Source organism: Vipera berus (assembly GCF_964194415.1).
Source record: "Vipera berus genome assembly, chromosome: 2".
NCBI lineage: Eukaryota > Metazoa > Chordata > Lepidosauria > Squamata > Viperidae > Vipera > Vipera berus.
In genome coordinates this window covers 213,843,623-214,073,675 of record NC_138203.1, presented here as the reverse complement: position 1 = coordinate 214,073,675, position 230,053 = coordinate 213,843,623, and the positions used below count along the sequence as shown (strand labels likewise).

The 230,053-nt window shown below is 40.2% G+C and overlaps 2 protein-coding genes across 8 annotated transcripts; one reads left to right on the top strand and one right to left on the bottom strand.

Moving 5' to 3' along the window:
* Positions 1-9,344: 9,344 nt before the first annotated feature.
* THOC3 (THO complex subunit 3) lies at positions 9,345-46,573 on the top strand. Of its 4 annotated transcripts, none has more exons than XR_014025245.1 (8): positions 9,345-9,570; positions 12,330-12,486; positions 12,883-13,087; positions 14,518-14,679; positions 16,710-16,810; positions 42,192-42,362; positions 44,582-44,622; positions 45,576-46,566. XR_014025245.1 is itself a non-coding variant. In XM_081318619.1 (6 exons), exons 1-6 carry the CDS (start codon positions 9,388-9,390, stop codon positions 17,436-17,438), a joined length of 972 nt encoding a protein of 323 aa, XP_081174745.1. In that variant the 5' UTR covers positions 9,345-9,387; the 3' UTR covers positions 17,439-17,999. The 4 variants fall into 4 exon arrangements, 1 of the variants encoding a protein (XP_081174745.1); XR_014025246.1 differs by having other exon boundaries at positions 42,192-42,399; positions 45,576-46,564; XM_081318619.1 differs by lacking the exons at positions 42,192-42,362; positions 44,582-44,622; positions 45,576-46,566 and adding an exon at positions 17,275-17,999.
* CPLX2 (complexin 2) lies at positions 29,128-178,144 on the bottom strand. Of its 4 annotated transcripts, none has more exons than XM_081318628.1 (6): positions 178,051-178,144; positions 177,769-177,916; positions 159,007-159,094; positions 40,037-40,151; positions 36,734-36,909; positions 29,128-29,617 (listed from the first exon to the last, which is right to left on the bottom strand). In XM_081318628.1, exons 4-6 carry the CDS (start codon positions 40,065-40,067, stop codon positions 29,420-29,422), a joined length of 405 nt encoding a protein of 134 aa, XP_081174754.1. In that variant the 5' UTR covers positions 40,068-40,151; positions 159,007-159,094; positions 177,769-177,916; positions 178,051-178,144; the 3' UTR covers positions 29,128-29,419. The 4 variants fall into 4 exon arrangements, with proteins under 4 accessions (XP_081174754.1, XP_081174752.1, XP_081174753.1 ...); XM_081318626.1 differs by lacking the exon at positions 177,769-177,916 and adding an exon at positions 104,557-104,642 and having other exon boundaries at positions 178,051-178,116; XM_081318627.1 differs by lacking the exons at positions 159,007-159,094; positions 177,769-177,916; positions 178,051-178,144 and adding an exon at positions 52,349-52,487.
* Positions 178,145-230,053: the final 51,909 nt, after the last annotated feature.

Sequence of the window (230,053 nt, the reverse complement as noted above, 5' to 3'; positions counted from 1 at the left end):
AAGTCTATGGCAACAATTTAGCAGATGAAAGAGCCAAAGAAGCAGGACTCATGGAAAAGGAAAAAGAAAAAGTTTTTATAATGGTACCTGAAATAGAAGAACAAAGGGTACCAAAGTTTTCTAAGGAAGAGGAGGAAGAAATGGGGAAAGAGGGGATAGTTCAAAATGCAGATGGGGAGTGGATATTGCCAGATGGGAGAAAGATGTTAAACAAACCTATCATGAGAAATCTGATTGAGAGGTTACATGAAGGGACACACTGGGGGGCACAGGCTTTAATAGATTTGATACACAGAAAATATGTATGTAAAGGAATATATAGCCTGGCCTTATAAATAGTTAGAAAATGTATGGTCTGTCTAAAAACAAATAAAGCAGCGCTCTTCGAACTCAATCCAACTTGGGAAGGGTCTAAGAGGCCGCGTTTGCAAACGCTTTCTTTCTTTATTATTTTCTTTATTATTTTCAATTTCTTTTCAATAAATCTTTGTTTTTGTTAACCAGACTTGTCTTTGAGTTGTGAGTATCAAATTTTGGGTTTTTAAATCGCACACTGTCTTCCTTCCATACCTTGGCAATCTAAAGACATGCTAAGAAACAGGGGATATAAGAATGATTCTTTTTGTATGCCTTTTCTTCCAGCAAAACTGAACAGGAGCATTTCCAAAGAATGACACGGTGGTTGGGGAAACACAGAGGGGAATCAAGAGATCTTCAAGTAGTCTTTCTCTAGCAGAGTTCCAGCAGTCCAAAGAGAGAAACTGGAAGGCAGACAAGAAAAGACTGTGATCACTGAGACACCATAGGCCAGACATGTCAAACTCGCAATGTCACGTGACGTCGCACAATGTATCGGGACAGTTTTGCCATTGCTGGCAATGGGGTGGGCGTGGCTTCCGGATGATGCATCTGGCCCGCGCGGGCTGGGAGTTTGACACCCCTGCCATAGGCAGTCCATCCACTGCTGGCTGTATGCTATAAAAGCAAAGATGGGTAACTGGAAGCCTCAAGATCACATGTGGCCTCCAAATCTCGTTTTTCCAAAGATCACATTCCTTATAGTCATAATTACAGAAAATCAAAGGCAGGAGACAGGAAATACATGAAAAATGTAATGTAAGCCTTTAAATAGATTAATTAGCTGTTCACCCAATTGACACTAATTGTTTTTCTGTAAAGATGAACAGAATAAAGGAAGCCATTAATGAAGGTAGAACAGACATTTCAAACACAAGTGGTTTCATATGGCCCGCGAAGCCATCCTGGAAACAGTAAGGGAACAGCCCCTGCTGCCTTGGCCCCGGCCCAGACTGGCCGGGAGCCAATGTACAATTTCATGGTGGCCATCTATGCTGACATGCATTCAGTCGTAGCTCCACAAGGCTGTCTGGAAACAGCGAGGGACCTGCCCCTGCCGCGTCGACCCTGCCTCCTGGGCGCGCGCTGGGGAGGTATCACCCTTTGTGAGGAATGAAGAAATGCACCATCGCCTGGAAGTGGCCAGCACATGGCCCCGCCTACTTCAGGCAGGCTAGGGCAGTGATGGCAAACCTTTTAGAGACCGAGTGCCCAAACTGCAACCCAAAACCGACTTATTTATCACAAAGTGCCAGGGCTGCATCAGCATTGTGGTACTCTCAGGGGGTTGGGGGGGCGTGGCCCACTGGGTGGGTGTGGCTGCAGTGGTCACGGCAGACCTTCCCTTTCACTCCCTTCCTGAGCCGGACAGCCATGCTACGGAGGATGGGCGGGGTAGGCCTGGTCCCCCTCCTCAAGATGTTGGAAAGTCTGACTGAATTTTTTTTAGTACCACAAACTCCATTTCCTTGCAGCAGGAGAGAAATGCACCAGAGCTAAAAAACAGGTTAGTGAAGAAATTTTTTGCTTTCAGAAAGAGGGAGGAGTTGGGCGGTAGTGCACCAAGTTCTATAGAAGTGCCAGGAGAAGTGGCAGGAAACGGGGCTACCATTTCCAGAACAGAGAAGGGAGACATGGGACGATGCAGGGCAGCAAGCAAGTGCTCTTCTCTGCTCTGCATCGCTGTACAGAGCCACTCCACTCCCCGTTCTCCATTCTCTCCAGTGGCAGCAGGGGAGGCTTGCGCTGCCCGGTCACAATGCAAGCCATGGGAGATTTGGCAGAGGAGAAAGAGGAGGCCGCTGCCACTGAGCAGGTAATCTGTGGGGTGAAACGTGAAGCCCCCCCAGCAGAGCCTTTTGCTGTCACTCTCCCCGGCTCCAAAATGGCGGAGGGGGACCAGGCCTACCCCCCCCCATCCTCTATAGCATGGCAGTCCAGCTTGGGAGGGGAGTGAAAGGGAAGGCCGCCACGCAAGGAGTGGCCTGGCTGGGGGGGCTCTGAAGGAAGTGGATGCGGGGTGCATGGGGCAGCTCCACCCTCTCCCCCACCTGCCTCATCTCATTGTGCCTGCAGTGGCGTGATGTGCTGCGCGGCCTCCTGACCCACTGTGGCAGCGAGGTGAGATGGAGTGGGCGGGGTCCTAATTAGGGCTTATTTTTGGAGTAGGGCTTATATTAGGCCCATCGCCAAAAATCAGGATAGGTCTTTTTTGGGGCTGGGGCTTAATTTTGGGGAAACCGGTAGAAATACTTCGAAACAAATATAAACAAACCCACCAATGTCTTGGCATTGATAATGTAACAAAAACACTTCCACGCTTCTGTTTGCATGGAATCTTTCTGTCTTATAGACACAAAATTCTTCTCCCCTACTTCACAACTGGGAGAAAAAATGGTTCATGTGGAATCCAGTTGACAGGAAAACAGATAAACAAAACATAATGTTCTATTACTTATGTATGTAATGGCATAATAATATTTCTCTGTTTACCATTAGCTTTGATGGCTTTCAACTGCAGCTTTGCAATACTGCAGCAAATTAATTAACACATACAAAAACTGCTATAACTAAAAAAAATCATCTTCAGTTGCATTTCAACTCTACGTTGCACACGTCTCAAAGTTCTTTCAACGTGTGGTGTAAAATCCATCATGAGTTTCATCAGAGCGCTGAACAATGGTGCTTCTTTGAGTACCCTTAATAGGATTAATTTTGATTGACCAAATTACATGTTGGTTGCTGAATTGAAGCAGCAAGTTTCATTCAAAAGTTGTGGCCAGAAATGCCAGTAGCCCCCAGTTTTATGTTATTGTGGCTCAGTTTATGTTACGCGGTGGCTCAGTGGGTTAGGACGCTGAGCTTGTTGATCAGAAGGTCGGCAGTTTGGCGGGTCGAATCCCGAGTGCCGCATAACAGAGTGAGCGCCTGTTACTCGTCCCAGCTTTTGCCAACCTAGCAGTTCGAAAGCACGTAAAAATGCAAGTAGAAAAATAGGGACCACTACGGTGGGAAGGTAACAGTGTTCCGTGCACCTTTGGCGTCTAGTCATACCGGCCACATGACCACGGAGACGTCCTTGGACAAGCGCTGGCTCTTCGGCTTTGAAACGGAGATGAGCACCGGCCCCTAGAGTTGGAAACGACTAGCACGCATGTGCGGGGGAACCTTTACCTTTACCTTTACCTATGTTCTTTTAACCAACCAACCAACCAACCAACCAACCAACCAACCAACCAACCAACCAACCTACCTTCATAAGTTTCAGTTGACAACAATTTAAAGTTCTCCAGTTTGTCTAATTTATTATAACTGTCCAAAAGTCTCTGCCAATTTTTCTGTAAATAAGCTTATCTTTTTATTTTGAAAAAGAACAGTCCAACTGCTTTTGTGGGATGTTGGCTGCTTTCAGCTGTGCTAGCTTTTTCATGTTCTTTTTTGTGATTTCATTATCTGCAGCCTAATTCATTTTTTTTACAAAGTGGGAAAGTTCTGAGGCTTTATCCCATATGTTCATACATTCCTTCCTGATTTGATCTGCTGTCAGAGCTGAGTATAGCTCCTCCTTCAACTGGCCTTCATCCCCTTGTTTTGCAGATTCTGCACTCCCCCTCCACTGGTATCTTCCTGGAGGCCAAAGACTGGAGCCAGGCCACCGATATCTCGTCAAGTAGATGGGGCTAGCAGATCAAGGGAAGGGGTGAAGGGCACAGTTTTTTTAAACCACCACCTCTCCTCCCATGAAAGGGATTCAGTGTATTTGTCAATTTCCCTGTGCACAATATGACCACTCATTTTTACTCTTTCCATTGCTCCATGTATTTAATCACTCCCAGTCCAAATCAGTGTTTCATAAACTTTGGAGCCTCCTGTACAACTCCCTGAGACTGCAAATTTCTCATTTGCCTTCCTCCCAGAGATTCTTACATTTCCCCTTTCTATCCACATTTAGATTTGGACCCTATTCCTTGCTGGGCTTCCCTTTTCCTTTCCTGTATTGATTATTGTGGTCCTTGTATACATGTCTCAGTTTGTTTCTGACTGGGAAGGAACAAGACTTGGGGACAGTCCTTGTTCAACACAGAAAGGTCAATACTCACCCCTCCAAAGCCAAATTTCCCCTTCGTTTCCAATGCCTTCAGTCACTGTTCAGCACAGCAGGGGCAGCTGGGAACTGGAATGAAAGGGACCACACTCAACAAACCTCTCTAGCTAAAATAGACTTTTAGACACAGACTGTTGCCTTACATCTGTTCCTAAATGGTGTCCTTATGTGGTAGTGGAAATGGACATGGAATCAATCTCACAACACTCACCCTATGGGGCGCCCCAGCTGTTGTCCCTGGCTGCAGCACAAAGATTGTAAATCCCACTTCTAACACCAGTTTCTGTTTAATCAAACAAAGAACACTCCCCCTAATTAATTAAGGCTCACTGCAGTTATTATTTATTCAGTGTACACTGGAATTCCCTGCAGAAAATAGTGGGAGGGATTCTTACAAACAAAAGGATGCACTCATAAATACATTTCAGGAAAGGAAGAGAAAAATATAGCTATACATAGGTACTGGATGATGTAAGCATAAATATTCATAATCAGCAAGCCTCACGTTACTTCTCCATTCATTTTCTGTTATTATCCTCAAGAAGGAGTTACAGGTAGTCCTCAACTTACAACAGTTCATTTAGTGACCGCTCAAAATTACATCATCATTGAAAAAGGTGACCTTTGACCCTTTTTCGCATTTAAGACCATTGCAGCACCCCCATGGTCGCATGATCAAATTTCAGATGGTTGTCAACTGATTCATATTTATGTGTTGCAATATCCAGAGGTCATGTGATCACCTTTTGCAACCTTGTGAAAAGCAAAGTCAATGGGGAAACCATTTTCACTTAACAACCGTGTTACTAACTTACCAACTGCAGTGATTCACTTAACAACGATGGCAAGAAAAGTTGTAAAATGGGGCAAAACTCAAGAAATGCTTCGCTTAGCAACAGAAATTTTGGGCTCAATTATGGTCGGAAGTTGAGGACTAAAAAGAAAATATCAGTTGCATTGCCACAGCAGTTTCGATAAATATACCGAGAAGTGAAGACTTCAAGGCCCCAGTTAGCATACATTCCTTATAGGTTTCTGTCTTGCTAACATGCTCCCACCCATCCAGGAATTGTTCTCCTTACAGTATACAAAGCAAACCTCATCTTGAGGAGAGAAAGCTTGTAAGCCACAAATGGGATGGAACAGCAATCCATTTGTGCAGATTTTTTTTCAAAAAAATGTACTGTACACAATATATCAATCTTTGTGTGTATTCTTGATGGCATAAGATTGTTATGCCATCAAGGGACGCGGTGGCTCAGTGGGTTAGGACACTGAGCTTGTCGATCAGAAGGTCGGCAGTTTGGCGGGTCGAATCCTGAGTGCCGCGTAACAGAGTGAGCGCCTGTTACTCGTCCCAGCTTCTGCCAACCTAGCAGTTCGAAAGCACATAAAAAATGCAAGTAGAAAAATAGGGACCACTACGGTGGGAAGGTAACAGCGTTCCGTGCGCCTTTGGCGTCTAGTCATGCCAGCCACATGACCACGGAGACGTCCTCGGACAAGCGCTGGCTCTTCGGCTTTGAAACGGAGATGAGCACCGGCCCCTAGAGTCGGAAACGACTAGCACGCATGTGCGGGGGAACCTTTACCTTTACCTTTAACTTCCTTAAAGAAATATATCACTCCATAAGCACACAATCTGGATTATTTATAACATCTTATATGATAACAAGCTATAGAATATGCTTTTGGTTAGCACCAAGACTCAGATTATATGTCAATGATCCCTTGAAATCCCAGTTTTGTACAATTTTGATTGCATTCTATTGCAGTACTGATGGGCTGGATGCCAAAATAAAGCAAGAGCCAAATATCCATCACAATTTTGTCAGTCACAATGGCAGAGTGTAGGTTTTTTTAGGTAAAACAGAGGAGCAGTTTGCCACTGCCTTCTCCTATAGAGTAGGAATTGATGTCTTTGCCATTGTCACTAAAGTGACCATCTACCTCCAACATCTTTCTGTATCTCTGCTACGCAAAATAGGTACCTGTTTGCTTTAGCTGGGCTTCTAAGAGTATAAACAGTCTTGATGTACTCTCACAACATTTTTGATCCATCCCTTACATAAATATCAATCTCCAGTATAATAAGGCTTGAGGGGACTCCTCGTAGTAAGTTACTCCAATAAAATTACCCCTTAATTCGCTCAATGTTTGCAGCTTCCTCAATTTGGTATACTCCAAGTATGTTGGGACTGCAATTCCTAGAATTCCTAGGTATCTGGGAACACATTTTCAAATTCCACATTTGAAAAGCCTGTTTATGGCATTATAAATTAAGTGCCTTAAATTTAAGGTAGACAATTGGATAAGCATGAAGGATTTTAGACATTCAGCTACAAATGGCATTTTCTTGCTTAGCAACCAGAGATACCAGATTCTAAAAACTAGATCGTTTTCTTCTGTGATCTCTCTCTATATGCTATCTCTTTCTAAGTTCTAAGAATATACATCTGTATAAACATGTGACAGCCTATCCTCTAGAACATCCATTCCTCTTTTCATTGTATGCCGCATACAGTTCAAAAGAGTCCAGGAAGTCTGTAATTGGGGAGTTTGTCTGGCAAGAATAAAGAATGCTTATTCACAAGACATATGCACCTGTAAAGCTTGTAACAATTCTGAGTGATTAGAGAGCTGATAAAAGTAATGAAGAGTTAGGCATTTTTCAGACTCAGCTAAAAGTTAGGAATAGGGATGGCCTGGAGCAAACAGGATGTGTATTGGATAACTCCTGAAGCATTCATTAGCCAAGGATTAGGAATAGGGATGGCTAGAGACCAATAGAATAATTGTTAGATTATTATTGAAATATTTATTAGATGATATTTCTTATATATACCACCTTACATCGCTTTCTGCTTTAGAGAAAATGTATAAAGCTTGATTAATTCTGTGGTTAGGGGTTCCTTGGCATTTTAGCCAGGATCCCTTTTCTTGGAGTGCTTCAATAAAAGACAACAAAACCTGCACCTCGTGTCTGGTGTTCTTCATCAGGCTCAGACCCGAATTGGGGACAACAGTACCATAAAAAGGAACAATACCGATGAACCTTAATATGTTAAGCAACACTACACTATTTCACTGTTATAAACATATGTATATGCAAATTAAATAAAATAGCAGCATCAAATATTTATAACTGCTAGTCCTGAAGATTTGGGAAACTTTAGAGTGGCTTTGGAGTCACTTGCAGTAAGCAGAAAATCAGATGATATTACTAATTCCATGGTACTGTTTTCTTAGTGACCTTATATAACAGTAAGGAAGACAAAGGATAACTTTTGTCTACATTACAAAAATTGCATAACAAGCCAGGTTTGAACAAATATAGCTCTTGCCTCAAAATGTTGGAAAGAACTGCAGTTTGAGAGCAAGAAAACCTTTCAAAAGCACTTGATTTTCCTAAAAGGATACCCTGGCCACATCAAAGATTGGTATTTCAATAATCTCAAACTTCTGAAACCTAACTTTTTTCGTTTGCCAGGGTGCAGGTATCAGCCTTATTATACATCATTGCTTGGAAGTTAAGTCCGGTGAATTGCTCACTTCCACACATGCATAGATGTTTCTTGAAAATCTTAGAAATATTTTTCATTTATTTCCCTTTTGACTTTCCTGCATAAACACAGATTTTTGAGTTTTGGATGGCTTTGAAACAAACATCATTTCAGCTGAAGAGGATCTATTTTTGGTGCACGGACCCGACTTCCCACTTTCTCTTTTTTTGATACCATGTGATAGGAAACAGGGCAAATAAATGAAACTTTACAGTGTATGTCATAAGTAGGGTAGCATTAATTAGGTTGAGCAGCAGTTATAAAACACATTTTTCATTGAATTTCTCATTGTGCAATCTAAATTTTATCATAAAATATGGCATTTGACAGTAGACTATTAATCAGAAATTTCTAATGATTCTAAAGGTCTGCAGGAGAAGCCACCCGAAAGTCATAAACTCTGACAAGTTAACTATATACAAATAAGAAAAGCAGCAGTTGCTGCCTAACTGAAAAGGCAAGTAAACACAAAAACTGAAGGTAAAGTTTAGAGCTTAAGCTAGCAAAGGTATAACTGCAAAGAAATATATAAATAATTATAAGCATTGAGCTTTGTTAGCAGAAAACTAGATGGTGAGAGATAAGACGTGCACAAGGGGGGCTTCCTGGGACATGGGGAGGGAGGAACGGTTTAGGGCGCTTCGAGTTAGTTTATCGGATGTTCAGACAAGAGGTGTTGAGAGCGATAGGGAAGGGGGGAATCTGCGTCAGGGGTAGGATATAAAAGTGTGTTAATATCTCTTTAAGGCAGGGGTAGGCAACCTCGGCTCTTTTACGACTCGTGGACTTCAACTCCCAGAATTCCTGAGTCAGCATAGCTGACTCAGGAATTCTGGGAGTTGAAGTCCACGAGTCGTAAAAGAGCCGAGGTTGCCTACCCCTGCTTTAAGGTGTGGCTGGACTTCTACGTGTGCTTCCGCTCACCAAGCCTTTGCAAATACTTCTTTTCAAAGAACGTTTTGTTTCTGGAATACCAAGTGAGTTTGTTTGCTTTGGGGATCTTGAGCCACGTTCCAAACAGTATGCTTCCTTCTGTTAAACGAACGGACGCCTTTCCTTTAGAAGCCACAGCGGACCTTCCCAAGAATCAATAAAAGAGAAAGTTTCACCAACAAGATAAATTAGCGCATCAAAGAGACCCCAAGCGATACTAGCAAAAGGACGTCTCTCTGGTGAAAGAATCTCTCTGTCCTCATATACCTCTACAGCGCTCAGGAACCCGTTCCTCAAGAGACTCCTCCCTCTTGCCCACGTGAATAATCTACCGGAAGTAGAACCTTTGCAGCTCGGAAGGAAAGTTGTTCGGCGGAGGCGGGGGGGGGGAGAAGGGGGTTCTGCTGGCTCGAGCCTGGCTGAGTTGCCATGGCTGTTTCTCCTTACGTGAAGAACATGCAGGAGCAGTTCCGGGCTAACACGCGGAGCCGTGAATTCCCCGCGCACGGGGCCAAGGTCCACTCGGTGGCCTGGAGCTGCTGTGGCCACCGTCTGGCCTCCGGCTCTTTCGACAAGACCGCAAGCGTCTTCGTGCTGGATAAAGACCGGCTGGTGAGTCCAGGGACGGAGGAGTGGAAGAAGTGGCGAGTCAGTGCCAGCAGCGGCTGCAGAGAGCGTGGCGGGTTTATTGGACTCTTGACGGCAGATGTGGGAATTGGAGCATATGTGTGTGTGTGTGTGTGTGTGTGTGTGTGTGTATGTGTGTATATATATATATACATACATACATACACACACAGACATATATATATACATATATACATATACATATATACATACATACATACATACATATATATGTTAAATGCTTGTTAACTATTTAGATTACCTTGCTAGGCCCCAAACATGGGACAAATCTTTATTTCCTGTTTCGGCCTAACTGAAGGCCATCCACAGGCAGTAGTCACAACAGTGACAGCTCATATTTGTGTAAATTTTTAGATTGCTAACAAAGAATTAAAGGGAGACTGATATGCATTTCAAACTTATTTGTTTTCATCAGTCAGCCATACCCTTCTGAGATTCGAATCTGGGCTGATTGCACATTAGGCAGTTGTTTTAACCTCTAGGCCACAAGCTCTATCTCACTAGGTAATCTAAATAGTTAACAAGCATTTAACACATATCTCCCTTGCTTCTCAGCTAACAAAGTGAGATAGAGCTTGTGGCCTAGAGGTTAAAACAACTGCCTAATATGCAATCAGCCCAGGTTCGAATCTCAGAAGGGTATGGCTGACTGATGAAAACAAATAAGTTTGAAATGCATATCAGTCTCCCTTTAATTCTTTGTTAGCAATCTAAAAAAATTTACACACATATATGTATGTATGTATATATATATATATATATATATATATATATATATATATATATATATATATATATACACACACACACATACACACACACACACACACACATATTCAAGCAGGTTTACTTTCAAGCCGATCTTTGTCGCCCTTTCTAAATATATATATATTTAGAAAGGGCGACAAAGATCGGCTTGAAAGTAAACCACCTTGAATTGGGTGGCTCTTGTTTTTCAATTTTTGGGTGGCTTCCGGATGCTCGTAACGGATGCAAATCGTTTTGTCTGAATTATCTGCCAATAAATCCTCTGAGTTCATAAACTCATCCTAGTGTCGGTGAGGCTGCTTTCCGACTTTATCTCCCAATTGCCTCTCTTTGGTTGCATTCGATTTTACCAAGTCTCAGGCTCTTCTCTAGTGATTCTTTCCTTAACGTTACATTTAAAAAAAAAACCATTTAGACTTTAGCTGCTTTATTAATGCTTCTACTGAGCTCTATAACTTTACTTCAGTTGTTATTGAAAGATTTGTTCTTGGGGGTATTCTCCACAGATTTCTCCAGTGCTGTTATTGAAAAGCATCAATTTCCCAGCTTTCATGACCATATGTTACAAAAGCATGGTCTTAACAGTACATATCTGTGTGATTACTTTCATATCAAAAGTTTGTCTGGATCTGTTATGGTCTACCAAGCAGCAGACATATTTTTATTTCATGGCTACAGTCACCGTCTCTGAGTTTTTGAGTCCAGGGGGGTAAAGTCAGCGTCAACTTATTTTCTGCTTATTTGTATTTCTGCGTTGACATCAGCTTAAATTTCTTAAAATATTGGGCAGCAGACTAGCTTTTGTATTCCCTTTTTTCACCTTCAAAAAGTGATTCCTTAAGTCTTCCTTTCTTATGGCCATCAACATATCCGTGGTGTTTCATTTTCTGATGAACAGTTTTACTTTTAATTACTATTTCCTCTGTTCCAACATTTCTCATAATATATTTTGCATGTGTTACCTGAATAAGATGACAGATTACATCCTTGACACACTTCTTTCCCTATTCTGAACAATTTAATTATTCTATATTTAATTCTAACTGTTGCTTCCTGATCATCATATAAAGTGACCAGTATACCTATGAATTATTTTAAGGACTATTCACAGTTTTTTATATCTATATAGTCAAAAATCTTAATATAATCAATAGAGGAAAAAAAAGACGTTTTTAGAACACTCTTGACTTTTCCACTATCTGTGTATACTAGCAGTCTGATCCACTATCCATGGATACTAGCAATGTGATTGCTTCTACTGGATTCAGATTGTTCATTTGTTAGGTCTTGTTCCATAATATGGTTGAAATATGGATTGTAAAATCTTGATCATTTTTTATTGATATGTGACAGGGCAATTGTTTAGTAATGTTCAGTATTCTTTAATAAAGCCTCTTTTTAGTATTGAAATAAAAATGGATGCTTTTAAGTTTTTGGCCATTTCTTTGTTTTCTACATAGTTTACAAAGCACAAGTAACACTTCAGAAACATAAGATTTTAAAAATCACTTTCTAGTATGTTTGTTTCCAGTTCATTGATCTAAACTTTGTATCTTTGATTTTGAGATATTTTTAAATATAATTCTTCTATGTTTGGAGTCTCATTTCTTGGGGCAGAAAGATAAATTGGGAAGCTGAAAAACCATCCTAGGAGAAGGTGACAAGACTCTTCCATATTAGTATCAGTAAACTAAATTGTTATCTTTAAACCATCTGAGACCAGTTGTTTAGAGAGGAAGACAGTAGGGTGAGAAGTGAAGTAACTTCTACCTTACTTAGTCAACTGTTCTTCTATAATTGTATATAGAGAATCAAATCCTGCACAAATCCTTGAATCAAATCCTGCACAGACAGCTATATACAGTGGCATTTAGATTATGATGAAGTGTAGGTGATAAAATGATTGTGAAGGGCAGAAGAGTTTGTTGAAGATTTTTGTATTTTTTGCTCTTCAGGTCAAGGAAAACAATTACCGTGGCCATGGAGATAGTGTGGATCAGTTGTGTTGGCATCCTAGTAACCCAGATCTATTTGTCACAGCATCTGGTGATAAAACCATTCGTATATGGGATGTTCGAACCACTAAGTGCATTGTCATGGTGAATACAAAAGGTATTTTTCTTCTTAATTAAATAAGAGATCTTGGGGGCAAAATTACTCCATATTTATTTCTAACTGTTGCTTCCTGATCATATAAAGTGACCAATATACATATGAACACATGCTTTTAATATATGTTGCTTTTAAGGGAGAAACAACTTGTTTTTCATGGTATTTGACCAAATTATTCTCTTTCTTTTCTCTTCTTCTCTTTTCAGATAAACGGCCATGGCCAAATCTGAAATGCACTCGTACTGTTGTATTATAAAATTGTTAGTTAATAATTGTATTAAAAAGTTGCCTTTTCTGTTTATCATCCTTGCTTTGCAAATACAAAAGCCTGTATAAATTGTTCTTGCTGCAATTAGTAAATCAAAAGATTTGTTTTTCCCTTTTTCTCCTTTATAGGTGAAAACATTAACATCTGCTGGAGCCCTGATGGTCAGACTATTGCAGTAGGGAATAAAGATGATGTTGTCACATTCATTGATGCTAAGACATATCGGTCCAAAGCTGAAGAGCAATTCAAGTTTGAAGTGAATGAGATATCTTGGAACAATGACAACAACATGTTTTTCCTCACCAATGGCAATGGTTGCATCAACATCCTCAGGTACCTTCACCACGGTCTTCTCTAGGAAGGGCAGCAAGTGAGTTGGCTGTCCTGTCTTTTGATCTAAGTGGTGTTGGGAAAGTGGATTTGCCTTTTACGTAGATGCAGCCTTGTTTATAGATATTTTTTATTTGTTCTGCCTTCCATTTTTTGCTTCTAATTGGAGTTCATATCATGATTTCAGTGATACCATTAACAGCTTTAAAGCTTTTGGCAATATCTTCTCATTTCAGGATCGTACAGTTTAAAGCAAATAGAAGACAATATCTATATATAGCTCAAGTTGAACTGTTGGGTTCTTGGTGTTCTCTGAGCTTGGCTGCTTTCTTGCACGCTGGTCAGGCAGAAAACAAGCTCAGAGAGTACCAAGAACCTAACAGTAATATAAATACTGTTCTTTCATGGATATCTCTGAATACTGTTTCCTCATAAGAGTTCTTTCTGTTTCATTTATTATTCCTGATATATTAATGTTAAGATCCAAGATATCATGAATTTAATTCTTCTTAATAGTGGCCATTGCTACATTTTTCTTTCTTCAGCTTAGATATTCATTTTTAATTGCTCTTCAAGGAAAGTGAGATGGCACACCTGGAGATATTCCCTTGTTTTCTCAGCAATCTTCTGAGAGGCCCTGGAGTTAGAGTCTCCTAGTGAGCTGTACGGTTAAGTGGGGATTTGTATTTCAATTGTCTGCTCCATTTTGACACTAATGAAAGGTATTCCAGTGAAGGACTACTAGTCAAGTATTTTAAAAACTAAATAAAAATGTCATATTTTATTTTCCTCTTTTTAAAATCAGTTTATCACTTAACCAGATGAGGAATATTGGGATATGATCTCAGATCCAGAGTGTTATTCAGGCATCCAGATCTGCTAGCAGAAGAGGAATTTCACTATTAGGGCCTGCTTAGATCTTTATTATATTAAAACAAATTTCCTTCTTGTATTTGAACTGACTTAAATAAGGGCAATTATTATCCTGTGCGTTCTCATTTCCTTATGTCTGCAAACCATGAAACAACCTCCTTTTTCAAAATACCTCAATTTTCTTTGTCTTTGAGCAGACTTTCCAGATTAGGATAGATGTGCTTTTTGCAGCAATGAACAGAATCTTGTGGTATCTTAAAGATCCTTATATTGGTGTAGCATAAACAGTTATGAACAAACATTTCTGCCTTTTTTTACTTTACATTTGTTTAAATTTTAAAATGTATTAAAGGGGTCGTACATGCTCTTTTATATTTGCTTATAACCCTTCAGTGCTAAAAGAAAGTAAGATATGCTATTCAACTATGCAGCTTGTAGTTCCTGATATATAATAAGGAGCCTGCCTTACATTTAGACATTGTTAAACAAGATTTCAGGGTATGTCCTAGTTAGTGAATTGTATGTGCATTTAATAAACTGTTTTTATTTCTTTTCTGCAGCTACCCAGAGCTGAAACCCATTCAGTCAATTAATGCCCACCCCTCAAATTGCATTTGTATCAAGTTTGATCCAACGGGCAAGTATTTTGCTACCGGAAGTGCTGATGCATTGGTTAGCCTCTGGGATGTGGATGAGCTGGTATGTGTACGATGCTTCTCTAGGTAAGTTGTATTAAAAGTGTTAAAAAGTACTTTTCCAGATTTTGGGCTTGTAAAATAAATGGTGCTTTTCTGAGATTAATGGAATGAAACGTATTTATCAAAATACTATGCTAAGTCCAAAGTAATTAGAAGGATATACTATAGAAATGCAATAGTGCAATATGTGAGCTATGCAGTATAGCTTAATGTTACATAATGGAAGCATATCCTAGGGTTTGGGATGATATACCGTAGTTATCCTGAAAAAATGATGATGGTGATGACTACGGCAATGGAAAACAAGAAGAGATTCAATGTAACATTTATTACACTGTTTTTAAGTTCCATTCTTGTTCTTTCATTACTGCTGTGATTTATTATTGTATAGATCGTATCTGTAGTAAGTTGATTAAACAGTAAATCCTGCTTTGTCTTTAAAAAAGACAGTGAGCTTGGATATTTCAAACAATTTCAAATTTCAAATTAAATTTAGAATCGATTTAAAATAATTTGAAAACAAATTAATAAATAACATGAATGCTCCATCTTAGTGCTCATGTCATACAAGTAGTCCTCGACTGTGGATCAAAATTGAGCACAAAATTTCTGTTGTTGAGTGAGACATTTGTTAAGTGAGTTTTGCCCCATTTTATTAACTTTTCTTGCCACAGTTATTAAGTGAATCACTGCAGTTGTTAAGTTAGTAACCCGGTTGTTAAGTGAATCTGCCTTCCCCATTGATTTTGCTTGTTGGAAGTCACAAATGATGATCCCAAAGATACTTTTTCATGAAGCAACTGGACTTTCTTGTTTTGCTTTGAAGATGTTTCGCTTCTCATCCAAGAAGCTTCTTCAGCTCTGACTGGATGTTGGGGAATGGAAAGATTTATACTTCTTGCAGACAGCTGTTCATCTGCATTCTTTTAGCAAGTCCTTAAAGGTACCTGGAGGCTTCTCAGGGTCACCTTCAAAGAAAAACAAGAAAGTCCAGTTGCCTCGTGAAAAAGCATATTTGGGACAACTATGACCTGGATGACTGAGAATCTCCATAGACATTCACAAATGATGATCACATGACCTCAGGACACTGCAACCGTCATAAATATGAGTCAGCTGCCAAGCGTCTGAATTTTGATCACATACCCATGGGGATGTTGCAATGGTCGTAAGTGTGAAAAATGGTCATAACTCACTTTTTCCAGTGCCATTGTAACTTGAATGGTTACTAAATGAACTGGAAGTCGAGCAACACCTGTATTAAAGTGTAACTGCATTTGTAGTGTGGGGTCAAGTAAAGGATTTTCTCTTAAGAAAAAATAGAGACCAGGATGCAAATGAGTTAACTATTATTTTATACCTAATATAAATTAGGTAGTATAGTTACTAACTAGGGAGAGTTGTCCTTTTCTGTCTAATAAAATGAGAAATAGGAGTAATCCAACAAAATCAGTTGGCAGTAGATTAAGTAGATTAAGAACAAAAATCATACAGCACAAAATGTGTTACTACAAGATATTGTGATCTCTGTCTTAGAGAACTTTAAAATGATATTAATAACTGAGATACAAATTAGTTACTGTACTTAAATGACATCTCCATAGTGAGTGGCAATATAATAACAACAACAACTTTATTGTCACTGAATGTACACCAATTGGCATACATCAAAATGAAATTTGGTTGCATACAGCTCTCAAAGGGTCACCACCTCCGATATACACTCCTTATTCATGGCCAGCTCAAGTTACAAATCTTCCATTTTAGTCTCTAGGAGGCAAACAATGGCAAACGGGATAGTTGGAAATGGAGCTCCAGGTGGATTTGCCCTCAAATTAGCTTATATTCCTGCACGACAACCTTGCCTCCTTTCCTTTTTCTGATCCTGTCTCTTCCACCTTTTCCTTAAATATTTAATATTTAAAATTAATATTTCTACTTTTGAAAGACTAGATTCTAAGAATGATAAACTAGACTGTTTAGTAGTGCCCAAAGGACTTATCTCGTCTCTTGTAATCTGTTTCTCTATTTCCTTCTTTGCTTCCTGATCTTAGACTTGATTGGCCTGTCAGGACTTTGAGCTTTAGCCATGATGGCAAGATGTTGGCTTCAGCCTCTGAAGATCACTTCATTGATATTGCTGAAGTAGAAACTGGTGAGTATGGCTTTCTTGCTGCCTAGCTGGAAAGTAATTTAGCCTTTATTAGGAGAAGAGATCAACTGAATGAAGGCATTTTTAAAAGAAGGGTTAGTAAAATATATGCACAGATTGATGTATCATATGTTTTCCCCCCCCTATCTTCTGCTTTTTGGTTTTGATTTTTGATCTCAGTTTAAATAGTGTATCTCTCACAGAATTTCATCCTTAGGTAAGCATAATATCTAGGCAAAATATCTATGAATGAAATATATAATGTAACGTATGCCTTAAGCTGTTTTGAAAATCTTACTGTTTTCTTGTTGAAAGAGGTTTTTTTCTGAACTGCCCTTTTGATTCTGAATAAAAGGAACACTTATTCAACAGTACTTCCTAACTTGCATTCTTGTCTATAGTGAGCTACGGATATAGGGTCTGAGTTGTCCCAAAGAAAGTATCTAATTATGTCTTTGTTTTTTTAGGGGAGAAGCTCTGGGAAGTACAATGCGAGTCCCCAACTTTCACAGTCGCTTGGCATCCGAAATGTGCGCTATTAGCCTACGCCTGTGATGATAAAGATGGCAAATATGATAGCAGTAGAGAAGCGGGCACCGTAAAGCTCTTTGGTGTTCCCTATGACCCTTAAGAGAAAGCTGCTAGAGACTTTATTTATAATCTAGGATTATAAGCCAGTGTAGAACATTCAGAAGACACTCAGCTTCTCTCTGGGTTTGTTTTTCTTTGTGGAAGAGAATAATGCCATGAATTTTAATTCCCTTGTCTGGGAATTAGGTTTTAAAGACGTTTTTATGCATTGTTAACTGTCCTAGAAGACAGAGAAGCTGAAATGATCTGGACTTCTTTGGAAGGCGTGGGTCATTCAATATTTTGATTGCAGAATTATAGGGGAGCTATCAGTATTCTAGCTGCCAATGCATTTGTGTTCTCCATCATAACAGTCTCTGTCCTCTGTTTAATTGAGAGAGTCAAGAGGCAAAAATTGCTGCAAACACGGATTATACATCACTGTCATTTTTCTGTGTCTTCTTTTGAGAATGGAAATTCCGATTGAGAATTATGCTGGTTTCTTCTAGCCACGTTTGAAACTTTCCTTTTCATAGTTAACTTTTGAGAAAATGTATATAAGTATGTGTCCAATTCTTTTTGTACCTTAGGATAATAAAAGGAGTAAGGCTGGAAAATGATATTAATTTTTGAATGATCCTTTTTTTGTAACTTGGATAAAGATGTTTGCTAAAATATTGTGTGTTATGGTTTAAAGGGCAATTTACTGAACTTCCAGAAAACTATTCATACAGTCTTCGAATATTGATTCTCTCATCTTATCTTCTGTGGAATATTGCAGCAGCACTCAAAAGAGGCAAAGAAAGGTGGACTTAAAGGATGTTGTTACCTTAATTGAAAGCTTTCTGGGAGCAATTTGTTGATGAGTGAGAATCAGGACATTGACTGGATCAAGCTTTGATTTGACATAGCTGGCTGTTGTTACGGATGAGTATGTACCACGGTTCTGCGGTTTTTCATTTTCAATCAAAAAAGTTGTGCTGTTGGAAAACTCTTTCCAGAAAAGGAAATGTAGCAGTATCAATGTTTTTAGTCTTGCCATTATTACCCCAATTCAGGTGTCTCAGCTCCAGTTTCCTAATGTGAAAGCCCTTTCCTTCATTATTTGTAGAAAATCCAGACAATGAGTAGTTGTGGAAGAGCCTGATGTCACGATATGTTTTATCCAATTTGTTTGGTTTTATGAAGTACTAATGTTAGTGAAGATGACTGAAATCAATTCAGAATGTTCCCTGCACAAGAGAAAATACTGGAAGCATTATTGGGGGGAAAGTTAAAAATAGGGTAGCACTTTTTAATTACAATAGCATGCATTTTTATTCAGGTTTAGTAATTCACTCTGTGAGTAAAAATACTAGAAGACATGGGAAGAGACTTCAGGCTTGCAATAGCTACTTTGTTTTCGGGTAGCTATAACCAAATCCTTAAGCAGACCCTCAAACAAAATGCCTCTGAAGATATTCAACCCAGAATTTGCATTTACTTAGTTTAGAATTTGCTTTTCAATTTTTTTTTTAAAGAGGAAGCCATTTGTGACTGGTGCCAGATACTAAGTTCATTTACACAAAAATACACACTTTAACTACCCCAATATTCTTTTTTATTTAAATAATTAAACTTTTGTTACTGTCATTAGGTGCCTTGAGCTAGAAGCAATTGGCCCTTGCAATGCAGTCATTTATGCCCTACTCATTTCTCAGTTGGAATATTGCAACACACGCTACATGGGCTATTTTTGAAGATTATTTGGAAGTTACAGCTGGTACACAACGCAGCAGCGTGTCCAGTTCTTGGGGCCCCTCAGTGGGCACATATAACCATTGTTGCGTGAACTGCATTGGTTACCAGTTTGCTTCCAGGTCCAGTTCAAGGTGTTTGGTTGAGTCATTTTGCAAACATCTTTGTGCATGGTTGTGTTTGTAGATGTGTTTTAAATATCATGGATATTTGGACTGATTTGTTATGACAAAGTGAAAATATTGTTCAGTGTATAAATAATCAGCATAAGCATGAGGGTTTGGGGGAGGATTCTGTATAAAAAGCATGCAAATAACCAAGGGACTATTTTTAACTTACAAAGGCAGGGTTTTGTGCTGTTCCCTTTTTCATGTGGCAGGTTTCCCTGATCTATTAAGTTAGCCATTCTAATTGGGCCCTTGAACCTCGCTCAAAATCCAACATGCTGCTGCATACATACAGAAATTACATAATGAATATATTGGTAAACATCTTAGGGTCATAAGCTTTCTTTTGCAGCATTAAACTAAACTGGATTTTTTTTTTAATGAAGAGGAATATAGTACCTATCCCTACCTGGGACAGGTAAGCAAGCATGTCTTGACCTAAATACTGAAAGGGAAACCCACCAACTTAAATTGGGCTCTATCCATTCCATACTTTCCTTCACAAATGGATTTCTAAGCGTATTTCTTCTATTGGCCTTCTATCTGCCTGATGGGAATTAATTATTACTGCCATTGGAGGGCAGTGTAATGCTTAAGTTGGGAGTTTGGAATAAAATAACAATTTGGTTGTTTTTCTTCTAATTGGTTCAGCTTGAAACCTTTGTATTTGTGGTTGCTTTTTGTATTTTTCTTCCTATCAAATCACACAGTAATTTTCTAAAAAGTGTCAGTTTACTGGAAATAAGCCTAGGACTGCAGCCTGTGACAATTGCAAGCTCCAATTATCGGCCTTTGTGTTGTGCATGCACAAGGAGCTGGTAGGTATTTAAGCTGGAAGGCATTAATCCACTGTTCAATGTTACTAGCCTTGTCCAAGAGCCTTCAGCCATACAGAGTGAATGGCAATTACCACACACTTAACAACAGGTGTTCTCTTGACCTCTCTGTAGGCTCTCTTTGAAAAACCTTAAACACAATGAGCTCAACTGCTAGCCCTCCATTCAGGATCTGAAGTAAATGTTTGATATCTTCCATGATTTCTGCCTGAAGCTGTCCAGCTCTCATTCTCCATTTTGAAACTTCAGTTGGATCTTTTAGGGGGTCTTAGTTGGCCCACTCCCTTATTCCTCTGTCTAAAGTTCCTTCGGACCAGCCAGCATGGCTAAAAGCAAGGGATTGTGAAGTTGTCGTTCCCTTCGCATAGCAAGTGGCAGATGGAGTAAAAGAGACAAGAACTGCTGTCCTCAGACTTGCAGTGGGATATATTTTCTCCCTTGGGCTCATCTCTGCTGTACCTCTTCTGCTGAGGGCTGTGAGGAGTGGAGAAATGGTGCCAGGCTACATTATATATAAAAGAAAAGAGAGGGAGGGTGGTTCAGAAATGTGAAAAATAAAAATAAATGACCCAACGAGTCATGGGTTGTCTAGTACAGGGGTAGGCAACCTTGGCTCTTTTATGACTCAGGGACTTCAGCATTGCTGGCTCAGGAATTCTGGGAGTTGAAGTCCCTGAGTCATAAAAGAGCCGAGGTTGCCTACCCCTGGTCTAGTATAAATTTAATATCTTTAGAAATATTGTTGTTGTTGTTGTTAGCTGCGAAGTCGTGTCCGACCCATCGCGACCCTATGGACAACATTCCTCCAGGCCTTCCTGTCCTCTACCATCTTCTGGAGTCCATTTAAGCTCACGCCTACTGCTTCAGTGACTCCATCCAGCCACCTCATTCTCTGTCGTCCCCTTCTTCTATTGCCCTCGATCTTTCCCAGCATTAGGCTCTTCTCCAGTGAGTCCTTCCTTCTCATTAGGTGGCCAAAGTACTTGAGTTTTAGCTTCAGGATCTGGCCTTCTAAAGAGCAGTCAGGATTGATCTCCTCTAGGACTGACCGGTTTGATCGCCTTGCGGTCCAAGGGACTCGCAGGAGTCTTCTCCAGCACCACAGTTCAAAGGTCTCAATTCTTTGGCGCTCAGCCTTTCTTATGGTCCAACTTTCACTGCCATACGTTGCAACTGGGAAGACCATAGCCTTGACTATACGCACTTTTGTTGACAGGGTGATGTCTCTGCTTTTTAGTGTGCTGTCTAGATTTGCCATGGCTTTCCTCCCCAGGAGCAAGCGACTTTTAATTTCTTGGCTACAGTCCCCATCTGCAGTGATCTTGGAGCCCAGGAAAATAAAATCTGTCACTACCTCAATTTCTTCCCCATCTATTTGCCAGGAATTGAGAGGGCCAGATGCCATGATCTTGGTTTTCTTAATGTTAAGTTTCAACCCAAGTTTTGCACTCTCCTTCTTCACCTGCAACAAGAGGCTCTTTAGTTCTTCACTTTCTGCCATTAGAGTGGTATCATCTGCGTATCTTAGGTTGTTGATATTTCTTCCGGCAATCTTAATTCCAACTTTTGATTCATCTAGCCCTGCCTTTCTCATATATATATATATATATATATATATATATATATATATATATATATATATATATATATATATATATATATATATATATATATATATATATATATATATATATATATATATATATATATATATATATATATATATATATATATATATATATATATATATAAAAGATGTACAGTATTAACTTTTGGAACCTACTGTATGTAGTGTGGCTATATGAAATTACATTATTTACAGCCGATCAGTCTCTTAGGTTCTCCTGTGTCTCAGAGAAGAGAAATACTTCCCCGTTCTCTTTTTTTTATCGTTTTAACTGAATTTGAGAATGTTGATTTGCAAAACATTTGCTCCATTCCAAGCTATTCCACCCCCCACCCCCCAGGGTGCTCAGTAGACATCTCTCACTCAAGCTGAACTTAAGATTTGACTTTGCTCATTAAGCCATTGTGAAATGACTGGACCAATTGTTGAATCTATTTATATAACTTACATTTATATAAGTTATATTTATATAACTGCCGCACATTACTGCTTATAGACAAAAAGACCAGTAGGATTTTTTTTTTAACTTATCAGATCCAGTGTACCATTTCTGTTAATACACACGAGATGTCTCTAGGAAGTCTAGAAGGAGAACATGAGTTAATCAAATGAGAGAACTTTCCATCTCTCACTTACGCATAACCCCAAGCACACGAAATCTAGTTTTTTGTCCTCTCTGGCTACTGTCAGAGGAGACCCAGCAGAAGAGGTCATTTGGAAAGGTACAGGAACATTGCAGCCTGGGCTAGTACCAGAGGCCTGCCAGGGATCTCAGCAGGCAGCCCACTGCCACGGCTTTCCAGGAGACTAATCACAGCCATTACTTAATTTTAAGCTGAATAGGGTGGAACCCTTTCTCCCAGAGAGCTGCTATTATCCTCTCTCCCTCTAATCATGGTTGCCTTGGTCCTTGCCTTGGTCCTAATGCTGCCTTCAGGAAATTAGCAGATCAAGAGCAGGAGTGCTTCCTACTCCGTTCAGGCAGGCTGCATTTCTGCCTCTTTGTGACCCCGCTCAGCTCTGCATGGCTTTTCTCCTATAGAATTTGCAAGGAGGAGGGCAAGTAGTATTTGGCATCCTTCCACTGTTACGCATCAGGACCTAACTGCTGAACCCACTTTCTGAACTAGAGGAGAGTTTCTCTCAAAAATGCTGTAGAGGCAACATTTAGAAAAGGATTGAGTCAGTGTAGGTAAGGCAAGGTTTTTGGGAACATATCTGGAGAATTTGGGTGTTTAAAAAACGGCAGCAGGGAGGTCATGATTAACCATAAAATCCTTGTTCTGACAAATAGCTTCCCAGGTGCTCTGTGCCATCTCTTACTGGTCCAAAGGAACTGAAAATAAATATGAGATTAGGGTCTAGCTCAGGGGTGTCAAACTCAATTTCATTGAGGGCCACATCAGCATTGTGGTTGCCCTCGGGGGGGGGGAGGTGGGTATGGCCAGGGTGGGTGTGGCCTACTGGGTGGGCGTGGCTGGAATGCGTATGGCCTACTGGGTGGGCATGGCCAGCTCTACATCATTGGCATCAAGGGTGCCTATGGGGGCCTGGGCAGGAGTGGGACAGATCTGGGGGTCTCTGGGCCAGGGCCAAGGCAGTGGGGGCCGTTCCCTCACTGTTTCCAGGATGGCTTTGGGGGCCACACAAAACCACTTTGCGGGCCGGATCTGGGCCCCGGGCCTTGTGTTTGACATGTCTGGTCTAGCTGAATGGGGCAGTTTGATGGCAGATGCTACCAACACCATATCAGGCATTTTCTAAATGATATAATAATCAGCAATGATGAATGCTGCAGCAGTGACAGCCTTTAATTATCTTTGGCTGATCTACAGCCCTTCTTCCAAAAGCTTTAGACCTGGTTAATAGTTAAGGCACCACCATGAACTCCATGAGTTATATAGTAGATTGTCAAGAAAACGTATTAGAAGAAGGTAATGAGGAATTTTTCCCTATTATTTCTATATTACTAATTATTTTATATTATTAATTGTCCCAGCAACGATACATAATTCCCAGCAACTGAGTTCAACCATGGAAGAATTTACCTTTTTGTATTAATGGAAATACTACTCTATTAAGTTAGCCACTACTATCTTTAGTCTAACAGTTAATATGGCAGGCATGATAGATAGCACTTTCTTATTAATATTGGTTTCCATTTTTTGGAATTTAATGGACAAGCAATATTTGTCAGATTCCATTATTACTGATTTCTAGCAGGCTAGATTCTAACTTCTATATAAAACACAGCAGGGGCCTTAGATGTCTTAAACATATCTAGAAGGGAGGGAGAGTGCTTGATTTTCAACTATGTTTCTTATGAATTGTTGTGAATTGCCTAGAATCATTATATGAGACAGGAAGCCATATAAGTCTTCTAAATGAACAAATAAGTAAATAAGCCATGCAATCAAAGCCCTGTCCCTTTATGTGCAGCACATGCATGTTAAAAATGAGCAGGGCACTGATTGTATAGATTTGGCTGCCAGCTTGATTCACTGTGCACACTCTTGCTACTGTTACTTCAGCAAAGAAAAGACTTGCAAAGAGACATCATCTCCACTTTTTATGACCCAGTTGAGGGTGCTCTCCATGTTCTACCAAAGAAAGGCAGAGGAGGGGAGTCAAGTGCTTCCCATTGGAAAGCTTTCACATTTGCAGAAAGTGTAAATTTCTTTCTGTCAGAATTCTGTCTTTTGCTTTGTTTTTGTTCTTGCTACACTTTGCTATGAAGGAAGAAGGAAATATCCCAGTTAGGGATGTGCACATTTTAAGGCGGCTTCCAAAGATGGCTTTAAAGCTTGAGCAACCACAAACAGCACTTTTATGCCATTCAAGCACACAAGACATTTTCAATGCTCCACACCAGCCTCCCCCACCCCCGAAAAATAGAGAGAAAAGCTGCTGTTGTTGCCTTAAGAGGCAAAGTCAGTGATTAATGTGACTCTTAACTATATTAATGATGGTAATTATTTGATTTGCTAATGCAGCAGTATAAGCTTTTTTTAGACTAGCACAGGATTCACCTTTGAAGTACACACAGCTCTAAGCTCAGTTCCGTCTCTGGCATGTCCCCCTCAGAAAAACAGCCTCCCTCTGTAGCCTCTACAGACACGCAAGCCATGGGCTTCTTCCAGGCTTCTTCTGACTCTCTGATCATCCATCCCCCCAGGTGCATCACTGGGTCAATTCGCTGTGTGTTATGAAGCTGTGCTTGTGTCGAGGGTGGCCAGAATCTCTTCTGGTTGGAACTCAGAGACAGTTGACACAGGGCAATGTACAAACTTCTTTATTTTATTATTTTTCTTCAAAGACTAGGTAGAGCAGAATGGTCACCATAGGATGGATGGATGGAGCCCTTCAAGTCTTCCCTGCCCCTTTTGCTTGCATCTTTCACCCCACACAGACCGGGAAAGGGGCGTAACCAAATCTCTGCCAGCTCCCCAGGTTAAACAAAAGACTCAGAAATCAGGTATCCCTTTGGCTCAGATTCAGCTACACAGCTTGCCTTTCAGCCTCCCCCCACCTTCGCCCCCCGGGGCCTGGCAGCAGTAACCTGAAGGGCCTGAGGGAGCTGTATTTGCACTGGATTGGCCGTATAACTCATTTGCCCCATCGTTGTGACAGATGCCCTTGGTGGTTGCAGGTGGGACGAGGACTAGCCAATTAGACACAATGATTCTAGAAAGCAGATGGCACGAGCAAGGCAGAATGGTTCATACAACCCCTTGGCTTAGTGCGTGGGCAGTCAACTTCCTCAACAGATTAGTGAGAGGAAAGTAGAGAAGAGCAACTCCATGCTTATGACAACTAGCTCTTGGGCACCAGCCAAGGAGGGGACAGGATGCATTGGAAGGCTGGAGTCAATTATTTTGTGATAATAGTGAATTCCCAAAGGATGTCCTATTGTAGAAGCCATTTGAAAAAAAATGGCCCATATTTTAACTGATTCTTGGGAAACAGATTCAGACATTTCTCCTGGTTTCATGGCAAGACATATTTGTTCCCCGAGGCCTTTACAGCACATAGACAGATACACTACTAATTTGTCTTGTGATCTCACACATCCATGTGCTTGGAGGAAATGTAAAAACATTCAACACGCCTTCTCACCCTGTTATGCTATTCTCTCTCATTCACTTTTCACCCATGAATGCTTACAAATGGTCATTTAAACATTCATTCATAGCAATGACAAGCAAATGCATCAGAGTGTGTGATACACATGTACCTCCCATTGTAGGCAAGCCTTCTATGTAAGTTCTATGGCTATAAAAAGTGACGGAACCAAAAAGAGTCTAATCCTCAGCCTCTCTAGGGAGTCAAATTGGTCAATCTGAGCAAAGCAGAACCATGGCACGGGATACGCCTTCTGTACACATGCATGTCATATTGTCTGTATGTCCAGAAGGGACTTCAACACAATAGTATGACACTGCTTTTATCATTTTGGCAAAAGCAGCTGGAATCTACAGATACCCATCAGTCTGGTGACCTAGAAGGATATCTTAACCTTTATATGTGGGATAAGGTAGAATTCATCAGATATGGTGAGATTCAACTTGAAAATTCAGGGAAATGAATCCCAACACAATTGCAGGACATCAAGTTGGGAAAAGCTGGTTGAGGGAGACTGATCAAAAGGCTGATCAAAAGGCATCACTAAACTTGTTTTGACTTTTATCTCTTGTTCTTTTCTATCTTTCTCTTATTCATTTACTCACTCATTCACATACATATATACATACATACATACATACACACATACATACATACAACACATATACTCTCTGCAGTTCATGTAGATTTCAAGTTGGAAGCTGATCCAGCTCCATTAAGTAAGATTTGAAGAAGAACATTAGGGGTTTCTCCTGACTTCTTCAGTGACCTGGAAACTGTGTCCTGCAGCTCCCTCCCCTGACATGCAAACAGTGTCAGAGGTCTGAGGTCACAGATCAAGGGGGACCAACAGAGGATGCTGAAATGAGGAGCTGCAACACAAGTATGTCTCCTGTGGTTCAGTGCTTCTGCTCTTATCCTACTAGTTGATGAGGCTTAGATTTCAGATTTGTATATTCTTTGTGTGAGAATGCCCTACTGACATTTGTCTCATTTTTGTGGGCATTGCTACTTCATGTCCTTCCAGTATTTTACGACATGGTTTTTTTTTTGCCTCTTCTTGCCCAGAATGGAGTTCTCAGATTGGTAGGGTCCAGAGACTTACTGGTACGTCTCTCTGCCTAAATACCAAAGAATGAATATAGTGGTAATTTTGTCAACTGAGAGCAACAGCGTCACCACAGTGTGGGAAGCTGGCTTCAGCATCAGCCCTTTGCCCCATGTGAAAAGTAGATTTATTGCAATTTTCAACATTCAGTCAGGAGGATTATGTAGACAATAAACAACTGGTGTCGCCCTGGCAAAGTCCTGCCATTTTGGCACAGAGTTTACTTGCCTAGCCACCAGCATGAAACTTGCAAGACTCTCACAGTCACACTCTTTTGTCCTATGGGATGACTGCAGACAAGCTCACATTATATTGACAAAACAGGTGCTAATGGGCTGTCCCCTGACCACCTCCAACCTGGTCCCCTTTTCACTTTACCTGAGGACCTTTTGTTTCAGCTCCATGGGGCTGCATGATGACCATCTAATGAGTGACTAGCAGAGACAATAAGACAAATAACAGGTGTTTTGGGTGATTTACCCTGTTACAGAGATACCTATGCAAAACATGTTGGGCGGCCAGAGACACAGACAAGCAGGCAAGGGGGTAAGGGGATGGTCCCTGACCCCAAGACGCTCCTTTATACAGCATGACAGAGCGCAGCCTGCAGAGTTTTTAGCGTTGATAGTATTGCAGTCTAACTGATATGGCTTTAACTATTAAGGAAGAAAGGAAGGATAAAAAAGAAAGAATGGTGGATTTTGGATGCAGAGAGATAACTCCCAAAATCAAACTTGACCCCATCCCCAAACAAAAGTAGAAGGGACAGAGTACCAGGAAAATTTACCAAATAATCCAGGCCTTCCTTCTTCCCAAATAAACACAAGAATGAAAACTACAAAACTTCCCCATAGAAGGATGGACATTTGATTTTGTTTTCAGCAGTGGCCAAGGACTCTTGGTACTGGGGAGAGGGCAGTAGGCCAAATCAGCAGTGAGGCTTCCTCCTTTTCTCATAGTCACCCCTTTTTGCGTAATGTTGTGGCTTTGAAGAAACAATGGGGAGAATCGGCCTCGGTGTGAATGCAACAACTGTGCAGTGAAGGGGAAGGCGTATGCTGGAGAGTGGGTCGGATGCCCACCACACTCCCAGGCCACATTGGGCTGCAGAGATTGAAAAATGGGAAGGTTTTCTCATAGACCATGAAGGACCCATCCTTTGGAATCAGCATGTGTGTCTGGGTATGCATGCCTGCAGTCTTTCTAGACACTTCAGTGAAAAAGAAAAGGGAACAATTTCTATCTTGGATGCAAGAACAATTCTGCTAATATTTGGGCTTGCCATTATGTTTCCATTGGGAAAGAGATTATCAGCATCCTAGGATCAAGATATATCAGGGATGGGTTTACTGGCTTTAACATAGACCCTTTGGTCTAGTAGTAGGCAACTGGAACTCCCTGGCCTTGAGAGGCTGTGCTGCTGTCTCTCTAAGTGTTAGTGCCGGGCACTCCTACAACCTCCTAAAGAAAGCAGGGATCAAGCAGCCCAGGTAATTTTCTTCTATTAGTAACTCAAAATTCTTTGCAGTGGGCCTCCATGCTAGGCGTGTGGTAGGAGTTTGATTCTTTTCAGAAATAAGCTCTTCTTCCACAAGCATATGACCAAGCTATGATTTGCCAACAGCCCTAAAGTGAGGCTTGAGAACTGTGTGTGTGTGTGTGTGTGTGTGTGTGTCTGTATCCAACTGGTCCTTCCCTTGGTCAGAGATGGAATGTGCAGGGGCTGCCTTGGCCCCCATGAATTAGGCAGGAACAGCAGAACAGAGATTAACAGGCCACAATCTCTGTTTGGCAGTCAGCACAGGGCTAAGGAATGTGGGAGAAGGAGGCAGGCTCAGAAGATTGTGCTGGGGCCTGGCCTCCCTCTGTTGCCTCCTCCTCCAAAACCCCATGAGGTTGCATAATTGAATTTGGTCCCAGTTCCCATTTGTTTTTGCTTTGCTTTGACCTTCTAGCCAGCTGGCCCTTTGGCACCACAGAACTCCATTTCAGCTCTGTGTTGGGAAGGGAAATCTCAGGTGAGGGAAAGGAGATAAACTCCTGGCAGTGCCCAGCCTGTGACTCCAAGGAATCCAGCAGCCTAGAGCAGGGGTAGGCAACTTTGGCTCTTTTATGACTCGTGGACATCAAAATTCTGGGAGTTGAAGTCCACGAGTCATAAAAGAGCCAAGGTTGCCTACCCCTGGCCTAGAGTGATGATAACAAGAGGACGGGGTAGGGAGCACGTCCCGTGCCTGATGTGCTTCTCTTGGGGACCGAGAAGAAGGCCTGGGAAAGGCCTGTGGCACAAAGACATGTACGAAGTCTCCCCTTGAAAGAAAAACTGGAAAGGAAAATGCCCCATGAAACCCCAAAAAGAAGTCCCTTCACCACCCAAAAGCCTGAACCAAGTGTTGAGCTGGCAACACCAGGAAACTCTGGGTGGGGCTTGGGCTGGTATGGCGGCTACTTCTTGAACATGTCCTGCAATGGACCTGGCAGATACTTGAGCACCGTATCCAGAATGCTCTCCTCATCCTCATCTTCATCATCTCCACAGCCAGCTGGGATGGCTTTCTTGGGTCGTGTCAGGCTCCCCTCACAGGGCTGTTCCAGCGCTGCCTTCTCCTCTGCCTCTTTCTCCTCTTTCTTCTTCAGGCCGTACTATGTGGGGGAGACACACAAGACTTCTCAGAGAAATGCAGGAGAAGGTGGAGCTTGACGGCAACAACGTTGGGCCTTGGGTCATAGGTCTCCTAAATTAAGATTGCATTAACTTAATCACTGAGACTTCTGAAGACTAACCAGCTGCTCCAGTAAATGACATCAGCTGCTTCCATAGTGATACAGTCTGTTCTTAGGGTTACAATCTGGAATGTGAACGCTGTACAGAAAAGACCTTTAAATTTTACTGATAATTGAGACAAAAACTGCAACTTCTGTTGCCTTTATGTATTTCCTTTACCATCTAAGCTAAGACAGAATCTACACTGTGTGCAACATTATTAGGCAAGTGAGTATTTTGACCATATCATTTTCATGCTTATTTTCCACTTCCAAGCTGTATAAACTTGAATGCTTAGTGGATATAAGCATATCAGGTGATATGTATTTGTGTAATGAGGGAGTGTGTGGCCTAAGAAGATCAACACCCTATCAAGATATGCATACTTATTAGGTATGCATACATCTTTTCCTCAGGCAAAATGGGCCAAAAAAGAGAGATTTAACTGACTCTGAAAAGTCAAAAATTGTAAAAAGTCTCTCAGAGGGATGCAGCACTCTTGAAATTGCTAAGATATTGGGGCGTGATCACAGAACCATCAAACTTTTTGTTGCAAATAGTCAACGGGGTCGCAAGAAACATGTTGAGAAAAAAAGACGCACATTAACTGCCAAAGATTTGAGAAGACTCAAACGTGAAGCTACCAGGAACCCATTATCATCCAGTGCTGTCATATTCCAGAACTGCAATCTACCCGGAGTGCCCAGAAGTACAAGATGTTCAGTGCTCAGAGACACGGCCAAGGTAAGGAAGGCTGAAACCCGATCACCACTGAACAAGACACATAAGTGGAAACAGCAAGACTGGGCCAAGAAATACCTGAAGACAGATTTTTCAAAGGTTTTATGGACTAATGAGAAGAGAGTGACTCGATGGACCTGATGGACAGGCCTGTGGCTGGATCAGTAATGAGCAGAAGCTCCACTTCGCCTTCGAAGCCAGCCAGGTGGAAGTGGGGTACTGGTATGGGCTGGTATTATTAAAGATGAACTATCTGGACCTTTTTGGGTTGAAGATGGACTCAAAATCAACTCCCAAACCTACTGCCAGCCTTCCTTACCTTGGCCATGTCTCTGAGCACTGAACACCTTGTACTTCTGGGCACTCCAGGTAGGTTGCAGTCCTGGAATATGAGAGCACTGGAGGAATAATGGGTTCCTGGTAGCTTTACGTTTGATTCTTCTCAAATATTTGGCAGTCTTTTTTTCTCAACACGTTTCTTGCGACCCTGTTCACTATTTGCAACAAAACGTTTGATGGTTCTGTGATCACGCCCCAATATCTTAGCAATTTCAAGAGTGCTGCATCCCTCTGAAAGATGTTTTTCAATTTTTTACCTTTCAGAGTAAGTTAAATCTCTTTTTTGGTCCATTCTGCCTGAGGAAGAGAAGCTGCCTAATAATTATGCACACCTTGATATAGGGCGTTGATCATCTTAGGCCACACCCTCATTACACAAATACACATCACCTGATATGCTTATATCCACTAAGCATTCAAGTTTACACAGCTTGGAAACAGAAAATATGCATGAAAATGGTGATATGGTCACCAAGTATTGAAACAATACATGGACCCTGAATTAATCAGAGGTGACACTAACCCTTCTCTTTCATGTTAATGGAAAATCTGGAAAAGTATTTTATGCTTTTTCATTCATTTAGAAAGTAGTTTCCTTGCCCACTCAGTTAAGTATGGCTTACAATAACCACAGGGACGCGGTGGCTCAGTGGGTTAAGATGCTGAGCTTGTCGATCATAAGGTCAGCAGTTTGGCAGGTCGAATCCCGAGTGCCGCGTAACAGAATGAGCGCCTGTTACTCGTCCCAGCTTTTGCCAACCTAACAGTTCGAAAGCATGTAAAAATGCAAGTAGAAAAATAGGGACCACTACGGCGGGAAGGTAACAGCGTTCCGTGCGCCTTTGGCGTCTAGTCATGCCGGCCACATGACCACGGAGACGTCCTCGGACAAGCGCTGGCTCTTCGGCTTTGAAACTGAGATGAGCACCGGCCCCTAGAGTTGTAAACGACTAGCACACATGTGCGGGGGAACCTTTACCTTTACCTTTACCTTTACAATAACCATAGCTAGCATGCCAAATGACTATGCTGGATGTAAGCAGTTATAGTTTGAATGACATTAAGGCCCCATGTTGAAAGATGGATTAAATGGTGTATGTTCTACACTGGATATCAGGCTAAAATATCTGAGGGTGCTATGTGCCTGCATAACATTTCCCTCTCTTCTCATGACACAGTGAAGAAGGGCAGGGACATATAAAACCTAAACTAATGCAAAATATGAGTTCCTTTGCATAATCTGCAGTCTTCTCGTCTGCTCCAGGTAAAAAACATACCATGGACTGGTACCTGGCAGCCACAAGTGCATTATCTACATCTGGAGAAAGATCTTGAGAATTGCAGATAAGGGCACATTGCCTTAATATTGCCATTTCTAGGGTGAATAATAAACATAGACCTGCAGCACCCCTGCTCATAATTTGAGCATGACTGGAGCCAAAAGGGGGGTTATGATTGGAAAAGGTAAGGACTCTGGAAAGACAGCCTACCCTATCTTCTAGCAACCATGCGTTTTGTGGAATTGATGCTAATTTTGCATACAATTATCTTTATACAAGTAGTCCTCGGTTTACAACAGTTCATTTAGTGACCATTCAAAGTTATAACGGCACTGAAAAAGTGACATGGCCATTTTTCACAATTACCACCTTTGCAGCATCCCCATGATCATGTGATCAAAATTCAAATGCTTGGCAATTGATTCATACTTATGACTGTTGCTGTATCCCAAAGTCACGTAATTACTTTTTGCAACCTTTTGGCAAGCAAAGTCAATGGTGAAGCTGCATTCACTTAACCGTGTTATTAACTTAACAACTACAGTGATTTACTTAACAACTGTGGCAAGAAGGGTTGTAAAATGGGGCAAAACTCACTTAACAAATGTCTCACTGAACAGAAATGTTGGGCTCAATTGTGGGTGTAAGTCGAGGACTACCTGTATATATATATATATGTATATATGTATGTAATTTTTTTGGCTTGCTAACAAAAAGCCAAAAAATTTACACAAATATGAGCTGCCACTGCTGTGGCTACTGCCTGTAAGATGGCCTTGGGCTAGGCCGAAACAGGAAATAAGATTTGTCCTGTGTCTGGGACTAAGCAAGTGTATTCTGAATGCTTAACAAACATTTAACGTATATATGTATGTATATATATGTATATATACTGCTCAAAAAAATAAAGGGAACACAAGATAAGACATCCTACTATTAAATACAGTACATTGTGTTGTTTAAGTGTTCCCTTTATTTTTTTGAGCAGTATATATATGTGTATATATGTGTATATGCATGTATGTGTATATGCATGTATATGTGTATGTATGTATCTGTATCTGTATCTGTATATTTATTTATTTTATTTATTTGTTTGTTTTTATATACCGCCCTTCTCCCGAGGGACTCGGGGCGGTGTACAGAGCAAGGTAAGTATACAGTAAAACAATAGTAAAAACAAATGAAACCCCAAAATCTATCAGGCCAGGCCGGCTTGCTGGAATAGGTAGGTGCGAAGGTCGGGGGCCATCCGGATTTCGACAGGCAAGCAGTTCCAGAGGGTTGGCGCACCCACTGAGAATGCTCTCCCCCTGGGGGCCACCAGCCGGCATTCTCTGACCGGTGGCACCCTGAGGAGGCCCTCTCTGTGGGAGCGCACAGGACGGAGGGGTGTTGACGCTGGCAGTAGGTGCTCCCGTAGGTAATCCGGACCCATGCCATGTAGGGCTTTGTATGTCATCATTAGCACCTGTATGTGTATGTATATGTATGTGTATGTATGTATATATGTGTGTGTATGTATATATATGTGTGTGTGTGTGCGTGTATGTATGTATGTATGTACTCTCAACTTCAAATCTTCAGTAGCAATAAGAAAAACAGAAGAACTTTCCTGGAGGATGTGCCTTTAAGAAGCTTACTAACAAAAAACGAAGACAATTTCCTCTTCCACTTAGCTCTTCTTCATTCAATTTTTGGTATGCTATCAATACAGAGGTTCTGTGATCTTCTCTTCCAGCGAAACGTATTCTCAATCTTATTGGGCAATTCCTCCAATTTTACTCCTTCCAGTTTAGCTGATGCTTTGCATTTATAGCAATTTTTATGTATACAATATTTCTAGTCTATCCCTTTTTGATGCACAATGTTTTCAATTCACATTTCTATAATTGCTTCCTTCAGCTGGGATAATTTCCCTTTAATTCTTTCTGGTATCAGCTTTGACATCCAGCCCTCCAAGCTTGATTTGCTCTGGAAGAGCTCAATAAGAGCATTTCAAACTTCAGACGATGCAGAAGACTGATGGAGTAATCGTATCAGTGCTGGTTCTCTCTTGGTGCCATAGAATGAGGAACTGGCCTAAAAGATGTTAGGGAAATGAGTGACTAGGTAACCCTTATGATGAATTGGAGCATGTCTTCATTGGGCTCACTGTCTATAAAGAAGGGCCAGGCATTAATACTTTTAAAAGCAATGTAAAAAAAGGGCAGATACACCGAAGGGGAGCAAACGGTATTGGTTCAAATTCTCCCATCTCTGCATAATTATTTAAAGGGACAGCAGAATCTGCTCGTGCTCACTGTTACTGTCTTAATTTTAATCTTTTAAAAAAGGCAGATGACAGAGACTGAACTTTAGTTATTCCCAGTCGTCTATATTCTTCTCTTAGAAGACAAATACGCCAGGAGGAGAGAAATGACTGAGTGAAAGAAAATGGCAAAAGAGGATGCCAAAGAACACTCTTAACAGCATCCAGCTTCAGCGCAGGATATGATGGCTCATGCCTAGTCCAAAGACTATTCATTTATTTATTGAATTTACATGCCCCTTGAGACCATATGCCAACACTTTATGAATGATTCTCCTCTTGCTACAGTGCAAACAGAGAAGCGGGACCCAGAGAAAAATCATTCGTGAGCAAGTGCATATAATGCAGGGAAAGAGCTGGCCTGCAAGCGGGGCTGGATCACATCACTCTGCTGAACAGACTGTCACTTTTCCAGGGATGTGGCTCCTAGGTCTGCCTTCTGGAGATGAGAAAAGAAAAGTCAAAGGGAAAAAAAGAAACAGTGGGCGGGCACTGAAGCAGTGAGTCTAGACTCAGCTGGATGAATGACAGTTGCTCATAGCAGAAACCGGCCTTTTGTCTTAACGTCAGGAAGCTGAATATTGGCCAGCTTCAGTACATTTAAGGATTATCAGCAACAAAAAGGAAGTTCACATCAAAGGAGCTCTAAGATGGTGATCTTAAGACGGCTTGGCAGAGACCACTTCACCTCTAGTTGTTGGACTCCAATAAAAGCTCTTTAAACAATTACAGCTGGCCCTGGAATAAGAGCTTTGGCAAAGAGGAAAGAAAAAGAAGGAATAATGTTTAGAAGGTGAATGAGTGTAACCATGTTGTGTGCAGGTGGGTTTCTCTTTCTTTCATCTGGAACTGCTGCAGCAATGGTGGGATGTTCCAGTGGGGTACAAATAGATTCAAGGGCTCATGGCAAGAGTCCTTGTTGCTTTAGTTCACTTTCCCTCGGCGAAGAGGGACAAAACTGTGAGGCTTTGTTCTCAATAGGCAGGGTCAACCTACTGGCATAATGTTGCCAATCAAGGGGGAAAACAGGATTCAATCCCTTAGCAGGGAGCAGATGATTTCTTGGCTATGGACTGTTTCTCTTCCCATTCTCTAGATGCCACCCTGTTTCTGGGGAGGAATCATTTCCAGGTATCAGAAACCCTTTCAAGGAGCTGATCCCTGAGGGTATCTTTCAGGAATTCAGTTGTTCCATGCATTTCCCAAGGCACAGGGCAGTGAATGGGTATAGCTGGCTGAACCCCATGGACATCAGGTTGAGAATGGAAATGCTGGACTAAAATGGGCCTTGGTCTGATCCAGCAGGGCTATTTTTATATTCTTACCTTCAGGTGCTGGCTGCCCAGGTGCATCTTTGCCCAATCTTCATTGTAAAGGGGAAGCCACATTTCAAGTGCAATAGAGACCTGAAGGTGCAGCCCTTCAGTGGGAAGGCAGATGGGGGCAGGGTTTCAGGGAGAGAACAGGGGGTTCAAGGAAGGAGAGGGACTTTGCTTGGGTCTCTAAGGGCCAGATGGAGCAACTAGGAAGGGTTTATCCCATGGACTGGAAGATCTCCATTCCTGCTGTAGATAATTGTCCAAGATGCTGGACCTGTAAGGGATATTATCTATTGAGTTTTGCAATATTCCCATCTCCTGTAATTGCTCTAGCCCGTGCTAGACAGAAGCCCTGTGCCATGGGAAGGGTACATTAGATATGACATGGTTATATGACAACATTTCTGGCTTCCTTTCTCCCTTTATTAAAAAGCTGATGCATGAATGGAGTTGGAGTGGCCATCCAAATGTCAAGCCTTTGGGGCAGAATTATTATACCTTCAGATGTCGTTAAACTACAACTCCCAGAAGCTGATGCATGGCCAATATTAAAGAATGGCGGCCTCTGTAACAAGGCATGAAGAAGTCAAAATGATGACACTGATTATGGAGTCATCATGAAAACGGCATGCTGATGTAATGACATCATGATGTCTGAGGCAAGTATGTTCCCCTCAATTCTTGCTCCTTCACGGATGACCAGTAGGAGAGATGCTCAGAGTTATAGTTTAACAACAACTGCTTAAAAGTTACAACTTTTTCTGGGTAATCAATGCCTATCTCAAATAATTCAGGTTAGATTGAGTGGCTCCTCAAAACTGAGTTTTGTACTTTAAAAAAAGAAGCCAAGTCTTGGCCATCCTGATCCAAGAATAATCACTTCTTCAGTTTCCTGAAGCTCAGTCTCCTTACTCTCAATCCTTTTCTTGCCATTTCTTCCAAACCACTCCCTCAAGATCTTAATGACAGAGAGATTAATTGGAAAATGGCAGGGAGGTGACCCACCTTATCACGTATTTGCTGCCGAACCTTTTCCCGTTCAGCCTCCATGCGGGCATGCTTTGCCTTGCGCTCTTCCTCTTGCTGGCGTAAAGCTTCTTGTCGTTCTTCTTCCTTCTTTTGCGCATCGGGGTCTTTCTCCTCTTCTCCTCCCAACATTTTACCCATGTCCTTCGTGGCCCCTGCACATGGCATGGTTGGAAACATAGTAAGAGGGACTGCTGTGGGAAATCCCCATTTCTTTTAGGTATTTCCCAGAAGGCTGGTGTTACCCACTTCTACTATTAAGGAAAAATAAGGAATTGGTGGATTGACAGATGAAGTTTCTTCAGGCAGGCAAAATGGCTATGAGCTTTTCCATCAGCCTTATTTTTAAAAACACCCCTGAGTAGACATTATTTTTCCTAAATGGAAATCTAGATGGGTGCTTTAGGCCTGAAAGAGTGACCTTGGGGCAGTCACAGAATTGTTTTTGTGAAAAAAAACCCAAAGTATAATTCCAGAAAAAAGAAGAAAGAGAATATTTTCAAACTTGGGACCTATTTTATCAATGGTTAGAAAAAAGATGTAGGGATTAGGAATTTAATTTGTATTAGTGAATAAGATACTCAGACAACACGTTTTTGTTGAATAATTATTATTGAACTCTTAAAAAAAGTAATAAAACTTTTTTTAAAAATTGTTTTTTGGGGGAAAATGGGAGGAGTATTAGATATGCTCACTGCCTTCAGTTATTTATAACAATAATAAAGAGGATAAAAGCAAGCAAACAAGGCAGGATCTCAGAAACAATAATCTTTCTGGTTGTGAGAAGTCAGTATTTTCACCGAGACAATTAGTAAATTTCTTTGGTGGACCTCTAGGGGGAGCTCAGATGTCACGAGACATCTGAATAAGAACCCTGAATTTTTCAGAAGGGCCTCTCTCTCTCATATTTGTCTTGGTTTTCCCATTACTGCAACATTTCTAAGCTTGAACACAATATTATATAAGCAATACTTTTGTACGTAGGAATAGCCACGATTGTGTCATTGTGGGCAAATGCCTGGACAGCTCTAGCTGCTTAAAGAAAATAAAATAACAAGAGAAAACTTCTATATTAGCAATGAGTCAAGTGCAAAAGCTAATCAGACAACATAGTATACAGTAGCTGTTAAGGAGTTGGTCTGGGACTCAGAAATCCAGGTTCAAATCCTATTTTGACATTGGAGCTCATGCAATAAAAATGAGCCAGTCTTTTCTCTCAAAGCCACTACTTTATAGACTTTTTATGGTGAAGACACAGTGAAAGGGGATCTCCTTTGATCTCTCAGAAGCTCTAAAGCAGAGATGGATAACTTGTGGCCAAGTCCTCTTTTTTTTAATGGACCTTGAAACTCTCTCCAGTCACATCCATGGGCATTCACATTCTGTAGTAGATGTCAGCTGAGAACTTACCAGGATACTTTTTTTGGCCTTCTCTATTGTAAACTCTATGTCAGCACTGCAACGATCCTGGCCAAAGCCATTTTGTTTCATTTTTGATTGCCACAGGACTGGGGGGGGGGTTTGGGTGATTTTAATGTTAGCCTAAACATTATTTTGTCCTGTGGGAACCAAGGTCATTGCTGCCTGGGAATACATTGGAGGGAACTCCAGATTTGGTTTCACTTTTGACTTTGCCTATACTTTGTAGCCAATAAACATGTTCTTTAAGGAAACCTCTAGCCTTGGAGTTCTGCTTTTACTGGTCTCATCTGTTGGAACCATGACACTCTTATGTTTCAGCCATGAGAATCAGTTACTCTTACTTCCAGCTGTGCAAGGCATCTACAAATTTGATAAGCACTATACATATGGGAGATCCTGCCTTATTTCTGGATATTCACTGTAAAGTCTGATCTTCATAAGATAGGTTGTAGATGTGTGCCACTGCTTGAAAAAAGATTTTTGAAGAGCTTGGAAAAACAACTGTTGATGCCTATCAGACTGAAAAAGTTTACAAAACTATTCCCAAGTGTTTGTCAGGAAATTCATCACCATTGTTACCCTCCCTAGAGTGGATGACCAATCAAGAGCAAGAGCACGGTATATTATATTTTCAGACGTCTCAAAAAACCCCAGGGTAATGTGTAGGGAAATAAAGGCCTCTTTTGCATTGACAAATGTCAGTCTTTGTGATACCACTATCAGGGAAACACTGAGCAATAAAGGTGTGCTGCATGGCAAGGTTGTGAGAAGAAAGCCACTGCTCTTCAAAAAGAACATTGCTTCCTATCTGCAGTTTGTGAAAGAGCATGTGGATAAGCCAGAAGACAATTGGAAGTATGTTCTGTGGATGGACAAAATCATAATAGTGTTCTGTACCAGCCTGCTACCGGCCCTGCAGAAAAGGCAGGGTCAACCCCTTTTACAAGAAGGCAAGCGGCTGGAACTAAGCCTACCAAATTTATGGATACAAAAGCAAACAAGACACGAACCATGAAACAGGAGCTATTCAAGCGGTTGCCTTCAGCAAACCAGCCCTCCCACACATTCCCCTTTTAAACAGTTCAGGGCGTGGCTTCTCTCTGCCTCCTTCTGAGGTGCCCCATTGCCTTCCTCTGTTTACTCCTGATTGACTGCCTCCTGCGTCGGGCGTCCTTGAACAGGGCCAGCTGTGGGTCATCTTCATCCACGCTGTCAGGCTCACACAGCTGGGTCTCTGTCGTGACCAGGTAGGAGGGGCCTGGCTGAGGGCTCTCATCAGCAAGCTCTTCAACACCCCCCTCCTCCTCTGAGTCGTCCGACCCAACTGCCGAACCCACAGGCTGACCCTGAATCACAACAAATAGGTTTTTTTGGCCTGAATGAAAAACATATTTGGTGAAAGCAAATACTGCATTCCAGCATAAGTATGTCATCCTATCTGTGAAACATGATGGTGGTAGTATCATGATTTGGGCCTATAGACCCAAATTTGCTGCCTCTGGACCAGGACTTGCCATCAGTGATAGGAATATGAATTCTGAATTTTACCAGCAAAATTTACAAGAAAATGTCAGGGTATCTGTCCTTGAACTGAAGCTCAAAAAAGTGGGTAATGCAGCAAGACAATGACTCAAAACACACAGGTTGTACCACCAAAGATTGGCAAAAGCAGAAGAAAGGAATGGCCAAGTCAAAGTCCTGACCTTAATCCTATAGAAAAGAGGAACAGAAGTAGACTTTCATGCAATGAAGCCCACCAGCATGCCTGAATTGAAGCTGTCTGCTTCCACCAGAAATTCAGTCTTATTAAGTGCTTAGAATAGTGGAGCTAAGAGAATATTGTGAGGAGGTAAGACTTACCCCCTAAAGCTTGTTTCATCACAAAATCCATACTGCTGGCCACGTCAGTGAGCTCTAGGAAGTTGTTGAATTCTCATCCAGTGCTGCTGATGGGAAACTTGGAGTCAAGGGCTACCTGGAAGGGAAGTGAAATCAAATGAGCTGGATGAAGTGAAAAAATATATACACAGTGACTGTTGAATTAAGCTCTGACCAGTGAGTCATCCATTCCTTCACTCTGTGTCCAGAAGCCCAGGTCTAATGCAATGAATGTAATGAATAGCAATAGAAGAGTAACTGAGCTGTTAAGGAGCCTTGGTGGAGCAGTGGGCTAATGCCTCCTTAAGTAACACCAGCTGCCTGCAATTAGTGCAGGTTCGCATCCCACCAGGCTCAAAGTTGACTCAGCCTTCCATCCTTCCGAGGTAGGTAAAATGAGGACCCAGATTGTTGGGGGCAATAAGCTGACTTTGTAATAATGCCACTTGGGGGGGGCGAAAGCCCTAATAAGCAGGCATATACATAGAATGAAGGCTATTGCTAAGCACATTGATTTGTGCTTTAAATTGTAAGCCGCCCTGAGTCTTCGGAGAAGGGCGGGATATAAATGGGATTAAAAAAAAAGAGACACAAGTGTACCAGACTTTAGGTGTGTTTAAACATATTATGGTGTCATATCCATCCTTTCTACAGAAATGAGCATAGCTTCAATATTTTTTTAAAGTCAAAACTACAATCAGTTAAATTTATGGATGTACCCCTCATTCTTTGGACCCTGTAGCTTTTCTGGCACCAAGGATAATGTTTAGATAATGAACACAACAGGACTGCAAAACTGCAATTGTGAACCAGCATAAAACTTTAACCATGGAACTACAATGAACTACATGCTCTTTAAAATTCTGCCTCTTGAATCTTTTTTTAGAGAGAAAGATGTTTATCGCAATATTTTTTAAGAATAAATGTACCAAATAAGCAATGCACAGCCACGTGTCTGAGTTTTGTAATGAAAATGCATTAAAATTACCTCTAAGTGCTGTTCAGCTAAACTTGAATTTAAAATGTCCCATCTTTTAAAATTTGACGACTGTCCATTAAGAACAGAGGCAGTTTATGAAATTATGAAATTGCACTCTATGGATTGTGCTGACACTTCACAAGCAGCGTGTAGGAACTACCATGGCTCAAATGAAGTTAGCATCTGCTGACAAAAATTCATGCCATGAATAATTTGTTACTATTTAAGCCCCACAGATGAATATCAGAACTAATGTTTTTGCTGCAAGAAGCAAATATAGCCAACTTTCTAGAATGCATTTATTTTCTCAAGTAATGTTTTAATATTAAATTGAGCTGACCACTGATAAAAATTATTTTTAATGGTTTTGATAAAAAGTATTGCAAACCTTCTTGTTTTGTAGATTAACTTCTACCTATATCTCTTGTTTATGACTGGTCCATGTCTAATATTGGCTGAGAATGTGATTGCTAGAATATTAGATCTCAGGGTGTGAGGAAGGAGATTCCATCTTGAAAATACTTGATATCCTGCAAACCATATCTAGACTTATAAAGAATTGATGAGTGCCACTCATTTTCCACCTCTTGATACCAAATAATCCCTGATTATTCGTATATTCCAATTTTCATCAGCCTCTGCCCACTTCCCTGAGTCTGAAAATTAAAGCAGCCTCAACTACAAAGAAAAGGCTTATACTGCTCCATTTAAATGCCATAAATACTTTTTTTACTGATTACTTTCTTTAGGCAGTGCCTTGCTGGGAGCCAAGGGAGCATTTATTAGGTACCATCTCCAGAGAATGAGATACGTGCTCCAGTGCATGTTGCATTCAGGATGAAGCCCTACCCAATTTATTGGAACTCAGTCCTACGTTTGTGTCAGTTTGAATTATGAAAGAAAGGTTTACTCCCAAGAAGACTTAACATAATTCTGAATATAAAACTGGAAAGTTCACAAAGACAAATACACATATGTATAAAACTAGTTCTCATTGTTATTGATTATAATTCTAACCTGTCTTTTTTCCCCCTGAGGCTGATTGCAACAGTGATCTGGGTGGCTGGATCGCTTTCAAATACCTAGCATGATAAGCTGACTTTAGTAAGTAAATGCAAGTCCTTTTTCCATATTCTTTTTTTCTTGGTCTTTCTCCAGATATAGTTTGCCAGGGATCAGCTGATTCTAGGAACAGATCTTTGAGGAGCTGGAGCAGCCTGAAAGCAACTGTCCATGTGTGATATATCTTGAGAAGACTAGATGTGAGCCAGGCTCCATCCTATAAAAATGGCCATGGGCGAAGCTTAGAGGATTTTAAGGAAGAGAAAGGTATATCCACACACCTCTTCCCAAGTTTTCATTTCAGGTAGGGTCTTTGTGTACCATTTTCACTTAGGTTTGGGATAGGAGAACAACAGAGTATTGCCCTACAATCATAGAAACAATAGGGACATAATTTTGAAGGCTTGATCTTAGATACTTCAGGTACTTCAGATAATTCTTTATATATTTATTACATCATAGAAAGAGGCATCTTATAAGGCAGTGACTTTTGAATTCATTTCTCCTCCCACAATATGACATTGTGGAAAAAGAGAGCAGAAAACCTCCAAGCATTGGAACTGTATTTTATTATGTGCAATTTATTTTAAATAAGGGTTTTATGCAAAATGAATCTTAATCTTTCATCAATGTTATTTTGTTTCAAAGTAGTTCCTGACAGCGAAGCAAATTCCATAATTTGAGTTTAGATTTGGAACAGACTAGGGATTATGCCCAACTTAATTAGTATGCAATCAAGGAGTGAATCCCACTGACCTTAGTGGAACTTAGTTCTGAATAAAGATGTTTAGGATTGCACAGTTGAGTTTTGGATGGTTAAACTCAAATGGGGTAATAACAGCAACAACAATAATAGGAGTTGGAAGGGACCTTGGAGGTCTTCTACTTGAACCCCCTCCTCAGGCAGGAAACCCTATGCCATTTCAGACAAATGGCTGTCCAGTCTCTTCTTAAAAACCTCCAGTGTTGGAGCATTCACAGCCTCTGGAAGCAGGTTGTTCCACTGATTAATTATTCTAACTGTCAGGAAATTTCTCCTTAGGTCTAGGTGGCATCTCTGCTTGATTAGTTTCCATCCATTGCTTCTTGTCCTGCCTTCAGGTGTTTTGGAGAATAGCTTGACTCCCTGTTCTTTGTGGCAACCCCTGAGATAATGCTAAATGACTTTGTTGTTATATGCTGCCCATATGATTCAGTATTTGGTTCATGTAGTACTGCAGCAATATTGTTATGGAATGCGCAATCCAGAAGAACAGAAAATAGCAATAGCACTTAGACTTATATGCCACTTTATTGTGCTTTACAGCCCTCTCTAAGTGGTTTACAGAGTAAGAATGTTGCCCCCAACAATTTGGGTCCCCATTTTCCTTGGAAGAATGGAAGACTGAGTCAACCTTGAGACAGTGAGACTCGAACTCAGCAATCAGCAGAAGTAGCAAAATATTTACAAGGATAATAACAGTGTGCATGCCATTCAGTTCTTTAAGGTGTATTTCAATTGTCCGCCCCCGAATCACCCCCCCTCCCCAAAATATCTGTTTGAAGCAACTAGAAGTAAAAAAGAAGACAAAAGAAACTGGATTTTATCAGCCTCCTTTGCCATATAACTATACTATTAACCGATGCTCTCTTTATCATTTGGAATGTTTATGTCACTCCAACATTTGCAAACTTCCATTTGTAAAAATGTGGCCTGATTGGGGGGGAAAAACCTAACATTAGTTGATGTAGAGACCTTAATCTGACTCATTTGCTCTAATCTTGAAATGTGGGTTGCTATCTATCTCTAAAACAGGGATGCGGTGGCTCAGTGGGTTAGGACGCTGAGCTTGTCGATCAGAAGGTCGGCAGTTTGGTGGGTCGAATACCGAGTGCCGCGTAGCAGAGTGAGCGCCTGTTACTCGTCCCAGCTTCTGCCAACCTAGCAGTTCGAAAGCACGTAAAAATGCAAGTAGAAAAATAGGGACCACTCCGGTGGGAAGGTAACAGCATTCCGTGTGCCTTTGGCATCTAGTCATGCCGGCCACATGACCACGGAGATGTCCTCGGACAAGCGCTGGCTCTTCGGCTTTGAAACGGAGATGAGCACCGGCCCCTAGAGTTGGAAACGACTAGCACGCATGTGCAGGGGAACCTTTACCTTTACCTTTTCTATCTGTAAGAAACTGTGCCAACAACTCAATAATAATAATAATAATAATAATAATAATAATAATAATAATAATAATAATAATAATAATAATTTGGAAGGGACCTTGGAGGTCATCTAGTCCAACCCCCTGCTAAGGCAGGAAACCCTATACCATTTCGGACAAATAGCTGTCTAGTCTCTTCTTAAAAACTTCCAGTGTTGGAGCATTCACCACTTCCGGAGGCAAGTTGTTCCACTGGTTAATTGTTCTAACTGTCAGGAAGTTTCTCCTTAGTTCTAGGTTGCTTCTCTCCTTGACTAGTTTCCATCCGTTGCTTCTTCTCCTGCCTTTCAGGTGCTTTGGAGAACTACCTGTAATTGCTGTGGTGAGCTGAGGTGAGAAATCCATATCATCTCTATGCTAGTTTCTAAAATGGAAAATATGAACTGATTTCTTTAGATGTTGGGAGTGATGCATGTCCTTGTATGCATTTCCCCCCCCCCCTGCTGTTGACTTTCAGGCAGCCTCCCTTCAAAGTTGATCCTGTCCTGTCCACCATAGATTAGCTACTGCTGTTTCTTAGTAATTAAGATCATTTTGGAAGGCAGAGAACACTGCAGCGGTCCAGGTCACAGGAGATAATGGCTTGTTATTAGTGTGTTACACTTAACATCAATGCTCTATTTTCCACAGTGCTTTTAAGCCCCACCACAAAAGCAGTATTTGTAGTTCTGGGCTATCTCTCTCTGATGCAATGCTTTGGTACAGAGTCAGTCCAAAGAAGAGGAGACTCATCTGAGCCAGTTGCAGCAACGTTTGGCAGAAAAGTATCCCAAGTCTCTGTTGACTTGAAGGAGATGTAGGATTATTAAGCTACAGTCTGCAAGGACTGTATTCTGGAGGGATAGTCTCATTAACAGAAATGAACTTCCTTTAGATTAAGCACTGGCAACTGCAACTTATTTTTTTTAGAAACCACATAGAGAGAAGGAACCACCTTCATAGGAGAATGGAATTCCAATAGGATGCAGGAGAAGAGCTGGAATTGTTTTTCCCCACTTTGAGTACATACTGTCTGTGGGGTAGTCTATATCTTAATAAATGAGGCTCGGAAAATAAGGTCCGTATAATAATTCCCATTGAGCAATAGGCAAGATAAATCCTAGCAATAACAATAAGCCAGGGAATAATAACTGTTGGGAGACAGAAAGGGCCTATGAGCTCATTTGTTGCAACTGCCCACTAATGGCAAATAAAACTGTTTAATATGTTCCGAGCCTACAGACCATCTGGCTGAATGCAACTTTCTTTTCACCAATCAGCAGCATTTGTATTTTGTGTTTTTCAGACTGTGGGAGAGAGACAAATTAATTATAAACTAATCAATAATGCACCTCAGAAATGAAAAAGAAGAGGCACGGAAGGTGATACTTTCAACAACTGAGTGATTCACTGAACAGCAGTGGCAAAAAAAAAGTCATAAAATTGGGCGCAACTCAATTTTAACAAACTATCTTGCAGAGCAATGGAAATTCTGGTCTGAATTGTGGTCATAATTCGGGGAGTGTAAGGCAATTTCTCTTTTTTAAATATCATTAGGTTAAAAAGAAACTTTATAAGGGCTTACAAAATTATAATAACAGTGGACAGTTAATAAACAGTGTGGCTTTTTAAATAATTCATTAATGTAGTAACTAATGTATCCATGAACTTTTACAGGATAAAGTTCTTCTTTATCACCACAATTACCTTATGTGTTACAATTTTAGTTCCAATATGTTTTATTTGTCACCATTTCTCTCACAAATATTCCCCCTTTTGTAACAGAAAAGTGGGGTTAGGCAAAAATTTGGCAAACCTATAACTAAATTTGATTTTCTCTCTTTAGAAAGAGTGTATCAGTTTGGTGTAGTAGTTAAGGCATCAGGCTACAGACTGGGAGACTAGGAGTTCTAGTCCCACTAGGAGTTCTAGTCCCGCATGAAGCCGATCAGGTGACCTTGGGCCAGCCAGTTTCTCTCAGCCCTAGGAAGGAGGCAAGGGCAAACCACTTCTGAAAAATCTTGCCAAGAAAACTGCAGGGACTTGTCCAGGAACTCTGAAACTTGGACATGATTGAAAGGAAGAAAAATAAAAGAGACCCAACTTTCTCTGCTGATATTTCATCATGCCAATAAATAGAATGGGAAGTAGCAGCTAGATATTGTATAAACAGGACAGAGTGAGGATCCTGGTATAATGACTGATCATTACAATAAGAGAAATACACCCAGAGATTTTATGGAACTTTCTATAAACAGCTCCTGTCCATTCATCCTTGGACACATGCAGCAGAAGAGAGGTTTTTTTTCCACCAACAAGCCAATAAGCTCTCTTCCCTCAACAAATCACCTATAGAGCTTCAGCAGCTTGCTTCCTGTGTGAGTTGATGACAGTCAAGCAAGCCCCTCTGTAGATCTGCCAGGAATGCCAATTGCCTGGCCTCAGGACCAAGTTCTGCATTGGCTGCCACACACAGATTCAGAAATTAGTTCTGCTGTTGTGTTCTTTATCTGCACTGCCCTGTTAAATACACAACCATGCTTGCTTCCTCCCTGCTGTCTGTGCATGCATGTCTCAAGGTGCCTTCAAGACACACAATCGTACGATCTCCTACAAAGATGCTTCTAGAAAAAACACAAAGAGTAAAATTAGATTTAATATGTGCAAAGATGGACAACAATTATAATGCCAGATGGTGGGAAATTTAAGCCCTTTCTCTCTCAGGAGATTTGAGGAGCCTGAGGAAAACACCTTCTTAGAACGGAGATTTCCTTTGGATCGGATGTCTGATATTTAAATGGGACAAGATCATCATAACATGGGTGTGCTGCCTGACTGGTTAGGAATCATGGGAATTACACTCTAAGACATCTGGAAAGCATTAAGGAAGGAAAAATTGTGTTACACTTTGCAAGTAATGGTTTGATTGCTTACACATACCCCTTTCATTTTTATACCATATCCTTGCATAAAATATTTACGTATAATACATATTTCCCCCTTTTTTAATAGACAAATTTCTTTATGGTCTCTCTCCATTTCTTGCACAAGCACACATAATTTTTCATTGTTACTCAGTCCACTAGAGGCTTTTATAATTATTTTCATTGGCTACACTTGCACACTCTCTCTTTCCCAACAATGCAGTTCTCTCTTTCTTCCACCCACACAGTGTCTACCAGCAGCCATATGCTCATGCTGTCTTGCACAGAATGGACACATGAAGAGACATATACATCCATAGTTTCTTTCACACCTATCAAACGCCCCCCCCCTCCTCTTCCACTTCCTTTTCTCTCAGTTTGGTGAAAAACATGACTCTCCCTTTTCATTTTTCCTCTTGGCACACCTTTCACTGCCTTAAACTTCTTCAGCTTTCTCACATATGTGATATATATATTTATATGCACACGTATTTATGTTAAAGACACTTCAACTTGACTAAATAATGCACAGTGGTGTGTGGGAGGGGAACACAAGAAGGTAAGCTTTGAGTAGGCTGAAGTTGGTCAATTTACATTACTATCGGGCAATGGGCGGTAAGAGGAAACCATGAAGAAATACTATCTATGTTGGCTTTCAATCTATAGATTCATGAATCATTAAAATGCCGCAATGTGTGGGCCTCTGTACTGACCATTCTATCATGTATTTCTAGTGAGAGTAGTTTATTTTGACAGTATATAAGATGATAACTTGAGTATTTCCTCCTGCACGTGACCAGCTCACCTAAGGCAGACAACCAATTTCCAAATTCTTTCACACAAAGATATTGTGATCTACCCAGTGTATATATATTTTAGCCAAGTAAATCAATCTTCAGAAATCCAGGTAACTCAACAGGGGTTTGCTTTTTCTACAAAACCCATATGCTTATCCTTTCCAATCCCGTTTCAATTCAGTAACGATTGAGAGAGTGAGAAATACTAGTCAGCTTTTTGCATAATGTGTGAATTGTGTGTGCAAGAGGGTGAATGAATGAATGAAATTCCATTTGGATACTGATTTCTAATCTCAAAGGAGCCACAGGTGGCAGCATCCTTCAGCATCTGTCTAGTTTTCCTACAGAAACTTCCATTGCAGAGTCTGGAACCAATGAAAGTCAAAAAAACCCAGTGGGATTTGGACTTTTGACACAAAGTAAGTAGATTGGAGGTTGGTTGACACAGCCATGTTTTGTACTGCACTGCACCAAACATGTGACCAATAAAAAAAATCACAAAAAGACACGCAAAATGTTCTAAGACAGATTTAACCATTTTAAAGCAGCATCAAGAAATGTTACATTGCCAAACCTGCTAGTAGATTCCCCCAATTAAAACTATCCTGCAGCTGAAATGCTCCCTCTTTAACATTTTCAATAAATTCATGCACAGAATAAAAACATAATTTTTTTGACCCACCTGATTTAGGCTCTGCTTCCTACTCCCTAAAAAAGGGCTGACTCCTGCTTTCCTTGCTTACACATGTGCTGAACTTAAGAGCTATCTGTATTACATAACCACGCTTTATTTACTACTGAGAAACAAACATATGGTCAAGTTGTGCCGAAGCTGCATTTTTTCTTTATGAACGTACTTAGGTGATACAATATGAAAAAACAAACACATTGTATATGTAACAGGTGCGTAAAGGTTGGACTGTAGTTTTTAGTTTTTGTATCTATAAAAGTCAAATAGGACACACGTAGTAAGTAAAGGTCCAGCACAGAAATAAGCACAGCACTGAATTTGAGCCAAGATTCTCAATTCTTCTCTAACTCAGCCCTGATTTCAATATACTGAAACATACTGAAATATACTAATATACTAAGGATATAGTGAATGAATTTTACACATCAGCAATTTTGATATCAACAGAATTTTGGTAAATGGGCACACTAATAATCCTCAGTGAGTATGAGCAGTTAATGTGTAAATGGGGACATTAACATCCAAAGTCATCCCGAGTTTCCTCTCAAAACTCCCAAGATTGAAAGTTTTGTTTCAAACAAAACCCAATATTTCTATGAAATTATTTACGAGAGGCACATGAGTTCCTATGACAACATGCACACCCAGCACACAATTGATGCTGTTATTGTTAAACAGTGGTTAGAAGTTAATGAAATATCAAAAACTGTAGAATATTCTAAGAGTTAGTGCATGCCATGTTAGATTGAGTAGGAATGCTAAGCAACATTTTGTAGGATCCACACTTATACATTATCTACAAATAATATGCTGTAAGATACATGAAAAGAGATACAAGTACAAAGATGCTTATAAAATTAACATGCTACAAAAGTAAGAAACCAGAAGAGGTGCCTCAAATAATTTGAAAGCCATAACAACCATGATCTGAATGAAGGAGGCAAGCTAGTTTGTGCTCTGGAGAACTGTTTGCACACAAAATATAATCCATTTGTTTTATATGGCAGGGAGATTCCTCCCCCCACCCCCAATTACCCAAAGTATTACAATTGTGTGGGATCCATATCTGTGAAATAAGCTTTTCAAGAAATATTCTAGGTAGGAAAATGGGCAGGAGGATGAACTAAAAGCAGCCCAGAGAAACTATACAATTGCTTTTTCTTGGAGTATTTCATGGAAAGACTGGGTCTGAAGGTATTGGTTGATATTGGTATAAAAAAAGAAACATATCACTCAAGGGCTTTTTTTAAAAAAAGTTGTATTTGACATACTTTATGAGTGTCATATATGAATATTCACATACACACACATACACGCGAATAGAAAATTGAGACGGAGAGATTCCCTATTTTATTTTTTTGTTTTTTTCCCTGCTGAAATCTGAAGAATTTTGAATCTCTGAGCCACCTTGCTAGGGGTCAGCGAGTCTTTCTCTTGCTGATTTTCTTAATATCTCAGGAGTTTGAAGATGAGATATTGCACCATTTGCAAGCTCCAACTGCTGGAAGGAGAAAGTGAGGTAAAAAGAGGGCGGGTTGGTGGTGGTAATCCACTATGAAGGGAAGCACGGGAGTCATGCAGCAAGAGCTTTCAGAGGGTTGGGGCAGAAAAGATGACTGGGGGGGGGAGTCCAGATGGCTTCAGTCCCACCAGCTGAACCTCACTGACTAAAGGAAAAGAATACTACTGGGAACCTTAGGGTTCATTTCTCACAAAGCTGTCTGGCTGGACAGAGAAACTCTGTTCATTAGTTCATTAGTTCTCTAGCAGATGAATTAAAGCCATGGAGAGCAGAGACCTCCAAAACAAGAAACACCTGGGGGAGGTCAACCGCAAGCAGCCCCTGGGCAAAACATAAAAGTGGGCGTGGCTGGAAGTCTCCTTTTCCCTAACCGAATAAAGATACGGACACAAGTTCTCCAAATACCTCACCCCAGGATTTTGTCTCATTTCCTGAGCCAGAGGAGCAAGTGAAGGAAACCCATGGAACGTTTTCCCAGGTTTTTACTTTTGTGCAGCTAAAGCTGTACTACTTATGATCCTGAAGATGGGCTTTTTCTGGCTTTTCAGTCCACCACAGTTTGGATAATGTCATCCAACAAATGTAACATTGAAGAGATATTGTGTACTCAAATGACGGATAGGGAAGGGAGATGGTGGCGGCTAAAATCTACAATCTTGTTAGGGTTGAGCCAAAGCTGGTTCTTCTCCATCCAGACCCAGACAGCCTTGGCAGCGTCACTTGGCTGGCCTGGGATTGAGTATCGCCAGCATTTCATTCCTGTCAGTGAGAAGCCTCCCATCTGGACAGAAGCCTGTCCTATTGCCCTTCTGTAAGGCTGGGAAGACACGGCCCTCCTCCTGGGCACTGGGTTGGGATGTTAGCAGGGCAGTTCTGACATGGGCATATCCGCCTGGTGGTTTATTATGAGCATCGAGCATCGACGCAGTTTTAGGTTTTTTTTTAAAAAAAACGAATTTGCTTTTGTTTGCCATTCAGAGGCTCTTAGATAGCTGGATTAATAAATGAAGTGTTTCCACCTCTTGTTCACTGGCCACCTGTCTCATATCTCCAGAGTTTGCCTTCCTATCAACGAGCAGGTGCAACAATTGTTCATTTATTTCCACGATTCACCTTTCACTGGCCGGTTCCAAACTACCAGGATGACGGTGGGAGTTGTGGGGAATACAGGTGCACAGAGCAAAAGGAGAAATTGGCAGAGCAGCCATCCGAGCCCTGTGGACCGACTGCAGGTGGAGCGTGTGTGTCAATCTTTCTGGGACTTTCAGCATTTCCTAGTGCTCATGGAGGGGGGTGGGGGAGGGTGTCAATCCACCGCTACCAGGTAGGTCGGTGCCTTCTCGTTTGCTTGGAAGACCGCGTGTGACAGGTTGTAGGCAAGTTAACCGCACTGCACACGACACCCCTTTTTTCTCCTCTCCCTTCAGTTTTCACTCTCTTAACTTCTCCCGGTCCATTTCTCCCGCTCCTGATACACGGCGGAGACCGTGCAGTTTTCCCTCACCTTCCCTCTCCGCATCCCGCATTATCCAACCACCATCCGCACTGCCGACTTATTCAACATGCAGAGCAGGAAGCTCGCGGCTCCGATCCGCCCCGGGTAGCGGGCAGAGACCGCAGCCTCCCTGCTGGGTCTGCCAGCCTCGCTTCCCGCCAACGAAGCAGGGAGCTCAGTCCAGAACTTGGGACAGCTCCTTCCCGGGGAAACTCCCGGCTTCCGGCGGGGCGATTCCCAGCACAGCCTCCAGGCAGCGGACACAGAGAGGCGGCAAGCTGGGACCCTGCCCGGCGCGCTCTGAGAACTCGGCCCGCGCGCTGCAAGTTCCTGCTCAGGGCTTTAACTAACCGAGGCGAGGAGCGCTGGCGGGGCAGCCCCGAAACCTCTCGCCCTACTCAGCCTCGCCCTACTCAGCCTCGCAGAGAGGCTGTTGCGGCAAGAACGTACAAAACACCCTCACCAACCCTCGGTTTCGCCACTCCACACACCCCCCCCACCCCGGCCAGGGCGAGCTTCCCGAGGCGACTCTTGGCTCTGCGGGTTCTTCCCTGGACGCTCCGCGGCTGGAGAGAACCCTCCGTCCGTCCCCTCGCGGCCCGCCCCTGCCCTTCCCGCGGGGCTCCCGCCTGGCCCGCTGGCCCACTCACCGCAAGCCCGCGGCCGGGAAGAGGGAAGGGGCTGCTTCTCTTCAGTCCCGCGGCGCCCAAAGCCCGCCTCCCGCAGCCTGACGGTACCGCTCCAATCACTCCCCTGCAACCCTGACGCGCCTGCCCGTCTGTCTCTCTCCCCGCGCTGCCTGACGGAGTGGGCCGGCTCATGATGCTGGGGATCCTGCGAGGGGCTCAGCCTCTTCGGTCTCCCTGGCTGGGACCAACGCGCGGCTCGCTCTGCCCCCCACCTTCGCATCTCCCCGCCAAGGGCATTCCTCCTTTCCCCCTCCTCACGTCTCCCCTTTCACCCCACCCCGCCCCACCCCCGCCCGGCTGGTGAGTTGGGGCGAGTCCCCACCCTGTGACCTCTCATTCTCCCACTGCTCTAATCCCAGATGGGGTCCCCCTTTGGGAAGATGGCACCATGCAACCGCTGAGGGAGCAAAGTCGAGAGCACCTGGCATCTTTAGTCATAAATCCAACTAAAGAGAAACTAGAAAGACTTGAATCGCCAAAATGAACAACTGGCAGGAAGTGATGGGGGGGGGGGCGGTGAGAGCTCTTAGAAGCCATGTAGAGTAGCCTTCTCAACCGATGGCTCATTTGGCTCTCTCCCCCCCCCCCCGGCAATTAGGCAGAGCCACTGACACGGACCGCTGGCACTTCGGAGGGAGTATTCCACCAGCCCCCCCCCAAGCGTATGGCTGGGTGTGGGTGTAACAGGTCAAGGATGCCAGTAGGGGAAACCGCTATCACTTTGCAACTCCTGAGACTGGTGTCCGTGGACCCCTTTGGTCTTCTGCAAACCTTAAAGATGATTGCAAAATATTGAGGGACAAGGCAAGGACAAACCCACACCCATACCAGGGGGGGAAAAAACCAGTCTTACTAAAAGTGTCAGGCTGCAGCTAATTGAAGCAGCGGGATACAGTTTGCCCAAGCAGAAATCACATTAGCCCTTTCTTTCCCTATTCAAGAACTCCCAGGGAGCAAGCCAGCTGGTCAAAAGCTTCTCTGGTCACTAGTGGGACTTTCAAGAATTCAACAATTGCCGTGGGGAGGATCTGGTATTTTTCAGACAGATCCTCTGAATCTAAAAAGCTGAATTTCATCTCACTTTAACAGGGTTCCCTGAAGGACGAACTCTGGTGTGCCACTATCCTTCACCTCATTTGTAGCACTGGGATAGTAATCATGATTCGTATGAAAGAGATGAGACTGAGCAAAAAATACATCACAAGAAAAAAAAAAGAGAGAAACAATTTCCTAATCTCTTTACTTTAAGGAACCTCAACAGGTGGCAGCATCTGACTGACCTGTCTAGGTTTGCAGGCTGAGCCCTGGTTAGTCCTTGGTAAGAAAGTAAGAAATTCCAAGCCCAGAGCATGATTTTTAATTTTTTTTACACGTGTGTTCATGGAGTCACCAGTCGTTCAGCCAGCTCAACTTGAGGATATCTTTAATTTCTCTCTCTCTTTTTATGGAAGGATTATTTATTCTTAAAGTTTGACTAAGCAGCTGGCACAATTAGTATGTAAAAGAAGCTCAGATTGTGACTCCATGGATGTGCACAGACAGTGTCCTTGAGGGCAATGTGGAAGGGGTTCCTTTTTCCTAGGCAGGAGTTTCCTTGATTTTCTAGTTGGCAGGACTGCCTATAGGCCTGGTGGTATGAAGGACTCCTTCTGGGCAGGAATAATGGGGATACTTGTCGGGTATCAGGAGAAAATTGTGGGGCACTGATTAACAATCCACCATGACTGGGAGAACAAAATGCTGAGGTTCTTTCAGGTAAAGAGCATAGGAAATGGTTTATCATTACAGGTAGTCCTCGAGTTACGACCATGACTGAGCCCAAAATTTACCTTGCTAAGTAAAACATTTGTTGGGTGAGTTTTATGACCTTTTTACAACCCCATTTTATGACCTTTCTTGCCACAGTTGTTAAGTGAATCTCTGCAGTTGTAAACTTAGTAACACGGTTGTTAAGTGAAACCGGCTTCCCCATTGACTTTGCTTGTCATAGTCACAAAAGGTGGTCACCTGACCCTGGGACACTGCAACTGTCATAAATATGACTCAGTTGCCAAGCATCTGAATTTTGATCAGGTGACCCTGGGGATTCTGCAATGGTCGTAAGTGTGAAAAACAATCATAAGTCACTTTTTTCAGTGCTGTTGTAACTTTGAACACTCACTAAATGAACTGTTGTAAGTCGAGGACTGCCTGTATTATTATTTTGCTGTTTTGCATGGAACATGCATTGCCTCTTTTTTCCTAACATATTTATATCCTGTCCAGATTCTCTTTTGATTTTTGGTTACAATGGATTAATGTGGCTCTACTCCTACAAAGTCCTGAATATTAACTCTGGAAGCTGGTTGTTGAATACCAGGGTTACAATTAATCCAGAAAGGTAATAAGATATAAAAGTAGAAAAATTGCATTATTTAAAAGCCTTTTGCCTTTGCTCTTGGAATCTGACATTCTCATGCTAGTTCATTATAATTTTGTTATGTCTTCAAGATCAGCTGAATTAACCAATTGCAACAATTATTCTTTTATACTTCAAATACAATCCTAAAAAGTGCTACCAAGAATGGCCTTAAATTTGAATTGTTCAAGAAGATGGCATGCAAATGTTAGAATTAATTAACTAGCAAAATTCAAGCTGATCTGTTCCTCTTTTTTCCCCCCTCTAGCTTTCTTTTTGTAGTTGTATACGTAAAAGAAAATCATGCATACAGTACACACATCCATCCCTCCATAACCATCCTGCTATTTATTTTTCAGGTAAGCAACATTATGCAAAGTCTAGAAGAGAAGAAAAAAATATATGGAAACCTTTAGAAATTCAAGGCAAGAAACATGGTTAAAAAAGAAGAAAAGGGTCTGTAGCTAAACCAGGTTTAGCTGTACCTTCCAAGTTACATTTGGGCTTTACAAACCATCCTTTCTTCCTCCACATTTATATATCACTTCACACACATTGTATTTTGTTCTTTAAATTCTGTCACCTCCCTCTTGGGAATATTATTGTCTCCACCCAACACAGAGTTTCTCATCCCTCTGTATCTTCTCAACCCGTTCATTCTTCCTTCGTATATTTTGTTTTGAGATTTTATTATTCTCTCTGTATGACCAAAGCATTTCTGAGTACTTCTTTTCTACTGAACACTTTTGCATTCAGTACACATTCGTTCCAGAACCATTCAGGCTTGACCTCCTCCTCTCTTCTGGTTTTATCACATACTACTTTAAGTCCTCCATTCCCACACAATTTAGTTTTTGTTAATCCTGCCGCATTCCGCATTTATTTCCATATAACATAATGGGCACAAGCACGCTTCTGCAGGAGTTTTCACTTATTTCAATAACATATAAACAATGTCAAGACTCTTTTCATTTTTTCTAGTTTTAATAAATGTCCTACCAAATTATACAAATGCATTTATTATGCTACACTTTCGCCATGAATACGTAATTTGCAATTGTTCACTCTGTTCTCTACAGAGTTACTTGATCTTGGGTGCACTACATTATAGATTCACACGCTTTGTTGCATTAGAACCATGGAAGATTTTCAGAGGTCATCATGTCTAACTCTCTGCTCAGGAAAGATCCACCACAGATGATACTGTATCCAGACACTTTGGAAGAGCTCTAGTGATGGGAACCTTACTTTATGTGGAAGAGCTGGTGGACAGCTCTTATAGATAGGGAGTTCTTCCTGATGTGTAGCCTGAAATACCTTCCTTTAAAAATTAACCTATTGTTTCTGGTCCTTCCCTTTGGAGGAACAAAGAATAACCCGTTCTTTCTATGTGACAATATATTAAATATTTGAAGACTGTGACTTTTAATATTAACTGTTCCTCGCTCATTTTTTGTAATTATCCTTTTCTCTATATACATGTTATGCAATATCTGTCAAAAAAATTTTTTTGGCATGCACATTCTCTTAGTGCTTTTCCTCATCCTCAGCCCTTTCACCTTATCATTCCTCCTCTTCATTTCTGTACTTCATAGCATAATTCTTTTTCTTCTGTGAAAATGAAAGCTGTTTTAACATCCTTTTTCCTTGTCTGCTTTCTATTCATTCAGTTGAGATTTCTAATATTTTTTTCATACAGGACTCATACTTACTCTCATTGTGGTCATTATATTTACATTTTAATTTCTTTCACTTCTTTGATTTTCTTTCTTATGAATGGTTCTGAAGATCTACTAGTAACACTACCTTATAATCATCTGTTCAGGTCTCCAAATATTCCAGTCAATTTTTCCTGAATATTCTTTTTTCTGTTCTTACCCATCCATTCGTAACAACTAACAGAATATTTCCTCCTGTCCCCCCAGATTACATTCATTCAACCACTTGGACAATTTTTTATCAAAACCCATATCTGGTTCTCCAATATTATGTGCCCTCAAGTCATTTTTCACTCTATATTGTAATGATGGACTTTAATTCATCACAACTGAAAAGTACGAAACTGAAGACAACTGATGTAAGGTTTGAGCACCTTGAACTGTTTCCCCCAAAAGTTCAACCAGACCTCCAAAAGTTCAGCCTGAAATGCAATTATGAACAACAAATCATTTTGGTGCGCCAGTTGCGGCCCTATCTGGACCAGGATGCCTTGCGTACAGTCACTCATGCGCTCGCAACCTCTCGTCTGGACTACTGTAATGCTCTCTACATGGGGCTACCCTTGAAGACCACTCGGAGGCTCCAACTGGTGCAGAATGCAGCCGCGCGAGTTGTGTTGGGAGTCTCCCGATACTCCCATGTTACACCTTTGCTCCGCGAGCTGCATTGGCTGCCGGTTGCCCTCCGGGTGAGATTCAAGGTGTTGGTAATGACTTACAAAGCCCTATATGGCATGGGTCCGGATTACCTACGGCAACACCTGCAGCCGGCGTCAACTTCCCTCCGTCCAGTGCGCTCCAACTCCTCAGGGTGCCTCCGATCAAAGAATGTCGATTGGTGGCCCCCAGGGGGAGGGCGTTCTCTGTGGGCACGCCAGACCTTTGGAACCGCTTGCCAGTCGAGCTCAGGATGGCCCCCGACCTTCGTTCCTTCTGGCGGGATCTAAAAACTTATTTATTTGAGCAATCCGGCCTGGTTTGATGGGTTAGGGTCGGGGTTTTAACATAGTTTTTAATCATTGTTTATATTGGGCATAATATTTAATTGTTTTTTAACTTTTGTACTTCATTTTTATATTTATTGCCCTGTACACCGCCCTGAGTCCTTCGGGAGAAGGGCGGTATAAAATTTTAATAAATAAATAAATAAATAAATAAATTTCTCTGGAAATCTGAGGTGGTCCTGTCTCAGTGCTTTTTTTTTTGTAAAAATAAAAAAGGTGCCGGAACTCACACACATCATATAACCCGCCTTGCCAGCCCTTCAAGGTTCCATCCAAAAAAGGTGCCAGAATGTGATAAGGATTTAAATTCCAAGGTATATCCTTCCCTTCCCCTTCCCTTTCCTTTCTTCTGTCCTTTCCTTCCACTTCCTTTACTTGCTTGTTCATTTATTTATTCCTGTATTTATAAAAGTAATTCACGTAATTCCATCTCTCCAAAGATGACTGGTTATAATTTAAATGACAGTTCTAAGAGTGCGCAGGTTTTCCTACTAGTTCTGGATTTTTCTGTAAGAACAAGAATGTTGTGTAAAAGGTAAAGGTAAAGGTTCCCCCGCACGTGTGTGTTAGTTGTTTCCGACTCTAGGGGCCGGTGCTCATCTCCGTTTCAAAGCCGAAGGGCCAGCGCTTGTCCGAGGACGTCTCCGTGGTCATGTGGCCGGCATGACTAGACGCCAAAGGCGCACGGAACGCTGTTACCTTCCCACCGCAGTGGTCCCTATTTTTCTACTTTCATTTTTACGTGCTTTCGAACTGCTAGGTTGGCAGAAGCTGGGACGAGTAACAGGCGCTCACTCTGTTACGCGGCACTCGGGATTCGACCCGCCAAACTGCCGACCTTCTGATCGACAAGCTCAGCGTCCTAACCCACTGAGCCACCGCGTCCCTAATGTTGTGTAAGAAGGTGCTAAAAAGTGAGGTGTGTGCACACTTTTTGCTAACTCACGATTAATGTTTCTGTGCAACACTCTTCCGAACAGCTGCTGATCTGAGGAGCCACTGGGGCTCAAACAATTGGCTTCTATCAGCCTGAGGGAATATCCTCCCTCACTCCCTTTGAACAGTAGATTCCCACATTTTAAACCAGCAGCTTTTAAAATTGTAAGATATACAATTCATTGTAACAACATAATGTGTATTGCAAAATAAAATGAAATAAAAACAGCATACTTCATACTTCTAGGTATTTTGATCACATTGCACAGTGGATTATCAGCTGTATTGACCCCAATTTATTGCTGGGCTTGGTGTAAAGCTGTTATTTTAAGATTTAAAATAACTTGGGACCAGGTTATTCTTATTTCTGTCTCTGAATATATTTGAACCCTCTTTAGAAACTCTGCTCCAGTGCTCCCTTCAATAAAGTGGGACAAATAATGACTGGAATGGGATCTTTTTGACTATGGTGTTCTGCTTTTACAACAATCTTTTCAGAAATTATTCCTTGCAACCACACTTTTATATGTCCAAGTTTTAATGCCTTTCCAGTAAGATCAGATAGAGTTGGTATGTTCTGGATCCTGTTGATTAAAAAGTGTAAACTTGTGGAACCCAGAATGTGAATCTTCTCTTTGAAGTGTCTTCCTCCCTGATACTCCTCCCTGAGATTCCTGTGTCTCCCATCCTAATGACATTCAGAAAATCATTAAACACTTGGTTGTTTTCTTATGCCTTGAGATAGGGTGGCTGGCCCCTGGTCTGGGTTTTATTTGAATCAGTAGAGTGTAGTCTTATGGTTGGTTGTGATTTCCCCGCCCATATAACTTGTTTTTCCTCTTTTAATTGCCCAGAGTCATTAAAGACATAGGCACTCACACTATTCTTTTCAAAACCAGATAAAGACCTATTTATTCAACCAGAACTCTAAAATTACGGATGCCTTTTATTTTAAACCTCTTTGCTCTGAAATTATACTTCTTTCTGAACAGTAATAATTTTATTGATTTCAATTGTACTTTAATGCTGTTAGTGCTCAAAGAAATTGTATTTTAGAGAAACCTAACAAGAAACTAAGAGAAAGGAAATCTCTTTTGTGATGTATACCTTCTGAAAAGGAAGGGCCAGATAAGGAGTCCTATAGCTTGTTCATTGGTTCAAGTCACTTAATGGAGTATGCATCATTATTCATACTCTCTAATCAGCTAATTTGTTTTTTTTAAAAAAGCCAGACCTTATGGCTCTTTCCTGGTTTACTCATTTCATATCTGCAGGACCATAACAATCAGAAAAGAAATAGTGAGGGGCATAACAAGGAACATATATCTTTGAAACAGCAGGTTTAGGCTCCTCTTATTTAGGGGGTGAGCATTTCAGCTCTTAAAGGTATCTGCTTACAAGTAAATATTCAAATTCATCTAGGGGTAAATGTGCAGTGAACTCCCTTGTTTAAAAATAGCACAGGATTCAGAACATCATGAGAAATGTCACGGTATAAGGTCTGGCAAGGCAGTGGCTAGTGCTGGCATCATCTCTGACATGGGAAGAACTTGAGACCTGCTGAAATTGCAGCTGGCATTCCATTTCTTCATTTTGTAGGGTGGTTCCATATAGTTGAAATGTAATTCATATACTCTCTGATGCCTACTCCTCCCCGTTATGCCTCTTTCTCCACATACTCTGCTCCATTGGCCATGGATTGTGTAAATTAAATATCAGAGCCTGCAACCCTAGACAGAAATTAGTAAGAGGTAAGCCCCACTGAGCTTAGAAGAATTTGTTTCTGAGTAAGCATTTCTACCACTGTGTGCACATCTGCATGAATGTTTATAATGCTGAATGATATTTGCTTTCTTCTCTTATGCTTGCTTTGGATTTTGGAATGCCAGCTTTTTAGGGTTTACTATTCCTAAAAATATGAATTTGTAAAAATTAATGAATCTAGAAGCTGTTATTGCTGGGCAATATTATTGTAATGATGCCTACTGAGTCACAAAGTGTTGGAAGTGAATGAATGAACAAAAAAAATGACAGTAAAATGGATCTAAGGTATATTCAACAAGTTATGTCATTACAATCAGGGTAAAAATACCCATTTTTCTCTAATAAAGAATTTATTTAAGATAAAGCAGCATGTCTATTATCCCAGAGAGCAGTTTAGCATGCCAAACCTGGAAGCGTTATAACATCAACTTGTCTCTCCATAAAAACAGATTTGTTCCTTAGCCACAATGAAGTTATCTGAAAAAGCACTATTCCCTTTTGCATAACTAATGGACCATGGCAAGAAATACAAGGTAGGTTTCTTTAAGAAACTGTGGAGATGGTGATGGCTTTGGAAGAAAGATTAACGAGATAGTGATGTTATTCATTTCCTTGAGCAGGAAGGAGAAAGATGATGAAAAACCTCCCATCAACCACTGCTGCAACCTGAGGACTGTTAAATTCTGCACTTGTTTTTGTCAGAGCCTTTCACTTAATGGTTGGTGCACATAGCAGAGCATTACAAGGAGAGAATTTGGAAGTTGATTAAAACAATCCCTATGGGAATCTCTAGAGATACAAGTTATTTGTGATGATAGGCACAGATACAGTGGAAGGACTAAACCTAAGAAAGCACTCTTCGATGAAACATGGTTGAATGCAATCACTCAGCTACAGCTCTGTGGTGTTTTACTACCTAACTACCTCAGATGTCTGGCTGCAAGACACAATTGAATTATCAAACAGTGCCAGCCTAGCAGAAGCTACAATCTTACTCTATATCACTATTAACACAGCTAGTGCTTACAGGCCCTGGAGGCAACAGAAAGAAGGAGGAAGAAACAGAACCCAAAGTGGGTTTCCCTTCTGCACATGTTTAATGGAACTGAACCAGTGTCGAAAGAAGCGAGTCACTGAGACAAGCGGGGGAATGATCCAGCAATTATCTCCTGCCAGCTTCCTACTCACATTAGGACTGTTGCAGAAAAGTTATTTTCTCTGTCCCAGGTACTGATGCTTAGGGGGAAGCTACAGTAAGGAAAACATAACCCCAGAAGAGCAGATGAATGGCTTGAAGACAGGTTGGTCAAAGCAAGCTGCCCGTAAGCAGAATTCAGATGTAATAGATGATGGATAATCCTGCTCAGGTTTTGCTCATATAAATGTGTACTCATTGGGGGAAACATTTTCAAAAGGGCAGATTTGGATAATAAGCATATAGAGCCTCCCTTTAAGCAAGCCCTACCGGAATAAAAGGCTTTTGATATGAGAAACATGCTGTTACATAACTACCCAAAATGGCTTATGCAAGAGACATTTCCAGCACCACTTCACTTCCTGAGAATGAGAAATGTAGGAGATTCCCAGTGATAGACTTTATTGCCTTACACAAAGAGCAGAATCCAATGGCAAAGAGGTGCAAATCTATGCTACGTATGCTTAAATTTAGTTTATGGGAAAGAATCGGGGTGGAGATAAGTTCAAGCTACCAAAGGAATTGGAGTAAAATACATGTTTTTCCAGCAATGATTCCATTTAAAACGTTTACATTCCCTGCATTTCGGTTTGGACTACAACTCAAAGCGTATTTCCTTCTCATGGATCGAGCTTTCTGAAATACTGCTTCATTGGTGCACGTTACGCAGATTTTTACTGTGAACTACATTCTAAACGAGGTCTGCCTGCCAAAGCGACTAACAGAGGAATGGCTTTCAGTTTGAAAATAGGAAAGAATCCCTCAATTGTCCCTTTTTTCTGGGTCTCATTTTTCCAAGGTTAGGTTGCTTCAACCAGAGGCTGCATTTTTTAAAATTGGAAAATTTATGAAACGTTTCTCCAAACAAAATTTTGTATGCACTATGTCCTAATTTACCCAGATCTGATAAGTTTCCCAACATCTACATGTTCCCCAGTATAATGTATTTTGGTGTGTATATTTTTGGGTTGTGATATTTTTCACAACTGAAAAACTCAAGACTGATATTTCTGTTCCAACTTGGCAACAGTCAGGAAGTGTGAATTGAATAACTTTGTACTTCGATGGAATTTGAACAAATTCTGTTCCTTTCCCCTACTCTCTCTTTTCTGTGGGCTGAATATCCAGGATCAGTTCTGCTGCAGTGCTTGAGAAGTTACTGGCATTTGTACTTTGAACAGCTTCATTAGAAACACATCCAGTAAACAGGATTCCATTTATTTATTGCCAAATTCAGTTGCTGACTCAATTTTTTGTCCAGTAGAAAGGCTGATTGCCAAAATGCAGCCCATGGATGAGAAACTCAGCCCCTTTTACAGCCGTCTCCATTTCCCAATATTAATTTCTTCCAGTACCTTGCTCTGAGGTAACATGTCCTCTGCTTTCCTGCTATGATGCTGCTGTCAAGAGCAGTGGCCAATAGCCCCTGAATTAAACTCATTAATGAACAGGACTATGAAATCCTTAACATGGTATTACTGTCAGCATTCTCACTGATATCAGAAAGACAAACCCTGATAGACAAAATAGAGCAGCTGCATTCTCTTTTTCCATTAGTCCAGTCAAACAAACCCTCCCCTTAGAAAGGAGAACAAAAGCCGAACCTTCTGGAGCCAGCAAGCAATCCAATAATCACCAGCAAAACTATGGGAGCAAGCTATGAATGGAAAAAAAACAAACGACATTTTGTAGGGGTGACAAGCTTTTGCAAGAGCCACGGTGGTGCCTGTGTAGATCATGCCCCAAAGTGTCACTCTTCTCGCTTCAGCCTTCGGTTCTGTGACAACAATTAGACGACTTCATGTTATGTGGGACATGAACTTCCTGGATGTTTTTTTCTCTCCCCCCCCCAAACTGAAGGGCAGTTAGTGTATGTGTGTGCATGCATCCATTTCTGTGGAGAAATAGCAGAGGTAATGGAGAAAGCTATTTAACCTGCCTGCCTTTGTTTTGCTTTCCCCTTTGCACATTTGCCCAATTAAACAGTCCTCTTCAGACTACAGTCTGTCTCACTGGCGTGCATTTTTTCACAAGCAAACACACAGAGCAACAAGGGGGTATTTTTAACTGAGAAACTGCACAAGGGATCTCCTGTAAACATTTAAACAACCCTCAGATCTCCAGAGAAATGATTTGCTCTTCATAGTTGCATTTGAGGCTGAACTTTTGGAGGTCTGGTTGAACTTTTGGGGAAAACAGTTCAAGGTGCTGAAGCCTTACATCATTTGTCTTCAGTTTCATGTTTTTCACTTGTGATGAATTAAAAGTCCATCATTACAATACAGACTGGCCTTTGAAAATGAAGACACATGTGGTTTAAGATATCTTGAGAACACTTCATTGGGGGTTTGTGGCATTGGATCAGGCAAAGACATTCAGTTTGATAACTCATTTGCTACAAGTAGTCCTCAACTTATGAGCACAATTGAACCCCAAATTTCTGTTGCTAAGCAAGATAGTTAAGTCAGTTTTGCCCTATTTTATGACCTTTCTTGCCACAGTTGTTAAGTGAAACACTGCAGTTGTTAAGTTAATAAAACAACAGTTAAGTGAATCTAGCTTGCCCATGGACTTTGCTTGACAGTGCAACTATCATAAATATATGCCAGTTGCCAAGTATCCAAATTTTGATCACATAATCATGGGGATGCTGCAATTGTCATACGTGTAAAAAATGGTCACAAGCCACTTTTTTCAATGCTGTTGTAACTTTGAGTGGTCACTAAATGAATGGTTGTAAGTGGAGGCCTACCTGTAATGGTATATGAGAATGGCATTGAGAGACAGGAGGAAAAGCTGCAGCTTAGAAAACTGTCATGCAAAATGTATCTCAGCCCACAGAAAGGAGTGGGAAGCAGCTGAAAAAGGACACTCCTTAGTTTTCTGGAAAGTAGAAGTAAAGGAGGGGAGAAATACTTTCAGACTTGTGAGATTCTGTTACTGTAACCTCACAATAAAAGTAATGTTAGTACCCATGGTTGATGCTCCTTTCTGGATTACCTTGAAGGGCTGACATTTGCATAGCATCCCAGCCCTGGCTTAAAGATGGCCCATCTACCATTTGTCAAGGACACATCCTCACAAAGGGCTTCCATATTGTTGCCAGCCTGTTGCTGAAGCAGGCTGAAGTTGGATCAGAAAGATCCAGCAGGAAAGTGATGGAAGAAGATCTCCTACGCAGACATTCTGTACTGCATATAGGATGAGTCTTCAGAGGACTGGTGATCTGCTGGGATCTACCTGGCTCATTTTCAGGACCTTTCCCTACTTTCTAAAACAGATGAAGGACTGTGTGCCTTTGTCCCCAGTTTTACTGTGGCTGCCAGAGAGAACAGGCATCTTTTTAATACAGTTATATCCTGTTCTTTTGTTTTCAGTATAAAGGCAATTATTCACCTTTTGGGAAATCAGATGTAGGGTTTTCCATGGATATTCCCATTTGTAAGCAGGCAGTTGGGCCTCACCAGTAATTTTTACTTAGCCTACAATTTGAGTGTTTAGTCCATACATTTTATCATAATATGCTTAAGATGTCCTCTCTTCCCTTCTCTCCCAGTCACATCAAAAAGTGTACACAGTAAAGGTACTTATAGCAAAGCACTCACCAGATAGTATTGTACAGAGTGATCAGTTAAATAGCAAGCTGTCAGCCAACTATCAGCTGGTAAGAATTGAGAGGCAGGTGTGGAAAGCCTGTGGTACTTTAGTGGTGTCTTCCCTCCTCACCACCTGGCACAGATGGGAAAATAAGAGCAGCTGCAGGAAAACTGAGCAAGGTGGGGAGAGATGACTGAGTTCTGGTGAGCAGAACTCAAGGAGAATAAAGAGAGCTCTTTTGCTACTCTTTCTTTGCAGCGACTCAAAAGAGCTGCTCAGGCCAAATCATCCTCGTCATTTTGCTCCCTTTTAGGCCTCTCCAGGCCTGGTTTGCTGACCTTCATGGCAGCAGCTCTACCAGCCTTGTTGCTGAGGAATGGTGAAATATATGCTAGAGGTTCATTGGATTTCAAACTGTCTTGTGAATAGGAAGAAAAATATGTCAGCCAGGATGTGTGGATAAGTTCCTAGTTGGAGCCAAATATGCTAAAAAAAAAGTTGGTTTCACCACTTTTGATGGTTAATGATATCATTTAAAAAATAATTTTCATGAAATTTCAATCAAATCATAATAGATCTGATATCAACTTCTTTTTATGGGCTTTTGCCCTGCTCCTCTAATGTTTAATTAGATGCAATTCTTCAGGCTTCTTTAGTATTATATCACTTTATTTGTATCTCCAACTTGCTCGTGGCTGCTCTTCCCAAAGCAATGAGGGTAGTTGTAAGTTGAAGTATCTGTCTGATGATCTATCAAGCACAGATGCTGCATCAGGGTTAGTGTGGACCGTTTCTGCAACCTTTTTCCATCTGCATCTCAGCTCAATATTCAGGGAGATCTGCCCACCTTAAGCTTTTTTTGTCATAGAAATACTGTCAGGAGCCTGGCTCTCTCACTCTTTTTTTATTATGGTAATTATTCTTGTTCTCCCTCTTCTGTTGCAAGTTGGGTGGGAAATTATAGGCCTTTTATTCCCTTGCATAGCAAATATTTCCTTTCATCTCTCTTGCTAATTACTTCCTTCCCCTTCATACTATTGTCTAAGCAGCATTAATAATCCAATCCTGAAGGTTCAAGGATTGTAAAACAAAACAGGTAGAGCCATTGCTGGAAATAAACCTCATACACTCCAGAAGATCAGGTTATCTTTTAAATTCAAGGATTACCTTTCAAAATAAAGCAATAGGACCATGAGTCCTTAGGCTACTTCTGTTATAGCCCAGAGATTTACAAAGAGAATTGCCTATTTGTAAGAATTCTTCAAACCTTTGCCTCATATGCTTTAAGCAATCCAGATCCAAATGATTTTCTAATTGAGATTGCTGGTAGGTTAATGAACGTCAGTTAGGGAAAAAGGCACAGCTATCTAGAAAGTAATAAAACCACTATGGAGAGTCCCAGGGACACAGAACTATGGAAGCTTGAGAGCTGAATAACTACAGATAGTATCCTAAAAGCACTTGACAGGAATCAATGAATTTAAAGAATCGGCTACAAAGAGAGATTTTGGGGGAAGGTGCCTTTGAATCAGTGTTGACTCGTGGCGACTGCCTGGACAAGTCCCTGCAGTTTTCTTGGCAAGATTTTGAAAATGCTTTTTGCCATTGCCTCCCACCGCTCTACCAGCTGGGTTAGCTTTTCAAAAGCAGGCCATTACTATTTCCCTTTTCTTCCATGGTTGGGTATGGTTCTTTCCCATCTTTAATCTGAATCAGGAAACTAAACTGAAGGAAAAAGCTGGAATCATTGAATTTGCACCAAGGAAGTAAAAGGGGAACCAGTGATTTATTTCTGAAGGCCACCAGCCTTGGCAGAGTTACAGAGGGAAGGTAAGCTTCTTTTGTCTTCCTTTGTGCGTCTGGGGCTTTGTATTCTTTTTAGTGTATCTCCATCTGTGTGTCTGTGTCTGCAGGCACACTTCCATTTAGCCATTAAAGCAGGAAGCAAACAACACGGAAAAGAAGGAAGGAAAAGTTTGTGTTTGGAAGATGCAAATTCTAATGGTTGTAATGTTGAGGGAGACAAGTATAAAAGTGAAGTGCCTGAGGAGATGTTACCCACCGACAGAACCAGCAGACTGAAAGATCAGAGCATGCTAGTAGGAATCACTTAAAAAAATAAATAAATCTGATTCTTCCTTTCTACTTCCAATAGATCCACTGTCACTTGGTCAAACAGCAAGTTTCCTTTGGTTTTTTGATCTAGGCAAAACATTTGATCATTTCAGCCTGAGCTGTGAACTTAGTCTTTAGCTTCTAGTATTCCCCCCTTTCTCTTCCCCTGGAAGCTCCAGGGGAGCTCTACTCTCACCACCACGAATGATACCTCTTGGCCACAATCAGCCAGTGAAGATCTTATGAAAGTACACATCTGGATGCCATCGTACCCTGGGAGGATGGCAGAGCCATTGGCCAAGCCATCTTCTCATCATCCTCTGGGCTCTCCCTAGAGCACAGGTGTCAAACTCGCCACGTCACATGATGTGTTGCAACATATTGTGACTCTTTCTGCATTGCTGGCAATGGGTGGGCGCAGCTTCAGTATGATGAAACTGGCCCACGGGCCAGCAGTTTGACACCCCTGCCCTAGAGGGATTGCTAAATGAAAAACCACCTGAAAAAGGATCTTGTTCTTTCCAGAGAAGTAAATGCTCATTCCACATATTTCTTTTCCTTTCAATCTTGTCACTTTGTGTATGTGGGTAGGGAAAAAGGTTTATTTCTTAAAGAGGAATGATTGTATTAAAAAAAAAAACACCAAAGGGAAGAAGGATTTTAAGCATCCTCCCCCACATACTTGGGTGCTCTAACACCATGGAGATAAGAACCCAGAAGCCAAATTAGCTGCATTAATGGAGTGGGGGAAAAAAATTCTGCTAAAGCAAAGGGACAGCCAAAGTTAGTCTGGCTTAGGGTTCTCAGATGAAAACAGCCCTACATATAAAAGCAATGCAGGTTTGCCTTCCTTTTTTCTATATAGTCTTTTTATTATTATTGTATACTCTTTTTTTAAAATTAAAGATCTTTGCGATCTTTACTGTAAAATTGGTTGCAACTCACTTAACAACCACTTTAGTGCCAGTTGAGGTTGTAAGTTGAAGACTACCTGTAACTACCTCCCCATAAAGGGGGGCTTATATTGTTTTAGATTTTAAATTAGCTACTGACCATAGGATGCACTACATCACTAAATTTGTCTTTATTGGACTCTTCACTGGAGAAATGTGTTGTGAAAATATTACAGTTTGCAGAAATGGTGAAACTGCCCTGACAAACACATACTTTTCTGAAAGCCTGGAACCCCATATGAACTTTCTGCTGAATGAAGAAAAATATATATGAAAGGATGATTTACAGATGTGAAGATTAAGCAAGAAGCAGAATAAATGAGACGATGAGAGACCTCTAAAATATTTAAGAAGTATGAGGGATAATAAGATTGCAATTATCTCTTTAAAAGGTCAGAAGTCAGTTATACAGTATATTTCTTTAGTTTCCTTTTTCTTTTCTTATACATTTTTTGGTTTTTTTTCTTTTGATTTGGCTTTTATTATATGAATTTTTTAATGAATATAAATAAAGTCTGGGTCTCTTTATCAGGATTTGAACTTAAAAGCCTTGCACTTGATGCTTATGCAGTGTATTTAGCTTTACAAGTCTGGGTCTACTTGTCAGTAGCTTAGATAAAGGGAAACTTTATGGAAGCTACATAGTTTATTTATTGATTTATTTAATTAGTTTTCTATACCACCCTATTCCCGAAGGACTCAGGGCGGTTTACAGGGCAGCATATAAAAGACAATTTAAAAAGATAATATAAAATTAAAATGAATTAAATTAAATAAAGCCCAACAATTAAAACAATATTAAAAAGCTAAAACCCCTTCAGTCCAGGCCTGATAGATCGAAAAGCCAGGTTTTCAGGTCCCGGCAAAATGAACACAGATCGGGGGCGGTCCGGAGTTCCACAGGTAAATCATTCCAAAGGGCAGGCGCGCCCACAGAGAATGTCCTCCCTCTGGGGATCACCTGCCGGCACTCCCTAACCGGCGGCACCCTAAGGAGGCCCTCTCTATGGGAGCACACAGGACGATGGGAAGTTGATGCTGGCAGCAGGTGCTCCCTAAGGTACTCTGGACCCATGCCATGTAGGGCTTTATAGGTCATCACCAGCACCTTGAATCTCACCCGGAGGGCAACCGGAAGGCAATGCAGCTTGCGGAGAAGAGGTGTTACACGGGAGTATCGGGAGACTCCCATCACAACTCGCGCGGCTGCATTCTGTACCAGCTGAAGCCTCCGAGTGGTCCTCAAGGGCAGCCCCATGTAGAGAGCGTTGCAGTAGTCTAACCGGGAGGTCACGAGCGCATGAGTTTTTCCTTTCCTTTCCTTTCCTTTCCTTTCCTTTCCTTTCCTTTCCTTTCCTTTCCTTTCCTTTCCCCTTTCCTTCCTCATAATATTTTTTATTGATCTCGATCTTATGACAGAGGCCTCAAAACCACCTCCCTTATGGGGAGGCTTATAACATCTAATTCTATATATGTACAACAAAGTTCAGACTAATTTAAATGGGGGAATTCTTCACATAACAAATAAAATTGGGTTTTATGGAGGACTTCTATTAACAGATTTTGTTCCTGTACTTTTCCTCCTCTGGCTCTTGCTGCCTGGAGCTTTCTTCTTTTTGGGTTGGATTCTGAACCTCAGCTGGGAAGAGAGGACAAATCCATTATTTGCAAAATGGCCAAAGGATGCAGAAAGTGTGGAAAGAAAAAAAATCACACTTTCTCTTATATGTTCCTCTTTCTATGAAATAAAAATAGCCAATCTTTTGATGCTAGGGGACAAGTGGAAATTGAAGTTGTAAAGTGCTCTTATGAAATGCTTGCCTATTGATAAAAATAACTGCCATCGTGAACATGACCATTCACAAATTTAGAAAGTAAATATAGTAGATGAATGTATAACTAAATATGCAGCATCTTTCTCACCATCATAGCTCTAGGATGTATCTTAGCTTAGTTTTGTATTTTTTTTCTCCTAAGTAGATACTTTTCCAGTGAAGGGTTTTGGTTGCAGCCACCAATCTTTTTATTTTCTAAGGAAATCATTGGAACCCCTATGTCATTCCCAGAAATGTAGATGATACTAACAACTTGTAGCAAATCAGCTCTTCCTTATTTTTAATAGAAAGATCTTAAGCAAAACTAGAAAGTTGGCTGAAGCAAGGAACTCAGCAACTACTAAAGGATATATAAGCAGGCACAGTTGATTTATCTCTACTATCTTTGCATGACTTCGATATCTACTCTAACCCAAGAATCTGGGTGGGACATGGTGGTACATTCATCTAAAGGAGCTGTTACAGGGACTTTTGTGTGAAAGTGATTGAAGGAAAAACAGGGTGGAACAAAGTGTTATGAAGTGGGCATCATAATAATATACAAACAATCAAGGGAACAATGTGGTATATTTGCTGTTCTTGTTATATACAAATCTCCTCAACGCATGGGAGGGCTCCAGGCTGCTGAAAAAGTAAACTTTTGGTTCCTACCTATTTGTCTCTATGGACTTGCTGGCCGTTGCTCAGCTTCCTGCTGATTTAAAGGAGGATATATGTTTGTGGAAGGGAGGAGGTTGAGAATACAGTTGTTATTGACAGTACTTTCATTGTTCTTCTTCCCAGATGGTCTTTCTTGCTGATTTTCTGAAATGTAAATGCTTGGATCTAGAAATTCTTGCTGCTGAAAACTCAGTCTGCTATTGTGCTTTTTGCAGCCAGGGGCTAGGTGCAGGACCCAGATTGTTGGGGGCAATAAGCTGACTTTGTAATAATGCCACCCGCCCCCCCCCCCGAAAGCCCTAATAAGCAGGCATATACATAGAATGAAGGCTATTGCTAAGCACATTGATTTGTGCTTAGATTGTAAGCCGCCCTGAGTCCTCGGAGAAGGGCGGGATATAAATGGGTTTAAAATAAAAAAATAAATAAATAAAAATAGAGAATTCCATGCAATCACCCAAAAAATCCAAAAGTGTGACAGAAGGGTTTTAAGTTTCTAGCTTTCATATATGCAAAAAATAAAATCAAACGAAAGACTAGAAAACATACAAGGGATGCTTATTAAAATGTCAGGTGTACTTTCATAAGATCTCACTGGCCAGTCCCGTTTTCCTCATGACAAGGAATAGAAACCAAATAAATGATGCAAAGTCATGAAGTACATTATAAATTCAGTTTGATTGATTACATATTTCAGGTTTCTTGGCTTGAAACAGTGGTTTCTTTTGCAGGACACACATAATTTTGCTTATGGTTGCTAGCATTTTATCTATAGCTTCTGCCTGTCTACAGCCAGCCATGGTGGGGAATATTGGGTGTTGAAGTCCAAGCATCTCAAAGTTGCCAAGGTTGAGACACTCTACTCTAAAATAAGTAGTGTTACCAGCAGAAGAACAGCATGATCTTCTGCTTTTTGTTGTGCATAATAATGTCTTCAGGATACCAATAGGAACACCTTGATGTGGCTTAATTCTGTGGAGAGAGAGATATCTAAGGGCAGTTGTTTATCAGAAAAGTTGAAATGATAGTGTCCTGCCAGGATTGAAAAAGGCTCAGTGAGCCTGATTTTAGCTTGCATAGAACTGCTAGAAGGAAAGCAGAGGCGAATTGATTCTGTGTGAAAAGAGAGAGGCAGTGGGGAGGGGGGCATTTCATTGGGCAGATGCAACATATAGTTGAAAGTTTATGGAGATTCTCAGTCATCCAGTTCATGACTGTCCCAAAGCTGCCTTTTCAGAAGGTAACTGGACTTTGTTTTTCCTTGAAGAGGTTTCGCTTCTCATCCAAGAAGTTTTGGGACAAACACTACCTGGATGACTGAGAATCTCCATAAATTTTGGGATATGGTTGAAAGTCATCAGGTCTGGCCGAAATGTTGGGACAAGGAGGAATCCTTCACAGTACAGTATTGGAACCCATTAGCCTCCAATTGCTTAGCCAGCCCTGTGAATTTCTCAATAATCGGTGCTTGGCTCCTGGAACCTGATAGTGATTAATGGGAAAGAGACAGAGGGGGGTTGCATCAAAAATGATTAAAAGGCCTGATAAATAGTGTCACAGTGCCCCTTGCTAATGGCTGCAGTTTGATGAAGAGCTGTGTTCCCCTGTGCCTCGAGGTGAAAAACTGATCTGAGTGACAAACAGGAAAGCAAACTCAATCTGGAAGAGTGAAAGGATCATTGGATTTTGCTGCTGAGCTAAACGCTTGAGTGACCCTCTGCATATTGAATACCGCACAGCAGCAGCCTTTTAAGAGACATGCAGAGCTCTCAGGGCTCCACATCTCACAGCATATCAGCCTCTGCCAACCTGGTATCTGCCAGACAGCTTGAACTTTTGCCTTCCATCTTCCCCAGCTAACTGGTGGGATTCTGGGTCACAAAATGCAACATATCTGAGGGCTCTGGGTTTTAAAAAGAGGACATAAATGGTTAGCATTACTCTGGCACTGGTAAGACTGAAAAATTTCTTCTCCCCACCCAAATCCAAGGCACTTTTCTTTAACCTTGTGCCCTGCAAATGTGGGTGCTCTCAAGGGTTAATAACTATAGGTAGTCCACGACTTAGGGCTATAATTGGGATTGGAATTTCCATCGTAAGTCAGTACTATCATAAAGCAAGTCATCACATGATCAGACTTGATTTTATGACCATTTTTACTATGGTTGTTAAGTGAATCCAGCTCCCCCCAATTGATGTTGCTTTTTGGATTGTCACAAATTGTTCTTTTTTTTATTGAAAAGTTTTTCAATACATTTTATCTTTAACAATCCCTCCCCCCCACCCCCCACCCAGCCCTTCCTAGCCCTCCCTAACCCTCCCCCCTCCCCTTCCCCCCTCCCCGACTTCCCAGAGCTAAATACAAGGTATAAAGGTAAAAACAATCATAAACAACCATATGCTAACAACAATAAACTATTAAGTCTATCGCACTCTAGCTCATATGAAATGACTACAAGCAGTACTAATATCACATAAAGAGAAGAAAAAAGAAAAAACTTATTCAAATGCTAAATGAAACTTTTTAGTCCCATATTTGTTCTGGATATAGGCATTCCACTTTTTCCACTCCATAATATAACGTTGCGAATGATCTTTCAAATAAGCCGAAATCTTTGCCATTTCCGCCAGGTCAGAAACTTTTAGAGTCCATTCTTCTATAGTCGGACGTTCCTCCTTCTTCCAATATTGACCTATTAAAAGTCTTGCTGCTGTAATTAAGTTCAACATCAACTTAGTGTCCACAACAGTAGTATCTGTAATTATGCCCAATAAAAACAATTGCAGACAAAACTTTATCCTTTGCTTAAATATCTTCTGCATATTCCACCAGATTTTAATCCAAAAAGCCTTAACCATTTTACAGGTCCACCATATGTGAAAATATGTTGCATCTTCGCCACCACATCTCCAACATTTAGGTTGATAATTCGGATACATACTTGCAAGCTTTTTAGGATCTAAATGCCACCTATAAAACATTTTATAAAAGTTCTCTCTTAAGTTTTGAGCTTGTGTAAATTTTACGTTCCTCACCCAGATCTTTTCCCAAGTGTCCATTGTGATAACTTCTTGAATATTCTGAGCCCACTTTATCATACAATCTTTAACAAGTTCTGTTTCTGAGTCAATTTCTATCAATGCAAGATATATCCGTTTGATATGTGCTGGACCCTGATTTCTAATTTGCTTTACCAAATTTTCATCAGTCATTGAAAAACCAATTTTCTGGTCTTCTTTCCACCTGGCCCGTAATTGACCATATTGAAACCAAGTTTGAACAATCTTCTCATCTCGTAAAAGATTATACGGCTTCAAACACCATACGTTCCTCTCCAAACTTAAGATCTCCTTGTATGTAGTCACATCATGTTTGAAGCCAACATTTATATTTTCTATTGCATGTTTCGGGATTGCCCACAACGGTATCTTGTAATCTAACTTATGTCTATACTTTTTCCAAACTCTCAGCAATGCCTGTCTTAAAATATGCACTTTAAACACATTATCTACCTTCTTATCATACAATAAATATGCATGCCAGCCAAATAACAAGTCGTGGCCTTCAAGATTTAATAATCTCCCTTGTGTCAAATTAATCCAGTCACTTATCCCTGACAATGCAGCAGCTTCATAATATAATTTAAAGTTGGGCATTTTAAGACCACCTCTTTCACGCGTATCCTGCATAATCTTAAGTTTAACTCGTGGCCTTTTCCCTGCCCATACAAATTTATTGATACCCCGTTGCCATTCCTCCAAATTTGAATCTTTATTAAGAATAGGTATCATTTGAAATAAAAATAGAAATTTAGGCAAGACATTCATTTTCACTGCTGCAATTCTTCCCAATAGAGACAATTGCAATTTTTCCCAACTCTCCAATTCTTTTTGAATTTTTCCCCATAGCTTTTCATAATTATTTTTATATAACTTTGCATTTGAGGATGACAAATACACCCCCAAATATTTAACCCTTTTAACAATCTCAAATCCAGTTAACCCTTCTAAAAGGGCCTTTTGCGATGCTGTCATATTTTTGGCTAGTATTTTAGTTTTTTGTACATTAACCTTAAATCCAGAAACCTTCCCATATTGCATTATTATCTCCATCAGGTCCACAACAGAATTTTCTGGCTGGGTCACCGTAACAACCAGATCGTCTGCAAACGCCCTCAGTCTGTAATCCTGATCTCTAATTTGAATACCCTTAATTTTTTCCGAATTCCGTATTTTAATCAATAATATCTCCAATGTTAAAACAAATAATAAAGGTGATAATGGACACCCTTGTCTTGTGCCCTTTTCAATATTGCATACTGCAGTCAAACTATTATTTACTATTATTCGGGCAGTTTGTTTTTGATATAATGCCCTAATTGGTTGTAAAAATTTATCCCCAAAATTCATTTTATCTAAAACTTTCATCAAAAATTGCCAATCCAATTGATCAAAAGCTTTTTCAGCATCTAAAAAGATCAACGCCGCAGGGATCTGGTTGTTCCTTTCCAAAAACTCCACCAAGTCAACTATATGCCTCACATTATTTTTCATTTGTCTACCACTAATAAACCCAGTTTGGTCCCCATGAATCATCTGTTGCAAAACCCTCATCAGTCTATTAGCTAAAACCTTAGCAAATATCTTGTAGTCCGTATTCAAAAGTGATATTGGTCTGTAATTTCTTACTTGAGTAACATCCTGATCTTCCTTCGGAATCAGGGAAATAAAAGCAGTTCTCCAAGACGGAGGCACCCTTCCTCCCCTTTGAATTCTCTGAAACAATTCCCTTAATGGCTTTATCACCTCCGATTGTAGATTTTTGTAATAGACCGCAGTCAGTCCATCCGTGCCTGGCGCTTTATCCACCTTCAATTGCTTAATTGCCTAAAGAATTTCTTCTTCTGTTATCAATTGATTAATCTCTTCCTTTTGTTCTTGTGTAAGAACCGGGATGTTGGCATTCTTCAGATATACATCAATATCTGTTTCATTAATCTTATCTTTAGCATATAATTTGGAATAAAAGTCCACAAAGGCTTCCTTAATAAGGTCCTGTTGGTACACAACCTTACCTTTATGTTCTATTTTATCTATGTTAGAAGCCCTTTGCTTTTTCCTTAACCTGTAGGCCAACCATCTACCTGGTTTATTGGCATTGCAAAAAGTGTTATGCCTAGCAAACCGTAAGTTAGTTGCCACCTGATCAGCCATCAACTTATCAAATTGTCCTCTTAACAAATTAATAACCTCTTTAATCTTCACATCCGATGGATTCAAAATTAGGGCCTTTTCTTTTTCCCTAATTTCATTCTCCAATTCTTTCCTCCTGACTTCCAAGTTACGTCTGTATTTATTGTTCATATATATTAACACCCCTCTCATATAAGCTTTACTAGCGTCCCAAACCATGTCCATAGAAGTATCCTTGTTCATATTAATTTCAAAAAAGTCCTTCATCTGTTTTTTACATTCTTCCACATTACTCTGATTTCTAAACAAGTTTTCATTCAAGTGCCAAGAGCGCCTATCTCTATTATCCTTATTAATCTCTAACCAGACTGGACTATGGTCAGATATAGTTCTTGGACAAATCTTTATCTTCTTAATCCTAGAAAAAAAAATCATTAGTCAGTAATATAAAATCAATTCTGGAAAAAGATTGGTGTCTATCAGAAAAAAAAGTATAATCCTTTTCATGTAGATGTGTTTCTCTCCAGATGTCTCGCAATTCCAAATCATCCTTCATTTCAAAAAAAGATTTAGGCAATCTAGCATGGCTCGGGGCATGTTTAAAAGAACCACACTTGTCCAGTTGTACGTCCAAGACACCATTCCAATCTCCCATAAAAATAAAAGATTTATAATCCATCTGGGTAATCTTACTGTGTAGTGATCCATAAAAGTCAGCTTGTTGTTGATTAGGAGCATACAGTCCAACCAAAAGCGTTTTTTTGCCTTCTAACAGCAGATCTATCATAATGTATCTTCCTTGTTTATCTGCTTCTATTAGTTCCGCTGTCATAGTATTCTTAACATAAATGACCACTCCATTTTTCTTATTCATTGCAGAAGCAATAAATTGCGTACCCAACCTTGAGTTCAATAGGTACTTTTGGTCCATAACCCTAATATGTGTTTCTTGCAAGCAAATAACATCAGTCTTAAATTGTTTTAAGTATTGAAAAACTTTCTTTCTCTTCTGTGGTGAGTTTAAACCATTGACATTCCAGGTTAGGAACTTAGTCGCCATCCTTGGTGTCCCGAAGCTTCTGGAGCACGCCTGCCAAAATCCCCTTAACTTCCTTAGGCCGCGCCCCTCCCACAGCTTCGCTATAGGTACGCTTTGAAGATTCCATAACTTTCTGCTGGTCTTGCTCTTGCTCTTGTCTCACTTGTCTCGAGGCAGCACGCGTCATCCTCTGCTCTCTAGCGTCTTCCGATGAAACTGTAATTTGATCCCCTCCAGTAGCTTTCTCATCTGTCTGTATTCCTTCAGCATCTTGAGGCTTTCCCTCGCCATTTTTCTTTGCAGATTCCAAAAGTGGTAGAGGGGTTGCTTTTAAAACTTTACTATAGAAATCACGTGCCTGGATCACTGTGACCAAACGGTGTCTCGTACCTTCATGCATCACCACCATGCCCACTGGTATCTCCCATCTGAACTTGATGTCGCGTTTCTTAAGTTCCTGTGCCAGAAAAGCAAAATCTTTCCTTCTCCTTAAAATTCTTGGAGGAATCTCTTTTAAAACCAAAACTTCTTGCTCAGCAACCACAAACTTAGTATCATAAGCAACTTGGATAACTTCATTCCTGATTGCTCTCTTTGTAAAATAAACCACCACATCTCTAGGTAGCTTCCTCTGCCTTGCAATCCATGAATTCACACGAAAGATTTTGTCTATACTTCCCTCAATTTCAGCTGCTGGCTGTCCCAGTGCCACTTCCAAAGCCTCAGAGACTATCTGCTTTAAATCTTCTTTAGGATTCTCTTTTAAGCCTCTGATTCTGATAGCAAACTCCATCTGGTGGTACTGGACCAGAGTCAAGTCCCCATCCATTTTATCCATTATATTTTCATTCTCTAAAACTTTTGCTTCTAGTCTGGAATTCTTTTGGCTAAGATCCTCCACTTTTTCATCCAAGCCTTGAATACATAAAGCCACACCTTCAAGTGCAGGCAAGATGTCTGCCCTCATTGCTGTAAACTTCTCTTCCATCTTCTCCTCCAGCTTCTCCTCCAGATTTTCCATCTTTTCATCTATAATATCTGATATTTGTTGTGAATGCTTTTCCAAGGCATCCTGTAAATCCTTAACCGTCAGTGCCGGAGCAGGTGCAGGAGGAAGTAAAGCTTGCAGCGAGGACTGTTGCACCGGGGAAGCCCCCGCACTCTGGAGAACTTTAGAAGTTTTAGTCGCCATCTTCCCCCCTTTCACTTGCTACGCACTTTCACTTTTAAAATCCATAAAGTCCATTGAACTAGAGAACAAAAATCCACTTCACCTTGACCTCCTGTATCGCTCTGCCTGCTTCTTCACACTCGAAAGTCTTTCCTTCTGGCAGGGGTGGTTGCTAACGCTTGGTTCTGCTCCCAAAAGCACGGAGCAGAAGCGCTGCGCAGCCCGGAGCAAACCCAGGCTTCGGGGGGGCTCAATCCTTCAGCCGCCCGATCTACAAGCTCAGGCGGCCCCGGAGAGCTCAACCCCTACCTGGGGCCTCACCCCCTCCTCTTCTCCCAAGGAGGGGGCTTCCGAACCACTAAAACAGCTGATCGGCGCTGTTTTCAGCAGTTCAAACAGAGCCGCGGAGCGGACAGCCCAGAGATGGCTGTCTTCAGCGTCGCGTCGCCACCGGAAGTCAGATTGTCACAAATTTCAATCATGTAACTGCAGGATGCTGCAGCTAGTTGTAAAAATAAGCCAGGTGCCAAGTGCCCAAAATGTGATCAATTGGTTGCAGGGATGGTGTGATGGTCATAAGTGTGAGGACAGGTCGTAAATCACTTTCCAAGGCTTTTCCACTTTCCTGTAACCCAATCTCTCTAGAAGCCTAACTTAAGATCTCATGTACTAACTATACAGTATATCAAATTAACCCACCTGAAAACAGCAGATAAAAAACATGGATATTATGGATTACCCAACACTAGTACTATTTCTTCTTTGAACCATTAACCTTTATGCAAATTTAGGCAAGTGACCTGATACTATAACTCTGTTTTTCCCCACCTTCTTTTGTCCTGACTCCCATGAGCCAATGGGCAATCCAGCCAAACTGTAAATTATATTTTATCATGGGACTTGACCATTTAGTCAGGAGGAACTAACACTTAGCAATAATTGAACACTTAGTAATAATTCAGACCTGACACAGAAAAACTTGAAGGGAGTTGGAGTGGAGGTTGTAAGTATCCTTTGAGTGTTCTCCTCAGTGCTGTTTCCGATATTCTATTTTTCCATGCGTGGAAAGGGCTGGGGGGGACAGAGCCCAATGTACAGGCCAGGGGTGCCCAACCTTGGCAACTTTAAGACTTGTGGACTTCAACTCCCAGAATTCCCCATGTTGGCTGGGGAATTCTGGGAGTTGATGTCCATAAATCTTAAGGGTGCCAAAGTTGGACACCCCTGGTTTAGGCTTGGCATGTAGTACGTTTCTAGTTCATCCCATGGTATCACCAGTTGTTGCTAAAAAAGAGAGACAAAGCTTATCAACATAGGCATAGGTAGGCAATCTTTTTCATATGTTAGCTATAAGTCAGTCTCCTGGCAGCTGACCATTTGCAAGACACCTTTGAGTGTAAATAGATGTTTGAGGGCTATGTGTGGCTATGGTTTATCTTCCCTTGGGGTTAACAGAGAAAATTAGATGGTGTAATGGTTTGCTTCCCTCACTCCTAAGTATCATATTAACTAGCCTTTCTCGAGCAAAATCCCACTCAATACTGTGATATGTGTACCTTGACCAACTGGCACCAGTTCTATGCACCTCTTATAAACCAGAAAGCCCAAAACAATGAGGTTACTAACCACATTGTTATACCCATTCAGTAGAGGAAATAAAAACTAACCTATAAAGAATAGTGCATAAAATCTGCCTCAAATAGGAAAACAGCATAACTAGAAACAAGCTAAAAATATTTATTGTATATGGACCTTGCTTAGCTTGGAATTACCTAAGACCAAGGTTACCTAACTGTTGCTCTGCTTTAGGCACTGCCCCAATGTCCCAACCAAATGATCTCAGGAGCACAATAATAGCACAAAGACAGTGTCTCATTCAGAAACTTCTACACTATCAGTAGAGTTGAAGTTATGTCCTACCTCTCAGCCCAAACAGAGGCTATGTCCCTAACTTAGCACTGGTACTTTAGAGCTGGGGAAAGGCCTGTACCCAGGGTCAAGTTGTCAATAGTTTTTCTATGAGAAGTAGCAAAAGAAGTGAGAATCTTATTTTTAGTGATTATGTACGAACTGTGTACACAAGAAAGGAAGATTACATAATGCCAGCTGTTTGATTAGCACTATATCTTGTTTGTAAACAGGAAAGCACATTTGCTGACACACATTATAACAGTTCTCTTAGCAGATATGGAATGTATCTTTAAAAGAATCCAAACAAATATGTGTGAAGCAGTTGATGCTCTAGATCAGAAACCACCCAAATTTTGCTGTTGGAAATTCACCTAATTCCATGGAGCTACTTTCCACTTTTCCTTCATCATTCCCACTTGCACAACAAATAGCATCAACCAAGAGCCTTACGCTTTATGATTCAAGGAGGTTGACCTTTCCTCTTCCTCATTCTAATATGTAGGATCATATTATTCATATTATTCATAATATTCATAATATTCAGATCAATAGGCTAGGAGCTTGGGGATATTGCAGACAGGAACTTGGCTTGAATTTGAGCAAAGTATCTCTTAAGATGCTCACGAGTAAAGACAAGCTTCTTGTCAAATCTCCTACAGGTAGTTGAGAGAGGCAGATCCATTGTGACAGCCAGTTAGAATGCAAAGCTTCCTTAGTCTGATTTCGTGTCCAACCTGGGACATAGGGCTCATTTGTTTTTCTCGCATTAGAAAAAAAGAAAAATCCCAGTGATTTATCTAAAAGCAAGAACTTTTTAAATTCCAGGCATGCAACTGGCAACAAGTTCAGAGTTGTATTCCCTTTGCAGCTGAGGCCCAGTAACTTGTTCTTCATCAAAGTTGATCAGTGAGTATTAATATGCAATTGATGAAAGGGAAAAATATATTCATTCTAAAATTCAGTGTCCCCATATAAAGAACACAGAGGATTTTGTCTTTTAATTTCATCCCATCTAGCATTTAGATCATTGGGTCCCTCCATCCTCCTCTCGATGGATACCAAAAATGGTTTAATCAGTTTTAATAAGAGTCCACTAATTAGAGCTGGGTGTGTTCATTAAGTTCAAGGATTGAAGATTAATACACCAGTACTTTTTCCTATGGGATCAGACTTCACTCAGAATAAAAGCTGCTCTGGTGGTTAATACGGCTGTGTAACTGGGTATGATAAATTATGGACTATTCCTGTTCTAATGTCAAAATAATTCAGTGAGCAGAGCAAGAGGCTTTTGATTTGGCTTACTTGGCTTCATCAAGGAACACTGAAGACAAGATTGAAATGCTGCTATACTAAAACTGGTTATTGGTTGATCATCCAGGCTTAGTTTGGGCTTCTCTGGTGTAGATAAACTCTGGTTATCTCTTTATGAACATAACACCACCTATGCTTTGTACAACCTTAGCAGCCTTGAAAGGATTAGCTGGTTGACATCATTGTCACCCAGGGGGACATCTGAGGTGGCTCCTTTCATGTCCTTGGTATTTTCCCACCAAAGTGGTACCTATTTATCTACTTGTATTTGCATGTTTTCAAACTGCTAGGTGGGCAGCATCTTAGGGCAAATTGACAAGAGCTCATTCTGTCATGTTGCTTGCTCTTCGGTTTTGAACTGCTGACCTGTTGACCTCTCAATGGTCAGTGTTCTAACCACATGAGTCATCCTGGTCCCTAAGGTTTACTACTTACACCATCTTTAACAGCTTTCTACCTTAGAAAGTCCATTTTCAAAGACATGCCTTGGTCCATACATAGAGATTTGTTGCTTTCTCTCTACCTCTAGAATCCTCAAATATTTAAATATCTTCAAGGTTCCTCACTTGATTTATGAAAATAAGAAATTAATTTTAAGAGAACAGGTGTTACCATGATACAAAGAAAAATAATAACAGTAGTCTTTATTTCCAAAAATGTCTCTGATTCCCACTAGAGGCTCATAAGCTAAATTAGAAAATGATTTGAGGCCAAATCCAATTCATTACCTGATTAGGAGATATGTCCTTTTTCCAAGTACTGTATGAGGCAGGGTTGGGTGGGGATGGAAGCTCAGCTACGAAGGAATTAAATGGAATGCACTGAGTTAAGCTGGCATGGAACAACTGTGTGAGTTTTCTCACAAACCAAAATATTGGATTCACACAACATTCTAACAACAAACAAATTTTGGTTTAGCTTGAAGTGTTAGCCAATCCATAAATTCTTAAAAATAAAAGTTAACCTAACTTAACCCTTAATTAGCAGCAATTATTCTCAATACCGTTTTGTTTCTCTCACCCCCTATCAGGTCACCCCCCCACTACATTCAGTTGTGTTTTAAAAGTTTTAAACTTTATCGTCTTCTATCCCACTAACAGATAAAAGTAGGGTCTAGAATTAGGCAGTGTCAAAATTAAACAAAGTGACACCAATCTCTCTTCCCAAACTTATAAGCACAACTCTGTAGCAAAGAAAACTTCCAACAAAATAATTGGTAAACATTTGCTTATTTGTTTGTAGTTTATTTATTTGTCCAATTTATATGGGCACCCATTTTAACATACTCCCAAGAAGAGAAATGATACGGATTAAAAATGTAATAATAATAATGAAAACTGAAAGAATCAAAATGTCTTATGGAAATAACATCAAGAATCTGGATGAGAACAATCACTACAAATACCTGGGCATCCTTTAAGCTGACAACATCAAGTGCACTGAAGTCAAGAAAAAGGTTAGAAGTGAATACATCAAGAGAGTGAAGAAAATCCTAAAATCCAAACTCAGTGGAGGAAATACCATCAAGGCAATTAACATTTGGACAACTCCACTCATTAGATACACAGCTGGAATAGTGGAATGTACTCAAGAAGTACTAAAAGTCCTGGATAGGAAGACCAGAAAAATAATGACAATGAATCATGTCCTTCATCCATAGAACAATGTTGACAGATTTACTTACCGAGAAAAATAGGTGGGCATGGAATGTTGCAAGTATACCAGACAACTGAAGAAGAAAAAAGGGCATTGGAAGAATATTTGAAGGACAATGAAGAAGATGTACTGAACCTAGCAAACAATGAAGGCTTACTGAGGACTGGAGAGACCAAACTGGCCTACAAGAAAGAGCAAATGAAGAATAGAAAAGAGACATGGCAAGGCAAAGTATTACATGGCTAATACATTAAAAAAAAGAAGGCAAAGCAGAGGACAACAAGACCTAGAAATGGGTAACAGAAGAAACCCTGAAGAAAGAGACAGAAGGGCTAATTCAGGCTGCCCAAAAACAGGCCTTAAAAACAAATGCATACAAAGCCAGAATTGAGAAGGCAGCAACAAAGAGAAAATACCATCTCTGCAAAGAAGCTAAAGAAACCGCTGGTTTTCACTTAATTAGCTGCTGCAAGATGATCACACAGACAGACTACAAACAATGGCATGACAAAACAGCAACAATGGTGCTTTGGAAGATGTGCAAGAAATGCCACTTGCCTGCAAACAAGAACTGGTGGGACCACAAAATAGAAGAAATAATAGAAAATGAAGATGCTAATGTGCTTTGGGATTTTAGAATTTAAACATACACCTCCACATAATACCAGGGCTTAGCAATTTCAATAAGAGAGATTAAAAATAAGCCTGGATAGTGGATATGGCAGTACCTGGAAACATTAGAAGAGAAGAGAAAGAAGTGGAGAAGATAACAAAAGACAAAGTCCTGCAAATAGAAATAGAACAACTATGGCAAAAGAAAGCAATGGTAGTACAAGTAGTGATACAGTAGGTGTCTTTGTGCAATCCCAAAGCAACAACAGTTCCACTTGAACACCATTGGCATTAACAAAACCACAATCATTCAGTTGTAAAAGGCAGCTTTACTTGGAACAATACATTTATGCCAACCACAGCCACTCTTTAGTAGCCTAAGTCAGCAGCGTTATTGACTTCTACCTATATTACAAGAATCTCACCAGACTGCTTGCCTTCCTCTGGAATGAAGCAGATAAGGTTTTGTGGATCTCGAGGAAGCAAGGAGTCAAGCTTATTCCTCTTGTGACTGTATAAAAACTCAAAGCTAATTCACCACTTGAACTCTCCTCCTAGCTTGGCTGGCAGTTTCCCAACTCTTTAATACATCCAAAAACAACACCTGCTTAAACCCAGGTTCTTGGGAAGGACTAGATAGGTAGATAATGCCAAATCTAATCTAAACATCTAATTAACTATATGAATAATAACAACAACAATAACAATAATACCTGATTATACCTAAAGGATTTCCTTGATATCTGGAAATGATGAATTTATCAGACCTGAACACCCTAATTTTACAAAAAAAACCCAAACCCCAACCCCACCCTGCTTTGAACTGCCTATATACTTAGATGTTTCCTTAATAATGCTTAGGTCCTTGGTTAGGACTTGAATTATTAACTTTCCACCAGTCTTAGACTGAGAATCTAACTGTAGATTACCCACAGATATAATATACAGCAATGGTTTTTGAAAAGCACAATAAAGGAAAAGAAAAGGCTCATTTTAGCATCTCAAGAACAGTTGTTGTGTACAACTGAAATGAAAGCTAAATTTGAGAAAACTCAGCACGACAGTAAATGGCAGTTATGCAAACAACAGGAGGAGATTGTTGAACACCTCAAATGGATGTAAGAAGATTGTGCAAACTGTGTATTTAGAAAGACACAATAAAATGGCAATTTGATTCATTGGAATCTTAATAAGAATTACAATTTAGCAGCAACAAAGAATTGGTCAAATCAAAATATTGAAAAGATGGTTGAGAATGAACATCCTATGGTATTTCTAAATACAAACTGATAAATATTTGGCTCACACTATGCCAGAGATTACTGTAGTTACAAATAGGGAAATATAGATATGAAGTGAATATAGATATGAAGTGAATGTAAAAAAAGGAAGTAGTGCCAATAACGGTTGATATACCTGGTGCTACACCACAATATTTAGAAAAGCATTTGGACACAATAGGAATGAACAGAATCTCAACACATCAATTACAAAATGTTGCATTACTTGGAACAGCATGTATATTACAATGGCATTTTTAGCTATCCTAGATTTTGGAAAGGATCCAATTCAATCAGAATTATCTCATGGAGTTATTGGAATCATCTAATCATAACAATCACCGCCGCCGCCACAGAATATAAGTTTGAAGTTATCTACTTTAATTTCCTGTCAAGCACAGGAATCACTACTACAGCATTCTCAACAAATGGCTTATCCAGGCTCTGTTTAAACCTCTCCAGCAAAGCAGAGTCTAGACTTCCTAAGGCTGTCTGCTCTACTGTTGAACAACTCTTATTGTTATGATTTTTTTCTGATACTCAACTAAACTTTCCTACCTTGTGTTTTATGAACAGAAGTGCTTTTGATTCAGAAGAAAACTTTCTAAACTGCAATCAATATTGTGGTTCTTAGAATCATTTTCAACAAAAAGCCATAATCTCTCCAGGGGTAAACTTTCCCCTAATTTTCTGTATTTTTAGAGTTCAACTGTATATCCACTCAAGTTCCTTTTACAAACCTGAAGTGTTTTGCTGTCCTTACTGGTATTCAATAGCTCTTGAAATATCATCAGACTAGCCTTTTTTGAGATGGACTCTTTACATACAAATGAATGTGTGTTTCTGACTTTGCTGTGGTAACATGTGTTTCGCTGTCCCATGGGAAGAGGCAGACATGGAAGAAGATTCAAATGCAAGGTGCAAACAGCCTTCTAGCTTCAAATTAAATCTTGGCTCTGTGGAATCCCTGTGGAGGTACTTTTACATGTTCTTGAAACCTACTGGAGCATTCCAGTTGTATTAGGGAATGAGATTAAAGTGATTGTTTTCACACACAGTTAGGTTTCTATTGGGCTTTACTCCTATCACCATTTCATTCCAGGAACCTCTTGGGGTTTTACAAGAGGAAAACATTAAGTCTGGTACTTACTGTTCCTACTACAGGTTATATGAGTATGTTAAAAGGAAAACCTGGTCACTGAGTTTAATACCCTAAAATGGTAAAAATAGGAGCTGTTATCTATTCTGTAGAAAGGAAGATGGGAGCAGCTGATGTACTGATCCGTGAGCCAGCAGGAATGGAAACAAATTCCATGAATTAGTTCTTTCATACTAGCAGATTAAAAGTAGGAAACTTCAGATGTTAAGTCCACATATTAACATAAATGTGCTCTCAAAGGCCTATATTAGGCGGTGTCCCAAGTCAACAGCTTCAGAAGTCAAAATTGCCATTCTTCACCTGACTTCCTAGCAATTCTTTAATGTCATTCATTGATGGAATATTTGCTTGCATCCATGGGCAAGCTATCTGCAGTATTTCAATGAATCAACCATATGATCAGTCTCAAAAGAAGTGCTATAGGAGTGTTATCTAGCTGGTTCAGTCTGATTCATGAGAACCAGTTATTAAAATGTTATACACATTGGAGCAGATAAGCCAAAAATCTCCTATTTTTCTTGCCTGTGCTGGCAGAACAGGAAGGAAAGCCTGGAGCATATTTGGCAGGGACCGGGCTTTGCTTGTACAAGCAAAGCCACAGACTTGACAGGATTGCACTACAGGCATTCTGGACTGTCAGCTTGTTGAGACACAGTGGGAGAAATGTGAGTTTATGGCTTAGCAATAATTGTATTGAAAACACTGGGAGTTAAGCTCCTAATGAAGAATGTAAAGAATGTTACTTCTATTGATTCCTTTTTAATATAACTTGATGTGTGTAATTGTGGCTTATCAATGAAGAATTATCGTATTTTATGTGTGTACTGTATTAGTTCAATAGGACTTTAGGAAAAATAATTATATCTACTTGATAAAATATGCCAGAGAGTTTAGGATTACAGTTGCTGCCTGTAGACTTTTACACTTGTTTATATATCAAGCAGTATGACATAACATATAAATATCTATTTTCATTATCCATGCTCAAGAGGGGTATGAGATAGGTTTTTCTATGCCTTCAGTTCTAGGATCTATACTAGCAACAGATAACTTTTCTCACATTTTATTACCAAGAAATGCCATCTGGTTCAAAATAATTTTTATATGGAATAATATTTTTGGTCAGTCTTACGGTATATTCAAAAACCAATATATTTCTCAAGGAGTTCAACTTAGATCATTTTAAAATGACTGTAGTGATACCAAAGTAATGAGAAAGGTCAATCTGAGTAAAATGTTAGGGGCTTGTGGCATTGCAAGGTTTAAGAAATTCCATCAGAATGCTCTTATTGTGATTCATCTTTCAAAAAATCTTCAGTGTAATAAGACAGCTTTTTAAAAAGCCACGTTGATACAACTTACTTTGATATTTCTCACTTGGAAAAGTTAACATGATATATTATTGTCAGCAATGGGTGTTGCTACACTGCTGGAGCATTGCAGGAAAAAAAAAGAACAGCTCATGGAAACAGGAAGGATTATGAGAACTTCTTGACCTTCTCGTTGCAACAATAGGAGGGCTTTTCATGGATTTCAGCTATGGTTGGAGAACTGACACTACATTTTTCATGTATTGCCTACAATAATGCAATTATTATCCTTCATCATCTGATGATTTACCAATTCTTTTAGATTTCTTAAAGATAACACATAAAGGGTTTAGCTAGATAACACCTAGTTCTTTCAGTTACCTAGCAGACAATTCATCTGGTCCTGGAGATTAAACAGACTCAAAATAAAGAGATATTCCTGGTCTATGTCTCTAGTTTCAATCTTCCCCCTTCATCCTGTCCTTCACAATGTTCGGTTGGATTACACAGCATTTTTATGGGAGAAAATTGAACCAAGATAGGTGTTGAGTAGCTTTATCTTTTTTATGTTACCCATTTGTGTTTTGCTTGTTCATGGAGCATCTGGTATATGGATTCTTTTATTTCCTTTTTCTTTGGACTTACCTAAAGAAGCCCTGTGCCAACCTGAGTTCATTCTGACTTTGTGTCTTCTACAGTTCTAAACTTTCCATCTATGAACTGGTGTTTCCACTTCCTAAGCCTTTTTGTATAGCTTCACTGGCTTATTGAGCTATCTTAAATTTTTCTTTCTAATCAGACATATTCACCTAAAAATGTTTACATTTGGACAAAGCATCACTTGTCTATTTTCATCCCACATGTCTTTTGGCATGAATAATTCACTGATTTAGCAGTCATTTTCAAATGATGGAAAATCAAATAATGTATGGATATGTGTACAACTGAATTAGGGGTAATTATAAATCACCAGGATCTGACAGATTACAAATCCAAGTTCTGAAAGAAGAGGGGGTCAAATTATTCTCCAAAACTCCAGAGGGCAGGACAAGAAACAATGGTTGGAAACTGATCAAAGAGAGAAGCAATCTGGAATTAAGGAGAAACTTCCTAACAGTGAGGACAGTTAACCAGTGGAACAGCTTGCCTACAGAAATCATGGGTGCTCCATCACTGGAGGTTTTTAAGAAGAGGCTGGCCAGTCACTTGTCTGAGATAGTATAGGTTCTCCTGCTTGAGCAGGGGGCTGGATTAGAAGACCTCCAATGTCCCATTCTCTTCTCTTCTCTTCTCTTCTCTTCTCTTCTCTTCTCTTCTCTTCTCTTCTCTTCTCTTCTCTTCTCTTCTCTTCCTTCTACTCTACTCTACTCTACTCTACTCTACTCATTTCTAATTCTATTGACTATAATAAATTGACTATAATAAATTACAAATCTGATTGTGTTGTACCTCCTATCCTTTGTTATACTCCAAAGAATCAGGAGTTATCTGTGTGAGTACTTCCAAATATTATCTTGTTGCTCTGAACTTGAAAAAAATGTTTCTGCCCTGTCTGCTTATGTAATTATTGTTGTATGTTTCCATCAATATCACCTTTCTTACTTGCTACATTTGTTAGTAAGCAAACTGACAGCATAACAAAAAATACACCTGAAAAAGAGTAAGAAACCTCAATTCAAAAAGAAAGGAAGAAATTACAGAGAAATTACTAATAGTGTATATGCTCTGGAATAAGACATTTTGACATCTGCATTAAATAAGTATCCAGTAAGCTACTGCCAGTCCTAATCATTGGTGTGGACAAAAGACTGGTTTGTTTCAACAGAAGACATCCCATTAATTACTAAACAAGATTATATAGTCTGGCAGTTTGCTTATCAGGCATCAATCTGTTTTTTTTAATAGCAGTGAGCTTTGTTGGTTGGTTAGAACTGAGCAGATTCCCCTGAAATCTGATTTGTTTTTCAATTCCCCCTTTTTCTGCATTATAGTCTGTGTGATACTGAGCACAACGCTTCTCAGAATGTCTTTTATATTAAGTGATCATCAAGGAAATTAATCCTGACACCAACTTGAATTGCAAATGTATTTTGAAACAGGTATTTTAAAAAGCTACCTTTTAAAAGAAGAATTGAAAACTAATTACTTAAGTGAGAACATTTCTAAACTCTTTCTAATAAATGGGCCCAAGCAGTAGATGCAATGGCTTGCCCACCCAGGAGAAAGTGAGATGAGAAACATGAGGCAAGGGAAAATAATTCTGAGGGGTCCTTGGTGCTCTCTGAGCTTGATTGTTTACTTGCAGACATTTCTTTTTTTAAAAAAAATAAAGATTTTTTTAGTTTTTTTCTTCTTACATATATGTGTTAATTTTTCAACTAGCGTGCTGTCTGGATTCAAAAGCGCTAATACATAATCAATTCCTAATCCTTGGTTCTTTCCTGTAGCCATTTGTAGAATGACTCCCAGATTTGGTAGTATTCTGTTTCTTCTTTATCCTTCAGTCTCATAGTTAATCTGTCCATCTCTGCGCATTCCAATATTTTTTTAATCATTTCTTCCTCTTGTGGTACTCCTTCATTTTTCCAGTATTGCGCGAAGACTATTCTTGATGCTGTTATGACATGTAGAACCAAATATAAACTTTGTTTATTAATCTTTTCTGGCATTATACCTAATAAAAAAAGTTCAGGTTTAAATTCCACATGTTTTCCCAACATTTTTTCTAGCCAAACATGTATCTTTTTTCCAATAAGCCTTTGCTTTATCACATGTCCACCAAATATAATAATACGTGCCTGAGTTATGTTTACTTTTCCAGCATCTATCTGACATATTTTTAAACATTTTTGCTAGTCTTGCTGGTGGCAAGTGACATCTATAAAACATTTTATATGAATTTTCTTCATACGAAGTTGACATTGTCAATTTATAATTTCTCTCCCATAATTCTTGCCATTTTTCTAGTTCTATATTATAAGCAAAATTTTTCACCCACCTTATCATTGTTTCTTTAACTTGTTCACTTTCCATCTCCTTTTACTTGCAGACATTTCATTCCCTAAACTAGGTAACATAATCAAGAACACTGATGATGTTGCCTAGTTTGGGTAATGAAACATCTGCAAGAAAACAATGAAGCTCAGAGAGCACCAAGGACTCCTGATTTCAATCCTGAGCTACAAATATTCTTTTATCAGGAAATAAATATGTTCTTACCAGAGGAAGATGTGTTAAATAGTAAGATGCTATACAGCTGTGATATTTATGATGTGGTATATGATTTGAACATTTAATAACCACTAAAGCCTTCCATGATGAGTTTTCCATGATGAATGGGAAATCTAAAAGGAAATTATAACTTCCTTTTTGCTACAGTAATGTACTGTATACCACACCTTTCTACTCCTAGGTGCTCAAGATAGAACAAAAGAAAACATAAAAGGATTACAACAGCAGGTACAGAAGTCCCAAATAGAACTCAAACAAGTCTCTGGAAAAGGAAAACCTTGATATATCTCCGAAGAAGGAGGGACAGTGGGGGTCCCAGCATAATTCCCACGGCAGTGTGTTCCACAGCTGGAGAAAATGCTTTGGAATCCTCTGTGACTCTGGGAGCCCACACATTCAGAATCAGTGCTTACCTGGAGGCTGCAACTGCCTCCAGTCTGATGTAATTTCAATCCTTTTGCAGTTCTTCTAATTCAACATTAAAAGGGCAGGGGTACAGGAGGCCAGGATAATACTACTACCTGTGTCCCTTCCCAGACAGGCTCTCCAGACCAAATGCATGGGATTGAATTTACTAGTAAATGTGTATCAAAATACTATGCTCCAAAGCACCTGAAAGCAGGACAAGAAGCAACGGATGGAAACTAGTCAAGGAGAGAAGCAACCTAGAACTAAGGAGAAACTTCCTGACAGTTAGAACAATTAACCAGTGGAACAACCTGCCTCCAGAAGTGGTGAATGCTCCAACACTGGAAGTTTTTAAGAAGAGACTGGCCAGCCACTTGTCTGAAATGGTATAGGGTTTCCTGCCTGAGCAAGGGGTTGGACTAGATGACCTCCAAGGTCCCTTCCTTCTTCTTCTTCTTCTTCTTCTTCTTCTTCTTCTTCTTCTTCTTCTTCTTCTTCTTCTTCTTCTTCTTCTTCTTCTTCTTCTTCTTCTTCTTCTTCTTATTATTATTATTATTATTATTATTATTATTATTATTATTATTATTATTATTATTATTATTATTATTATTATTATTAGTCAAAATACCACCCAAGACTGGAATGAGAGTCTTTCTGGTCTAAGTTGTTCAGAAAGGATATTGAAAAACTGGAAGAGTCTCAGAGCAAAGTGATGAAAATGATTAAAGGCCTAGAGAGTGTGTCATATACAGAAGAGCTGAAAATAAAAGAGATTGCTTCCTTTACAGAGGAAATAAATAAGATAGTTGCTAAGATGAGCAGAGAAACTAATGAATGGTACAGAGTAGGCAGACAGAGAGCTATTGTTCTTGTGATCCCCTAATAAAACAAAAAGATGAATAAAATCGATCTCAATTTTAACAAAAGGAAGTGTTCTTTGACAAAGTGCCACTGGCTGATGGAACTCACTGCGTTAGTATATGACTGAAGATAACATTTTAAGAAGATGCAAAGAAGATGGAAAGAAAGGCAATCTATTAGCATAACAGAAAAAGTATGAAACTTTTGGGTATTCAGTGATGTAAGAGTAGACTAGCAAATTTAAAACTGACAGCTAAAGGAGAGAACCTTAAATAAAAAACAAACATCAACTTAAATGTAGTTTTTTAAAAGGCCAGTTCAAATTAGGAATTGCACCTAAAATCTTGGGTTCAGATTCTGATTATCTCCAGGGAAAGGAAGGCAGTTTCAAAAATATGGGGTAGTTTGGAAATACATGCATGGAAGGAAACCATGCTGCTTTTCCTCACTGTCTTTTGTGGGACAGTTTTTCTTGCTTCTGAAAAGGTTAACTAAGTTTCTGGAGTTTAGTACAATGCTGTGAGATGTGACACAAAATATAATGATTTGGGCTCTTGGGGAGAGAAAATCAAAACTCTATCCCACTGTGTACATGTATGACTCTTTTGAAATAATCTCCAAATAAATGGAAAGCTCATGGAAACAAAATAAGCTTACTTCCAGATGTAATCAGTTGTAACATGTTCCTTCACAGGTTGAGCATTTTTCCAGATCTGATGCTTTTCTAAGTGTTGGCAACTATCACCACAGATTAAGGTAGATGAGCTGCAATACCTGACTTAATAAGAGATAGCATTCTTTGTATACACTCCAAAAAAAAGTGAAAAATGAGAATTTCTTACAAAGTCATCTATATTTTGCAGAATTTCTATTAATCTAGCCCCCCATTAAATGCTTTGGAGAATAGCTTCAAGAATATGCTACATGTTTCCCATAATGTGGTTGAGATCTTTATAGAAAATATATGCTAATTGAAACTTATTTTCTTATTTATTAAATTTATATGTCGCCCATTTCACTGTCAGGTGATTCTGGGTGGCTTACAACATCAAAAAAGCAAAAATAGGAACACCAAAACTTTAAAACACTCAAGTGTTAAAATTAGCAGATTTTAAATGTTAGAAACCAGAATACAATGGGGTGACAGCGAGCTCTTCTTCCTAGTCCACTAATTACCTCCAAAATTGAATGTGGAACCCATCTGGGCCCCAGATCAGTTGGCAGAGGCAGGTTTTGAGGCTCTTCTCAAAGGCCAAGAGGTTGGGGGCGGACCTCACCTTGAGGAGTAGGATGTTCTAGAGGGCAGGAGCCATGACAGGAAAGGCCTTTCTCCTGGACCCTGCCTCCTGGAATTCCTTGACCAACAGGGTCTGCTATATGCCCCTTCTGCTGGAACAAGTGGGCCAGGCCAATCTTATTGGGGTGAGATGGTTCTTCAGGTTGCCTGAACCCATGCTATGAAGCCTTTATCATTCTCTTCAATGGGCAGGTTTTCCCATTAAAGTATGGTCTGTACAACTAAAGAAATGCCACGTTAGTTAAGTACAAAGAAAATCCCTGCTGAATTAAAATAATGTTTGTTTTATTCAGCAATCTGCTTCCCACCATGGCAAGATCGGATAGTTCTGGAATACCTGAGCGACTCTAACTTTACTAGCTTAGCTAATTATATCAAACTCTCAGTCCCTGGCTACCAAAGCTGCAGTTAAGATTGATAATGTTTCATGGCTAAAGCTAGGAGAACAAATTATTTGCTATTGTTCAAGTTCACAGAGGTCCTGTGATGAGTGGGTTACCTCCTGTTCCTGATCAGAATAAGGTGTTTTATTGGACAGGGTTTTGTTCGGAATTATTCTTATGGTTTTTAACAGCTATTGCATTCAGAAGTACGTAGGTCTTTTCAGTAGGGTTAGCAGTTCTTCAATTTTGAAATTCTACCACTCCTTCCATTTTTATTTTTGTGAGTTTGTGTGTCTTCAAGTCAATCTTAACTCCTGAGGACCGCCTGGACGAGTCCCTGCAGGTTTTTTGACAACATTTTCAGAAATTGTTTGCCACTACCTCCTTCCTAGAGCTGAGAGAGAATGATGGAATCAGGGTCACTCAGCTGGTTTTTTTGGAGGTTGAAAACTCCGGACAGTCTGATCTCCCCTTGGTTGTAAGATAGAAAAACAGCTGTAGGCTTGCAAGCTGCAGCCAGCCTGATCATCCCTTGGCTGCTGGGTAAGAAAGAAGCTGAAGGGTTGCAAGCTCCAGCTGATTTGCACCCACTACAGCCAGCCTGATCTTCCTTGGGTGGATGAGTGACTGCAGGTACCCATGGGATGGGATGGGATGGGTACTGTAGCATTCCTGTTGTTGGTCATAATGGTGAATGGCTGCGGGGATGTTGCAGTTGCCATAACCATGAAACTGATTGTACATAGCTTTGGGGGAGTATGTAATAACTTCAAATAGCTTCTAAGTGACTGGTTGTATGTCAAGGACTATCTGTATGAGCTTACCTATGTGTTTCTATCCAATTCAGTGGCAAGAACCTGCCCTTCTTGATGGGTTGCACCAGAAGCTAGCTATTTAGCAGAGCAGACAGATGGAGGCGATGCTGAGAACAACATATTTGCTTCCTTGCTGTGTGTTTTTGTGTCTCTTCAACTGTTGCCTTTGCCTTGCCTTGCCTTGCCTTTGCCTTTGGATTTGTCTTTGTCTTCGAACTTGTCTTTGCCTTGGGAACTTACTTTTGCCTAGTGGACTTGACTTGCCTTGCCTTGCGAACTAGTGCTGGGTTCATTTGAATAGCATGTGGAACTCATTGGGGTTGAGCTGGTGCCGGCACAGGGAATTGCTGGGGAATGCAAGTCAGGTTTGGAAGCCTTAATGAAGACTCCTTACACTGGTGGTGTGTGTTTGTGTGTGAGTGGGACAGCACACATATTCTGACAGTTTTCAGCAAAGTATCAAAGCATGTTACCCTTTGGGGTTTATGTCTAAGGAGATAATCCTCTGTAGATCTCTGATTACAGCAAGCTTTTATTATGCTATATCAGAAGAAATGGGAAATCATTGGCTAGGTTTTTTTTTACTTTAATCAAAGCTAAGAACTAAGGTCATTTATATAATAAAAAAGGTTCATAGCCAATCTCTAATAAGAACCCAGAAGAGGAACAAGGTTAGTGTCTCTAATTAATCTACCTCTAAAAGATAGATAGGTAGATAAAGAGTTTTTCAGATCAAATTAATTGGCAAAGGAAGGGAAACTACTGACAATATTTATTATTTAAAATTCATATTACTGCAGGCTGAAGCCTACTAGTACTGTGTGCTGGAGAAATCTCTCATTCACTTTATTAAATATACAAGTGACACTGCCCTGTGCCCAGATCTCAGATAATTTTGGAAACTCAACTGGGAGCTGGGAAATGCACAGCTCTCAACAAATGTCAGGAGATCTGGGATTTGTGCAAATGCAGCAAGGAGGTGGGCAACTAAACCAAGTCTTCCAGGGATCCCTGCTTTCCTATCTCAGGGCCTAAGAAAGGATAATCAGGAGATGGCAGAGAGTTATCAGTAGCTGGCACCAACCCAAGAAGTTAAGTTAGGCTATGATGACCATTATTATATTTTCCATCTCAACCCTTCACTGAGGATCTACAAAAGAAGAGCTCAGGTCACTGTGGAAGATGTGATAGTAGGCTTTGGGTATGGACTTGGTTGTAAATGTTTCTCCATACCTTTGTATCTTCCTCAATGATTGCTACTTTCTGAGATTTTATACAAGCAGTCAAGAATTGAAGAGAACCAGTATGATAAAACAGAAATTTACCAGGCCGCTGAATGAAGATTGATCGAATTTGCAGACGCTAAACTAGGATAATTTGGGGGAAAAAATCTTGATTATCCACAATGTAAGCTGTGACTAGAGAAGAATTCATAGAGAAAGGAAGCCCTCTGATTTTGATTCTAGCATGAATTAAAACCATTAACAAAGGATGAAACTTGAAAATACCCTCAAATAAATTCATACACAGTATGTAGCCAGACCAAAAAAAAAACAACCAGAAAGAAAGAAGATTGTAAGATGAAAGCTCTTCTGTCATAGCCAAAAATGTAAGAAAACTAGGCAGCCTTCTTGTGTTCTTCCTCTAATGTGGTATTTGCCACCATCTACCCACAATAGTGGACTGCAAGGCATTCAATCCGGTCAGTTCTAGAGGAGATCAACCCTGACTGCTCTTTAGAAGGCCAGATCCTGAAGTTGAAACTCAAATACTTTGGCCACCTAATGAGAAGGAAGGACTCACTGGAGAAGAGTCTAATGCTGGGAAAGATTGAGGACAAGAGAAGAAGGGGACGACAGAGAATGAGGTGGCTGGATGGAGTCACTGAAGCAGTTGGCGTGAGCGTAAATGGACTCCAGAAGATGGTAGAGGACAGGAAGGCCTGGAGGAACGTTGTCCATGGGGTCGCGATGGGTCAGACACGACTTCACAACTAACAACAGCAACCCACAATACTCCTCTGGAGTCTATGTAGGACAAACAGACCAGACTTGTGAAAAAGAATTAATGCACATAAATATGATATCAGGATTCAAGATAAGGGCAAAGTAATTGGAGAGTATTTTAACCTCATGGATCATTCCATTACAAATCTCAAAGTAAATATTTTACAAAAAAAAAAGTCCTCCTCATCACAACAGAGACAGTTGAAGCTAGAAACATCACTAGATTTCAGGGTATTTCAGGAGGTCTGAATAAACTCAGTGGGTGTTTTAACACATTAAAATTGTTAATTAGCAAGGTGATTGTAATCTCTTCCCCTAGAATCTTCATCTGCATAACCACCCTATCTCTCCCCCCTCCCTTACTGCTATTTATTTAAGACCTACATCAGTTAAGGCACTCCACATGAAATAATTGGCAGCTCAGGAAAACTCATGCCTTGTCAAATTTAAAAGCAGCTACCAGCCGCTTTCCGAGAAAGAAACAGAGAATGATGAGCAGATGTTAGTATACAGCCATTAATGGAAGATATTGGCTTCCTTTTAGGAAGGACAGCAGAACCTATCTGATATTAATGAACTGGAACGATTTGGTTGCTTTTCTTTGTACTTCTGTTGTGACAAAAGGAAAATCTATAGTTTTCAAAGTAACAGGGTATTAGCCTGAAAATAAACCATTCTATGTAAATCCCAACAGCACACAATTAAAATGATCATGGATAAGCTTATCCTAGTCTCACTGTTTCTCCAAATCTCAACTTAATGGCAGAAGAGCAAATATTGTTTTAACATCTATGATAATGTTAAATTTCCTTCCCCACAATAGGTTATACCAAAATTTTATATCTAACAGTTCCACAGTAAGATTGGAATAAACTTGAAATCTTTGTCCTTTTTCCCTGGAAGGCTTCATATAAATCCAAAATGGAGAATTTTTCCATTTGCAAGAATGTGTTTGTCTTGATAAAAATTTATTGGGAGCAATAGGCTAGTAGTCTGTAGAATCAAAGACACAGACTCACCAATGGAAATAAGTAGCATTGTGAGCCTTCCTACATCATATATACAACTGCACATAGATCAAATGCATATTAGGTGGGCGCACAAATGCACCATTTTCTCATACTCACGCCTACATAAGCAGCAAATAGCTTAAATGGGAGCAAATGGAAAGATTTAAGTCTCCCTTTCTCTTATTCCTCAACTAAATAGCAGGAATATGAGAAACTGTGAAGATGGAGAGGGCTAAGTGACCCTTATTCATGGTTTTCATTCTTTGGTGATGCTCAGCTTCCTGGATGAGAGGCTTATTTCTTTGGGAACTAATTAAAACTTCTTGATTCTTTGAGGCAGTTTTACCTCATACTTCCCAATGAGGGAAACAAGGTATTTCTTTCTACTTAAAAATGGTCCAGGAACCTTGTATCCCATTCTCCCAATCACATCTACCCAGTGGGGACTTCTGAGCCATAGGCTGTCTGAGGCTGGATTATTGCTGATATATCCCATCAGGAGGGAAGCTGAATAAAAGAAATATTAATCCCATCTTTACTGGGCTAATTAGCAACCGTTAAAAAGCTCTCTCAGCCACTCTCGTTGATGGACAGCAAAGGAGAAAAAGGTTTTGTAAAGGTTACCAGAGCATTAAATTTCACAACTATCTTTATCTGAGATGAGCAGCGATGCTTGAGTTTTGAGTGGCTTTCTGTGTAAAAGGAGAATAAGAAGCAATCAAGCTTATTAATTCTAGCTTTGCCTATACATATCTCAAAGGTGACAATAGATGAAAACTGAAGTTTTTTATTAGTCAACATACTATTCCTCTGGAACGAAGTGTAAACAACTGACACTTCTCTCCTCTTACAGAGGGCAACAGTGGGCTCTCTGTGCAGGCATGCATTCTCCCTCAGTCCTGATTAAGTCCTATATCTTGAATAGAAAACTTCTCCTGTGTCTCAAATCAGCACAAAACCCAATTCCAAATGCCATTGGTCTTATTCAGATGCTGATGCTCTTGAACCCAGAGACTTCGGTAAATCAAACATGCTGAGGTACCAACATGCTAGATTTGTACGAAGATGAGTGTCAGAATGCTTGAGATCTCAATTACTGCATCATACCAGTTCAGAATTAACAAATGAATAGAAGACTGAGAAGGCAGGAAAAACTGAGACAGTCTTCAAAGGCAGGCAGAATTAAATTGCTATAATAAGCACAAAGGCAAGGCTTTAATTTTGTCAAATAAAGCTTGCAGCCTTGAGACTGCAAACAATGGATAAATGTGGTCCCAGGTTAATTTTGTTGTTTAAAATTTGAATAATTGAATTTGTATAACCATGATATAATTATTTTTACTACGGTAAAAAAAAGTAGAGAAATGTTATTGAACTACATGTTTTCCTTTTTTTTCTTTGCAGCCTATATCATTCTGTTTTATTTTTAAATACATAGAAGTTTTGGACTAGTTTGGAATGCAATTTATGAGTTTAGTCTCCAATTGCTGTTATTTGAACTATTTATTTTTAAAAAATCAGTAAAATTATATTAAAAAGTTGTAAATTTGGGATACCATTGCCCCTAGTGTAGAGACAAGGAAATACAACTTAGCAAGAGATACCGGTAAGAGTTAATGTACATGCATGGAAAGTACAAGTAAAAAGGATTAGAAGCTACTTCTAACGTTGAAAATTTTTGATACAGAAGAAGTTTTGTACTGCAATCAAACATGTAAAATAAATGTAATGTATGGCTCATGACAAGCTTCTGTAAAATTCCATGTTGCCACACACTAATCTACCTCTATTTCCCCAACCTGTGTGCAATTTGTACCCATCACAGATTACAGACTGAGAACACTGATGCTTGTAATCCACCTGGGTGACACCAAATTGGAAAGACTGTTCTGCGGGTGTGTCTCATACAGGTGATTTGTAATTAATGAAATTACTTTCCAAGAACAGAAGGAGTGACATTTTGAGGCTTTATAAGCAAGCAGTGAAATAACTGCTTGTAAACGTTGTGTGTGGGTTGTTCTGTGTAACTGGGAATGACACTACTGTAGGTTTTTTTTAATGGGGATTTGCCCCCCCCCTTGAAAAAAGCCTTCTGTCTTCAGCAGAGTGGCTGTGAAAAAAATGAGTAGAAATATTTGTCTCAGCATCAGGGATGATGACTAAGATGAAATAAACAATTTAATACAGCAGCCTTTCCTTAATGTGAAAGGAATATTTGACATGGAGATGAGGTTTGCCTGGGGAAGTCTTGTTATTATGAAAAAACCCTTCTTGATTAATAAGATTTGTAGGTTTCCCATATCCAGAACCTTTTGGAAATTAAAATCTTTGTTTCAAATGCAGACATTCCCCACATCACATTCCTTTTTTCTTCCCTTTAATGGGTTTGAAAATGAACACCTCTTTTGGGAGGTGGTGGTGGTGGCAGAGGAGACAATAAAATTTTTAAAGGAAAAGCTCATAGTTGCATCTGAAGGCCACATCCCTTCTAAATAATAATAACAATACAACAATAATAATAATAATAATAAACCTTTATTGTCAAAGTAGAACACGTGTACATTGAGATTAGCTGAGCCTCCCCTCCCCCCCATGCTCTCTCCCCCCAACACACAGTGACAACAAACCCTCCATCCTACCACACCATGTGAACCAACTACACCACACACCGGCCTCCCAAGTCAATTCTGCATAAGTTCACAGAGATTATGTCCCATTTAAAAAAGCCTAACAGCCCACGGATAAAAGCTATTTTTCAGCCTGTTGGTACGGCTGGCTATATTCCTATATCTCCTACTGGATGGTAGGAGAGTAAAGAGATACCGTCCAGGGTGTGAGTCATCCCTGAGAATCTTCCTCACTCTTCCAAGGCAACGAGCCCTGGCGATGTCATCCAGTGGTGTCAGGGGACAACCCGTCTAACAATGTTTAATGTGCAATGATGCAACACATTAAGGGGAGAAAGAGGAAAAGCAGACCTGGTTTGTGACAGAGAATTTTGACAGTAAATGCCCAATATAAAGGTTGAGAGAGGAGCAGTAGTGGGAGAGATGGACCAATGAGAGTAGATAATTTGTGGCTGGCTGGTTTTTGGGAAGACTCCAAAGACATTTTTGACTCTGCCTGAAAAAGCCTTGGTCTCCCTTTGGTAATTGGATTAATCTGTAAACTGACATGATGGTTCACATCCACAGTGAAAGGCACCAGGGATAGCAGATCTGCCCAATTGTTTCCAATGTGGGCAGATAATCCATTAATGGTATGCAAATGCCTGATGTAGAACCAAATATGCCTGACTAATCTTAAAGTCGGAGTGTGCATGAGAAATTTGAGCTTAGTTTTCCCATTTTAAATTCATTCTGTCTTATTTCCCCAAGTTCAGCACAGGAAAATTATGCACATCCTGGCGGGGCTTTTGCTTTATTACATATTTTTGTGTGTACTTTCTCCTCTAGATAGATTTTACATGCCCTTTTTCTAATATGCATATTTTATCAAGAGATCTGTTCCTACAGTCCAACAGTTGTGTTCAATTTTTGTAAAACAATTTTTACTCAAAAAACGCATCCTTATGGAGTTTAATGTACGCAGTTTTGTACATGCTGTCCACAAATATACACATTTAAACAAATTTCTGGAGTTGTAAAATTCATCACATTTAACTATTTGCATCCAACTGCTCTGGTTTACAGATAAACTGGACAAAAGTGAACTTGGTAAGACTGCATTAAAAATAGAATAGAATAGAATAGAACAGAATAGAATAGAATAGAATAGAATAGAATAGAATAGAATAGAATAGAATAGAATAGAATAGAATAGAATAGAAATAACTTTATTGTCACTTTGAATGTATACTAATTGGCATATATCAAAATGAAATTTCGTTGCACACAGCTCTCAAAGAGTCACCACCTCTGATATACAGTACATTCCTTGTTCGTGGCCAGCTCAAGTTTCAGAATGTCCATTTTAGTCTCTAGGGAGTGAACGATGGCAAACTGGACAGATGGAAATGGAGCTCCATGTGAATTAGGCCTCAAATAATCTTGTATTCCTACACGACATCTTTGTCTCCTTTCCTTTTTCTGATCCTGTCTCTTCTACCTTTTCCTTAAAGGGGCCTTGCTCCTTTTCTCCCCTGGAGCAGGCTGCTGCCGCTTCCAGTTCCTCCAAAAGCATCTCTCCCTTCCTCTGGGCCTGCCAACAGCCTCATCCAGTTCCTTTGCTCCATAAGCTCCGGGGACCTCTCCTCCTCAAATACAAGCCCAACCAATTTCATTTTCTCTCGTTTTAATACAGAGCTTTCTAGTCTGGTTTATGAGACCTGTACCGTGTTTCCTGAAAATAATAACCACCCAGAAAATATGTCCTAGCTTGATTTTTTTTTGCATACGACTAATATAAGCCCTACCTCAGGATATTGGCACAGAATGTTTTAATGTTAGGCTAAGATAAAGAAAAATGAGAAACACTTGACAACAAATCTGGCTTTGGTAGAAATGCAGGTTTGTTTTCCAAGGTAAAGTCAACTGTCCAGTACCTTTTTCTCTCATTTACCAAGAGCAACAATTTGTCAGATATTTGGGTTTCCCCAACAATTCTGCTTTGAAGTACAGCAGTGTGCTCACGTTGTCCACATTTAATGGGTTGACAGATGTATCAGAGGAGGTCCATTTGCTGCCCACTCACAAGATGACTTACTACCTGACCTGGAAAGTTAATTCAGTATTTATATGACTGGGATATTTGGCATTCTTGATAGGAACAGCTGCTGGATGAATTTTAACTTTCATTTTGATGGCAGGTTCAGCTGCAATAAAACCTCTTACTCTTGTTCCTCATTCTGGGATCAAATATAGAATTCAAACACAAAGCTGTGACAGAGCTCCACGCATTAATCTATACCCAGCAACATCACTGGATATAACATGGGACAGGGTAAAATAATAACATCCTCCGGGCTGGGTCCCCAATGAATGCAGATCTGGAAGCTTTCTCCATCCTCAAATTAAAGAAATGTTTTACCTTGATTAGGAGATGGGAACTGGGCACAGCTTGTTCTGGTAAGAACCCATCCCTTCTTCCATGACAGTTGCTCAGTTTTAATCTTATGATTGGGAAACACATGGTTACTGGTGTCTCCCTCATCCATCCCTCCGATTGCCTCTACTCACTTGTCTTGAGACAGCTTCAGAAATTTGGAAGGCAGTCTTAGTTTTACTGTTTGATCCATCTTATTTTCTATTCTTACAGTTATTTGATGATGTTGAATGTTGATGATGTTTTGTGAGCTGTTTTAGCTATCTGATTGGCTTAACAACTATTTTATAAAAAGGAACAGTGAATTAATCTCTTGTACTTCTCTCCATTCTCATCCCTTCAATCAGCTCCATCACATCTAGGAAGAGGTCTCATTATTTCTTAGCATTAATCCTTCCTTTGTTCAAAACTCCTTCAATATATCCATTTTAGGTTTGTAATGGTATTCTTTGTACTGTAATAGGAATATTTCCTTATTATCATTGTAAATTTTCTCTCATGAGCATTAGAAAAAGTAGTGAAGCTTGGAACTCCTACATCTTTTTTTTGTAAAATACAATGCATTTTATCTCCTCACTGTACCTAAAATTCTTCTGCAAATTTTATCCTGCATAGTTAAAAAAATAGTCAAAAACTATAGCTGCCATTAGATTTTTTTTTCCATGCTAGCTGACAAAATGGCAGAGCTCTCTGGTTTTCCTAACTGCATTTTAAACTTGGGCTATGTTATACCTAAACTGACCTGAGATAGGATGGGCTACTTTAGGAACAACCAATCTATCACTTGAAATGAATTAAATGGTCAGTACCAGTCTTACTGAAAATCTACCGGTAATCAATTATTATCTGTTAACAACAGTGTGAAATCACAGCTGCCAGTTCGCTGGTGTTGGCCTTGATACACATCAAGTTTTTTCCAAGAACTAGGGTACTGTAATGTATCAACACAGTATATGTGCAAATCCAAGCAGAGTGTACTTTTGTAATTGAAGATGGAAATTGTGCAAATGCATGGATTTTCTAAATGCTATCCAAGTGTGCTGACTGGAACCACAATGGCTGATTTATGCCATAATCACTCAATTTTGATTTTCATATCTTGATACTTTGTGATCTTCTCAAATTCTTTGTCTTCTATTATCTATTACTACATCAATTACCCACACTTTCCTTTTTTTAAATCACAGTTATATCTGGTGTGTTATGAGTCAGGATTTTCTCAGACTATATTGGGAAATCCCACAATATTTTAACCTCCCCTTTTTTCAATGACTTTTTCTATTATATGTTTACACCAGTTTTTCCCTACTGGTATATGATAATTTTTAAGATGTTCCAGGGAATGATTTTGGCAACTTTGTTATGTAATTGTTTATGATCAGTTTATGTGATCTTCTTGCACAAGCTGAGTATACGAGCTATTATTTCTTCTGCTTCTTTACACAATCTGTACTTTGAATCATTTTATCATTATTCCACTTTTTCTGTATATCGCAAGGCAACATATATATGTAATACTCCTTCCTACTCCTTCCTCCCCCACAGCTTCTTTTTGGGGTGGGGTGGGCTGAAAAAGAGTGACTGGTCTAAAGTCACCCAACCAGTTTTCATGCCTAAGGAAATCTAGAACTCACAGCCTCCTGATTTCTAGGCCAATACCTTAACCACTACACCAAATGGCTCTCATAATGTCCAACGTACTGACAAACAGCACTTCTATATTATTGCCAAGAAACTACATGGACTAATCAGGTAGTCATTAGAAGGCACACTAAACTTAAGAAAGTCTTTAACTTTAATCTAATGAGAAATCCTGCAGAATAATACCTAACCATCCCCCCCACCCCCATTCTCTAGCACTCTGCCAATACTGCTGAAAATATATTGCAAACATTCCAGGTTAGGTACCACAAACATTTTCAGCTGGCAATAAGGAATCATAGTCTCAATATTCCAGTCTAGGAAAAGGAGAGATTTTTTTTTAAACACAGAAAGGTCCCTTTACCACCCATGCAGGCCATTACAGGTAATCCTTGAGTTACAAAGGTAATGGAGACTGATGACTACATTCACAATGTGAGGATTTGTAGGAGTGAATGATGTAACTTGAATGTGATCACTCCCTGCTTTCGCACACGCATTCGTTAATCAAATGCACGGTTGTTAAGTGCACGAGATATCTCAGGGTGGGGAAGGCCACGGGGGGCCTAGTGCTTGTAACCACCCAAGACCTCCTCCAACCCACTGAAGTATCTCATTCTTTCCCTTCTCCCCATCCTACAGGACCGGGTCACTTACCTTATGTAGATCTCAATGATCAAGGGAGCTGTCTACTCTCCAGCCTCTCTGCCCTGGTTTCACCTTGAGCAAAGGCTTGCCAACGCCTGCAGGGACAAGAGATGGTATCTCTATAAGCTCCAGTTGTCTTTGCAAAAAGCTTTTCACCATCGAGAATGGAGGCCAGGAGGGGTGCGCATGTCCCTATGGGCCTCTGTTTGAAGTTACAACATCATAGCTCCCCCAAGTACTTACGACACAGTCCTGAAGTTATGAATGTTGCAGCACCGTGTCAGTTGTTCACCCTTACGAACAACCGCAGAGACACTGCAACAATCACCCTGCCTATTTCCCCCTACCCTGGGCGGGTCTCAACAGGCACTGGGCTTGTGGACACTCAACTTGAGAAGATCTAGTGAGCCTTCAGTTTCTTGTCCAGGATCAGTGCTTCAGGTCTTTGGTGCAGTTGCAGAGAATGGAGACCTAAAATACTGCAAGATCAGTAGTGTGAGATCTCGTGCTACTGATCTTGCATGATCTCATGGTACTTTAGGCCTCTGTTCTCTGGACAAGATCTGTGGCAAAAGGCTTTGCAAACAGAGGGAAGGCCTGGAGCACCGAAGCCTTCCCTCTGTTGGCAAAGCTTTTTGCCGTCTTTACAAAAAGCCTTTGTCGATGAGAATGGAGGCAGGGAGGGGCACGTGTGTCCCTCTGGGCCTCCATTTAGGGCGGCGAAGTTCTTCCCACACTGCAGCACAGGTCAAAGATTCACATTTACTGGATTATTCCTCCAGGAAAAGGCTCTTCTTTTTACTCCTGCTTTGAAGTAGCAATATTACAATAAAGGGTAAAAAGGGAAACTACTGACTGACATTCTTAAGGCGAAATATTTTTGTATTTTGGACAAATTGCTTTTATTTTGATGTCCCAAACAAGAGGATGATGCTTTCTCATTTTTTTCTCATTTTTTTCATGACATTTCTTTTAGATAAAATTTTGAATCATCATAGGAAAACATGTCAGTACCTGATGTTGGACTGGTGGAAGCATGAGTTGACATACAAGCAACTGAATATCCAATAGCAAAGATCCACATGATGCTTGTAAATTATACCTTTGACACCCAATAATTTCAGTGATGGTACAGGCACACATCCTATTTTAGGGGAACTTACTAGACCACGTTTAACTTCTTCACTCACAGAATCTATGTTTTAGTAAAGTTAAATTTTTTTACTACTATACCTCTCTACACCTGCTGGGAGAAATGGGCTGAAGTTTGATTTACAGGTAGTCCTCGACTTACAACAGTTCGTTTAGTGACTGTTCAAAGTTACAACAGCACTGAGAAAAGTGACTTATGACCGATTTTCACACTTAAGACTGTTGCGGCATCCCCAAGTTCATGTGATCAAAATTCAGAAGCTTGGCAATTGATATTTATGATGGTTGCAGTGTCCCGGGGTCATGTGATCACCTTTTGCAACTTCCTGACAAGCAAAGTCAATGGGGAAGCCAGATAACAACCGTGTTACTAACTTAACAACTGCAGTGATTCACTTAACAACTGCAGCAAGAAAGGTCATAAAATGGGGCAAAACTCACTTAACAAAATGTCTCACTTAGCAACATAAATTTTTGGCTCAATTGTGGCCATAGGTTAAGGACTAGCTGTATTTAAATTTCAAATTTTAGACAACACTGCAGACTACATGGTTCACCACTAAGAGGGTCCAACAAAACTCTTTGTATAATATATTCAGGAAATAGTTGCTGGAATCAATTTGAATCAAAGTGCACCTCAAGCAATTTCCCACTTACTGGACTGTAGTGATTAAAACTTGATACAGCCAGCAACATGCCTCATTCCAACTATTAAAATCCCAATTCATGAATAATGGAACTGAAAAGGGCCATTTGAATCATGACCTAAAATGATTGTAAGGCAGTCAGCTGGAGGATTATAAGCTTTATCTTGGAGTGCAGCTAATGGGGAGAAAGGATTAAATGCAGTACCAAAACAGCTGTTACTTTATAGTTTTGGGTTTTTTAAAAGAAACAATTAAATTATTGTTATGTTTTTGGTTAGTTTGTCATATTGATTTTGTGCTTTTAATTTTGCAAGTTGCTCAGCATCAGGTATGTGAGATGCGCAGCTAAAGACAGTTTTCCCCCCATACCATCACTCTGCTAAATACATAATTCTCACAACACTGTCTTATGCCTAAGGATACCTAACCATGTAGTAGGACTGTATTACTATTATCATCCCCATCTTTCCTATTACCTACTCCTATTGGTATCTTATGACTATCGCTTTGTTTGGTGATTATGATTGTATCTTATGATTTATGTTGTATCTCTTTGTTGTATGTACACTGAGAGCTTATGCACTGGAGACAAATTCCTTGGGTGTCCAATCACAATTGGCTAATAAAGAACAATCTATTCTATTCTATTTATCAGATAAACAAACAAAAAAACAACAACTCTGGGACACAGCTAAGTGGATAGCAATGCTGAACAGGTGGCATAGGTTACAAAATAAGTCTACCTTGCCAGATAAATAACTCAGCATTTGTACAGTGCTGAAGTAGAAATCTGTAATTTTATGTGGGATTTGGTTCCAAATTTTGCATTAGTTTATCAAAGTATAAAATTCAAAGAAAAATGAAAATAGTGGAAAAGTAGAGGAGGAAAAAATATAGGGGAAAGGAGGAAAAAGAAAAAGCATTGACTTCTGTTTCGTTTTAGTGCAGAATAAGAATACCGGTAAGCCTCAGCTTTTTACTTTTACATAATAATATATACCAGTCATTTCTATAATGACAGGCTATAAAATCAGCAGAACCCAAAGTCAAAGTTTCATTTTTTTCCACCTCAAGCACAAAATCCAGAAGTGGTTTCCAAGTGGAAACAAAATTAACTGTATTCTTTTCTTTGATTAAGATGAAAAACAGAGGAGGGGAGAAATATTTCCCGTCTTGCAAGATTCTGTTTATTTTACTTATTAAATTTTTATGCTTTCCATCTCTCCTATAAGCTGATTCTGGGTGGCTTACAAGTTATAAAACAAGTAGAAAAATAGTTAAAATATTAAAACATTAAAACGACACAGATTAAGATTTTAAAATTATTCTGAAACCAGAACTAAGAGACTGACAGGGCGGGGAAGAGGTCTTCTTCCCGTGAGCCAACTCCAGCAGCAGTGAGCGCCCCACTTTACTGTAACCTCTGATGCTCCTGATTGTGCTTGTTTGGATTACCTTGAAGGGCTAACGTCACTCTTGCAAGCCTAGGAAAGTCGCTTCTGAAAAGCTTCCCATGCTTTCCCTCCATCTGCAGACTGAGCTGTCCCTTATCAGTCCGTGGCCTAGGCTGCACATCTTTCTCCTGTCTCCCAAGGTCATTTCTCACATACCATCACACAGTTCCTCTACAGGTGGTCCTTGTTTAGTGACCACAATTGGGATCAGCAACTTGGTTATTAAGCGAAGTGATCATTAAATAAAACTCTGACAGTGCTTATGATCTTACTTCAGATTTTCTTTGCTTTACAGACTGCGAAGGTCATAAATGTAAGGATTGGTTGCCAAGTTACTTTTTCATCATCGTCATAATGGCAAACAGTTGCTGCACAAGTCAGTCGATAAACAAACACTGCCTGTATTTATAAAGTGGTACTCTGCTAAGGTCGGAAGGCTTCCACTCTTATTTAGCGTGCTCAGTGGTGCAAGATGGCATGCTGTTGCTGAATCTCTGTACAAGTTGCTACAGATTCGCAATGCTACTACTCTTTTCTCTTGCTGCCATTCACTAACCATTAGTAAGCTTCTCTAAGCTTAAATAACTTGTTGTGAACACTGCTGTGGCTCTTGTTTTATTTCTCTTAGGGGCAAACTGAATAGCAGATGGTGTATGCTAAGAATTACCTAGTACATAATTGTTTTCCTGTCTAAATTTCCCAATAAGGTTCTGAAGTATGTCACAGGATGAGATAGAATTTCTTTTGTAGACCCCTGTGCTTTCTTTCAGCTATGGAAATAAATTTGGAACTATTTTCCATAACTTCCAGCAAAGTTGGATGCCACTCTCATCCACTGAGAAGTTCTCCATGGAAATCTGGAACCCATTCTATTGGGTGAGTTTCCAAACCTGTCATGTTGAGCTTGCTCCTAAACCAAGAGCTAAGAATCCAGAAGCTCTCATTAGTAGCATTTATTAGATGAAGGTTAAGAATTACACCAGGGATTATATTTTCAAATAAGACACCTATCTGTAGGCAACTGATAGTGACAAAACTCTTGCCCCTTTCCTCCTGTTTTTTTTTTTGAGGTACAAGGGAGGAGGCTGGTCTCCTTGGCAAGGCCTGCATCTGTTCATATTTTATTAACAGCTATTACAATTTAAGTAATGTCTGTGTGATGCAAATTGTTTGATTGGTTGCCTCTGAGTCATGGTCTGGTTTCAGGTTGTTTGGTTGGCTAGCTGTTGTTATTAAGATGTGGTCCGGTTTCTTGTGGGGAGTTGCGATTTTTGTTGCCCTGTAGTGGGGTGCCTGTTTGTTTGCTTTAAATGCTGCCTTCGGGATTGTGGTTGAAGTATTTAAATAGATACTTAAAACACTGAAGACTATGGCCCAGCAACAACAACCAATCAAACAGCCCGAAACATCTGGACAAATAACACCAACACCAATTTACATCACACAAAAAGGTATTTAAAGGCCAGTGCTCTGACAGACAAGCACAATTCAAAGCACACTGAAGATGTCTCCTCCCCCCGAAATAGAAATGAAATGTTTGCAGCCAAATCGCCTAGCTCAGAGATCATCAGAGAATGTGCACCATGCAGTATTACAGAATTTTCCCTATGCCTCAAGGAAGCTTTGATGGCTCTGCTTCAGAGCCTTGAAATCAGAAGACATTTCTGATGTCTAGAAAGGAATCTAGAGGGTTCCTTCTTTAGAAATTGTCACCAAGAGATTCAAGTCAAGATCTTTTTCATGTTTTAGAAACTCCCACATAGTTTTTCTTTCAACAAGGTGTGTATGATTTAAAAGTAGAAAAAGACTGATAGCAAATATCAGCTATGTTTACACTTTAGGTGATTGCTAATATTCTTCTTTTTCTTCTTCAAGTAGTTGAATCTCTGTGAGTGTTCTAATTATTAACATGGCATCCATTAAATAAATGATGTCATTGTCACTATTTATACCACTTACATGATGAATATATTATGATACATGCCATATAAATTTCATAATTTAGGTAACTCTTAGTTGCATATTTTGGGCTTAGTATTTTATGTTTTGATTTGGGTTCTTGTGCTTGAAGTTACAAAACAGACATGTCTGCCATAAGTAAGGAGTCCCTGCAGATTTTACTCCAATAGTTGTTGCTGACTATAGGAGGCAGTACTCATCTCTGTTTCAGGGCCTTTGAGCCAGCACTGTCTGAAGACATTTCTGTGGTCATGTGGCCAGCCTGAGCACTATTACCTTCCCTATTTATCTACTCTCCTTTGCATGCTAGGTTGGCAGAAGCTGGGGCAAAAATGGGAGCTCATCCCATCACGTGGCACTTGGGTCTCAAACCTGGGCTGCTGGCTTTCCAGCCAACAAGGATGGTACCTTAACTGCTGAGCCACCAAACCGCCCATCTGTCATGGTATAGGCTTAACTATTACCCCAAATTTCTTTTGTTGTTGTTGTTCAGATTTTATGTTATCTCTAGAATTATTGATTCTTTCTTGGCAGTTTCTAAACATAAGGCACAGCAGCTCTTTAGCCTCTCTTTCACCACCTCCTACTTTTTCTCTCTCATGTGAATGCCCTGTACAACAGGTTCTTTCAACTTCTGCTCTCTTTTCTCTTTATAGAAAGCCTACACTTTACTCTAAAATATATTACATGTTAATTAAGAACAGCTGTCTTGATCTCCCATAACCTCACCTTAAGGTGCACGCTCCAGGAGGTCAATAATTGATGCACACACATATCGTATTTGGGACAATGGAATATATTAATTCATATAGAATTTTCTTCTTTAAAGTTTCTAGTTCTTCTGTTGAAATCTGAAAAGGCAGAGGGAAAGTTAAATAAACAGGAATAAAACAAATGAACTGGATTTGCTGGCTAACCAAATCTTTGAAATAATGGCTGCTTTCATGACCTAGCAATGTTGGGATCTCATTTTAACATCCCATTAAGCCTCTCAAATAAGACTTCCGGTTTGGTGTTCGACAAGACGGGTTGAAGAAGCTGGGGCTCCGGCTTCTTAGCCCGATTTCATTCTGCCTGGCAACCCCAAGGGGTCAGAAAGTTGCCCTGGAGGGGAAACGAAGAAGGAGGAATGCCTCAGGAGTCCAGACCAGATGGCGGTCAGTCCAGATGGACTGAAAAAACCCTCTAAAAGGATGGAGGAAAGGCTGCCTGGTAAGCCCAGACAGCCCAAGTCGTCACCAGCCAGAAGAAAAGTGAGGAGCTGCAGCGCTCCACTAAACAGCTGATTGTCAACAGCGTGCTGAAACTGGGTGAACTTGCTTTTTTTCCTTTTCCTTTTGGACCTAAAAATGTTGATCCCCTGATTGGGAAGAGCTATAAAGTAAAGACCCCAGAATGACTAGATGAGAAGAGACCTAAAAGCGGTGAGCAACTACAGAAAGGGAAAGGATTTTAGGAATATAAAAGAACTCTTAAAAATTGAACTTAGACTGACTCAAAGAAAGACTACTTAACCTACAGGATGTGGAAATTTTTTTTATATATAATTCCTAGGGTAAATAACCTATAAAGAGGACATCTAGTGGTGAAAGAAGATACTACAGTAACAATAAATAATAAAAGAATTTGAAAGTGTTTGACCTTGAAACAACACTTGGTGTAAACAAAATGCCTTTCTGTGAGTTTACAAATGAAAAAACTTTTTACAATTATATTTGTTGATTCTGGATATAACTAAAACAGGAATTACTTGGAGACAGCAGGTGTTTTACGCCTGAGACTCGACTGGAGGATTTGGATTTGGCCTAAAGCAGTTGGCTCATTCTTTTTGGCTGGACTTTAGCCTAAGATAGTTGGCTTTTTTTCTTTCTTCTTTTTTTTCTTTTGTTTTCTCTCCTTGAGATACTGGATTTAGCCTAAAGAAATTGGCTCCTTTTACGGTTTGGATTTTAGCCTAAGATAGTTGGCTGGAAAAATGAGTACATCAAATCTCACCAGACTTATGAAAAAGACTTCCTCTGCACTCTCTGTTGGAACATCTAGCCCAACAACCAAGGGATCTATTGAAACAATGTTGCAGCATGAGAAAATAAGCACCGCTTAAAATGAGATGCAAACTACATTAAAATTATTTCAAGAATCAATACAAAAAAATCACAAAGAGACAAAAAGTAACTTTGATAAATTAAATGAAGAAATCTTGGACATAAAGACACAATTTGAAGTCCACCATCAAATGATTGTTAAAAATGAGCAAAGAATTCAAAAAGTGGAAAATAAATCAGATGATATTGACAAAAAAATGGAAATACTAATACAAGAAAATGAAAAATTAGAACAAGCAAACTAAAATTTAGAAAGTACGGTGGTGATCTTAGAAATGGAGAAAGCGGAACACTACTTAAGATTTCAAAATATTTCTGAAGATAGAAAAGAAAATATAGCAGTTGTGATTATTGATCTCCTGGCAGAGGCTTTGAAAGCAGACAGAGCAGAGATGCAAATGGAGATAGTTGAAATATTTTGAATGAATTCAAGCTATGCAAGGAAATACAAATTACCCACAGAAGTGCATATAAAATTTATAAAGAAAACAACAAGAGATGAAATACTGAGAAGAGTTAGAGATGAGCCATTACAATACAGAAATAAATTGTGGTCTTAAAGCAGATATCCAAGAGAGTAAGAGATACTCGAAGACAATATCATTTCTTAATTACAAAGCTGATTGCAAAAGGCATAAATTTCAGATGGTTAATGCCAGAAGGGATTTTAAACAACTGGAATAATATAAGATACCGATTGGATTCAGTTTGGAAAGCAGATTTTGATGAAAGAAATTGAGCATTCTTAGATGAAGGAGTGCAACATCGACAAGAGGAGAGAAAAGACCAGAAACAAATAGAAGAAATAATTATGCAAACAGGAGAACAGAAAGAGAAATCTGATCAAGAGAGTGAAGGAACCGCTAGAGAACAGAGGATCATGAGATTGACTAGACCTAAATATAAATAATTGAAATGGAGAAAGAAAATGATTTTTTCACTGAATATAAATGGATTAAACTCCCCATCAAAAAGAAACATTTTTTTAATAAAAAAAACTACAGTAATTAAATACAGATACAATTTGTTTGCAAGAGACACATATAAAAAACCAATATTATAAGCTGTTGGAATACCCCAAAATTGGGAAACTTTATCATGCATCAGCACAACAGAAAAAAAGAGGTGTTGCTGTATATCAGTGATGGAGAACCTTTTAGAGACCGAGTGCCCAAACTGCAACCCAAAACCCACTTATTTATCACTGGGTGCCAGGTGGTACGTGGCCTACTGGGTGGGCGTGGCTGTGGTGGTCATGGCTGACTGAGTGGGTGTGGCCAAAGTGGACGTGGTCACCTCAATGTTGCTCATGGGGAGGGATGCCTGTGGGGGCCAGGCAGGGTTGGGGGAGATGGATAGACTGATTATGAGACTGAAAGAAAAAGAAGAAACAGAATATTATCAAACTTGGGACTTATCGATGGCTAGCGTAAAGAATAAAGGATTAGGAATTAAATATGTATTAGCGAATGTAAACTCAGCACGTTTGTTGAAAAATTATTACTGAATGTATGGGAAAAAACCCCAATAAAACCCTTACAAAAAAGGCCTCTCAAATAAAGTGGAAGGTCAGCCAAAATCTTCTTTAAACTGAGGGGGAAGTTTCTGAATTAGTCTTAATCCTCCTATCCAGCTTGGACCTTTTGGAAGGTCTTGGAAGCTCAACAATATTACGAAGAAAATCTCTCCCTCTAGCTCTAAAGTTCAAGATGTGTGGGGCAAATATCCTCCTAGATATTAATTTAGCCTTTGTATTTCATCAAATATATTGGGAAATATAAGTATCAGATTTCCTCTGCAAACTGCAGCTGCAGCCATCTTTCTTTGCAATTAGTGACTAAGGTGGGAGAGATCCTTTCTACAGGCGCGGGTATTTAGAAGCACCCCATGGCTGCAGAGATCAGCTATGCTGGCTCACATGCCTGCTTTGTACCTTCAAAAGTGAGAGAAAGGATGAGTGTCTTCAACCTCAGTAGGCTGCAGAAATTGCCCACTAGAGCACAAAATATGCAACTTTATCAATAGGAATTTATTATGCTGACATGGGGCTTCAAAGCTTAGATGACTCATTTTACTTTCCTGGGGCAATCAGAGCTAGCACAGTTTAAAATAAACCACGCACATTAGTTAATTTGTAGAATTTAGAAAGTCATCTAATTTATTTTTCATTACAGAATTTGCATCACTCAGTGCTAAATATTCACTAACTTGATAGTTTACAATTCCTTCCAGAGGATTACCATCTTGATATAGAAGGATCAGTTGCTTTAACAACCGTTAGAGTAATATTAGTGCAGAAAGGAACAACTGGTAGAATTGTGCTTCCTGGTAAGGGTAAAGGTAAGAACAATCTATAAAGGGACTGAAAGCACATGAAGCTCTAAAAACATGAGGAAAACAAAATTACTAAGGGGAAGAAGACAATGGTAAATTGCAACACTACTGGTGGCAATTAAAATATATTGTGTGGACATGCTAGATATGGTAATCATGGCAGTACCTAGAAAAAATAGTTTTGATTAAAGTAGTTTTCACAGATTAAACCAGTTATTAGAATGGGCCAGATTCTCCCATCCTTTTATTCCTCCAGCTAGGAAATGACCAGACTGAGCCAGATGGAACAGTCAAATACGTCACCAGTCTCATGTCCCTTCATGCCCACATGAGATCCAAGTCGGCTGCACCTTGAATTCCATTTACTCTTATCTACCGCCAATTTGCTTTGACCATTAGTAGTTCAGACTCTTGTAGAGAGCATAAGCTTGCAATAAAGTTTTACATTTGAACTGCCTGGACCTCCTGATTTTCCCATGCTTGACAGATAGATTGATTGACCAAATGACCATAATGAGTGTTTGGGGGTAGACCAATGAATGTTTGGGGGTAGCTATTGAATCAAAAGTGCGTATAGTCAAGGCTATGGTCTTCTCAGTTGCAATGTATGGCAGTGAAAGTTGGACCATAAGAAAGGCTGAGCGCCAAAGAATTTAGGCCTTTGAACTGTGGTGCTGGAGAAGACTCCTATGAGTCCCTTGGACTGCAAGGCAATCAAACCAGTCAGTCCTAGAGGAGATCAACCCTGACTGCTCTTTAGAAAGCGAGATCCTGAAGCTAAAACTCAAATACTTTGGCCACCTAATGAGAAGGAAGGACTCACTGGAGAAGAGCCTAATGCTGGGAAAGATTGAGGGCAAGAGAAGAAGGGGACGACAGAGAATGAGGTGGCTGGATGGAGTCACTGAAGCAGTAGGCGTGAGCTTAAGTGGACTCCAGAAGATGGTAGAGGACAGGAAGGCCTGGAGGAACGTTGTCCATAGGGTCGCGATGGGTCCGACACGACTTCGCAGCTAACAACAACAACAATTGAATCAAATTGGTTTCCATACTATTACCTTCCTCCAACCTTTCCTCCACACTTCTCTTCAGAAGTATGCAGTTTTTTAGTTCCACAAGCAATCAAGTTGGCCAGTTGTTCTCCAGCAGATGGAAGGAGTAGATGGTAAAAAATGATTAAAATCCAAAAAATATAGAGAGTTGGCTGCATCATATTTGATTCCTAGTGACATGTGCACATTCTTGTCATTTTCTCAGTAACAATAAATTGTTGGCCATGGCCTTTTTCCAGATTGTGTATGTACATACAGTATGCACGTATGTGGCATAGAACTCCCTGGAGCTTTCCATCCAGTACTAAGCAAGCCGGACTCTGTTTTTCTCAGAGGAGACAAAGCTCAACCACCTACTACATCTGCTGAGGCAATAACCTGAGAGGTCAGCCCAAGCTTATTAGTGTTAGGCATTAAATACTGACACTTTCTCCTCTCTCCTCATGCTGCCCACAGCAGGAAATAACTATCGAAGTGCCTAATCTTTTGAAAGGATTAAACTTGTTAACTCAATTTTCAGAGGCTTTTTTGTGTGGTTTTCCCTAGGCTGATCTATAAAGAGATTTTCACATAGCCACTTATGCTGCTTTTTTTTTATCTTGTTGCCTTTTAGTGATAATTGCATTTGGTGAGATGACTGCTTAGGATGGGAAATGCAGTCTCTCAAATAAACAGCAATAAAGCCAGGCAGAAAGATGGCAGAAAACCAACCCAACCAGCCACCTCTAGATGGGCTTATCAGTCTGCATTTCAGGTTTTTATTTAAGTGAAATTCTTGTATTATCAGTTAGGGCAAGGGTCCCGAAACCCCTGGTCCATAGCATACCAGTGACCGGTCTGCGCAAACAAGTGAAGCCCCATCTTCAGGATGCAGGCAGCACACAAAACCACCAACCCTCTGGTGCGCGGAAAAATGTCTCTCCATGGAACTGGTCCCTGGTGTCCAAAATATTGGGGGCCAATGAGTTAGAAAACTATCCTGGGCTATATCTTATTAATACTTGGAAATAGGTAACTTGCAAAGAAAACAACAAACTGAAAAGGGACTTTTTACATTTAAGAAAAAAAAATAGCATTGCTGTCTCAGGAGAAAAGGAGAAAGATAACTTCCCAGAACTATCTGATGAAGTGAACTTCAGCTGATGAAAGCTTATGCCTTCTAATAAAATATGTTAGTTGAAGTTACCAGAATCTTCCTAATTTTTTACTGCCATAAACTAATGTGGCTCCCCTCCTACTATGTGTCCAATGACAAATGGTTGTTCTTTAGTGGTTCACATTGAAATGAAAAGCTCAATTGTCATAAATAAAGGAAATCTGCTTGAATTTGAGATCACAGATGAGATACTAGTAATAGCAATAGCAATAACATTTAGACTTATATACTGCTTTACAGACCTCTCTAAGTGGTTTACAGAGTCCCCAACAATCTGGATCCTCCTTTTATCTCGGAAGAATGGAAGACCGAGTCAACCTTGAGCCGATAGGAATTGAACTCTGGCAGTCAGCAGAACTAGCTTGCAATATTGCATTCTAACCACTGTGCCACCAAGCAGTGGTGAAAATACTAGCACACTTTCTTCCTCAACAATTTTAAGACAGGAGTATTATACAATATGCTATGTGAGGGGAATGGCATTTTTAGGTGCTTAATACCTTCTTATGGTAATGTTCAATCTTTTGCAAAGTGCAGAATGTTTCAAGATTTCAAGCACAAATTTGGCTTTCTGATGAAGTAAAGAAATTCAGCTTGTGCTCTATGCAACTCCACTTATAATAAATAGCCTCATCACTTTGTTTTGAAAGGGCAGGATAGTTAATCAATGACAAGATGGACTACACTGATGGGTAGTTTATGTATCAGATACTTTTTTTACATTAGAGTTATTTATTTATTCTCAAGATTACAGAGCACACACGATTGTGCTGCATTCCCAAACTGGACCAATTTGGAAATTTAAAAAGTTAAATGGATGCTACCTAAGGTGCTTGTTTATTAGCTTTCTCTAGTTCCCCTGGGACAGGAAATTTAAAGGGCAAGATGATATATAATGCACAGTGATATGTTTATTTCTTCACAGTGAGAAATATCTTTTGGTGGCTTTTTCTCCCAGGCACAGACATTTCATTTCCAAAATCCTGGGTTGTTCTCTCTAATGCTTGATGACATGTGATATTTATGAGGTAGCTTTTCTTTCTTCATCATAGTATAATTATTTCTTCACTTGAGTACTTAAAGATGCTTCCTAACAACTGCCCTAGCTTGTTAAGTAAGTAGCAAAAGATCAAGGATCTCTCTCTCTCTGTGTGTTTTGCCAAGCACTCATAAAAACTGAAGGCATTTCTGTTACCTTAAGGAGGGATGCATTGTGTGTACATCCCATAAGTAAGGAATTTTAGTGAAGTACTAGGAATATGTGGAATTTTCAAGGATCTGGAATAAAGATATGCATTTGCTTAAGCATGCCTTCATTGCAGTAGCAATTTAATATCTTGTCCATTTCTGCTTTCAGCTCTGCTGGGAATTCAGGATCCCAAACTTTTATTAGGAACAAAGGGACAGAATGATAGCAGGAATGTTCGTAAAAATAACTGCCAATTTATTAACAGGAATTATTAATTGTCTTACTTTTAGTCAGCACAAGAGTCAAAATTGATGAAAAGAATCTCAAGCAAATTCTTTAATTCATATTTGCTTGTAAATATTTCAGTGTATATCAGGATTTATTTTTTTATAATGTTCTCAGTAAGGTGTACATTTCTCAGCAAAAGTTCCTTTAATTTTCTAAAAAAGATTTTTAAAATGTTGAATGTTGAAATTATCATCTTCAAGTTCACCCTGAGTACCTACACCTACTTTTTTTCTTTTACATTGCTTTGTTTACACTAGTAAAATGTGTTTTGGCCTCTGTGCTACCCACTACAGAGGCCCTTTTCCACCCTCACTTTGGTTTGAAGTCTCGAGGCAAAGCAAATGGATTTTCTGAGTCAAGAGACACCTTCACATTTCAGTGTTATGAGTCCAGATGAGAGGATTTCTTGAGATGCTTTAGAAGAATCTGCCTGCAGGACAGAAGTTATCATTAGAGATGCCCAGGAGGGGATTATTTCAGTTTGGACCATTTTTTCCAACCCAGGGCTCTGTACACAGCAATAGCAATAGCACTTAGACTTATATACCGCTTCACAGTTTTGCAACCCTCTCTAAGCGGTTTATAGAGTCAGCATATTGCTCCCAACAATCTGGGTCCTCATTTTACTTTTAAAGCTGAAGGCTTCCCACCAGAGGTGCCTTCTGATTTTCAGCTGGAGCCATGCTGATTGAGAAGTTCTAGAGGCTGTAATCTACAGTATGGAAGACTTCCAGCTGGGAAAAGAAAGAATGGGGTACAATGATGGGAACGGGATAAAAAGAACGGTTTTCACTGTACAGATACAATCTTGTCATATTATTATTATAAACTGACACATCACTAGAAGGCTTGCATAAGCAAGCAAGCAAGGAAGGAAGGAAATCTGCTATGTTTCAGCAACTAGAGTGATAGCCCAAAAAAAAAGAGTAGAAAATGTAATGGGGCAGATAAATAAGAAGATTGCCACAGTTTCAGAGATAGTACAAAATAATGAACTTCCAAATATTCAGATTTCTGGATGTCTGTTTCATGGAAGGCCTACACAGATTCACAGAATGTTAGGCCTTCCTTTCCCCCCCCACCCCCAGAATCAGTGGGAATAATCTCAAGAGTTTCCTTTGTTTTCAAACTTCTAATAAAGCTCTTCTACTTCCGACCTCCCACAGCCTCTCTGCCAGTCCCACAGGCAAGTTGTTTTATCTTTTTGTCCTATGTTTGTCTATTTGTGACTCAAGGAAAAACAATGCATCTTCCTGGTCAGGTACAGGTCACAGCAACAAAAACGTATCTTAAGACTCTACAGATCACTCCATACCTCCCAGACTTCCAAGAGGCATTTTCCCCAACAAAATAAAAATAAAATAGTTATTACAAACCATAAATACTTTACATGCAAGAATTTTGTGAGATGTTCATTTATTTACTTTTGGGTATTGAGGCAACCCCATGGAATGGTGCTCAGGAATGAAAAAGACTGCCACTTGCTGTCACAGCTTTTTTGCTCTCTGTGATACAGACAGCAGTATATAATGAAAGTTCTTCCCCTGGTTACTATGACCCACACAGAAGGAGCTTACTCTCTGCTTGTCTGAAGGGCTTCTGCCAAACTTGCTTGGGGTCAAAATGTCACACAAATTTGTGCAAGAAGCAATACAGAGAGAGAGAGAGAGAGAGAGAGAGAGAGAGAGAGAGAGAGAGAGAGAGAGAGAGAGAGAGAGAGAGAGAGAGAGAGAGAGAGAGAGAGAGAGAGAGAGAGAGAGAGAGAGAGAGAGAGAGAGAGAGTGAGTGTGCCGCAGGAATTTTGGCTTTATTGCTGCCCCTTTTCTCCTTTTGTGCCTCCTGTCTACTACAAAAAAAAAAAAAGCAAAGCTTTTATTTCCCAAGAACAGCAGTGGGTGGTAAGTGAGGGGATCAGAGAGCACTAAGTGGGAGAAACCATAAGCACATTCCTATTCTTGGTTGCAGAAACAAAACAATTTTCTAGATTGCCACCCTAGCAACCCTCACATTCAGAGTGACCCTTACAAAGCTTAGCCCCAAACAGGACAGCAAGTGGCAGTCTTTTTCAGGTACGAGGCAGTTTTCTGTTCCAAGTAATTCAGTTTTATTATCTCATTCTTCTCATTGCGGTTTTCTATATGCTGAGAGCACTTTCAGCAGCACATCAAGCTTTGGGGAAAACATCTTCATCCTATAATCCATATCTCTATCTCTATCTCTATATCTCTATCTCTATATCTATATCTATCTATATCTCTATCTATAGCTAGATATAGATATAGATATGTATATATATATAGATATAGAGATATGTATATTTGTTGTTGTTGTTAGTTGTGAAGTCATGTCCGACCCATTGCGACCCCATGGACAACGTTCCTCCAGCCCTTCCTGTCCTCTACCATCTTCTGGAGTCCCTTTAAGCTCATGCCTGCTGCTTCAGTGACTCCATCCAGCCACCTCATTCTCTGTCATCCCTTTCTTCTCTTGCCCTCAATCTTTCCCAGCATTAGGCTCTTCTCCAGTGAGTCCTTCCTTTTCCTTAGGTGGCCAAAGTATTTGAGTTTCAACTTCAGGATCTGGCCTTCTAAAGAGCAGTCAGGGTTGATCTCCTCTAGGACTGACCAATTTGAATGCCTTGCAGTCCAAGGGACTCGCAGGAGTCTTCTCCAGCACCATAGTTCAAAGGCCTCAATTCTTTGGTGCTCAGCCTTTCTTATGGTCCAACTTTTACAGCCATACAATGCAACTGGGAAGACCATAGCCTTGACTATACGCACTTTTGTTGGCAGGGTGATGTCTCTGCTTTTTAGTGTGCTGTCTAGATTTGCTATGGCTTTCCTCCCCAGGAGTGTCTTTTAATTTCTTGGCTGCAGTCCCCATCTGTGGTGATCTTGGAGCCCAGGAAAATCTTGGAGCCCAGGAAAATAAAATCTGTCACTACCTCCATTTCTTCCCCAGGAATTGAGAGGGCCGGATGCCATGATCTTGGTTTTCTTAATGTTAAGTTTCAAGCCAACTTTTACACTCTCCTTCTTCACCCGCAACAAGAGGCTCTTTAGTTCCTCTTCACTTTCTGCCATTAGAGTGGTATAATCTGCATATCTTAGGTTGTTGATATTTCTCCTGGCAATCTTAATTCCAACTTTTGATTCATCTAGCCCTGCCTTTCTCATGATGTGCTCTGCATATAAGCCCTACATGGCTTAGGCCCGGGATATCTGCAGGACCGTCTGCTGCCGGGGACGACTCCCCATCGCCCAGTGCGCTCACACAGAGAGGGCCTTCTCAGGGTGCCGTCGGCCAGACAATGTCAGCTGGCGACCCTCAGGGGGAGGGCCTTCTCTGTGGGAGCACCAGCCCTTTGGAATCAACTCCCCCTTGAGCTTTGGATGGCCCCGGACCTCCGGTCCTTTCGCCGCGACCTCAAGACGTTCCTTTTCCATCAGGCTGACCTGGATTGATGATGGGTTTTTAAAAGTTTTAATTTTTAACTGTGTAATTAATATTTGGGGCTGTTATTTAATTTTTTTCTTAACTTTTGTACTGTTGGTTTTTTATTGTTGTTAGCCGCCCTGAGTCCTCTGGGAGATAGGGCGGCATATAAGTCCCATAATAAATAAATAAATAAATAAATAAAATAGGCAGGGCGACAGTATACAGCCTTGTCACACTCCTTTCCCAATTTTGAACCAATCAGTGGTTCCGTGTCCAGTTCTCACTGTTGTTTCTTGGCCCGCATAGAGGTTTCTCAAGAGACAAATAAGATGGCCTGGTACTCCCATCTCTTTAAGAACTTGCCACAGTTTGTTGTGATCCACACAATCAAAGGCTTTAACATAGTCAATGAAGCAGAAATAGATGTTTTTCTGGAGCTCCCTAGCTTTCTCCATGATCCAACGTATGTTGACAATTTGATCTCTAGTTCCTCTGCCTCTTCGAAATCCTGCCCGTACTTCTGGTAGTTCTCGATCCACATACTGCTGGAGTCTAGCTTGTAGGATTTTAAGCATAACTTTACTAGCATGTGAAATGAGTGCAATGGTGTGATAGTTTGAACATTCTTTGGCACTGCCTTTCTTTGGAATTGGAATGTAAACTGATCTTTTTCAATCCTGTGGCCACTGTTGAGTTTTCCAAATTTGCTTGCAAATTGAGTGTAGCACTTTTACTGCATCGTCTTTTAAGATTTTGAATAGCTTAGCTGGAATGCTGTCACCTCCAGTAGCTTTGTTGTTGCTCAGCTTTCCTAAGGCCCACCTCACTTCACATTCTAGGATGTCTGGCTCGAGGTCAGTAACCAACTCATCGTGGTTATTAGGGACGTTAAGCTTCTTCTTGTATAGTTCTGTGTAATTTTGCCACCTCTTCTTAATCTCTTCTGCCTCTGTTAGGTCACTGCCATTTTGGTCCTTTATCATGCCCATTTTTGCATGAAATGTTCCCTTCATCTCTCCAATTTTCTTGAAGAGATCTCTGGTCCTCCCTATTCTATTGTTTTCTTCTATTTCTTTGCACTGTTCATTTAAGAAGGCATTCTTATCTCTTCTAGCTATTCTCTGGAATTCTGCATTCAGTTGGGTGTATCTTTCTTTTTCTCCCTTGCCTTTCACTTCCCTCCTTTCCTCAGCTATTTCTTTGGGATGGTTTTAGTTGCTACTTCTTGTACAATGTTGCAAACCTCCATCCATAGTTCTTCAGGCACTCTGTCTATCAGATCTAATTCCTTAAATCTATTTGTCACCTCTACTGTATATTCATCAGGGATATGATTTAGTTCATACCTGAGTGGCCTAGTGCTTTCACCTACTTTCTTTAAACCTAAATTTTGCAACGAGAAGCTCATGGTCTGAGCCACAGTCAGCTCCTGGTCTTGTGGTCTCCATCTTTGGCTGCAGAGCATGTAGTCAATCTGATTTCTGTGTTGACCATCTGGTAATATCCATGTGTAGAACCATCTCTTGGGTTGTTGGAAAAGAGAGTTTGCTATGACCATTGTATTCTTTTGACAAAATTCTGTCAGCCTGTGCCCTGCTTCATTTTGTACTCCAAGGCCAAACTTGCCTGTTATTCCGGTTATCTTTTGGCTTCCTACTTTAGCATTCCAATCCCCCATGATGATAAGGACATCATTTTTTGGTGTTAGTTCTATAAGGTGCTGTAGGGCTTCATAGAACCGGTCAATTTCATCTTCTTCAGCACTGGTGGTTGGGGCATAGACTTGGACTACTGTGATATTGAAAGGTTTGCCTTTGATTCGAACTAAGATCATTCTGTCATTGAATTATGCAAGCCCCTTCGCCACGACAGGGCAGTAATCCATGAAGGAGGATATGTATGTAAGTGTGTGTGTATGTGTGTGTGTGTAAATTATTCAAATTGCTAATAAAGAATTTAGGGAGGCTGATATGGCCATTTCGAACTTCTTATGTTCTCATCAGTCAGTCATACCCTTTATCTGAGATTCGAACCTGGGCTGATTATATATTAGGCAGTTGTTTTAACTCCTGAGCCACAGGTTCTTTCTCTCTTTATTAGCTAGGAAGCAAGGGAGATATGTGACAATACTTCACACACACACACACACACACACACAGAGATATATAGATATATATAGATATATAGATATGTAGATCTTTGGTCATTCGGGTTTTTCCCCACGTAGAATTGGAGGTATCAGGGCAACGTTTCGATGAAATCTCATCTGTCATCCTCAGGCTGGTGGCTTCAGCTTCGTTCTTCTGGGGGGAGTGTGTGGTAGTGGCTGTTTTTTCTTCTTTTTTAAACTGCCAGAGGGGGTGTGGTCTGTGGGTGGAGGTGTGCTCTGATTGGGTGGGGGGTTAGCTGTGTTCTGATTGATAGATAGATATATAGATATAGACATAGATATGGATAGATAGATAGATATCTATATAGGTAAAGGTAAAGGTTCCCCCGCACATGTGTGCTAGTCGTTTCCGACTCTAGGGGCCGGTGCTCATCTTCGTTTCAAAGCCAAAGAGCCAGCGCTTGTCCGAGGATGTCTCCGTGGTCATGTGGCCGGCATGACTAGATGCCAAAGGCGCACGGAATGCTGTTACCTTCCCACCGTAGTGGTCCCTATTTTTCTACTTGCATTTTTACGTGCTTTTGAACTGCTAGGTTGGCAGAAGCTGGGACGAGTAACAGGCGCTCACTCTGTTATGCAGCACTCAGGATTTGACCCGCCAAACTGCCGACCTTCTGATCGACAAGCTCAGCGTCCTAACCCACTGAGCCACCGCGTCCCAGATATCTATATATAGATATATAAAGATATATATAAAAATGGATGTTGAAGAAAAATATCTTTAAGAGTGTTTGAGTATCTCCCCACTGCCGAGATGCTTCTGTCCTCTTTTTATTCTGTCTCTTACTGTCTACCAGGCTGGGCAGCACACAACCTGGAGACAACATTTGGGTTTTAGCAACTACCTCTCTGTGTCCTTGCTTGTTCTCCTTCAAACATTTGTTGATCATCTTGTTTCCCCAGCAAAATATTGTGTACAATGCAGCCCTTGAACAGCTGTTAAGCAAGCAGCCCAGGGAAAGTGTACTATTAAAGTACACACATATTTTTTCTCAGCCCAATAACAGTCACCTGCAGCTCTTTCAGCAGGCTGCCAGAGACCTCTTTCCCAACACAAATGTTCAGATGGGGTGGGATGGGGAGAATCTCCTTCCCTCCTTCCACAAATCTGGAGGCTGAACATTGGAAACACAACATTGATCTGCAGAAAGACTGCTGGGAGGGATGACAATGAGGTTTTCTCTTCCAGTAAATTGGTTCAAAATGTGGACGAGATAGAGATACTTGCTTGGATCTGTGCAAAATTGGCATGGGGAGAAGGCTTACCTCAGATCATTCCCAACATATTTCCTCCAAAGGTGGTGCAGAAATAAGACAAGCCAATAAGACATAATTAAATCTGATGGCCAGGGCAGGCTAGTATGAATATTTTTTATTTTTTTATTTATTTTAATTCCATTTATATCCCGCCCTTCTTCGAAGACTCAGGGCGGCTTACAAGCTTAGCAGTAGCCTTCATTCTATGTATATGCCTGCTTATTAGGGCTTTCATACACTCCCCAAGCGGCATTATTACAAAGTCAGCTTAATTGCCCCCAACAATCTGGGTCCTCATTTTACCTACCTCGGAAGGATGGAAGGCTGAGTCAACCTTGAGCCTGGTGGGAAAATATGAAAAAGCACGGAGGATAAAATAAAATCCCTCAGCCCTGCAGGACAAAATTATCATGGGCTGAATGTTATTTGCTCTGTATCATTGTCTGGAAATCCTTCTGCAGATAGAATACCGTGATACCTTTGAGAAACCAGGAAAAGCAAAATAGATTGACATCTACTGTCTTTCATTGGAAGAAATTTTTCAGAGCAATCAAAGCAATTTCAGCACAAAAATTGCCTTAATGGTTAAACGGCAGGATAAAAATGCCGAACATAAATAATGGATAAAGTGGACTTCCGGTGGCTCCGCGGCGACGGAGACAGCCTTCCCGGGCTGCCCGCGGCTCAGCTGTTGTTTTTTCGCCCGAAACAGCGCCGATCAGCTGTTCGGGCGAATTAGAAGCCCCCTCCTCGGGAGAAGAGGAGGGGGTGAGGCCCCAGGTAGGGGTAGAGTTCTCCGGGGCCGCCTGAGCTTGGAGCTTGGGCGGCTGAAGGATTGAACTCCCCCGAAGCCTGGGTTGCTCCCAGCTGGCCAGCGTCTCTGCTCCGGATTTCTTGGAGCAGAGCCAGGCGTCTGCGACCACCCCTGCCTGAAGAAAGGACTATGGATTAAAGGAGCAGGCAGAGCGGTACAAGAGGGAAAGGTGAAGAGGATTATTTTATTATACTCTCGAGCTTGATGGACTTTTTAAACTTTAAGTGAAAGTGCGTCACAACTGAAAAGTAAAAGATGGCGGCTAAACCTCCCCCTAAAACTCTTCGGAGTGGTGGATCTTCTCCGGTGCAACAATCCTCGTTACAGGCGCTGCATCCTCCTGATGTATTGACACCGAAGGATTTACGAGATGCGCTGGATAAACATGCCCAGGTACTTTTGGAATCAATTAACCAATCAATGGGTGATAAATTTGCACAGATGGAGGAGAAACTGGAGAAACTGGAGGAGAGATTAGAAGAGAGGATGGAACAGAAGTGCAGTGTGATGAAGGTAGACATTTTGTCCTCAGTGCATAAAGTGGCGGAATGTGTGGAGGATTTAGATGAAAAAGTGGATGATCTGACTCAAAAGAATGCAATATTAGAAGTTAAAGTACGGGAGAATGAAAATTTAAGAGACAAAATGGAAAGGGAGTTAAGCCTTGCTCAATATTATCAGATGCAGTTTGCTGTTAGAATCAGAGGTTTAAAAGAGAACATTAAGGAAGATTTAAAGCAGCTGGTTTCTGAGGCTTTTGAAGTGGTGTTGAACCAGCCAGCATCTGAAATAAGAGCAGCTATGGATAAAGTGTTCCGCGTTAACTCATGGATTGCCAGACAGAGAAAGTTGCCTAGAGATGTGGTGGTTTACTTTGCAAAAAGAGAAATTAGAGATGAAGTTATACAAGCTGCCTATGATGCTAAAGTTGTGATTGCTGATCAAGAAGTCTTGGTTTTAAAAGAAATCCCTCCAAAGATTTTAAGGAGAAGGAAAGACTTCACATTTCTTGTTCAAGAGCTCAAGCAACGAGATATAAGGTTCAGATGGGAGATTCCAGATGGGCTGATGGTGATGTATGAAGGCAAAAGGTATCGGTTGATTACTGTGAAGCAAGCGCGTGATTTCTACAATACTGTTTTAAAAGCAACCCCATTAACACTTCTGGAAGCTGCAAAGGGATCTGGAGAATGTGAAGGAGAACATCAAGAGGAGGAAACAGAGGAAAATGGTGCTGGAGGAGATCAAGCTATAACTTCTTTGGATGATCCTAGAGAGCAAAGGGTAACGCGTGCTGCTTTAAAAAGAGCAAAGAAAATAAAAGAACAAGACCAGCAAAAGTCTTCAGAATCTTCACAACGTACTCATAGCCAAGCAGTGGGAGGAGCACGGCCTAAAGAAGATAGTCCTATCAAAGCAGTGCTTCAAGAGCTTTGGGAGGATATGCATGGCAACTAAATTTTTGACTTGGAATGTTAATGGACTAAATTCACCACAGAAGAGAAAGAAAGTTTTTCAATATTTAAAACAATTCAAGATAGATGTTATATGTTTGCAAGAAACGCATATTAGGGCTATGGACCAAAAGTTTTTATTGAACTCAAGACTGGGCACGCATTTTGTTGCCTCTGCAATGAATAAGAAAAATGGAGTGGTTGTTTATGTTAAAAGTGCCATAACAGCGGACTTAATTGAAGCAGACAAGCATGGAAGATACGTATTGATAGATTTGTTGCTAGAAGGCAAAAAGACGCTTTTAGTTGGACTGTATGCCCCTAATCAACAACAACAACAGGCTGACTTTTTTAGTTTACTTCATACAAAACTTACCCAGTTGGATTATAAATCTTTTATTTTTATGGGGGACTGGAATGGTGTTTTGGATGTACAGATGGATAAGGCTGGAGCTTTTAAGCGCATTCCAAGTCATGCTAGACTGCCTAAATCTTTTTTTGAAATGAAGGATGACTTGGAATTGCGAGATATTTGGCGTGAGAGACACTTGCGGGAAAAGGATTATACTTTTTATTCTGATAGGCATCAATCTTTTTCGAGGATTGATTTTATTTTGGTGACTAATGACTTTTTTTGAGGACTAAAAAGGTGAAGATTTGTGCAAGAACTATCTCTGATCATAGTCCAGTTTGGTTAGAGATTGATAAGGAGAAAAGAGATAGGCGCTCGTGGCGCGTAAATGAGAATTTGTTTAGAAATCAGAGAAATGTGGAAGAATGCAAACAGCGGATGAAGGATTTTTTTGTAACTAATATGAACAAAGGTACCTCTATGGATATGGTGTGGGATGCTAGCAAGGCATACATGAGAGGGGTGTTGATATATATGAATAACAGACATAGACGTGTTGTGGAAGCTAGGAGGAAAGAACTGGAGAACGAAATAAAGGAAAAAGAAAAGGCTTTGATTTTGAACTCAGAGGATGTGAAGACTAAGGAGGCTATTAAATTGTTAAGAGGACAATTTGATAAATTAATGGCTGACCAAGTGGCAACCAATCTGCGGTTTGCCAGGCATAATACTTTTTGCAACGCTAATAAACCAGGTAGATGGTTAGCTTATAGATTGAGGAAAAAACAAAGGGCTTCTAATATAGACAAGATTGAGCATAAAGGAAGGGTTGTGTTTCAACAGGACCTTATCAAGGACGCTTTTGTGGATTTTTATTCTAAATTATATGCTAAGGAGAAAATTAATGAAAAAGACATTGATATATATTTGGAAAATGCTAGCATCCCGGTTCTTACGCAAGTACAAAAAGAAGGGATTAATCAACTGATCACAGAAGAAGAAATTTTTACAGCAATTAAGGAATTGAAGGTGGATAAAGCACCAGGTACGGATGGCTTGACTGCGGCCTATTACAAAAATTTACAATTAGAAATGATAAAACCGTTAAAGGAACTGTTCCAGACAATTCAGAGGGGGGAAAAGGTGCCACCGTCTTGGAGAACTGCTTTTATTTCTTTGATTCCGAAGGAAGACCAAGATGCTACTCAAGTTAAAAATTATAGACCGATATCGCTTTTAAACACAGATTACAAGATATTTGCTAAGGTTTTGGCTAATAGACTGATGAGGGTTCTGCAACAGGTGATTCATGGGGATCAAATGGGGTTTATTAGTGGTAGGCAAATGAAAAATAATGTGAGGCATATAGTTGATGTGTTAGAGTTTTTGGAAAGGAACAACCAGATTGCTGCGGTGCTAATTTTTTTAGATGCTGAAAAAGCTTTTGATCAATTGAATTGGAAATTTTTGTTGAAAGTTTTAGAAAAAATGGATTTTGGGGAAATTTTTTTACAACCGATTAGGGCATTATATCAAAAACAAACTGCCCGAATTATAGTTAATAATAGCTTGACAGAAGCATGTAATATTGAGAAGGGCACAAGGCAAGGGTGTCCGTTATCGCCCTTGTTATTTGTGTTGACATTAGAGATATTATTGGTTAAAATTCGAAATTCGGAAAAAATTAAGGGGATTCAAATTGGAGATCAGGACTACAGATTGAGAGCATTCGCAGACGATCTGGTTGTTACAGTGACCCAGCCAGAGAACTCTGTTGTGGACCTGATGGAGATAATAACACAATATGGGAAGGTTTCTGGATTTAAGGTTAATGTACAAAAAACAAAAATTTTGGCCAAAAATATGACATCACCGCAAAAGGCCCTCTTAGAAGGATTAACTGGATTTGAGATTGTTAAAAGGGTTAAATATCTGGGGGTGATTTTGTCGCCCCCTAATACAAAGCTATATAAAAATAATTATGAAAAGTTATGGGGGAAAATTCAAAAAGAATTGGAGAGTTGGGAAAAATTGCAATTGTCTTTGTTGGGACGGATTGCAGCAGTAAAAATGAATGTCCTGCCTAAATTTTTATTTCTGTTTCAAATGATACCGATTCTTAAGAAAGATTCTAATCTGGAGGAATGGCAGCGAGGTATCAATAAATTTGTGTGGGCAGGGAAAAAACCACGAGTTAAACTTAAGATTATGCAGGATACTCGTGAGAGAGGTGGCCTTAAATTGCCTAATTTTAAATTATATTATGAAGCTGCTGCATTAGTGGGAATAAGTGACTGGATTAATTTGACGCAAGGGAGGTTATTAAATCTTGAGGGCCATGATTTGTTGTTTGGCTGGCATGCATATTTGTTGTATGATAAGAAGGTAGACAACGTGTTTAGGGTGCATATTTTAAGGCAGGCATTGCTGAGAGTTTGGAAGAAGTATAGACATAAGTTAAGTTGCAAGATACCATTGTGGGCAATTCCAAAACACGCAATAGAAAATATACATGCTGGCTTTAAACATGATGTGACTACGTATAAGGAGATCCTCAGTTTGGAAAGAAATGTTTGGTGTTTGAAATCATATAGCCTCTTGCGAGAAGAGAAGGTTGTTCAAAATTGGTTTCAATATACTCAGTTACGGGCCAGGTGGAAAGAAGACCAGAAAAATGGATTTACAATGACTGATGAAAATTTGATAAAGCAAATTAGAAATCAGGGACCAGCACATATCAAACGGATATATCTTGCATTGATAGAGATTGACTCAGAAACAGAGCTTGTTAAGGATTGTATGATAAAATGGGCCCAAAACATCCAGGAAGTTATCACAATGGACACGTGGGAAAAGATTTGGGTGAGGAACGTGAAATTTACTCAAGCTCAAAATCTAAGAGAGAACTTTTACAAAATGTTTTATAGATGGCATTTAGATCCTAAAAAGCTTGCAAGTATGTATCCGAATTATCAGCCTAAATGTTGGAGGTGCGGTGATGAAGACGCAACATATTTTCACATATGGTGGACTTGTAAAAAGGTTAAGGCTTTTTGGATAAAAGTCTGGTGGAATATGCAGAAGATTTTTAAACAGAGGATAAAGTTTTGTCCGCAACTTTTTTTGTTGGGAATAATTGCAGACGCTACAGTTGTGGACACCAAATTGATGTTGAACTTAATCACGGCGGCAAGACTTTTGATAGGCCAATATTGGAAGAAAGAGGAATTGCCGACCATAGAAGAGTGGACTTTAAAGGTTTCAGACCTGGCAGAGATGGCGAAGATTTCGGCCTATTTGAAAGATCACTCGCAAGAACGCTATATTATGGAATGGACAAAATGGATTGAGTTTATCCAGAACAAGTATAGGGTTAAGAAGTTTTATGTAGCATTTGAATAAGTCTTCTTTCGTTTTTTTTTCTTTTCTTATCTTAGTTTCTTTTTATACATATTCAATATTATTAAGGTTTGTTTTATCCTTTATAAGCTAGAGAGTGATGGATTTTAGAGTTTATAGTTGTTAGTATATGATTGTTTATGATTGCTTTTTATATATATACCTTGTATTTAGCTCTGGGAAGTCGGGGGGGGGGAGGGGGGGAGGTGGGGGGGGAGGAGGGAGGGGGAAGGGGGGATTCTTAAAGGAAAATTGTATTTTAAAACTTTTCAATATAAATAATGGATAAAGTAAATAAAACTTTGACTTAGAAGGATTTTGGAAGAAGTTAATGTCTGCAGCAAAACAAAAGGATGAGATAAAGGAGAAAGAGACAGAGAGAGAAAGGTTCATCACTATTTTAAGATGTACCAAAGGGTTTTTGAACATAGCAGCAGTGCAGGAGATAAAGCAGGCAGGGCTGAAACAATACGCCTAATTAAAACCAATCCTTAGGATCTGTGTTTGTTTTTTTTGATCCAGCATCTGAGCAACCCAAATCCAATTGCCTAAACAAGTGAACTGAGTGCACAACAACTGGGTAGGAGCCTAGGCCAGAATGAAATCTTGGACACATTTTAAAAAGGCAGAATAGAAAATAATTTAAAACGATAATCTCCCAGGAAGCAGTTCGGAGAGATCTGTTTTCCATAGTGCCCTGCAGAAAAGACCTGCTGCGGCTATGAGATAGTCTGTATAGGTGCCTGATTCACTATGCTCTGAACATCCTAGAGAGGTATCCTTTTCACCTGACAGAAGCAGCTGTTCTGCACCTGCTTTTAAGAAATATGCCATGAATTGCAAAAAGGAAAGAAAGCTTCCTTTCTCGCTGCAGGTTTCCCAAATAAATAAATAAGAAGATGCACTTGAGGTGTATAGTACAGCTGTAGTTGCTAATGAAATTGATTTTACCCTTTTAGGCTAACTTGTTAGTAGGAACAGGCTAGTTCTGCCTACTCTCTGCTCCTTCTTAATGAAAGAACTATGTTACACATTATACTGTTATTTCTGACTGCACATAAAAACATAAAATCATTGATATTTCCATCCCCATTAGAAATGCTAGACTCAGACTCATAATATAATTGAAACAGAATAAGTAAGAAAAAGAGTGGTAGGTCATTCAGTGCTTGTTTAATTCTTAGTATTTGCTGTACTGCAAATAGTGTTAGCAGGATGGGGGTATGGCAGTGATCCAGGAACAGGCAAAGAAGATGTCAAGATAGAGATCAGATCAAGCAAAAATCAAGCACTCAAAACCTCAGTTGTTTTACACAGTGTTTTAAAAGTTCCCAATGTCCCAACTTTCCTTAATGGAATCATATACTGTATACCAGCACAAATATTTAGTGCAAATAAGATACATATACACTGGTACTTATCATCTTCTCCAAGACATATAGCATCCTCCCCATTCTGGGCATCTCAAATATTCTAGTAGCCTGCTGTTGGTGCTTCCTTCTCTCTTTCTTGCGCATTCATTCCAAATCTTTAGCAAGGCAGATTGCCCCACTGTAGGTTGGGCAAGCAGTTATGATAGGCAGTTTGCAAGAGAACAATATAAGACCCAGCCCTCGGCTAGAGTGTTGCTATGGCATGCAATGGAAGAATCCTGCAAAAATCTTAAAGTAGCCTGGAGGGCAACACATGGATATTTCTTGCCTTTTCAGACATAAGACTATTTCCTAGAGGAAAACATGTGCCTTGCTGCTGATCTGCTAGGATGACAAGGTTTATGCTGGTGTCCAGAGCAAAAAATATGAAGACATGAGCAGAGCTATTAAAGGGCATTGTGTATGCTCATGTGTTTATGTGTAAGAGGATTTCTGGAGCAGAGGCAATTTTCAAAACAGAATCAGCACATGAAGGAGCATTTTGTAAGTGTGAGGATGAATATTGAATGTTTCTGGAACTTCACCAAATTTTAATACAAAGTCATCTCACCTGAATCTCCCATATTAATGTTGGAATACAATCTTAGATGGAAGCCATATGGATATTTATTTTTTCTTTTCTCAACTTCTAATTTTATTTTTTCTTCTATACCACATTCAGCGGGCTAGCAGGGCCAGATGAATCATTTCTGGTTTTTTCTTTTGTTTTTTGGCACAATTGTTACATTTTCTGTGAATCCCTGCACACAATTCACATCAAATCTGTAGGAGAATTGATCAAATCCATCCATCCATCCATCCATCCATCCATCCATCCATCCATCCATCCATCCATCCATCCAATTTAGAGAATGCCCAACTCCCAAGAGATAATGATACTTACAATACACAAGAGAAAGGGGATTCCAACCTCAAACAATAAAAAATGTGTATCCACAAAAGTAAAGCAGTCAAACATATCCAAAGCCAACAAAAAATAACCACGGCTTGGCATCCATTCTACCCCAAGTTTTAGAATAGACCCACATTTTTAATGTCTTCTGGAATAATTGTAGTGTGAGACACATATGAATGGAGGAAATGCTCTCACAGAAGGCAGGCAGGCAGTCACCACAACAGAGAAGGAGTGCTACCTAGGTCCTGATAGATGATACTGTTTGATTGAAGGGACCTGGTCCATACAATCTTTGCTCAATTTGACTGGTTGGGCAGAAACTAGCTGACACAGGTAGTCTCTCAAATACCAGACCCCTTGCTATGAAGGGCTTTATGGATGACATGTAACTGAATTGCAACTGGAAGTCAAGTAGGAGCTAATACAATTCGTGAAGCAGGGATGACATATGGCACAATGTGACTAGCCACTGCTGCTCAGGCTGCTGCATTCAGGACCAACTGGATCAAGTGATCTTTGAGGGTAGCTGCATACAGAACATATTGCAGTAATCCAGTCAAGAGGTATAAGAGAATGAATGGCTGCCTGAGGGATGGGCAGCAACTGGTGTGCATGAGGCCTGTATAAAAGGCCTTCTTGACTACAATTGTCACCTATTCTTTGAGCAGGAGATGTGAGTTCAGAAAGACCCCCAATTGCACACCAGTCTTGAATAGGAAGTATAGCCCATATGAGACTATGAAAAATCCTCAGATATATGAAGAACCACGTTCAATTTTGTCAGGATTGAGCTTCAGTCTGTTCCTTCCCATCTAGACTGCAAGAACCTTCAGACACTGGGTCAGGATATGACAGACACTAGGTCGGGATATTGACAATATCACCTGGACAGGACAGGTATGAATTAGACATTAGTCAATGGACCTCAAATTGATGGATGACCCTACCCAGCAGTTTCATGTACATGTTGAACAGGAAGGATGAAAGTATTAAGTCCTGAGGCACCCCACAGATGAGAGGTTAGGAACATGACATCTTCCCCTTCATCAAAATTCACTATGACTGGCCAAGGAGGAAGCAGAAGCAACATAAAACAGTACCTCCCACTCCCAGTGAGTCTAGATCAGGGGTAGGCAACCTTGGCTCTTTTATGACTCGTGGACTTCAACTCATGGAAGTATACTGAGATTGAAGGTACAGAAAACCACTGAAAGATCACCTCCCCCACATTAGCAAACATAATCATTTCCATATTGTACCTGACTGTAGTGGATCCAAATAATCTACTTCCTCCAAAATCCTATGTAACTCTTATTAGACTAAGGTCTTACAACTTTCACTAAAAAGGGGAGATTGAAGACTTCACAATAGCTATCCATCATTGTTAGATCCAATAAGACCCCTCCCTCAGAGAAGCTGATAACATAGCATGGACCCAACTACCAGTCCCTTTCCACTTTAATAATCCAGGAGGGTCTTGAGTCTAATAAACAAGTGGTTGAATCAGAGGACCTTGATCATGTCTTCAGGAGTCACAGGTTCAACTCTATCCAGATCATTCAAAAGATTCTGCTCGCCAAGGCACCTCCAATACTTCCATCTGGATGGAGTCCACTTCTGAGCAAATCTGATCAATTTTGACCCCAGATTTCAAGAAAATTGCTCATAACAGCCCTGAAGATGTTCCTGTGGACCAGCCCAGCACAGAATCCATCACCTTAAATAGGATCAAAATTTTTATTGTAAGATGTCCAGAGTTGTTTAACATGGGTGGCCCTGTAAATCTTTTAAATGAATGAATGAATGAATGAATGAATGAATGAATGAATGAATGAATGAATGCTTATTGATGGATGTCACCAAGCAAATGGGTCAAACCTGTGAAACTCGGTGGGTGTCAAAATTACCATTTCAGAAATAAGTATCTGGGAAAAGCAGAATCAATTGTTTCTTTGAAGTATCCCAGAGGGGCAGATAAAAATATTTGTGTTAACTACTCTACGGCCTTTTGCTTCATCAAGACAAATGGACAATCCAGCCTGTCCCTTATGCTGTGACTTTGCATAGTACAACCTACTTCTCTCTATCACTGTTCTGAAAACTTGTGCATTTCAATTTTACACAGTGTAGAAGGTGTACATTCAGCTGAAAGCAAAGCTGATAAAACACTGCATGTGCCTTCAAAAGTGTGCATTCTTATGTATCCAGCACTCCTCCTTATCCTACTCTGATAGCCTAAAGAGACTGAGGTACCTTTGGCAGGTGTGGTTATCTTTAAATGAACCTCCACTGAGGCCCAACCTACATCTGGTGCTCATTCACATGGATGACACATCAACAGTAAGAATTATTTTTGAACAACAAAGCACTCCACTTGGCAGAAGCCCAAGAGAGTAGAAGCTCCTCCTGGGAGCCCAAGAGAAGACAATCACTTTTTAATGATAATTATGGGACTGTCATCTAAAACAAGCTCCTGAGGCGCGAGGACTGCAGAGACATGAAGCTTGTGGGCTTTTGCACACCTGAACGTTTGTATGAAAAAGTCCATAATTTTGAAGGGCTTCTGTGCCCAACGCTGCCACAGGGTCACCAGAAAACAAAGTATTGGTAAGAAACCTGACAGGGAATTTTGTTCTCTAGGGAACCTGAAAGGTTAGCATTGGAAATTCAGAAAAGAGAACACTGTAATATAGTTTCCATTAGTTTTCAACATCAGAATGGCAAGATATGATGCACAGTTTTCAGCATTAATAATCAGAGTAGGCTCTGATGGCCTCAAAAAGAGGAAGGGGACTAAGTGTAATCCTAAACTGCAAGTAGCCTGCTCTTATGTTTATTGCTTGTCCATAAAACTCTATTTTATTACTGCAGGAAACAGGATAATCCACTAGGACTTTCCCTACGTTCTCAATGGCAGGATTTTGCAAAGTTAGAGGACTCTTTCTTGGTCCAAGTCCATGCAATAGTTTAGCTCTTTTGTAATGAGCTTAATAAACTTCATCAATGTAACATTCTGAAATATTATTATCCAGTCAGGAAATAAAATGTTGAAACCAACAATTAAGAACTGTACTAAAAATCAGCATCCACATTTTAAAGTTCCTATGGCTTAATATTCATCTCTTTAAAAATGTTAATATTTTCTAATGATACAAATGGACAATTGATTTCCAGTCAGCTACAATATTTGCAACTAAAATTACATAGGGGATAAAGAAATCCAATTGCATCTATTTATGCACCCAAATTGAAACTGTATCCAATAGCAGTCCAGAGAATGGGGACAGGAATATTTGTGTGATGGTAATAACCATAAGATTTTTGAAGAGATGTGATACAGTAATCTAAGAATTTATTTCTACTGCTGCAATGGAATTCTACAAAAAATGGGGACAGAAACACACCAGCTCATATTTTCTATAGATCAAATGTTATTGTGTGTCTGGGATTTTTTTTTATTAAAAAGTTTTAAAATATATTTTACCTTTAACAATCCCCCCTCCCCCTCCCCTACCTATCCCTCCCTACCCCTCCCCCCCTTTCCCCCCTCCCCCCCACTTCCCAGAGCTAAGTACAGGGTATAAAAACAAAGAACAATCATAAGCATCCATATGCTACCAACAATAAATTCTTAAATCTATCACTCTCTAGCTCATATAAGATAACTACAAGCAATACTAATATTTCATATAGAAAAAAAAGAAAATAGAAAGGAAGACTTATTCAAATGCTAAATGAAACTTTTTAGTCCCATATTTGTTCTGGATATATTCAATCCATTTTTTCCACTCCATAATATAACGTTCTTGCGAATGATCTTTCAGATAAGCCGAGATCTTTGCCATTTCTGCCAGGTCAGAAACCTTTAAAGTCCATTCTTCCATAGTCGGCAGTTCCTCCTTCTTCCAATATTGACCTATTAAAAGTCTTGCTGCTGTAATTAAATTCAACATCAACTTAGTGTCCACAATAGTAGCATCTGTAATTATACCCAACAAAAAGAATTGCGGACAAAACTTTATCCTTTGCTTGAAGATCTTCTGCATATTCCACCAAATTTTTATCCAAAAAGCCTTGACCTTTTTACAGGTCCACCATATATGAAAATATGTTGCATCTTCGCCACACCTCCAGCATTTTGGCTGATAATTCGGATACATACTTGCAAGCTTTTTAGGATCTAAATGCCATCTATAAAACATTTTATAAAAGTTCTCTCTTAGATTTTGAGCTTGTGTAAATTTTACGTTCCTCACCCAGATCTTTTCCCACATGTCCATTGTAATAACTTCTTGGATATTCTGGGCCCATTTTATCATACAATCTTTAACAAGTTCTGTTTCTGAGTCAATTTCTATCAATGCAAGATATATCCGTTTGATATGTGCTGGACCCTGATTTCTAATTTGCTTTATCAAATTTTCATCAGTCATTGCAAAACCAGTTTTCTGATCTTCTTTCCACCTGGCCCGTAACTGAGTATATTGAAACCAGGTTTGAACAATCTTCTCATCTCGCAAGAGGTTATACGATTTTAAACACCATACACTTCTTTCCAAGCTTAAAATCTCCTTATACGTAGTCACATCATGTTTGAAGCCAACATTTATGTTTTCTATTGCGTGTTTTGGAATTGCCCACAATGGCATCTTACAATCTAACTTATGTCTATACTTCTTCCAAACTCTCAACAATGCCTGTCTTAAAATATGCACTTTAAACACATTATCTACCTTCTTATCATACAACAAATATGCATGCCAGCCAAATAACAAGTCGTGGCCCTCAAGATTTAATAATCTCTCTTGTGTCAAATTAATCCAATCACTTATTCCTGCTAACGCAGCAGCTTCATAATATAATTTAAGATTGGGCATTTTAAGACCACCTCTTTCACGAATATCCTGCATAATCTTAAGTTTAACTCGTGGCCTTTTCCCTGCCCAAACAAATTTATTGATACCCCGTTGCCATTCTTCCAAATTAGAATCTTTCTTAAGAACCGGTATCATTTGAAATAAGAATAAAAATTTAGGCAGGACGTTCATTTTCACTGCTGCGATTCTTCCCAGCAAAGACAATTGCAGTTTTTCCCAACTCTCCATTTCTTTTTGAATTTTCCCCCATAATTTTTCATAGTTATTTTTATATAACTTTGTATTAGAGGGTGACAAAAACACCCCCAAATATTTGACCCTTTTAGCAATCTCAAATCCAGTTAATCCTTCTAAAAGAGCCTTTTGCGATACTGTCATATTTTTGGCCAAAATTTTAGTTTTTTGTGCATTAACTTTAAAACTCAAACTGTGTCTGGGATTATATAAACACGAGAATACTCCTACATCCTGACATAATCTGCATGCAGAATTTGGTCCAAAAATACACTACAAGCCGCAAGAGCATGACGGCTAAAGCAGTTGAATCCAACTACTTCTTGAAGTAGAATGCCTAAATTGAAATGTTTTGTCTTGATCCAGCCTTCAAAGTCATATTATATGCTTCATGATAAGTCTACCAAATATTCAGCAAGGGAGCACTGTAAAATAAATAGCTCACAATATTACGTGTAAAGAAAACAATTTTGCTCTTAGCTTATAACAAACTGGCACATGGCAGACTCTTTCATTCCTTAAGTGATGAAAAGCTTCCATAATTGAAACTTGAAGGGATACAATTTTAGCAAAGGCCTGGAGACTAAAACATACGGAGAACGGCTACGGGACTTGGGTTTGGCTGGTCTAAAGAAAAGAAGAAATAGGGGAGACATGATAGCAGAATTCCAGTATTTGAGGGGCTGCCACAAGACAGAGGTTGCCAGGTTGTTCACCAAAGCACCAGAGGGAAGGACGAGAAACAATGGTTGGAAACTGATCAAAGAGAGAAGCAACCTGGAATTAAGGAGAAACTTCCTGACAGTGAGGACAATGAACCTGTGGAACAGCTGACCCCCAGAAATTATGGGCGCTCCATCACTGGAGATTTTTAAGAAGAGACTAGACATTCACCTGTCTGAGATGGTGTAGGTTCTCCTGCTTAAGCAGGGGACTGGACTAGAAGACCTCCAAGGTCATTCCAGCTCTATTCTATTCTATTCTGTTCTGTTCCGTTCCGTTCCGTTCTATTCTATTCTATTCATGCAGCTCTACAAAAAAAAAGTTTCAGAAAATGGGGAGGACAATAAAATTTCAGGGAAGAGGGGAAATCAATAATGCTTTGATCACAATGAAATTATTTAGCTCACATTTTTTACAATTTTTAATATAAACTTTATTAAATTTTTTAAAGAGAATATAAAAATCGAACATGAACTAATAAAGAAGAAAGAGAATCAGAAAAAGAAAAAAGAAAAACTAAAATACAGAAAGGATAAAAAGAAATGGAAGTTTCCAATTTATTTTACAGCAAATATACCATAAATACAATTACAAAGTTATCTCTTACTCTATGATTATAAAAAGCTCATTTTTTTCTATTATCCATTTTTTCTTAATCATCAAAACCACAAGCCATAAGTTTATTATTTTCTGTTTCAAGCAAAAAGTCTATAACTGGCTTCCAGGCAGTCACAAATGCAGATATTCTCTTTTCTTTTATCAAAGAAGTTAATTTAGAAACATATCTGTAGGTTTCTTCATCTTCACCAATCATTGCTCCATTATTGGTAGTCTTGAACATTTCCACTTTTGAGCATAAGATTTTTTTTTTGTTACCTTATATGTATATATAGCTATTTCAAGCCCCTTTACTATTAGATGGCATCAACTATTGTGCTTTAGATTGTAAGCCGCCCTGAGTCTTCGGAGAAGGGCAGGATATAAATGGGATTAAAATAAAATAAATAAATAAACTATGCAACAAGGCTTAACCAGATGGGAAGGGTGTGAATTTGTGCATGCTTGTGTGTGTGTATAAAGGTAAAGGTAAAGGTTCCCCCGCACATGCGTGCTAGTTGTTTCCAACTCTAGGGGCTGGTGCTCATCTCTGTTTCAAAGCTGAAGAGCCAGCGCTTGTCTGAGGATGTCTCCGTAGTCATATGGCCGGCATGACTAGACGTCAAAGGTGCACGGAACGCTGTTAACTTCCCACTGTAGTGGTTCCTATTTTTCTACTTGCATTTTTACGTGCTTTCGAACTGCTAGTATATGCCTCTCTTCTAGACTAAGACCTTTTCTTTGAGAATACAGAAAACCTGATGAAGACCTGGAAAAGATAATTTCTGATCACAAATCACAGAAGACAGTGGAACAACCTGCCTCCAGAAGCAGTGAATGCTCCAACACGGGAAGTTTTTAAGAAAAGACTGGACAGCCATTTGTCTGAAAAGGTATAGGGTTTCCTGCCTGAGTAGGGGGTTGGACTAGATGACCTCCAAGATCCCTTCCAACATCATCATCATCATCATCATCATCATCATCATCATCATCATCATCTAGCTGCAGTAATGTTTGGAACAAAAGCTGAAGAAACATAAAAGGTAGTTTAGCCTTGCATTCATTAGCTTATTACATATCAATGGGTCCCTCCTGTATTTGACAAGAGAGAAATGTCACACTGCTGAATTGCCCTATCCACATCATTTTGGCAAACGAGGAACAGAGACATCACAAAATCTTATTCAATTATTCAAAAACTAAGACGCTCTCAATGGGCTCTTTCCTCTGAAAATTCAACTCAAGGACAATAAAATTCAAGGATTAATTACTATTTGTGTGCAAAGTATAGTCTTTTGTTTTTAAAAGCAAGTTCATATAAACTCACTTTAAAATACTATTTGGAGGAAGGAATGTCTGTTAAATCTGAATTTACTGTACATCATTTGCCTCAATACACATCCTTTGTGTAATTATGTAACTGATGTAAATGACATCTTTTGCAGGAAAGCAATTTAGCAGATATGGGTCTTACTGTGAAAATCCTCTTATATTTAAGAAATAAATGTAATATAAATATAATATCTTAGCATTCATTTATTCCTACCAGGCTGATTTTATGCACTTTTGTTCATTACAGCCGTGAGGCCCAAAAGGGCAGGCTGCATCTGCTCCTTGTCACTCATTTAGCACCACCCAGGGAGCATGTGTAGCTTAAAGAATGCTATAGACATGGGCGACTAATAGGTAAACAAATTACCAGCCTTCAGTGAAGTTCTGCAACCAGGTTTAACAATGTAATAACTATTTGAAGTGCCTGGGCAGATCACTAACCTTCGGACAACAGCTGGAAAAAACAGCTGCAAAATTGAAAAGCTGCAACAATTTACTGAACAAACTGGCTGGAACATCCTGGGGTGGTGATGCTAACACCCTATGAACAACAGCCTCAGCTTTGGCTTATTCCACAGCTGAATATTGTGCCAGCATGTGGTTTAACAGCACCCACACCTAAATGCCAATGTCCAACTCCACCAGACAATGCTTAACATCTCTGCCACTTTGCATCCCACTTCTGGGCATGGTTACCAGTACTTAGCAATATCATACCATCTCACATTAGAAGACAACAAGCTGACATTAGGCTGTAGTCAAGGATGCTGAACAACAAAGCTCTTACTATTCACCAAAACAATGCATAGCCCATCACAAGATTGAAATGCCATGGGCCAGCTATTCACTTAACATCTACCCAATTTAACCCAGAACAGAACACAATAGTATACAATAGAACTGAATTCTTTATTAGCCAAGTGTGATTGGACACACAAGAAATTTGTTTCCGGTGCATACGTTCTCAGTGTCCATACAAGCAACAAGTGATAAATCATGATCATAATCATAAATACAATCATCATAAATCATAAGATATAACACTCAGTGGTAGTCATAGGATACTAAATAAACAATCAACATTGCCATCTAGTGGTAATCCAGAATGAAGCCCCAATATGGCATCTTATCCTTCAAGTTAGGTCCTGTCAGAGGCACTGGCAAAGGTAGTTTTGACTGTACAATCCGGCAGAAAGAGCGGGTGCTTCTCATCAACAGCTGATAGAAGAGCAGAAGGCTTCCCTTCCTCAGCCTGTAAAGTCACCTCTGGGAAGAGCCAGGAATGCATGCAACTCTAAAAAGGTAAAGGTAAAGGTTCCCCCGCACATGCGTGCTAGTCGTTTCCGACTCTAGGGGGCGGTGCTCATCTCCGTTTCAAAGCCGAAGAGCCAGCGCTTGTCCGAGGACGTCTCCGTGGTCATGTGGCCGGCATGACTAGATGCCAAAGGCACACGGAACGCTGTTACCTTCCCACCGTAGTGGTCCCTATTTTTCTACTTGCATTTTTACATGCTTTTGAACTGCTAGGTTGGCAGAAGCTGGGACGAGTAACAGGCGCTCACTCTGCTACGCGGCACTCGGGATTCGACCCGCCAAACTGCCGACCTTCCGATCGACAAGTTCAGCGTCCTAACCCACTGAGCCACCGCGTCACCTCTGGGAAGAGCCAGGAATGCATGCAACTCTAGTTCAACCTAAAATATAGCAGGGACATAGGAGATTGGTAGGACACTAGGAGACAGAGAAGCAGGTGGGGCACAGGGTAGGAGGGATGTTTGGGGAAAGCCCCCCCCCCCAAAAAAAGTTTTAAGATGCTTGACACAGCCACTTACCGTATGGCTCTCTTAAAGCAGCTGCATTTAGTCCTAATGAAGATTTTTTAATAGGGTTTTTTGGCTACTTTTGTTAATTTTTTTGTTTTTAGTTTCTGAATCTCCCCCAGGCTTTCCAGTGTTTTGTTTTTCAGTCTCCATATCAACCAGAACTCAGCATCCAAGTGTGCTTTTGCATGCATCTGATGACATACGTAAACATTTTTCTCAATATAGATTTGTGAAAATGTATTTCGGCATTTCGTGGGCAGGGAGCAAGAGTGAGAGATGTTGTTAATTGCCTTTCTAGATTAATGGCAAAGCAGTTGCTTTGTGGGCAGAAGAAGTTCAGTTCCTGACAGCTGCACTTAATGGATCTGATGTGAGATAGAAAAGCCCCTCTCTGACTTTGGAGGATGATCTTGGGGAAGCTAACACTGACGAGATGGACAAATAACCAGACTGGGTTTCAGATAGCGTCCTCTGATTCTAAGTGGAAAAAAAAACAACTGCAAATGAAGAGACACAGAAGCCACAGGATTATAAGTGCCAAATAATAGCAAGGAATCAGGCAAAACATCAGTAAATGACACATATCTGAAATATTCTGATATCCTAGGCAACAGTCTTCATTTTGCAATAGTTTAAATCTGCTTATTCTGAACTGCACTGCATGAAGCATTTTACAATAATAGATCTTTTTAATTATGGAAAATCTTCCTTGCAAAGCTTTCGCTACTTCTGTTTAAATTCAATATCAGGCACAGATTTTTGCTCAAGCATCTCAATATCTGCATATTTTTTTTATCTTTCTGTATTTGATGTCTTTGTTTCCGAGACTGCTGCTTCTGCTTTTCTATCTTCCACTGCCTGATTTATTTACTTTTCATTGTTTCATTGACTGCTGCCACGGCCCTTTCTCTCTTGTTCCTCTCCCTTTTAATGAAGTGCAATAAAGAAATAAAAAATACATAACCTTGTGATGTTGCATATACAAATAAAAGATGGGCTTGCAACAAACTTGCTGAAAAGATAATAATAGCTGAGAATTGGGAGAGGAAGAAAATGTGTAGCCTGTCTCTTGAGTTACAAGATCTACTGGCATAAGGGTAGATGTTATAACTTAAAGTTTCCTTGGATAAATCATATTTTTCTAGTTATATAGGAACCATTATTGTTATTATAAAATCTGCAAGGTAATTCAATGGCTAAACAGCTGCAGCATCAAAAAAACCCTATGTACTAATAAATGAAAATCAACACATATAAAAAGGTTTATATGTTCATTTATATCAGAAGAACCCAATCTGAGACTCTATAATGGTGTTTTTCAAATTTGACAACTTTAAAATGTATGGAATTCTGGTAATTGAAGTTCCAGAATTTTAAACTGCCAAGTTTGAAAAGGCTAAACTAAGAAACTGTTCTAGATACTCTAGCAATCTAACAATGTTGTCTTGCAAGCACCTTTCCCGAGGAACTCCAAAATTGCCACCAAATTGTAATTTTAATGAGAAAAAATAAAATAAAATTAAACCTATAGAACATAACATAGTTATGTTTAATTCCATTAATTGTAACTAAATGTACAATACATATTCATATATATATGATGATCTCTTGGCATAGCAAGAATGGATGGGAGACAGAACTGTCTCTAAACTCCAGGAGTGTAAGATTTGGCTAGGAGATGTTGGCAGCCTACTACTATGCATCCACGTTTGGTTGCTTTATACAGGCTAAACTAAGATACTGAAAAATATGTCTTGAAAAAAAGCAAACCCTCTGTGCAACACTGTAAAGAAAACTGCATGAATGTAGTTGAATTTGACTACAAATATCTTCATATTTTATATTTATATTGTCAAATTTAGTTTTTGTCCTGTATTTTTTTAATTTGGATTTATCTACCATTTGGAAGGGCCCTAGCAAGTGGCGGTTTTGGCCCTGCATTTTTGATATGACGTATACTGTTAGCCATACTTTGGTTATCTTCAACCTATTCATATTTTGAAACCCACTTTTATCATATGCATACAGTAGCTTAGAGAAACATATGCATAAATATGATTTGTGATTTAATTTTTCATAAATATGTGTAATGGTAATTATGGCTGTTCAAGCTTCAGAAAAGGGATTTTCTGAACTCTTTCAAAATAGTTGCATCTCTTTTTTTCAAGCTTCCCTACAAACTTGAAAAAAATATCTATATGCTTGAATCAGCTGACTTGTTAAAGTAACTGTGTCTGAGAAAACAAGACCCAGCTATTTTAAAGAGGCTGTACTTGTATTCATATACATTCTAAAATATCTTTTCAAAACAATTTTTGAAGCATTCATTGCCACAGCTGTAATACTTCTGTGACCCAGTTAGATATGACTGTAAACCCAATCTGCAGATCAACATTATTATGGCTATTCATGCTCTGATAATATTCTGTCAACGCTGCTAACATCAGATGTTCTTGCTTTGACAACAGATGGAAATGCAGCCATTTTTCTCTTTTGCCTTTAGAGTTAGTTGATGCTGGGAGGGGGAATGTGGATGAGAGTCCAGCTAGTCATGACAATAATAACTCAGCCATGGGAACCCAAGGTCATTGGGCCCAGAGTTGATGGAGATTTGGTGGGCTGGAGAGCTGGTGAGAAAGCCTGCACTTCAAGCTAATTGGGGAATGTGATTTATGACTGTTTATTGGAGGAGGGAATTGTGCTTTGTTACTTTGTATCCAGGGGAGGGGGATTTAGTTTTTGGTTTTGACTATGTAGTGCCGATACTTTGTTTCTCGAATAAAAGATTCTTTAAGGTAAATAATGCCTTGAAGTTCTTTTGAAGAGTTTCATCTGTCGGAACCATGACATATTCCATAAGAATTAAAGCTGAATAGGCATGGACTTATCACTGATTCTCACACCAGAACAAAAGCAATTTGGTAAACTAGCGATACGTGGTAGAAATCTTTAAGGCTAGGAAATAAGTAATCATATAGCCAATGAATCAAAAAATACAGGAAGATCTTGAGACTAAAATATATAAAGGGCAGGATTTCTGGGTGTTGTTAAATGAAGAAATTTGTATATGAATGACTGCCTAATTCTCCGCAGTTAATCTACTTATCTAAACATATTGAGACTGCTTGAATTAGTATAACAGGGAGATTAATTATTGTACTTGGTACGAAGCCTTGACATATCAATTATAGTACTATAATGTGTTAAAGGTATTTATCTATGGATGTAATTTGGAAACTTCAGTTAGTACATAATGAACTGGTTTGAGATTTGACTGGCACTACTCACTAAAATAATCTGGCAATCTTCACTGGCTATTTACTTCTGGATAAACTCAAAATGCTAGCCTTCTCTAAGTAATTTGTAGTCCAATAATATTCAGAATGAAAAACAATAATTTAGAGCTCAGGCACTTAAACACATTTTTAGTATTTCAATTTATTTTAAACGATCCACATTTGAATCATGTTTTCATCATCTGGTTGTTTTCTATGGATATCTTGTTTCACTTTGACATTTTGTCTTGTTTAATTTTGTATTGTGGGAAGGTGTATAATGATGTAAACTTAAAATGTTTGTTTATGTGATGAAAATGGCTAAACTGAAAAAAGAGATATTTTAAGAAGCGGCAGAAAAGTGTTTAGCCACCTGCTTCTCATATCTCCGCCGGCTCATGTAAACATACCTTGTTTAGCAATGACAGCTGCTAATGTGCATACTGCCCAGAGTAAAGCAAGCTGTTCTGTAAATTGTAGACAATAAGACTGTAGCTCCACAAATTAGATAATGGATAGCTTAATGTATTTCTTCGAAACCAAGCTTTTCAGCACCTATTGAAGCTGCTCTTGCTGCTATGAAATCAGAGAACGGAGTCATGTTAACAACAATCTCCCCCAATCTGCATGCCCTCTTGATGTAAGGACTTTAACTTCCAGAATTCTCACAAATGGTGATACCAATTGGGGAATTCTGGGAGCTGGAGTCCACACATCTGCAGGAACTCTGGAAGGAAAGGCTAGGCTGCCATTGTATTCTTTGAGCCAGGCTTTGAATTTACTTCTTGAAGCAGATTCTCTGTTACAAAGTGGGCAGACCAGCCAGATGTTATGATCTATAATCCCCACTACTGTGTCTTTCACCATCCACTATGCTGATTGAAGTCATATAAGAAACGAAGACCAACATATCCAGATAACATGAGGTTGCCTGCTTTTAGTACACAGGCTACATAAATTTAATGTGGAAACCATCTAAATAAAGTAGGCATGTGCACAATGATAGCATGTCAATCCTGGACATGGTGGATTTCCAAGAATGCCCTTTAGAGAAGCTTTGCTGGGTCAGGCCAAAATCCATCATTAACATATTCTGTTTCTTACTGTGGCCAACCAGATGCCTCTGGAGTGACCTCCATTGCAAGAGATGGAAACCTACCATTCTTCTGTAATTGTTCTTTAGCTACTGGTATTTGGAAATATGCTGCCATCAATCTTGAACCAATACTGAATCCTTATGTATTTTCTCTTTAGACAGATGTTCAAAACCTTCTGATAATTTCAGTTGCCTCTTCTGCACATTTCCCAACTATCATCTCCTGCATCAAGTACACAGTAGAGTCCAGTCAGTATACAGTATTCCAAACACTGATAATGCCTAGTTTGAAATGAGGGATTAGAGGTAAGTTCTCAATTTATAACCATTCATTTAGTGGCAGCTCAAACTTACAACAGCACCAAAAAAGTGACTTACAACTGCTCCTCACACTTATGACCGATGAAGCATGCCCATAGTACACGTGATGAAACTTTGGGTGCTTGGCAACTGGCAAGGTATTTTACAATGGTTGCAGCGTCCTGGAACCATGTGATCACCATTTGTGACCTTCTCAGCTGGCTGAGAAAGAAAAGGCAATGGGGGAAGCCAGACTTGTTTAATAACTGGGGCGATTTGTTAAGCAAATGTAAATGCTTAAAGACAACCACATTTGCTATTTGGTCGACCATTTATCCAATTTAGAGAGACCCCTGAACTCCTCACAAATCACTTTTCAGGTTTTTCATCCTGAATAATTCGATATCATCTATGAACTTGGCAGTTCACTGCTTGAGATCATTTATGTTATAAATGTCAAGATCATTTATGAACAGATTAAAAGGCATCCTTAAAATACTTCACAATTTACTTTCCTCCACTGAGTATTTACATTTGTACTCTTTGCTTTCTGTTATTAAACAATTAGTAGTCCACAAAAGGATGGACTCTTTTTGTTAGATTAGGAAACCAACATCATACAGGCCAATACTACTTTTATTATGAGTTTATTGTAACAGAATCTTGCAAGTCTGAATGTGTTTCCTCCCTCCCTGCCTTGATCTGTGAAAGACAGGGAGGATGCTGACTGAGACGCTTTCTCAGGTTAAGTTTCTGTTCCAAACTCACATTTCTTTTATCTGATGCTGTCTTGGCAGTGGCTCTTCCTCCTGCTCCTCAAGTTCATTCCTTCTACCCATTTCACTTTTATCCCTTGACTGCTAAATTTACCCAAGAGACTTTGCTATGGAACATTATCACAGCTTTTTGAAAACCTTAAAATATAGCATTAATAAGGCCACCTCCATCTGCAATCCTGCTTATTTTTTTAAAAAAAAACTGTAGAAGATTGGTGAAGTATTATTTACTTTGTTGAATCCATATTGATTTTCCTTAAGGAGGCTTGTTCCCCTATCTGTTTAGTTATTTTCTCTGATTACTGCTTCTACCAATTGTGCATGGAGTAGATGTTAACCGGTAATTCCCTGGATCTTCTTTTAAAAGTTGGTGTCACATTGGCTATCTTTCAGTCACCTTGCACCTCAGATCTTAATGAAAGATTACACATTTTGGCTAGGAAGTTAGCAATTTCACTTTTGAATTCTTAAAAGAACTCTTGGATTGATGCTATCAGGACCTAATGATTTATTACAGTGTAATCTCTCAAGAACTCCTGAACTATCTTGTCTTATTTGATTAGTTCAATTTACCTTAGTTGTTTTGATCCCTTCCCTAAAAAAATCAATACCAGTTCAGGTATCTATCTTATATTTTCTGAACATTTCTTGCTTTTGTTATCTAACAACCAAACTATTTTTTTTGGCTCCTTTCCTGCTTCGGATATCTTTAAAGAAGTTATTATTGTTTCCCTTTGTGCCATATGCTCCTCAAATTATTATTATTTACATTACTTATTACTTACTCAATATCTTTTCTGCCACTTTCTTCATTTGTGTTGTCTTTCCCCCCCCTCTCTTTTGCTTAATGATGGCAAGTACATTGTGTAACAGCAACAGGACATCTGGTTACCCTGTTGTACAGCTATTGATCAAAGTGTTTAACTTGGAGAGGAAACCTGGTTCAACTCCACTCTCAACCCTGGAGCTCATTAGACGATTTTGAATAAAAGTCAGGCTGTCTCAGGCCAGCCCCCTTGAGAAAGCTGCTGTTGCAACAATTAGAGAAGACCCCCATGCACCCTGTCTTTAGATTCCATAGAAAAAACCCACAGTAAATATGTCTAAAAGTGACTTCCAAGTATAGACAAGAATAAGAAGAGTGTGGAGGTTAGAACAGTTTACAGTTGAAAGCCAATCTGTGTCGAATGAATTCTGTGCTAGCTTTTCTTTTCCAAAATGCATTTGATGTCTGAAGACATACTTTAATTAACCCACACAGTATCTGTACTTTCTATAATGCAACCAAGTGCCTCATATCAAGGCACTGTGTTGTTATTATTGGAGATGGAACAGAACTATGAAAGGTTATGCTGTTCTTTCTGGTTGTTTTATAAGAATCTGGTAATTGTATCTGCAGTTATGAAGCTATGCAGGAATGCAAGTTTAAAAAGGAACAACTGCCTGGTTATTCACAGCTGGGTAGTGAGCACTGAAAAATAGCATCTGAAAAGCCCATCTCCCCTGAGGTGCAAATCCTCACCTCTGATCTGAAGTCAAAGGAAAATGTTGCAAAACAGGAGCTGTAGTTTTACATGCACTTCTCCTGGGAAGGATTCACATACCACTAGATCAAAAAGCCTGGAGTTTGGTAGAAACTTGAAATCACAATAAAAAATTATAAAAGTGAAGGGTTAAGAAAAAGGGAACGCTGAAGGGAAAATAGTCTCAGGTTGGCAAATGCATGAAACACCATGATAGTAAGCCAAAAAGCCAGCATGAAACACAAATATCCACTGGCCTCAAGTCTTTGACAACATAATGAAAAGAAGAAAGAAAAAAGCCTTATATCATGCTACTTTAAAGCATATACACAAGATGCATTAAGTGATTTATACATCCTCTCCATAAAAAAAATCTCAGTCAAAAAACTCATCAAAGAAATCTCTGTGCAAAATTATAATATGCTTCTCCTTCAGGGAAGAGACACGAGAACAGGAGATACAAGGTACTCTTTTACTTTGAGAAGTTGCAGGGTGAATGCTAAAGGATGCTAAATTCTGCACGGAAGATTCTTGATCTTATGTATTAGGCTTTATTGGAACACCTAAAGCTTGCATAAGAGTCACCACCAGGAGGTGTTGAACTGTAACTGTTTTGGCGGGAAGCATTTTCAGCGGGAAACAGAGGTTCAATCCGATTGGTTGGTTGAGTACCTGGCCAGGTACTGGCCAGGTATATATAAGAGTTCAGTTAGCCCCTATTACCCAGTACAGGCACTTCCACCAAATAAAGAGCTGTTATGTTGTACTCATCAGCCTGGCGTCTTTCCTGCTCTCCAGAACCCACTACACAACACTTGACTTGAACGCTGGCACAAAATGTACCTACTCTTCCAAAATGGTAAGCTGTATGTGGCAAACTGCTGATAAGACTCTGGCCAAAACAATAGTTTGGGAGAAAGAAAGGCAATCAGTGGCAACCTGAGCCATGTTTCAAGATTTACAGTTTATCAATTCTTGCTTTCCTAGAAGTGCCATTCGTACATTTATGCTGACCATCCACTGTGGCTTTAACATTTTCCTGAGTGATTGTTTGACTCTGAAATTCCTTCCATTTAGGAAGTCTAAATGGAGAGAACTAGGGCTCCACTCTGAAAACTGGAATATTAGGTACAACTGCCAGCTTTAAAACCGGGCACTGGGGAGGAGTCTTCCAGCAGTTATATTTTAGGCTTACCGTAGCAACTGATACATTGGAGGCATGGGGAGTGATGTGTGGTTATGGAAGTGGCTGCAGAAACACAAGTGGCTAATAGAGATGTTTGAGAGTGACATCACAGCTGGAACTAAGCCTGAAGTGTGTTTGGCAAATACAAGGTTCCTTCTTGGCCTTGGAAGTTAAACAACAATAGAGTAGATTGTGTGCTAGAGAGTCTTACATGTGAGCAAAAAAAGAAGAAAAAAAGAAAGGCCACTCCAAGTAAGATAAGACTTTCCCAACCTGGTGTCCTAAAGCATCAGTTGTGACTATGAATTTGGTAAATGCAGCTCCTACACATCTGACTGATAGACAAGATTGATGTAAATACACATTTATAATTACTCTAATTTAAATTAAAACACCAGCTTTCCCAACATTGGGAAGACTGTGTCCAGATTAGCCTTTGTGCCTCTTTTTCTCTGTTCAGATATTGTGTTTTAATGGCTAACTTCAAATCTCATGCTATTTCAAGTTTTTAAGAACATTTAAACATTAAACATTTAAAGCATGGCCGATGGTGACGGATGCTGACACTTGCTGTTTAGCAACAACCAAAACACTAAAGATGATTAGTATTGCTGCCCAGGAGAGATCCACAGAGGGGTTGAAAGAAGTCATGAAGGCAATAAGTGTGAGACTGAATCTATCCCTTCTGTATGTGTGTGATTTTGAAGCCACAATTGTTACTTTGATTTTTTGGGGCCACTCCATAGATGCCATTGATTGATCCACATCACACAGTGAGCTAAATCAAAAAATCTGAGATATTTTAAGGACATATTTTCTATTCACTCCTTTTTTAACCTTTCCAAATACTTTGATCACTCCTAAAATATGCTTATAAATATGCATATACCAGCGAAGCAAAAGCAAGCAAGTGGGCAGCCACCATGTGTATTAAGTATACCAAAGTTTTCTTCATATTGGTGTGCTCTATTATTAAAAACTTCCATTGCTAGGAAAACCACAGTCTTTGTTGCTACATTGTTGTTCTGATGAATTGCTTATATGGTAGGAATATTCATGTGGATTCAGTTGTAAAAGGTTCCATTCTCATTCTGTATTTTATTTTTTAAAAAAACAGGAAGTGTAAAATAACAATCACCCCTGGAATATTACTTAGTGAAATAGGACTTTTAAAGTCCGCAAAGACAATACACAGCTGGAGTGGGAACTGTTGCAAAACACGACAATGGTGGAATTATATCTGGGCAGAAGTAAAACCTCAAGGCAAGCTGTTCAGTGATCTCACATTAGGGAATGCGTGGATGCCAGCTTCATTTGGAATATTTGTAAAGGGGTGCTGCTGACACCAGAGGAAGTTGAGAGCAGAATCGAGTCAATCCGGCAGGATTAAATATTAAACTGGCAAAGCACAATAGTTTGTCTCTTTTCTTAAATTTTTAAAACCCTATTCATCCTGTTAGAGTATCAAGCAGACAGATGCTAAATACAAGCAGAGTGTCTCTCCAGAGCTGCTGTCTAGGAATGTCATTCTTGGGGGAGAAATGATGGCACAGTTCGAACCAGTAGTTCAAAACACACAAAAAAGCCCCTTCTCTCAGTAGGATAACCTTTTTAATCTAGGTGGAAAGAACAACATGGCTTGGCCTCTGTGCTTTTCTCAAACAGAGTTTACAGTAATTGAAAAGAAAGAAACAACTAAATTGGTGCTCCCCTGGTTAGATGTTTTGTGTTTGAATCGTCACACCCCTGCTTATGAAGCAGCCACCTATTCCCTCCCAGGCAAAAAAAAACAACCCTAGGATTTTCATTTTAAGAAACCTTTAGGGCAAGGCCAGCCAGGTGCAAATGAGGATAGGTCTCTTTCCCCTTGGATTGTGGGACAGAACAGATTATTTCAGTCTATCTTGCAAAAGTATCCCAATTAAAAACTTTCTCCTCTTCTATTTTAAAGGTACAGGACCCTTCTACTCTTTGGATTAACCCATATTCTCTATTTTTGCTGCAATAAATAGGCAAATGGGACTGCTAACTCAAATGCACCCATAAATTGCCATTTAAAATAACCATCTCTGGTCACACACACACACACACACACACACACACACACAATTGTAAAACTTTTAGGGCTGGAATCTATATTTTGAGCTTATTGTACATTGCTAACCACTGCTGTATACATTAATTATATAAACAAATAAGTGTTGTTTCTCATCTATAGCACACTGTCCATTGGTCTTCCCTTGAGGTTATGCTTTTATTGTAAAGAAAATATATTTTCCCAGCATTCAAGCCAAAACATTTTATCATTGGGAAAAATGAATATAGTTATAGCTTGTTATAGAGAAATACTGTTGCCTACCTGGCTAGTAATAATGTGCAACTTATATATATTTATATCCCCTGTCATTGCATTATTATCATTTTTAAAAACTCAAATGAGAGGTTGAAAAGATAAAGATACCACACCCTCCTACATCTTCCCCCAAGAGAAATTTGTTCATGATGAACAGCTGCCATTAGGTATCAGAGGATGTATGAACATTTCCCTTTTGTTAAATTAGCTTAATTTTCCACCATCTGAACAGCAAAGTATAAAACTAGTTGTTACTTTTGACAACTTGCAGCATATTCCTTTGAATGCCTGCTGAAAAGTATAGTAAATGCATTAAACTAAATTGGGCTTGCTCACAGATTAATGTGCGTAAGATATCTCAGCCTAAAGTACCCAAAGCTTCTTCCCAGAAGTGTGAGCCCAAATCACCTTGGGGGCAGAGTATTTTTTAAAATAATTTTTATTGAAGTGTTTAAACCAGATTAAAAACAGTACAGATTTTAAATTCAGAATAAAGGTAGTAAGAAAGTGAAAAAGAAAAAAAAGGAAAAGATTCTGAAGAAGCTGCTTCAATCTTCTTGACAGCAATTATAAATACATAGAATATATACCCTCTCTCTCTAAGGTTACATCATAATTCCTCCTTTTTATAAGCTATCTTTTCTAATTTCCAAACCCATAAATTACAAGTTTGTTCTTTTCTTTTTTCAGCAAACAGTTCATAAGGAGTGCTCAGTGGCATAATATTAACCCATGAGAGCAAATATCCAACTTGCCTCTACCTCTACCCATAACTGTGTGCACCGGATCATGAAAACCACCAAGAAAGCCACCACTTCATGCGTGTCTGCATTTCCTTCTCTGTCCAAGGGAAAATAGAAAGCTCTTTTTCCATTATGGGGTTACACTGGTAATTGGCATATAATCAGAACTGCCCAGAAATCATGCATGCTTTTAAATCTGCTCATGGGTGAATGGGAAGAGAGCTATACTCCAAAGGAACACATTCTATTCATGTTGCACACAGATGGGCACAGCGTTATGAGGGGAATGCTATGGAAAGAGCTGTAATGGGCTATAGACGAGTAATAATACCAACCATGATAAAAGCGCTTGCATTATGAGATGCATTTTATCATCACTATCTCACCCCAAAGCCTAAAATCAGTCCCATGAATTATTTTATCAATACCTCTAAAATTTGAAATTTGGGACAGCGAGATATATAAAGATAGAGAGATTCAAGGTGCTGGTAATGACCTATAAAGCCCTAAATGGCTTGGGTCTGGGATATCTGAGGGAACACCTGCTGCCAGCATCAAGTTCCCTTCGTCCAGTGCGCTCCCACAGGGAGGGTCTTCTCAGGGTGCCGCCGGTAAAAGATTGCTGGTGGGTAACGCCCAGGGGGAGGGCCTTCTCAGTGGGTGCGCCTGCCCTCTGGAACCAGCTGCCCGTGGAGTTGAGGACTGCCCCCGACCTCCGTTCATTCCGCCGGGACCTGAAGACCTGGCTCTTCGAGCTCTCTGGCCCAGGCTGAGAATGTTAATTTTAATTTTAATTGGGGTTTTTACTCTTTCAGGGACTGTTATAATCTTTTTAATTGTTTTTAATTTTTGTATTTCTTGTTTTAATTCCCTGTAAACCGCCCTGAGTCCTTCGGGAAAGGGCGGTATACAAATCCAAATAAATAAATAAATAAATAAATAAACTATTTTAATGTCAATGCTGTAAATACAGTAATCTGATGGATATATAGTAGAGACTTTCCCTATTCACATGGATTTCCCAGTCAATTTACAGAATGGACCTGAACATCTAAAGGCTGCTTCTTTCCTTCCTTCATTTCACTGAAACCAAGTGTACATGTTGTAGGCACAGTGGCTCACTGTATAATCAGGTTAAGGGCCATTTGTTGATTATTTTTAGATTATTTAGTCAAGGTAACACGTTCCTTGTAGAGGGGCCTGTTGCAATGAGGGAAAGAGGAGAATCCTGCAAACGCAGTGTTGATAAACCCTCATGCAAACATCTGGTTCTATCATACAGAATTCTTGTTACTATACCTCAATGCGTATTGCTGGAAAAAGTGATTCCCCTATGAGGTAAGTTTGGGCAGAGCAGTTAGGTAGGAAAAATAGTAAGACAGGACCTGAAGCACATATATCTCTGCAAGGGGTGAAGGTCGGGAGTTTTCCCCCTTATTTTTTAGGGGATGTCCATTGTGGAAAATTCAGGGCATTTTAAAGGAAGTTATAGCTACAGGGCATAGTGAAATTACAGAATTAGGTCCCTTGAGATAGAGCAATGGCTACTACTTTAGATTGTTTTATAGAGGATTAGACAAAGTCACGGAAGAGAAAGCCATGGATGTTTACTGCCTAATAGAATTCCATGCAACTTTTAGACCACAGACATGAGTGGCCTACAGAGAAATGCTGTGAAATAAATGTTTCCTTGTCATGAATAACCAATGGTATTCTATGAACCATGCACCTAAGGGAAAGAGGAATGCATCATTACTCAATTCCCACCTGTTAATCTTCCCGAAAAAACACCAGCACCACAGCACCTCAGGGCTATCTGTCCTCTGAATCAAAATAGATGACAGTGAAAAGTATTGCAAACAGGCTTACAGGCAACACTCTGCCACAGATCTACATTGAGGCTGCTGCCAAAGGGTCTTGCTAATCCTCTTCCTCCCATTCTCTCATCCTCCTTCACTTCCCTCTCCTCCTCTTCTGGCCATATGCCAGGCAGCAAGCATCTGAATATGGAATCAAATAAAAAGGTTGTTGCCCTGAGACCTCTCAAGTTTTCCATTTGATGGTCATAGCTAAAGGCAGAATGAGGGTAGGACAAAGCCACAAAATAAATACAGATTTGTATTCCAGTCCCAACACATATGCATATTCCTATACATTTCCCCCCATTCATGTTCAATTGCTATTTATTCAAGCTCCAAATTTATTTTCTGTCTAAAGGTAAAGGTAAAGGTTCCACCGCACATGCGTGCTAGTTGTTTCAAACTCTAGAGGCTGGTGCTCATCTCCGTTTCAAAGCCAAAGAGCCAGCGCTTGTCCGAGGACGTCTCCGTGGTCATGTGGCCGGCATGACTAGACACCAAAGGCGCACGGAACACTGTTACCTTCCCACCGTAGTGGTCCCTATTTTTCTACTTGCATTTTTACGTGCTTTCAAACTGCTAGGTTGGCAGAAGCTGGGACGAGTAACAGGTGCTCACTCTGTTACGCGGCACTCGGGATTCGACCCGCCAAACTGCCGACCTTCTCAGCGTCCTAACACACTGTCTACAGCCCCTTAAATTTATTTCAGATTATTTAATTCTGTTTTGAACTCAATAAATGAAGCCCTATTTTGCCTGATTTTACACTCAGCCAACACTTAGGGTCCAGGTTGCTAATTTATTTCCTTTTCTCCTTTTAAAAGTGCAAGTATCTTGCTGCTACTGGCCATTAAGACTAGCATACCCAGACAGCAAAATGTATCTAAAGGAAGCTTAGTCCTTATGAACATCTTAAGAAGGGGCTCAAACTACAACAATCAATGTGAATTGATTTTCTGAGTAGGGGTGGAAATGGAATTGACTCCTAGATCAGTATTTCTTAAGCTACATTCCAAAGAATTTCAATGTTTCCTGAGCAAATAGAAGGTGTTGTGCCATTTCATCCCAAGGTCCAAGTCAAGCTTTTGAAAATGGCTTTTTGATCCTTTCATTTCACTAGTGAAACAACTTGCCCTGAAGAAATGTTGGCAGATCTTTTATCAGATGTCACACTGAAACAATTGAGAGGAATTTTTTAAAAAAATCACCAGAAAAATTTTGGATGAAAATGTACGGAGAGTATGAGTTTTTAAATGCCACTGACAGCTCCACTAACTCTTCCTTGAACACAATTTAATGAAAGCAGGTTTTCAACACTTTTTATAATCAAGACAAAATATCAAAACAGGCTGAATGTTACTCCCATAATCAGTCTTTTTAACAAAGCTAAACTCCTACGCTGATGAAATTTGATGTCATCTGCAAGATCATACTTCCCCTACTGTTTTACCATTAGTGTATTAAATGTAATGGAAATTTAATAGATTATTAAATACATTAATTAATAGTCTTAGATCAGGCATGTCAAACTGCTGGCCCACGGGCTGGATGCATCACACCAAAACTGCACCACTATTGCTGGCAATGGGGAAAAAGTTGTGATACATCACAAGTTTGACATGCCTGTCTTAGATATTTCTTGTGTTTATAGATCTCCCTAGCATCAGAACAACATAGCCAATTTCAGCTCACCCTCTATGGTTGTAGAATAACCTGCCAAGGATGGTGAGAAGCTTTCCCCCAGACTGGTGCCCTCAACTTCCAGCTTCATAGGTGCTATTCAAGATAAGTGGAGGTCACCAAGTTAGAAAAAGGTAAGCTATTATTATCACTAATTCAGTCCAAAGCGAACAAAAAAGTTGTTGGTATTTTTTTATTTTTTTTATTTTAATTCCATTTATATCCCGCCCTTCTCCGAAGACTCAGGGCGGCTTACAAGCTTACTATCTTTTAAAAATCAAAGTAACAAAACAACAACAACCGTGTCATGCAAAAGAACTTAACTCAAACTGTGGCAGCACTACAGAACTTGGATGATCTTGAAAAGCTAAATAGGGTCAGACCTAATTAGTACTTGGGTTGAAGATCACTGCTAAATTCCAGAGCTACAGAATAGATGAGACTGTTTTAAAAAATCTTCCATCCTATGTCCTGATAGTCATCAGAAATCAAACTGACTAAAATGGAACTTGATTATTTATCTAAATCTGGTCAGACTTTTCTCTTAGTCTGCAAATTCCATTCTATTAAAAAATAAAATTGACAGCCATTCTTATGTTACTCCATGCGAACTATAATGGCTTGGTTTCTAAAATTCCTGCTTAAATTAAGTCAGAAGCTATCTTTCAAATCACCAAATTGGGCCCACATCAAATTTTGTAGTTAGTGATACAAGCATTTATCCTCTCCTTATTTTTAGGCCCTTTATTTTACATGTCCATTTCTCTATTCAATTATAGGACATATATACTAAACAACTCTAATGTTGGGATACTACAGGAGCAATAGCAATAGCACTTAGACTTATATACCATTCCACAATGCTTTGAAGTACTCTCTGGGCGGTTTACAGAGTCACATTTTACTGACCTTGGAAGGATGGGAAGCTGAGTCAACCTTGAGCCTGTCAGGATTGAACTCCCAGTTATGAGCAGAGTTTGCCTGCAGTATTATATTCTAACCACTGCATCACCAGGGCTCCAGTAACTGGATCCATAGGAGTTTGCTTGGTACTTAGTTAATATTCTTTACTACTGCTTCAAATATTCTCAGGACAAAGAACTGGGATAAGCAAAGGATACAAAAACTTATCTTCTTCTGAAACTCTGCCACCTGTTTTGAAGACAGAATCTCCTCTCAAAACATCCTAGAGCCAAGTTAGCAATCTGTACCTTTCTCTATGAAAATTCAACAAGTACCTGGGAAAATCGCATTTGTTCTCATTGACAAAACCATAATTGCAAGAAAATCAAGAACAACATCATATAATTGCTAAAGTCAGCCTGGGAAGGCTAGGTTCAAATCTCCAGTCCACCACAGCACTTATTAGTTGATGCCACTATCTCTCAGCCCAATTGATTATTGCTGTGTTGATAAAATTAGGGGTGATCTCCCATGCAAACTATATTAATCTCCGAGAAAACAAGACAGGATATAAATACAATAAATTGATAATCAAATAAGCAACATGGGAGCAGAATGGAAAAACACATACCTTTTTGAATTGCCAAGGCAGTGCTCCTTCAGACAACTAATATAGTAGTTCCTCAGCCAGGCAGTGCATGTCAAAGGTAGCTCATACCCTGGAAGTGCATACAGATGAGGAGGACAGGGTCAGATAGCCTGAACTTGCATTCATGTCACTGTTGAATGTCACTGTTATTCTTTCAAGCAATTATGGAGCATTCCTAAGATGACCCTATTATCTTTACTTTAGCAGCAGGAAGAACCTGCAACTCTAATCATTATGGTAACTACTGCTGTGACTATACAGCCATAAGGCACGGAAAAGAAAAATGCACATCACATATGCTTAGCAATGGCTCTCTTGGGACATCTTGTCTTCAAATATTGACTTCAAATATTCTTCCCTCTCCAGCATATAATCTTTGGTATCTGTTAAGGGACAGCTCTAATATTAAATGGGAGTAGCAGTACCATGAGCTGTTTTTCTGTGAATTATTTGGCTGCCAAGGTTTCAACACTCTTATATCAATGTGTGAATCCTGCCAAGTTCTCCAGAATAACAGATTCTATATCCTGTTCACTGTGATGTTCCCCCTAATCCCTGCAAACCAAAATCCAAATGTTTGGATAACAATGAACATTGACATGGAGGAATCAAAAAGTGTGCTTCTGGATGAGATGGGCGATACATAAATCTAATAAATAAATAAATAAATAAACACATGAGAAATTAGTGTAGTTTCATCACCTGGGAAGAGTCCAATCTGATAGGTAGGTATGAATATTAAATCCCTGTATCTCTTCCTTATCATAGCCTATTTATTTGAGTAGATATACACTATACAGTCTTCCTTAAATTATTCCAGTTGAGTATTGAGGAGAGGGATTTTTTTAAACAAAAAATCTGTGCTGGAAACTGTAATATATAATATATAGAGAAAAAGGTGGAGTTAGATTTCTAAAAAGTGCTGCTATAGTTGAAACAGGTAACTGGGCTAAACAGACAGCTGGCTACTAAGATATAGTAAGTCACTTTTCTATGTTGTAAGAACTAGTGATACATTTTAAAAGGAAAAGTGTCATCTTAGGGATATCAATCACACGTGTTAACTTGACACTGTATTAAGCAAAAAAATCCAGCTTTGCAATGTCAATACCATCACACACATTCCTAGGAAACGGTCCCACTCTGATAAAATAAGAGTATTATATTTTGTGAAACATTTTATTAGATATGTCTTAAGACTTTCTTTCAAATAGGAGATATACCTAAAGTCAAAGGATCTTTGATTACTTCAAGTGCAGTTTGGAAAAGGCAATCTTAAAAAGCAATAAAACTTGAAGCAAATATATCCAGCATATATCCAAGACATATATGGTTTAAAATAAAAAGTAAATGCTTCATGTTTCTTTTTTTGAGCAAAATATTTATTCTTTTTTTAATTTTCAAGAAAGTGCTATATTTTGGATACACAAGAGAATGCATAGATAAATTTTAAGAATAAGACAAGGATGTCCATTATCCCCATTGCTATTTATCTTAAACTTTGGAAGTTTTAAATAGAAACATTAGGCAAGATCCAGAAATTAAAGGATTGAAAATAAAAGGTGAAACCTACAAACTGCAAGCATTTGCAGATGATTTGGTATTCATTCTAGAGGAACCTTTAGAGATGATTCCTAAACTGTTGGAAAAGATAGAACAATTTGGAGAGATAACAGGATTAAAGATAAATAGAGAAAAAACTAAAGTGATAGTTAAATTTTTTACAGATAAACAAAAAAAGTAATTATCAGAAAAAATAGAATTGCAAATAGTCAAAAAGGTCAAATATTTGGGAATATATTTGACAGCAAGATGTTCAACAATAAAAGAAGATAATTACATTAAATTGTTAAACCAAATAAAGCTTGATTTGAAAAAATGGAAGAATCTTCAACTGTCGATGTTAGGAAGAATTGCTATGGTGAAAATGAATATATTACCAAAAATATTATTTTTATTTCAAACGATACCTATAAAACTGCAGAAAAAATTCTTTGAAGATTTAAACTCTTTAATTCAAAAATTTATCTGGGAAGGAGAGAAAGCTAGAATTAAATTGAAAATGTTACAAGAAGCCAAGGGAAATGCCAGATTGGGTTTTATATTATCAAGCATCAGTGTTAACATGGATAAAAGAATGAATCACTCTTAAAAATAAAGATTGCTGTATCTGGAGGGACATGACCTGCAACTTGGTTGGCATGCTTTTTTATGGTATGGAAAAAATAAAATACATAAATACTTCCAAAACCATAACATTAGAAATGCAGTATTATTAAATTGGGAAAAAATAAAATGTAAAATTTGAAAATTCTAGGATGGCTTTCAACAATGGAAGCATTCGTACATCCAAATCTAGTCAGTCTCGATAAAATATGGACATACAAAGATATTCTAAATTCTAAATTAAAATCCAGGCAAGAGATGGAATATCAGGGCATCGATTTAACATGGTGGTCACATTTATTAATGCAAGTCAGATATGATAAAGATATTATCAGACATTATTAACTTCTGATGAAAAGTTAATTAAAAATGTACAATTTCTTATTAAATTTCAAAATGGAAAATGAACAAATAAAAGAGACAATGATAGTATGGGCAAAGAATTTTGGACATAATATAGACTTAGAAAAGTGGCAAAGTTTGTGGGAAAGAAACTATAAATTGACAATGTCAGTTTCATACAAAGAAAACTTACATAAAATGTTTTATAGATGGCATTTGCCACCAACAAGATTAGCAAAAATGTTTAAAAACATGTCAGAGAAATGTTGGAAATGTAAACACAAACCAGGTACTTATGATCATATGTGGTGGACATGTGTTGAAGCAAGGAGATATTGGACAATAATCCACACTTGGTTAGAAAAAATGTTAAGAGAAACATGTAGACTATAAACCTGGTTTTTACTAGTATAATGCCAGAAAAACTTGATAAGCAAAGTACATATTTGATTCTACACGTGATAACAGTGGCAAGAATTATATTTGCACAATATTGGAAGAACGAAGAAATACCACCAGAAGAAGAAATAATCAGAAAAATATTAGACTGTGCAGAAATGGACAGACTTACTTTAAGGTTGAAAGAAAAAGAAGATACAGAATATTTTCAGACTTGGGACCTATTTTATCAATGGTTAGAGAAAAGATGTAGGGATTAGGAATTTAATTTGTATTAGTAAACAAGATACTCAGACAACACATTTTGTTGAATAATTATTATTGAACTCTGTTAAAAAGAATAAAAATAAAACTTAAAAAAAGAGAATTTCTTTGACGTGAGTTTCATTTGTTTCTCTCAATCTGCTCCAAAATAGAGACATGATTATATGGATAGCACCAGCCCTTATGTAATCAACCACTTCCTTACTGAAATGCACTCTTTATATTCTTCTGAAATACAAATGTTAAAATATGGCACTTATACTATTTCAATTAAATTGCATATGCATTTTAACTTGAAAGAATTTTTTTAAAAATTGAAAATTACACTGAGTAGTAGCATTGTGATGCCACAGGAATCAGAATTCTACACAGGATTCAACAATTCTCACTCTTGAAACTCAACCAACATTCAGGAGAACTTGCATCTATAACCGTCGTGGTAACTGCTACCATGAGTAGCTATAAGATATGGAAGAAAAAAGTGCACGTCATATATGGTTAGCAATGGTTCTCTTGGGACAGCTTGTCTTCAAATATTCTTCCCTCTCTAGCATATCAGTTTTACTATCTGTTAAGGGACAACTCTAATATTTCATGGGAATAACAATATAATGTGCTGTTTCTCTATGAATTATTTGGCTGCCAAAGTTTCATCACTCTTGAATTTAAAGCATTCTTCACTGTACAAATGCTTTAGATTCTTTATTATGTCTTGTCTTAAATTATAAGCCACCCAAAGTCATTCTGCAGTCAGATGATTTCTAAGTCTAATAAAATGAAATGAAATATTAAAATAAAATAGTCACGGACAAGCTTTGGATAGGTACATTGCTGAGACTGTTGACAGAAGATATCTAATAACAAAGATCAGCTACAGAAGAATATGGCGACCTATCCTATAATTTATAATGGTGCCAAGGTTAAATTTTAGGTTTCTTTCTCTTGTCCTTGCATGCTGTTTGTTTCTCAACCTTGGACATGGAGGTCATCTACACCATGTTTTGATAATAGTCTTGTCTGCCTCAGGTTCTTTGTTTCTGGTGTTGCCAGCTTCAACTTTCAACTCTCACCAGAGGAGAAAGCCACTCAGCACGAACTCAGTTTTCACTGAATTCAAAACTGGTTGGAAATAATCATTCAAATAACAACAGACAGGCATTTGGTACACAACACCCCAGACTTAACAATTGTTAAGGGGAAAAAAGACAAAAAACTCCGGATAATGGACACTGCCATACCTAGAGGCAGTAGAATATTGAAAAGTGATCTCCAAGATTTTCAGGAAAAAAACAACTCAACAAAACAAGGAAAGCAGGAAACCACTCCCAGACTGAGATTTGGGCCAGTTATGCTACCATGAAATTTAGATAGTCTGATAGTAATATAGCTGGTTCTGCAAGAAGCTCTCCATGGTGCTGTTCTTTGCTCACTGCTTGCTCTATTTGCGAATTTTGCCTGGAATGGATAGTTGACCACTTACAGGTGAAACTCGAAAAATTAGAATATCGTGCAAAAGTTCATTTATTTCAGTAATGCAACTTAAAAGGGGAAACTAATATGTGAGATAGACTCATTACATGCAAAGCAAGATAGTTCAAGCCGTGATTTGTCATAATTGTGATGATTATGGCGTACAGCTCATGAAAACCCCAAATCCACAATCTCAGAAAATTAGAATATTACATGCAATCAATAAAACAAGGAGTGTACATAGAACAATATCGGACCTCTGAAAAGTATAAGCATGCATATGTGCTCAGTACTTGGTTTGGGCCCCTTTTGCAGCAATTCCTGCCTCAATGCGGCGTGGCATGGAAGCTATCAGCCTGTGGCACTGCTGAGGTGTTATGGAAGACCAGGGTGCTTCAATAGCGGCCTTCAGCTCTTCTGCATTGTTCAGTCTCATGTCTCTCATCTTTCTCTTGGCAATGCCCCATAGATTCTCTATGGGGTTCAGGTCAGGTCAGGTGAGTTTGCTGGCCAATCAAGCACAGTAATCCCACGGTCAATGAACCAGGTTTTGGTGCTTTTGGCAGTGTGGGCAGGTGCCAAGTCCTGCTGGAAAACAAAGTCAGCATCCCCATAAAGCTCATCTGCGGAAGGAAGCATGAAGTGCTCCAAAATCTCCTGGTAGATGGCTGTGTTGACCTGTTGTGACTCAGGGCCAGCCTGTGGGTCCGGCAGCCGGCTCAGATGTCTCGGATGACTCAGATGAGGGGGAGGAGGAGGGTGTGGAAGACGAACTGGCTGATGATGGCTTGGAGGCTTCGCAGAGCCCCCAGCCGGGGCCCTCTTCTCAGCTGCGTGAGCCCGATAGTGCGGAGGATGATGACCCACAGCTGGCCCTGTTCAAGGACGCCCAACGCAGGAGGCAGTCGAGCAGGAACAAACAGAGAAAGGCTGTGGGACTCCTCGGGAGGAGGCACAGGGAGGCCACGCCCTGAACTCTAAATAAAAGGAGTGTTTGGGGAAGGGCTGGTTGCTGAAAGCAACCCTTCCGTTTGAGGATTCAAGTTCCAGTGTTTTTGTTTCTTGTTCTGTTGTTTGAGTAATAAATCTTGGCAGACGCTTTTCAGCCTCAGACGCTCTCCAGTCTCTACTGTTTGAACAGGGGTTTGCCTTATTGCAAGGCCGGTAGCAGGCTGGTTCAGAACATGACCCTGGACTTAATGAAGCACAGTGGACCAACACCAGCAGATGACATGGCTCCCCAAATCAACACAGACTGTGGAAACGTCACACTGGACTTCAAGCATCTTGCAGTGTGTACCTCTCATTCTTCCTCCAGACTCTGTGTCCTTGGTTTCCAAATGAGATGCAAAAGTTGCTCTCATCAGAAAAGAGGACTTTGGACCACTGAGCAACAGACCAGGTCTGTTTTTCTATAGCCCAGGTAAGACGCTTCTGACATTGTTTGTTGTTCAGGAGCGGCTTGACAAGAGGAATACAACATTTGAAGCCCATGTCCAGGATCCGTCTGTGTGTGGTGGCTCTTGATGCACTGACTCCAGCCTTAGTCCACTCCTTGTGAAAGTCCCCAACACTTTTGAATGGCCTTTTCCTGACAATCCTCTCCAGGCTGCGGTCATCCCTGCTGCTTGTGCACCTTTTTCTTCCACACTTTTCCCTTCCACATAACTTTCTATTAATGTGCTTTGATACAGCACTTTGGGAACATCCAACGTCTTTTGCAATTACCTTTTGAGGCTTTCCCTCCTTACGGAGTGTGTCAATGATGGTTTTCTGCACAACTGTCAGGTCAGCAGTCTTCCCCATGATTGTGATTCCTACTGAACCAGACTGAGAGACCATTTAAAGCAGGGGTGTCCAAACTTTTTTCAAAGAGGGCCAGATTGGATGAAGTGAACATGCTGGAGGGCCGAACATTTTTCCGAACATTCTTTGAACAATTACAATTAAATGCAAATGAATTATTTTATGCCAAGTTAATTGCAAATGGCATACTTTTCATTTTATAACATAAGATCAACTGACAGCTGAGTTTTCACAATGTATTTTAAATAAATTTAAAAAAAAACTTACTGTGTGAGCTGTTACCAGAGAGTCTGACCTTGTCAAACTTACTTTGACAAGGTCAGACTCTCTGGTAACAGCTCACACACTTCCACCACTTCACAAATTCTGCTAGGCCAGGGCCCTACCTACCCCTGTCCAGCTCCCCACATCCCAGCCCATAAAATGGCTGTGAAACACAGAATGCGCGCACGTGCACACACACACACACACGCCCTTCCCTGGATGTTGCCTTCGCCCAGGGGAGCCAGAGGGCTTCGAAGCCGGGGCAGCTCCGGCGGCAAAGAAGGCGCGCCCTCGCTGCACCAGCACAGACGCCGCGCCAAGCCCGCGGTGGGGGGAGGAGCATGGCGGTTCGGCCAGACAGGAAAAGGTGCGGGAAGCAGCCGCCGCCTGGTAACGTCGCCCGGGCTCACAACGTGGAGGCGGCGAGCAAGCACGCGCTCAGGGCGAGGCGGCCGCGGTCCGGTGAGGGAAGACCACCGAGGGAGTGGCTGGCCGGGCTGCGCTGCTGCTGAGCGAAGCTCGGCCGGGGTGCCCGCTCTGCTCTGCCTGGCGCCAGCTCAGAGACTCCGCCCACCAGGCCCTTTTCCCGCTCAGCCAGGCCAGGCGTGCACCGTCAGCCTCGCTGCACCGGCACAGACGCTGCGCCAAGCCTGGGGCGGGGGGGGAGGAGCGCGGCGGTTCGGCCAGGCAGGAAAAGGTGCGGGAAGCGACCGCCGCCTGGTAATGGTGCCCGGGCTCACAACGTGGAGGCGGTGTAGCGAGGCTGACGGTGCGCGCCTGGCCTGGCTGAGCGGGAGAAGGGCCTGGCGGGCGGAGTCTCTGAGCTGGCGCCAGGCAGAGCAGAGCGGGCGCCCCGGCCGAGCTTTGCTCGGCAGCAGCGCAGCCCGGCTGGCCACTCCCTCGGCGCTCTTCCCTCACTGGACCGCGGCCGCCTCGCCCTGAGCGCACGCTTGCTCGCCGCCTCCACGTTGTGAGCCCGGGCGCCGTTACCAGGCGGCGGCCACTTCCTGCACCTTTTCCTGCCTGGCCGAACCGCCACGCGCTCAGCCAGGCCAGGCGCGCACCGTCAGCCTCGCTGCACCGGCACAGACGCTGCGCCAAGCCCGGGGCGAGGGGAAGGAGCACGGCGGTTCGGCCAGGCAGCCGGCCCTTCAACCCACCGGAGGAGCGGCAGATCGGCGCGGCCGGAGTCGCGAAAGCCACTAGAAGGGGGAGGGGAGTCACCTCTCCCCGCCGGGGGGGGTCGCCCAGCCCGTCCCGGGAGGCTGACATTTCTGCAGCTGAAAAAGTCGTCTCGGATTCCATGGCGGAAGGTCACCCCCGGGACTCCAGCGCCAGGCAGGGCTGAGAGGGGGAGGGTGGGAGAAAGGGAGGGAAGGAGACAGGGAGGAGAAAGGACGAATGGGGGAGGGAGGGAAGGAGAAAGAGAAGGAAGGAAGGAAGGAAGGAAGGAAGGAAGGAAGGAAGGAAGGAAGGAAGGAAGGAAGAAGAGAGAATGGAGGCAGGAGAGAGGAAGAAGAGAAAAGAGAGAGAGAGAGAGAGAAAGAAAGAAAGAAAGAAAGAAGAAAGAAAGAAAGAAAGAAAGAAAGAAAGAAAGAAAGAAAGAAAGAAAGAAAGAAAGAAAGAAAGAAGAAAGAAAGAAATCGGAGGCTTGGACAGACCCCGCTCCAGGCTCCAGGGCCGCCACCACGGAATGCCCAGCCTCGGGGGGGAATCTTCTGCAGGCGCGCCCTGGCCCCCTCCCCTCCCTCCCTCCCGCGGCCCGTCCCCAAGGCGGCGCCCGTGGGTCCCCGGACTCACAGCATGCAGAGGGCGAAGGCGCCGGCCACGCTCTCACTGTCGCGCACCAGGAAGCTGCCGGCCCGCCCGGCCCATGCCAGCAGCTCCTCGGCCGCCGCCCGGCTCAGGTTCTTGTGGTACCAGAGCGGCCAGCCTGGCACCGCCGGAGCCCCCGCGCCCGGGAGCCCCAGCGCCGCCGGAGCCGCCGCCATGGGCAGCCGCGGCGTGCAGGGAAGGTGCTCAGCGGGATGGGCGGGCAGGCCGAGACCCCCGCCGGCCACCCCCACCTCGCCCACAGTGCCCCATGGCCCGACCGGAGACCCCCGGCCGCTCAGGGCATGCCCGGCCCAGCGGCTCCTCTGGGCTGCGCTCCGGCCAGGATGAGGGCGCGATCCGCTCTCCGCGCGCTTCCCCTGCGCACTGGAGCCGCCCCGGGCCCCTAGCAGGCCTGGTGGAGGAGGAGGAGGAGGCGGAGGAAGCCGCGTGGAGCCCCGGAGCCTGGCTGGCGGGGTGGGGGCGGCAGCTGGGCTGGCCTGCGCTTCCTGGGGCGGCCCCTTGGCGGGGGAGGCGGGAGCATCTCCCGAAGGGCCGGCCCTCAATCAGAAGGGAGGGCCGTGGGAGGGCTGTATTTACATACAGCAGGGAGGGCTGTTGCGGGCCGTATTAAACCGCCCCGCGGGCCGCAAATGGCCCGCGGGCCGGACTTTGGACATGCCTGATTTAAAGGCTCAGGAACCCTTTGCAGGTGTTATGGCTTAATTAGCTGATTAGAGTGGGACACTTTGAGCCTAGAATATTGCACCTTTTCACAATATTCTAATTTTCTGAGATTGTGGATTTGGGGTTTTCATGAGCTGTACACCATAATCATCACAATTATGACAAATCAAGACTTGAACTATCTTGCTTTGCATGTAATGAGTCTATCTCATATATTAGTTTCCCCTTTTAAGTTGCATTACTGAAATAAATGAACTTTTGCATGATATTCTAATTTTTCAAGTTTCACCTGTATTTATCTTTATAAAAGTTCAAATCACGATCAGCTTTCAAGATGACTGGTTAATAACAGCACATTGCAACTCTCTCAAATATCAATTAATTTGTACCTGTACATAACTTTCCTGTGTATTTTTTGCTTGTCACTATATAATAATAATATCAATATTCACATACACACAAAATAATTACTCCACACATTTAAACTGAATGTGTCTGAAAAAGATATCATATCAGTCTATTTTAATGGACTAAGCCAATCTACTACTATTGGGTTTGGTCTAGGAAGCATTAACAACTCACCTCACTAAAGATAAAGCTAATGAGCTTTCAAACCCTGAATAGGTTGAGAATTGGAATGCTTAAATGTAAAAAATATTCTTAAGTGGAGGCTCTCAGTGGATACTATGTGAACATGGAGAGACACAGAGCCCGGCTGGTTTGTCGGCTGCTACCAGAAACATTTACCAATAATGACTTAGTTTTGACCAACTCATTCTAGCAGTTTAAAGTTTGATCTAGATGAAGATAAAGATAAAGAGGAGGAGGAAGAAGAGGAAAAAGAGGAAGAGGAGGAAGATTATTTCAAAGTGCTCAGTTTTGGCTGGCTAATGCACATTAATTCAAAATATTGCATCAATATTTGGCCAAGTAGGAATTTTATAGGTTTTGTTTAGGCATTAAGACACCTTAAATATGTCTAGCATAGTCTAGCATGTCTAGCACACAATCTAGCAGTTTGGCAAGATATCCATTTATACAAGACTATGGAGCTACAAGTAGCCAGGATGTCTAAGTGGTAGAAAAAATTCTATTGTCTTTCATGCAGAATTTTTGGAAGAAAGATTTTCCACAATTTCATCTATGGAACTGGTTTATGATGAGGAAGAGGTAAAGATTGAAACTGAATAAAGTATTACAGTCGTGTTTTTTTTAAAAAGAGTAAATTTCTCAATGGCATGTAGGTCAAATTGGCCAGGAAATAACAATGTCATTTTCCAGGACCATTTTGCTTATTTGGCCAAAGCTATAAGTGAATGATAGACTCTGATTTGTTTAGGTAAATTGTTTATTTTGAAAATTGAAATGGCTCTCCATCTTACATACCAAACCATCCAGTATTTTCTATACTATCTATCTTACCTTCTGTAATGAATTAAGATGCCAAGGTTGGAATCCAAGAGCCTGAAATCAGATATGATTGTTATTGAAACATGGAGCAATTGCCCTCCATGTACAAAACCAAGCGCTTAAGCCCATTATCACCTAGGGGCAAATGAAAGGGATATAAAATAAAACTTGGGCTTATATATAAATGGGCTGAATTGCTAGATTCTACAATAAGTGATCTTGTTAGTTGGGCTTTTTTTCCTGCAATTAAAAGCAATTTGTCTAACTGATTTGTGTCCTTGACTTTTTTGTGCTTAGCTCCCAAGTGTCCTTGAGTTTTTAAAGAAACTATGACTTGGTTCAAGCTCTGACTGACTATTAGAAGCTATTTTGGCTATTTGAACCATTGTTTTTATCTGGAAAACAAACTAAAGTATTGCAATATTGAGATGTTGAGCACAGAATGCAATGAATCAACTATGTGGAAGTATATATAGGTAGAAATTCTAATTCCTTCCCCAGAATAACTTCAGGTACCACAGCAGTTGTGAAAATGACTTTGCTGGCAAGACTCAGCATTTTTCTTAGTAATAAAGAATTTCTGAAATTGTATCAATCTCAATGACTGCATGTCATCTGCAATCATTCTACGTGGAGGACTTAAACTAGACTGAATAGTGCAAGTACATGCCTGTATATACAGTACCTCCAAGATATATTCCTCATAAAGCCTAAAGAAACATGTTTAATAATATTAATGAATGAAACTATGTTGGAAGTGATATTTCTCTGATGTTGGCTTGTTCAAAATTGGCTACTATTACACATTCTGAATTGTTATTGAAACTGTGGCCCTTACTGCACTGTCTAAAGGTCAGGCAATAGCCCTAGCCTGGAAAAAGGAACAATTTTATGAGTCAGATTTGGAACAAATATATTTTTGCACTTAATTGCCTAGGTATTAGAACATCATTGCTTCATATTTATTGAATTATCAATGAGAATACAGCCTCTCTGGATGTAATGCTGCAGTTGAATAACTTCCTCATCAAATGAAATCTGGGACTTCTTGTCACCCATATTAGATTGGTATATTATAATAAAGTTCAAGGGGGTTCCACTCATCCTTCATTATAAAGATAATCCATCTTTGAAAAGGAGACAAAATGACTATGCACCCAGTGATGCCCTCGAGGTGATGTCCCGTTGCCTGGAAGCGGTACGAGTCTGGATGGGGAAGAACAGGCTCCAACTCAACCCGGCCAAGACCGAGTGGCTATACGTGCCGGCATCTCGGGTAATCCAGGATATTCCATCTTTGGTTATGGGGGGGAGAGGTGTTACCCCCCGTTGAAAGGGCACACAACTTAGGTGTCCTCCTGGAGGCACGACTCAGTTTAGAAGATCATATAGGAGCCGTGGCCAGGGGGGCATTTGCCCAGGTTCGCCTGGTGCGCCAGTTGCGCCCCTATCTGGACCGAGATGCCCTACGTACAGTCACTCATGCACTCGTTACCTCCCGTATAGACTACTGCAATGCTCTCTACATGGGACTGCCTTTGAAGACCACCCGAAGGCTTCAACTGGTGCAGAATGCGGCTGCGCGGGTTGTGATGGGAGCGTCCCGATACTCCCATATTACACCCCTCCTGCGTGAGCTGCATTGGTTACCGGTTGTCCTCCAGGTGAGATTTAAGGTGCTGGTTCTTACCTATAAAGCCCTACATGGCTTAGGTCCAGGATATTTGCAGGACCGTCTGCTGCCAGGAACGACTGCCCATTGCCCTGTGTGCTCACACAGGGAGGGCCTCCTCGGGGTGCTGTCGGCCAGACGATGTCGACTGGCGACCCCCAGGGGAGGGCCTTCTCTGTGGGGGCACCTGCCCTTTGGATCTCCGTTCCTTTTGTCGCGACCTTAAAACATGGCTTTTTCCACAGGCCAACCTGGATTGATGGAAGGGAGGTTTTCTTAATTTTGTTTTATTGTGTTTTTAATTGGACTATTTATGGGATAATTTGATTTAATACCTTTTAATGTTTGTATTTTGTGTTTTATCGTTGTTAGCGGCCCTGAGTCCTTTGGGAGATAGGGCGGCACACAAATCCCATAAATAAATAAATAAATAAATAAATAAATAAATAAATAAATAAATAAATAAATAAATATTACCAATGCCTCCCACAAACTGCTTTACTTTTGAAAAACTTGAGAAGGACGTGGAGGACAAGGAGAGTCCAAAAAGCTTGCCAAGACTTTTAGTTAGTCAATCCCGGCTAGAGGGCTGGCCTAAATGTCCTCCAAGTTATGTTCCAACTCTCAAAATAAAAATCCTGATTCACTGTCCGGCAGCGAGGTAAAAAGTATTTAATTTAGAGGAAGAAATCACGAATGACAGCATAGCTCTTTATTGAGAGAATCTGGCACATTTTAAATTAGTTCATTACTATGCACCATTTTCTGACAACATTAAGAAGAACTGTGCTGGATAAAATTAAAGAACCATCTATATTAGCATCATTTCTTACAGGAGCCAACCAGGCAGGCCTATGAGAGGACCAAAAGCAGAACAGCTGTGTAACAGCAGCCTTCTGCTCACTTCCCCTCCCCCAGCTAGTATGGAGAATTGTACTGCCTTGGAAATGGGAAGCAATAGAGAGCATGTGTATTGGTGCCTTGCAATCAGTGTGGATTCCCTGCAGTTTCTGACACTTTCCTAGAGTAAGCAGCTCAAAGTCACCCAGCTGACTTCATGACTAAGGCAGGACTAGAAATCACAGTCTCCCAGTTTCTAATATGCCTGAACCATTGCACCAAATTGGCTGCCTCAACAGATAGAAACCACCAATACCTATAGCATCTGTTAATTTGCCTGATTTTTTGAAATCTAAATTTTGGGCATTGCTATTGCTCATGACAGTAAAATATATTTTTAAAAATATTTTATTCACCTGGAATCTTCCATTGTTTAGATTCACAGAATCTGAACATTGGGTGACTTTTATGAAAAGTAACCTAAGACCTATTAAGGAAATACATAAGGCTTCTCCATTGAGGGAAATGCAATGGAAATGCTCATATTACACCTCAAATGTTAATTTGGAGGGCAAAAATGTTTTGTTACTCAAGAGAAAAATAAACCTATCAGATTAGTAATTTATAAAAAAATTAGATTTTCTTCCTAGCCATGTCACTTATAAATTGCTATTTTTATTTTCTCTCAAGGAATAAGCTGTTTCCATGTACATGTGCACGTATAAGGTGACTTACTGCCCAGCAGATGAAGAATTTTAACTGCAAAAAGACAACAAAAAACCCCACAAACAAATATAATCTGCCAGTTGGAGGCTTATTGTCTTTTTGCACGTATAAGGTGACTTATTGCCATGAGCAATACTGTTGGGCCTATTTAGTAAGCTAGAGTGCAAAATGCTCCAAGTAAACATTAGGAGGACTTAAGGTGTGAATTCAATTTCTCATCTTTCTCTCCAAGGCATTAATAGCTGTGTCTAGTTGAGATCATTTCAAATGAAACTTCAGGGTATACAGCAATCAAAAAAGCTTAAACCCTTTGATGCTTTCAAAAAAGATTCAGACATCCATTGCTACCTATCATTCTGCCCTTGGGGGAAAAAAGCTTCATTCAGGAGTTCTGGAGCAGTATGGTATGTAAACATGTAGAGATGCTCTCATCTCTGCATGGTCCTCTCACATGGTGAGCAGAAATGTCCTCAGGAGCAAAGCATCTTTACATAGAGCTGCATTATCAGGGTTATTGCTCACATGGAAATCAAAGCAATTTCTCATGGAAGTCCAATTTAGCTATTTTCTTAGAAGCATTTACACTGGATATCACATAAACACTTATAGATTTGCATGCTTGAATGGGGCTAACACCTCCAAGTTTTTCCAAAACAGGAATTATAGGTGCCATTAACATTGTGAAATTAACACACTCATCATAATACAAATTAGCTTCCTACTACCTGTCTCCCTCCAGATATTATCAAACTTTAATTTCCTTGTCCAAGGGAATTCCACATAAGCTTTAAATGGATTAACGATTCCAGTTTAAAAACGTGTCCATCTAAATCAGCGTCTACAAGTTATTTTCAAGTTTTGACATTTCTACTGATAGTATCTATATTGTATAGTCATGACATACATATAGTCCTTGACTTATGACCAAACTGGTACCTACCTGGTCATGATGGATGTAAAGTAAGCAATCACATGACCAATCAAATTTTATGACCTGTTTTTTTGGCGATCATTAAGCAAATCACCATGATTGTTTAGTGAATCTGCAGTCATTAAGGAAACCCATTGTTCTCCATGGGGCATTTCTGCCGAAAACTGAAAGCAAATGCCGGGTTTTGGCAAAAATGTTATAAATTTAGTCATGTGACCACATGAAATGAAAATGTGGTCACTTAACGGTGGGATGGGGGACGCCATTGGAACTTCAGAATTGGGTTGTAAAAATCTTTGGGGGAGGGGTCTGTTGGAAGTTCAATCTGTCACCATAGCAACCAGTTGTAACTTGAAGACTACCTGTATGCACTTCAAAAATGTCCTTTTTCTGTTTTATGACCATCTAATTTTTTTTTAATCCCATTTATATCCCGCCCTTCTCCGAAGACTCAGGGCGGCTTACAATCTAAGCACAAATCAAATGTGCTTAGCAATAAACATGAATTAGGATAAAATGACAAAGCAACATATCTAAAGATTACAAATGTTTATATTTATTTATTTATTCAACTTATAATATCTTACATAAAAGTGCCTACCTTTTCACACTCCCACAGTTTTTTATTCTTTTTTCTCTGTGTTTTTGCTGACCTCTGCTTATCCATCTGGATAAACACATAAATTAGGAGCTAGGCCAGACTGCTACTTAGATGAGGTCCTGTTCTCTTCACAGCAGAAATCTTTACTGTTTAATAAGCTTCAGATATTGCATAGATTCTTGTCACTTTTTATACAAGATTCCTCTTTTCATCAAAACAATGCCAATATCACATGTGGTCACAAAGTCCGTTGTAAAACAATTTGATTAAAAGCCTCAGCAATTACTCAGAGAAAACTATGTTGTCGCTTTCTACATCGGGAGTTAACATCTTCTGATCAGAAAGATGTACATGCCCTCAAACCCCATCAAGATTATTTTTGCCAAAATCCAGAGGCAAAATAGTTTGAATATACGTGTGTGCTTTTTTCTTAAGCCTGAAATTCAACTCTCAGCTGGCTTACACCTAATACAGCTACCACAGCTTTCGTTCATTCATTCAGAGTGATTGGATCATCCGAAAGAAGTAGCTTCTCTTAGTTCTTTGGGGACATGTTCACAAGTCCCCTCTCCAATCCTAAAGAAATTGGATTTATTTTGGATTAGCAAACCTTGAAAATTTATCTTAGTTACAAAAAAGACTACAGTTATTACTCCAGTCTTTTAAATCCTTTGAAAAAGTTAATAAAACTAATTTCGTCCACTAATTTGGAAAGAATGCTTAATGAGAAATTGTGTTTAAGTGACCTGTATTAAATTAAAATGTGATTATTCCTTTTTATCATAATTAGCCAAAGAAGAAATGTAGAACAGGCAGGCAGATTAGCAGAGTGTATTCACGAACATCAACTATCAGTCAGAAGACACAAAGAAAACTCATTAATCTCAGAACACATGGACAGACTCAACCATAGTTTCAACTGGGAAACTGTCAGTATCCTAGACCAGACATGTCAAGCTTGCAATATCACATGATGCCGTGCAATGTATCGGGACGATTTTGCCATTGCTGGCAATGGGGTGGGTGCAGCTTCCGCATGACGCATCCGGCCCATGGGTCGGCAGTTTGACACCCCTGTCATAGACTAAGGCTAAATCCAAAAATATTAGGGAATTCCTGGAAAGATGTCATTCAGACAAATTAGCCATCATCAGACAGATAGATATAAAACCATGTTTACACACCATTGATAATAAAAAGTGCTAAGAAGGCTAAAAAGGAAGCAAAAAGACCAGAATACATCCCCTCTACAACCAACACCCATAGAAGCAGAGACTAACACCAGACAAAACCTCAGACAAATCAGTGAACTAATCAAGGAACCAGCAAGGAGAAAACGAGATGCTCACCAAAACTGACAGAGCAAGCTAGAGGTAACCCTCAACTTATGACTGGTTGCTTAGCATTCAAAATTAATGTATTTGAAAAAAATATTCAGGAGACCTAGGGTCAGATTCACCTTCAGAGAATCAATTCCACGTGACTTTAGTTGTATTTTAGTCCTCTCCCTCTCCTTACAAACTTTTCAATGCTTGGTGGGGCTGGAGTGAAGGTGAAGAAGACATTGACTCAAACCGTCCTGATTCACTTTGGATAGTGAGATGGGCAGCATGTAAAATTTAATAAATGAATAATAATAAAACGTAGGAGATGAATAGGGGAGCCCAGGGGAGGAGTCAAACTCATCATCAGTCTCAAGTCCCTTCATGCCCACAAGAGTTCTAAGTCCAGTTCACCTTGACTTCCACTGACTCTTATCTGCTGCCAATTTGCTTTGACTGTTAATAGTTCAGATTCTTGTAGAGAGCTTTAGCTTACAATAAACCTACATATATTTATTTGAACTGATTTCCTGTGCTTGACATAAAAAGCATTCTGTAAGACTCCAAGTCCTCGACTTATAACCACAACTGAGCCAAATTTTCTGTATGACAGTTAAGTGAGTTTTGCCCCATTTTATGACCTGCCTTGCTATAGTTGTTAAATGAATCCCTGCAGTTCTTAATAACAGTTGTTAAGTGAACCTGGCTTCTCCATTGACTTTGCTTGTCAGAAGGGAGCAAAAGGTGATCCTATGACACTGGGGTCCTGCAACTGTCAGAAGTACATGCCAGTGGCCAAGCAACCACATTTTAATCACACGACCATGGGGATACTGCAATGAGCATAAGTATGAAAATCCAGTCATACGTAAATTTTTAAGTGCCTTTGTAACTTTGAAAGGTCAGTAAACAAATGGTTGCAAGTCAAGGACTATCTACCTATATACCTAAGGCTGTGCTCTTCCCATTACATGTTCAAAGGACAACCAGCCTGGCACTTCAATGTTTCTTCCAAATGGAACCTGAAAGTCTTGTGGGGCGACAACCAGGGTGGTGATGGGGGAATGGCATCCATGTGCCAGGGTAGATGCTGTGGCACACAGCTCCCTCTCACCCTTTTGGTGTTGTCTCTCAGAGGTTGCCCTCTGCCTAAGGATAGAGCTGATCCGACAGGCCTACCATACAACTTGCACACAGCCTTTCCAGCAAGCAGAGCTGTGCGTTTGCCGGTATGCTGGGGAATCCCAAATTACCCCCACACCCACTAGGCTGCTGCCAGACCGCCCTGCAACTGCTCTTTTATTACACTGATTACATAAGAAGGGAAGAGGAGTCTGTCTCCTTCCCTCCCCTCTTCTTCTATTTGTGAGCCTCTCCTCCCCTCCCTTTCCTATGCCAGTCACGGGAATAATTAACGGGTGCAAAGAGAAAGACAAAAGCTTTCTTGCTATTAATAGGAGCTGGGAGGGAAGAGGAGAGGAAATGGGAGGCTTGCAGAAGCTTCCGTGACTTACGGCCGAGGCTGGCCTGCCTGTTCAACCTAAACGCAGCCCGGAGCCGTTTCCCCATTGCACACAAAAACAGAGAGGAAAAAAGGGTTGGCTAGAAAAAGGAGGAAGAGGAGGAGGAGGAGGGAATGGGCCGGGAAGGCCCTTAAACAAAAGCCATTTCCCGCTTCGGATGAGGAGTCCCGGGCGGAATAGCGGCGTGGAATAGCTCTGTGTGAAGAGACGACGGGAGAGGCTTTTCTCCCCGCGCCGTCCCCCCCCCCCCCTCATCTCTTCGCCCGGAAGAACCGGGGATTAGAAGCCGCGCTGAAGCTCCCGCCAGCTGGAAAAGCGGAGCGGCGGCTGGAGACACGCCCAGCCCCGTGGGGCTTAAAGGAGCCCGCTCGTTTGCTCTTGTTCTACAAGCAAGCAAACAAGCAAACAAGCAAACGAACAAACCACGCCGGGCCTCAGCGGCCTGGGCGCGAGAGAGCGACCGAGGACGAGGAGGCGGAAAGGGGCGACGGGACTCAAAGCGTACCTACCTACCCGCCTGGGCGCTGGGCAGCCGAAAGGCTTCGCTCTGCTGGCTGGCTGGCTGGCCGGCCGGCCGGGGGCAGTTCCGCCAGCGGGGCTCGCGGCGGCGTTGGCGCTTAAGACTGGCTCTCCCGGCGCCGCTGTTCTAACTCCAGGCTTTGCGAGGGGAGGGGAAAGTGGCGGGGGGAGAGAGAGAGAGAGAGAGAGAGAGAGAGAGAGAGAAATTGCAGGGCTTTCTAAAAATAGCCGCCTCTGGCGCCTGGCAGGGAGGCTAAGCACATCATCCGCACCTTGGGCTCCGGCCCATCGTTCCCGTTTGCAGCGGGCCGGGCGAGCCACAGCGGCTCTCGCTTCAAGCGGACGACCTGCGCGTGACGACCTGCGCCATCCCTTGTCGGAGCCCCGAGCAGATGTGTCGGAAAGATAAAAGGGGAGGCGGAGGTTGGGTGTGGGGGTGGGAGGAAGAGGAGAGGTAGAGAGAGAGAGAGAGAGAGAGAGAGAGAGAGAGAGAGAGAGAAAAAGAAAGAGTCTCCGTTTCACACCGCACAAGGCTCGGCGTTGCGCCGGCTGCCGGGGGGGGGGAATCCCGCGGTTGCGGGATGAGGGCGTGGATGAAGGAACTTCGGACGGAGAGCGGAGCCCTTGATCCAGCTGAGCCGGGAAGGAAGGGGAGCTCGTGCTTGGCTACGAAGAGCGCAGACCGAAGGCGGCTTATGCCCAGGGTATTATTAGATCGCTCGCTTGGACTGTCCAAAAATGTGTCCCCCACTTTAATGAAACTCCGGCGAGATGTAAATTGGACAGCGAACTGCTCTGTTCACTTACCTCGCCGTCTTGGTCCTCTTTATTTTCAGAGGGCGGCATTTTCTCTTAGTTTGAAACTCCTTGATCCCTCTTTCCAAGCTGGGCTTCAAGTTGATTATTCTATGGGAGGTTTAATGTAGATAAGTACACCTCGGAAGGAATGGGGTTTGCTAAAGTCATTCCATCTGAAAAATCTGAAGAATCAAATTAAGAACCATGAGGAAATAATTAGTAGATTTACAATTAAAGGTTCCCCCGCACATGCGTGCTAGTCGTTTCCGACTCTAGGGGCCAGTGCTCATCTCCGTTTCAAAGCCGAAGAGCCAGCGCTTGTCCGAGGACGTCTCCGTGGTCATGTGGCCAGCATGACTAGACGCCAAAGGTGCATGGAACGCTGTTACCTTCCCACCGTAGCGGTCCCTATTTTTCTACTTGCATTTTTACGTGCTTTCGAACTGCTAGGTTGGCAGAAGCTGGGACGAGTAACAGGTGCTCACTCTGCTATGTCGCACTCGGGATTCGACCTGCCAAACTGCCGACCTTCTGATCGACAAGCTCAGCGTCCTAACCCACTGAGCCACCGCGTCCCTAGATTTACAATTAGGGTGCAGCATTAATTAAGAGGAAAATTGCTGTCCATCATTAAGCTTGGAAGAGTTGATCTTGAGCAGAAATCGCAATGAGATCATCTACTGTGGTTTATTCTTCTTTAATTAATTCTACCCCGTTGTGGCCTCTTTCCCCAGAATGAATGCATGAATGAGTTCAAGAAGTGTAAGTTATTTGGCCATATAATCAACTTAAACAATTTTTTTTTAAAAAAAGAAGTGGTTGGTTATGTCAATCCCCTCAGAAAGGTTGTAACACATTCAAAGTTCCATATGATTGATGGCTTCCAGTTAAGGGAGGCACTAGCAGAAGTCAGTTCAGTTACAATTCAGGGATACAAAAAGTACTGTAGTACTTCTAAGAAGTGATCATCTAGCTATCTGCAGAAAGATCTGAAAATCAGTAGTTTCACCTTCATCCGTGATAGCAGCATCCATATTCTCCATTTTATCATATCTACAAGTAGGGTGGGTTAGTAAGAGCAGGGCTTTTCAACCAGTGGTATGGGTACCACCTGTGGTATATTGGCACCTGGCAGGTGGTACGCGACCATTCTAGAAAAGTAGCAGGGGAGGGGAATGATCTGAACCAGTGGCAGCACTGCACAAGCCTGAGCAAGAGATGGCTGGAGCTACAGGGCTGTCAGGGCTCAGTGGAAGCGCTAGGATCAGTGCTTCTTCGGGGCTGTCAGGGCTCAACGGAAGTGCCAGGATCAGTGCCAGGCTCCAGCTGGAGCTCGGCGCTGATCCTGGCACTTATGCTGAGCCCAGAAGAAGCGCCGATCAGCTGGAATGTTGCAGCATCTCCAGGGTCTTGTGATTTACAGTCAGATGCTCAGCAACTGATTCATATTTATGATGGTCACAGTGTCCCAGGGTCATGTGAAGTGACCAAAACCTGCTGCAACCACCCAGCAGAGGGGGGGAGAATAAAAACCAAACACCCCACCCCTGCTGCCAATCCTCAACAGAAATGCTCACAACATTGAAAACCTCAGACAGGAGGAAGAGCGCCACCAGGCAGACAGACAGGTGTCTTGGTTGGCTGTGGCTTGGAGGGCACTTTTTTCAGTGCCGTTGTAACTTTGAACAGTCACTAAGCAAACTGTTGTAAGTTGAGGACTACCTGTACTTCACTTTTTTCCTTTTTTTTTTTTTTTGGTCATCAAGTTTTTGTCACCTTGCTAGGCGACTGGTGGTACTCGGATGTTGCCATATCCTAAAAGTGGTACAATGGGTGAAAAGGTTGAAAAGCCCTGATTAAGAATACATCTGCCCAGATAGCATGTGTGTGCCTGTTTTTCATGTGTTGGGATAAGGTAGATGGAACCCTCTTGTTAGAGGTTTTTAACATGTATTGTATAAGTTTTGATGTGATTTTGTTTCTTCTTTTCCTTACTGTATTTTTATTATCTTAATATATTTTGTTTTTATATTGTGAGTTGTCTCTTTGTAGTTAAGCAGTTCCATAATTGAATAAAATAATAATAAAGAATTTTGTTGATATAAATCAGAGGCTATCACATATTCCTTTTAACTTGCTACCTTCCAAATAAGTTGAATATCTAAAATGAAATAGGGTAAAAAGAAAAGTTAAATGATATTTTTTAAAGGCCACTGAAGAATAAGAATAGATAGAGCTGCAGATGGGAGTGTTAGAGGCTGGAAAATGGATGAAATCAAAATATACATCTAATAAACATTCTCTAAAATAAAAATATTATTTTAAGTTTTAACATAAATTCTCTGGAAGAAAAATACAAGAATAATTTTCTCAGCAGTGCCTACTAATTATGGCTTTGTGTAGAGCCTGTGTGCTGAAATATTATAGAGAATTAAGTCCTGATGATATTATGTCTCCATCTCCAAATGTTCAACATCTAGTTGATATTCACAAGTTCATCTCATTGTTACAAGAAGATTCACTTTGGAAATGGTTGATGCAACCACCATCAGGGATGACATATCACTGCTGGGATGTGCTAATGAGCGTTTTGTTCCCAGTGGTAGGTCAACAAACAGGTGGAAGATGCAAGCCTGGCAATAAATGTTTGCCAGAAAATATAAAATTGGTTTTAAACTCCAAAGAATTCATGGTTATTTTAAGCATAGCTGTTGATGAATTTCATAAATTCAACCATACCTGGGTGGGAGTGGGGGGAGAGGGAGAATGTTCTCATGACTGTATAATAACGAATGATGTCAAGGGACTAAATGCACAAACTGGGAAAGTTTTCCAGTGCAAGACCAAGAAGTGAAAAGATCTTAGGGCAAGTGGTCAGGCCTACTGTATTTGGAATTTGCCCATCAGTTACATTTCAAGAGGCTTTGATGGAATTACAGATGAGACCAAGAGGCTAAAATTCAAAGAGATTGTGACTGGTATGGCATCAATCAATACTATAGTTTGTTTACATTTCTATGGTACATCTCGGGAAGAGTATGCTGATGAACACCTTGACTTTAGAACAACTGGAGGCTCTGTTCTATGGTAACCCTTGTGACAAAAGGCCAGGGAGAAGAGAAAGCAGAACACTTAGAGTCCATAGAAAAGTCACTTTGGATGATTTCTTTATCATTGCTAGAATTAAAGGCTGCAACTAGTGATGTAATACAATTGATCTTCTTCTTTCTTTAAAGACCTCTTAAGACCTCTTAAAACCTACAGTACTGAAGGTCAGGTAGGGGCAAAAGTGTTGAGCTAAGCATTGAGATTGACTGCTGTGGCCTGAAAAATCTTTTCACAGTGAACCTTTCTGAAGGACATGTTAAAGCTGAAATGGGGGCGTGAAGTGTTTCTATTATGAATAAGTATTCTGACTAATGTAGGTTTTGTACTGAAACTGAGAGAAGCAAAGAACTGTTTGCCTGTTTACACCCTAGAAAAATGCACTGGCAAACCACTTCTGTGTTGCTGCCAAGAAATCTGCAGGATGTCAAGCTTGATTTGAAGGAGACTTTACTTTTGATCTTATTTATTCTCAGGCCATTCTTCTGTCTGTGTAGTTTGAAAATTAAAAGAATCGACTTGATGCTCTATGTGTAGCAGGATTCATTAACTGTAAGGAATTCCCCAAAGAAATATAGCATAGCCAAAGCATTTTAAACAAACAAACTGAACAATACTAAATGACTTTTTAAAAGTCAGATTTCTGGAGCCCTAGTTGCAAAGTACAGTTCTACAGCTGGCAACCTGCTAAGAATAGTATAAATTATGTTCTAACATTCTTCATTGGACAGAGAAAGTCAACTCAATAGTGACAAATAAGTTATACAAATCCTGACCTAGCAATTTGGGGCAGTGCAGAGACTGAGCAGTTATGATGCTAGGCTTGTCAGCTGGAAAATCAGCAGCCCAGTTCAAGACCCAAGCACGATGTGATGGGGTAAGTTCCTGTCCTTTCCCCAGCTTCTACCAACCTAGCAGTTTGAAAGCATGCAAATGCAAGTAGATAAATAGGTACCACTTTGGTGGGAATGTAACAGTGCTCCGTGATGTCATGCTGGCCACCTGACTGTGGAAATGTCTTTGGACATAGTTGGCAATGATAGTGGAATAAAATCCACAGGGATTCCTTTACCTTTACCTAATTTAGCAATATACCACTTACAGTGTGTCCTTCACAGCTCTTTATCACTTGATCATAGTAAGTAATCACATCTGTACAGTTATGGTTGCAGTAAATATAATAATGGACAATGATAGGGATAGCCTTTTTCAGCCTGACACCATCTAGATACATTCGGAAAACAAATTCAAGAATTCCCAGACAATCAACATGGCCCAGGATGATGGAGAAAGCTCTGAAATTAAATAAAAGAGCTTTGTGAAAGCTTACAAAAATTATATCCTGTTTCCAAGAATAGCCATTCATACATTTCTAGGAATATTGGGCCTTAATGCTATTAAGCTTCTGAATCTTAAGACATTTTGTTTACTTATCCATTTTAGCAAATAGTTATTAAAAACAAATCCTCCCTCTTATTTTCATAGATTTCTTTAAAGCTAATTATTAGGGCATAATTATATCTTGGACAGAATCAGCTACTCCGTATAGTCATAGGAAGCCATAGGAAGAATTATGTTCTAATACTAAAGGAAAATCAAACAGGGGTATTTATTTTTATTCATATTCTGTGAAACATGCATAATTTAACCTCCAGCAATATAACTTTTTAAAATATTGATATTTTTTTTAAAAAAATCACTTAGTAAGCAAAGGCAAACATATTCAGCTAACGGCTGTTATTTTTACACTATTATGTCTGATGCATCTGGACTGGCAAGAATTGTAATTTCACAGTTCCGTTCATAAACTACTTAGATGGAAGTGAATATAGAGTTTAGTTAATCATCTACTTGTAAGTATAAGTAAGGAACTGGTGATAAACATCCTTCTCTGTGTAAAATTGTGCCCTATCACAAATATATATTACCCTGACTGGCAAAGAGCCTTGGTGGAGCAGTGGGCTAATGCCTCCTTAAGTAACACCAGCTGCCTGCAATTAGTGCAGGTTCGCATCCCACCAGGCTCAAGGTTGACTCAGCCTTCCATCCTTCCGAGGTAGGTAAAATGAGGACCCAGATTGTTGGGGGCAATTAAGCTGACTTTGTAATAATGCCGCTTGGGTGTGTGTGTGTGTGTGAAAGCCCTAATAAGCAGGCATATACATAGAATGAAGGCTACTGCTAAGCTTGTAAGCCGCCCTGAGTCTTCGGAGAAGGGCGGGATATAAATGGAATTTAAAAAAAAAACCTGTGGCAAATCCTACTTTCGTAGGGTTCAACAGTGTTCTCTGAAGCATTTGATAACATGAACTCAAATTGACAGATAAATGCAATTTCCTGAAACAAAACCTCTCCCATTTAAATACTAGTATAAAAACTAGTCTGCAACTCATTTCATCAGGTGTTATTAAAACATGGGTTTAACTATTAGACCTAGGTCCTAGAACATCAGAGATAGTCTTTTGCGTGACTGGACAAAACAATTGTCTAGCTTCTAGTTATGTTCAGTATTCCATAAAACAGAGGAGAGTTCTCAAGATAAAAAGAAAGATCAAGAACTATCTGAGTATTAGCTTTCAAGCAGAGATGCTAGTCAGGGTTTCTCAACTTGAAGATGGGTGGAGTTCAACTCCCAGAATTCCCCAGCCAGCTCCGCTGCACTGAAACCCACTAGCTCACAGATGTCAAACTCGATTGTGTCACATGATGTGATGTATCAGGACATTTTTTGTCTTTGCGGAGCTGGGGTGGGCCTGGCCTGCGCATGACACATCCGGCTCACAGGCCGCCAGTCTGACACCCCTGCAGTAGTTTATTCAATGAGATAACAAATAATTAGCTAGGATGTCATTAGCTATTGATGTCACTTGGAATTCTCTGTGCAATTATTGCCTTCTTTTGTTTTCCTCATTTTTCCCAGTAAACCCATTTTGTATATAGAGATCTGGCTTCATTATTTAGTAACGGGATTTTTCATTAAATTATTTCCATGTGCACACTGTTTTCTGTGTTGCAGAAAGTTTGTTAAGTTCTGTGTTTGTGGGTTGGGATAAGAAGAACCAAAAACACGTTTCTTTCTATTTTTTCCAGAGCTGGTGAAGAGAGAGGTTCTTTAAAACAAGATCCAACTGAATGGATCAGAGAGTATTAAGAGGATCAATCACTGACAGCTTATCAAAAGCTTTATTATTTACCAAGGAACCCCAGAAGAAATTGCCCCTGTCATATTTTGAACAATTTCATCTTTCTAAGTATTGTTGTATTATGCATTCTTTATTCTAGACATTTAAAAATGATTTATTCCATGGGTGGAATTTGATTTAAGGTATTTATCAGGTCCCCCCCCAGCTTTCTGCAAAGTTAAGTTGAAAGCCTCTTTCTTGCCTTAGAAAATGTTTGAACTCATAACCTTAAAGTCTATCTTCTGCCATTTATATCTGAGAATCACTTAAACTCATTGAGATCAGTAGGTTCCTGAATTAAGCAAACCAAAGATCAAGGATGAAATCTGTCCCTCAGTGAATTTATGGCAAGACTTCTTATCTTTACAAATATATTCAGAAACAAAACCTGCAAAAATCTTCTTCAGGCTTAGTTATCACAAACATCTTTTTGAGTGTGCTTCTTAGGTCCTAGCAACACATTTTTTTGATTCCGTGGAATACATCATATTTCATGCTGAAGTTGAGCTCTGTGTCACACTGTTACTTGAAGCTATATAACAATGGAAAACAGTATATAATCAGCTAAACTCAGGAAATGAAAAAAGTTTCTCCCTGTTTTCTCCCAATACCGGTACATTAGTTAAAGTAATGCCCTGGAATACTGATGAATTATGCAACCTGTTATATTCTCTTCAAGGACTATTGATTACAAAGGGATCAAGGAGAACTACAGATTCAGAAGGAAAAAAAGATCATTTGTTAGCTGACATATCAAATAAAAAAGTAACAATCAGCAGCAAGTTTTGATAGTGTTATAAATAGAAATCTACACAGTCGTGCTAGGTTATATTTTATTTTGTCTATTTTTGTTAGATATTTGTAAAGTAAGGCCACACTTGGAATACTGCATCCAGTTTTGGTCACCACAATATAAAAAAGATGTTGAGACTCTAGAAAGAGTACAGAGAAGAGCAACAAAGATGATTAGGGGACTGGAGACTAAAACATATAAGGAACGGCTGCTGGAATTGGGTATGTCTAGTTTAATCAAGAGAAGGACGGTGGGGGGGACACATGATAGAAGTGTTCCAATATCTCAGGGGCTGCCACAAAGAGGAGGGACTCAAGCTATTCTCCAAAGCGCCCAAAGGCAGGACAAGAAGCAACGGATGGAAACTAATCAAGGAGAGAAGCAACTTAGAACTAAGCAGAAACTTCCTGACAGTTAGAACAATTAATCAGTGGAACAACCTGCCTCCAGAAGCAGTGAATGCTCCAACACTGGAGGTTCTTAAGAAGAGACTGGACAGCCATTTGTCTGAAATGGTATAGGGTTTCCTGCCTGAGCAGGGGGTTGGACTAGATGACCTCCAAGGTCCCTTCCAACTTTATTATTATTATTATTATTATTATTATTATTATTATTATTATTATTATTATTATTATTATTATTATTATTATTATTATTATTTCCCTTTTACATAATAGTGAATGAAGAATAGGAAGGGAGTATGACAACACCAGAGAACAGCAGAGTGAAAGAATCACATGGACAAATGAAACAGAAGAAAAACAACTAGATAAGTAAGTCAATGTTTAATAACTTCAGAAATAGTAAAATAGTATAAATAATAAATTTCAGAAACAGATTAAAACCAGGAAAAGGCCAGGCTTCAGAAGAAAAAGTGTGTAGGGTCATCTAAAATAATACTAGTTGATTCCTATAAATGTTTCAAGATTTTGCTGCTAATGGCACTACCAGTCCTCTCCTCCTTCTTCTCCCCAATATTTTCTTTTTCTATCCTTCCCGCTCATATTTCATTGAATGAGCCAAACATCTATTAGCATCTAAGAACATGTCTTTTTCAAATTTCGAAAACATTTCAAGGTAATGTTCTTATAGCTGCTTTATTACTTTTAAAATGAATGGAATTGTCGGCCTTACTTGTTAAAGAGTTGAGGTTATCTCAGTTTAAGGAGAAAAAGAAAAGGAAATTAGAGCTGCATTGCTTACTGGTTTTTGAGAGTGATCCAAGACTCTGGTTGCAGTTGATTGACTGTTTTCTTTGGGAGAAGACTTTCTTCAGTTTGATGCAACACATGGCTTATGGCAGTGATGGCGGACCTTTTACAAACTGCAACCCAGAACCCACTTATGTGGGCATGGCCCATTGGGTGGGCGTGGCTGTGGTGGTAACGGCAGACTGGATGGGACTAAAAAGTTCAATCCATCAATTCCAAGTTTGCAAGATTTATTTTCCCCGCGAGAAGTCGAAATTGATTGATTGATTGAACCTTTTTTTTTTGCACACAGCGGCGGAGGCCTAAAGCAAAAAGGTTTTATAAAACCCAGCTGAAGGCCTAGGACTGGGGCGACGGCATGCGTGCCCACAGAGAGCGCTCTGCGTGCCACCTGTGGCACCTGTGCCGTAGGTTCGCCACCACAGGCTTATGGTGTATGGTTGTTATTTATTATGTTCATCTATTTTACTAGTTTAAAAGGTCACTTATGATCGAAGCAGCCTACAAATCTGAATAATAAGTGCTACCATAGCTAGGCCTCTACAGGGGAGGGAGGGAGACAAAGAGGTAGAAGACAGGAGTTTCCCAACCTCTGGAATGCTCTGGGTTTCAGTCCTGCAATGTTTTTGAATGCACTGCAATTGAAATTGCAAATAAATTGCTTCAGATGGCAAACAGGGACTATGTCATGGAGTCACTGAAGAAGTGCAGTGCTGATAAAAGAGCAGTGCTAAGACCATGTAGACAGAGAGCATCTTCTGTCTTCTCTCTTCATTCTTTAAAGAAAACAATAAAGAATGAAAAGTTAATAGCCAGCCTCCCAGGGCTGTTGTTAGGTAGATGACTATGGCCTAACTGGTTGTTAGGTAGATGACTATGGCCTAACGTAAGGTTCTTTGCCTTGTAACGGATAATGGTACTGAGTTTACCAATACACGTTTTGTAGCTATGTTACAGACAGCTGGCATTGAACACAAGCGTTCAGCCCCTTACAGACCACAACACAACGCGTTTGTTGAGTGACGAGGGCAAATGCTGCAGGCTATGGCTGGAACAATGTTGTCTGATTCTGGATTACCCGAAAAACTGTGGGGAGAGGCAACAATGTTTGCTAACCATGTCTTAAATGTTGTGGTTAATTCTACAACTGATGAATTACCATATACACGCTGGCATGGTAGGAAACCTGATCTAGGTTACTTACACACATTTGGAGCCCCAGCATGGGCTCATATTCCAGTACAACTGAGGCGAAGGGGACAACATAGAGCAAGACAATTGTTTTTTGTTGGCTATGAGTCCAACCATAGGTCTTTTAAGTTTTGGGAACAAGGTACCACTAACGTGTACTGTAGTGCTAGTGCTAAGTTTCTAGAACACGTTGGTTGGAGTAAACTAGAGCAGGAAAGTGTTGGTGTTGATCCTCTCATTTTTAGTGACACCCCTGATATTGAAAATAGAAGTGGTGATGAACCTTCTGTAACTGTGAAAGAGGAGGACTCGATAGGGGAGGTAGAGGAGGTAGAAGAGGAGAGTCCAACACCAAGTCCTGTACTGCCTAGACGCTCGACTCGCGATAGGCGTCCACCTGATAGATACGAGGCTAGTATTGTGTGTCAAGTGAATATAGAGCCTTCTAACTTTGATGAGATTAAACTGTATCCTGCAAAGAATCAGAGTGCATGGAAGGCAGCAATGGATAAGGAGTTAAAATCCTTGCAGGATCTAGATGTATATGAAATTTATTTATTTATTATTGGGACTTATATGCCGCCCTATCTCCCGAAGGACTCAGGTCAGCTAACAACAATAAAATACAATAATACAAAAGTTAAAAATAAATTAAATTAATGGCCCCAGTAGAATAAATTAAAATTAAAATTAAGTTAAAAATTAAAAACATAATTAAAATCCCTGTCAGTCCAGGTCAGCCTGATGGAAAAGGAGTGTTTTGAGGCTGCGGTGAAAGGACCGGAGATCCAGGGCCATCTGAAGCTCAAGGGGGAGTTGGTTCCATAGGGCTGGCGCTCCCACAGAGAAGGCCCTCCCCCTGGGGGTCACCAGCCGACATTGTCTAGCCGACGGCATCCTGAGGAGGCCCTCTCTGTGTGAGCGCACTGGGCAATGGGAAGTCGTTCCCGGCAGCAGATGGTCCTGCAAGTATCCCGGGCCTAAGCCATGTAGGGCTTTAAAGGTAAGTACCAGCACCTTAAATCTCACCTGGAGGACAACTGGTAGCCAATGCAGCTCACGCAGGAGGGGTGTAATATGGGAGTATCGGGATGCTCCCATGACTACCTGCGTGGCCGCATTCTGCACCAGTTGAAGCCTCCGGGTGGTCTTCAAGGGCAGCCCCATGTAGAGAGCATTGCAGTAATCTATACAGGAGGTAACGAGTGTGTGGGTGACTGTACGTAGGGCATCTCGGTCCAGAGAGGGGCACAACTGGCGCACCAGGCGAACCTGGGCAAATGCCCGCCTGGCCACGACTCCAATATGATCTTCAAAACTGAGTCGTGAATCCAGGAGGACGCCTAAATTGTGTGCCCTATCAACGGGAGGTAACATCTCTCCTCCCATAACCAAAGAAGGAACCTCTTGGACTAAACGAGATGCCGGTACGTAAAGCCACTCAGTCTTGGCCGGGTTGAGCCGGAGCCTGTTCTTCCCCATCCAGATCTGTACCGCTTCCAGGCAATGGGACATCACATCGAGGGCATCACTGGGTTGGTTCAGGGTGGAGATGAAAAGCTGGGTATCATTTTTATTTTATTTTAATCCCATTTATATCCCGCCCTTCTCCGAAGACTCAGAGTGGCTTACAATCTAAGCACAAACCAAATGTGCTTAGCAATAGCCTTCATTCTATGTATATGCCTGCTTATTAGGGCTTTCGCCCCTCTCCAAGCGGCATTATTACAAAGTCAGCTCATTGCCCTCAACAATCTGGGTCCTCATTTTACCTACCTCGGAAGGATGGAAGGCTGAGTCAACCTTGAGCCTGGTGGGATGCGAACCTGCAATAATTGCAGGCAGCTGGTGTTACTTAAGGAGGCATTAGCCCACTGCTCCACCAAGCATATTGATGATACCTCAACCCGAAACCATGGATGATCTCACCCAGCAGCTTCATATAGATGTTGAACAGGAGGGGCAAGAGTACCGACCCCTGAGGCACCCCACAACTAAGGGGCCTAGGGGTTGACCTCTGCCTTCCTGCCAACACCATCTGCGAACGGCCTGAGAGGTAGGAGGAGAACCACCGTAAAACGGTCCCTCCCACTCCCAGCCCCTCAAGACGTTTCAGCAAGATACCATGGTCGATGGTATCAAAAGCTGCTGAGAGATCTAATAGGACCAGGACAGAGGAATAACCCCTATCTCGGGCCCGCCAGAGATCATCCACCAGCGCGACCAATGCCGTCTCCATGCTGTACCCGGGCCTGAAACCCAATTGGTACGGATCCAGATACTCAGTTTCCTCCAGGACCAAAGGGAGCTGCCGTGCCACCACGCTCTCAACAGCCTTCGCAAGAAAGCAAAGGTTGGAGACAGGACGAAAGTTATTTAAAATAGCTGGATCCAAGGCAGGTTTCTTGAGGAGGGGCCTTACCACCACCTCTTTCAAGGCAGCAGGGAAGCACCCCTCACTCAATGAAGCATTGATAACTGCTAGGAGTCAGCCTCATGTAACCTCCCAAGCCGCATAAACCAGCCAGGAGGGACACGGGTCCAACAGACACGTGGCGGCACTTAATTTCCCCATAATCCTGTCCACTTCATCCAGAGCCACAGGGTCAAACTCTTCCCAAATGTTCTCGGCCAAACCCATCGCTTCCCCCTCGTCAGATACTGCCCAGTCAGAGTCCAGACTAGCCCAAATCTGAGCGATTTTGTCCACCAGATACTCACTAAATTCCTTGGCCCGTCCCCACAAGGGGTCCTCTCCCGTCCCTTGATTTAAAAGGGAGCGGGTCACCCTAAACAGGGCGGCTGGGCGGTTATCTGCGGACGCAATGAGGGTGGCAAAGTAAGCACGCTTCGCCACCTCCATTGCCACAAGATAAGATCTACAAAAGGATCTTAACTGTGTTCGGTCAGACTCGGACCGACTGGATTTCCAAATGCTCTCTAGGCCCCTTCTTCTTAATGTTAGACTTCCACGAGGACAGCGTGCAATTGGTTGCAAGTGGGTCTATAAATTGAAGAAAGGTGTAGATGGGACTGTTACCCATAAAGCACGTTTAGTTGCTCAAGGATTTGCTCAGTCAGACAAAGACTATAATGAAGTGTTTGCACCTAGTCTGAGGGCTACTACGTTGAGAGCAGCATTAGTTTGGGCAGCTAAGAATCGGTATAAAATAAACCATGTAGATGTAGAAACAGCATATCTGCATGTGCCCTTACAACACACTATCTTACAAAACCACTAGGAGTAAAAACTGATCGGACAACTGATTGTTGGAAACTAAAGAAGAGACTTTATGGCCTGAAACAATCAGGATATGAATGGAACAAGTGTATTGTAAACGAGCTAGTTGCAATGGGCTTTGTTGCCAGCATCGCAGATCCATGTTTGTTTAAGAAGGAAACTAGTGGTGTAATTTCTTTGTTGTTGCTATTTACTGACGACATAGCAATTGTTACTAAGACTGAACAGGAAGCAACTAACATTGTTGCACAATTGCAAAAGAAGTTCAGAATTAGAAACCTAGGAGAAATTAATCACTATTTAGGTCTGGATATTGTGAAGACTGATAAAGGTTACAAGATTTCACAGGCTGGAAAGATAAGCCAACTGCTGAAGTGATACAACATGGAACTCTGTAAGCCTGCAAAGACTCCAATGGCACAGGACTTTAAACATGCTAATGTAGCAAGTCCTGCATTTGACAAATTGGTATATCAATCTTTGATTGGTAGTCTCTCATATCTAGGTAATTGGTCTAGGCCAGATATTTCGTATAGTGTGAACCAATTAGCTAGATATAGTGATGAACCTACTGTTAGGCACTGGCAGGCAGCGAGGCGTGTGTTAAGATATCTAAAACAAACCATACATTACTCATTATATTTGGAACCTAATCGTGATTTGGTTTTAACTGCTTATGCGGATGCGAGTTTTGCTACTGATGTAACTACTCGGAAATCAACATCAGGTTTGGTGATAATGTTAGGTAATTCGCTAATAGGTTGGAAATCCATTAGGCAGAAACATATCAGTCTGTCCACAATGGAAGCTGAATTTTCCTGTTTGTCTGTTTTGTGTACTGAACTACTATGTTACAAACAAGTATTAATGGACATGGGACTAACTGTAGAAAGTCCATTTCTCATTTATGAAGATAATCAATCTGCAATCAAGATGGCAACGAACGCAGCCATCAGAACACGATCTAAGCATACTGACCTACGATACTTAAACGTTAGACAGTGTATAAAAGATAAACTAATACGGTTGGAATACTGTGCAACCGACGATAACATTGCAGATCATTTTACCAAAGCTCAGGGTGCAGTTAAGCACAAAGCTTGTTGTGAAAGTTATGGCCTAAGGTTGTTAGAGCAATATATTGTCCTACCCAAAGGGGAGAATGTTAGGTAGATGACTATGGCCTAACTGGTTGGGTTGGCAATATATATAAACTATGATTGCATTGTTGTAATAGAAACTGTATTGTATCACTTTAACTAGTAGTGATGATTGGCCAATGCTGTTTTTCCAACGGCCATAAGAGGGAGCTAGAGACATAGCTTCTTTCTTTCTGTTATTCTCTCTGTTACGTTTGCTGTTACTTGCTGATTATTGTGGTTTGTGGGTTTGCTACTGTTTGCTAAACCTGAAGAACTGTGTTTTGACTTACGGACTGGTAAGAAGACTCTGTATTGGATAATCCTTGGACTATTGTTATTTGCTATCATCTCTTTACTCGTGTATGACATGGACTGACTTTTTTCTTGGACTGTGCTATTGTATTATTCCACAAGTAAACCTTTTTACACACCTCAGTGTATCTGTGTGGTTGCTGCGTAAACTTGACTACTCTCAGTATCCTCTTTTTCTGTGTAAACTCTTGTTAGCTCAAGAGGTACTCTGCACATCCTTATCAGCTGTGCAAAGCTTCAAGGGGAAGCCCTTCCCTGAAACTTCATCATTAAGTAACACAGCCTTTCACTTCTAAAGCATGAGGAGAAGCTAGCCTTGTTTTACCCCATATTTCTCATCCTCCACCTCCAGAAGCTGTCAGGGTGACAGAGAAGAGACTGGATAAATTACTGCATCTCAACAAGGTGAAAAATATCACCTCTGTGGCACAAAGTTTCTGATCTTGGGGAGTTATGGCTGCTTCATACAGTTGTGACTCATTTCCATCCCTGGACTTTAGAATACAGAGTTAGGTTAAAAGTCGTTTTATTCCACCTTCACCTTTGGATTAATAACATTTACGTATGGCTTGATTTATACAAAAAAGGGAGTTAAATGTCTGTGAAGGATACACTTTTGCTTGCTGTGTCATTAAAAAGTAATCTGCTTAGCTCCAGCCTTTTAATTTCTTTTCAAGGTTATAATCTCTGGCATCTAATTCTGCTGGAATGTTATTAAATTGAAGGAGTGTTAGCTACATTATTCCCTTAAAAAAACAATTCCTCCATCCTCTCTCAGCCCTGTTCACTTTTACATATTAGAATGGTGTTGCTTCTTAAATAGCAATAATACCTGTGATTGTCAACTCTTAAATAATGACTTTGCTAATGTGCTCAGTGATTGGTGGAGTCTATATAAGAATTGTAATAGGCCATTAAATCAGGTTACTAAATCTGTCTACTGAAAGTAAATCTGGATCATATAACAGTCAGGATGTTGGTTCATGTAGCAGTCCTATTGAATGACCAGTATGGTGTTCTATCAAGGATAATTGTAGCTTGTTTATGCTGGTATTTGACCACAATAAAAATGGATTTGATTTTATTTGGTTGTAATTAATCTAATAGAAAACTATTTTTAGGACTGTACTTCAGGTTTCTGGACTAAGGCCTTTGTTATCCATAAACGATTTTTGATCCTAGTCTTTATGAGTGATTTCTGGGTAGGTCTTCTCAGTTATAGCACTCATCTTATGGATGAGAAGACTAAATGGCTAGGAAAGGCTGAGGCCTGAAGACAAATATACTGAGCACAAATCTAAATGAATTTATATGGTGATGAGATACTCAGTCAAAATCTCAGAGAAAAAATGTTTCTGGAGGAGAAAAAGTACAAGTTGGAGAACTTTCAGTAGTATTTTTTTTTAATCACAACTTGTGAAATCAGAAATAGGAAGTCAGGCATTTGCTTGTCAAGAACTGCCATAAATTTCCACCAAAACCCCCCACATTTGCTTGTATTCCCATTTGAATACAGCTGGAATTCCCATTCAAGCAACAGCAGAGATCTGCATACAAGCACACTGATGTCTGAACTAAACTAAATCATCTTTGCTCTAGTGCCATGGTGGCGAACTTATGGCACGTGTGCCACAGGTGGCACGCAGAGCCCTCTCTGTGGGCACACACGTCGTCTCCCCAATCCTAGGCCTTCAGCTGGGTTTTATAAAACCTTTTCACTTTAGGCTTCCGCTGCCGTGTGCAAGAAAAAAAAGTTTCAATCAATCAACTTCAACTTCTCATGGGAAAAAAAAGATCTTGCAAAGTTGGAGTTGATTGATTGAACTTTTTAGTCCCACCCAGTCTGCTATTACCACTGCAGCCACACCCACCCAATGGGCCACACCCACCCAATGGGCCACACCCACCCAATGGGCCACACCCACCTGGCACCCGACAATACATAAGTGGATTTTGGGTTGCAGTTTGGGCACTCGGTCTCTAAAAGGTTCGCCATCACTGCTCTAGTGGAATTGACAAGACTTTTTGTTTATAATTTTCCCTTGTGCTTATAGATTACTGCAATGCTCTCTACATGGGGCTGCCCTTGAAGACCACCCGGAGGCTCCAGCTGGTGCAGAATGCGGCCGCGTGGGTTGTGATGGGAGCATCCCGATACTCCCATATTACACCCCTCCTGCGTGAGCTACATTGGTTACCAGTTGTCCTCCGGGTGAGATTTAAGGTGCTGGTTCTTACCTATAAAGCCCTACATGGCTTAGGCCCGGGATATTTGCAGGACCGTCTGCTGCCAGGAACGACCTCCCATCGCCCGGTGCGCTCACACAGGGAGGGCCTCCTCAGGGTGCCGTCGGCTAGACAATGTCGGCTGGTGACCCCGAGGGGGAGGGCCTTCTCTGTGGGAGCGCCGGCCCTGTGGAATCAACTTCCCCTTGAGCTCCAGATGGCCCTGGATCTCCGGTCCTTTCATCACAGCCTTAAAACATTTCTCTTCCATCAGGCTGACCTGGACTGACGATAGGGATTTTTAAATAGAATATTTTAAATATTTTATTATTTTATCATTGGGGCTTGTTAGTTTAATCTTTTTTAACATTTGTATTATTGTGTTTTATTGTTGTTAGCCACCCTGAGTCCTTCGGGAGATAGGGCAGCATATAAGTCCCAAAAATAAATAAATAAATAAATATGCTATTTGAATGATGAGCAAAGGTGGACAACATTGCTTTATTTGACAGTACAGATTTTCCTTATTAAAAACTCTTGGGGTGAAAATGAAAAGCCACAGCTGCTTAGTTGGGTTACTAATTCATATGCCAGAAATGGGAACAATTATTTTGATAAATGCCTTGAGAAAATCCTAGTTGATTTCACTGCAGTTGGTCTGTTATGTTTGCATTTGCCTCCACCAAATGCAAAAAAAAAGATTTCATAATCTTGTTAATTCTCTGTATGCAGTATGGACTTTGAATACCAACATATAACTTTATTGTTTGCAATGTTTATCTGAATCATTATTTCTTGCCCTTTCCCAAACGTTGGGAAACAAAGGAAGATGAAGAATGTGGGTTCTCTTTCTTTTTCCATATTAATTATTTGGTCTTTTGCTTCCCTTCTGGCTATTCCCATGGACCCTGGTCCCCAAACATCGGCATTGTTAGGAATTAAAGTCCTAACCTGGTTTGGGTGAAATACATATAATATGGTTGTGTAACTTTAAGAAGAGAGATGGCCTAAGGGTGTGATTAATTCTATTCAGCATAAATGAATTTCAGATGTTAGACTTACTCTCTCTCTAGTGTTTTTTCTCTGACTGACTTGTTACTGTGTGTATTGATATTTGACTTTTAACTGGTAAGGATTTTTGACTTTGACTTTGTTTACTCCTGAACTGTTATTCAACGGTGATTCTTCGTTACTGACCTTGGATTGAAAACTGGACTATATGTAATTGTGTTTTTTTGTTTTGTGTTATATTGTCTGAGTAAAAATATTGTTATGATACAAAAAGTTAGTTTGCCTTTTACTGTTTGCTTCTTAAAGGTCCCAGTACACTTTCCTTTGTGCATTGCAAGCCTTGTATAAGGCATTCTGCACAATTTAATTTTGTTTCCTTTTAACAGGCATGACAGAGTACACCTCTCTCTTCTTTCTATCACCATTCCAAGCTGCTAAGAATTACAAGGCAGCTTTTTGTTGGCTTTGATCACTTTCTCAAATAGTGTATTATGAAAGTGAAGCATTCCAATATTTTTTAAAATTTCAAATTATTACATGCAAGTGGAGAATAAGGCATCAAATGATCAAAACAAATATTGTATGTATTAGATACTGGGTTCGTTGCTTCAATGACAAGACGAGGCGAATGAGTTCAGCAAAGATCATTGTTTATTGTTTGCAGGAACTGAGAAAAAGGGCTGCGAATGCAGCAATTTATACCCTGGCCTCTAGCTGGCGGCCAATAGGTTTAAAGCAACCTATTGCCGCCCTAGAGGCAGCCAATGGCGGCGCTGGAGACGGGTTGTCTGAGGAGCTGGGAGTCCTTAGCCAGCTTCCCTGCTTGAGCAATCTTCCAGCAATTAACCCACGTGATATTCCTTTAGCAAGACAAAGCCCAGTACATTACAGTATGTAAAGAACCAAAAGGAATATATTTTTTCTACAGGCTTCACTTGATATGCTGAAATAGGAGATGCGTTACCATAGCAGGCATAGACACAATAAATCAGGTGTCCTTTTCTTCAGGCTTTTTAGTTATAATGATTATTTAACAAATTATTCATAGCTGAATGGGTTCCAAAAGGATCAATGTGGCCCAGTGAGAGAGGATGCAGTATTTTTCTGTTGCTTAATCCCATTAATTTGCACCTTTCTTTCTCTTTTATCTGAAGGATCTTGCTTTTTTAAAAAAAACTTTCTTTCTCCTTATTTTTTCCTTTCTTTCTTAATTGCCAAGGAAGTGGTGTACCCAGCAAAATGCAGCCAGTGGTAAATGCATGCTCATTTCAGTCTCATTGAACATGTAAATAATTTCAGAGCTGTTTCCATGGGAAGTAATAACTGCTCTGCAGTTAACAGGTAAACAAGCTGAGGTAAATACAGTATATCTATATATATATTTACCAGTAGCTATGAAAATGTCTCCATTTGGTTTATCCCTAAATTTGGCCTTAAATAGGATGCTTGATGCAGCAGTTTTGTCTCATTTAAACCTTCTGCCAATTAAAATCTTACTTAAAAAACCTTTTTCCTGTCTTCAGTGACAGCAGCCAACAGCAGACTATCCCCATGGAGGCCTTCTCTAAGGGGTTTCTGACAAACTATCACACCTGATGAGAGAAGAGCTATGTAAACAGTTTGGCGAGCCGCTATCATACCTCTCATGGTAACCACTTTTTTCTCTCAGGAATTTTTGAGAAGCTTCTCCTCTTGAAAGGAGTAGAAGAAAAGAAAATTAAACCTGACTTTAAGGCGAGAAGTAAAGTTCCTCTCAAGTCAAGCTAGATTTCAGATGACTTCATAGACACATCCATCTTGTTTTCTGGGTGATAAAACAGAAGTGATTAATCATTGCTATGTATGTATGTATGTATGTATGTATGTATGTATGTATGTATGTATGTATGTATGTATTTATTTATTTATTTATTTATTATTCCTAGTTTAGCCTACAGACCTGGGCTCTCCCATCTATGTTCTAAATAGGTTTGACTTTATTGACAAAGATAGCAAAGTGTCTGTCTGTCTCTGTCTATCTATCTATCTCTATCTATTTACATCTATCATCATCTATCTATTACAGGCCAGTCAAGGCAGAAAACATATTTATTTTTTTATTTTTATTTTAATTCCATTTATATCCCGCCCTTCTCCGAAGACTCAGGGCGGCTTACAAGCTTAGCAGTAGCCTTCATTCTATGTATATGCCTGCTTGTTAGGGCTTTCACACACACACCCAAGCGGCATTATTACAAAGTCAGCTTATTGCCCCCAACAATCTGGGTCCTCATTTTACCTACCTCGGAAGGATGGAAGGCTGAGTCAACCTTGAGCCTGGTGGGACTCGAACCTGCACTAATTGCAGGCGGCTGGTGTTACTTAAGGAGGCATTAGCCCACTGCTCCACCAAGGCTCTTATATGCAGTGTAAAGGCTGAATGAACTGCCACTATAAATATCTGTCCCATTTCTCTAATTCCTTTATGGTAGTTTGTATATTGCATGTGTGTTAAAGGATAGACTTTACATTGTATAAGTAATTCTAAAACTTCTTTTAGGGAAGCATGGAAACAGTCAAGGTAGCATGATACAATTTATCATAGATAGGAGATAACTTCTAGTCTATTCTCAAAATTAATGTCTGAGGTTTTAACTGGTCTCCCAATCTCCCAGTGTTTTGACTTGCACAATTCATTGTAGCATCAGTATTGTGTTTTTATGTTGTATGTATTACTGTGATCCATTTTAAACCATCTTCAATAGAGTGCCAAGTGTAAATTACTTCAATCAACAAATAAAACATATAACTTCTCAATGCTTGTACTATGGATACAGATTTATCTTCTGTAATACAATGGATTAAAATAGAGGTTATATCAGTTTTCCCAACTGTGATTATAAATGTCTACCAAGGTTTTGATATGTTATCTAGCCCTGCTTTATATCTGAGACACACAATTGATTTGTCAAAATTGTGTTGTAAAGATATTTAGGTTCCATTCAAGGAAAGCTTGGGGGGGGGGAGAACTCATTTTGAAGAATTATAGCAGAATACAGTAGGCATGCTTTGGATATGGGTTTATTCTCCTGCTTGACCTTTTTCACTTGAATTATTTATTATAAATACTTACGAGGACTATCTAGAAGATCTTATGGTTCCAACAGACAGAGATGAATAAAGCAGAACTCTGAGGTTTCCAAATTCCCCTAAGAACATGTTTATTAGTACAAAGTATTGGCACGTCAAAAGCAAAACCAAGTCTGGAGACACACATAACAATTCCCCAATACAAAGTTAAAAAAACCCCTCCCCTAAAACTATGTAAGCAACTATGTTCCCCAATACATTTTCTTGGTGGGCTTTTAAAGCAATGCTGAGCCTGCAGTCTCGGGAGCAGCCAATGACCTTGGTTCTCACAGGACAAAAGATTATTTAGACTAGCAAAGCACCTGGGCAACCCTCCTCCCTTCGCTTGATGTAGCAACCAAAAATGGTAGGAAAAATGGCTGTAGCCATGCTCATTTGTAGAGTTGACAGTTACACTCCATTAGAAAGCAATAGAAAATACTAAAACCACATAAAATAAATAACTGAAGGGTGATCTTCAAACTTTTTACCACTTCTTACATTATTTCCCTATGGCTTCTGAGCATCTTCAAAGGCAGATGTTAAAAATAAATTTATGTTAGTACACTCTTTTTATCTTTTATTGTTATATTTCATTAGTAAACATATTCAAATTTATGTTTAAAAATGTATATTGACTTTTTTCCATTAAGCTGGAAATAATTATCCTATTTTCTAGACTTTGAATAGTGCAAATTTCATGGGATTCATTATCAGCAGTAATCAAGACTTACCTGTACATTGCTGGACCAATAAAACCTATATCCTAATGTAAAGGATGCTTTAACTGATTTTTTTTTCCAGTTGACAATTATGCAGTTATAGTGCATTTCATAGAACTGTGAAATTTATCACAATCTTACAGTTTCAAAATCCTGACAGATAGCAATTCAGGTCATGACCACCTGAGACATATTGTGCCATTGGTAATAGCCATTACTATTAGAAAGTCTCTACTGCTTAGCTAGAATCTGATTTCCTGCAATTTTTTCACTCTATGATTCTTTTCAGATCTGTCTTCCTGACACAAACAGAAGTGTGTTACTGTTTGCTCCAGCAGTAATTTAGCACAAAGCTATTATAATAAAGTGAGACTTCTGCAGGAGGAATACAACTATCGTAAAACAGATCCAGCATTGTCTTTGTGAAATGTTAGCTCCTTAATATCAAGTATCTCAGGGACTATATCATCAATTTATAATTTGCTTTCAAAAGGTGATAGATGAATGGATTTGAGTTTTGTGCAATGAATCACTCTTGAATTTTGGCAAATGGATGTCTGAAATGACACTACTGAACAGGTCTGCACAACAATGGTTCCATACATCTGAATTTGCCATTCAGATTTGCAAATCATACTTACTGTTGTAGTTGTCCAGATGAACATACACATGCAAACCATTTCCAGGTTTCCAATGGCCAAATGTCAGGGGCATGTACAGCAATTCCAATAGTAAAGCAATGATAAAATTATATCTAATGATAAGAGCATTAGATATTTGTCATAGAATAAATATTATCTTTATTAAGCTTATTCTACTTTTATGAAAAATAGTCAAAATAAAAACATAACCTATGTTTGTATTTTGACAATGATGTGGTACTTTTTTTCTTTCAGTTCAGTCACTAATTATTCCCTCTTATTTGTGTCTCTGCATATACAAAGTTAAATGTGGAGGCTTCCACATAAACTGGAATCCCTAGGGCACAGGTTTCTATCTTCCATGTAAATGTTGTCCATTCAGCTACATGCACAACAGCATCTTTCCAGAATTTCTTTGCACTGTGTAGATAGATCTGATGGGAGGCCATAGAAAAATAGGGAAATAACCTTGAGAGAAATTGGCAAGAACTGTTACATAAATGATGGGAGATGAAATATACCTTAGGCCCTAGGAAAAAAGATAGTATTCAGAAGAGACTCAGGCAGGGTCCTCCCTAATTCATTGGAAGGGGAGGCAAAGGTAAGCATGAATAGGCTTGTAAGATTATGTTACTACAGCCTATCTCCATACAATAGAAATAAAGAGAAGAAGAGGATGACCAGCAGCAAGATGGAAGGACTCAATTACAGTGGTGATGAGAATATGGCTGGAAGACCTGAAACACAAGTTAGTAACACATCCTCATGGGGAAAAAAACCTTTTATGTGGTCACTAACAGTCAACAACTACTTGATGACAGATAACCAATCAAATCAAAAGGACTTTCAGAACCACATGAATCATACTTAAGCGTAGCCAAAAATAGGCTCTCCTGCTATACCTAGGATGATCTGATGAATGGGATTAGCCTACAATGTTGGGTTGAAAATATATTAACCATAATGCTATGGCTTTAAGAAGTTAATTGGCCAATGGGTGTGTAAGTGTTCTCATGGCCATAAGAGGAAGCTAGGAACGTAGCTTCTCTCTCTCTCTGAATTCACTGATCTCTACTATTACTGTTTTTGCTCTGCTGTTGGTTTACTACTGTTGTAAACCTGAACTGTGTATTGACCTCTGGACCGGTAAGAAGACTTTGTATTTTGGATTGCTACTTGGACTGTTTATTTTTGACTGTGCATTTTTGTTTTTACACCAACTCAAAGTAAAATACTTTTTGCTTTTAGAACTCAGTGTATTTCTGTGTGTGACTTTTACTGCTCTCAGTGCCCTTCCTTGTCTGTGCAACTCTTTGGTAGCACAAGGAGACCTCTGCACAATAAATTCCATAACACTGGTTATGGGCCCAGGCCTGTACTGAGAGTTAGTACACACAGTATTCCTAGCTGAGTTTGTATTTGGTGTAAAATGGCACAGGAACTGTTGTCAGGCATCTCCTGGATAACCCGGTTGGATGGGACAAACTATGTTTCCTGGTCCACAAAATGCTGCTTGCTTTTGCGCAAGGAAGGACTATGGGCTGTTGTAAATAACCCACCAGATACTACTGCTTGGGATCCAGATGATGAAGAGGATGCAAAGAAGTTAGACGACTTTAAACGAAGCAATGAGAAAGCTCTTTGCATTATTGGACTAACACTGAATGACCAGCAGCTTGTCCATATTCGTGGTGAGGAGTCTGCTGCTAGGTGTTGGGATGTTTTGCGAAGGCTTTATGTTCGTGACAGTGTGGGTGCACATATACACCTTACACGTAAGCTGTTTAGGACTCGTCTGCAGAAGAATGGAGATATGCTGACCCATTTAAATTATATGAAGGCAACTTTTCAAGAGCTTCATGAAAAGGAGCTGATTTTTTCAGAGTTGCATCAGGTCTACATTATTCTGTCATCTTTGGATGAGAGTTATGATGGGTATGTTTCTTCTTTGGAAGTCCTGACCAGAGAGGAACTGACATTGACTAACATTACTGGGAGACTGCTGGAAGAGTCCAGAAGAAGGCGTGACAGAGACCAGCTGAGAGAGACACAGCCACGAGAGAAGCAGCAATTCACCACTGCTTACAACGTCAAGAAATGTTATTCTTGTGGGGCTAGAGGGCATATAGCCAAATTCTGTAGAAAGGGTAAAAAACAGAATGTGAATAGCAGTGGGAAGGCTAAGAAGGGCATTGGTTTGGCTATTTCTGGTGAACCAACATCCAGAAATAATGAATTGTGGGTTGTTGATAGTGGGGCTTCACAATGCATTACTAAAGTGAAAAAGAGGTTTGTTAATATGAAAAACAGCAACCAATATGTTTCACTGGCCAATGGTTGGAGGATGAAGGCCTCTGGTGAAGGTAATTCCTATTGTCCATGCATTGATGAACAGTTACCTATGTTATATATACCTAAGCTAAGATTCAACCTGTTATCTGTAAGGGAATTGGTTAAGGTTGGGTTTGTGGTAACATTCAGAGGGGAGCAATGCACTATTGAGAGGAATGGAACCTGTGTAACTGCTAATTTGAAAAATGGTTTATTCGTTCTCACAAGTAACCAGGTTAGTACAGTTAAAGCTAACTCAATATGTGAGAACAAGAAGCCACATGATGAATGTATACATTTATTGCATAGGCGGTTAGGGCATGTAAACTTTAACTCACTACGTAAAACAGTTGAGTTAGTAGAGGGAGTTAAACTGAAGCCATGTAGTAAGTATTTGAATTGCAATGCCTGTAATCAGGAAAAGAGCAAGGCAACTCCTGCAAACAGGATAAACGGCTTCAAAACAACTGTACCTTTGGAAGTTGTGTTTGCTGATTTAATTGGACCCATGAAACCAAGTTTAGGAGGGTCATGCTATATGTTAAGTATATTGGACCACTACTCTAGATATGGTTTTTGTTATCTGCTTAAGTCAAAGGCAGACACTTTCCAACAATTTGCAAACTGGCTGAAGTTCGTGGAGAGAAAAACAAAGAGAAAGGTTCAGTGCATAATTACTGATAATGGTACTGAATTTACAAATAAGTATTTTGTTGATATGCTACAATCAGCTGGCATTGAGCATAAACGTTCAGCCCCTTATAGGCCTCAACATAATGCATTTGTTGAGAGACGTGGACAAACGTTACAAGCCATGATGAGAACCATGTTACAAGATTCAGGCTTAACAGATAGACTGTGGGGGGAGGCAGCAAAATGTGCAAACCATGTTCTGAATTTAGTTGTTAATACTTCTACTGGTAAAATACCATATACAATATGGCATGGTAGAAGACCAAACCTTGATTACCTGCACACGTTTGGCACCCCAGCTTGGGTCCACATTCCTGCACAACTCAGGAGTAAAGGCCAACATAGGGCTAGGCAATTATACTTCGTAGGTTACGAAGCTAATCATAGATCCTATCGTTTCTGGGAACGAGGCACAACTAATATATATAACAGTGCTAGTGCAAAATTCCTTGAGCACGTTGGTTGGGATAGGTTAGAGCAAGAAGCTGTTAATACTGATCCTCTAGTGTTTGAGGACTCCTCTGATAACGTAACTAGTAATGATAATACATCTCCTGTAAATATAAAAGATGAAGAGGAGATAGGGGAGATAATAGATGAATCAGAGGAAGGAAAGGAGTCAGAAATTCAAAGCCCTGTAATTCCTTGGCGTTCAATGCGTATCAGACATCCACCTGATCGCTATGAAGCTAGTATAGTATGTCAAGTTAGTGTAGAGCCATCTAACTATGATGAGATCAGGATGTATCCTGAAAAGGAACAAGCATCATGGAAAGCTGCAATGAACAGGGAGTTGAATTCTTTGCAGGATCTTAACGTTTATGTGAAAGCAAAACTGCCACCTGGTGAGCAAGCTATAGGTTGTAAATGGATATATAAAATAAAGAAGGGAGTAGATGGAACTATAACCCATAAGGCACGTTTGGTTGCACAAGGTTTTGCCCAAACTACTGAGGATTATGACGAAGTGTTTGCACCCAGTCTAAGGGCAACTACTTTAAGAGCAGCTTTAGTATGGGCGGCTAAAAACCAATATATGGTTAACCATGTAGATGTTGAAACTGCATATCTACATGCTCCATTGCAACATACTATTTATTTAAGAATACCACCAGGATTGACCAGTGATAGAGACCATGATTGTTGGGAGTTAAAGAAAAGCCTCTATGGATTGAAACAATCAGGCTATGAGTGGAACAAATGTATAGTTAATGAGTTAAGTGCATTAGGTTTTGTAGCCAGTAATGCTGATCCTTGTTTGTTTAGAAGAGAACACAACGGAGCATTATCTTTTATTTTATTATTCACAGATGATATTGCAATAATAACAAAAACTGAGTTAGAAGCACAAACTATCATTTCAAGATTGCAAACTAAATTCACAATTAGAAATCTTGGGGAAATAAGCCACTATTTGGGGTTAGATATTGTGAAAACGAATAGGGGTTTTAAGGTGTCACAAGCCAGTAAAATATCTCAGTTATTAAAGAGATACAATATGGAAATGTGTAAACCAGCTAAAACTCCGATGGCTATGGATTTTAAGGACACTAATGTTGAGAGTCCTGTATTTGATAAGACTATGTACCAATCTTTGATAGGAAGTCTTATGTATCTGAGTAATTGGTCTAGACCTGATATTTCTTACTGTGTAAATCAATTAGCTAGGTACAACAATAATCCAACTGTTAGACACTGGCAATCAGCTAAACGAGTATTAAGGTATTTGAAGCAGACTATTCACTACTCGTTATATCTAGAGCCAAATCGTGAGTTAATCCTTACTGCATATGCAGATGCGAGTTTTGCCTCTGATTCAAACAGTCGTAAATCTACCTCAGGGTTGGCTGTAATGTTGGGTGATTCTTTGATTGGATGGAAGTCTATTAGACAAAAACACATAAGCTTATCTACAATGGAGGCTGAATTTTCATGTCTATCAGTGTTATGTACAGAACTGCTAGTGTACAAACAACTATTGTTAGATATGGGTTTAAATGTAAATGATCCATTTATTGTGTATGAGGACAATCAAGCTGCGATAAAGATGGCTAATAATGCTGCAGTAAGAACAAGATCTAAACATACTGATCTTCGTTATTTAAATGTCAGACAATGTGTCAAAGATAAATTAATACAGTTAGAGTATTGTTCATCTGATGTAAATATTGCAGACCATTTTACGAAGGTACAAAGTGCTGTGAAACACAATGCTAATTGTGAAAGAATGTGCATAAGATTGTAAGAGTTATATATTATTCTACCCAAAGGGGAGAATGTTAGGCATATGGTGTTAGCCTACAATGTTGGGTTGAAAATATATTAACCATAATGCTATGGCTTTAAGAAGTTAATTGGCCAATGGGTGTGTAAGTGTTCTCATGGCCATAAGAGGAAGCTAGGAACGTAGCTTCTCTCTCTCTCTGAATTCACTGATCTCTACTATTACTGTTTTTGCTCTGCTGTTGGTTTACTACTGTTGTAAACCTGAACTGTGTATTGACCTCTGGACCGGTAAGAAGACTTTGTATTTTGGATTGCTACTTGGACTGTTTATTTTTGACTGTGCATTTTTGTTTTTACACCAACTCAAAGTAAAATACTTTTTGCTTTTAGAACTCAGTGTATTTCTGTGTGTGACTTTTACTGCTCTCAGTGCCCTTCCTTGTCTGTGCAACTCTTTGGTAGCACAAGGAGACCTCTGCACAATAAATTCCATAACAGTGTTTCTCTGTCTTTCTTCTATCATATACTTGTAAACATGCACTCGCTGAAACCTAGGTCATGCTAAGTTTATCTCTCAAGGAAAAAGCAGTAATCCATCATACTGGGTGACCGAATGGTGGTCTTGGGGATTTACGGTATGTTACTTAATGCATTTAAATGAGTTGTGAGTGAATGGATTGTAACAGCTAGAAATGTGCATTTGTCTTTGCTGTTTTCAGGTTTTCTTAGTATCACTAATATAGCAAATGGACTCAGGCATTCAAAGGCATTGCACTTTAGAGTTCATGAATAGAATAAGGAGGGTCATTGCTGTGTTGTGTTGAAAAGATCTGCATATTCATCCTGTTTCATAAAGACAGAAGAAAGCGCAGCCAGTATGAGATGTCTACACTTGTTTGGGCAGGTGGCCACTGGCTTCTAAACTGCACTGAAGCATCACACAAAGGAAGGGAGGGAATACATCACCTCAAGAGGACACAGATTGTATAACTTTTCACTTACTAATGCTTCATGCCAAACCCATATTACTATAATCTGCTGTCAGAAATTGTTTTAGCATGGTGGGGAAGACAGTGAATATATGCCTTACTTTCTACTCTACTTCTGTTCCTGTGTTTGTGGTTGATAGGTTCCTTCAAGAATAATCCCTACTCTGCTCTCTTTTTAAGCCACTTTACCTTTGGACAAAACTTCACTTGGACATTCTTCAAATCTAATTTGCCTTCAAACAGAGATTAGCCTTTCTAAAGTAGAACGCATGGCCATGCAAACACTAGCCTGTTCCACTCCTCCTAGCTATACAGCCTACTTTGCAAATTATCGTTGGTTAAGAAAAAACTCACAAATACAAATCATCACCAAGTCCTAAAACGGTTAATTGTTCAGAATGCATAAACCATATCTGAGCTCCTGGGAGAGTGCCAAGATTTTTTAAAAATGTGATATAATGAAACAATCTGCTTTTATTCTTGGCAACTAGGTGTTTATGTACAGTGCAGAGGCACTATGGAAGGCAGCCCATAATCCTCAATTTTATTAACAACAACAACACTAATACCAATACCAATACCAATACCAATACCACTACTACTACTACTACTACTACTACTACTACGACTACTACTACTACTACTACTACTACTACTACTACTACTACTAATAATAATAATAATAATAATAATAAAATAATAATAATATTGTTGGAAGGGACCTTGGAGGTCTTCTAGTCCAATCCCCAGCTCAGGCAGAAAACCCTATGCCATTTCAGACAAATGGCTGTCCAGTCTCTTCTTAAAGACTTCCAGTGTTGGAGCATTCACAGCTTCTGGAGGCAGGTTGTTCCACTGATTAATTGTTCTAACTGTCAGGAAGTTTCTCCTTAGTTTTAGGTTGTTTCTCTATTCAGTTAGTTTCCATCTGTTGCTTCTTGTCTTGCCTTCAGGTGCTAAAGGAAACTATTGGCACTTCCATTTAAAAATATTGGCAATTCCATTTAAAAATGGCCAATTATTTCCTCTTTTTTGATTTATACACCTGTTCATATATATTTGGTACTGTATCTTCTCCAACTTGCAATATTTTACAAGGAAAAGGAGCTCTAACTTCAAATCTATTCTTAGCTATGATAGCAGAATATATTCCAGACCAAGGTAATTAAAGAAATAAGTTTTGCTTTCAGTACCAAACAATATGTTTTACCTGCCCATTAAAACTGACCTGTTATATCTGCTCATATTTAACTAGGATCAATAAATTATCTTTAGCTAAGATCACATATCAATTCTAAAAGCTAAAAAACATCAGCTCTGTTAGGATTATTACCTAATAATCTGATGGCTTCACTGATAAATAAAAGATAAAAAAATCCTTGAAGATCAATCATTTAATAGCATATCTATGTCATCTCCTTTCAGGAGTGGAAGTGCCAGTTATATTTGCACAAAATCCTGCTAAAGGCATGCATGAAAAGGTTTTGGACCATTTGTTATCATTTTAGACCAATCAGAAATTATGAAGATGTTGTCTGCTAGTCTAGACATTGAGTTTTATCTAATTGTGGGCCATAATAGAAATCATTACCCTTTAGAAGAGGTATTGAAAGGTAAAGCTGCTTAGGAGTTTACTACCATCACAGAATCTCCTTGAAATTCTTAAAAAGGATTCAGCTGTACACTTTTAGTAGGCAAGTTTCATGTGTCAATGGGCATCTGACTTTATTAAATAAAGCAAGAGAAGTTTTTCTTTGAAAATTTCTAAATGCTCTAAATGGCGACTTCTTGACTGCAAATGTTACATCCTAATCTTTCACCAAATTCTGGACCTTACTTTGAAGAGATTGACTTTAAGAGCAACTGATTCGAACTTCATAAGATATCATGATTTTATATAGGGTAATAAAAATGAAATGGATTTGTCCACAGTCATAGCATGAAATGGATTGGGCACAGAGAAAGAGATTCAGACATTTACCTCTTATATCAGTTGGCTACATTAGATTTTCAGGTATAAGTCTTGAAGAGCCAAGGCAGAAAGTGATGGATCCCAAGCTAGAGAGGGCCAGTAAACATACCAGACGTGCATAGCTTTAAGGAGACCAAGCACCATGTCCAACATCTATTAATTTGGAAAGATAAGAGGACAATGCTTCAAGCATTTAAACTTATACGTGTGAATATTATAGCTTTCCATTATTTATACTAATCAATTGTTGTAAATGGCTTAACTTTTGCTTAGTAAGAATTCTTATCTATTTGATGTATCTGGGAATCTTCTGCCAAGTGAAGGTGAGAAAGTGAGCTAAGCCATGAAGTAACAGGAGCTCTGTGATTAATTTGGATTCCAAGTTTCAAGTGCTGGCAATAACCTTTATGAAATAAAACCCTAAATCTGACAGTGGAACTGGGTCTTCACTTACATTTGTTTGATTGTACCTGTAATCTAAGATCCACACTAAGATCCCACTTGAGTACTTGACAATAAAATTGGTTAGCTTGTCTGAACACAACAGATAGATCTGATAACTGGTAGCTCTTCTTGGTGTTTTCTGTTCTGCCACCTAAGGAAAGACTAAGCATTTATTTTTCTTAGGTTTTCGTTTCCTTAAGTCAATTGTGCTGTCAGTAGTAATCTTTCACATACATCTATGTTGCTACATCTATTTTATGTTTTCCCTATTATGTTTATATTGGGGAATATGTGTTACATTGTCATGAAAGATGCCACTGAGGAGCAATTAGTAAATTGTTGAAATAAAGGAATAAATACTATATTTAGAACTATCTGTAGCAATATCTATTTAGCTTCTTTGGTAGCAATCTGGACAAGAAATGGTCAAGCTCATGTCTCTTAATACTTCTTTAAAAAAATGTTAAAGTAACAACATAAGAATTCCAGTGAGTAACTATCAGTATACGGTACTTTCAAAACCTATAGATTGGGAACATAGACTAGGGAGATTCAAGTTCTTTTTCTTGGGCTCTTTTGGAAGAGGAAGCTTGTTTTTTTGTGATGTGAAGGAGGGGCAGATTGTGTTGTGGATTGTTTTGAAAATGGCTTGTAGAATTCCTGTTGTTCTGAAGATAAGCTCTTGCAGTGTCTCAGAACTACAGTGAAAAACTATGGTGGTTAAGTAACAGAATAATCCACAGACACCATTCCTTTCCCTTCCCTATCAACTGATCTAAATAGTCCACTTCCAATTTTTTCCACTTTATTGGAAACTTGGGAATACTTACCAGAATAAGAGAACATTCCCTTTCAAGAAAATAGATATACTTTCAAGCCAGTCCAAAGAGCATGTTTTTTAAATATATTTTATTAGATTTTTACAATAACAATCCTTAGTGCTTAGTGAACAATATGTTGTCTGGGTTCATATATTTAAAAACAATAATAATTAATTTCTATAATTGATCAATATTTTGGTTAGTAATATATTTCCTTGATCCTCTCTTTTTCTGGTAATATTCTCATTTGTCTACATTAAACAAATATAATTCTTAATACTTCCAATACATACAAAGTTGAGTATAAACATTTTTCTAGTATTTGTACAGATAACAATAAAATCAACATATAACATCTTTTCTAATCAGTTTGCGTTTCAATTGTATTTATAGAAGCCATCTTATTAAATTGTTATATGTCCTGTGTCAATGCTGCAAACATTGACATGTTTTTGCACTGACAATATAAGAGGCAGCCTTTTGCTTTAACTGTTTGATTTTGAATCACTAAAGCATGGGAGGAATTAAACCCAGATGTTTTGAGAAGTTAAGAGCATGCTTCAGAAGGGAAGTGAAACTTTGTGAGTTAAACTAATTGGTGAATGTGATTTATGACGTGTAATTAAGGGAGGGAGATTCTGTATGATATGATGTGTTAAGGGGAGGAGAATTCAGATATAGAGTTAGCAGCATCCAGTGTTTTCTCCTATATAGTTTAAATCGTAAAGATGTTAGTGCATTCTATGTATTATGCTGTTGTCATTTTAAACACAACTTTGAGACATTAGACAAATGAAATAAAAAAGAATCAGTATACAATGAAAATATCAACAGTTGGAATTACTCATCCAATTTTTATAACAGTTTTCTCCAACAAGAGCTTTTGAAGAGCAGGATGGAAAGGGAGAACTGAAGGTTGTGATTGACAGAAGCAAAAACAAGGAATGTCTCTAATATTCCCTAGATTACTGCAGATACTTGTTAAAGTAGCTGAATCTTTACCTTCAGAGGCCCTGGAAATAGCAACTGGAAAGCTACAAAGTTTGTCTCTATCTTCAACATGAAAGAAAAAATTGCAAACCAAGCAGTCTGATATGATCTGAAAAGATTCCACATCAGAGCATAAAGTGGTTGTAAGCAGGTTGAAAACACGGCAGTGAATGCCAGTAGTCATCATAGCTTTATCCAGAGCAAACCTTGCCTATGCAAAAACTGTAGGAAAGCTACAGACATTGTATTTTTTATTTATTTATTAATTAAATTTATATTCTGCCCATCTCACTATCAAGCAACTATGGGGGGCTTACATCGCAACATAATGATATAAAACAATTAGAACACTTAGAATATTAAAAGCATTAAAAACATTGAGCATTAAAAGTTGAAACCTTAAAATTAGTATAAATTATACATTTTGATTGCAGCAAAGTGTTTGACAAAATAGATGTGATATCAGGTTAGCAGGCTAGCACTGGACAGCAGGAAATGTAGTGGACATATACTGTAGGCTTGCTTGAAAATTATATGAAAAGATAGTTATCGATCTGTCCTCATCAAATTGGGCTTCCACAAGGTAGAGGTGGAGAGAAGGGTCTCTGTCCCAAGCTTCCCAAACTGCACCGTGGTGCCTTGGGGCCCAAGAGCAACTTCAGAGAGCCAGTGGAGGATATTTAAAATTTTAATGCTGAAAAGTAGCAATACTGTAGTTGATATCAGTTGGACACTGCATGAATACTAGCCTGAGTACCTGTTAAACCCCAATGAACTGATAAAGTTTGGGAGTCTCTCTGCTAATCATAAAAGCAGTTCAACAACACAGATGGGGCTTCTCCTCATTAATAACCAGTCCTAACCTAACCTAACCTAACCTAACCTAACCTAACCTAACCTAACCTATACAACACAACACAACAGTATAATTTACAGTATGTTGTTAATTTTCCCATTACTGCATATTCTTCAAGTCTACATTCCCAGTCTGATATCATCAGTAATGTACAATATGACTTTTCAAATGTTGTTGTAAATTTATCCTTGTGGCCATCAATATCAACATATATTTTAGTAAATTGTGATGTTTTTTTTATAATATGGCAGGATCCAATCTGGGTCAGTCACTGGAACCAGAGGTTTATTCTTCTGAGCTTTCAGACTCGTGCTGGGCACTTCTCTCTACTGGAATGTGTGCTTTGGGCTATTCAATGTGTTGTATTCATGTGGTGCCTGGTTAGGTGGGGCTTCTTACTGGTTGATTGGGCTGTTTTATTTTGATTTTTTTATTATCTCTAAAATTCTCTGCTTGTGCATTTTTCCAGTACTTTTGAGGTTTTAATATGTCCACCATTAATGGTAATACGTTTCATCTGTCCTATGTAGGAATTTGTTCAAGGTAAGTTAATACTACTAATGTTACCATGCACGGTGTGGCTTTAAATTACAAGAAGGCATTTTATTAATCTTTTGGAACATTTACCACTGGCATACCCATATAGTTTAATGAGTGGAAATGTCAGCTTTCTATGTGGAATGAAATTGGCCCAATAAAACAAAATTTGGTTGCTTGTAAAAGATTGAATTATTTTTAAGAAGTTGTCAGTCAAGGTGGAAAAAATTACATTTGGAGTTTACTATGGATATTGACTTGAAACAAATTAAAGTTGAAACTTTGTCAGTGAACAGACTACTTTTAATTTACCTCTAAGTTAAACCCAATTTAACAAATAGATCTGATTAAACCTCATACTGTCGGTCTACCTATACATCTGACCAATACATAATTAATATATATTATTATTAATAATAATACCTCCAAATCACAAGACATTGGCTTTATTCTTATTCTTCCCCTCTGCAGTTTGAATATAAAGTATAAAAGACTAAAAAGAGATTTTCATAGACAGCCCAGCCTTTGAACTACCCAAGGAACTGAAACAGCAAAGTTTCGCTGTCGGGCAAGCTGCCACGCTAGCCTCACACCCCACCTTCTGTAAGGGAAGGCAAAAGGCTCACTCAACCTCTCATGAAAGATGGCCTCCATGTTTATGTTTCTTCCACCAACACCATCGGCTTCCACACCACATGGTCCAATCCAGCCATCAAGCCACGCTCTGGCTGTGGTGCTCCGGCGCCTCATGGCTCCTCCTAGAGGAGGCAGACAGTGCTGGAGGGGACCCTGCTTGCACCGTACTGCCAGCAGGGTATTTTCAAAAACAAATGAGGATAGGAAGGGAAACAATAGGAAAAGAATGCAACTCTGGAAAATCGAGAACTCTGTTCTGGTGCGTTCTATGACAAAAAAAAGCCCTGCCTATGACATTTAGTTTTCTTGTGCAAAACACATGTTCATACATATTGATAAGGATATAATCATTCAATGATGTGAACCTGATCTGCAATTTAAAGTGATACAGCTTTAGTGTGGAGTACTAAAATATGAATTTAACAACATTTGCTTCTGCCTTTCTATAGTTCTATTTTACACAGAGATTCTTTTTCAAGTTATTGTGTATCCTTTTAGTTATGTTTCTGCAGAAGCTGATTTAAGTGTGAAATTTTACTGCTGCTGTGCTGTCAATGATTCAGATGCTTACAGAATTTACGCCTTTAGCTAAGCAGCAGATTTAAAGATATGTGGTGTTGCCTTCTTATCTCTTGCCTCCTTCTGCAGTAAAGCACAGAATCAGCTTTTTAGAATATCAGAGACTTGGCACTTCTCATATATCAAAACTGCTATGTTACATTTCAAAGAATGTGCAGTATCTATTTGTCATCTTGGATCCTTATATTTTGTGAAGCAATTCTCTTTGCATTTTGAGGTGCCTGCTTCTTTATACATGTGTTTATACTGCCTTTGAGAAACAAAGACCCTAAGTTATGTTGGGGCTCTTTCTCCTGGCTCTTTTGAATGCCAAGGACCACTGATTCACTGTAAGTCTTAGTTTTAGAATTAATGAAAAGATTGTTGGATCCTCTCCAGTTGTTGGTATTTTTTGGTGAGTTTTTCACCATACTGCAGCATAGGTTTGCCACTTAATCTTTTCATATGGCTGACTGGAGGGAGGACAGGGGAGTTTAGATTGGGAACTAAATTTGCATATGCTAAATATATCACATGCATCACTGATTTATCTTCTCCCCCTTTGTTCATTATTCTTACCTGTGATCAGGAGGAAAAGACACTTAGAAGTGACTAGACTAGACAGTTATGGACTAGGATGAGCAAATAGGCAGTAGCAAGTTTTTCTGTTTTGGGGGCCTTACTCTCTATCACTAGAGGATGAAGTAGTAGAACTGGAGGATGCATCAGAACTGTCCCCAAAGGTCACTGTCCTAGAAGATGCAGTGCAAGAGTTGCCTTTTTGTCAACTTCTCTCTGTGTTTCTATCTCTATTTTTGAGGATTCTAATAGTTTTCTGTACACTTTTGGATTTAATGGCTATTGGAGAAGGCTAGGTTCCTTGAACTGAACAGGGTTTTTCCAGTTGAATTGGATCCAGTCATGGATATGTATGCTTCAGTTTGAGGACATACAGTATTCTTATAGATCTACAGCCTGAAACTCACCATGGAGCTGTCCAAGGTGCTGCTCAAATTCTTCTTTTGAAAGACTATGGATTCCACTAGAAATTAGAACATCTTCAGCTTTCTTTTGAGGTGGAGATCAGGGCCAATATTATGGTAGCCTTTTACTGTTCCTGGTCCCAGTTCAACATTATGTCTAAAACTTGATGTTTGCAAGAACTCACAATTCCTATCAGAATTGATTGCATCATTTTGGTTACATGCTGTGTAATAGGCAAAGCACTGAATGGATTTCTCAGCCTGTTTGTGATGCTGAATAGCCTGTTCCCCTGCATGTTCCTCACTCTGTTCCAGGTCTAATTTTCAAGCCTTTCAGGGATTTTGCCTATTCTTTTCATGCAAACATTTTCAAATGTGGAAGTATTGATACTCATGTGGCAGGAGAGTAACAATACCTAGTGCCTATTTATTTATTTGCTACAGTCATTTCTTGCCTTTCATTCATGAGCTCAAAGAGGCATACATATTGCTCTTTCCTCCAATTTCCCGCTTCTCCAAAGAAAACAAAACCCCTGACTCTGAGAGTGAATGAGTCATCCAAAGTCACCCAGTAAGCTTCCGTGGCTGAGCATGGTCTTAAACCTGAGTCTCCCCAGTCCAGGTCCACATGACAAACAAAGGAATCACATCATTGAGAAGATAGTGTCATTGTTATCAGGTGAAGTATCGCTTCTTGGCCTTTTGGCTAGATCAAGTGTATTATTAAGTTTCTTGAATTGAGATGATACCAAGGCTATATAATTGTGACTTTCTCAATCAGCCAGATTTATGTAACCAGGTTCAAAGAGGCAAGAGGGGCAGTAGATTCTAACAGAGAGACATAAACAATATATTACACTTCCCTAACCAAACAGGACTCTTTTGACTATAATTTCCATTGGCTTATTTTTAGGATTGGGGGTCTGTTCCCATAATTCGGGCTATTTACCTCATTTATTTTTAATTTATTTTTGATTCATTGTATCTTAAAAATATAATGTGCATGGTTTATGCGTGCATATGTTAAACATTTACACAGTTGTGGCCCAATTGTGGTATGCAAACCTGGATTTAAAGTTATATTCCAATTATGAAACCTTGCCTGCATTTATAAGAAGTAAATTAAGTGGACATGCAATGACAGATTGATAAAAATATGTCAGGGTTGTCTATAACAGACATGTCAAACACAAGGCCCGGGGGCCAGATCCGGCCCACGAAGTGGTTTCATGCGGCCCGCGAAGCCTTCCTGGAAACAGTGAGGGAACCGCCCCCACTCCCTTGGCCCTGGCCCAGAGACCCTCCTTCTGCCAGAGACCCTCAGATCTGTCCCACTCCTGCCCAGGCCCCCATAGGCACCCTTGATGCGAACGATGTAGAGCTGGCCACGCCCACCCAGTAGGCCATACGCACTCTAGCCACGCCCACCCAGGCCACACCCACCCGGCCCCCTGAGGGCAACCGCAATGCTGATGCGGCCCTCAATGAAATTGAGTTTGACACCCCTGGTCTATAAGGTTTGATCAAAAAAATCAAGATGGTGGCTATAACAATAAAATAAATAAAAGCTCTACCAGTTTGTTATTGTGTCTAAGTTTGTGAGGTATATAAAAAATAGTGGAGCTTTGGTGACATTGTTATGGCTGCCATCTTGACTGCTTTGTCTGTATTCTGCAGGAATCCTGGAACGTGCTATAAGAATTTATATTCTAGTCAGGGCTTTTTTCCTCATAGAACGCTCAGAACGGAGTTCCGGCACCTTTTTTGGATGGAACCTTGTAGGGTAGGCAAGGCGGGTTGTATGACACGTGTGAGTTCCGGCACCTTTTACAAAAAAAGCACTGATTCTAGTCATATTGTGGAGATGTTGAAGTCCCTTAACTATGTTTCTGTGTTATGTCTATAGAAAGGGCGTGCAGATGAGGAAGACTACATGTTACATAGCACATAGCATCTCTGTTATTGATTACAGTAATCCTTTTTTTAGGCTTTAGGACCAGCATGAAGAAAAAGCAAAGTGGATTTGTGTTGCATTAATTTTAATGTTGATTTCTTAAAGTAACCACTCCTTGTGTCAGATTAACCCAGAGGCTTAAAAGGTGGATACTTTTCTGAATAGTAGAGAGGTGCTGTGCTCACACCTGTGCAAAATTTAAAACACTTCTTCCAAATCATATTAATGAAATATGCAGTTTATTGCAATATTTAGTTCTTTAAGTTCTAGAGTCATTTGTATGTTATCTCAGAACCATTGTACCATATTTTTCAAAAATCCTGGAGCACCGGGGAAATACCTGAGGATTGGAAAAGGACTGATGTGGTTGCCATCTTCAAGAAAGGGAAAAAAATGGACCCAGGAAAATATAGACCAGTCTGTTTAACATCAATATCTGAAAAGATCCTAGAAAAGATAAAAAAACAGATCTGCGAACAACTAGAAGCAAACCAAGTTAGAACTAGTAGTCAGCATGGGTTTGTTAAAAACAGATCATGCCAAACCAATCTTATTTCATTCTTTGATAAAGTGACTAAACTAGTAGACCAGCAAAATGCTGTGGGTGTAGTATACTTAGATTTCAGTAAGGCATTCGATAAAGTAGACTACAACCTACTCCTTGGTAAGCTAGAAAAAGGTGGAATAGACAACATCACCACCAGCTGGCTGGCAAACTGTACTCAATGAGTAGTCCTCAATGACACTACATCCACATGGAGAGAAGTAAGCAGTAGGGTACCACAAGGTTTCGTCTTAGGCCCAGTACTCTTCAATATCTTCATCAATGACTTAGATGAAGGGAATTAAAGGGGAACTCATCAAATTTGCAGATGACACTAAACTGTCAGGAGTATCCAACACCCCAGAAGACAAACTCAGGATCCAAAAAGATCTTGACAAACTTGAACAAAGGGCCCTATCCAACAAAATGAGTTTCAGTGTGGAGAAAAGCAAAATTTTACATTTAAGCAGGAAAAAAATCAAAGGTACAAGTACAGATTAGGTGAGACCTGGCTTAAAAACAGTAACTGTGAGAGGGACCTTGGAGTCTTAGTGGACAATCACTTTACTATGAGCCAGAAGTGTGCAGCAGCAGCCAAAAAAGCTAATACCATCCTGGGTTGTATAAACAGAGGCATAGTATCAAGATCTTGCAAAGTATTAGTACTGCTTTATAAAAACCTAGTAAGACCACACCTGGAATATTGCAGCCAATTTTGGTCAACATATGACAAAAAAGATGTAGAGAGTTTGGAAAAAATTCAGAGAAGAGCAACTAAGATGATCAAAGGCCTGGGGACTAAAACATATGAAGAATGGCTGCAGGACTTGGGTTTGGCTAGCCTAAAGAAAAGAAGAAATAGGGGAGACATGATAGCAGTATTCCAGTATTTGAGGGGCTGTCACAAAGAACAGGGAGGTCATGTTATTCTCCAAAGCACCAGAGAGCAGGACAAGATACAATGATTGGAAACTGACCAAAGAGAGAAGCAACCTAGAATTAAGGAGAAACTTCCTAACAGTGAGGACAATCAACCAGTGGAACAGCTTGCCTCCAGGAATCGTGGGCGCTCCATCACTGGAGATTTTTAAGAAGAGGCTAGACAGTCATTTGTCTGAGATGGTATTGGTTCTCCTGCTTGAGCAGGGGGCTGGACTAGAACAGGGCTTTTCAACCTTTTCACCCACTGTACCACTTTTAGGATATGGCAACATCCGAGTACCACCAGTCGCCTAGGAAGGTGTCAAAAACGTGATGACAAAAAAAGGAAAAAAGTGATGTACAGATTGTCCTTGACTTACAACAGTTTGCTTAGTGACTGTTTGAAGTTACAATGGCACTAAAAAAGTGCCCCCCCAAGCCACAGCCGAGCAAGACAACTGCCTGCCCACCTGGTGGTGCTCTCCCTCCTGTCCAAGGTTTTCACTGTTGTGAGCATTTCTGTTGAGGATTGGCAGTGGGGGTGGGGTGGGAGCGGTGTTTGGTTTTTATTCCCCCTGTCTGCTGGGTGGTTGCAGCAGGTTTTGGTCACTTCACATGACCCTGGGACACTGTGACCATCATAAATATGAATCAGTTGCCGAGCATCTGAATGTAAATCTCAAGACCCTGGAGATGCTGTAACATTCCAGCTGATCGGCGCTTCTTCTGGTCTCAGCAGAAGCACCGGGATCAGCGCCGAGCTCCAGCTGAGCCCTGACAGCCCCGAAGAAGCACTGATCCTGGTGCTTCTGCTGAGCCCTGACAGCCCTGCAGCTCCAGCCATCTCTCACTCAGGCTTTTGTGGTGCTGCCACCGGTTCAGCTCATTCCCCTCCCCTGCTACCACTTTTCTAGGATGGTCGCGTACCACTCCAGGTGCCAATGTACCACAGGTGGTACCCATACTACTGGTTGAAAAGCCTTGGACTAGAAGACCTCCAAGGTCCCTTCCAGCTCCTATTCTATTCTATTCTATTCTATTCTATTCTATTCTATTCTATTCTATTCTATTCTATTCTATTCTATTCTATTCTATTCTATTCTATTCTATTCTATTCTATTCTATTCTATTCTATTCTATTCTATTCTATTCTACAATAAGTTCTGTAAGTTTTCACATGCTCAGTGAAAAAGTCTTCAAGTTGCATTTTGTTTTTTCATAGAATTTTGTAAGTTAGAATAGATGACTCTTCAAATGATAAAATATATGGCAAATCTTTTAGGAAAAATGAATTCATATATGCACATTATTTTAAGGCATATGATAATATGCATAGCTTGGGCCTAAGCCTGAACAGTTTAATAATGGTTTCATTAGCCCCCTGCCTTCAAGCCAAATGCTGTTTCTAGAGCAACAGGAGAAGCATACAGATGAGTTCCAATAAATCTAGTAAATGCCTAGTGAATCTCAGACAATCCATTTCATTTGGTAGAGTTTTGCAAATAGCGGGATGGAAGAACAATCTTCAAATATTATTATGATTTGATATGGGAGGCTATATAAATCAATATAATAAATGTGACTGAGGTGTACAGTATTTAAATTTGACAAATAAAATCTAAAAAAATGTCATGCAGAAGAAGAAGTTTTCTCTGTCATCTCAAACCACAGGATGTGGAATTCAAACTACAGGAAGGCAGAGTCCAGCTGAAAGTTAGAAGAACATTCTTAACAGCAAGAACAAGTTTAGGGAGTTGAAAAGATCAAGATGTTAGCCATGACCATACAGATAACCCCCCCTCCCCACACTTTACATACATTGCACATGCAGCATATATTAAAAAGTGTTGAGCTTCACTGTCCAATTTCAGCTGCCTTCTTGACTTTTTTGACCTTTTGGATGTTCCTAAGATCATTTTGATAATGCTGTAAAGTAGCTGGGAATGTGCGGCTTATAAACACCAGTACAAGAGTTACTTTGATAATTTTGAAGGGATCCTGGAGAAAGCTCAGAAAAACTTGAGAACCATTTTTCTGAATCCAACTCTTGTTTTGATCTTGAGGGGAGGAAGAATTTCTTTTTCTTTCTTTCTTTCTTTCTTTCTTTCTTTCTTTCTTTCTTTCTTTCTTTCTTTCTTTCTTTCTTTCTTTCTTTCTTTCTTTCTTCTTTCTTTCTTTCTTCTTTTTTTTCTTTCTTTCTTCTTTCTTTCTTTCTTTCTTTCTTTCTTTCTTTCTTTCTTTCTTTCTTTCTTTCTTTCTTTCTTTCTTTCTTTCTTTCTTTCTTTCTTTCTCTTTCTTTCTTTCTTTCTTTCTTTTTTCTTTCTTTCTTTCTTTCTTTCTTTCTTTCTTTCTTTCTTTCTTTCTTTCTTTCTTCTTTCTTTTTCTTTCTTTCTTTTCCTTCCTTCCTTCCTTCCTTCCTTCCTTCCTTCCTTCCTTCCTTCCTTCCTTCCTTCCTTCCTTCCTTCCTTCCTTCCTCTTTGCTTAACACTATATTTTCCTTTATTTCCTCCCTTCCATCTAAAACAGGCCATTCCACTTTTCTTTCCTAAGTTGATCTCTCTTCCCGCCTTGGAATTTCAAAACTGAAAATAATCAACTTGCTTGGAGGACAGAAACCCCTGCAGCACGTAACAGTGTGCTTGGATTAATGGAGGTGTGTGTGATGCTGCTTTTGTTAAAGGTAAAGGTAAAGATTCCCCCACACATGCGTGCTAGTCATTTCCGACTCTAGGGGCCGGTGCTCATCTCCATTTCAAAGCCAAAGAGCCAGCGCTTGTCTGAGGACGTCTCCGTGGTCATGTGGCCTGCATGACTAGATGCCAAAGGTGCACGGAACGCTGTTACCTTCCCACCGTAGTGGTCCCTATTTTTCTACTTGCATTTTTAACGTGCTTTCGAATTGCTAGGTTGGCAGAAGCTGGGATGAGTAACAGGCACTCACTCTGTTACACGGCACTCGGGATTCGACCTGCCAAACTGCCGACCTTCTGATCGACAAGCTCAGCGTCCTAACCCACTGAGCCACCACTTTTGTTAGCCTTAAGTAAAAGCAGCAACAGTCATCACTGAGTTCTTAAGAAGCCTAAAGAGAATTGCTTTAAAGTCCTGCTGAGCAACTGACTGAAGAAGTAGATTCAGCCCTTAGTTTCTCATCCCAAATACTCCATGGAAGAATTTACACTTCTGAAAAGGCTTTGTGCTGTTGAAGTAAACCAATTTGAAAAGCACCTTTTGCACAGGGCTGGGAAATACGCTATCATCATTGAACTGATCAAGCAGTGGAATGGGATTTAGTGGGAAATATCTTCCCCCCCATTGCTATAGCCACCCTCTAAGTGGCTATAGCAATAAAAGGAGGGAGAAATAGATCGATGCAGCACATTTTATCTTTCCAGTTAGTGAAAAGATTACTCCATGGCTTAAATTTTACAGCCATTTTCTTTAAGTGCTTGTGAAAAGGTCAGTTCTAAGGTCACATTAAAAAAAAGTAAACTGCAGAGTTTAAGAAGCTAAAATTGCTTAAAAAAAGGGAGAATAAGATGCTGGTTTTGAACTGAATTGGGAAAAGGTATCATTTTATTGGATAATCAATCCCCAGTTTAGATAAAGTTAGTTGTAGGTGTACTCCATTGATCTAACTCAATACTATTCAGTGTGGCCTCAGATATTTTATGAATGTTTATAAGATTTATAAGTTTTCTCCGTAATACTTATCAGACTGAAGTTCTATTTACAATTAACTTTTATTTGATTGAGGATTGTAGTTTTATGTGGCTCTTTTATTATAAAGCTTTGAATATGTTCTCCAGCAGAAAGGGCATGGCTTACTTGAAAACGTCACTCAGAGTAGACTGAACCGTGAGATGGGCGACAAATAATTTTGATAATTTCCTATTATGGTTCATTTATTTAGTATAGCATAGTATAGTATAGAATAGAATAGAATAACTTTATTGTCACTTTGAATGTACACTAATTGGCATACATTAAAATGAAATTTTGTTGCATTCAGCTCTCAAAGGGTCACCGCCTCCGATATGCACTACATAAATATGACAAAAATAAATAAATAAATAAACACAAAATTATGCATATACCCACATATATTATATAACACAGAGAAACAACAGTCTAATTTGGGTTAGGTATACATGTGAATGGCAAGAAAAACGAATCTTGAGAGTTTACCAGAAGGATGTCATAGGGAACAAAGCTATTACAGAATCGGGTAGTCCTGCTAGAAATACTTCGAAACCTCCTCCCAGAGGGGAGCAACAGAAACAGACCGTAAAGTGGGTGTGTGGGGTCTCCAGCAACGCTTTGAGCTCTAAGCACATAGCGCTTATAAGCAGCATCCTGAATACCAGGGAGTGAGCTTCCTATGATCTTCTCGGCTGTCCTTACCATTCTCTGTATGGACTTTCTATCTGAGGCACTGGGTTTCCAGGCTCCTTTCTGAATCATAGCTTTTCACCCATGCATTCCCCTGCTGTAACTGAGTAACCTGAATATTTTGGTATCAAATGCACACATTGGATTGAAAAGTTCTGAGGAAAGAATGAAATCTGACATTGATGGAATTTTGGTTCTTTTCCAATTCTATGATTTTTATGCTTTGTTGAGTGGGAATTGTTCCTCCAGAAAAATAATGAAAAGTATCTGCTAAAAAAAAGTAAGTTAGAATTACAGGATGTTTGAAAGGCTGTTCAAATTCTTTGAAAGAGATATTTCATAAAGAGAAGCAGTTCTACATACACACTTGTGCATCAGGCTGGAAAAAAGTCAACCATCCAAAAACTGCACTCATTTGAGCTCTGCCTAATTCCATTATAAAATGATAAATAATGTTCCATTCAATACTCTTAAACTGGATGCTGTCTTATATGACATTAGTATCTGGAAGGTACAGGGAATGAAGAAGAAGAATAAAGAGACAGTGAGAGAGATCTATCTTCACATAATATTTTTTTTATTGAAAAGTTTTACAATACATTTTTTAAAAAGACAAAACCCCTCCCAACCCCCTCCCCTCTCCCCAACCCTCCCCAACACCTCCCTCCCTTCCCCCTCCCCCCTCCCCGACTTCCCAGAGCTCAATACAGGGTATAAAAATACAAGCAATCATAGTCTACCTTATGCAAACAACAATAAAATATTAAATCTATCGCACTTTAACTCTTATAAAATAACTACAAGCAATATAAATATCACATCAGTACTTATTCAAATGCTAGATGAAACTTTTTAGTCCCATATTTATTCTGAATATACCGGTAATCAATTCATCTTCTCCACTCCATAATACCGTATATACTTGAGTATAAGCCGAATTTTTCAGCCCACTTTTTGGGCTGAAAAAATCCACTTCGGCTTATACTCCAGTCAACAAAAAAAAAAGAACTTACCGAGGACTTGCGCGCGGCCGAGCTACTTTGCCTGACGCTGCTGGGGTCGCCCGGGCGCCTCTGCTCGCCCTCAGCAGCACCTGGCCCGTAATCACATGCGAAACAAGCCCGGCAGAGGAGCCGGAGCGGCGAGCAGAGGCACCCGGCCCAGATCCTGCAAGGCCCGGCCGAGACACGCCCCCAGCAGCGGAGCTGCTCCGGCTCCTCTGCCGGGCTTGTTTTGCATGTGAGCTACTTTGCCTGATGCTGCTGGGGTCGCGTCTCGGCCGGGGCCTTGCAGGATCCGGCCCGGGCGCCTCTGCTCGCCCTCAGCAGCACCTGGCCCGGAATCACATGCGAAACAAGCCCGGCAGAGGAGCCGGAGCGGCGAGCAGAGGCGCCCGGCCCAGATCCTGCAAGGCCCGGCCGAGACACGCCCCCAGCAGCGGAGCTGCTCCGGCTCCTCTGCCGGGCTTGTTTTGCATGTGAGCTACTTTGCCTGACGCTGAGAAGACCCGCTTGGGCACTCGGGTTGGTGTCAGTCTCCGCAGGCCCTTCTCGTTTCCAGGAACGTCAAGCGCGCTTGGCTCCCCACCCCCACGGCAGGGCAGGGCAGGGCAGAGACTTGCTCGCCCTTCTGACGGCCCTGAAGAGAAACGAAGGGCTTGCAAACTCCCCGCGAGAAGCTGGGCGAAGCGCGCGGCTGGGCGAGTGTGTGCCTGCGCGCGTATTTACGAAAGAAACGCTCCGAGAGTTCTTTCTCCGCCCCCTTGGGGGGAACTCTAGCGACTGCTGTAGCCGCGCTTCTCTTCTCGGCTCCGAAAATAGGGATTTCTACTCTCTCTCTCTCTCTCTCTCCCCTCCCCACCCCGCATTCTCCTGCCTCTTCGATTGCGACAATAAAAGGGCGAAGGGTGCGCTGGTTTCTTCCTCCTTCCTCCCCCCCTCCCCTCCCCTCCCCGATTGTCAGGTGAGGCAGCTGGAGGTCTGGCCGGGAGATTGTAGCCGTTTTGAAACGCCGCGTCTTGAAACGCCCGATCAGCTGATTTTCGGGTGGAAGAGCCGCGGCTTGAATCTGTTTGCATCTGCCTGAATTAGACCGAAACGGCCTGAATTTGACCAGAGTTGCTTTGTAATGGCTGGAGGAACTGCAGAGGAGGTCTTGCCGGGAGATTGTGGCCGTTTTGAAACGCCGCGGCTTGAAACGCCCGATCAGCTGATTTTCGGGGCGGAAAGAGCCACGGCTTGAATCTGCTTGTATTTGTTTGAACTTAACCAGAAACGGCTCGTAATGGCTGGAGGAACTGCGGAGGGAGTGAATGCTCCAGCCTGGAATATTTGGAAAGGCTGGGGGAACCGGATGAACTGCAGCTTAAGCGACTGTTGCCGGAGGAGCCATGGCTTGAAACGCCCCAGTTTTGGGGCAGCGTTTGCTTGTTCCGGGTAGAAAAAACGCTGTCGACCCCGGCATCTTTTGTGGGGATTTCCCATTTCCCGTTGCGAAACCAGCCGAGCCCAAGTCCACCCTTTCTTTTTTTTCCACGGCACGCTCGGTGCCTTTCCCACGATCGTGTCTCCTTCAGATCTTACGCAAGCTTCCTCGATTTCCTGGTGTGTGTGTGTGTGTGTGTTTCTTTCTTATTCCTTCCTTCTCTGGTGGTTGGAAAGGCGTGTGACGTGCTTCGACAACAACTCTGCTGGCTCTCTCGGTGGGAACCTCCCATCCTCTATATACCCCCATTTCGGCTGCTTCGCAAACTGCTTCCTCCACCCCACCCCACCCCACCTCACCCCTCCCCGCAAAAGATGCCGGGGTCGACAGCGTTTTTTCTACCCGGAACAAGCAAACGCTGCCCCAAAACTGGGGCGTTTCAAGCCATGGCTCCTTCGGCAACAGTCGCTTAAGCTGCAGTTCATCCGGTTCCCCCAGCCTTTCCAAATATTCCAGGCTGGAGCATTCACTCCCTCCGCAGTTCCTCCAGCCATTACGAGCCGTTTCTGGTTAAGTTCAAACAAATACAAGCAGATTCAAGCCATGGCTCTTTCCGCCCCGAAAATCAGCTGATCGGGCGTTTCAAGCCGCGGCGTTTCAAAACGGCCACAATCTCCCGGCAAGACCTCCTCTGCAGTTCCTCCAGCCATTACAAAGCAACTCTGGTCAAATTCAGGCCGTTTCGGTCTAATTCAGGCAGATGCAAACAGATTCAAGCCGCGGCTCTTCCACCCGAAAATCAGCTGATCGGGCGTTTCAAGACGCGGCGTTTCAAAACGGCTACAATCTCCCGGCCAGACCTCCAGCTGCCTCACCTGACAATCGAGGAGGGGAGGGGAGGGGGGGAGGAAGGAGGAAGAAACCAGCGCACCCTTCGCCCTTTTATTGTCGCAATCGAAGAGGCAGGAAAATGCGGGGTGGGGAGGGGAGAGAGAGAGAGAGAGAGTAGAAATCCCTATTTTCGGAGCCGAGAAGAGAAGCGCGGCTACAGCAGTCGCTAGAGTTCCCCCAAGGGGGCGGAGAAAGAACTCTCGGAGCGTTTCTTTCGTAAATACGCGCGCAGGCACACACTCGCCCAGCCGCGCGCTTCGCCCAGCTTCTCGCGGGGAGTTTGCAAGCCCTTCGTTTCTCTTCAGGGCCGTCAGAAGGGCGAGCAAGTCTCTGCCCTGCCCTGCCCTGCCGTGGGGGTGGGGAGCCAAGCGCGCTTGACGTTCCTGGAAACGAGAAGGGCCTGCGGAGACTGACACCAACCCGAGTGCCCAAGCGGGTCTTCTCAGCGTCAGGCAAAGTAGCTCACATGCAAAACAAGCCCGGCAGAGGAGTCCGCTGCTGGGGGCGTGTCTCGGCCGGGCCTTGCAGGATCTGGGCCGGGTGCCTCTGCTCGCCGCTCCAGCTCCTCTGCCGGGCTTGTTTCGCGTGCGAGCTACTTTGCCGGCCGCTGCTGAGGGAAGATCTCTGGAGAGGAGCATAAGGTGAGCTGCTGCATTTCCCAGCCTCGGCTTATACTCGAGTCACCAACTTTTCCCACTTTTGGGGGGTAAAATTAGGGGTCTCGGCTTATATTCGAGTCGGCTTATACTCAAGTATATACGGTATATCTCTGTTGTGTTTGATCTTTCAAGTACGCTGAAATCTTTGCCATTTCCGCCAGATTGGAGACTTTTAAAGTCCATTCTTCTATAGTCGGCAGTTCTTCCTTCTTCCAATATTGCGCTACTAAAAGTCTCGCTGCCGTAATTAAGTTCAACATCAGCTTAGTGTCCACAACAGTAGTATCAGTAATAATGCCCAGTAAAAACAGTTGCGGACAAAACTTTATCCTTTTCTTGAATATCTTTTGCATGTTCCACCAAATTTTAATCCAAAAAGCTTTAACCTTTTTACATAATATTCTTTTGAAAGGAAGCCATAGCAGAAAAAGATACCTATACCAATTTACAATTGGAGTGATTATGTAAAAGTATTGCTTCAAAAACCTCTTAAGCAGTAAATCTGGTATCTGACCTAATGTAATCTTAAAGAAACTGGTCAAACAAAACAGACTAAAAGAACTTAACTAGTATCTAAGGGCCTCTAACATGCCGTGTGGTTAAAATCAAAATTAGCTTAGATGGGGAGGCAAATATTTAATGGGATCATAACAGGCACAAAGTCTCCTTTGTCTCTTTCCTCCCATGTTATTCCCAAGCAAAATACTTTCTTTGGAGTTACTATTTGGTTTGAAACAAAATATGCTATCTAGATTCCTTTGTTCTTCAAACAAATGTTCATCTAAAGCAAATGTGACTTTCACCCAGGTGTATTTTCCAGATTTTTTTCTTGGCTGGTTTGTCAGAGTGCCAGGCTTCTAGAAATTCCCTGGCATTTTTGGATTTGGCCTGGTCTAGGATGGTCACATTTTTCCAATTGAAACTATGGTGAAATCTGTCTATATGTTGTGAAATTAAAGAATTTTTGTCATGCCTTTTGACTGCCATTTGTTGTTCATGGATGCGTTATTACTTTTATTTTTTATTTCTTTTATATTGTGCTTTTATGTCTTGTAAGCTGCCTTGAGTCACCATATCCAAGTAGGAGGCCATGTAAATTTTCTAAATAAATAAAATAAATAATCTGAAAAAAGCAATTGAATTGGCCTGATAAATAGTCCAATGCTTATAAGGAAACTCCCAAACTGGAGTACTTCTGCAACCCCTATAGAACTACTGGTTGAACGCCAACAGATTATTGAAACAGGAACAAAAATGAAACTTTGATTTGAGGCTTTGATGATTAGTTTGTTGTTTTAGAAATATCTAGTATTTAATAAATATGTATAGGTAGTCTTCGACTTACAAACATTTGTTTAGTGACTATTCGAAGTTATAGCGGCTCTGAATAAAGCGACTTATGATTGTTTTTCATACTTATGACTGTTGTAGCATCCCCTTGGTGAGCAGAATTCAGGTGCTTGGTAACTGGTGTGTATCTATGACAGTTGCCCTGTCCGGGGGGGTCATGTGATCATTTGTAACCTTCCCAGCTGGCTTCCCACAAGCAAAGTCAATGGGGAAGGCAGATTCACTTAACAACTCATGATTCACATTGCGGCAATTTACTTAACAACTGTGGCAAAAAATGTCATAGAATGGGGCACAATCCACTTAACAACTGTCTTGTTTAGCAATAGAAATTCTGTTTTTTCCATTGTGGTCTTTAGTTGAGGACAACCTAAAAAGTAAAAAATTGAGGTTGTGATTGTATCTTATATTTTACTGCATCAAAAAAAAGTTGGCAGTCACTGATTTTTTTCCTTTCCCTTTTACTTTGCATTCCTCTTCTCTTTCTTTTCCCCTATTCTGTTATCTTTGTTTCTATTTTTATTTTGTATTATAATAAACTTCAATATTTTTTTTGAAAAAGCCAACAGGATGAAAGTGGAGAACTTTTTACTAATGATCTTCAGTTGTGAAAGTAATCTTCAGTGAAAACTCCTCCAAGCCATCAGAAATCATTGCAATCATATAGCAGCCTAACTGATGGCATAGTGGTTAGAATGCAGTACTTCAGATTAACTCTGCCCAGAGCCAGGAGTTTGATCCTGAACAGCTCAAGGTTGACTCAGCCTTCCACCCTTCTGAGGTTGGTAAAATGAGGACCCAGACTGTTGGGAGGCAATATGCTGACTCTATAAACCATTTAGAGAGGGCTGTAAAGCACTGTGAAGCAGTATATAAGTCTAAGTGCTATTATAAAGATCATACCTACATATAGATTACAGGAAATGAGTCAACTTATGCTACTGCTGTGAGACAGATATAATTTAATTTAATCTGCTATTTATTTGTCATGTATATAATAAGGGAGTGCCAAACATGTAGACTCAAACAAAGGCTGCTCACAATACTTAGAATTGTTTCCAAAAACTCTTAATGTTGAAGGGCGGGGAAATTACTAAACACAGTACAAAGAATAATTGTATTATCACAGTACAAGGAATAATTGTAGTCAATACAATCAATCATTGCAATCAACTTTAGGTCCTTCTCCAATGCTTCTTGCTTCAGCCACCAAAAAAGCCAACACAGTCCTTGGCTGCATCAACAGAGGTATAGTATCAAGATCAAGGGAAGTGATAGTACTTTTCTATACTGCACCAGTGAGGCCACATTTGAAATACTGTGTCCAGTTTTGTTCACCACAATACAAAAGAGATGCTAAGGGTCTAGAAAGAGTGCAGAAAAAAGCAACAAAGGGTTCTGGAGGCTAAATGCTACAAAGAACGGCTACAGGAACTAGGTATTTTAGCTTAAAGCAGGGAGTGGAAGCTCATCAGAGGGAGGTCCAACCTGGAAATTAGGAGGCATTTCCTGACAATGAGAACTATTAAGGAATGAAACAGCTTGCCTTGCAGCATTGCTGGAGGTTTTCAAGAAAAGATTGGACAAGTACTTCTCCAAGGTGGTGTAAAGACTCCTGCCTTAGGTAGAGGGTTGAATTAGAAGATTCCAAGATCCCCTCTAACCCTGTGATCCCATAGTGCTCTCTGGCATGCCATTCAAAGCTCAAATGCTGCCCTTAGCCTAAACCAATAAGTATGCACCGCATTATAGTGTGACCTGCTCTAGTTTCTTATTGTATGGTTGCATCCTTTTATAGATGGGATTCCAGGCTATTAGGTGAATTGAACCTATTTTTTTTTTACATCAGCAAGATGTTTATTTACAGGACAAGCAATATCTGCTGAAATGTTCTGTTCTGCACAGCTGTTAAAGATATATGAGCCCTATCCAATTTTACAATTGGTCACACTGCCAACAGGCAAAGAAATCAAATGTATTATTTTATCACATTACATGTTTTGCTTCACTTAACTTTTTATATCATGGCATATGATGCTTTTGGAAATCCTTATTGGAAAATAGGCCAGCATTTTATTGTCCCTTTACACATGCTTGGAGGATTCATTTAGTGCCTTGGTTTTGCTTGTCTCAATAATATTTTCGTCAGGCTTGAAATGCAGAAGTTGCTTGTTTGCAGTTTTTTTTTAAAGAGAGGGATCATGCTAAGAAATTAATTACACACCTGAAAACAAAATCTGGCTGTTAAAATGCACATTAGGAACAAATTGTGTACTCCAAATTAGACCATTCTCAGCTTGACTAAGTAGCCTGAGATCATAGAAAAACAGCTGAAGTTGCGGAGGAGGGATTTAGAGAGATGTGGCACCCAGCATCTTAAGTAGAGACACTTGTTTCCAGCTGGCAACAAACATATTTAGT

What these genes read in the sequence shown, in the direction of transcription:
- CPLX2 (XM_081318628.1), bottom strand. Translation starts at nt 40,067, where the DNA reads ATGGATTTTGTGATGAAACAAGCTTTAGGGG. An exon ending in GATGAAACAAGCTTTAGGGG is followed by an intron (nt 36,910 to 40,036) that starts GTAAGTCTTACC and finishes TGCCATGTGCAG; the next exon opens with GGGCCACGAAGGACATGGGT. An exon ending in GGCAGCAAATACGTGATAAG is followed by an intron (nt 29,618 to 36,733) that starts GTGGGTCACCTC and finishes TCCCCCACATAG; the next exon opens with TACGGCCTGAAGAAGAAAGA.
- THOC3 (XM_081318619.1), top strand. Translation starts at nt 9,388, where the DNA reads ATGGCTGTTTCTCCTTACGTGAAGAACATGCAGGAGCAGTTCCGGGCT. An exon ending in TGCTGGATAAAGACCGGCTG is followed by an intron (nt 9,571 to 12,329) that starts GTGAGTCCAGGG and finishes TTTGCTCTTCAG; the next exon opens with GTCAAGGAAAACAATTACCG. An exon ending in TGTCATGGTGAATACAAAAG is followed by an intron (nt 12,487 to 12,882) that starts GTATTTTTCTTC and finishes TCTCCTTTATAG; the next exon opens with GTGAAAACATTAACATCTGC.